The sequence below is a fragment of the Chanos chanos genome, chromosome 3 (genome assembly GCF_902362185.1).
Source record: "Chanos chanos chromosome 3, fChaCha1.1, whole genome shotgun sequence".
Classification (NCBI taxonomy): domain Eukaryota; kingdom Metazoa; phylum Chordata; class Actinopteri; order Gonorynchiformes; family Chanidae; genus Chanos; species Chanos chanos.
Genome location: NC_044497.1, coordinates 12363481 through 12651838, shown reverse-complemented (window position 1 = coordinate 12651838; position 288358 = coordinate 12363481). Strand labels below are relative to the sequence as shown.

Genomic DNA, 288358 nt, shown 5'->3' with positions numbered 1-288358 from the left:
ATTTTGATGCTCAGAGACTGTTTATGGTGAATGTGTTCAGTGCTTTACACGGTCATAATATCAGAGACCCATTCGGATTACATTTGAGTGATGTAATGTTTTGTAAAACACTATGTCATGTTGCTGAGCTCCTTACGCGTCGGAGCTGTTTATGGTTACACGTTCCAGTCTGAAGTACAGTGAGATTTCACTCCCAGATCAGCACCACGGACAGCAGCTGATTTAAACTTGCTGCAGGAGGAGTAGTCCTCTAACACATGTTAAAGTTTATCATATGGGAAGACAGTCCATCAGGCACCAGAGCATTATGGGCTTGCACCTGCAAACACAGTCTATAAATGTTGTTGCTAAATAATATAAAGACACCGTGTTACTGAGGACAGATCACTTGAGATATACTTCTTTGGTTCAATGTTTTAAAAGTCAAGATGCAAATGGGGATGGGAATGGATTCCCCAGACTGCTTGTTTCAGCAACAGTAAGATTATCTTGATTTGCTAACCTTTAGGTAAGCAGGTCTTCTGAGGTTTTTGCCTGTGCTCTACTTTCTTACACTGAGTATGTAAATTTGAGTTTCAGCTTACATTGGAACTTGCACAAGATGATGGACCCTACGCATAATAATACTCGCTTGAAGTAATCTCATTTGTGTGCCCACTCTTTTCACTGATTGAATAATAATGTTCTTTCTTAGGCTTTTATGTTCCCCTTTACCAAATTTATCTATTAGTGAATGTGGCATATGCAAATGTAATACTTCGTTTAAAGCTGATCAAATGCTTTTGAGTCTAACACGTATAAAGAAGAACTTTGTGTATGTTAGAAGTAATCTAAAACAACTTTGAAATGAGTTGGGGGGGGGGGGGGGGAGACACAGGAAAGAGGAGAAAGAACATCCTTGTATATCCCTCTTCTTTTAATTTTCCTATATATCGGTTGTTAAATCATTAAATGTTGAATTCAGTGTTGGTGAATTTTATAATACATATAAAAAAAGTTGGATATGTGATGGATTTTGGAAGCGAATGCTTAATGCCTCAGGGCTTTCTTGTTTCCCATCTTACCCTAAGAGAACCAGCTGTCACTCGTTCAATCCAAACTTCATCACTTATACATGGCTTGAGCAGACAGATATGCCAGTGCCAATCAGTGACAGGTAAATCCATTTGACTTTGCCTGCCTCACACAGGTGACTAGGAACAGGAGTAGGGTAACACAAGAGTAGCTTGTGTCACCATTCATTACACCTTTTGCTATCTATATTTGAAATTTGGAGACAGGAGGACCGGTTTTGCCTGTAAACAGATGGAAGGTGAACTCAACCTGCTGGTCTTAATATAATGCTTACTCATGGACTTGAAAACAGATGCTGGAATTCCCCCTGCTGACTGTAGTGTTCATCCCCCACCAACAAACTGAGACAAATTTTAAGATACTAATTAGTTCTGTGCTAGGTTATTCAGGTTACAAAAATGCAATATCCCAGATTCCATAATAAATGTGTGTGTGTGTGTGTGTGTGTGTGTGTGTGTGTGTGTGTGTGTGTGTGTGTGAGAGAGAGAGAGAGAGAGAGAGAACATAGTGGGAGACTTTTGGTGCAGTGTAAGCAGAAGAGAAGGAGGGAGACTACAGTGCTTTGCTCTGTTTTTGCATGGGTTTTTCTATTTTTTTTGTACTTTGAAGTATCCTATTTTAAAGAGTATTTTAAAAGAGTATTAGAAAACAACCAATGGGGGACATGCCAGTAATATCCCTGTGTCCTGCATATTTTGTTTATTTAAGGTACGCTTTGGATTCCTTCTGTATTATAAAGTAAACAGTTCAGATTTGTGTGCATGCCGAAATGAGGCCAGTTTCTGATAGTTTCTATGCAAACAGTTAACCTAGAGCTTCTGGTCTCCACCTGTTTCCAGACAAGCACATTTCCAGTGACCCAGGACAGGTCATCATATCATATAATTCAGACGATAGCACAGCACTCACAATGTCGCACTGTGAATAATTGAAACTATTTAGCAATCTGCAGTCATTTGAATTTGATGTACTCGTTATCGAGTGTTGTCACGCTCAGTTCTATTCAGTGAGGGAGAGAGCAAGGCAGACATTCCGTTACGACTGATAAAACCGTCTGAAACATTATCTGAGTGACAAGGAAATTAGTATCATTCTCATATTGTCATCAGAGAAAATGTATTAATTATTTAAAATTTGGTTTTATAACTGGTAAAAATACATAATGTATGAGAAAGATAAAAATTTGTTCCATATCATCAATTATAGTCTGTAATCTGAAATGGCCAAAGTAACCTCTTATGATTCATAGCTGTTTTGTAGAAGATTGTTTTGTAGAACACAATGGTGTTTGCATTTATCATACCAAGCAGTTTTTATTAAAAGGATATTAAATATACTTGCAATATCAAAATGAGTAAATGTTACTTAAAAAGAGAGGTGTCATTTATTTTGCATTGAATCATAACAGCATGTACTCATCTTTAGATGTGTTTCATCCAAACACTCACATAATATTTCACACTGAATGATTTCATCATATTTTATTACCAGACAGCAAAAAAAAAAAAAAGGAAGAAAGAAAGAAAAGAAAACTATGATCAGTGATGTAAGCTGGAATGAATTACAAATTTGCATTATCAAAAAAGTTTTTATAATTTTATGGAAATTATATCGATATAACAAACCAATGAATATCATATCTACTCTGTCAGGCTCTCACAGTTGGTGGAAATATAATCTTTGTCTGAATCAGAGTGGCATAAATTAGCATTGGGCTGAATCCGCTAGAGAATAGAGTGGAGGGAAGCGATATGGAACTCTCTGGGCCTTCAGGCTTCTAACCACAACAGATGCAAATGAGCTCTATGATCATATTCTGATCAGGCCCACAGTGCGGGGGAGAGGGGGACTATACCATTCACAGATCACTTAGAGATCATACATATAAAGCTATCTCTCCAAGAGCACTGACAGAAAAGAGATTCTGTGGCAGTCAGACAACTGCGTAGGCTTAAGAGAATATAGAACTGTTAATATTTTTCCTGTCGTCATTAACAGTCATTCGTAGGACATGATGGAGAGACTATGAGCAGACCAGGACATATAAATATATATATTAGCATGCTGTGTGATCAATCTCAGTGAAAGACCACAGAACCTGCTTTAGAAATACCAGATTCAATAGAAGACTGAAAATTGCAGGTTTTCTCTACATGCAGCATAACCATACAGGCACAGTAATGAGATCATCTAAAGGTTAAAAATATCTAGAAGTGATTTATTTTTCAATTTTATACACAGCTCCAGGGGAGAGCTATGAGAAGAAGTCAAATATTTATATAGAAATGAACTATTTCTGGTTTAACTGGGGTTAAACAGTAAGATCTAAACGTTATGTTTTTTTAATGAAGAGCTCAACATTTGCCTTGTCTTTGAATTACCCTGTTCAATCTTCCTGTGTGGTCAGAGACAGGGGTCAGATATCATTAAATACAGGCAGAGTACAAAGTTTACCAAGTTTAGCACTGAAAATATCAATAATGTCTTACAATAAGTTTATACTGGTGAACATAAAGTAGTCAGTAGTTGAAGTGGACGGGGGCAATAGTGAGTTGAGACCTTAGTCACCATGAATTAAAACAGTAGTTAACATGAATTATCTTAGTAGTTTTCAGCCTCAAAGCATGCTAATTACTAACAGAATTCATCTTTACCGCTCTTGTTTTCTTGAAATAGGAGATACTGAACAGCCTCACTTTAGCAACCTGCCTTGAGTGGCCCAATGTGCTGCTAAATCATGAAATGAACTAGAATTTTGAAGCACTGTCTTGCATGTAGTTAAGGAGTTAGCAGGATAGGACGGGCAACAGCCAGCAATGCTTTGTGGTAAAATAAGCTTGTTTACAGGCCTTGTTTACATGATCCATTACTTAATTACAAGTTCACTAATGTAATTTTATTACAATGTGTCAAAAACATTTTGCAGAGATGATAATACTGACACACACAATAAATGCTTCTTCTGGACTGCAATAAAGTATATATCTGGCAATATTTTTGTTTAAATATTTTAGGTATTGTACACCAGACGGGTCAATATTATTTTACAGTTTTCAAAATTTTGTTTGTTTGTTTGGTTTCGTCTAGGTCACACGGATTCAATTCTACATAATAATGTCAGTCACCCTCTGAAGTCTAGATCTACCTTTTGGCTTTGCTTTTTTTGTGCCCACTGAAAAAACATGAAACATTGAGCGTTTGAAGAGGTCGAGCACTGAATAAAGGAGTCCTGACTTTGGTCTGAGTGAATAGGATGTACTAGGAATGCTGATGACATTTTCAACTGATCAGTAGTATTCTCCAAACCACACAGTGGTTCACATATTGTTTGTGTAGATTATACATATACACAGTACATTTACTCATCACTACGTTATATCTACTGCACTTTAGAATACTAATTGTTGCTCTTGTGGCTTGACCTGTTGCTCTATGTTGTAATACAACAACAACAGGAATGTTCTAGCATAGAGTGAACTACTTTAGTGATAACATCACATTGAGAACAAAATGCATAAACAATTACCAAGCAATCATGCAGTGTACCATAACAACTGCAATTATAATTCTAAACCACCCAAATAATATTCCCTGCTAAGCATAGATCCACATAAGTATTCCAAAGATGGACAGTGACATTTTTTTTTTTTTCAAGAGATCCAGATCTGCAGAATTGTAATTTTGGCAGACTGGAGAGGAAACATTTTTTTTCCCTTTTTTCTCCTCATCAGCCAGTTTCTCTTGTAGACTCTCTTGTCTTGCTGAATCTGGCCCTGTGCTTTACCGGTACACAACTGCACAGCACTCCAGATATATACATAGCTCTGAGTGGCCACCAGCATACTACTGATGTCAGATATCTTTCCTTTTGCCACACTTGGCCCTTAACTTCTGTTTGTGTTTTATCTGGTATAAATAGCATATATATGACACACACATACCCCTGAGTGGCCACCAGGATTCTACTGAACCTAGATGTCTTTCCTTTTGCCATGCTTGGCCCCTAACTTCTGTTTGTTTTCTATCTGGTATACATATCATATATATATATGACATACATAAACCTCGGAGTGGCCACCAGGATTCTACTGAAACTGGACATCTTTCCTTTCGCCATGCTTTGCCCTTAACTTCTGTTTGTTTTCTATCCAGTCAGCAATGATCTCTGTCCCCTGGTCAACGGATTCCATTCTAAGAGCATCAGTGTCCACCCCTGTCCTTCTATGCTTCAAACATCTTATGTTATATATGTCCAGCTCCACTCTGGACTTGAACTGATCTAAAAACAGAGGTTTCCCCGTCTAGGACACAAAGGCATTCCAAAGCATCCATGGCTCCTACCAGCCAGCAGTAAACATCAATCTCTATGGAAAAGCTTATCTGAATTTGATGAGAAGCAAAAAATATTTATCTACTTTTATTCATTCTGGGTCTGTCTGTCTCATTTCATGAGACCTGTTTTTTTCTGTCTCGCAATGAATTCACGTGCCTTTATTTGCTTTATTTGTTTGTTTACATAATAATAATATAAACATGAAAATCCTTTGAGGAGCCCAAAAAATTTTGAGAATATTTGATTTCTAAATTACACTATCTGCATTCTGTACCATCTGCGTTCTTTTTACACTATTTAAAAAGAAGATCAGCAAAATCTTTATCACTCATGTTTTCAACACGTGGGAAGTTGATTTAATTATGAAATTGTATTATTTGCAGTTATCAAGTAAAATCACATTTAGCTTTTCAACTAACATGGACATAAAGTATAATCCAATCACTGTCAAAACGTCCCTTGTGGGCTTCGCTACCTCAGATTTAATCGAAACCCATTTGCATTTTCCGTTTTCTCCTAAAAGTCTCATTTTGCTACACTGCTTGTTCATGGCACACATAAACAGAGTGCTAATGAGTGTTCTCCATAGGGAGAACCTCTGTCAGCACTGAGCATTGCCTGAACAGATGCCAGTGCTTTCCACTCTGTCTGAGGGACACGGAGACACACGCTGGTGTGGAATCGCCCCTGGACTCATGGAGCCTCTCTAACTGCACTCTGCTATGAAGATTGTTCTAGATTGACTGCTATTTTTAAAGCTCATCTGTGTTTTCTCTGGAGAGATGATTACATTAGATGTTTATAAGCGAGGAAAGTGTGTGTATAAGGATGGGTTTTTTATGTATTTCTTCATTTCTACACTACACTAGCACTGATGAAGATTTAACTTTAGAGTTCTTTATTGGCAGACAAGAAAAGATCAGAGAATGGGAATAGCATAATTTTAGAATATATTGTTCATTTGAATCCACATGTTGGCTCTTTTGTCTAAAACCATGTGACATGCATAAAGGCATAAAATCATGCATTGGTTCAAAGTCATCTGTCATCATCACTTGAGTTCTGCTGATCATGTTTATGGGTACTGCATAGCTATTAGCACCATGAATGGCTATATAAAGAAGTGATGAGTTGAACTCACAGTTCATGACATTCACACAACAGGGCCATCAATCTAGTTATACATGACAACAGTCAGAGAAAGTCATTATCTCTGTGTTATCATTATCTCTGTGTTATCTTTCCAACCTGTTTCAGATAGCATAATACATATTACATTCTCTGTTCACTGAACCATGTATTCGTTTCAATTTAGACTGAAACCTTCACACCTAACTAACTGTTATAAATTACGGTTTTGGAGGATGAATTTTAACTTTAACCCCATAATGGGTTTATATACATAGTATTATTTTAAATGTGTCAGCAGGAGAGGAAGGTAATTGTTATTCATGTTAGTCATCTGTGACATGGTACGATATCTTTGAGATAAAATGTCTGCTTGGTGGGTGTTGTTTTATTGATGAACCCATAGCTGGAGAGCCATTTACTCCAAATAGACCCAATGATTAAAGCTAGACAAACACTTTATGGCATCTGAACAATGCCAGCAACTGTACATATTGATCATTTGGGAGTACAGAGGGGGGTTTTTCGTTTTCCGTGGAAGGTGAGACTTCACGTCTTGGATGAAGACAGAGGAGAGCAAAATTAAAGGAGTGGGACGACGTGTTTATGCAGACCGGTAGAAATGCTGATAGCATTTGTTTAAAATATTAACAGATGAAAAATGTGATGCCATCCCACTTTACAGCTTGCACAAATATCATCCATAAATGACAGCTGATGTTTGAAAATGGAAAGTCATTTTAAATGCATAGAAATCACTTGCATCAGAGAGGGCCTCGGCTGAACTTGATGTAATTTTAGATTAGTTTATATCCAGGGTGAAACATTTAAATTGGAGTTCATTTGATTGACATGACCTGCAGAATCATTTTGCTGAGACCAGATGGGGACAGCAATCCTGATTATTGGGCAATATTCAACACTAAATATTTAACTCCAAAAAGACTTGTTTCCCAATCAATATGTTTACACTTCAGCCAGGAATGTGACCTCCTGACTGTCTGAAAAATTAGCCGATATTTGTACTTCCTGTTGCGATAAGAACCAAGAGAAATTTTAAATCAGATGTGAAACCCGCTTACTCTTGTCTCACATTAAAACAAAATGGCACTTCGGAAATGGCAAGCTTTTTGTGACTCAGAAGAAGAAAATAAGCAGAGTGAGACCTTGGCATTTCCAAAGCTAACCCACATTTTTGATTATCACAATATATTCTACAACTCTATAACAAACTAATCTGATGACTCAGCGTGTCTTTGGAAGGTTGGGTCACAGCTTAACATGTTATTTCTGAGAGATATTGAAAAGGTTGAAGACTAAAGAGGTTTGATTAAAAGCACACAATTCAGGGCTCAAAATATGAGACAGCACTGCTACATAACTGACTGAAATATTGGCACTAATCATTTTATGAAACAGTAGTGAAGGCTTTCTATGACATGTGTTGTGCTCAGCGTGTAATAGTCCCTTATAATGAGCGGTCATATATAATTTTGCCTTTTGTATCAAAAAGCAAAGATAGTTATTACTTAAACTTAATTTCACTCCTTGAGTCACTCCTTTTTTTCTGTAAATTAAACAAGATTTCTTCCTTCAAGTCTCCATGTAAACTTAAGATATTCCAAAAATAAAACAAAACTGGGCTCTACCATACCACAGAAGTCGCAGAGGGGCTTTGATGAAAACTTCAGTATTCATGGGTAATGAATAAACATTCAGGCCACTAGCATAAATTTCTTTAAAAATAGCTGAGAAGATATTGAAGAGAGATTCTACTGCACAACACAAGCCCTCACTCTTACCATACTTAACAGTAGTTGTAGCGAACAGTGTGAGTGTGAATGTTAGTGTGTGTGTGTGTGTGTGTGTGTGTGTGTGTGTGTGTGTGTGTGTGTGTGTGTGTGTGTGTGAGAATGTGTGCATATTTGGCATATTTGTGTGTGTGTGTGTGTGTGTGTGTGTACATGTGCATGAGCAAAGGTGTGAGTCCTTGATTGTGTGTTTGCCTCTTTGTGTTTCTGAGTGTGAAGCAGGCTCCAAAAGAAAAAACAAAAACAAAAAAAAGAATTCTTCTTAATAAACGTCATTTCCTTGTACTCCTACAGTAATTTCAAATGATTGCGTTGCCAGAAACAGTGACCGGAGCTGGAATAAAAGCAGGGTCAGACAGTACAAGTGGAGACAGCTGTAGCCTACCACTGAGGTTGATGAAGATTGCAGAGTAAAAGTGACTGGGCTTTGCTTTCCCTCTCTTTTCCCATCCCCTCTTCTCCCAAGCCAAGGCGTTTCTTATCAAGCCATTTTAATGGCTCAGCAGTTTTCATGTGTGATATTGATGAGAAATCACATCAGAGTGTCATCAGCACTGTAACTCTGATGGATTGTGCTCAGAACGCATGGGAGGAGGGGTTAAATTAAACAGCCACTCCAAAAAAGATGAATGGCCGCGACCCTCCTCGGTGCCGTTTCCAGCATCATCACTTTACAACAAAATCACCCTGATGTGTGTTCATGTGAGAAAGTCTCATCTCTCATTGTGAACATACACACACACATTCACACACATATCACATTTATGTGGCTTGAAAGGTAGCCCAATATATCAGTTGCACATCATAAGAAATACTCATATTGTCATCATTATATATGCTATCACCATCACTGTCACCATCATCATTATCAATGTCATCAACATCATCACCATTATCATCACTGCTCTCATTAACTTTATCAAAAAATGTTTATTTCTGTGAAAAGGCTGAGGCACTGCACTGGGATATGTCTAGTAATTATAATGTGACTGATAAACGTAATAATTACATATTTTATGTGTCTGTGCTGAGGAAATATTAGAAACAGTACCAAACTGGGATTTAGTAATGCTACCTATTGCAGTTGAAACAGTCATAGGCCCCCACTACTGTAAAAAAAATGTCTTCTTTAATTCGCTGTCACTATGGATTATATGGAAACAGTATGGATTATATGAAGGGACTTGAAAATGGGTTTAAGATAACATACACACCCACATTTGAATTTATTCAGACAGTAATGTTAAGGCCTCGCAAATGTATGCCTTTTACAAGCTTTGAAGACATCCTGAAATTCTGTTTCAATTTAAATTAATTAAATAAGTCATGCTTCAGTTACTTATGAGTCATACAATTCTATCACTCTCACATTAAAAGATTGTGTTGTCAAATAATTAATCCTCCTTTCATCACATTTCTGTTTATTCCTTTGGCAAATTCTCAAAACACTACATGAAAGTCAGTTATGGTTGGCAATTTACAGATACAGAGTACATAATACAAACTACAGTACAAATATTCATTTTAACTCCACAGAATTCCCTCACTTCTGGGTTCAATTTTACATATTGATAAACCTGTCAGAAAATATCATAAACTAGCAATTTTGTATTACTCTCAGCTCTAACAGACAAATGTTCAAATGAGACAGTAGAGCTGAAATAATCAACTGGTGTAAGAAACAACTTGCCTATGAGAATGTCTAATTGTCTGTTGTCATTATATAAAGTCAAACCCAACATGCCTGGCATCTTCTTCACCTATCTAGCGTCACTGCTTGGTAGCTGTGAGCAAAACCGGAGAACGCTTTAGTTTTCCACAAAGGAATTTTTTTTTTTTTTTTTCAATTCTGCAAACAATGCCACCGAGGCTTATGTGTGGGAGCATGAGTGACATGTTTACATTTACATTCTCTGACATGACCATCTCTAAAAATAATCACGCAGGTGGGCGGCTAAGCTCATTGCAAAAAAAACCAAATATATATATATATATATATATATATATATATATATATATAAATAAACAGAGAGGGTACAAAGACACAGGCAGCAGTTTGGTGGAAGCGAGAAAAAAACATTTTCAGGAGGGATACCTGACAGTATTGCTCAGTTACACTAGCACAATACATAAGGACACAGATTTATTTTTAACTACAGACAGACGTTATACTGAATATGATTTCCTCTTTACTTCTTTGACTTCCCCTTAACTTTTGAGAAGTTTATGAAGGTTGTCTTTCATCATCCTCTTGACAATTTAAAGAGTCTTTTAAAGGGTTTCATCATCATTCTTCTTAATGGAGCATTTTTCCCCCCCACTTTTCCCAGATGTTCTTTGAAATTGATGAGTAAACGACTTATCAGCAGCATGGTCCAATAGCACTGTGAGATCCAATTACTTTCTTATCCTCTTTTAGTAAAGCTACTTCCCTTTCCTCCCTCCAGTCTCATCTCCTCTGCATTCTTTTTTTTATTTTTTTTTTTTTTTCCCAAATAAATACTGTAATATATGCATGGTAAAGAGAAGTCAGAAGAATATCAAATAGAATGTATTCATGTTCCTGTGGTCTTCCCCTGAGGGTGTGATCTATGTTCCACGCATGGTGGGCTAACACAGAATGATTTACACACTGCAGACAAACAAACATGCCGGAAGGTTAGCGTTCACCCCCAAAAGACAGTTTTAAACTATTCTTCACTTTACATGATTCCAACTTAGGGAACAGAAATACAGTGTCTTTGACTTTTTTTTTTTTTTTAATCTTTTTGCTATGAACATTTGGACCCGAATATAAAGGCACCCAGGTGGATTTAAAAAAAAAAAAGAAAAAAAACAAAAACAAAACAAAGCCAAAAAAAACGTGCTTTAAGGAGAAGAAGAAATTTCATTGTGAGTAAAGTCTTCTCCTCGTCCCACCTGCCGGGAGGGCTGCAGTCTGGTTCATTCTGATTTACTGAGCTAAAAATTCATGCCCCAACATTGACTTGTGCCGCATTCATGGAGGAAAAAAGGGGGGAAAAAAAGAAACACGTAATAATGTAATAATGGATATTATTGCCTCTCCCATACTCTCCTTCTCATTCTTGGCATTATTTAATATGATGCTGGATGCTATGTCGTCCAGAGTACAGAGCACATCCCTTGGGGAGAGCTCAGAATAGCCTTCTGCTGTAATGGTGAGTATGGCATTGGATCAACTTTCCTCTCTTCAAACAATGGAACCATTGAACTTGCTGATGGCCCAATGTTGTCTGACAATATCAAATATCAAGATCAACAAAGCAGAGAGGCATTACTCATATTTGTCTTTGGGCTTTTGTTGTTCTCATTGTTGTTGTTGTTGTTGTTTTAGTCACATCAGTCATATATTGTGAGCCGTCAGTCACACAATAGATGTATGGGGTATTCATTTGAAAGGTTATTTGATTTGAGATATCTTTGCTCTCCTAATTACACAGGAGGATAAAGCTACAAAAGGCTTTAGTGTGTTCAAGGGCTTGGAAGAGTTGAATATTTTCAAAAAGTTCAGCATCTTTCAGAGAGAGAGAGAGGGAGGCACACAGACAGACAGAGTGAAAAAGAGAAAGAGAGAGAGAGAGAGAGAGAGAGAGAGAGAGAGAGAGAGAGAGAGAGAGAGAGAGAACCGATCAGTTGAATCTCATTACACTTCAATGTACTTTCTCTGCCTTTGTTTTTTTTATGCCCCCCAACCCCCCACCCCCACCCCCATCCTCTCTCGTTCTCTGACTGTGTGTCTTTCTACACCACCTCTTCATTTACTCTGCCTCACCAAATAGAATATTTAACCTATTCAGAAAAGGTGTCCGTTGTCTGAGTAACAGAAATGTTCTCCCTAATACGTGACAGAGGCTGAACCAGAACTTGCTTGTGCGTCAGTGCAGTTATTGTCCTGCTGTAATCGCCCATCAAATATCATCAAATATCACAGGAAACCAAACACATATATAATTTATATGTGATAAACAAGTATTACCTATGAAGTCATTGGCCCTGGGACAGGGGCTGACCAATATTAAAGACATACATCACTACTTCTTATGTGAATTTACTGATTACAAATCATAGTAATCTCAAGGAAATGCTCTACAGTCTTTCTGTAATAACAGAAAAAGGCAATAGGGAAAAGCCTTGTGAAAGAAAAAGGAAAAAAAAATGTTTTCAATTACATGTTTTGTTTTCTTTTTAGTCTTTTTTTTTTTTTAAACTAGAAGACAGCCACACCACAATGTCAGAAGCTCATATCCATACAGAGTCCGTTTTTCAGGTCACAGAAAATTGACTTCATACATCATGGCCTTGACTTCTCCCCTCCTTTAATTAACAATTCATGACTACCGTTCACTGCACTTTCTTCAATCGAAGGAGAGTCTGCCATGCTACCGCTATCACAAGAAGTTATCACTGAAATTGACTGGGTCATTACAGAGGAAAATTATAGCAAAGACATTTTATATTTTTCAAAAAATTGTATTGTTATACATTAATAAGCAGTAAAAAGTCAAGTGTATGCAATCTACATTTGACAAAACGTCATCCATAGCACACTGCAGTGCTCAGAACTAGACTGATTGCCAGTCACGACTGACAGGGGGTCTGCTTTAATTCAACCACAGTTAATCACAGTAATTACATAGCAACTTCTGTATGCTTTGAACTATGAGGAAAATTCTGAGGATACGTTTTTTTTTTTCATTTCCTGCCGCAGAATAGTTATTAGATTTTTCTTTTAGTAGAATTAAAATTCTTGTGCCTTAAGTAATATATGTCCTTTGCGGAAAAAATAGAAGGAAAAAGAAAAGAAATGAAACCTGTATGTATAAATTTTAGAAAATTGCCAGATTTCCTCTGACACTTGACATAGCTGGAATATTCTGTGTTTGGTAATATCTATAAATAAATAAATATATAAACATCATCTACCAAAGGAACTAGGGAGAAGATTGTGGCCTATGGCAGTCCTTTGTGGAGCAATCTTGTGGTTGATAGTGAGATGCGTTTTCCAATCAGACTGCACCTGTGATAGAGAAACAGCGCGGGGAGCGTTTAATCTCAGCATGATCTCATTCTCTAGGCCTGGGGGCAGAATAACGGTGGGGATCAAGCGTCTACCTACACTATTAGTGCTTTCAAAACACCTAGCAGACATTTCCATTGCTCAAGAGAAACTAACTCAACCATTGAAATTGCTTTTATTTCGTCATCCTTTGTGAAACCTCCGCAAAAAGTCATTGGCTAACACTGTCCAGATGATGTCTCTGTCATTGTCTTCCAAAGATATAAAATCATCAGTCACTCTGATGTTTTTAGGTAGTGTTCTGTTTCTCTGGTGTGCTCTGAGAAACTTAAGGCCACCAGTAATCTAGTAGCCAAGATCTGTTTCAGGTGTTTTGCTTGCTCCAAGTGCATTTTTAAACCTCCAAATTCAACCTTAGTTTTAACTTCACTGTAAACTATTTCACTCTGATGAGGACCCCCCCCCCCTCCTTTTTCAGCAATACTCCTTCTGAAATTACTGTTGATTTCTAAAAAAAAAAAAAAAACACTTTAAGACTCAGAGATACTATGATTAATCAGCACAAATATTCCATATTCCATCAACCCTTCAGCAGCCTTCAGCTGAATACCTTTCAATGCCATAAGACATTTTACAGAATCGGGTTTTCTATCCAGCCACCGTGACAATCACTTTTATTCTGTGATAGATCAGTAGAGCTTTGATGTTGAATTTAAAATCAGGGTCTGCTTGAATGTAATTCAATTTTGTCGGTGCAGAAACTAATACTCTGTTTGCAGAAGGAACATAGCGAACATCACCTTTACCTCAAGTTCTTAAAGGATTAAAAACAAATAAAAATTGTTATCTACCACATGTGTATGAACTATTGGGTCTCCTTGCTTTTGTTTTAAATATCTTGTTTGATCTGTAATATTGTTAAGTAATATGTCTGTAATATTGTCAGAAGGAAAAGTATTGGTATGTCAGAAGCACGAGGAGTCTGTGATTGGATATGCTACCCTAACAATGCTTCATTTTGTTCCACACACTCTATGATCCAGTATGAAGATTAAATTCCATTGTAACAAATGTCAGAAGGGAAAAGAAAAAACTGCCTTCAAAGGGAAAGGTACACATTGCAGGTTGAATGCAAAAAAAAAAAAAAAAATATTGAGCTGGCATCGTACAAAAGGTTATTGTTTGATATCTTTCAATCTGGGGATAGTGGTTTGCCTTTATTTGACATTTCATTCTGAATCCAGATTGTAATGAGTTTCATGTGGGCATTGTCATATCCTGTTACTTGTTCTCAAAGTAGAGGCAGTTGTAGTCAGATGGACACTGATAAATCCCTTATCAGACTGAGTTTGCCTTCCTGCTTACAACCAGATGAATTTTCAATATTGTATGATTATACTGGTTACTGAAGAAGCACTAACTTACAAGAAATGACATTTCTGACACTGAAACCGAATGGAAATGAAGAGGTGTTCAGTGTACTCCAGGGCATTTCTCTTTGGCATCTTCAACATCTGATTTAGTCTCTAACATTTCCCACAACAAGCCATCCAGTTGTCCATCCTCCCTGTATCTAATAACATTTTTCATTATCCCTGTTTTATTTTTGTATACTTCTGCGTCTGAATGTTTATTTGTTTTCTGATTGAATTTCAGCTTTCCACAATTTGATCAGATAATCTTAAGAGTTTGAACTTAAGACATCAACTAGTCATTTTGAATTCACAGGATTTAATTGACTTCCTGTGCTCTCTCTGTAAAAGGCTGGAGTGGGACTAACCACAGAGGCTGCCTCTTTGAATTCTGAAATCTCAGGGGCTTTTTTTTCACCCACTTACCCTCTCTGTCTTCTCATAAGGCCCGGGAGCTGACCCTGACTCCTTCAGGATTTACAAAGCCGAGCTCTTTTCATATCCCCAGACACCCTCCGCATCCCTTGATACTCTCCTCTGCCTCCTTTCTGTGGGTGGATAAAAGACTGACCCCAAATTCCCTGATGGACACTCCATTATTAGGATGTTAAAAGCTAAAGTCAGAAACTACCCCAAAGACACTACCTCAGACTTTCTACAAGCATTTAAATCAGGCACAGAGAGAAGCTTCTGTTGGCAAAGAATCCGGCATATCATCCCTGCCTTTTTTTTTTTTTTTTTTTTTTTTACTGATCTTCGATTCTGCTATTTTGGTCTACAAGTCCTTTGTTGTTAGGAAGAGAAGGTTTTGTAAATGGGATCCATGCGGTTATTTCTGGAACAGGAACGGGTTACAGCAGAGGTGAACAGAAATCAAGCACCAAGGGGTTTCAGCGCCGATAACATTTGCCCACTCAGTGTTAGCTGTTACTAAAAGGGACAACTATATGCTAAAAGCTCTAACAAATGTCGTACTGACAGGCCACACATCCATGTAATTACAACATAACTACATAATTATATTCACAGTTAAATTTGCATGTGCATGTTATTACAAAGAGGATATTTTTTAAAACTATAATTAGGTAAGTTGTATTTACCATGGTAACGGTGCTGAAATGGCATTCTAAATACACTGTCACAGTGTTATTAACATTTTGACGACTGCCTGTGACTTGTTATGTAAGGTGCCACTTAAATCTCTAGCTTTGGCCGTAGTCGTAGTGTAATAGAAGCATTTTTGCTATGACATGAGTATGCACACAATAACTTGGCCAAAGCTCGGAAAAAGAGAAAAAAGAAATTCCTGCTTGTCAGTTCTGATTTGTCCTTTGTTGTTTAGCCAAGCCCCACTATTGTCCCACATGTGGACTATTAAACAATATTCCTGATTTCTTCATTTCAAATTAGGTTCATTACAGCCTCTTTTCTGTGTTGGATAATTGATGCTCCTCACTTCTTAGTTAGCGTCAGTGTCTTCAAGGTGAGTAGTTCTGTCATCTTTCCTTCCTTTGCAGTTCTTCCCAGAGACTTTAATGGCTCCCGTGGGAACTCTAATGGTATCGTGGATGAGCAGCTATTTCCTCATTCACTCATTCTCCACTTACTTATGGAAACTAAACTGACAGACATCCTCCTTACAGACTGAGAATTTGCAATCCCGCTGGAATGTCTGATTATGGTCCCAGAGTCAGAGGAGGAGAAGCCGTAGACTTCTATGACGGTTAATATATGGAAATAAACTCTCCTGTCCGTTCACATGTTGTCTCAGAGTTTAGTGTAGGGTTGAAGCCCTGACATTAGCTTGAATCGATAATAACATTTCAAACAGAGGCAATTAATAAAATGTCATACAGCATTCATTGTTGAAGCCCTTGAGAGCTATTACAAAGCATGAGGTCACAAAACGTGAATATTATTCAAGTTTTGCATTATTTAATCTTTACTGAAAACTTCATTTAGCTTTGTGGAGTACTATCATAAATATGCCTATACTGGCCTTCCATGGATGTTTCCGAAAGAGGAAAAAAAAAAATTCAGTGCTTAAGACATAAGTGACTTGTAATGAGGGAATAATTACTTGATGAAGTGTGTTTGAGCTCTCAAAGGATTCTAAGATCAGCATATATTAATACTTTGTGTTCTAATCCTTTTTTTTTAAATCAATAGAAATCATGCTTTGTAATGACACTATGAAATACAAAATTCAACTTGCAAATAAACTTCACAAATCACCAAGCCCACGCTTAGTGTATTAGTGAGGGGTTACATAAGCAATACACAGTCCAGTAAGTCCCCAGGACTGGAAGGTAAGAAAAACTGCGCTTAATAATGTTTTAATGACAAAAACTCCAGCGTACTGTCAAGAGGGCATTAAATGTTTTTACACCACCTGGTTTGCATTTTTTAATGTAGAGGTCAGTTAATCAGTCAAAACACAAGCAGAGCAGAGCTAAGCTATGAAAGTACTATATTTCAATGAAAGAATTGATGGATGACATTATTTGCAGACTCCACAGTAATATTGCTCTTTCGATTGCCTACTAATGAAACAGCAGACATGCATCCCTGTGTCAGGTGAAATATCATTATTCATTTCTAATGGCCTTTTCGAACACCCTCCAATGATTAAAATGGGTGAGACACTCCCAAGTGACTCAGATAAAAACAGTCAGAAACGTTTTGGGAGACTGTGCTAATTAGCTGACATTCACCAGTGTAAACCTCTATAGGACTGCACTGTATGGACAAGAGCTTGTTTAGCCACAGAATAATGGAATACAGTACATTTGCAGGAAGGAGATGAATAAATAAAAATATATGGCAGAAATGCAACAGGGGAATTGATATAGAAAACACAGATTTATTGTCAAACTGCATAAGGATGTCTAGTATGTACCTTTTCTTTATAATTTCTTAATCCCCACACACAAACTAAAACAGAGGAGAGAAAAAATTGTGGGGTTTTTTTGTTTTGTTTTTTTTTTTTGGTGTGGTGTTGGTTTTTAGCTTGGCCTGAGCCCTATCATAATGCAGGAGAATTCATGAGCTAAACATGTTCATTTGATATGGCCACAGTGGGAACAGTCTGAATGAAATGTTCGACAGTTCAGTGAAACCACAGCATGAGGCTGGAATTATGCAATTACACATCCTGTTATTTTTCCTCTCGCTTCAACATACCCGTCGGTTCACTAAAGCACGGGGCCCATTTGAAATGCCTCTTATTTCTATGACTGGCCATTTTCATGCTCTGTGAGTCCAGGATAAAGCCTATCATTTTGAGCTCCAAAGGCCCCATTTGGCGAGAGATTCTCCCTGTACATAAGCATCACTGCCAGGCACTGCCACTGACATTTTTACAACACTGTGACAAGGTTCAGTAGGAAAAGGGTGACCTACTTTTCATTTAAGTGTACCATTTTCTCACTTTTATTCCCCTTGGGAGGAATGTTCTGGCATGGCCCTCTGCTCTGGCTGCATTACAGAGTTGTAGTATCAACATTTTCTTCTACTCATTGCAAAAGAGCACTCAAGGAATCATAGCCACTCTTGGCTAAATGCTCTCTACAGTGCATGTATGTTAAGGACTCTCTGAAAAAAAAAAATGATTGAACCATTTAATTCCATTTCCTCTTTAGGAAGTCTAATTAAGGGTTATGTTCTATGTATTTAATGAGTCACACAGGCTCCCTTCAGGGAGTCGTTTCACAGGAGGGAGATACATCAATGTGTCTTTGCCAAAAGAAAACTCGAAACAGGTCAAAAATCTCACTTCACACCATTTAAGTCTAAAAAAAAAAAATCTCTCAACTGATTAGTAAATTCTCCATTGTCTTGTCTTTTCCCTTCTCGGACATATAAACATACAAAAGGAAGGTGGTGAAATTAACATTCAGTTTTATGTGGTCAACACACGGCAGGTGCATAATGCATGTGGGCCAAAGTTCCCAATGGTCTTCTCTCCTTTCCTCTGTCACCTGAGAAAAGAGTGACCCTGAGTAAGAATGCAAGGCAAACTGTTTTTTTTTCCCCCATTACTGTAACCTTGTTCAATTATTCTGTTTTTCACAACCTGGACATTTCATCAAGGTTAATCCGACAAACTCTAAAAGCACTAGTGGTAGACATAAATAAATTTGTGAACAAATGTCTGCTCAACCAATAAAGGTTCAGCTGATTTAAAATGCAACAATGAGCCAAATGTAACACATTTTTTTTTAAACAACTTCATTTCCACAGTGATCGCATTTATGGTTAACTTAATTTATGGTTATACATAGAACATATATGTCCATGAACATGTGTTTATCCACACTTGTATACATGAGAAATTTAGTTACAAAACATTTAACAAAATATAGGCCAGAGCAAGGTCTAGGGATTGGAGGCAATACATTTCACAAAATGTTGCTGATTGGCTTGATGCTTTTGGCTGGGGAATGATTTGATTCAGTGAACAAAGATATGCTAAGCTATGCAGCATTACACATAATTTGCAATGCTGGATGCCTTGCAAGCAGAGTTGAAACAACCTGGGGCACCTTGACTTGGCAGACGCTGACGTCAAAGGGAACTGTCACTCCAGGTAAATCTCAGAATTACTAAAAGCAACTTACAATAGCTTTGAACATTTTCAATACAGCCAGAGGCATCTTTTCTTATGCTAAAATGGTTCTAAATGTCCTCTCTGGGATTGCTTTGAGTTTTTACTGTCCATTCTCCGGCGTACTAAAAAGGTTCTGCTGCCAGGTATTCCAATGCAGTCGCCACTTTTAGCTCGGTACCCTGCTCAGAAAGAAACAACGTATGAAATAATGTCCTTTCTTCTTAAATCTGTCACAAACGGCATACTTTCATGATTGAAATTATTTGCAAAAACTGTACGTGAAAGGTCCTAGAAGCGTTTTAAGACTTTGAGAATGTTTTGAGTAGCTTTCACTGGCAATGGTAAAAGACAAAAAAAAAAAAAACCCAGAAATTTTGAGTACTTTGGACTGATTTCATTCTTTAGTTTTTGAATATCACCCTATGAGGTGAAAAGTCCACAGTTATCAGATTTCAATATAGAACGTTTTTTCCACAAAAACTTCTAATAGGTTCTGATAGCAGCCACTATTGTTGTATTGTTCTGTGTGTTCCTCTAAGACACCTCCCTCTCCTCCTCCTCCTCTTTCCTCTTCTTCTTCTTGTCAGTGTTTTGTGCTCTCTGGTCTCACTGGTTATTTGTGAACACACACATCCACATCTTTTCCCAGCTCTGTTAGGCAGATTGCAGTGTAATGTATATACAAATATATTTTTAAAAATGAAATTATATTGGAAAAATGAAAAAAAAAAAAAATATATATATATATATATATATATATATATATATATATATATATTCATCCTCCCTGTTTAGTAAAGAGAAACTGATACACATGTTCTGTGTAATACAAGGCGTATAGTAAATGGCTGTGTGATCTTTGGTGACATACCCAATGTAACATCATGATGTTTGACCTCATATCTAAAATACTGCAGGGTCCTCCAGTGTCAGGCTATCTGTTTAGTTTCTTTACATCCAGCAAACACAGCCACCCCCTCACTACATCTTCAGTCTCATTAGAGTTTGAACATGTTTCGCAGTTACAAATCCTGATATGTTCTTAATGGACTACAAACATCATTTATTTATTTCTTGTCCAGTACGTCCATGGTCCTCCGTTTTATTTCCATTTGATGGAATATATTAGTTGTGTTGCTCTGACATAGGGGGGAGAGGTTGCCAAAAAAAAGCAAACACATGGCATTTCTCTAAAGAACTGAGCTGTACGTTTCTTTTTGGTCCCTGCTGAATTTAGTTGAGTAGTTTTGAGGAAAGGTATTTTTTGCAAAGGCATTTCCGTGAACAAGCTCATAAAGATTCAGTTCACTGTAGAGGTCCATGAGATATTTCGTCTAAGATGAGTAAGTTATTAATTAAATGTTCCATGTTACATTTTTTATATGCCTCAGATGGCTGGACATCTACATTACTGTAGTGAGAGACAAATCTTAATAGCTGGACAAAAGGAGATTGACCCATAAAATTCAGTTCAGATTCTTGAATCTAAAATTTAAGTTACTTGTTTGCATGAATTTTGTTGGAGTTGATATAACATGCAAAATTTTACTGGTCTAAAGGTGCTCTAATTTGTTCAAAATGTAATTAGCCATTTTCAATAAAATGTAGTTATATTGAGCAAGCATTAATCATAGTTATTGTGACCTGATTTGTTTGGGTAAATTACAAACATATTTAAAAAGCACATTCAGCCTGAAGCCCAATGTTGAATGAAATCAAATCTATACAAACTGTTTATTTCACATTTGTAATCTAGTTTCCATACCTGAAATTTTACAGTGTGCATAACTGTTTTGTTTTGCCTCTATCCATCAAGGTTTTGCACAATATCCCATTGTTTAGTCCACAATCAGTCCAGCTGTCATGAACGGGCAGAGAGGCTGGAGACACAGGCTGAGCAATTATATTTAACAGGGGAGTTGTCACAGAAGCACAGGTCAAAACAGGCAAGGTTCAATAACGAGCTAACAGGGTATCAGAGAGTTCCAAAAAACATAGTCAAGAAACAGGCGCAAATCGATATGAAACAGCTTACAGGCATATCCAAGGGCAAGGCAAAGACAGGGAATCAACGGGCAGAAATCGGTACCCAGGTGAACAGAAATCGGTACCCAGGTGAACGAGCAGAGGTAGTAGACAGGAAAAGTAAATAGGTGGATTGAAACGAGGGCATGACACCGACACAGCTGACACAAAAAAGAAGGGGATTATTCGGTCCTGATAAATAACATGACAAAGCATTACAATATGTACAATATGTTTCACCAGAAAAATCCACAACTTTGATATTATACCAAGTACTCCTCAATAAGCTCACCACTGTACTGAATACACCAATGCTGATGTGAGAAGCTAAACCAAGACATTAAATGACATACAGCACTGGGACTAAAATAATCTGTAAAAACAAACCAACAAACAAACAAAAAAAACATGCAGTTCACAGAATACCTGAATTTTTTTTTTTGCCTATTTCATCTCTCTTGTTACTATGACTGATTCATAGTAACAAGAGAGATGAACCTAGTGTTACCTACAGGTTTTCCATTCAAATGTTGCATGACATTGCCTGGACAATAGAAAATGTCAACTGTAACCTTATCATAAACCTTATTTCAAGACAGCCAATTAGAGTCTTCCTCCCCGGGGTCATGGAGAGGATATTTCACCACTTTAGCTTCAGTATCTCTTGGCGTAGAATACCTCCTGCTGAAACGGAGGCAGGTCTTTTCTCCACTAGATGAAGAGCTCTCTGCAGGTAACTCTGCTTAAATGGAACAGGGATGGTAAGTGCTCTTTAGACTTCATGACTGTGGTTCTGCTGTTGTACAGTGTCATGTGAAATACAGTGATTATGCCTTAGCCCTGTTTCGTATCAATAATCTTTTGTCCTGCTTGAGTTCCTCTAAGTGCCACCCTGAAAAATATTGGCACGGTGGCCACAAGGGTAACAATACACATTTTTATGGGCTGATATGTGGATTTGTTTAATGGCAGCAAAGGGCAAATCATTACTTTTAAACTCAAGGAGGAGTTCCAATATTATCGCATCCAGTCAGCATGCAAGCGAAACACTAATACCCGAAGAGAAGCACAGCACATACAATGTGATAGCCTAAGGAACCCTTATACAACAGTCGCTCTCACAATCAAAGAGAAAAAAAAATGATTGGCACATTTACATTTAATTGGATCTCATTTAATTAGAATAACAAAAGCAATTCTAATAATTAACTCAAAATGTATTTTAACTGTCTGTCCTCTGAGAGAACACGAGATGAATACAGACAATAGAAACATTCAGGTGGAATTAAAATGATATAACAATAATTTCCTATGAGACCTATAGTAATTTAACATTTTAGAGCTTGCAAGACAAATATTGCAGCCCGGGCGAGAGAGTTTGAAAGACCTTATGAGACTGTTGTACACTGAAAAATGTAACTATATTAAACAGTTGCATCACTTCTATTGTTGGTAGTTGGCGATGAAGTGTAAAAGCAGAAACAACAGAAACAATGAAAGTTCTTTTCCTCTCTATCCAAATACGCTTCACAGTGACTGATCACAATCAGAATTTACGGCCGACTGGCTGTGTGCCAACCTGACGAGGAGAGACAAATGAACAAACAAACAAACAAATGAGACAGATCGGTCCACAGGGGAAAGTGCAGCCAAATTGATTTCAGTGTGTAGCAAAGCCTTCCCAGGGGTTAACAGATGGTGGTCAGTATTTATAATGCCAAGCAACTATCTGTGTCCACTTAGAGAGAGAGTTAGAGAAAGAGAGAGGGAGCTGAAAGAGAGAGAGAGAGAGAGAGAGAGAGAGAGAGAGAGAGGACCTGTGTGTGTGTGTGTGTGTGTGTGTGTGCGCGCACCACATGCAGTTAAAGCAGAACGTGGAGTTACAGACTGGAAAATAGAGGCAGCTGGGTATACATATAGGGAAAGAGCAGTAAGAGGGAAATGGTCCCTGGTATCAGCACTCTCTAGTTACCTAGTTACATCATGTGTTGCACACTTGTGCTTTCAGCCTCTTTTTTTTGTTATTATTATTGCTAGAGTCAGAGGGATAACCCAGCCTTGAGATTAACGTCTTACCAAAAAATTAACGAAGGATGTGTGATTGTAGGTTTAGACAAAGCTCATGTTAGTGAACAAACCACTGTGACTAAAGTGTCAGAGTAATTGGCACATTTGAGGAAGCACGAGTAATTTAATGAGCACTTAATTTGCATCTGTCAAGAAATGTGTACCTTATGTAGCTGGAGCGTCTTAACACAATGACGCTTGCAAGCCTTGCAAACACACACACACACATTCAAATAAGAGAAAAATGTGTTCACACACTAGCGATCCAACATGTCTGTTCATGACAGAGGTCAGCCAAATAGTCTGTGATCCTTAATGATTAAATTTGGAGAAATTATCTTGCTCCGGACTGACAGAGCTTTCAAGCGAGAATTCCAGTTATCAGATGCCAGTGCTCTGCTGGTTCCAAGAGCAGTTGATAAATAATTCAGGTTGAGTTTTATCACATTTATGCCATCTCTGCCACTGGGATAAAAATTAGAGGCCATAGTATAGGTCAGAACTCTGAGAGTTATGCCCATAAATGTTGCATGTGATATTTTATTTTTCCCAAATGAAACACTGAATCCTGTTTGAAAAAGAAAAAATGGTCAGAGATGGATTAGGCCAGGGAGAACTCGAAGTTCACTAATGTTCGAATAATCCCGTGACACTGAATAGTCATTCAAATCTACACATCTGGATCGCAACGGCAACCCAAGCAGCTTCCTCATGGATTTGCATCTGCCTGGCTATTGACTGCACAAGCACTCTCACAGTAAACATTTAAAGAAAGATCTCAGTGGTCATTACTGTTTGCAGCCATTTTGTTTTCAAGTTAAAAACTTTCTTCGCTATTTTCCAAACTCCACTCTCGTCCCTTAAGGTGAAAAAAGACACTGTAGAGAAATGTTTCACATGGAGGACCAGATGCAGAAGGTCTCAGTTGTACCTCTGTTCTCATTTAGAATTGCAGTCTTAATTTCAGCATTTTAAAGTCAGTGTGCATAGTGCTCTTGTTAATTGGTTCCTGTGAGTCTTGTAGCCTAATCCCAAAACATCCTCACGCTCATTCTTCAAAAATACATTATTCTACATTCTAAATGGATCCCAGTATATCCCAACACCTGCTAAGCACAGTGCATGTTGCCATATTTTCCGATGATTACCATGACATATTTATATATTACCATATTATATTTTATGGATGGAGAATCATTAGAAAGAAAAAAGAAAAAAACACTTCCTGTGTACTTTGAATTTTTTTTTTTTTTACACCACCTGATTCCTGAGCCCAGCAGCCATATGAAGAAAAGCAGTCTAGCTTATGCCCAACTGTGGGCAGTTCTCTGTGATTGTTATACAAGACTGCTCTGTAGAAAGGCTCTAAAGGATTCAGTATGGTGTGAGAAAGTGGTCCTGTTTTCTAATGGGCCAGATCTATGGGTTGTTGGTGTTTGTATTATTAGTTTAGAAGTTAAAGGCTTTGGTCCTGATTTAGTCGCTCTTGGTATTAAATGTCTTCTGGCAGATGAGATGTTTACTTCATTAGGACCTGTTTTATTGTTTGGAAACCTTTTTTTTTCCTTCTTATTCCCAGGGACCTGGCTAAAGTTTACTATTTCACACAACTCCTCTTTTTGTGTATTCTGTTCACTCTAATAAGAAAGTCAGATAATTTGGACAAATTTAACGATTCGTTTACTGGTCTCTCATACACAGAGCAATGTGATTCTGTTTCGCAGGGACTCTGCCTTATTTCATGATGACTGACACTTACCAAATTACAATTAATGTAAATTAGCTGTTGATGAGGGCCGAGGAACTTAGTTAGAACCAATTTTGGGTCATGGTTACATTCTGAGATTATTTTCACAGTGTTATTTATGGAAGGTTCCAGCATCATGGTAACATCTCACTGTTGATTTGACTGACTTGTTGTTGGCATGTGTGATGTTTCTCCATTCTCACTCACACAAAAAAGTCTCCTTCATGCTCAAAGTATCCTGTCACTTGTTATATTCAAGTTTTGTGTTTTACTAAATGCTGTTTGGCCTACTTTTGAGAGAGCGTCCATCAAGTCGGCTGATTTTGATACTGTTCCAAAAAAAAGTGTACCAGCAGTCTACTTTTGCAAGCTTGTTTTTTTTTTTGTTTTTTTTTTCATTAAGAACTGACTGATTCGCTAAAATAGTTAATGCGACATGAATTGGAAAAGTTTTACAGTCTCTGCACTCGGCAGGAGAGAGGGAGCTGCTGGGGCCTGCTGTCATGGTGTGAGCGCTGTTAAGATCACTGTAGAGCAGGTGTGGTTCACTTCCTGACTGAAGTAATTGGGCCTCCTGAGTAGCTCAAACCTCACTCAGCACAGTCAAAGGGCTGTGGTAGAAATCTCTGCCATTTTCCCAAGCTGTGATAACGCATGTATTCTGAGATGTATCTTTAGGACTCATTTAAGTGGTTTCAGTTTTAGAAGACATATTTCTTTCTTTCTTTTTTTTTATAAGGGTGATGGAACATATTAAGAACGTCCTTGGCAGTCAGTGACGTCAAGATACTAATACTAAAGTACATTGCATCGTACAGGGGTCATTTGAAGTAATGGCTAGGAGATAGAGAGACAGAGTTGGCAGCTTAATCCAATTCTGGAGAAATTCTGCTCAGTTTCTGGGAATCATTAATGCCACAAGTTCACCACAAAAAATGATCTGGACTGCCGTGAACACTGTAGCTCCATAACGGATCAGAAACCATGTTTTTCTGGTGATGTACTAAACTTCAGCTCACTGCATCTGGGTTGGTTTCCAGTCTAATAGAATACTGTTCAGGCTACAACAAAGTGAAAAGCTTTTTAGAATCACAAGCACATCCAGCTTTGAGGTCCTGTTAGTGTATGATGTATGAGGTTTTTTTTTGTTTGTTTTTTTGTTTTTTTCTTTAAAAAGGCGCTCAGTGAAGCTAATGGATGCTTTAACATAATCACTATATTCAGAGTGCCTGTGGATGCCCATTACTCAGGCTACACATCAGCCATTATTTATCCACTTAGAACAGGTATTACATTCACTTTTTAAATATCTCATTGTGTATGACAGTATGAATGAAACTGAAGCCTTCACCATCCTTAACTTGAACATGACTAAGATTGCTTACTTTGTAAAACAAGATCAGTTCTGGTCATTTGTACTAAATGAAAGGGTTGATATATGATTGTGCAGTCAGTTCAGAAACTTCATACATAATTGTTTATTATGATGAGTATGAATATTAATAAACACATCCCACTGTGCATGCCATAATGTGTGTATTTAGACACACAAAAGGAGAGCTAATAACTGGGTAAACTGGAGCAGGTTACAAACAGATCACAATGTCTGTCCATGAGTCTTGAGTCTTGAAAACACGTAAAAACCAGCCAGACCGTTCGCTACTGCATATGTCCACAACTTCTACACATGCTGAAGCTATTCTGAGGTTTTCAGAAGTTCACCTGCACTGTAACATCATTCACACACCGAAATGTAGGTGAACCACAGACAAACCACAGGTTCACAAGTTCATATAACACGCTAATTTACCATACAAGCTTGAATGAAAAGAAGAACTTCTCATAATGCCTTTAACTTGCAGTCTTTCCACAAATATAATTAAAATAGATGTAAACCAAAAAATCGGAAACACCACAAATGTTACACAACCTTAACAGTCAAACTACACATATTTCATTCCCACAAAAATGTTTGTCTGTAAATCATGTGAATCTTATCTAAATGCAAATGGTTAAACTTTGATAAGATATTACCTCAAGACATTGACTACACTACAGACAGAGGGCAAATAAAGCTTCCTTACTGTTACAGTTACTCTCCAAATGAACCAACTGAAACACTAACTCAAATACCCTACACTCAAATTTATTCCAAAAAGAAAGGGAAATTGCTAACTAACACCTTCTGCAGGGGCATACGCAACAGGAACCTATTTACTGTGCGTTAATGAGGTGGGTGAGGAAGTGACATAATTGATAGTAGGTGCATGTGCACATGTGATGAAGAGGTAATTAGTGGAATGGGAATGGGAAAAGTGGTTTGGACCTTGCACCTGCCATGGATCTTACAAGAGCTAGCATTTGCCCTGTGTTTTGACCATGAAAACCAGAAAGGGTTTAATAGCATTAAAACTAAATGTGGAGCATTGCTTTGACTGTTTGCCATTGTAGAGCTCTGGATCTTGAAGTGACAAGGTCCAGTGACTGTGTTGGGATATCTACTGGCAATGGATTGCTAGCTAAATGCTGATTGTATTCTAGCAGCTATAGGTGATAGTACAGATATGGTTTATATAGTGAACAAATACAATTGAATAATTCACATTTCCTGTTGTAGGATTTGTGTGGTGTTGTTTTTTAAGAGTGTTTCTCAACCATATATGTGTAGAGATTTGTCTGAAAACACAGTATAGCTGAAATTTTGCTGAATTAGGTTTTTTTTTCGCAAAGTGGAATGTTTTGATCTAGGTTTATATTGATTTATAGTGACACAGTGACAGATTTAAATGAGGGTAAGAGGAAGATTTGAACACAGCATTTTTCATGTGCTATATGGTGGTAAAGAACTGAACTAGTGAAGAGCTCATTTAGTAAGCCTAGTTTATTAAGCCTGTTCTCTAATGTTCTAATGTTCTAGAGTGTATACTGCAAAGCAGGAATAGTAGCCTTAGTTACTAGTTAGCCAGGAAAATGTGGGTTTTTACACAGTGTCATTTATGACACATACAGACCAGCCATAATAATTCAACTACAGCATGTATTTACTAGACTTTCTTGTCAGTATGCTCTATAGTACATTACATATTATTGCATACATCACTTCATATTGTATCAACTTTTTCAGCTTCATATTCATATGACATTGTATTGTAAACTTTGTATTGTAAATTTTGAGATTTGTCCTTGTATTCATTCTTAGTTCTTTGCCCAGAATATACAGAGAGGCCACAGAATGAAACCCATTGCTAACGTTGTTGGTGATTAACTCCTTTGTTGCTGTCCAAAAATAGGAATGAGGTGAGAACATTATTCTGTGTGAATTTACAGTCCTTGAGTTTGCCTAGCAACACTATTATTCAATAAAGACCAGCTGCAGAGCTGGGTGTTCAAATGAATTATACAGAATGGTTGCTGTGTGCATGCTTTGTAACTGCTAGCATCCTGTATTAGTTGGCTATTCACAGCCTCACATATCACAGCTCTGCGGTTCAGCTGCGGTTTAGCTGCAGTTTAGCTACGGTTTAGCAGCGTTTTAAAACAGTTCAGCTAAACAGGTCACTTCAGGGATTTACCACACAGCTACAAGTTAAACTTGACTGTTCCTGCAAGAAACAAGCACAAGTTTAGCTAAACCTGATGTACTGTCAAGTTAAGTAAAATCTGCCCAACGCAAAGAAACACAGAATAATAATGATATATTTTACTAATTACATGCTACTTCATTATACTTTCAATTCTTGCAAACATATTGTATTATTAATATAGATTAATTTTAATACCTATAAACATTTCCTCTTCAAACAGTTGTGAGATTTTCCCCTATAACTGAAAACAAGGTAGAACATAAAATTCTGTCTTCTCACATATGACTTGAAGTCAGAAATTCCATAGCAATCAATCAAATATTTAACATAACACAGCAATGGGAATTAATTTTACAACATAATTGTGTCATCCACAATACTTTTCTCCTTTTTTATGAGAGCTATTCGCAGTGCATGTGTGTAGTGCTGCGTCTGTTTAAACACGTCAAATAAAATCGAGCAAGTGACCAATCAAAGATACATACATAGGTTTCTTAGGTTATTGCATGCAATTGAAATAAATTGTTTTAGGTTACTGAATGATTGAAATTCACCACATAAGGCTCGCCAGTCTAATTAACTGACTCACCCATAAAACCAGCTGAGGAAAAATGAATCACACTAATCGTGGTGAGAGTTCAAAAACAGCAGTAATGAGCAGAAACTAGCCTGTACCTGCTGTTACTGCATCAACAGAGAAGTTATTCATCACACAGAGGATGCAGAAAAAAGAAACTACCATTGTGTTTTGGTGAAAAGCTGCATGGAATAAGATTATCACCAACTTCAATGCCAGATTTACAGGCAGGCATCCAAGTGCACAATAAAGCTGAGAGGCTTGTGGAAGCGCATGAAGATCGATGAGTGTAGAGCTCTCACTGTGGGAAACACTGTACTGGGTCTTATAAATAAGCAACTGTTGGAGCCCCTACCCAATCCGTCTGCTCTGATAGAGGGTATGTTGGACAATGACAGCCTTCCTCTGACGGATGACAGCTGCCCAACTTCAACACTCCAGCTGGATTTGATGCTTGTGGCATTGTGGGCAATGCAGTCCTCTTGGCAATCATTGCAAGTCATTTTTAGTAGCTGGTGGTTGTTTTTGTTGTTAACCTGTCCTTGGTTGCTTTATGTACAGTTTGATAGTTATTTGGGGTTTTCTTTTGGGGGGGGGGGCTGAATTGAAAGGACAGCTTCCATGCTGATGAGGAATAAAGAATATTTTTGTTCGGCTAAGGACCAGTTGGTGGCCAGGCGCGGGTTTAAACAGATAGGGTCGCTGACATCTGGTGAAAGGCGTATCCTTTGACGCTAGCATGTGCAGTCTCAGCAACAGGGAACAATATTCCCCCCTACTCCATATTCCTTTGGGTGAACTTCCACGATCACTTCCTCACCAATGGACTGCCTGCCAGCGAAGGAGGAGCAAACCTCCCTGGCCGGATGAAGGAAACACACTTTGTGGTTTTCCTCAGTCATTTTGTTGAACATGCCAAGTGTTCAAAGGAAAAGACATGCTTACCCCCTGTGAGGATTGAGTGACTCATTAATAACTGACATGTATCTCTACCAGTACAATGTTTAGATGAATGCACAGGTGACCAGCTGTTTGTTTTATTGTGTTTCATTGTATGTTTGTGATTTTCTATAAAAATAAAGTATTTAAAATAAAGAAAAGACATGCTTGGTCCCTCTGGACAACCACAGCTCCCATCTTTCCACTGATGGACTAAATTTTGCCTAAGAAAATAGCATAATTATGTCCTCCTTCCCACCCCACTGCTCACATAGGCTGCAGCCTTTGGACAGAACTGTTTATGGGCTGCTGAAGAGGCCCGTAAACTCAGAGTCTGATTCCTGGATGAGGAACAACCCAGGGAAAACAATCACAATCTATGACATCCCTGGGGTTGTGGCAATTGCATATCCTCTGGCTGCAACCCCACTGAATATTCAGGCTGGCTTTCAGGTGACAGGGATTCAACCTTACCACAGGGATGTGTTCTTGGAAACACGATTTGCACTGTCCTATGTCTCAGATCGCCCCTTTCAGAACCCAGCCCTTCCAGGCCCAAGCACCAACCCAGTCTTGACAGACCCCAGCACTAACCCAGCCCTGCCCATTAGCACCACCTCACCCTTACCAAGTAATGCCAGCTCCATCCACCAATCAACTCCACAGGACATTTGGCCATACCCAATAGTTGGTCCAAGAAAACTAGCCCAAAAAAAAAAAAAAAACATGAAAAACTGCTATTTTCACTGACACACCAGTGAAGGAGGCACTTGCGGCTGAAAAGCAGGCACAAGATAAAAAAGAATCTATTCCGAAAGAAATGAGGGGGAGCCAAATCTAAAAAACCAAAGAAAAAAAAGGCAGGTATAAAAAGAAAGACTCCAGATGCCTCTTCATCAGATGAAGATGAGTGCCTGTGCCTTGTATGTGTGGAGCCATTTGTGAACAGCCATCCAAGAGAGACTTGGGTCCGGTGTGTGAAATGCAAACAGTGGGCTCATGAAGAGTGCACCCCTGGCAAGGCAATTTACATGTGCCTTTCTGCAATTCTGATGACGAGTCTGACCAGTAAGGTTTGAGACCTGGTCTGAGATTTGTTTGAATGCTTGACATGCTTTATTTGAAAGTTTGTTTGAAATGATTTTCCAGTTGTTGTAGTTGGGACTGACTTAATGGCCATGTTCCAGGATTGATTCAAGTTCAATGATTAATCAATCTTTTCTGTAGCTGAATTTAATTTTGAATTTGACGTAAAATAACCCAACAATGAAGTGGTTTTTGTTTTATTTGTTGCAAAATCCAGTGTGATATCTTACCCCACATAGTGTGACAACTTACCTACTGATGGGGCAACATGTCACATGTGCACATTTACTATTTAAATGCCTATAACTCTGTACTGAAATAAGATATGAAAATGAGATGAATACAAAATATACTTTACTGAGACCTTGTTCTTTCGTTTGGTTTTCAGTTTTTAACAATATGATGTATTGATCCCAAGTTATATAAAAGAGAGTGAAAAGTGTGACAAGATGCCCCAGTCTCCCCTACACAATATTGCCTTTGGTTCAAACTTATATCAGAGTAGCCAACATGACACAGCACATGATGTTTGATATCAAAGTTAAAAAATGTTATGTGTCCTTGGCAGAGGATGCGTTTAAATTAAGGTAGTCTCCCCTTAAACCTCAGCTAAACCACGTGCATAACATATTTAAGTTAAACATCAAATAAAGTGACCTCTTCTGGCAGTTAGATGATTTCTAAACAACGCACCAGTTGGGTTTATTTTAAAACTCAAGTGGGATTTAAACTCCAGGTTCCAAGGACACAGAAATCAAGTTTAAGAAACAATCTGATTTGTTCTGGTTAAAACTTGTCTTAAACTCTAAACTGCAGTTAAGCTAAGGGCAGAGCAACAGCCCCTTTTGTGTTCAACATTTCGAAGCTGGTTAACTTTTATCTAGGTATATTGCCATGGCAACTTATGCCTCACGTCTCATTTCCTATGGTTCAGGTTAAGCTCACCCAACCCCACCAATTGCAAAAGCTAAAATTTGATTCCAGAGGAGAAAAATATGTGTCTACATTCCTCAGCTAATAAGATACCAGATCGTTTGGTTTACATGTAAAATTATGGAGAACTTAAACCTTTGTATTTCAGCAACCCTGTGGTGCACTTTTGACTGATGACATAACATCTTGCTAAACTTGTCTTGCATGTAAAAAGGTTGCTCACATGTGAAGCTCAGGTTTTTAGAAACGGTCTGTTCTTGTTGGATTGATCTATATATTTATGCAAGGCCATTTTACATGTTTTGTTACTTATTGCCTTGTATAATGTATTTATTTGTCTTGCCTCCATTGCTACCTCTCTCTCTGCCTATCACTTCTTGGCTTTGCTGGTTTATGAATCACCATATCATCCAGCTCATGTACTGATAATCACATACACCTGTTCGTTGTTCATGAACTCATTATACTTAAGAACATACTGTATATATTCCTGTGTTTCATTCTAGTCTTTGCAAAATCTTTCATTCCCGTTAAGTGTTCCAAGCTGTGGTCACTCCTGTCCGGTTTTCCTGCTCTCATGTTCTTACCCTGTTCTGTTTACCATTTCTTATTTCCTGCCTTGCCTACAATAGTCTGATGCCCATGTACCAAAACCTGCCTGTCTTTATGATTTGATTCTGGTCTACTTTTTGAATTAAAGTCTGCCTTGCACAAGCATCCTGTTTCTGTGAGTCATGGTGACATCATAATATGCTTTTGTCTGCTACCAAGAAAATAAGGCTGGATTAGATCTGAGGAATAGATCTTTAAGAGTAAACGTTAAAAAAAAAAAAGAAAGAATGAAAGAAAATGGTATCGAGTGCTTGAAGTAATTAATTCTAGATATTCATTACATTGTTTTTTTGTTTTGTTTTGTTGGTTTTTTTCTTGTGTCATGACATATAGGTAGTCTGCATTTCAGTTGATGAGAGAATATTTTGTACTTGGTAATGTCCTCACTGGAGAACATGCATTTACATCTCCTGCTGCTTCTTTTCAGGTATCAGGTATCTTTGTGAGACTAAGTCACAGTGACTATTTTATGGTCGACTGAGGCCCTTCAAGGGTAAGTTAAATGTCAATTCATCATCTTCATCCTATAGCTAAACAGCCGACAAAATCCTTCTCATTCACCACATTTCAACCCATTTTAACATTAATAGCATAACTCTGGAGTAAGGCATGTTTTCCACCAACATGAACAAAACACTAAATGATAGATTCTGTAATAGAGGAATGGTGTCACATCCCTTCAATACTGCCCCATGCAAAGGTATGCTGAAGAAGTTCTTAGCTTGTGCTCACCCAGTGACCTAATGCTGGTGTTTACTTACAGATTACTGCCAAATCAAAGTAACTACGAGAAACTCTAAATAAATCGTTGAGCTTGCATCATGATATACCATTCAGTTGGTCTTCCATTGCATGCTGCAAATCATTGTTTTTTATTTTGCTTCTCATAATGACTGCAGACCAAAGAGGTTGATGGAACGTGAATGTCTTTAGAAATCAAGCAATTTATTACAGAATAACGATGTCAGTACAAAATGGGTTGCACAATTTCAGAGCCCAGTTACCTTACAGGAATTGAACAGGTTTTAGAAAAGTTCTGCTCAGTGACACTTGAAGAATCAAGGGGAAAGATCTAATGCTCTTGAACCTAGGTATATATAGTAGTAAAACATACTGGAAAAAAGAAAACTTCAAAAGTATCCAAATATGAATCTTATTACATCTGCCTTAAGGCTTCAAGGTGATGCAATAGGTATGTGCAAACTAGAACACTGAGCTGCTGGTTTATTCAGTGTCTTAGATGTTGCTGGAATTGTGCAGATGACTGACTCTCTCTCTCTCTCTCTCTCTCTCTCTCCCTCTCTCTTTAGATATGTTTGAGAACGACCGGTCTGAAGACTATTTATCCCACCGCTACCAGAAGTGACTGTGTACTGATGAAAAGGAAAAAAAACTGTGATCATGATATACTTTGCAAAATGAATCTTAAGTGTCAAACTACTTTGCATTTATACTGACTGTGTAAACAATTTTATTTGATCAATACAAATAAACATATGCAATATTATTGATATTATCTTTGGAGTAATTTTGACATTTGGCCAATTTGATCCTCTTATAGGACACAGAGTAAACTCTGAAATAAAGCAGTACATGTTGAGTATCCCTTATCTGAAATGCCTGGGAACAGAAGTGTTTCGGATTTTGGAATACAGTCATGCGTCGCTTAACGACGATGATACGTTCTGAGAAATGCGTTGTTAGGCAATTTCATCGTTGTGCGAACAGCATAAAGTTTAATTACACAAACCTAGATGGTATAGCCTACTACACACCTAGGCTGGATGGTATAGCCTACTGCTCCTAGGCTACAAACCTGTACAGAGACGTGGTAAACACAAGATGTATGAGGCTGCTGCCAGCGTAACACGGCATACTGTTTTACAGTAAACTTTTTTTTTTATAAGTAGAAAGAGTACACTCTAAAATAACAATAAAAAGTACAGTAGCCTATAATAAATGCATAAACCAGTAACATAGTTGTTTGTTGTCATTATCCAGTATTAAGTATCATACTGTACATAATTGTGCAATACTTTTATACAACTAGCAGCACAGTAAGTTTGTTTACACCAGCATCACCCCAAACATTTCGCTACGACATCATCACTGTTACCCATAGGGGTATCTGACATTTTCAACAATATCTTTGTACCACAGAGCAGAGAATAAGCAAAAAAAACCCCCCAAAAACAGTGAGTAATGCACATAGGTCTGGTGTTGACGCCGGTTGGTAACAAGCTGGCGCCAAAAGAGCGTCGGAGCCCCACATGGGCAAGTGTGGTCAGGTGTAGAATTTTCCACTTGTGGCATCATGTCAGTGCTCAAAAAGTTTTGGATCTTGGAGCATTCTGGATTTTTGGATTTTCAGATTAGAGACTCTCAACCTGTAATACATTGCCTTAGAAGACCACCTCAGTTATACCACAGTTTCTCAAAGGAAACACAAGCACTTAGTATCTTTAGTCTTTGTGGAAAAAAAGAATGAAGGATGGATTATAGACAACAGAGGGGAAAAATGAAAAGAGGAGAACTGCTGTTGGTGTGTACTCTCTTCTCTCAGATCACCAGGGATAAATCATTTTATATATATAAAAGAATTCTCTTTCATTCCTGCCATGAACTACAGATTTCACTGGCTTTCCTCTTCTATGTGTTTGCCATGAACTCTGAATATTGACTTTTTTTTTTGTATTTCTTTCTCTTTGTAGTTGTTTGTTTTGAGAGTCGTCCTGCGATCAAAGGAGAGAGTGATTTCCTCTTCTTAGGTTTAGAAGAGAATACACTTCGTTCCTTCTTACTTCTGTGCACACAGGGGTGGATAATCCCTTTTTAGTCCAAGCCTTACAAATTCAATTAAAATCCTCCATTTCTGCATGCAAGTATAACTCTAAACTAGACTTCCATGTTTAGGTTTCTTAGTAGTCTACTGCACCAAGGGTTTCTTTTGAGTTAAATTCATCTTGCTAGGTGTAGATCCAATAGAAATGACTGTCTTCAGGCATTGTTGATACAGCTTGTGAATCTCCGAGAGAACTCTTCAGATTCCGTTTATTTTGCCAAATACATAAAATATCCTCAGTTTTTATCACTGTAGTTACGACAGCCATTGCGTATTAACATGTCCAGGAAATACCTGTACATTCTTTATTTCTTTCGGCTGCTGGTCTATGGCCTTGCCCTGAGGAAAATACAATCTCCTATCCAAGTAATAAGCAAACTGTAAAAACTACACCCTGATGGCTTTCCACTGTGTTTGCTACACAAATAAATATTTGTATTAAGGATGCACATGGATGAGTTAGTGTCCTCTAGGACTGTCTGAAGAAATGAGCTCACTGTCATTTTTATTTGCAATCATAAAGTTTCCGTTCGAGGGACTTCTACAGTGGTCCACCAAGACAATAATATCAGAACATGACCCACTGGTGGAGGATGTGGAACTGGTACTGGGGGTGTTTTCTCCAGTGTAAAGGATCTTATTACCTCATGAAATCTTCATGCCTCTGATTGAGAATCACAGCAAACTAATGCGCTGTTGGTTTTTCTGTATGTTAAACTGTTGTTGTGATCCTTAATACAAATGGAGGCTCTGAATTATGACTATGAGTTATACCTTTTTGACAACCCTTGTAATAGCAAGAAGGAAGAAGGCATTATTTTCATTGCAGTAACTGGATACAACAGCACTTTATGTTTTCAGGTACATCTTTAAAGGTAAGATTGAAATCACTGGAATCAATATGGAGAGTAAATCTATTAAATATTTTACAGAGAAATCAGCAAATTTTCTCCATTAAAACTTTGAAATTAACCTTGATACAAATCCAAGAGGACTTGAAACATCCATAGCAACACCGGGTTAAACTTTTATCATCTTATTATACGTACAAATGAAGGCATTTGTTTGATCATAATGGAATACAAAAGTGCATAACAAAACCTCACACTTGACCTGTTGAGTCAGTGAGATGAAAGCTAAACTGAATGTCAGTAGAGTTGTCCATGGTGTTGTTGAGGGGTGATTCATAATTGCTGAGAAAGCTAAGCCATTCTAATTGAAATGTGTAGTTGTACAGCCAGGCCATAGGGCATACCTGAGGCTTTCAATGTGCATTCATTTAATTCACCCCCTCAGGCCTCTGTACTCACTCTCAGAGATGTGTCCTCTCTTCTCACATGCTGAGTCTTTAAATAGGCAAACTGCTCCAGTTTTTAGTGAGAAAAAAAAAAGTCCAACCAAAAAGTCATCCTGAGGAAGGATGCATGGGTTTTTTGAAAAGGATTTAAGCACTGGATGAACTAAATTGCATCACAGTGACCGTAGAGGGTTACAGGCAAGACATGCTGACCTCTAAAATAAAACTTTAAACCCCCTAAAGACAGTGCAGAGAAAGGGTTCGCTGCACACCTGGGACCCAATTTAAGCTCCTAGGTCACTGACTCCATGGTTCAGAGAGTCTGAGTATTCATTCTGTGGCTTGAAAGACTGAGGATGGGGCATTTTCCTGAGCATTATTGGTTTCTCTAAGCGAGGCACTGCAGCCAGTGTTCTCTTGTTGCCTTAACAAAATAAACCACAGGAAACAAATCCCCTCGAATTCTCTTTTCCATTAAAAACAGTGGGATCAGATGGTCCGTTCCTCACAATAGGATAAGTCCTAGCTGTACCACTCTTTTAAAAATAGGCCCTCAGGGCACATCAGAGATAAACCAACAGTCCCAGACATTTTTCAATCAGTGAGGAAAAGAGAGCATTAGGCCATGCAAACATTACATTTCCATGGAGACTTTTTTTTTTATATATAAATGTCTACTGTTTCATCAAGTGCCTCATTGCATTGCTCGATGATAACTGCACAGGTCATAGGTTGACATGATTTCTTTTGTGCAGTGAAAAGAATATTGAAGAATCAGCAGTTTTCGAGCTTTGTAACAGTGTAGTGGAAACTGGTCCAGTCTGAATGTGCAACCAGAAACCCTTAGGGGTTACTGAAATATTCAAATACAAATTTATGAACCCAGACCTGTGGAACAGTATTGAGTTGTTCTACATAATTCAATACCATCCTCTTGTAAGTTGGTACGCTGTAATAGGAAAATATATCATACATAAGGCATCAGATTTTCATCAGCTGCTAAAAGTTCTCTAATTTATAATTAAATACAGTTTGATGAGTCAGTAATTCTTGGTTGCATTAGGTAAAGTATGCTTATATTAATAAAGAGCTGTCAGATTTGCTTTCTTCAGAAAAAAAAAAGAATCAAAAAGAAAGAATATGATAACTACATAGTTAACTTTAACAGTTCTGTTAAATAACATTCTTAGCAGATTTCATTCATGTCATGTGTTGGTGCACGTTAAAGCTTGATTTCTAACATTCATATGAAATGATTTATTCTTTTTTCAGACAGTATGCATTCATTGCACATGTAATAAAAGGTAAGTGATAGCACAATTTTTTAGGAATCTTGTATTCTTTATTTGATTTCAAGGTTGCTGAATCATCATGTAAAGCAATTTAGCTGTGCTAAGAACAACCAGGTAGAAGAGGTGTCTACGCATAAAGGTTTGGGAGACAGGAAGGCGTCTGGAGGGACTAGTTGATGACTAAATTAGTGTCTGGATCTTTTGCAATGAATGCATCATTCACGTATTTTTATTCCATTAATGATGCAGTCCATTCTCTTTATTCTAAATGTAAGTATTGTCTGCCATAGGTAGTGCCACTATATCCCTTTTCTCTCCAGCAATTGTATTGAGGCAGTGGTACTGAGTTTAGCATGTAAACTTTCTGTTTACTGCCCATGTATGGCCCCCATCGTAGAATGGAATGAACTACTGATAAACATTCCTCTTGTACTGAGAATTCTCTGTGGGAAGGTGGATGAGATCAAGTTTGCCAGTGTAGCTGTAACAGGGTTAGCAGCTATAGGGGGGAGAGAATGCATGCAAGGAAGAAAAAAGAGACTTGTTCAATATACACAGCCCAAACACCAGCATTTCAAAGGACAAAAAAAGCTCTCTGAAGTAAAAGAAAAAAAGCATGGTAGAGCAGAGAGTGAGGGAGATATGGTTTAGAATGCCTTATCAAGTCACAGGCTTTTACAGCTTGTTCTTCAGGTTAGCAGATGTACACCCCATTGTTATTCTATTATTCTTAAAAAAAAAAAAAAACACTGAAAAAAGTCAAATTCTAAAATGCCAAATTAGAAATCCATGCAGGTTTCTGAAGTGCCCGAGTAGGTAATTAACCCCATTTCCTCAGAAGGCTTTATGCTGTGAGGAGAAATCAAGACCTGAAAGCCCACAAACTAGATTAGGTTCCATCATGAGTACTCTCCTTAGAGATAGACCATTCTTCTCATATTCCTCTCCCTTTATGTGAAATGTCCAGCCTACCACAGGCCACATGCTAAGATTGGTTTTTGGACCCACTGTCTTTTCCCTTCTGGTTCTTATTGAGGATTTTTAATCTAATTTTTGGTGTTTTTTAAGAGGTTGGAGAAAATTGCACACATGTATTAGGGAAAACAGACCTTTTTCATACACCATTATGTTGTTACATTTTGCTGAAGGGGCTTGTTGTGCCACTTTTTTTATTTGTTCTGCAGAACCTATTTTTTTTTGTATTTATTAAATATTTTGACATTCAACGGTTCCTCATGCCTTGAGCAAGCAAAATACTTAGCAGGTTAATTTCACATTGTTGCATTTGGGACAATAACAGTGTTGATAGGTTCGCATTAAGAAAACAACCCTTACAGTTACTAATGAAAGCATTTAGAGCGTGATACCCAATTTATTTGTTGACCTTCCCCAATTAAGCGTATGCCCATTGGCAAGGTCTTTTTATGATATGGGTAACACATTCAAGGAACTGGTTCCAGCTTTTTAATGAGTAAATTTCCTTGAATTGACAGAAATGATAACTTCACAGATATTAAAAGGGAAACCAACACAGCTTAAGCTTAATTAAATCCATTATAAGACATATATGTACACATAATAAAGTTTAGAGCACACTTTCTGAGTAGAATATGGCCAGTATCCCTTTAGTCCTCCCTCTTACATCAGAAAGAGAATACAATCTCTAAGGGTTGTTGGAAGTTTGAATTTAAACCCTCTCTGATCCATCCCTCTCACTTTCCTGATCCTTGACATTTTACCACGTTAGCATACTTACTCTAGTAGTACTGTTTTTTTAATACAAAACACAGGCTTTGTCAATATTTGCTCTCAAATCCCTAGATCCATAGCTTATGAAAACAAAAATGACAGTGTTAAAATGCAACTTAGGTATGCAAACAAATCCTGAACATGTAGAGTAAATACACCCTAAATGAGCCAAAAGACAGGACATTATCATCTGTATAGGATATTATGAGGATATTATTATCTGCACATTATTACAGGTAGAAGATCAGGAGCCGTTTTGGTGCATCCCTAATCTAATTAACGACATGAACAGCTGTCTAAGTGACGCCTTTTTAAAATCTGTCCTGAGGTAGTAGTCTCTGGCACTTTAGCGGATAACTTGAACATAATAATCTCATCTTCTTAAGACTTTTCAACAAACCCACACTGCCTCATTAAAATTCAGCAGCTTACAATGCCTGCCTGTAGTCTAAATGATAAATGAATATCATAAATATCGCAGCAAGTACACAGTTTACTGTCAAATCAATGAGTGTGTAAAACAACCCTTAACAGAATAGAAGAAAACACTGCAGATTTTACCTATGCACATGGCACCAACCGCACAGGCATATTTCTTTCTGTCTAAGAGCAGCGGACTGGTCTGAGAGGTACAAGTCCCTGCTTGTCCGAGTAAATGTGCTTGTATTCAGGAATATCAGTTGTGATGCGTAAGGAAAAGGCAATTGTCCCTATCATTGTGTTTACCCACAAGATTCTGTCCGGTCTGTTAAATCAGACAAAAGCCCATGACATTGCTGCAAAAATGAAACCATGGAGGAATAGACCTTCTTTGTATGCTGATCACTCTGCTTTTGCTTTAAGCGCACTTGTGAATATTTGTGTTTTCTGTGCCTAAACAACAAATTCTGTTCTTGATACAAAGACACACAAAGAAAGGAACTAGATTACTTTTAGTTGTTCTCTCATTCAATATTTCTGTTTCAGGAGATCCCATTTTGTAGTAGGAGAAACAGCATTTTAAGACAGAGTTGTAAATATATTCCTTTAGATGTGCGAGAAAGTGTGAGGTATGTGTAGAATAATACTGAGGTTTAGCTGACATTGTGACCTTCACAACAAGGTCTTTCATGCACTTAGTGAGTCAAAACAAAATCATACCTAATGGTGTATATGCACACATACATATGGTCACACTAGGAGCACACACGTACCTCTGAAGTGTCCATAAGGTCTGTCTCCCCCATGCATATGAGACAAGAGGCCCCCGTTGACAAACTGAGCAACAGGCCATATGTTACTGATCAATGGAGACAGAGAAACAGAGATGAGCTATTGCTCTGCCATACTGTAACAGTAGAACAGTGACGTAGAGCCACATCAAATGTACAAGAGGCTTTGACCAGCCATGGACTGAATCCTTAGAACTGTTTTCTGTTCATGCCTTGTTTTGGGAGGTACAGTGAACCAGACATGTGCAGCATAATACAAAATGTTAGAACTATTTAATTCTTAATACTAGGTTTTTGGCTAGAAGTTCTCTACATTGTAATCTGTGTCAGTTTGTATACATATTCAGTGGGAAAAGACCCGGATCAAACATGCTTAGGTGTGCAGCAAACAAGCTTCAGCTATGATTATCATGAAAATAAGCATCAAACGATTTCATCCAGTTCCCATTTTGCAATTGCATGCTAAATCAAAGATTCATGAGCAAAACTTTGAACCTGATGCTCAAGCAACGTGAACAGACTAAGTGACCTTGGAAACGTTTTTAAACCATTGCATTACTATTCAACACGAGTGACCGTGTGTTAAGTGACAAGTGTTTGTAGATTAAATGAATGATGGTACTTTATGGATGCTCGTTTTACCAGCAAAAGGAAACTAAATCTGAAACGTTCCTCATTAAAGATGAAAACCACAGGTTTTCACAGAAACAAAGAGCGAGGTGGTGGGGTAGAGGACAGCCAAGCTGAAAAGGACACAGCCAATGTTGGGGATTAACCTCCTATCCATAAATCCAACCTTAAAAGCCAACAGTATTGAAGTCTACAAAGTGAAACCCAAAGGCAAATTTTACATTCAGGGAAATAATTCCTGCTGTTACAACAGCCACAGAGGAAAAACAATGATTGTCATTTCAGCTTAAAGATGTATAAAATGGTGTTTGGGTGGTGTGTTTTCCCAGCATGCCTCTGCCCTTGGGGACGTGTTGATGGGACATGTGCCTGATGTTTACTGTGTATAAACCCAGGGGGATCAGTCCCCCAAAGGAGTGTACTGCTGAACTAATGTCCTTGTTTACACCCTATATCTCTTACTTGAGATGTCACTGCTCTCACTTCTCTCGCATTTTTATAATCAACTCAAAGCTCCATAACACAGCGACACATCCCAGTACCTTCAGACTATATGTTCACAATGTTAGAAATGCCAAAGGATTAAGTCTAATGTAAGAAAGATCAAGATAGTTTCCAAATACACAGCGCTGTAAACACTAGCATATTTGTTTCTGTAGTACAGCCTTCAAAAACGAGAGAGTCGCTGCACATGGAAATATGGGACTCTTGGTTGTGCTGAATGAGTTGAACACTGGGCTTCATATGTTATTTTGACAGATGCTATTTGGCAGATGATAAAACCAAAACAAGTGAACAGTTGCTCACAGCAGCTACATAATTCAGTATACCAGACAGAGCGTGTGCTACTGCATTACACACTTTTTTTTTTTTCTCTCAAAGCCTACACCAGTGAGTATATGCGTCTCTCTTTGACAGCAGTTATCGCGCCATTTCTGGGAAGTTCACAAAAGAAAATGAGGGGGGGGGGGGGGTGGGGGGGAGAGTGGAAGACAGTGAGGAGATTAGCGGGTTAGCGCTGTATTTACACAATAATAAATAAATTAAAGATTATAACACAAGACAATTGAAAAAACGCTCAAGAACATAACTGGGATCAAGGGATCATGCAGAATGGCTGAAGTGCTTTTTTGGGGGGGGGGGGGGGGGTTTATTCGTGAACCAAGATTCTGTCAAACTGATCACTTCAAAGCAAAGAGGAGGCATGGAAGAGAGGCAGAGCACCAACACTGAATCTTTTTTAAAATAACAGTCATGTTTTTGTGAGTGGGCGTGCCAAAGAAATAAAGGCTTTGATAAATGTGTTTCATTTCACACATTGTCAAATAAACATTTCCTTGTTTGCGCTTCATCAAAGACCTTAAACACACTGTCCCCTTTCCTCATCGAGCCAACATCATGTCCCGAGAAATAAGAATATGGAATTTAAATGATTCCTCTACTTCTGTCAGCATTATTACTATATTAGATAATATGTAGATAATAATCCTGAGCATCGCAGTGCTGAGAACAATAACGAGATGGAAGAAAAACTATCTACAAAAACAATATTCATATGCTAATCTCATAGCTGAATGTAAGTAGTTGTGTCATACTTCAAAGTTGTCCTGGATAGGGGCATATGCTAAGCCAATTAATGCAAGTGCTAATAGAGGCCTGACAGCAAAACAACAAATAAGACATACGATAATCAAGAGCCCATGAGATAATTACTTCCTCTCAATTAGTCACGATCATGACCTAATTTTCAATCAAGGGAGAGAGAGAAAAAGACACAGCTCACACATTTCTCATTTAACACTCCAGTGCATTTGAGGCAGCAGTCCTGCTGATAGACACTGGCAGTATTTTGAACAGAATTGTATATGAGTTGCATATGTAAATGCACAGAGGTGTGAATCCCAAAGTATTACATTTTCAGTGAAGACATTGAATGTAAGTGAGAGGAACAAACAAATCAAAAACCAACTGAAAATTTTTGAATGAGGAGCTATTATCTATTCGCTATTATCTTATATATTAGCTATTAATTTGGACCAGACAGTAACAGTTACAGCTGACCTGCTACTTTGCTGTCAGTCCACATTCCCATTAAACCAAAACAGACAGAGCTACCTGATGCACAGAGCAAATTCTAGCCGGTTTGTAGAGCCTGTGCATGCTTGATACTCTTTCACGGTTACACATCTCTGCAGCAAGCATCGTGCTCACAGAGAGATGTCAGAGCTCATCTCTCCCCCATGCTCCTGCTGTGAAATGGAGGTCTGCAGTAGAGTCTCAGGATCCCTGCATCAGAGCAGCCGTAACCCGGCTTTTAATGAGGCCCCAAGTGTCCAGTGTCAGAGCCCTAGGGGACTCACCTTATCACCAGGATATTGGACCTGGAAAGGAGACACTGACCATTTTTTGGTGTTCGTTTGGTGTGAGCATGCACACAGAGTAACAAAGAGCCAGTAGTCAGTTCTGTGCATGTGGACCGCCACTGGGTGAAATTCCACCCAAACTAGAAAATACTGCATCCATTCTCCCTTACAGGGGTGACAATAATTTAGTAACTGGCAGATTTACTTTCATTTTCCTTTCTTTCTTTCTTTCTTTCTTTCTTTCTTTCTTTCTTTCTTTCTTTCTTTCTTCTCTATTGATTTTGATCTGTTGTTCTTCCAATATTCACATCAAAAATGAGCTATGATAATGAATTGGACCACTAGCATGTAGCTGTGCATGATATGCAGTACAAGTATCTGTAAGTCAGTCGCACACACGGACACAAACACACAAACATATACACATACACACACACACACACACACACACACATATATATATATATATATATATATATATATATATATGCTTCAATGCAGAGCATACCCATTATTTTATTTGACCTTGAAAAAACAAGGATTCATAGTGAAAGATAGATTGAACTTCCCTCAGTTGCACTACAATGATAATGAGGTAGCCCCCAAAGCTATTCAGTCATGTCACCATTTTCTTTGTAAGTGAGTGTACGTTGGAGAGTCTGTGCTGATTAAAATGGTCACATGGTCATTCAGGGAGTTAGGCTGAGGATCTGAGCGTTCTCATGATCAAAGTCAAATAAAAGAGCAACGGTGAAATGTGCTCAATATATGACCCCTGGATTAGAAGGCATCACACTGGCCAGAATTGATTCTGATTGTATTTGGTTCCTGTCATTAGAATCACTGAGGTATAGATCTGGAGCTGAATATCTTTTCACTCTCCTAATTAAAGAATCTGATCATTAAACATGTCATTAATGACAATGAAATTGACTAGTGTCTCAATAAGTGCACCACCTTTCTGTTCATTTAAAAGATAAGAATGAAATATTTCCTAATCAATGCAGAGGTCTCTGTGGCGTCTTTTTAATAAACGCTGATTGATCAAGAGGCCCTGTTCTTTCTGGAATAGCGTTTAATTAACCACAGGGCCTTCTCCAGGGACTGGTCGGAGTGTTCAACATAGATCTTGACAGAAGGCTTTCAAAATTCATTGTAAATCACAAACAAACTATCCGGCTTCAGTCTTAGAATTCAAAAACATACAATTATAAAAAATAAATCTGTACAAAAGAAACTGTGTGCGTTTTGTCAAGCATTTGTCCCCATCATAATGAATTAAAAATACCAAGTTTCAGAGAGAGGGGGATACAGAAAGGACAGGTATAATGAGGGCAACTTTTTTTTTCCCCTCAGTGAATTGGTATTCATGAGCACCTAGTTAGTCACAGCCAACTAATTTTTCACTATCATCTCCTGAGTCATAACTTTTAATGAGCAAATATAGCTTAAAACAAAATTAAAATTGGATTACACTTTACTCAGCACACCATACTGTGTCTGGAATATGACATATCCACACTTGAAACAGTTGATAAGTAGGACATGTAAATCATACATATCAAAAGATCACTGCAGTAGCACCTTAACTTTGAGGGAGCCTTACCCTGTATGCAACATTTGGAATTTTGTACTTTGTTTCATGCTGATTTTGAATGTCCATGTATTTTAATCAATAGGCACATCAATAAAGTGTTTGTTCTTCTTTGAGCTTGGAATCCATCTGCTTGTAATATGCTTTGAATAGTACAGTGAAGCACAGAGGCACTGCAGAGAGAATCTGCGGAGATGATATTCAGAAACATTAGTCTGACATCGAGCTGTATGCTGCCTGGTCAAGACAAAAAAAAAAAAGCACTATTTGCTTTGAAAGAAAGAGAAGTGGGGCAGACAGGCAGACATTACGCTGCATAAAACAAGAATGCTTCTTGAGAGGTCTTGCTCAATTCTAACACACCTCTCTAAAATGCCTGAGGCAGTCATTCCTTCATTTGACACTTGCGTTCTTTGAGATATTGTTGAGCCTGTGCACTGAATCTACAGTAACATGTAATAATAGTAAACCTGGAGTAAACCCGGAGTAAAAAAAAAAAAATCCAGAAAACAAGAAAAAGGGCAGAGAAAGATGTATTCCCATCTTTCCCATCTTTGTACACACACACACACACACATATATATATATATATATATATGTATGTATATATATATATGTGTGTGTGTGTGTGTGTGTGTGTGTGTGTGTGTGTGTGTGTGTATGTGTGTGTGTGTGTGTGTGTGTGTGTGTGTGTACAGACACGCACTCACACACACAGCTTCATCACACTGAGAACGAAACTAGTCCATTCTATTCTCCTGTTGGTGCTAGTTTAAAAGGAAGGGTTATTTATACTCTAAAATAAAAGCACGGCGGTCATGTGTACTCCATTCAAAAGCCTAGCCGGGAGCCCAAGCTTTCAACCGAAAGCCTCTTCAACCGGCAGTTCAAAAGCGCCCAACTGGACAGAGGATCGAGTGTTTGTATACGACGTTAGGCAGGGTTTGAAGTTAGATAGGAGGTTGACCTGAGCCCACACCTCACCGTGTGAGGGGAGGTCATCGTCTTCTCTTACACATACCAAACGCATTTAATGTAACCCCCCATTTAGTTTCATTTCTTTACAACATCTTGTCCTCATGCATATGCTGCTAAAGGACTACAGAAAAGATTAACCACAATCTCCGCATAATTTATAAAATTGTGATGTTTTCCATTGCGGTATATAATAGGATTAATAAAGAATGCATTATATGTTGAAGTATTCCTCTAATTCTGGACGACCAAGTCCAAACTCAGTCCAAAGTCAACGGTTTCTTATGGAAGATGGCTGTGGGTGTTCTGTGACTGATAGAACCAGTTGAGAATAAGTGAATTTTATGAAAAGTTTAGGGTTGAAAAGTTTTACTTCTCCAAAACTTTTACTGGTTTTCATGCACAGGAAAGGGTTGTTCTGTTTCGATAGGCTTTCTACAGACAGATCAAAGTAATGACTTGAGTCTCTTGTTCCACTGTGGATATTCTTACAGCAGTGTCTCTAAAACTGGGACAATCAGACAGGGACACTGAGAGTTAAACATTTCACAAAAACACCCAGGTAAGCTGTAAAGGCATGTCCTATGTACACAAATATGTCATAGACATGTAAAGTTGATATCACTGCAAGAGAAAGTAAGATGCAACTACCATTCACTCTCACATAAGAAAACAAGAGAATTTATTCAGTAGATCTTCTGTGGAAACACACTTCTAGTGTTCCAGTTCTGTTTATGAAATTTAGTCATCACAATGTGCTGATACCTCATAATTCTGAATATCAGAAAATAGATTTTTGAGGTACACATTTCTATGCTTCTGTTAATACGCTTGATGTGAGGAAAAGACCGATATCAGTTAGAGAGAAGTTAATGCTCCAAATTGACAACATTTACAGATTAGGCATGCGAGAAGCAGACAGAAATGAACAATTAGCTTTTTTTTTTTTTTCACGAAAATGAATGCATAAATAAATAGCGTGGTTAGTCTTTTTAAAATAACATTTCACTGTCAGGTACCTTAGTGCTTCCGTTACATGGGTTTCTCATCACTTGGATCTGAAGCTGTCGGGAGCACAAAGCCCCACTGCAATGATATGCATGCACCGTGCCAGCACCAAGGCTAGCTTTGAAGTTAAATGTCAGAAGACTGTAGAGAGGAAGAGAAGCTCTCCTTGGAGTGAGCAGGTATCTAAATAACGGTCTGGAAAGCACAGCGGGCAGATTTATGCCACTCGTTCCACGGAGTGACCGCGTCCTTCCGGCGCTTTCCGTAGCGTACACACCCATAACTCTGCGTGATGAGAGACGGCCATGAACAGGTGATGTCCAGTTTGTAGGCTCTATACTTCTTTATGCTTTCACACTTAAAAAAAAAAAAAAAAGGCACACCAAGGATCTTACACTCTGGAGAAAATAAACTTGCCGCAAGCAATTATCAAGTACTATTTGAAGACCACAGTGTTGGAGCAGAATTTGATAAAAGCATCAGTAATGGCTGCTAATTTCCCTACGCAGAAAAATAAAATACTCTGTCTTTGTAAATGTTCCCTAATTGCGGATGATTTAACAGGAGGTTACATGATAAGTGAAAATACCTACGAATCTCATTTTCATATCTGACATGCCTTTTAAATGAGGTTGCGTCTGGTATTTTGCCTTAAATCATGGTGACTTGAAGTGAACAGTGTGGACAAACTGGCGTATGATCAAAGGAAAATTTTGCCCTCAAATGAATATTTGGGCTAAATCATATCATGAACAGCAACAGTTTTTCCTCTTGATTATCCAAAAGACAAATATTCTCTGAACTTTATGTCATGCTCGTTGTTAAGGGCAATGTTTTCTTCATGCTGTAATGATGGCAGACTCTCTATCAGGGATGCCGAAAGCCAGTCCTGGAGGGTGATAGGGCCCTTGCATTTTGTCCACATCTCTAAATTTGAGTCTAAGTTTTACAATTGTGAGCTTCTCAGCTAATGAAAAACTACAGTATGAAACCCAACAAGACTGCAGCCCTTCAGAATAGATTTGGGCACGTCTGCAATGGGTGCTCCTCGCCAGGCTCTGATACAAGTTCATTAGGTTACAATCGATCATATATCTTATTTGGAAGTGTGCTTTAATGAATTTCCCTCCCACACACAAATTATTTACTTACTCTGCATCTTCTTTCCTGTTTTTGTTTCTTTGTTTGCTTGTTTGTTGGGGGAGGGGGCGGGTGTGGCCACCCGCTATTTTGGTACCCCCTACGGGAATGCCTAAAATTACAAATTAATACAAGCTCCTTATTTTGTACCCTCCACAGACTATTTTAAGACAGTTCCTACCCGCTGTTTTGAACAATCTGTGGGGACACTAGAATTGCAAAGTAATATGACAACCATTTAAACACAAGCAAACAATTGCACAGTGCCTTGTCAGCATCCCAGTATTTTGATGTTCTTACGCCTTTACGTGCACTAAAACGCTACCAAGTCTTTATTGAATCAGACCCTTTCTCTCCAGTCCTGCGCCAGTCTGCCAGTCTCTCTTGCATAGCCTCTGTTGCAAAGGTATTGACTCCCTTGGGGCTGGAAATTCAAATAACCAAAGTCACATTTAAATGTTTTGCTGTGATCCCTGAAGCATAAGCACGTGGTCTCGTCTTTGGCAGTGGAAAATGAATCATTTGAGTGTTGACAAGAAGACTAAACTGTGTGCAGCTAAAGGTCTCTGTTCTCTCGGCTTAATTGCTCCATTTGTAGTCAAAGAGCAATGGAGCATAATCAGTGACATGTGTGCAGGTGGTTAATAAGGCTTGTATCATTCTGTGACAGACCTCAGCCAATTCTTGCTACACTCTTTCAATTAAGGGTCCAGAGAATGCACATTACTCAAGACTATTAGCCATTTGTCATACACCTGGGTATTTAAATGCCTCCATTTTATTCTTTTTTGGCTATCATTAAATCATCTATCATTAATGTATCGCAATAGTCAGATATAAAAATTTCTTCAGCGGTCACAGTGTCATAGGCTCCTCTTGGTTTTCCTAAGCAAATTTGATTAGGTGAATTTTATGCTGACACAAACCATCTGATTCTGATTTTATGTTCAGGATCATGTTTTGGAAAGCTGTCATTTGAGAGCCCATTATTGTTCTCATAATGTTCAATCTACCCCTACCCCCCAATGCAGCTTCTAAAACATTTATCAGTCTAAAGACAACATTGCCTGCCTCTCAGGCAAATGACCATCCAAGTGCTTCAAAACAAAATCTCTGCTCCTGCAGACCAAGGAATTAGTATTTAAATGCTGTAATGTACGTTTAAACTAACCTCAGATGAGCCATTTGGAGGAAATCAGAGTACAGCAATCACTCAACCGTAGCAAACAACAACATGTAATCAAACAGACCTGTATCAGATTTATGGTCCTGTCATGCAATTCATAGAAGTCATCGTCTGCTGAAATCGGGCCCTAAAACTAGGATAAAGCGGAGGGGAGGGAGATGGCAAAAGAACATTTTCCAGAATTCTGTTTTGAAGGCCTTAAAGTAAAGGTCAAATTTGGCAGGATGTCCAAAAAGTAATTATGTTAAATATTTTTTGAAAACTCCTTTCTCAGAAATAGACAACGTGTTTATAAGCCATAGCTGGTGAACACAGGAGTACGTATCTTTCACACCAAAAAATACCGTTAACAATGTTTTGATGCTCTAATTTTTGTGTTCTGTCGTGAATTAATTAAAGTAGAGAAAGCTGTGGATTTTTCATTAAGCTTTCAACTTGAACTACATATTTACTTCTGAAAGCAAACAGAATTTATGTTTGAATACATTTAAAATACATTGTTCTTAACAGAAAAGAGAGACAAAGGGAAAACACGGGCAATCAATTCTGTTGCATAATGAATGGCAAGCACAGAATTCATGAATAAAAAAAAAAATAAAAAAAATTGAAATAATTTTGCTTTGCACTACATTCAGAGGGATTTGCATTTCTCCTTTGTGCATTTCCTGTTTCCCCTTTGAGGAGATCTGGCACAAGCACATGTCAGGGTTCGGCTTTCTGCATTTCCTCTCTCAACGGGAAAGTGTCACTTCTGTTTGCCAGAGATGAATAACTAGTACCTCCCATGCTCCCTGGCACACTTGGTATATCTTCTTTTGGCACGAATTTCCACTGGTCCCACAGTACATCTATCTGATGTTTCTCAAGCATTATCAAAATGTACAAATGATACCAGCAGCAATATAGAGATATGTGCATCTTCAGTTAACATCTCAGCAAATGATTAAAAGATGGAATGCTCTATTTCTGGGTTGGGAATTTTTGCATTTTCACTGGAGACTGTCAGAATTAATATAACGTATAAGTATGCTGAGAAATATAATCATATTCCTCGTCCTTTCTTTTATACATATTCAAAGGGTGGACTGGCATTTTCCAAGAAGCGATTCTGTCAAATGACTCAGACAGCACTTCACATCTTTGAAAGCTGATTTGAGGCAGCAACCTTGCAACCACAATCTTATTACACAAACCACAAGTCCAGACTAGCACATGAAGCTAATTAACTGAACCATTTAATGAGTAATTGTACTGATAGACATCTTAATGAGCATCCGTACTGGCAGATATTTTCAAGCAGGCGATAAATGAATGTTGCACCACTGAAATGCATTTTGTTCTAGCATGTACCTCATAAACAAACCCAGAATACCGACCATTAAAAATCTCAAGGGTTGTTCCTCAGGCTGTACCGAGAAACACAAATCTCACGCCTAAGGCACTTTTGACCAGGGCCTACATGGCATCAGTATGAAATATAAGTCTTTAAATGATTAATCCCTATGAGGATACCTCCAAACTGTTACTGATGTACTGTAATGAGTGTGCCTGAGATGATAAAATCAGTTCTCGTCACACAGAGATCATTAAGTCAGGACGTTTATGTGGTGAAACAGTTAATGAAGTGAAATAAATGAGAAATTCTGAAGTGATAAGAAAGTAGACATTTCTTTCTTTCTCTCTTTCTTTCTTTTGTAAGCTACAAATAGTCTATGTGTTCAACTAGTACTCAAGGGCCTCTAAAGGGAAAGCTTCTGTTTGCCAGAGCTGAATAGCCAGTTTAGTTGTTTTCATCACAGTCATGACCACAGTGTCTGAGTGGGATACATAATAAACTCCATAAAAAAAAAGTTCTCTTTACCTATAAGACGAAATATTGCAAAGACATTGTGAGAAATATAGTTAAAGAACATTGATCAATGTATGTATGAGAGTGACCATGAATGTTGTGACACTACATCTTTTTCTTTGTATTCTAACATTACAGCTTTTTAAAAAGAAGGATATTGCTGTATTATTTGTAAATGTTATTTCTGAAAGCAAAGCACTTTCCATTTTCAGCCATTATGTCAAAGTCTGAATGATACTGTAGGCTGGCATAGCTCCTACTGTGTTTTAGCACAAAGTGGAGGAAAATAACCAAGGAATGGATGGGATTTTCTGTGTGAATGTAACAGAATCCAAAAATATTTGGTAAAGCTGGCATGCTTCTCCAGCTTTCTGTCATGACTTCCCCTAAAACCCATTTTACAGTATGACACTTTAATAGGCCCATTAAACATTGGACTGGAAAATTAAAAACTTGATTTTTTAATCATCAACAGCCAGGCTTCCTGCCACAACAAGCCATCTGTTTAAAGTTCCAAAATTAAATAAAGATATGATCAGTGTAGAAAAAACTTAAAAAGACAAAAAGATTAAAAAAAAAAAAAATCCTGCATATAAACAAAAGTTGACATGTCAATAGACCAGTGAGCAAAAGCTATTTTCGAGGAAACTGATTTTCAGAGACCATTGTCAAAGAAATCAATTGAGATTGAGAACTCAGAGTTAAGTAGACATGTTCTCAATGTCAAACCCATGAATAAAGGACATTTGAAGGATAACCGTTGTGCTGTTTGTGCATGAAGATGGTCTGAAATTTCTCATTTTATATGAAATGTATGGTATCTGTCAAAAGTGACATCATTTAAACACATAGATTATATGGTCTACATTTTATTGGCCAGTGTGGTTGGCTTTTGTGCACTTTCCTCTACTGCAGAACATTCTCGTCAAACTACGAGAACGAGCTTGCGTACGCCTTCCTCACTATTTTTTCAGCGAACTACCACTACTTTTCACATTATGAGTGACACAAAATCATCAAGTAACACACTTGAAAGAGTACATCGTTTTTGTTGACGGTACCATGCAGATCCGTGGGTACCTGATTGACAGCACATCTCAGAACTGAGAAAACGGAGGACCCTATCATCTCTTCAGGTCGCAGGCAAAAGTCAAATGCCTCAGGTAATCCCCATAAAAATATTTCAGAGAAAACAAAATAAATAATAATAAAAAAATCTGTATCTCTCTGCTCAATAAACAAAAGATCAAAGCCAAAGCAAACTATCAACAGTGCAATTTACTGAAAAATATTCCTATATGGTCCTCGATGATATGTCTTGGCTGTCCTTTTCTCTTGCCTTTTTGGTTAACAGCACGTTTGTTAAGAACAATTATGTACTAATTAGACACAAGCCCCAACCCTGCAGTGACATCCAGAAAGACATTCACTTTAGTAATGAGTCCCTCTGGATAAGATGCAATTGTAATCTATGAGAAAATACTCTGTTAAAGAAAAGAAAGAAGAATGAAAATGCACTTGGGGAAAAATAAGTAACTCTGGAAATTTCATCCAGGTTTCCAAACTCATAAATCTCCATGTTTTTGCCATTAAAAAGTCAAACCACACACAAACTGAAGCTATGCACCCCAGGCTGTGCTTATGTGCTATTCAGCTGGTGGTTGCCAGACTTCTCTGGGATACTTTGGGAAATTTCAGAGACCTTTTATAACAGGTAAAGTTGTCCAGATTGCACTGAGATTTTGCTAGCTCTCGTAGCTCTCTTGTATACCTATTTATGCAGGAGGTTTGTTGAAAAGACTTTTTTCAGCATTAGAAATGTATGCATCATCTTTCATGCATGCTTACATACTCCAGAGGGAGCGAATGAACTTACAATAACTTGTTATCATGTGTGATCATCTAGGATTATTGAACTCTTTAACATTCTGGGTGCAGAGGAGTAGAGTAGATCAGCTGACTATAACAGCATTTAATCTAAATCAAATAAACCCCAGGGTATTTCATATACAAACTGACAACTGTTGTACGGTTTTTGGGTGCTCCTATATACTTTGTTTCGATGAATCACTTTAATACACAAACACTTATGAATGCTCACGGTTTTCTAGTGTTGCAATACAAATTTACTGTTTGTAAATCTACTGTTTTCTTTGATTTCAATAAACCGCTTTATTTGACAGCCTACATGTGTCCTATGGCATTACCACGGTCGCATTAAAAATGCAGTAGAGAACAGCTACAAAATGAATTCTCATCTTTTTCTTATCAAATAGATTCCAACCCTATAAATAAAACCTTTGATTCCTGTATGTATGGGCCTTTTACTCACACTCTCCAGTCACCACAGTATGCTGCAAACACAGCGGCTCATTAGTCAAGGAGAGTCTTTTTATACAAGTGAATCTGTACCATCTCCTTTTATACTTTGCATAGTTGTACACTCGCAATACTGGGGATGTAATGGAAAGCAATTTGGTAGATGTATAGCAGGTTATATTGGTTAGTGAAATAGCAAACCAGAGTCAGCTCTTATCTCAGTCTTTTCATCGTCTCTGGCGATGGAAAAGATACATTTCTATAATGGAGGGCACATAGATTTCAGGCATAAATAACTATTGATTCCAGTGGTAAAGGGGACATTATGCCTGCGTAGTTTTTTTCAATACGCAAGTGTAATTTCAGATACAGAGCTGCAAAGTAAAAGTGTGAATAAATATTCAAAATAATATTCAATCAGATATACGACTTAGGTCTACCAGACCATTTCATTTTCATTAAACTGTAGTCTCTTGAAACTTAATCAATCTTCAAGCCTTTTTTCAACAGCATATGGAAATTCTGACTGCAAATTGCAAACAAGCACCAGAACACCTAGCTTTCTGACACACATCTGCCACGGTAATCTTCAGTTATGTGGTTCTTTTCTTTAACTCGATTAAGCACTCCATAAGCATAGTTCAGTACATCCATTCACAGCACAAAGCTAAGCCCTTCACTCGGTAGTCTCAGACAGGTTGACTCCCAGAGATCTATTCCTAAGCAAAAAATGCTTTGAGTTTGGGGAATGATGAGGTGATGAGCGCAGTAAGAGTCTTCACGGTGTTACCGATGCCTTGGGGTGTTAATTAAGGCACTAGAGGAAAGATTGGCTCTAAGAAGGCCCTGCAGGTAGCCCACTTTACACGGAGCGGGTCTAAGCTCAGCCGAATGAATTCAGTTGAGCTCCACAGAACTCACCTGAACATTGATGAGAAGATGGGATTCTAATTCAAAAGATGGATCAGGAGGAATAAAGTGTGGAGAGAAAGGGATGATAATAACAGAAAGCTCAGACTGAAGAGCAGAAGGTGAGAAGTGCCTTTTATTCATATTGGTTTTTAAACAGCAACTTTCCTCTTGGCAAACAAACTTCCTGAAGTAATATAACTTCAAAAGCCCCCTTCAAATTCAACACATATGCGTAACGCACATCTGGGCAATAAATATGTGACATTTATCTCAACATTCTTTGAACTCGATCCATTTTCTGATTAACGAATGAACAAAAAAATAATTCAGTAAATACAATTTTGCTTGATCAAACTGTACATTTCTGTTTCCTTCAGTATGAATATACATGTATTCAAGTCAGTAAAGTACTGCAAGTGAGCCATTACACCGCTTCCAATTGTGATAAACTATATTCTTCAATACAAATATAAACTAATTTTGTAATGCTTTATCATATAATATATAAGTATCTATTTATACATACACATATACAATTTCATGACATTCCTTTTTGTTCATTCAAGTGGGGCTACAACAAACCAAGCTCTGGGCACCCTCTAAAAGATATCTCGTGCAAAAAACATCTCTGAAAATAACTAAACTATGAGCATTACAGAGAAACAAAGCTGAGGAAAACAGTTCATGACCTCACCAGAAGAGCATCCGGTTCACATGAATTTGTTTTCTGTCATCTTTGATGCTGCGTTGGGAATATTGAACATTCAGTGTGTGCTACCGTAGCGCAAGATCTATATCGTATCCACTTTAGTACCTTGTCATTTTCAGTGATAAACAAACAAAACAAACAAAAAAAAAAGGAACTTTGTCCTATGTGAAGCTTGTCAAAGCCTGAATTTCTAGACCTGAGTCTAAAACAGCAGGCTGAACAGCCAGTCCTACGACATGATGCCAAAGACTGGGTTGTGGCGACAGATACTGGGACCATACTCCTCATAGTCCTTCTTAGTGTGGCACACTTGAAAGAATTCAGGCTGTTAGAGAAAGAAAAACAGTCATAATTCATAGTAGAAAACTATGTGGATTTATGTACAAGATGTGACAGAACACAGTCAAGCCGTGGAACGTCGTCTGAACGGATGAGTGGTATTACCGTTGATGCCAACATGGATCCTCCAAACCAAACTGCATAACGCTGCATATGATGAGTTATCACCTGGACTTCCATGGGCTTGGGCTACGACGGGGTAAAAGGAGGGGCAGTTATCGGACCAGTAGCACCAGTGAAAACTCTAGCGCAAAACCTAACAAAGAAAGGCTGAATGATACGGACCAGAGAAAGGAAAAAAAAAAGACAAGCTAGACCAGGGAGAGGAGAAAGCTCTTACCTTTATTCTGCCCCCACTCAGCTCCTCACTTAGCTTGAGTCTAGCATCCACCACACGTTTGAGGTCTCTCTGCAGTCGCCGGCCAAAGTCCCGGAACATAGTGGATCCTCCAGACAGGACTATATTCTATCACACACATGACATCGACACTGTCAGCTGATTTGTAAACATCAACGTATCCTGAAACAGGGATATGATTTGCATTGGCACGTTTTAATTCAATAAAGACAAATTAATTAAGGTGTTGCGATGTCAAAATTTAATGCAAATGTGCTTTCCTTCTTTACTGTATCACAATATCAGATCAAACAGTGGAAGAAAAACTCATTATATTTTTTGAAATGATGTTGTACGCAATGATCAATGAGGATCAGAGCAGTGTGTGGAAGTCATTTATTAAAGTGCACGAATGTATTCAATTTTCAGATGACAAAAGCAAAGTTTGCAAGTATTCATAAATCAAAGCCGCAGCAATAAACCAGTAGCCGGACTACTTAAGAAATACGAAATGTCATACAAAATTACATCACTTTTACTGATACTGAATCAATTTAACCAACTTCAAAATATGCACAAAAAATCTCCTTGGAACACAAAAATATTTCACTCCTCTATTGCTAAAGAGCCAAAGAATCAGCATGAGCTCCAGGTTATTACAACAAATATACTCATATAACTTTTCCCAGCCCAGAAAGATGCTGGTATTAATAAAAGCAAAAATTGCATCTGTCATATTTTGATATAATGATATATTCAGCGAAGCCACAGGGAGGTGGTACTACATAAGAAAAATCGGAAATTCCATTCTGACCTGTGCAAAATGTTGACAGCTGGTGGCAACACTGGGGTCTACCTCAGATCTGTGTGTTAATGTGGGGCAAAGGGTCAGCCCTCAACTAGCAAACACGGCAGGAAAAACCCCCTGTTGTTTGGCGGAGGATATGCTAGAGCGTTATCCAGAGAATAAAAAATGTCTCTTTTTTTTTCTGAAATGCTACATCCATTTCATCCTCCATCCATTTATCATCAGTGTCAGCTGAGGAGATTAAAGTGAATACGAACTGTGACATCTGATCATTTGCAGATGACCAACTTTCAATTCATACTTAGGCCCTTGGGCACGATATGCTTCACATTCCCTTAAAAAACAATGGCAGGTGTATTGATTAGTCTCATTTATTAAATAGCCCAGAACTATGTGATTACTATCTTGCTGATAATTGGTCTTGAGGAGCATTAAATCGCCTACACAGTTTTGAGAATAAGACAATGAGCATATTATTTTCCACGCGCTTTCTCTTTTCATTTTAAGCCTAATTGTGGTTTTAGAAGGCAAAGTTTAAAGCTTTTCATTTCATATGCAAACAACAGGGGATAATTTCAATTGTAATTAGGACTTTCAGATTTGTACTGTTAATTATTGGTCAGCAGAATTGGATTTGGTTGAGATGTAGCTTTCTTTGTTTGCAGAGACATGTTTAATGACATTGGATTTTGCAATTAACAGCGCAGTGCACACAGCAGCACTAAAGCTAAAAGTTAACAAGCGATAATTATCTGCGAGGTATAATATTCCAATATAGTATTACATTTCCATTTCACTTTCATAATTTTATTCGATAACATGTCTTAGCCACTTTGAAATTGGATAACAAAGACAAAGAATGTCAACAACTTATGTCAATTTGTTGCGAAGATCAATTATTAATAAGACAAGACCAGGCCCATTCTCAAGATTAAAACGTGTCTTCAACCTTAAGTTTAAAGAATTCAGTGTACATTACATGTTTTTCCTTATAAAGCTTCATTTGACAGAATGTGTGAAGCAAAATTTTCTGTACTCTACCCTTGTTTTATTCAGATGCTGTGATTCAGCAGTGCTCTCTATAGATCTATTTACAGAAGTGCAGTGAGTGTAATGGATGAACACTGACCCCTGGTGTAAAAAAACCTGCACTGCAAGTGAGTGGTCTGGATGTTCAGGCAGCAGGTGTACTTGAGTATTTCATCTTTTCTAATTCAAAGCTTAACCATTTAGTTACTGAAAATACGCAGTACCAGAGTTAGTCACTTACTCGCTCAGGCTGTTTGCTACATAAAAGGGAAGGCTATACCATGGTTTTCTTTAGAGACTCTAAGTTCTCTTTCACTGAGAAAATTGTGTCCTAAGGCAGAGTGTGGATGTGTGTTGTTTAGCTTCTGGGCATGTATGAACACACATGATTTTGACAGCGTACCTTGTAAAGAGGTCTTCTGACATCTATTGGACAGTTCTGAATCACTTCATCCACTACGTCTGAAATGGGCTGCATGAAATCTGGGTTGGCAAACTGCGAATCAAAATGAATGTTAGTTTGAACGTTGCCCAATCGTTGATGTCTGAAAAGATGAGAAGACATGTGCCTCACCTCTGGGTGAAAGAATATCTCTGGTCCAAGAAAACGTTCATATCCTACGTCAATGTGAAATTCACTTTTGTTGATAGCATTGATGCCCTTATACTTTTTGATCCACTTGCCAGGGTCAGTGTCATATTTAGTAAACTCCTTTACAATGTCTGGGCAGATGTAGCAGTATCGTTCCTAAAACACACACACACGCACACAACAAAAATAATGTTAATGAATGGGAGACAAGGTCAAGAGAAATCCTGACCTGTGGTACTGTCTCATACAAAAATGATCAAGCAATATCAAAACATAAGAGACTGTTAAAGCCATATGAAGAAACCACTCAGCGGGAGTCCTCCACTGGTATTCAAGTTAATACACAGAAATCAATGTTTGGACTGCATGATGTCTGATACTTTCATACTTCTGGATTTTACAGCTGACAGTGCAAAAAATAAAAAGCACTGGCTAGATCTATAAAGAACCCTTAGAGACACAGTGTCTTATCTCTACTTATCTATAACACACAGCCATGGAGAGGTTTTACAAATACACCACAGTGATAACTGATATCCGAAGTTGAGCTGAAATCTTGCACTATTAAAACTCAAGATAAGAATCTCCACTAATATAATAACAATGACTGTGATGAGAATAGGCACTTATCTTTTGTATCTCCAAGGTAGGAGACGGTGAGAGCGAATTCCTGTGTGTGTGCGTGTGCGTGTGTGTGAGAGAGAGAGAGAGAGAGAGAGAGGAAGAGAGAGAGAGAGAGAGATAAAGAGAATGAGAAAGAGAAAAAGAGAGAGACAGGGAAGAAGAGAGATATGTTCCAATAGAGATCAAAGTTCCCATGTTTACATTCTTACCTTGACTGCTTTGGCTGTCTCTAGTGACTGTTCAGGTGGAATCCCTACTTCTCTCTCTCTGAGGAGTTGCTGAATAAAGTAGGTGATGTCTCTGCCCGCAATAGGGATGTGCTTTATGCAGCTTCCAATAACATAACCCTCTGCCTGGAATACAGTGACTCAGATATAATCCCACATATAATCCTAGCCACTCCAAAAAAACCCCAACAAATTCTGAATGGACTCTTTGTTACACTATAATTTTCACACACTGCATTACCAGTGCCCATATACAATAGGATCATCTTTCAAAACAGCAAAAGGTTATGACAAAACATACATTTTAATTATAAATTAAAACATGAATTTTCATTCTTCACTTAAAAACATGAAATATGAAACAAGACATAAACACTCAAAAGCCAATATGATTCCCATTTTACAAGCGCAGCATTTCATTTATCATTAATAAACCAGAAAAACAAAAGAAAGAACTCACCATTCTACTAATAGTCTAGACTCACATTAACAGTGAACAACTCAAACGAAGCACAGCAGAATCTGATGACTAGCCACTATGGAGAAAGAGCCATTACTAAAACCAATAGAGGGGAGATCACTAACACAAAGCAGTAAGGTATAAGGGAATAATCACAGTAGTCCACTAAATCTAAGACATCTGGGGATTCTGCCATCGATAACCAACTGGGTGAACCTTTATCACTGGCTTGGGATGAGATGAACACAATTCCTTACATGTTCTCCATTGAGCACTGGCACCAGGGATCATGCTGTGTGTTTTGTGCTGAGTCTCACTCATTCCTTTGAATTCTAATGGACATATAGTGACATGATCAAATAATTTAAATGAAAATATAATTAAATTTTTTTTGTTTTTGTGTTTTTTTGTATTACGTTTTTGTTTTTTTAATTGTGTAAGGTCTGTTTTATCAAAGAAGTCATCTTTCATCTTTCTTTTTCATTATGAATCTCCCTACACATCACAAATTATCAGGCTACCTTTAATTAATGCAAAACACTTAAGTGGTTTTGACAGCACGGTTGGGGTCAATTCATGAATTAATTCATTAGTTCCAATTCTAGCGAATAATTTGTATTTGAATGACAACAGGGGGAAATGTTAAGAAAAACAGAAATAGAGCCCAATTGGGCATAGAAGGAGTTGAACTGAATTCCATGAAACCTCCTCATTGTGGAGAGTGAACATATACTTTATCACACAGTTTGAGTATAGTTGGGCTTTTCATGTTTCAGTAGAAACTGAAGTAGTGGTGTTTAAATATACTTGAATACCATTTCCAGAAGGCAAATTCTAAAATCTAAACTGAATAATTCACATAGACAACTTCTGCACAGCTTGTAGTTCTATGATGTTTTGTAAAAATGACTTAATTTTTTAATTAATTCAATAAATTTTATGACTCATTTTTAGTATAATTTATGTGTTTAGTATATGCGTAAAAGACCTCTTTTCTGTGTGGAATTTTGCTTAATTTTTTTGCTTTGTCCTGTATCTCCAATTCTATTCCAATTCTATACCCTCAAAACTAATGTAAGTTTCAACTGCAATTCTGACTGGAACTAACCATCAGTTATAAATCATTTATTTCACCTTAACTATGCTGAACATATGTGAAAATGTCCCATTTCGATGAGAATATTACTCCAAAATGTAAGACTCACAAAGAAATGTTCTGGCTATGTTATGGGTGGAGTGAATATAGTGGAGAAGTAGCTTTACCACTGGTATAGCATGAGTAACTCCATCTCCACTGTCAATGACAATTCCTGTTAACGTGCGCTCGCCCACTTGTCTAGAGGTCCACGATGCTGCCAGGGCTAAAACAGCCTGAAACAAACAGGAACATAACATTAACATTTACATAATACATTATGGTTAAACTTATGTGAGCATTATAATTACATAGCAAGTGTGCAGCAAGTGTTAAAATATGCTTAGATTGTTGACACAAAAAACACGCTTTAATATTTATTTTTACTGAACGACTACAGAATCATCTGTCAGTATAGTTCAGACTTTAATTAAGAGCAGAAAAGAATCTTTGAATCTCTTAATAAAAACTTGGAATCTCCTCATTTGATAAGACTAAAAGCAGTTTACCTGAACAGCAATATACAGCCCTGGGACATTGAAGGTCTCAAACATGATCTCAGCCAAATATTCCCTGTTCTCTGGAGTGTTCAACGGAGGCTCTGTCTGGAAAAAAAAAAAAACAGATCCGAACAAAGTTCCAGTACGGTGACATCTGCCTTGCCTGCAGGTATGATAGATTTGAAACTGAATCAAGAAAAACAATTGTTGGACACTTCATTTGAATGCTAGCAAAAGTGGAGTGCATAAAATCATCACAGTCATCCTTTCTATATATCTATCAAAAATATAAAATAAAAAGTGCACGTCAAATAAATACCCATTACCAAATGTTTGTTTATACAGTCGAACAACATTGCAAACAGGAATATAGATATAGTTACTATGACACCAAAAAGCACATACACACACACATATATATGTATGTGTGTATATATATATATATATATATATATATATATATATATATATATGTGTGTGTGTGTGTGTGTGTGTACACACACACACGCGCGCGCGCACACACACACACACATATATATATATATGTTTATATATATGCACATATATTCTTTTTTTTTTACATTACTGACAAGCTAAGCTTCTATCTGTATCTACTGCTGCATATTTTAGTGTTGCATACTTAACATTCTTCAGGTTTCATTTAGAGCATGTAGAAACTAACACACATAACACATGTGCAGCACACATCATCTCACCATGAGGAAGCTATGATCCTCTGGTTCAGCCCGTAGATATTTAAATATAACTTGCTCCATGAACTTCTCCATCAAATCCCAATCTTCAATTATCCCATGTCTGATTGGCCACTGGAGATAGGTAATCAAACATGACAACAGCATAGCAGTGACTGCGGTACAAGGCATGTTGTTTGGTAACTTTATCCAGTTTTCACATTGTAAACATCGGTTTCACAATTTGGTTATTCTTCAATTTGAATAAATTTAAAATCAGTTGATTATTGAGGTAAGATGTTTTGTTGTCCTTTTTTTGTTTGATTCCAACTTCAATAATTACTAAGCTAATAAATATGAAGAACTGTTATCTTAAATACAGGTAAACTCTAAACATGCAGTTCTTGTAGGGCATGAATCAATATAGTCAGTAAGCCTGTTCTAAAGGAAAATTGCACATTTATGCTGGTGCAGGGGAGGTTGTGAAAAATGTTTAAGAATGTGTAACAAAATGATGTATAAACAGTAGGAACAGATAACTAATTATGTCTTTCAGAAAAAGAACCAAACTTGCAGCTCAAATTGTGAAGCCAGGTCAATAAATGAAAAAAAAAATTCCTAGAGCTGTAAACTTTGTTGCAGACTCTACTAGGTAAATATGAGTGTTGGTGTTCTCCTCAGCTGACAGCTGAAACAGCAAAGTAATAAAAAAAAAAAAGAGCAAACTAACTGAGTCATCCTTTCACTTTGAATACTGCAAATCAAAACAAATACATGTACACAACCATCAGCTGAAGACAAAATGCATTCAAAAACCTAAAAAACAAAACCAAAAAAAACCCCATGAACATCAACAGCTGTTCCAATTAGCAACAGAACAGAGAATGGCTGCTTCACATTGTACATGGACAGGGTTCAATTTTTTTTAGCACGTAACGTACTTGTGGCACACTATAGTAAACATGAATTACCTTGGTTGCATAGTTAGGTTTATCAATGGCTTCATCTCCTATGAAGAAATCCAGGTCATCCACCCCACGCATTAGACGCCTTTGAGCCTGGTCTCCCACACTGGCTGTTTCTCTGATGGCAATGCCTAGAGCGAAAAATACAGTAATCTTTCAGTGTTTGTGTTTCCTTCCCAAGTGCTGGAAAAGTATAATCTAAAGATATAGGATTAAAAGGAGACAAAGTAAGAGGTAGTATCTACTCCTACAGATTTTTTTTGTTACCCTGAAAAAGTAGTTGAGAAACTCATAAAGGTCAGTACAACAATGGCCATTTAGTCTTTGAGACATAAAACCTGAATCAAGGTCAAAATGTATTGAAATGAGTGGCTATCATGGCTTTAATTAGAACCTCCCCAAGACAAAGATTAATTAAATCCTGATCCAAAAAAATCCATCCTGCTTTTGCGTAATGGGGAGCTTAGTGCCATCACATTTAGCTGTTTTCACCTCATATCTTAACAATACTGCTTTCATTCAAACTGATGTAGTACTTACAGGATGGCATGATAAACTGTGGCTCAGTGTTTCCAGCATATCCAATTTTAGTGTATCTAAAATTGAAAACATTCATTTATGTTCATTAAAAATCAGATTATCTTTTCTGCACTCTTCACATACATTTTGCCAAAGTTTTTCCTCCCTTACTTTCTTTTTTCTTCACAGTGAACTTTTATAAGTGTAAGAGCATATCAGTCTATCAGTCATCTAGTGTCTCCTTGTCTCATGACCCAACAAGTTTTAATTATGCTACAGGGTGTGCTGGATTATGGATAATAAAACCCCTCTGTAACTCATTATTGCCTGCAGTTTATCATAATAGAAATTGGTGGGTGGAGAGACCTCAAATACTGTTTGGTTAATTAGCAGTAACCTTGACTACCCTGACATTACCCTGAAACAAAGCTCTTCATCATTTTAAGGATTATGTTCCTCAGTTCAGAACGTAAGTTTAGACACAACTGCCTAGCTTCACGACGCAATTTTATTTATTTAATTACTCTATTGCTTCCCAACGCAGCTGCTTTTTGAAGGGTCCAGCTCGAAGTTGTGTTCGCCAGGCATTTTTTCACAGACGTGACCTGACATGAGGTAAACATACCTCACGCGCGCACATCAGTGCATCGGCTCTGGCCTGCATTTTGTGGTGGTTGCTTATGACCGTATGGTCCAACATACGCCATAAAAGAGGACTTCTGCAAAAAATTATCTAATTTGCGCTGTTACACAAACAGAGCTATCAGAATTGCGTTATTAAACTATTTTGCATCCAACAGAGTTCTGACCCATTTTTCAACTAAACTAGAAACAAGCCCAGAGCGTAGCCTACTTTCCTACGCGTAGAAAATGAGCCGGAATGGTAGCAAATATAATTGCTCGACGTTACAAAGGTGCGCTCAAAAATTCTGAAGGATTAAGACATAACGTTCAGAGAAACAGCAATTAAAAACATCCGATATTTGCTGACGACATGACCACTAAAATACAAGTGCGACAAAGGATATCCGATAGACTATGTGTAATAAACAAACTCACCCTGTCCCGCAGTCAATCACGCAAGGAGGTAGATGAGCTGCCATTCCGAGCTAGAAAAGAAAATGGAAAAATCAACTTGTAATTATTTCGCCAGAAGCATTTATTGGTACAAATACATATTATGTATCAATAGTAGGCTACACCCATGATACTGTGGTTAAAGGTACCTTCACCGCAATGAAAAGTACCTCTTGATTATCGCAAGCACCGTTATTTTTTCGTGACAGCGGGAGTACTTCCCGAGTCAAAGGGAAAGAGAAAAAATAGAAACGCTGAGTACGTTGTGTGGAATCCCAGGGAGCTGACACGATATTAAACTCTGCCCTAATTTATTCCTTGTATCACCAGTTTGCCACCCGTCACCTTATGCTTTGTGTAAATGGTTTCACAGATCATATGCCGTGAAGGAGTTGTGCAAGATTTCAATCAGTTACCCGTATGTTCAGTGACAGTTGGATTCGTACACATCAGTGCTGCGATTAGAGGATAACATGACTATTTTGACAAGGATTTAGGATGCATCTATAACCTTGCTATAATTTATATACAAATGAATTCTCTATTGAGAGCAGTAACAGTAAACGCTAGGTGGCGGTCATCCCCAACTTGTATTGTGCTGGTGGAAGGGCTTCCTTGTAAATTCATTATAGCGAAGGTGCACCAGAGAAGCGAATGTCACCTTCCGTGTGGACCCTCTAGATTTTCCACTGAAAAACACGAGGGCGGAACATGTTCATAACACAAGCAACTATTTCACGAATGAAAACTATATTTGAGATTACGCCTGGATAAAGTAAACCAGGTTATCTAAATCTGCTCTTTGAATGTAATTCTTTTAGAAATGGCCGTGTTAGATTCATCAAATGTGAAACAGCAAAGTGTCGCTGAAATAAAGGTTGTGAAGTGCTGGTGAAGTAAAGAATGGCTTGCTAAGTTATTATACAACTTCTCTTACAAAATGACTTTTACTTTGACGATGTCAAACACCTCTACCCCGGAAGTAGACTATCCAAACTGTTTTGCGCGAAAGACATGAGTGATCGTGTAAGGATGACTGAAAATGGGGCTCAAGTAAGTTGGCGATTCCGTAGAAATTGCAAATAACAGCAGTTAGTTCAATATTTCAGTTATCGTTGGTGCTATTTAGAAAACCCATTGATTTTCAAAAACTTTAATAGTTACCGCATCTGCAGTAGACCTATTTCTATTGTGTTTGCTATAAGTTACTTTTACAAACGTTAAATTATGGATATGATTAGCTTAGTAGATTTGTGGTATGTTGCAAGGCTGTGACTTACCTTCAGGTACTCATATTATTATTATCACTATTATTATGATTATAATTATTATTGTTATTATCTTTAACAAAAAATGTACAGTGCTACATGTAGTCATTGAATCTTACAGCCAAAAACATGGTGTTCCGCTCGCTGTTGTGAGTGAGTTTCATTATGACTCACAGAATAAACATATCAGGAATAGACAGCCAGCTAAACCAGGTTGTGTTCTGATGTCTGCTGCTCAACCAGCCTCACTTCCTTTGCAGCTATTTGCTAGACTCAAAGGGCGACAGTCACTGAAGGATATCGAACCGTGTATTTTTCCTGAAGATGGTGGTCCATCTCAAGGTACGAAGAAATAAAAATGTTGATATGCCTCTTCAAAACTTGTCAAACTGATATGGCACATTCAAATGATGACGTCTCTCTTATTTTATGAAAGACTATTTGTAACACAGTATAAATATGCTCCCTTTCCTCGTGCAGGGGACGTGGTTGAGTTCCATGGAACAGAGGGCACTGGGAAGACAGAGACTCTGTACCACCTGGTGACCCAGTGTATCCTCCCAGCACAATGTGGTGGCCTGGAAGTGGAGGTCATATTCATAGATACAGACTACCACTTCGATATGCTCAGGCTGGTGACGGTCCTCGAGGGTCGATTGTCTGACAGCATGGAGAAAAGAGCAGAGGAGAATGAGACTGAGGAGAAAGTGCGTTCCTGTCTCCACAGGCTCTCTGTGGTTCATTGTTCAAGCTCTGTTCAGCTCCTGTTTACACTTCACTACCTGGAGAACTCCTTCTGCTGCCAACCCTCACTTTGTCTGCTTGTCATAGACAGCATCTCAGCTTTCTACTGGGTGGACCGCAGCAACGGTGGGGAAAGTATTACACGTCAGGAAGCAAATCTGAGGAAGTGTGTTGAACTGTTGGACAGATTCCGCAGGGACTATGGTGTTGCAGTGTTTGCCTCAACTCATGCAATCATGAGAAATTACACAGCAGCATCTGATGCAACATCTGAAGTGGCTGGTCCCTCTTCCTCAAACTCATCCTGGAAGTGTATGACCCGCAGTGCGGTGGATTTTGACAAGCCTTACCTGTGCAGAGCGTGGCAGAGGATAGTGACCCATAGACTGCTCTTTTCTAAAAGTGATGTAGCTAAAGACCAGAGACTTGTTTTTTCTGTAGCTTGTACCTCTTTTAGTAACAGAGTTATGAAAAAATGTTCCTTTTACATCTCTGACCAGGGTATTAAGTTTTTATCATGATAATCTGCATGTTTAAATGTTTGTCCTTTTCTGGTCTATCAGCAATTCAAAACAAATTAACTTAGTCTCAGTTTTATGTAATTGACTCAAATGAATAATATATATATATATATGTTTTTCTTTTTGTTTTTTCATGGTCAAATATCTTATTTCTTAGAGCTCTATAATGAATTCCCTGTTTACTATTTTAATAAAGACAGATTAAGAAATGAATTAAGGTATGTAGTATTTTTCACATGGTCAGCAACATTCATCTGATTGAGTTGTGATTTAATCAACCCAAATGTTAATGAGGTGTTCCTTCTGTTTGAAAGAAGAAGCTCTGGTCTTTTTTTCATGGAAATGTAACACTATCATTTCGGGTCTATCATGATACAGAAAGCAAACAAAGTTGTCTAATGACCTTAAATGGTGACCACATTGACTGATCTTTCCTATTGTTTTAATTTGACTGTTTCCATGGATATCCTACTGATGAGTTTGATAGATGATGACATTTATTCTGTGGGCAACTTCCAAAATAAAGGAATCCCTTGAGTAAATCAGAGAGACAAAGTATTGAAAGCAGGTACCTTACATGGGTGTGGTCCCTGAGTTAACTAGGCAGTGAACAGCTAAGGGTCATATTTCTGTCCTTTACTTTGGTTACTGTCACTGAAGGAAAAGATTTCAGAGACTTTGAATTTGACAGAGGGAAAGATGTAATTAATTAGGGTCGCCATGCCAAAAACACATAGACTGTCACTGTGATATCCGAGCAGTGTTCTCACTGGCAAAGAGGCAGACAGCCCAGGAACTGTTTGCAAGAATCAGTCTAGGACATGGGCAAGCGGTTTCTTAGTGCAGTGCAGTGCAGTCTGTAAACAGCTTGACAGGGAGAGATACTTTGCTCAGGTAGTAATGCCTAAAACTCTTATTACACCTAAAATTACTTGTTTGCAAATAATGTGGTGCCAAGAATACAGACAGTGATCTACAAATTAGTGATAAAATCACCTTTTAAGGTGTAAGGTGCATTTTTTCTACACGACTCCTTAGAGGCTTAGGTAAGTACAGATAAATTCACAGCCATTTTGAGTAAATGAGTTTCATCTTCATCCTAGAGTGAAGTACTTCCATCTTGATGAGAGTGGCATCTCCAATGACAGTGTGAACATCCATAGGGCACAAGTGGCCACTGAACAGTTTTATGAGCATTGCAACATCGTAAACAACATGTTCAGGCTATCTCAGTCACCATACCGAAAACCAGTTGACCACAGCACACAAGATTGTATTTTCCACCTCCAGCACTATGAGAAAAACACTTAAGCTGTTCTGGCATTTGTTGTGACCCAATGCCATATCAATGCCACGTTGTTCTTGTTTCCTTCATTTTGGCAGTTACTTCTTTGGGATCAAATATTTTAATTAAGTCTAACAGGTAAACTGTAATTAATCATTGGTCCTGTGAGAATGAGTGGTCCTTTGGCCTTTTGTGACTGCTTATATTTAATAGCAAGTTGGTGCACTTGAATCTCCTCTTGGTAAATTGATCTCTGTTTCTGAAGTAAGACTAGGCTGGACTCTGTAACACCACATCTCGTACTGTTACAGAGGACACCACTAGATCACTCAAAACCACAACCGTCCATTCAATTTCACTCAGCTGTACACCAGAATGTGACATTTAAACTGCTGAAATGATGTAACATTTAGCTAAACTAGGTAAATAGCTAAAACAGTCAAAAGAATGAATTTGTATGTTGGGAACATTATTTTGTTCTCGCACATGTTCAGTCTTGTGTAAGAAAGTGTATTTCTACTGATGAGCTTTGAGTTTTGTGTTTGTGACCAGTACCTTTCATTGTGTCTGAAGTTCCCCCATTCGTTGAAGTCAATGAACATTTAAGCATAATGATTTGCTGGCAGTTTAAATCTTCCCCTATAGCTCAGTAGTTGGCCAGTCATTATTCGCAACATTTGTCTGCATTCAAACAGTCCTTCTTTACAACCATTTTGCAGGACGGTCAATACAGTCTTAGCACCCTCTTTTTTTCTTAACAAAATGTTCAGATCAATTTGAAACAGTCAGACATGGTAGAGTATGAAAGACGCTGTCAGCATTGTCAGAGAGTAGAGAGAAATCTCAGGCTGTATGTCAATGCACATGTTATCTGTTGTTTATTTATTTATTTATCATTGAAACTATAACAAGACCACAAAATTGTTCAGAGTTTAAAAGCGTGTTTCTCTGTAGCATGCTAATGAAAATGGATTGCCAGACTAAAAAGGAACTAGCTCTGTCTAGTTTGCTAATGCAGCTGCTCCTTTGCACTTACTTTCAGTAATTCTTTGATATTTTATTTGACAGCAAATAAAGAAATCTTAATCATGTTCCTGACAAGGGAAAAATTATTGAAAAACATAAAGCAGAAAGTGAATGACAAACAATCTTATTAGGATGAGTTTTTGCTATTTCTGACCATTATTCTTTTCAAAAATGGATTGTATTGCTGAAGAGTGTTGTTTTTGTCTCTGTGTGTCAAGTCACAAAAAGAATAAGGTTGAACTAAACATAATTGCCATGTCTACTATCTTTAAACAAATGTCAGCTCTAGTTGTGGATGAATACCTGCAATGCAGAGTTTACTTTTTAGTATTTAGTGCTCAGTGAAACACAAAAAATTCTAATACATAAAAAATATAAAAATTTCAGTTAAAACCAATAGCTTGCTTGCTTTTTGGTACGTTTATGGTATTTATAGTCCTGCAGTTAACAGTGTGACTCAATTTATGAGTACTTAATTGAAGCTGTTAAAACGTGTAATAATTTACAGTGCAGTCCAAAAGAATTTACACTTCTTGGCAAATGGAACCAGATGTTTGACTCTATTGTCTTTGTGTTTTCTGGAGTTCATGATTCTGATTGTAATAACAGCCAAGGACCAAAAGAATATTGAACACAAAACAAAGACGCAACACTATATTTCATCATGGGTGTGATGTTCTTTTCCTGTCACTGGAACAATATCTCTTCTGTCAGCAAATACACTGCATTTTTCTGTTGGCAAAAAGCTAAAAAGTTTGATTCTGATCTTAGCCTGGAACACAGAATGAAATTTTAGCTGCATAACTTTCGCTAACTGTCCAAAAACAGAGTTTAATTTGTTGGTGTTCATTTGTTTGTTTTGATGTCAGTCCTTCCAAAAACCTGATTAACATGGGGTGCTTTACCCACGAAATGCAACTAACTTTTGTAAATTTGCATCTGCGGCCTTGGGGTTTCCCCTGACTTCCAAATAATCTGACTGACAACCATTTGTATTCTTTCAGCTGAGGGTTGTTTTCCTTTCCCTGTAGTGATGGATGATAAAAGGAGCTTCCCTTAACTTTGTACTTTTGTTAAGGGAGGAGCCTCATGTGACCACAATATACTTCCTTCCAATGTGAGAATCTTAAAAAAAAACAACAAAAGTTTAAAAAAAAAGTAGCATGCTGAAACTAATTTAGTTTCAAGCATAAATAATTACAACATAGGTTTTTATGACCCCCCCCCCCCCCAAAAAATTGTTACAAAAAATCTTTTTTTCTCTAGAGAATCATGTTGGTTTTAATGTAAAGACATTTAGGGTACATACAAAATATCATGGGCCGTGCTTATCATATCAAACTCAAACACACATCTGCACACATATAGACACTGCTCCACATCATTAAGAGAATAGTCCTCTTCCTATAGTGCACACACACGCACACACACGCACATACACACAAGCCACAGATGATTCAGTGGAGGGAAACGTGTGAAAGCAGGGCTATGAAGGAATCAGTGAGACACTGTCCTTTCACACAGTAGACCCTCTTTTAGACTATGAAGCTCATTTCCTCTTGCACCTGGACTGCTTTGGACATCTTCCCTTCCATCCTTGACCCTTAATGAACCTCCCATTTTCAATGAGAAAAGTCTGCTCAGCAAGGCAGGTTAATTAGGATAAAACAGTGTCTCTGCTGTAAATGATGAGGAAATTTATGTCACATACTCTCATTTGTGTGCTTTACAGAACACTGAAAAATGATGGTTATGTGCACTAAATAAAATATTGTTTAATGGTGATTTATGTCTTAAAAAGTATTTAAACAAATGGACAAAAAGTAAATAATTTGTGTGCAATTTTTGTCATATGCTATTGCAGATTAAACATGACAATTCTCTTGCAAGGAAATCACAACAGTGAAAAGTATCATAACACTCTTATTTATGTGTATACGTTTGTGTTCTTTCACGATGTAAATAATATGTATGTAACTGATATGCCAGGTCACCGTACACACATATTATTGTGATACTAGTGAAGAGTGAAATGTCAGTATACATTAATGGTTCTAGAACGGTACAGCGGTCGTAACCAGAACTCGTGCATGCAAATACCTCACACTAACAATCCGGTCCGTACTACTACCAAACTCCACATCCATTTTTTCTCATCTCTTGATGATGACTGAGAAGCCTTTTTACCTGGAGTGTACCCTGAAATATTCCTCCGCAGGGCCAGTGAGACTTTTTTGTAATATTTTTATATCGCATTTAAGACATATTTGACATGTCATATTGACCACACGTATTTAATAGTAAGTTACTAACTCTTGTGTGTAGTTTTCTGCATGGTTCTGAGCAAACCATTATCTAAACGCTGAGGCGGATCTATTTGCCAGAGAGACGATGACAGGCAGTAGTTTGGTCACTCTTAAACATGGCCACCATGATGGAGTAAAGGCTACAACTTTAAATTTCAAATTTTTTTGAGGAAAACTATTTTTCTCTCATCTTCACGAGGAATGTTTCATCCTAACACAACATACCGAACATCGAATTCATGTAAACGCTTTCGAAAAAGTTTCTTGTTGGATTACAGACTGATTTAAGTTGGCTGGAAGCTGGAAAGGAAAAAAAAAGAATTGCATCAATTCCGTAAGCATTTTCGTGTCTCTCGATTGTTTGAAACGATTTGTGTGCTGGTTTTTAACATTTTTGCAAAGTATTCGTGAGTGTACATTGTTGACTATAATGCGGAATACGCAAAATTACAAGTGGGAAGTCAAAAAACCTAACATTTTGTGTGTTTTCCACTGTGTACATATTGGAAAGTGATGGCTAATGTTTGAGTGAGAAGTAACAAGATTCGCCGTTTGTCTGGAATATTGCAACATTGTTTAAAAGTATGAAACTTGTGACATGTTAAAGGAGTAAAATATTGTATTTTGAGATTTTTAACCGCTGAATCAGCCTCGGATCTCTCCACGTTTTATTTTGACCGAGGGAACGATATTCTCAACCCCCCACCCTCATACTAAACGAAAGTAGTACGTTTCTCGTATGGCATTAAAGGTCATGAAGGAAGTATTAACAGACTTCTAGGGTTTAAAAGGTAAGTCGATGCAAGTGTAATCACAGTAGTGTATTTACTTTTATTTGCAGTAATTGTGTCAGTGCAGCTGTTTAACGTCAGTACGATAAGTACTTCTGTTTTTATTTGGACGGTCCAGCCATCTTTTGCTACGTAATGCGCTCGAGCAACTGAGCAAATTAAGTCAGAATATTACTCAGGTTTTTATGTTGTTATCAAGAACTTAGGAAAGTTTGTGCTAAATGTTTGCGCGCAAGTGGTTATATAATCATGTCAATTGCACATTACGCCATACGCATCAATTGCACATGACGTCTTATACGTAAGTCACCATCATACTTTGGGTATCATGAAGTTTAACCTTTTGGATCATAACGATTTTGTGCCAGTCAAACCATATCATATTGGGGAATGACTTGGTGTCATTTGATGATCCGGAATTTCCATTCGGACAACCAACACATCAGAAGGATGGCACAATTAAGGAATACAGTAGTCAAGTCATAACATAACATGTCAGTAATGCTTTAACTTCATTTTTGTGTGCATTTTATTACTTTTAACCTTGTCCGTGCTGTCAAGTCAAAAGTTCAGCTGAGTGTTATCATAGTTTCATGGGAGTGTGCAATGAGAGAATCATCTCCATCCCATCAAAGCTAAGCCAGGGTTTATGCCAAACTAGGTGCAATACTGCAAATGTATTCAGTCCCTCCTTTACTATACAGTGAAGTTACAGTTTCCAGGAGGCTTAAACTTTGATTATCATAGCAACTTCACTTGGTGAGAAGTGTCTTAAACATGAATATGTTTTAGAACACTGTTGTGCAGCATAACAAAACTACTCTTAGTTGACCAATAGAAAGACTGAATTGCGCGAATCTTTACTGTAACTGACATTTTGAATATGGCACCCAGGAACCCATTTTGCAAGACAGATGGAATCTGTGATAAATTGTTTGAGGTGTTGTGCAAAGTTACAGATCCTGTCAATGCTCAAGTAAACAAGAAGACCTAACTAAGTAATCACCTGCGCCCGAAACAAACAAATGCGGGCTTTTATTCATTTTAGGGTGTTTATTGTAAAGTACTAGGGCACACAACTATTAAAGAAAGCAACGTACATAGAATGAGTTTTTACGTTGTCAAGGAATCAGAATGAACTACATAGGCCATGAAACTCATTCTTTCTGTCGTCCCACTCTAGTTAATGATGGAGACATCAACCTTGAACTGTGTGCTGTGCTTTGCTCTGAGAAGATTCTTGGTGTAAAGAAAGAGGAGCAAAGATGGCTATATAAAATGAACAATGAATTAATGAAAAAAAAAATGAGGACATTAGATTTATGTATTTTTGACATCAGAGATGCTTAGGGAAGGCATATGTGTTTCAGAAGCGATATATTTTCCATAAAGGTAAAACGTTTACTAACGTTTGTCAGGAAACTTTGTCCTACCCCAAGGGATTGGTTTTTTTTCTGGCCTCTGAAAGTTCGCTGTCTTACAATGGTGTAAGGTTAGAGTAGTATATATGAAAAAGTGTAAGAATTCTGAAAAGAGGAAAGACAGAAAATGTTATTATCCACCACAAATCATGAGATAATGACAGTTTAAAAAAAAGGAACTCCTCTCCAGTATTTGTTTAAATTCACATAGGTTGATGTGTATGGTTAATGGTGTCCAGGATGTGCACCTTGACTGTGAGAGACGGATGTTGTAAAACACCGAGAAAATATACAAGGCCCAAAGCTGAAATACACCAAAAACTTAAGTTGCATCGTAATGAGAAAGATCTCCAAATCTCCCATCAGAAGCCACACTAATGCCAATGGGCTTTTCAGACAAGGTTCAATCAAAAAGCCTGTATTTAGGGCAGTCAACAAAATACAGCGGCCTGGAGTTTTCCAAACAGCATTGACTCTTTGATTGGGGACCGAGGGTAACGGTCTGATTAGGGCTTTGCCTTGCGTATCAGCAGTCAGGTTTGCTTTGTTAGATGAATGCTTGTGTAGAAATGGGCCTTGTACTGTTAAAGATAATGATGGATCTTTAATGATTTGGGACTTTTACATCTGTTGTCCCGGGGCTCCTGTTAAGGTCAATTTTGGCTAAAGACCTAGCTCTCCTTGCCAGAAATCCAAAACTTGGCTCTAAATGAGTTTTTTAGTAAGACCATAGTCCTAAGCATAGCTCTGAATGAAATAAGAAGTGGTTAACAGGCTTTAGTATATTTGTTAGTCAGTGTTAATCTTTGCCTCAAGACTTGGACTCAATTGAGAATTAATTCTTTGAATTGATGAAGGCGGTACACTATTTATGTAAAGAGATATTCCCTGTAAATTCACCATTCCCATAAACTGCTGCAGAACCACACAGGGATGTTAGTCATAGAGAGAGTGTACCAAGTGCCATTACAAATGGTGTGCATGTTCATTACTTATTAGAAATAAGGGAAAAGAATTCATTTTTATTTCATTCCAGTGTTGTTTTCCCATAGCAGTGCACTGTTCTTCACATTTTGAAAATATAACACATTTGCGCTTGCTGTTGAACACAAATCATTTTCGTAATTTATTCACAGTGTACAGTTTGAAGAGAAATGTATGTTGATCATTGTTGGGGTAGATTGCAGTCACTCTGGACAGCAAGGATGGCATATGAAGCATATGAGGTTAGTCTTACCTGTATGTAAAAATGCTTCCATTCATTTATGAATGTGGTTGAGGTGTTTCTGCTGTGGTAGTAGGTGTGGTCACTTTGTGAATGAAGATTTGCCTGATAATTAACATGGGATTTTTTTTTTCTTTTTGTGTCCGCTATCTGTTGCTTTGGAGGAATTGAGTCTTTTACAGCATGCAAGTTTCTAACTTAGCTATTCACAAATTATATTTACTGTTAAAGAAAAAAATGGTCTAACATCTGTAGAAGTTTAATGGAAAAAGATTGACGGGCTACCTGATCGGACGGATCAGCCTGTATCTGCAAACGTAAGTGGGCTGTGCTGTGTTTAAGTCCCAGTTAGCGGCGACTGTGTAGAGCACACATGGGCTTGCTGAGCACAATGGCCTGATTGGTTTCAGCACATTCTGTTCAGCTCCACTAAACGTATGTTTAAGATGTCTTTCTAAGGATGATTTAATGGAAATAATTGAACGTTTAAGATGTTTTTCGAATGAAGAATCAATGGAAATGATTTATTAATACACGCTGGACCCTTGAATATTGTTCATGTATAGATATAGGCTGGAGCTCAGAGGAAAGTACTGGTTTTATCAAACGGCAAATGTGAGACATAAGAAGAGTCATTTACAGGTGGGAGATGCGGAGATGACACTCGAGCTGTTTTCACATATGCACTACGGACTGTGTCCGCAGAATCGGGTTCGCATTTCGTCCGAAGTTGCCCTTTCACACATGTAGCACACAACAGGAGAATGTCTGTGTCGCACGCGTTCTCACCTACTGGAAATACTCCGTTTGGTTTGGGCGAGGGGTAGCATCTGGGCAGAGCGTGCAGGAGGCAGGGCATGACGCAAAAAGTACACTGCGAAAATCGCAGCGTTTTGTTTACAACACTTCGAAAATGGCGGACGAGGCTACCGACTCTTGTCTGACGATTTCGGCGTTGGACCTTACCAACAGATGTTCCCGAATCTCGTCGTCTCTCCGGCTAGACGTTTTTGTTAGTGTCTTCGCGTAAATGACACTCGGATGTTTGTATTCTTCTGGTTTCGCGCCAGTTTCATATTAGAAACAGCATCAACACGCCCACTCGCTCGCTGCGCGTTCTCCGGACTGTAATCCACTCTATTCGCACATGGACTCAAACAAACACACACCGGACTTTGTACTAGGGGGCTGGTAGAATAAAGTCCGTTTAGGATCCGATCCGACTGATTCAGATATCTGCGTTTACACATACAGCCCCTCCGGTTAGAGTCTAGATTATTTCAGGGTTGCAGTGCGTGTGTGAAAGGGCCTTTGCTGAGTCTGCGAAGAAGAAGGTGTGATATGAGAGTAGAATCAGATGAATGAACGTTGGATTTTTACAGGAGCCAAGAGAGAGACACGTTGGTCGAATCTTGATGGCCTTATGATTGAGACCTAGTGGAAATTCAGAAAATCAGCTCAGTATGTCAGTGCCTTTTTTCTTAATGGGCACTCACCGCCGCTTTAAGTCCACATATAATGCACATTTTGAACAAAAAGCTTTGTCCACTCTGTGGAAGAGGCTTTAGGGCGGGAAAAATGTGCAGTCATCTGCCAGATACTGTCTTATTTATTTATTTTTAACTTTAATCTATTTAAGTTAGATGGTCTGTGTATCCATTATATTGATCTTTTAGTTAATTATGAATGATTTAAATTCATCCAGGTATACTAAATTAAAAGTTAAGTGTTTTAATCCGTTTTCATTAACTGTCAGTGGCTTTGGTTGTTCTCTTAAAGAACAGTAAAGTCCACTTACAATGTGTGTAGAGCACTCAGCTGAGCTGTGAGGGCATGCAGTACACATGCTGTGATTATTCCCAGAGTTATTAGATTGCCAAGCACTGAAAGCGCACAGGCTATTTTTTTTTCTTTTTTGGATGTTTTTTCTTTTCTTTTCTTTTCTTTTTTGCTGTTTGGGACTGAAACTCGAACACAATAAAATATTGTCACCAGAAGCCTGGTGAAATTGCAAGAATTTGTAAAAGTCTTTGTTGTCTTTGTGTGAGGGAATTTGTCCTTCTGTGTTCCTGTAGTTGGCCTCCGGGATTGCTGCTTGCATTTGTATTATGGTTATTTCTCTGTGTGATTTCTGCACACTGTAGACTTTGTAGGACGTTTTTTGGATTAGCAGAGAAAGCTCTCACAAATGTTGTGGCCAATCTCACACAGGGTTAAAGAGGCTGCAATGGCTGTGAATGACCTCTTGTATTGGCTTGACGGCTCTATGGTCTACACCAGCTTTCTGACATACATTTCATGGCCTTTTGAAATTTCTGAAACATTTCGTTGACACAAGGCTAGAATTGAACGTATGCACAAGCAAAAGAGTATTAATGATTATCCCATTCTCTGGAGACATTGGGTGGAAAACTTTGTTCTGGAAGACACAGGTCCCTTCACAGATTTGTGGGAAAGTCTTTTCTTACACAGTGATATATGTGGCTTACTCAGTGCTGTCAGGTCACTAAATTTTTTAGTTAAGGTTTCACATATCTTAAAATAAGTTTGAAAATCTTAGTGATATTGATTAGGTCAAGACATTAATTTTTTGTTACATTTAAATGTTTTGGTATTGGCAGTTTTCATTTTGCATTACGGTTTTAAAAAGTGCAAGTCCTCTGGAATTGTAACTCACCCAAAAAAACAGCTCTGAATAGCTGTTGTCATTTGGACTGTCTTTTCTGGACTGATAGCCATGTTCCCTCTTAGCTTGTAGAATACTTAAGTCACTCTGTTGAGAATAGATGTCTCTTGCATGGTTCTGTTTTCACTGGCCAAGCCAGCACTGGCTCAGATAAGAGCTGCAGGGAGAACTCAAGTGACTGAATCAGACCAACGCACCTCCTCTCTGATTGGCTGGATTTCTACAAACAGCTACAGTGAGAGGGGGCGTGGCTGACCTGAGCCACGCAGATTCCCAAGAGCGAGAGGGAAGGAGGGAGGGAGGGAGAGAGGGAGAGAACTCTGGGAGTAAACAGGCTCGCCATGTCTTTTCCTTACATGTTGGGTAACAGACTAATTCATCTTGGCTTATATTCTTAATTATAAGATCACCAAGTTAAGGCCGGAATGGTTTCATTTTCTCTCTCGGCATTTGTTACCCCAAATTGAAATCGGGAACACTGGACCTTACATCCGAACCTTAGAAAGGGCAGCTTTTTTTTTGCGCATAGATACACACACATATGATTTCCGTTTCCTTTTGCCGTCAAGCTTCATGTGGTTAGCTGGCTGTGGTGGAGTTGGAGCTCTGGGCTGTGACAGCACACTCAGACCGAGAGGGGAGAATCCTTTGGTTAAAATCAACAGACTAATAAGAGGCGGTGTAGAAGCTCTGCAGGACTCTTGGGTCTTGTGCTTTCTTTCTGTTCCCTCCACAACATGACTGCTGAATAAAAAAAAAAAACCCTTTAAATTAATTTAAGCAGCGCTCCACAGAGAGCTGTGGCGCCGCATGGAGTGGAGAGCTCTCTCCCCGACGCTCGTCCACACACAGCTGTGCGTGGTGTCATTACCGATGACTCAACAGCTCTACCTCAGATGCCCCTCCTCCTCCACCGCCCTCTCTCTCTCTCTCTTTTTCACTCTCTCTCTCTCTCTCTCTTTCACTCTCTCTCTCTCTCTAGTAGGGCACTGCCCACTTGGCCAGGTCAACATTGCGATTTTATCAACAGTCTGTCACCATTTTTCTGTTATGGAGTGTAATTTAGAAACCGAGTATCGTGCTGTGTTCAGACTTCTCTCTCTGTGTACACAACTTGAAGGAAATGCCCTGAGGTTCTTGTTAAAAAAAAAAAAGAAGAAAGAAAGGGGGGGAAAAAAAAGAAATCTAATCTGTCAGTTCAACGCTTCTTTCTCTCAGACCTCCAGAAGGCCTGTGTGTAGGTCTCAGGAGAAAAAGCCCTTAGAGCTCCACAAGAATTCATCAACCTTTAATTAATCGTAAGATAAATGACTGCATATTTTGCAGCGATCCTTTTTTTCCCCCCCAACATATGATTGTATTTTTGAACATCTATAGTCATGACATGTAGACGTTTGAAGCACTGTCTAACGTAGAATTCTACAAGAGCCTCCCTTTCTGTTCCATCAATAAACAGCAATATACCAGGCTTCTCTTACACACTCTTTCACTCTTTCTTTGCAGAATGTCATCAGAGGATAAGAGTCTGGAGCCCTCTGACCAAGGACCATCTCCTCCCCTGAGCAGTGCTGGGGGCACGCCCTCAGGGAGCCCGGCCCCTGCAGACAAGCGCCCCCGCGGCCGCCCACGCAAGGATGCAGGCGCTGTCACACCTACATCCAGGCCCAAAAGGAAGTAAGACACGCTCTCCTCATTCCTCTGCTGTTGCTGATTTTTGGACCAATAAGCCATCAGTATGCTATTGTATGTCATCCGCCTATATCTGTTTTAAAATCTCAGGAATGACTTTGACAGTTCTTTTACACTCGATTTCCCCTCTGCTCCACGTATAATGAAGCAAGTCTATGATATGACATTTACCAGCACCATGTGGTGGAAATAAACTGATAACGTTTCTATTTTTTTTTTTTCATATCAGCCGTGTTTATTCTGTGTGCTCATGTCCTGTATATATCTACTGAATTAATTTGTCAAGTTCCATGAATTATTAAATGGGCAAACATTTTAATCTATTACCTGTCTCCTAAATGGATTCAGACAGATAACAAACAGATGAGGCTCTTAAATAGCCTAAGAAAGCAGGGCATGAGTTAGTTAAGGTGCGGGGGTGGGGGGGTTGCCGTGTATGATTTAACAGGGAGCAGTATCGCGAAACAAGACGCGGAGCAAAGCTGAGGCTTCAGATGCCCCTGAAGGAGGCACTTGAGTGTACTGAGGTGCATTAACATGGAAGAAGTGCTTTGAAAGGAGCACAAGGAGATGCTGCTTAGAAACGGAGGACATTTTCTTTTTGCCAAGCTGCTTTTTGGCTCCCACATAGATCTGCTTCCATACAGCTTTCCTGCTGCAGGGCAAATATTGGAATGGATCTTGTAATTCAGTTACATCTCTCAGTGGCCGGCGAGGTTTCTACGTCTGCTCAGAACCTCCTCCAAGTTACGGAATAGTCTAGAACCCCGGATTCCATTCGTGTCGTGTAACACTGTAAAGGTGAAAAGTTTGGTTTTTTCAAATCTTGAAAACTAAAAGAAAAAAAAAAGTTTTGTTTTTTGTTAATGTGGCGTGCAAGAGCCTTTGTGAGAAGTTTGCCTTGCCCAGGGAATATGGAGCCTTCTCTTTGAGATCAAGTGACGGCCCTCAAATAAACAGCACTGATAGAGGCCAGGTTAGGGAGGTACCTGATACTGCAGGTACAACCGTGTAGTGCAGAGCAACACTTGGCTGTGTTTATTCCAGGAGTGTGGTGTCTGAATACGCAGCCCACATGGCATAGACAAAGTACTAGTTAGGAGGTAGTAGTCTGAGCACTTTTTCATGTGGAGTTGTATTAAATGCCCAGAGAAATGGATCATATAGCCTACAAAGTATTGTTAGAGCTGGCATGGTTTATTATCATGAAAAATTGGTTTCCATAGTCAGTTTATGCACATTGTGTGCATGTATGGGTTTCTGTGCTTGCCATGGGCTCATGGTTGACACATGATGTATTGCTTACTCCCAGGATGTGTCAGGTGCTTTTGGTTACTCTGGCCTGTATTAGCAGACGTGCCCATTGAAACGCAGTCAGGGTACACACAAATGTTTCCAGACAGTGGTGTGTCATTAGATATTCTGATGTCTCGTGATTTCTGTGAATCTGATATTAATTTTGTACGGTCTATGGTGAGTGGCTTGTTGGCTGTTGTTTTCAGATCAGTGGGTTTGGTAGTGTAGAGTGTTGAAGGCTTTCTGTAAAAGAGAAAAAAAGGGGGGGTTAGAGGGAAATGAAAGAAGGAGGAAGTCTTTTTATGAACGTTTTCAAATTCCATGTGCTTAAATCATTGTGGCCAATTCCAGAGCTGTATCTCGGCAAAAGGAAATGAACAGATATCCAAATGAAGGCTTGCTATGCTGAAAGCCGTGTTCTGGTGCTTATAGATCGTCTCTCAGCTGATATCTAGCCTAATTACTGTCTTCATCCTATCTTCCAAGTGCCCCTCCGATAACTGAATTTGCTGTTTATAGTTTGTACTGTGTGTAAGTTTTGGGCATATTATGGGAGAACTCATTGGTTCTTTACAACCAGGCATGGAACAAGAGTGTTTTTTTATGTCTCAAAATGTTAATGTGGTCATTGAGTAACTATTTGCCATGCATTTGCTTGATGTTTTATGATCAGTATAAAATGGATGTACTCTTTGCAGTGTTAGTTGTAAGACTGAGGTGAGGAAACAGTTGAAGTGCACACTGGCTGTTGACAGAGCTGTTGTGAAGGGGGTGTGCCCAACCTCAGCCACAAAATCCAGGCCAGCTTTTCTTGTTCTCCCTCAGAGCTGGAACTACTTGCGCCATAAGCTTTTTTTCTCTCTCTCACTCTCTCTCCCTCTCTCTCTTTCCCTCCCTCTCTAGTTTGCACTCACTAGCACTCTCTCGCCCTTTCTCTCTTCTGTCTTGCCTCTCTGTGGTGTGATCATGAGGATAAGTTGCTGTGGGAAGGGGCAGGAGGTTGGGTGTCCTAGCTTTCTCAGTGGTTTGCCATGTGTGATGAAAGTAATGCTCTCAGTCTAAAAAATAGAAGTCCCTTTCATGTGATTTTCCCTGCCAGATACGCTTAAGTCATTTTAAAATGTAATTGTTGTTTGCCGACTTAAACCTTGAATGACTGCTGAGAAACTAAATAAAATTTACAGTAGCTCAAAGTAGCGGAGACACACTTTCAGCTATGAGCTACTGTCTATATTAGCTGCACTCTGCTTGCCAGTACGAGTAAGGATTCATTGATGGATGAAGTTGTCTTGCAGTGCCTATTTCCCATGAGTTGTTACTCCATTGACCAATCCAGTGAGTTGAAATGATGTGACACATATTCCCTGGGGTCCCTCCCTAAGGGACTGTCATGGCTCTCTGTCATACCAGCAGTGCTTAACGGGTGTTTATTTACCTTCTGGTTACTCATTATCCCAAATCCCATCACTTGTTTACCTTGTTACCCCTTGACACTAGGATACATTTGAAATCCATTTAAACAACCCTGCTGTAACAGCAAGAGTCTGAAATGACTCACAGAAGTAGAGCATGTATTATGCAGAACTTCTCCACTGTTGAAATCTCATGGCATTAACTTTTTCTCCTTGTGTCTTTTTTTTTCCTCATGCCATATGCATTTTTTTGCCATGTCTGAATTAGTCACCAAGTTATGAGTCTTGTAATATAGCTAATATAATTAAAGGCCTGTGTTTGTTTTCTTTTTATCATTTTATGGACACAGCGTCTTTTTCTGTTGAAATGCGGCAACTTGAAAATTTTATATTGCTGCATGGAAGCTATAATTATATCCAAATTCATTAATATCTTTAAAATACTAACAAATGTAAGGATTGACTGCAGTTATGGTTGGCTGGCTGGTGAATCAGGGTAGTGCTACCAGTCATTCATTTTCAGGAGGATTTGGATATAGGTGGAAACCTAAGAGGTTATGGCAATGAGTGCATTTTAAGTAACTGTTCATTTGACCTAACGCACAAAGATTTTAAATTGGGGTTGGTCAGTATGATGCCAGGCTACTGTGTTGTCCCCAATTCATATCGCATTGCAATGCATTGCTTTTTTTTTTAATTCTTTTTTTTTTTTTTTTTTATCAAACGTTTCTTTTCCTTTCTCCCATGTCCTTGTCAACGTCTTCCTCACAGGGCTGTCAAATGGTTGAAGTGAGTGAGGTCCACACATTCTTCCTGTGTTGTGTGTTAGGCAAAATTCTCATTTTTCCACATAACTTATTACACGATATCATCAAGCAATGTAATACATTCTTCTTCTGTGCTCATAGTCTGGAGATCAACATTCAGTCTGTGAACTAACCAACCAGTCGCTTTGTTGTTTCTTGTATTGCATATTGTTTTAATAAGACATTGCTTGCCAATACCAATAAAATGATTTGGCTAATAGAACGTTTGATGTTCAAAACTCTTGCTTTCTTCAGTGAAGTCAGTGAAAATGTGCAGTTTGCTAGGCATCTCTAGAAGTTAGCAATTAGCAGTTGGAGCAGAGCTTTGGAATTGGTCTTGACAATAACATTTCAGCCAGCACTGTTTGACTGCATGGATCCACAATCCCACGCTTATGTGGCCAGGTGGTACTGCACTGTTTGCAGTTTTGTGCATGTTGAGTGAAAATATCAAAACTCGTATATTGTATTCCTTTTATTGGACTTTTTTCATTGTTCCTCGTAGCTGTTTTTAAAACTCCTTAAAAAAAGCACAGTGTAAAATCTTGAGAGATGCTTTGTCTATTGAGAAAATGTCTAGGCCTATAGATGTTGTGATATTACCTATATTGCCTACCCCTGTTTGAGACAGAAAAGCTAGTCACCTTTTAATTAGATAGAAATTGCTAATTGTGTTTCATATCGCATTGCAATGCATTGCTTTTTTTTTTTGAAAATTCTTTTTCTTTTTTTTTATTTTATCAAACGTTTCTTTTCCTTTCTCCCATGTCCTTGTCAACGTCTTCCTCACAGGGCTGTCAAATGTTTGAAGTGAGTGAGGTCCACACATTCTTCCTGTGTTGTGTGTTAGGCAAAATTCTCATTTTTTTAAATTCTAATGTCTAACTAATATCTTGTTCCTGACTTTATTACTCATGTGACCTCCCATTCTGGACGTGCTGTGTTGTCTTTGCTGACTTCGCTGGAACTGCCCACTTTTATTGCGAGCATCATGATTCATAGCAGTTGCACAAGAAAGATCCGTAACAGCCCTTGCTTATATTTGACTAGCTTTGTTAATGACTCATTAAATAAAGGAGAGGATTCAGTGTTTATTTACATAGGAAAAGGCCTAAAAAAGACATAATTACTGTGATAGTGACCATGCCGCATACATTGTCAAGACTAATCAAGCATGCTAGATCTGGATCTTCATCCTTTCTCTTTCAGAACTGTGAATTTCTTTTTAGATGTGCTACATTTGTTGTATTATCATGAGTGAATGTTCCCAGTGTCCCTGTATTTTACAACATGAAGAACTGAATAGATTTTCCCCCAGTGCAACTCATACAGCATGTTGTTACCCAGAAAGGATCTTTTGAGATATCTCAATGCTAATCAGTTGAGTGCAAACTCTTTTTACCTAGTGACACTGACCTCTGAGTGAAACTTAATGATCAGATCCAGGAATAAAAAAATCCTTTCTGCTGCGTATTTTTTTGTTTGTTTGTTGGTTTTGCCTCATGTAGTTTTTCAGACTGATTGAATAGGTGTTCTCGCACTGGATCGGGCTACATTTTACACACCCACACTGATAGGCCAACCCTCTGGTTCAGTCTTCAATGGTTACTGGGTAGCTGTATGAGAGTAGTGGGTGTTTAATTTTTGTGTTGCTTTGGAAGGTATAGCATGAAGTATAGATCATCAATGAGAAGGAAAAAAAAAGAGAGAGAATAGACTAGAGGGGGTTAATGACCTGGATTAAACCTGTTCCAGGCACAGCACAATGGCCTGCATTTTCAATGATGTAGGTCATTGATCAGAGCATTGGGCGCCAGGCGAGGAGGCAGCAGCAGTATCCGTCTCTATCCAGAAACTCTAAACTAGACATCTGATGCCTTGCATTTTACCCATGCTGCATTGTGCCAGAGGAGAATGGACTCTAAAGATCTTTGGTTGTTAAAGCTTAATCCATTATTTTCAGCTCTTTGGTTGAACACAATGCATCGCCAGGAATAATATCGAGATTGGCAAGTGAGCTCGTTTTATATCTACCGCGTTCCCCACTGGACACGACTGGTTTTTACTTGAAAAAACTGGAACTACGCGGTATCAAGTTGTCCAAAATGTCTCAAGTTTAATTGGGTAGAATTGCTTTGAAGCGAACAAGTTGTAGTGGGAAATGTTATTGATAACAAGAACCTTTGGAACAAAAGTATGATTCACCTAATCTAAGTGTTAAATGGTTTTCCCTGAGGGTGGTCCTTCTCCGACATTCAGTCTGGTAATAATGAAGCAATGGATAATGAATCATTTTTTAGACTTCTTTGCCCCCTTGGTTTGATTTGGCTTGATGGTTTACCTGTTGGACATATATATGTGTTTTATTAACAATGAGCTACTCTGCTCATTTCTGTGTAACTGTGTTTCTTCACCCACCCCCTCTCCACACATGTAAACACTAAACCATACTAGGACTGTGAGTAGTTAAAAAAAATCCTCACACATTGTGCATAATGGGAAGAGTTGTGTTGAACTGTTCTTTCTGAGGCGCTGGGCCAATTTTTGAATTTCAAGCATGATAAAACAATAGCAAAAGTAGTTAAACGTGTCTATAAATGATTACATTTGGCTTGTTTTAATGTATTGATTACACATTACAACGTTAGAAGTCACTTAAGATTGACTCCAACTGGAACTTCAAAAAAATCCCTTATGTGTTTATGTATATGCACATGTATGTCTGTTTATATGTATGCATGTGCCTACACATATGTCTGTACATAGATGACTATGGAGACATATATGTATAGTTAAACTGTTAAATGTTAATCTACATTTTAAACCTTGTAGTAGCTGAGGAAGAAAACCATGTGTTAAAACACATTGTTTGGAATGTTAAAATTTTGAAAGGTAGGTGATATAATAAAAAGCAGTAACAACATCTTAGCTAGCACTAGCCACTCTGTGCTAAGGAGTTGCAATCTTGAGTAGATAAGATTTTGTGCAAATTGCTTACACAGTACTTTTCATGTTTTACAATGTGGTGATTGGATGAACAGCATCTTTCAAGTAATATGCCCAGACTAAGAGGTGGCATTTCATCTTAGCACCTTCCCAAAATGCATATGTAAATGCAAGGAACTTGAACGTTTGATAGAGAAGTGAACTAAGTAGAGAGTCATGACTCAGTGAGGGAAAAGGGTGTGAAGGTCCAATAAGAGCTTCTTCATTTGTAAACTTCTTTAGTTTGCTGTCAGTTGAAAAAGAAGAGGGTCAGTTTAAGATTTATTAAAACACACCGAGCTGTTTCTGGGGGAAAAAAATGTGTTTAGTAAGTTTGGTTTCTGTCAGTTCGTGCTATTTCTTGGTTGCAGTTTCTCTTTTCCTGTTCAAATGCAGTTTTGCTGTGCTGGCAGCGCTGGCGTCTGTTGTAAGAAACTAGATTTTGTAACCATGGTGACGGGCAGCTGAGCACTCGCTGCAGGCCACTCTGTGCCTCTATTGGCTGCTCCACTTGTCTGCGACACCAGTGTTGACAGTGTTGGTTAGTACAGCGAGTGGGGGAGGGGTGGGGAAGTTGTGTGCCGAGCGCTCGTGAAGAGAAATCGAGAGCTGGGGGAGAGGTACTGACCAGCTCAGAGCAGTAGACTAGACTCACTTCCGCAACGAGTACCATGTTGTAAAGTGGCCATACATGGAGTTAGTCACTCAGGTACAGTTAGAAGTAACATGATTTCGTGTGCAGTACAAGAGTTCGATTTTTCTTCAGATGGAATGATAGAATCCAAAAAGGGATGTTCATGTGAGCTTCACATTGAGTTACAGCTGAGACACAGGAAATGGCTCTGGCAACATGTGTGTATCTGTACATACTGTGTGTATCTGTACGTACTGTACAGACACACACCCCCCCCCCTCCCCGAATAAATTTGTAGAGAAACAAACACATACTACAGCCAAATGAAAATTGAAACTACAGACTAAATTGGTTCCACTTCAATTGGACCACTCATCCTGTGTCAAATGCTACTATTGTAGTGCTGCTTTGCTTTGGGAGCAACAGTCAAACTCCATCTGTATTTGCTATTTCTCAAAAGGTACAGCGGTGAAAGGCACATCTTTCTTTTTTCCCGTGGTTGGCTGTTCTTTTGATGAGACTGCAGTGTAACATTTCATTTCCCTCTGTCAGATCTCGCAGCCGAGGACGAGCTCAAGCGGATGATGAAGACAGCATGGATGGGACCGATGCTGGCCAAAGTACAGAAGTTGAGAACACACCAGAGATGGGTGAGATTATCCCCTTATCAATACTCTGTGTGTGTGCGTGCGTGCGTGTGTGCGTGCGCGTATGTGCTCATCCATATTAGTGCACTTTTCTGTTTTCATAATGTATTTTTTGCCAGCTTAGGTTTACGTGTGCGAAAGATGTTTATTTCAATAAAACAATCCTTTTTTGGGATACATTATCATTTTGCCTCCTTTTTTCAGACCTTATTTGAAATAGTTCCAACATCTGCAGTGAGTCTTTTTTTTTTCTTTTTTTTTTTTGGCACCCCCCCCCACTCCCCCAACCCCCACGCTGGCCTTTTCGGTCTCAGTCTGAGGTGTCAGTGGTGAGATGGAAGATGACTAATGCTTACTGAAAGCTTTTAGCATCTCATCTATTTTATGCATACCCACATTTGCTCTACATGCAAGTTTGTTTTGTTCCACTTTTGTGGATGATGTTTTTTTTTTTTTTTCTTTTCTAACTTAAGTGAATCATGTGTGAGTGTTTGGAAGGAAAGGTTGAGAGATACGGTTTGAGAATTTACACCATTAAGTTTGGTGGGTTCATGCAGTACAATTCCAAACCATTGCTGCCTTGTCCCTAACTGATTTTGTTTTTTCTGTCTCTGGTAATCACCTCCTGACAACTCGAGCTAGGGTGTTTTACCTTGCCAAACTAGAATGTTCCTCTTACAACAGGAGAATTCCAGTCAGAGCCTTGGGCTTTGTGAAGTTCAGCACCCTGTAATGTCAACACCCCCCCTTCCCTCCTCCCTTAGCCTGCAGCTTTCCCACTGTGCTAGATGTTGTAAGGGTTTGAATGTGGTGAGGTTACCAACAGCTAAAGTCATAAACCTCACCAGATCGGCTCATTGCAAATAAGCGGCGTCATCGTGGCTGCTTGCCCTCCCCTCCCCCTCCCCCACCCTCAAGGTCTCTGTCCTCTGACCATCTCATGCCCACATATGGCTGGCTTTAATTTTCAGTCTCAACCATCCTTGATGACTCCAATCCTGGACATGACATGTGATGGCTGTTTCCACAAAAGCTGCTTGAGGAGATTCATTTCTATGCTATTAATTACACTTGGAGGACTGTCCAGTTGGGCTTGGAGAGTTTTCCCTTGGGAGAAAGTCAAAGAAATGACACCTATATGAACAAAATCAGACAGGAGGGAAACATATGGTTTAGTCGAAGGTTGTGGCAGGGCAAGCGAATTGGATGTTCTTTATAGCCCTAGTCCCCCTCCTCCATCCCCTTCCCTGTCCTGAATATCTCACGCTGCCTCATATCAAAAGGCTGTGTTCCTTCTGCTTCAGGGATGTAGTTTTGTGTCTAGACAATATGGAATGGCACAAAAATAAGGATGCGGAGTACGCTTCAGTGCAGCTGCTAGCTACAAGGACATTTTTTTCCTTCCAAAGTGGATGTTCCTGTGGATGAAAAGAGAAAGTCCCAATAGTTCTTTAATGAGCGACTCAAAATCATTTTCGGGTCAATAATTCAAAACATCTAATTTTAGTCTTTTTTTTTTTCAGTCAGGTAGTGAAGCGAAAGGGAAAGGCTCGATTCATTAAAGTAACCTGAATGCCTTACTGAAGGTTGAAAAATAAGATGTTTCAGAATTGAACTCGTGCCTCTCCCGCCCAATTAGAAAAGGCAAAGGAAAAAAAAAAAAAGGCAGATATAATCTCTAGGTAGCTGGCTGAAAAGCGACCTGGGAGGTCTGAGAGAGAGAGAGAGAAAAAAAAAACACAAGGAAAAAAATGTTCTAAGGTGACTCATTTTCAGAATCGTTTCTTTTTTTATTTTTTTTGTATTGTCTCACAGCTGAAAACTTCTAATATTGATGTGTACAGTGCTCTGTTTAAGGATACTAACTACTGAATCACTCATGTCAGATTTGGGTCTGTACTGTCCCCTGATAATTCTGATATTTAAAAAAAAAAATAGTAGCAAGGGATATTCCATAGGTATTTTTTTTTTTTTAAGTATGATTGTTGGGTTCATTTTTAATGGTTGAGTTCATGTTATCTTCTGATACTTCCTGGTATCACCATGCAACTAAACCTGGCTGTTTCATAAAATGGTTGTCTTGCTGGACCTTTTGGATTTTGGCTGTTTTGCAACACCCACTACATGTCAGCACTCTGCAGTGTTGGACTTTAGTGACTTGCTAATGGAAGGTCACTTTGTTGTACACCTGGGTTTTTTTTTATGTGGTCTCTTCACATGAATGCTCTTTAGAGCAGTGGAAAAAAAAAAACAATGTCCTGCCTTTTCAAACCTAGTTTTAACGAGTGCTGTGTGAGCAGCTCTACTGTGAGTCTCCCCATTTCATCCCTTTAAAGCACGATCAAAAGGTCATGTCTCCTATTGTCATGACTTCTTGTAACTTTTTTTTTTTTTTTTTTTTGTGACAAAGCGCAGTTGTGATTTTTGGGGAGAAAAACAAGAGGACTCTCAGTACTCCACAATGGAAATAGAAATCCCCCATCCCCACCCAAAACAACCTTTGTTTGTCTTTGGCTTGGAATTGCAGTGTCCAGGTAATCTGCTGGAAACTGTCACATTCTCTGCCATTGATTGACAGGACTGGCTCATTATGCTGAATGTGGCCGTGCAGTTACGCTCTCTGTTGTCTGTTTACCAGTAGACTCCAAGCTTCATTTATTTCCACCGTGTGGAGTGTATGAGAAGAAATATAGTGTGGTGTATAGTGTCTGAGTAAAGCTGAAATGCTCCATATAGGGTTTCTCTCTGTCTGGCACTGCCTTGTTTCTGCAAATATAACGAGAGACGCATAGCTCTCCTTTACCTTGACATGCCGACACCTGAAATAATGTAGCCTGCTTTCCCTGAGTGACGGTACTTTTACTCTGTTAAATAGAGTGCTGCCAGCAAGACTGAGACATGGCCAGTGCTGTATCTGAAGCAAGACTGCACATATTCTTTACCCTACCACCATTGCAGCAAATCCTGAGATCTCAGACAATGTTTCCCTGGAAACCAAGCTTATTACTCTAGCTTTGGGCCAAAGATGGTTGTATTCTCGTTGAATTTGTGCTTATTGTAAAATTTCATATTTAACGTTCAGTGTTATGTGTTCTTTCGGTTGTTTTACAGTCTGTAGCATTTAGTGTCTTTAGTGTCTTCTGTGAGGATCTTTGGTTTGAGGCAAAATGGTCTTCCAGCATTGCTGTGTCAATATATTATCATATAAAGTACTCCCTTTTCTTTCCAGAAGAATTGCGATAAATCTAACCTTTTTTCTTCTTTTCCACAGAGATCGGAGAGCTGGAGGTAGACGAGGAGATTCTCCAGCCTCTGGTGCTCTCTCCCAGGGATGGGCAGCCGCTCTCCCCGCTCTTCCAACGCTCTGTCTCTGAGGACTCAGCAGGATCATCTGCCTCAGCCACGGAGAACCCCAAAATCAGGTTAGAGAGAGAAAGACTTTTCTCTATGCTGAATCACAACTCTTTTTGCATGTAACTGACTGTGTAAGCAAGTGGAGAGAGAGCAGTAAAGTTGTGGAGGGGTGAGAAAAAGAGTGTGAGGGATTGTTTGTGTTTCTGTGAAATGGGAGGCTTCTTCTAAAATGTGTTTGCGAGAGAGTCTTTTAGGGAGATTGCAAAAAAGATGCTTGCGTGCATTTGTGTGTTTCTTGGAAAAAGACAATACGCTAGAGGAAAGGAGTGTATTTCACAGAGAGTGGGGTGTGTGCGTGTGTGTGTGTGAACGTGTGTGTGTGTGTATGTGTATAAGTGTGTATGTGTGTGTGTGTGTTTGTGTGTGTGTGTGTGTGTGTGTACGTGTGTTTGTGCGTGTGTGTGTGCGTGTGTGTATGCGTGCGTGCGTGAGCATGCACGTTCAAACGGCTGCATGAGTGCAGAGAGGACAATGGTGGCGTGGTGTAGGCTACATGGTCGTGAGAGAGAAAAGGAGAATGAGGAGAGTCAGGTTTGAGGAAAACAGAACAAGGGTGAGCAACAGAAATAACTGAGGTGGGGGGATGCTGGGGAGCAGTCAAACAGGCCTGGGAGCCCATGGCAGCTTGCAGACTGCAGGCCTGGTGCTGTAATTAGTGAAGCGAGGGAGGGGGTGGAGAGAAAAAAGTGCTCTCTTTCTAGTCCCAATTAGCACAGATTGTGCTCTCGCTAATGTGCTGTGCGATGAGCAACATGTGTGTGTGTGTGTGTGTGTGTGTGTGGAGAGAAACAGGAGACCCCTCCCCCACCTCTCCACGTGCAGAGATTGCCCCTCACCCATTTTTCCCAGTAACCGCTCCACAAGGGCATGAATGTATGTGCAGACTCAGATCAGGGAGACTTTTGAAAGGGGCTACAAAATGCATTAACACAGAAATAAAAAAAATGATCAGGAGATCTCAGCGTAAGATAAGGCTGAGGGCTTTTTGTTCATCTTATATATACAAGATTTATAAACTTTCTTTTATCACACATTGAAACAGCAATCTACATGTAAAGAGGTTAGACGTAATCTTACAAAATGAGGTTTGAAGATCTTTTTCTGCACAAGGAAAAGGTCAACATTTTAGTTAAGACATCTGAAAAGGAATGGAATAGGGACTGAAAAGACAAAATAAGGCCAGGGTTAACAGTCTTATTGCTCACCCTTGAAACAAAAACATAGAATGTATAATTATTATTCAACCTTGGGACAGGGTAACATTGTCTGCTTCAGTCAAGGTTCATTTTTGATAAAATAATACATTTTGATTCTGTGCGTAACTAAGGCATTGTGTGAGTTCATGGGGTCACCGAAACAGTTCACAACTGGTTTGTTTTTGGAAGTGTGTTGTTTCTAGTGTATTTCCACATGATTGAGTTCCTCACAGGAGTTACCGGAACGGCCTTATCATGAATGTCAGTTGCTCTTGGCAGGCAGCTCTTGTCACCTGACTGAATAGGAGAATGACTCCATGTCATATTTGCCCAACCAGAACTTCATCTCCTCCCTTTAATCCCAGTGGAGTGTATCCTAGCCTGTCAGACCAGTTGGAGCGTACTGGCACCGCACAACTTTTGGCTGAGGGGGAAAAACTCTACCTTTCCATGCGATTTGTTTCATGTAAACCAAGGCTCGGGTGGACGTAGTTATACGTGCAGTTCCTGAACGTAGCCAAATCACCCATGCCTCTTGTCGAGAGACTTGTGTGAGTGTGTGTGTTTGAATCCTCGAGTGCTGTGAACAGCCTCATTCCTGTGTTTTTGTTTTTTGCTCCCCCTCCTGTCATTCAGTGAAAAGCTCTGTGCCTTCTGCTATTGTGGAGAGAAGAGTCTTCTGGGCCAAGGGGAGCTGAAGTTGTTCGGCCCGACCCCCGGCTACGTGCCGCTGCACATCCGCAACCGCCGGGGCAGCTCAGAGAAAGACGACGACTACCACGACGAAGACGACAACGACTTTGACGACAATGACAACAACAGGAGCCCGGGGCAGCAGGGGAGGGGCTCCAAAAAGTAAGTCCGACGCCTCCCCGAACGCGGCTGCGGTTTGGGCCGAGCGCTCTGGGATTGGCTCCCTCAGTAATCTAATGAGCTGTGAATAGCTCGGCTCGCTCCATGAGCTGCTGTTTTTAATGTCGCCAACTTGTTTTCGTCCTCCCCCTATCAAGCCTTATTCATTTGAGCAAGTTTAACAGGATATGTTGGAGGGGGGGGGCTGGGGGGAGGGTGGGGGTGGGGTGCCAAATCCCGGCTTCAAGCCAGTCGTTTCTGAAGAGCCATTGAGGGAAAGTTGGAGAGAGAGAGAGAGAAGGGGAGAGAGAGAGAGAGAGCTCCTCCTGTGCCAAATTGCTCCATCATTAGCCGTGCTTTCATTGTGATGTCTTTGTGAGTGTGTGCGTGTGTGCGTGGATGCGTGCGTGCGAGCGTGCGCGTACGTGCGTGCGTGCGTTGTGGGGGGAAGAATGGGGAGGTGGCTGATCATTGTTGAGGTAATGGAGGTGCTAAGGTGCTGGAGTGTCTGATTGGCATGGATTGAGCCTGAGAAAAAGAGCGAAGCAATTGTGTTGAGAAAAGTGGAAGAGCGCTGGGTTAAGAGTGAGTGGGCTCTGTGGGGTCTGGACTCCAAAGTCCTGTCTTTAAAAAGCAGTGACCCCAGTGACCCCCAGCACAGTGGAGACAATGGGAAAGGCTGCGCCAGGAGCCTTCCAATTAGGATTCACCAATGTAATTACTTTCCCTGATCAAACACCAGCTTTGTTAAAAGGCGCTACTCAGTATGTTGATCCTTCTCTGGGTTCATCTTTACAATGCGAGGGTGGGAATAGTAACTATTCATACATATTGGCGTCGGACAGCCATTTGGTTGTTTGCCTTTCAAGGTGTTATTAATGTAATTTAGCATTGGTGGAGTAAAAGCAAAGCAGCCCCCCCCCCCACACACACACACACGTTTTTGTCTATTTTGCTGGAGCTCTCACTTTCTCTTTCTTTTGACATTGATGCCTGTGAGTTTCTCTCTCACTGTCTTTGATCCACACACCTGCACATTGCATGCAGCCATACAGCTCCTCTTTACTCTTCTCTTTCTTTTTCACTTTCTTTTATTTTCAGTTCAGGTCTTTTCCTTTCTATAGCCCCCACCCTCCCCACCCCCAACTCCCTCAAACGAAAAAGGGGAAAAAATTGTCAGTTTTGCTAAATCTCACGGTACTGTGTTTACTGTGGGATGTTTTGAGGCATGGTTGTGATCTTAAGTTGCATTAGTGTGAAGATGCTAATGGATGATGGCTAGAGGCAGGAGCATTTTTGCAAGGCAAGGTAATTACTTCCTCCAAGAATATTCTTCTAGGCCAACTGAATGGAAACCGATTACTCGTTGCTTGCTTAAGTTTTCGATTCAAACAAAATGAGTGTTCTTGTCCATTGTGCATTGTTGAAGAAAGAGATGGAGTGCTCTGACCCAAATAAGCAAGTGAATGCTAATGAATCCGGCGCTAGAATTCAATTTGGGTCAATTAATTTGGTGCCAAAATGGCCCAGTGATTAGTCACTTGATGGAGGAGGGGGGAGAGAAAATCCGTGAGGGAGAATTCCACTGGCAGACCTTACTCCACTTGCTATGGCCTCAGAGCTCTGCCTTTCACTTTAGCTCCACGAGACCCGTTGTTGACAAAGGTTTCTGTCGAAAGGCACCCTTGGGCTCATTGGACAAGTGCCTAATGTGCTTGGCTCTTTGGAACCAATCAAATGCCTCCCTTAGGACTGATGACGTAATGCTCACCCTGTGCAGTTCCTGGCAGGCTGCCAAGTGGCGTGGCATTGTCGTGTTGGAGGCTGCTGATTGGTCTGAGGACGTTGGAGTTTTGCCAGTTATAGACAGGGGAGTGAGGAATGAAAACAATAACAAATAAAAAAGAGAGAAAGAGAGAGGCCATAGAACAACATTTAAGGTGGAACCTGTTAAGGAAACCCTGAAATGTATAAAAACAGACATTGCATCAAGAAGTGAACCATTCGGTTAAGGAGAGATGGAAAAGCAGAAGCTTAAGTTTCAAAGTTTGGAGAAGTTGTATCATCAGGAAAGTTACTGAAACAACCCGGGGTGAATTCCTACACACACAATGTGGGAAATGTCCACATGAAAATCTTACCTTGGTGTGTGTGTGTGTGTGTGTGTGTTTGTGTGTGCGCGTGTGACGCTGAGGGAAAGACTGAGAGAGTATTGGAGTTAATTAAGGTTAAACAAAGGTGACAGAATTGAAAACACTTTGACAGACATAGTGTAATCACAGACTTGATTAAATGCTGCCTGTGTGTGAAAAAGAGGCGTCTGGAGCAGTGAAAGTGTGAGTCTTGTGTGTTTCTTTCAGCATGAGGACTGTGCCAAGTCACCTAGTACATTAAAACAATGCTAATGCTCAGCAGTGCTCAGGGAGAGTAGTCTTTGTGTAGCTTTTGCAATCAATATAATTGACAGTTGTGGGGCTCCTGAGTGTTGCACCAGTTAAAAGAACTGTCTTGCCAGGCAGAGATGCATCCTGTATCAGGGATTCATGGCAAGTAGAAATAAATTGTTATGTAATTATATCAAGTGATATTTCCGCATATGTTGAGGTCTGCTGTTCTCGAGTGTATGGCCTGTAATTAAGAGCTGGCAAGCTTTTAAAGGCAGCAGTAATGTTTTGATCTGTTGAATGAGCGATCCCATCTACTTTCATTTTGCTTAATTTCTTCACATTCTTATTAAACGATACGTTCTCAATATGTTTCCCCACTGTGCTGCATTGTTTTGAGTGCCAGCGATGAAGCGGAGATGAAAAGGTTCATCTCACACAAAGCTGTGAGCGTAACTTCTAGAGGATTATTTAGACCGTAATTAAATCAGTGGTATGTCCATGTTTGGAGCAGAAGTTGTTCAGAGACGCTTTGCGGTGATGATCTATGCGCCACAGCTGAAGAGAATTACAGATAACTCCAGGAGAAAATGGATGGGAGATTGTGTATTATGTTTTGGCACAGCCAAGGGAGTTATTCCTCACTGCATCCTTCCATCCATCCTTTCTTTGTGCTGCTTTTCCTTAATGGTACAAAGTGAATTAGAGTCACAGTGGAGCTGTGTGTGTGTGTGTGTGTGTGTCCATGTGCGTCCTCTCCTCTTCTTCTTCTGATATTGGCCTTAATGGGGAGGAAGTAGCGCCGGGCCATTTATTTAGATGTATGCAGATGTGCTTGAGCAGAGGAGGGATAGTATACAGTAGTCTTTCATCCCTTCTTCACTGAAATGCAGCTCTGGCTGGCCTTCTTCAAACCGGGGCTCTTTTTAAATGTTAATTCCTGTTTTCCGCTTCTCTGCGCCTCTGTGGCTCGCAGTCTCAGCGCTGCATCCAACAAGCCAGCCATTCCAGGAGCCTCTCCCCCATATCCGGCACACTCTGTGTGCCTCTGAACAGCAAGTCCTTGTGCTGCCGCCAAGCTAGATAACCCTTACCCCAAGGTATCAGTAGCCTCTTCATGAATATAACCATCACCCGCAAAGCCGTAGCATGCAGGGTCTAGGTGAAATCTCGTCGGGTCTTTTCCTCAGGCGCAGAACATTTTGATACTTTCTGATGATTTCCGGTTGTTCAATTTCTTTTTTTTTTTTTCCTCCCCCTTTTTTCTGAAGCTGATTTGATCTGGCAGATGGGGTTAAAGAATTTTTCCTTTTTCTTTTTTTCAGGGTTAGCTCTCCAGACAGTGGCCTACACTCTTCCTCTGCTCCAGGGAGCACTGACCCTTTTGGGGAGGAGCCCAGCCGTAAGGTCTGGGATGAACTGGGCCAAATTGGCCTCCCTGATGACATCAATGTCCAGTCTTTATTTGATCCCACTGGTAAGTGGCACTCCTGTGCTGGGCTTGTAATGCGGTTAAGGTAACAGAAATCCTCACCTTCCAAGAAGATGACCCGCCTCAGATCAGCGCTCAGATCCAGATTTTGAAAAGTGATGTAATGCAAATCCTGGTGCACTGAAACATAAGCTATTTTAAAAGTACAGTTTGATAGTTTCAGTGTTGTGGTGACGTGCATTCGGTAAAACAGATCTGTGCAGATCGTTGGGGTTTTTTTTCCTGACCTGTCTATTTTGGGTGATTGTGAAGTGACATGGCCGTGTTCTCTGCCCACAGGACAATGCTGTGCTCACCTGCGCTGTGCAGCCTGGTCAGACGGAGTAAGCCGCGGGGAGGGAGGACAGTCACAGCTCTACGTGGACAAAGCCATTGACTCAGGGAGCACAGAGGTCAGCACCAATAAGCTGTCATTGAAACATGATTAAAACTCTGATTAGCGTTTGTTATCCACTCATTTACGGGATCTCTGGAAAAGCACAAACCCCGTTGATGGTTTCCACCGTGATAAATGTATTTGAAATATTTTTTTTTTTCTCTGCTACAGTTCTGGCTTCATCATGAAGAAAAATAAAGTTGTCAAAGTTTCAGTCACAAGAGCACTGCTTGAGACTCATAAATTATATGATGCATAACAGCTGCTATAATGTAGACCAGCGTTAATTGATTTTCTTGGTTTTTTTGGAAATGAAATATGCGCCTAGTCTTGATTAAGTATTCAAAAGTAATCATAAATTCTGTTATTATTGGCAGGGAAAGAGAACAGAGGTTGTGCAGGTCCCCTGGTCTTTAAAATATTTTCTAATTAGGAGTTGAGTAGTTCAGAGCTGCCATGGCAATCTCTCTTGTGCCGCTTCACTAATTAACACAATGCAATGTGGCAGACAGGGGGCCACGGAAAAGCCAGGTCAGGGGAAGCACATTAGGGGTAATTAATTGTTTTTATTTCAACCTATTGTCCTTGTCTCCAAGACCCCGTACTTGAGAGAAAACAGACACAGTCTTGAAGTGTTTGGATGTCCTGTAGTGACCATCTGTTTAGATTGTCAAAGTAGAAGACAAATAGGCGTTTTGGCAATGAGGAGGATCTGTCAGCGTAGTGGAAGCGATTGTGTTGTCCAGTCTTGGAGGTCAGGCCTGTTCTCATAGATAATAAAATTTTGTCAGACAGTCATCTTTGCTGTCCTAGTGCTCTTCAGCCTCTGCCCTTGGCTAGTCTGGAATCTGGTTTGTGAGGCGTATTTTGGCTGCGCTCTCCGGGTGGGGGGAGAAAGTGATATTGTGTCACTCAGGTCAGTGGTTCATGGAATGAGATTATTCACAGGCAGAATGCGGGCAAATCCTTATGTCACTTTTAAAAGCCTGGATTTCCATGCTGTGGCTAATTTTGGAATCCTTCCAGTCTTCATAGACCCAAATGCAAATGAGGCTTCCGATTTGACCTTATTTGGGTGTAGCCTCATACGGTTTAGTGGCATTGGATACTTTCTTTTGTAAGTTCTCGTCTCTGGGTGATTCAGTTTGGGGGTACTGAGGGAGAATGGGTCTTCTCAGACAGTGCAGCAGTGCTGGGGAGGTTGATGGATCAGGCCCTGCTAAAGGTCGGCCCTGGCAGCGAGGCTCACTCAGCTGTGAAATGGAAAAGGTCACACTGCTCAGGAGGGGCTGCACCTCAGAGGGCTTAGCACACAGCGCCGGACCCCTTTGCCAGATCATGTTCCCCTAATTGCATTTGCACCCATAATCTGCTAAACTATTGGCAGATCGGTCATTTAGCTTTCAAATGAAATGTCAGCCCAACCATTGTGTTGGGGTGTGTGTATATGAGAGAGAGAGAGAGAAGGAGAGGGATGTACTTGTGCTTGTCTGGTGACTCTTTATGAAGGAGCAGCAAGAGTGTCTGATGGACAGTGCTGTCTTAATGGCACATACACTCTGGGTTTGACTGGAGGGCTTTTGGCAGAGCAGCACGTAGAGCCCATAACATAAGGACGAGAGGTTACCCTCAAAACGAGTTTTCATCATGTTATTCTCCAGTCTGATAGTCACTGGACATACATGATCATACATAAGGATTATGATAGCATGTATGCTATGCATGCATACAGAAGCGGTCTTTTTTGACCCCTGGCATTGTCAGCGGCTGACTGGTAACACTCTAGGCAGTAGTCTCTATATTTCAGGGCACTCTTCCAGCCCTTCACCGGATCCTTCATCATTGCTTTGCTCCATTTGGAAATCAGCCATTTAGCCTTTTTGCATATAGGTTTTCAAGGAGAAATTGTTCTCTCATGGCATTGTCCTCTGAGCCCAAATCAGATATGTCACATTAAGTTAACTTTTTAATTCCAGCTGACAGCTTTTTATGCCGTATATTTAGAGGTGTGTTTGATTTATTTGTCAGCGTAAGGCATGGTTAAGAAGGAAAGGAGTCTTTCTCTGTCACCTCCGGCGTTGCTGGTCTGAGCCCATAGGCGTTGTGTTTGGGCTGTCCTGCCTTTGCGGCACTCCCGTTCGGTTCTTCTCCAGAGTGCTGAGGATGGGAGCTGCTGCTGTCAGCCTCAGAGGAGTCAGCGTGTGGGCGATAATTGCTTGACGCGCGGTGTTAAAAGGTATTTGCAGATTGTTGCATGTGGGCCCCAGGCCAAGGTTCCTTGAAGCTGTTGGGAGAGAACGGGAGAGAGAGAGAGAGAGAGAGAGAGAGAGAGAAAAAGGACTAAGGCTGCTGAGTAGAGACATTTTTAGTTCAAGGCCCCATTCTTCTTGGGCCCTGATGTACTCCATTATTCAAAGGCAAGCACCTTTTTTTTTTTTTTCAGGTAATGGTTTAAATGTCAGTCCATATTCAGGTTGGAGCTCAGAACTCAGTGCTCCTACTTCATTTGTTCACTTTCTTCCCCCTCGATCACAATTCTGTACCATTACGGGGGTCAGCTTTCATTTGTTCCTTGCTCTGAGAGGGGTATGCATTATTCCTGAACGCCAGGCTGGACAGGCTTGAAATAGAGGAAAATGAATGCTTATGAAAGACCCCCAGGTGATAGATTGTGCCCTGGCACAATAGGTTCGCTCTGAAATACATCAATAACTTACAACTAACTCACATCATTCAAATTGAACCATTTTAAAACCTAAGTAAGTGCTTTGGTTGAAACTGAGGAAATGCATTGCATTTGCTTACGTAATCCAGAACCCAAACAAAACATAATTCAGCGGCTCTCCACATGAGTTATCGTAGCTTTAAAAAAAGCCAAGAACAACTACATGGAGCTGTAATGTTAGATGTGACGGTCTTTTACTTGAGTGAAGAATGTGTGTATCCTTCTCTCTCTCTCTCTCTCTCTCTCTGTTGTTCAGTTAATCATTCTCCTTTTCTCTCTTGCAGTGCTGTGCATACTGTAAGCGCCTTGGAGCATCCATTAAGTGCTGTGAGGAGGGCTGTGGCCGCTCCTACCATTACCCCTGTGCAGCTGCTGCCGGCACCTTCCAGGACATCAGGAGATATATGCTGTTCTGCCCAGACCACATCCAGCTGGCCCTCGTACGATGTGAGTCAGTCTCACACATGCCTCTGCTAATGAGGACTCACTAATTGGATGAGCTAACTGATACAACTGTCTCAAACATTTGCTCGGAGGATCTCTTAAAGCTTTGTCTTTCACAGAAGATGTACAGAATGCTGAAGCATGCGTATTAATTTGTAGGTTGCATTGCAGTGGTTCACTAAGCTTTTTTGTGACAACTGACAGGTTATTTTTCTTTGCCTTATCTCTCTCTCTCTGCAGCTAAGGATGAAGTGAACTGTTTGGTGTGTGACAGTCCCGGTGACCTCCATGACCAGCTCTTCTGCACCACCTGCGGCCAGCACTACCATGGCACCTGCCTGGACGTCACTGTCACCCCACTCAAGAGGGCAGGTTGGCAGTGTCCAGAGTGCAAAGTCTGCTTGACATGCAGGTCAGTTTTCATCTTGCCAGCACGTTTCCTGCACCTTGTGTGAGTTAACCGTGTGCCCTGTGCATCTATTATTGGAATCTTGCGGTTCTGGATGTTAAACCACCTCAGACCTTACTATAGCATCATGTCCAGTTTTGACGATGATGATGATGATGATTTGTGTGGGTGCTTCAGTTAATTAATTACATAAATTGTATAATGAGGGTATAAGGAGGTAAGTAATAGATCACAGTTTAAAAGAAAACCACTGGAATCTTATGTAAATGGAGCAGAAATAAATACTCAAGTGTCTTGAGTGTATTTGAAATAAAGAAGAAATGTATTTTCATACTGCTTTTGATTACTTGTCAGAGTGGGGGTTGGGGTAGAGACGAGACATCCTTCTCCACTCAAGTAGGCTCCCTTTAATGTGTGTGTGTGTGTGTGTTTTTGTGGGGGAAGGGAGAAAAGGGAGATCAGAAAGAAAACCGAGATGACTAAATCTTTGGAGGGTTTACTCAGAATTAAGAGAAAAAAAATATTCACGAGGATATGGGCAAGGAGGGATGAATAATACTGAAAGTCTTTTTTTTTTTTTTCTTTTTTTTTTTTTCTTTGTTGCTGAGAATTTCATAGAGCAAAGTTTCGCTCAGCAGAGTTGCTGACCTCTCCAAAGTTTTGCTGTGAAAATCCAACTGTTCTTCGTCCTCCATTTGTGTTCAATCTCACTCTATCAATGAGAAGACTTTTCCAAATTGATTTCTATTTTTGTCTGACTAACTCTCTGCTGTGGGCTGGCTGGTGGAGGAGAAAGAGTGAATAAAGCTCGCTGAAAATGGACTGCAGTAGGAGAGTGGGGGGGGGCGACCAAGGCAGCGCGAACGACGAGGCTCGATCCGTGGGCGAGAATGGCCTTAATGGCTCCGCACAGCTGTAAATATCTGATGACGTTCTCATTTAGTTTGGATTTGCATCAGCCTGAAAATATATGCAGAAGTTTTGATGGATCCAGAGACTGTGAATGTTTTCCCCAAGCACAACTCCACCTCTTTTACCCATAAATCTCACTTTTCTCCAGTTTCTGATTTATCACCGAAACAAGTTTGGGCTCAGGAAGAAAAAAAAAAAGAAGAAGAAAAAAAAACAGCTGGATAGGAGCTATCCCTCATGTGAAGACTTTAATGCTGCTTGCGTTTGGCTCCACAAACAGAGAATATGGGCCCTCTTTTGGCCGAGGAGCGATGTCTCCGCGTAATGAAGTCGTCCTGTGGAGATTGCAGATGGTGGTCTCTGGATGGATCTCAACAGCTTATTCAATTAGACAAACAGTAAAACTCTACTGGTGTCGTCGCAGTAGATAATTGATTGGGATGGACGGAGCATGAATTACTCTCTCTTTGCCAGCCTGACTTTTTTTGTCGGAGTGACTGAATAAATGTAATTTCACTGAATCTTCTCCTTTTTTTTTTTTTTTTTTTTCCTTATTCCCTCCCTTTTTTTTCTGTGTTGCAGAAACCCGGGCGAGGACAGCAAGATGTTGGTGTGTGACATGTGCGACAAAGGTTATCACACCTTCTGTCTGCAGCCTGTAATGGACTCCATCCCCACCAATGGTTGGAGGTGCAAGGTAGGCATTGTTTGTGTTAGCGAAACGCAGGACGTTTGTCATGCAGAGAACGAAGATTACAGAGTGTGGCAATTTCGTTCGTGCGTGGAAAGGTGGCGGAGGAAAAAAAAAAAAATGGGAAAGGGAAAGTAAACTTGCTCCGTAGGTGAAGGGCTGTCAGCCTGAATCATTTTACCACGTCTGCGGTGTTTTCTTCTCCCCTCCCCTCCCCTTCCCTCTTCCACTTCTCTGCGGTCCCTTCAGAATCTCAAGGCTGTTTTTAGCTGGGGGTTGAAAATAGCTTTTGTGCTTTTAGTCCCTTTTGTTGCAGCTCTTTGGAAGAGGGAGAAAGAGAGAGAGAAAGAGAGAGAGAGACAGAGACAGAGAGAGAGAGAGAGAGAGAAGGATTGAGGCCTCAGACTTGGCTGTGGCTATGCTGCTGTTTGTTAGCTGGCCTTGCTGTGAGTAGTACAGAGAGCGCGCACACACACACACACACACACACACACACACACACTAACACAGCTTTTATCTCTGCTCTGAGGCTCTGCAGTGGGCCGCGGGCTGAGGAGTCGACAGTTTGGCTTCAGCGTTTGCTCAAGGCCTGGCAGTCGCATACACAGTACACATTACTCACTCTGAGGACTCATCACAACTTTCACAAACACAAGAAATGGCGAGCTGAGCAGAGGCTTGATTTTTTATTTATTTATTTATTTATTTATTTATTTCTAAGGAGGGGGGAAAAAAATTCTGTCTCAGCATAGCGCTGTGTGATGTATACTCTTGTCCTCTCCCTAGTTGGCCCTTCATTCTGGTGTGGTGAGGAAACATTGATTAATCCGCTCTCAGTGTCCTCATTAAGGAGAATTAATCAGAGGCTCCATGCACTGTTGCCTCAGATTGGACGGATTGGAGGGGGAACCCTGCTCGCGGAATCTGCCATGCACTTCCTCTCGAGGGTGCGTGCGCTGGCTTTTTTGGAAAGGGGGCCGAGGAAATAGAGGGATGATGTAGGCGTGGAGGATAGATATCCACCCTAAGGCAGTGCCAGACTCTGTGATCCCTAACTCTGATTAGCAGCTGGCCATCAGCTTTCCTGTAATGACTCCTTTCTAGCGGGCAGCGCTAAGGCTCTGTCGTCTGAGAAAACATGCCGCGTTGCCAAGGCAAATTGAGTTATCTGGGTTGTTAGCAGCTACAGACCCCTCTTTAAAAAAAAAAAAAAAAAAAAGAAAACAATAAAAAAAAAAAAACTCCCCAAATCCCAGACAAGACTCTTTTGGGGCTGCCACTATCTCTGTCAAGTCCTTTGTTGAGGCAGCCCGGAGGCCCGGGCTGTCAGACGGCGATACAATTCAAGACTGTCAACTGCTGGACATCAGAAACCACTGGAGTCAGGCCAGGGCTTTGCCTAGCAGCTCTCAGGGATTGCGGGTGGTTATGAGGGGAGCAGCAAAGGCTTGTCCCTCTTCATTAGTACCGTCTGTAATGCGACTCTTCTGGATAAGCTTCAAGTGGGGCTTTTTTTTTCATTCATTCTTTCTTTCTTTCTTCTTAGAAACCGTAATGGAATTTACAGCACAGTGATCAAACGTCCTGGTTGTCTGCAAGACTGAGTGCAGATGGAGAATAATGAACACAATTTTTGGAATTTGTAGAGCCTTAATTTTGGTATAATTTAATCTGTATTTCCTTCTGTCCACTGAGATGGCTCACTGACTATGTACAAAAAATGGCCAGCACAGTGTGGCTCTATGCTGCATAAATGGACAGATATGACAAGAATGTGAAATAAAGGAGTGTGGTGTATTGTGTGCTTTCTCACTCATTCCTCTTGACTTTCGCTTTATTAGAGTTGTGTGTGTGCGTGTGTGTTTTTTTTTTGCAGAACTGCCGGGTGTGTACTCAGTGTGGTACCAGATCTAGTGGCCAGTGGTCCCTCAATGGCCTGCTGTGTGAGGCTTGTCAACAGCAGCAGAATCCTGTCCTGTCCTGCCCGGTCTGTGGCCGGGCCCATGCCTCGGACGCCCCCAAGGACGCCCTCTCCTGTCACGCCTGCAAGAGGTAAGACGTGTTTTGGTAGAAATTAGAAATTTAAATATATGCCAGATTAAATCATTAGTAGGGTACTACAGAGTATCTGTGTGTGTGTGAAATGTCACGGGTTGTCATTGAACTCAGATGTGGAAACATCTGGACATCAGGATAGCTCCATTGTGCCATATAATGCGTGTGGTTATCATGGAGTATCATTATATTGTTTTAGAGCTTGATGGTCACATTGTCATTCATTCATGGCTGATTATTTCATTAAATATTGATTTTTTCAAAATCCGGTTACTATGATCAGCTCGTAAGATCATTAGCACATGTGTTGAATAAAAAAAAAAAAAGAAAGAAAAAATTCAGCTATAGTAAACCATCTCGACACTATTGCTTCCCATTGTCATGTTTGATTTGTCACAAAAGAAGCAGCGTAATGTGGGAGCTAAGTAGATGTAATTATCTAGATTTGATGATATTGTACAGATGCAATCTCACACTATTACTGGCATAATGGGAGTGAATGAGGAGAGGAAGGGCTCTTGACAGTTTATTGATATCAGGTCTGACCAACTTAAGCAGGCTCAAGTCTTCTCTTATTGTGACTGGAGCAAACGTATCAAAGGTCAACAGATATTGTGTAGCTCTAAACTGTCCGGTCGTATCGCCGTGTCTTCTAGACCTGAATGTTCAAAGGTGGGTACCCAGAACAAAAACAGCATTTTGCAATTCTGGCGCTTATCGCTGTATGCTTTTGAGTACAGTAAAATAATATAGTCTGTAAGTGCTTTTCATTCTGGGTGAAGCATGGACCACTCAAGATGTTATGCCTTTAGCCTCCCGCGGTTCCTTTCCTTGTTCCTCTCTGGCTACTGCCGAGGCCAGGTGCTAGTGCAGAAATATAATTACTGAAAGGAGAGGGGGAGAGTTGGGGGCAGGAGGCATTCAGCTCTCCACTGGGGCACACCTGCAGCAACACGCCAAGGAGAATTTATCTGCGGATAGGAGAACCCAGCTGTGAGCCATCTCTCAAATCTACACGGTTTAATAAACCTCTTCAGACGATTCCTCATGGAAGTCGACGGGAAGAGGATAAAACCCTGGCACAACAGCTTACTCAATAACTGTGTCTCCTCCTGTGGTCGCCTCTGTGTGTGTGTGTGTGTGTGTATGTGTGTTTACCTGTGGGATCGGACGCTTGATTGGTATCCGTTGTTAATTTGTTTATTTTTCTTCTTCTTCTCCTCTCAGATGGATTCACCTTGAGTGCGAGAAGCAGGAGGGCGGCGACTCAGCGACCCAGGTGGGGGATGAATACACGTGCTCCCTCTGTAAACGGGTTGAAGAGGAGACTAACCAGACTCAGAGCTGCTCTGTCCAGGAACCTGCCGAGCCTGACCCTGAGCCTGCAGAGGGTAAGTCCAGATCTCCTGAGAGTCACTCTAATTTGCTGGTATTTCTTGGCTGTGGAGCCGGTAATATCACTGTTCTGTCAGGCAGTGCTATTAACTTGACGTCCATGCGAGAATGGACTTTGCTGGCGGGTTCCATTATAAGACTATGGACCGAATGTAGTGCTGTAGCAGCAATTTCTTTTTCTTTTTCTTTCTTTCTTTCTTTTTTTTTTTCCCTCTCACATGCTGCAGCGGTGGCTTCGAGGGCAATGGCTAAACCGAAGGGTTCCACAGGATGGTCTAATAGCTCTGCCGAACATCCATAGCGGTCCTTAAAATTCAATATACAGTGCTGTTATTTACTATTGATGAGTAGAAATTGCTTGTATTTTTGCTTTGATTTCGTGTGCCTCGGCCCATTTCAGCATTCTGCAAGTCTGAGTGAAGGCAAGTCTGCTGGCATCAGAGAGTAATGTTAATCATTCAGCGCAGGCAGTCACAGAGCCACCCTTGAGGCTCTGGGATTGAGCCTGACAGAGACGTAACGCATTGGCCTCTCTCCTGTCAGTGATTGTAATTACAGTGTCTTTGTCAAATCAGCAGGGGTCTTGAGCAGGTAGTGAAACATTGCTGCTCTTAGGTTTATTTTGCAGGCAGCAATAATATCTCTTTTCCTCCACTTCAAGTCTAGAGGAAAAAAAAAAAAAAACACTTATATCTACACCAACATGTAAATGGAAATAGCACAGCGGCACTTTGTTAACGAGAAAGGCTGATTTGTGTAGTGTATTTTTGCCAAGTGATTCTGGCTCTGCACACTGAGGCTAGTGGCTCTCTCCCCCCGCATAATCTGTCATTTCAAGCAATAACTTAAGACCATAAATTGTCAGAGTAGATCGAACTCTCTGCCTCATATCTTTTGCAGTGCAGAGGTTCTTACATTTCTCTGAATTCCCAGTATTTTTCAGTGAGTAGGGAAAAAAACCCCCAAAAAACTAAAACAACAAAATACATCAATTACTGGCTTCCTGTATTCATCGAAGCAGCTGGTGACCTATCATCAAGGCTCCAAAAGCTAAAAGTGAATCTTATTTTCTTCGGAGCCGTTATTACAGAGCCTAATGAAAACAGACTGTTTCCTGGCCTGATGGCAGGGAGATGAATTGCAGTGTGAATCCGCCGTGATTTTTTCCCCCCACAGCACCTTATTACCCGTTTGAAATGTTTTTGTGCATGTTGTCGAGTGGCTAGATGTGTGTTGGCATGAGCGTTAGGGAGTGGGAGGCGGGGCGGGGAGGGGGGTGTGGGGGGGGGTGGGGGTGTTTTAGACCTGGTCGCAAGGCCCTTTTGTTAACCCAGCCTGCCAGAAAAAATACGCCAGGCCTGAAGCCAACAATCCTGCTCTGAAGAACAGGAAGTAATCTTCCTATTGTTTGTTCCACCCCCCCCCCACACCACCCTTCAGAGATGTGCCACTAATCAAGGCTCAGACTTCCACCTGTTTGAGTAGCCCCTCCCCCACCATGCCAGTGTAGGGACAAAGGTATGACTCTGTGTCATATGACAGGATCACATGAGGTTACCCCGAGCAGGAAATCCTTACGGGTGCTGTAACCTGACACCTTTTGGGCACTGTAAAGTGATACCTCATGGGCGCTGTAAAATGACACTGTGGCTGTTGTCATGGCCACAGTGACACCTGCGTGGTCAGTAATGAGTCATTTTGATATAGCTGAAAACAGCCAAAGTCAGACTTGCATGTGAAGACTCCAAGCAAGCATAAGAAGAGTATAAATGCTTAAGTCAGTGTGTTTGGGTAAAGGTGCAGTGTATCTGTGTGAGCAGAGCTCCAGCTGACAGTTGGGGGAGTACGCCTTTAAAGCTGTTGTGCTCGGTGAGGAGAGCACGTCCCAGGGCTGCCAGGTGAGACAAATAGGGCAGTATCGATTGGTGGAGTCAGAGGGCGGCAGCGTGCCAGCGTGGGATGAGCCCGTGGGATTGCGCTGCCGTTTACGACTGACCCAATAACCACAGCCCCTGCCACCAGCGCCTCTAATGCGGGCTAATGGCTGTTTGAAACGCTTCCACTACTCGCTGTGTCAGCTGCCCCCAAGCGATGGACAGCTGGGCCACCCTGTGTGCCTCTCCAGAGGCAAAGGCTGCCCCAGCCCCAGCCAACAGCTCAGAGAACCAGAGTCGGCCATGAGCGTAATGGCTGAGGGGGGTGAGGATAAGGTGCCAGTCAGTCCACTGTTATCTGAAAAGCCTTTTCTCTTTCCAGCTCTTTTCATTCTCTTGCATTCTCTTTCACGCAAGCGCGACACTCACTTCTCAGTCTCTCTCTCTCTCTCTCTCTCTCTCTCTCTCTCTCTCTCTCTCTCTTTCTCTCTCTCTCTCTCTCTCTCTTTCTCTTTCTCACAGTCTCTCTGTCAGTCCTACAAGCTTCACTCTCTCTTTTCTTTCTCATTCAACCTCTGTCCTTCGCCTGTGAGGCCAACCCACCGGCGGTGTATGCGTTTGTGTATGTGTGTCTTCAGAGTGACCTTAGTTGCCTTTCGTCGTGTTTGAACTCTCCATGCTCACAGAGGCACCCTGAGGCCTGTTTACATTCCAACTGTATCAGTGTAGTGGTGGGCCTCAGTACGAAAAGGTTTCACCCAGACCAGGCATGTTCCATCCTTCATTGTCTAGCACGCCGACGGTGCAACCAATTCCATGTTTGTCAAAAAAAAAAAAAACTCACTAGACCAGAAGAAAAACAAAACAAAACATTTGAATAGATCACTCAGTTGCCTTCAAGACAGAAGGAGGAGAATGCAGTTGGAGCATGCATCTGTGCGTATATGTATGTTTTGAGGTGGTTTGCTGCACTGCACTTGCTGCAGCACGTCTCGTAGGGGGGAGGGGTAAGACGTTTGGCAGACTGGGGCTCTTCCGCCTGAGTTAAAAATAGCTCATAGCGCTAAGCCAATGGGGCTTTCATCTCCCTGGTGGTGCAAGCAGAGCGTAAATGTGGGCACGCTATCAGGATGACAACGTCAGCGTCACTTCTGTTTACTCTTCAGGATGATGGTTACATACTCCTCCTCCTCCTCCCTCCTGAGACTTTGATGGTGTTGCACCATCTCCTTTGCCTCTGCATACACACACGTGCACATGGGCATGCACACGCACATTCATACGCAGACACACACACACACACAGAGCACACCCCTCGTGGGCCTCGGCTGCTTAAGAGCTGCTTCACAAATCAAATTAATTTTACAGCTACATCTAAACTCCTTCACCACAAACAAAGTATCCATCCATAACTTGTCAATTTGTTTTTTCCCCTGCTTTTCATAGTGTGATGTTTTTATTCGGTCCTGGCTGCATTGCTGAATTCTGTGCACTTGCAGACACTGCTGAATGTGGTGAAATGGGATGCATTTTTGTCTGAAAGAGAGAGTCTATCAAAACTGCTAAGGTGGTTTGATGAGTTGACATTGGCTGAGGGCCTGTGTGTGATTGGGAAGCTGTTTTGCTGTGGGCTTATTTTGTCACAAGGGTATTTTTCTTGGAATACATGTCAGTTTCAAGATGTCTCATCAAATGGCTAGAGGTCGATAGTAGTTTGTTTATCTAACCAAAATAGCTTGTCCAGTCCAAATTCCAACCAGTGTCTTCCCTGAGTGGCCACGGTGCTCATCGGGATTAAGTTTCAGCTGATTAGCTGAGTAAAACTGGGTGATGTGTTGAAGATGGTGTTTTTAGAAAAAAATCTCCCCCATTGTCAAGTATGTTTAGATGGTGAATTTATTAATTTCAGGCATTTGTGCGATGCCTGTGGGCTAAAAAAAAAAAAAAAAAATCACAGCTCAGACTGAAAGGGAGGCAGCTGTCGCTGGCAATGTGTGTAATCTGCCCAAATTTGGGTTTGTCAGTAGTAATGAAGAGTTGAGTATAACTGTTCTGTTATTATTTGTTTATTTTGTCAGTCCCCCAGTCTGAGACTGTTTCATTCGTGTCTAACAAGAGCAGGGCTTGTAGGGTTGTCATGGTGATGTGTGTCTTACTGTCTCCCGGGTTGAGTTGTTCTGCAGTATGATGTGTGAGCGTCAGGGAGGGATGGATGAGCAAACAGGATGAAGTTGTTCTTTTTCTTTCTATACCCCCCCCCCCCCCCGCACCCCTGTTTTCCAAATTGTAATATATTTTTGATGCTCTTGCCAAAATCCATATTTGTTCACCCGAGTGTTCTCTCGAGCATCTCGATAGTTTTTGTTTTTTAGTGGTTAAAGTCACTTTACGGTCTAATGCATTGCTTGACCGAATTAGCTGATGTGCCCTGTCTTGGAAAACCTGAATCTGTTTTCAAAGGTGACACTCTTTATAGAGGAGGAACAGCTGATATTGAAATAAGTGCAGCTCAGTAGTTTAGGTTTGAAAGGCCACTGGACTGTAGGATCAAGGTTTTTTTTTTTTTTTCTTTCAGAAATTGCTTTTGAAAGATTGGATTTTGAAGCATGATGTGTGTCGCTCTGCCTCCTTAGAGATTCAGCATTGCTTTGTCGATTCTTTTGAAACTGCATGAAAAGCTGTCAGAATGTGTTAGACTCTGCGTCTCTTAATTAAATACATTGCTGCTTGTAATTTGCACCTCTCTTGGAAAACCATATCACCTGCATAATTTTCACTTTGTCTTTGATGAGTATATAGACATCTTTCCTTTGGTTTACTGCCATTCATGAAGGGTTCTTGGCTCAGATAGATGGAGCTCTGAGTGAAACTGCCAGGTCATGGACCAGTGTTATTAAAGTGCAGTATTGCATTATCATTTATAATAATGCTAATCTACAGGTTTACAAGGTTTGTGAAAGTGTAACGCGTAATTTGTAAAGCAGCCTGTTCATATGGTTTATTCACGTTTGTTAACACAGTTAACGTCACCTGTGAAATAAATTTTTTTCTTTTTTTATGTTGATATCTTTGTCAGTGAAATACTAGATGTCTCTAATGTTTGTTGTTCTCCTTCCGTAGGACTGTTCATGGCAGTGGAAGCTGAGGAGGAGACAGTGTCGCCTCAGGAGGAGACCAGAACGAGCCCTCTCTCTGAGGAGCCGAAGGCGCCCTCTCCATCAGGTACATGCACGGGTAGGTTACCTCGTACCTCAAGTCCACCCTAGCCATCACACTCAATATAAATTAACCACATCCTACAATTGGATGCTGTGTCGTTCCATGGTGTACTCCTTGTAGTGTCACTTAGCAACCGTCTTACTGTTGCAATTCTCCTAACCAGCCTTTTTTTTTTTTTTTTTTTTTTTTTTTTTTCTTTTTTCAGCTGCCGAACCTGCTCAGGAGATTCAGGTGACTGTCACTTTGACAGAGGCTCCTGAGTCTCCACACCACTCTTCTGCTTTGGCAGGAGTAGCCTCCCTCTCCTCACAGGGCCCCGCAGTTCCCGAAGACCTCGACGAGGGGCGCGTCATCGGTGCCGCGGAATCGGGGAAAGAACCGTCTGATGCCCTGCCAGGCGAGACAGAGGACGATCCAAAAGCGGATGCGAAAGCTGCTTACGCTTCGCCCACCAAAGAGACATCTCCTGAGCCTTTGGCTGCACCTGAGGATGAGCCCATGGAGGTATGTCTGTCAGTACCCTCACCAACAAATGAGACTGTTAAAGAGACTGTTCCGGAAACTGTGGCTGAGGGTCCAGTAGAAGAGGAGAAGCAGGAGCAGCAGCGGGAGGAACTGGAGCAGCAGAAGCATCAGCAGCCGCAGGAAGAGGAGGAGGAGGAGGAGGAAGAGGAAGAAGAGAGAGTTTTGCCTGAGGCTGGCATTACCCCGCAGGCGGTTGAGGACAGTCCTACAGTAGAGATGGACACCACACCTGCTAGTGAACGCAGCTTCTCAGGCTTCAGCTCCCCGACAGGGGAAGACAGGGCCCCCAAGCGCTCTCCAGGAATGTCCCCTGAGGGCTCTGCTAAGCTGGCCCAGTCTCCCTTCTCCACAGAGGCCTCCCCAAGGCACACCCCTAACAACCAAACCCCCACCCATAGCCAGAATCAGAGCCAGGGCGGATACAGTGCCAATGTGCCTCCCACCACCTTCATCTCCATCACTCCCAAAATAGGCATGGGAAAGCCAGCCATCTCCAAGAGGAAGTTCTCCCCAGGGAGACCCAGGGTAAAGCAGGTAAGCTACAGGTTTCTGCTCTTGTCTCTTGCTGCTCATTGAAAGACTCTTGATTGGGAAAGAAGCTGCTGTGTTTTTTTTGTTGGTTTTTTTGTTAGAGGGTGCAGATTCTGAGGGAGTTGTGATCTTCTCTCTGATCCACATTTGCAGCAGCACAGTAATTATTCTCCTTTCTTTTTGTGCTGCTCAGTCACATTGATTAGCACCACTGTGGAGGGTGTATTAATTAATGTGGAAAGACTCTTGCTGCGCTCGCTCTCACTCTCGCTCTCTCGCTCTCTCACTCTCTCTCCTCTCTCTCTCATGCTCGCTCTCTCTCTCTCTTTCTCTCTCTCTCTCTCTCTCTCTCGTGCTCGCTCTCTCTCTCTCTTTCTCTCTCTCTCTCTCTCTCTCTCTCTCTCTCTCTCTCTCGCTCTCTCTCTCTCTCTCTCTCTCTCACTCTCTCTCTCTCGCTCTCTCTCTGTCTTTCTTTCTCTCTCTCACTGGCTTTCTCTCTCATCCTCTCTCTCTCTCTCTCTCTGATAACTCAGAATAGCCCAGAGAGTGGGGGTTGGGAGCTGGCTGCAGTGCCAGGGGTTTGATGCTAGAGGAACATAAAGGAGTCTTTTTGGAGGTGTATAATTCAGATAACTGCTCACTGAGCTGGAAAGCTCGACACAAACGCATTTTCACTTTGAGCTCGGGAAGAAGGAGAATGCAGAGGACTCCTTTTTAGACCCATCCAGGCTGTCAGAAATTTAAATTCTAAAACAAAAAAATCTAAACTTGGCACCATGGTAACGCTGTGCCCATAAGAATACATTTCAAACAATGACTAAACAATTTGTGAAACAAAGTTTTGTTTTTTGTTTTTTTTTTGGTGCTTTAACTACAGTGTTTGGAAACATCTTGGAGTTAGTCTCCTTACCATGTGACTTTGGGAAAAACTTTGTGTATTTTGATCTGAACGGCAAAGCACATCCCAGCCCCGCGTGTATGGAAGATGGCTAGAGCAGTGAACGTCATCTTTTACCCTTTTTTTTTTTTTCTTTTTTTCCATCTATTCTCTCTCTCCCTCTCTCTCTCTGGAGGATGCCTTTTCTCAGCATACCGTAATTTGGAGGGTGGGCGGCTGTCAAGGGGTCCTACTGGGATTTCCTGTTTCGTGTGTTTGTGTTCATGAGTACGTGCACGCCAGTGTGCACTCCCATGAGTGTGTGAGGGGGAGAGAAAGAGAGAGAGAGAGAGAGAGAGAGGGGGGGAGATGGAGAGAAAGGAGAAAGAACTTCAGCACGTTTTGTTGTGTAGATGAGATTTGGGCACAACATTTCCTTGACCTACCCCCCACTGACTCCCCCTGGGTAAAGGGAGGACAGCTGTATGGTTTGCGGGTGGGATTTTATTGGAATTTCAAAATCTATAGGTAGTTCTCTTTATATTAATATATTAGCATATGAAGCGCTATGTGTCTTTCTCTTTGTGAACTGGATTGTGTGGAATTAAATAGATAATAATCATTTTAACATAAAACTTAAAGGACTGGAGTTTTCAGAAGCCTGTCGTTGATAAGACCTATATCAGTTAATGTATGCATTTCTTTATGGTGGCCTCATTTCTTTACGTTTAGCCTACTTCTCTTTGCTGTACATGAGAAAAGATAAGCTTAGCACTTGGCATTTGTAAGAGGATAGAGGAGTTAAGTCCTTTGCACATGGTTGAATTGGATATGTAGATTGCAAACATGCTGCATGAGAAGTATATGCTTAATCCACTTGCTTAACCCAGATATTGTTGAGGCATTTGGCCAGAGCTAGGCTATTGGTCAGTGTAAATGTTTTATTTTGTCAGGCACTGATAAATTATACACCGCACTGTCTACAGGAGACACAGGAAAACGTTCAAAGAGTTTTACTGTAATTATGTGGAATTTGTAGGTACCCTTAACATCAGTGGTAATTTAGCAGAAATTAATTGCACCGTAAAACAGTCTGATCCAGCTTCGTTGTTTTGTTGTTGTTGTTGTTGTTTTGTTTTTTTTTAACACTCGCTTCTCCTTTGTTGACTGTATGATTTTGTTATGTTTCTGTTTCTCTGTGACTGAACAGCCTTGAATTCACAGGCATGTGCTTGAACTTGGCATGACGATCTTCTTTTTATCTATTTCTTTCTTTCTCTCTTTATTTCTGTCATTACATCTTTATTCATATCCTCCTCTGATCTTTACTCATCTCCGGAGTGCAACGTTTCAGGTTTTATGATTGCATAGTAACACTTAAGTCGCTTTGTGCTTAAGGGAATGATATTTTGTTTTCATCAGTTTCATTAAGTGCCTGACATGAAAATGGAAGTTTGGGACAAAACTATACATACAAGGAAGAAGAAAAAAAAAAAAAGAAACGAAAAAGAAAAAACCCATCCCATGGCTGTTATATATTATTTATAACACAGAAATAATTTTGCTTTGCAAAACAAAAAAACCCAAAAAGAAGCCTTGCGGTGATTGTATTATTGAGCCTAATTACATAGTCTCACCCCGATTAGCTTGTTAAACAAGCTAAGCAGTCCCAACGATGCTCCATATGAAATTCCCTGACGTTTGCCCTGTTTATCTCAAAGAGCCGCACGCCGTCACGCTGACATAATCACACTTGTTTTGTAAACACACCAATAAGTGATGCCACTACCATGGAGACGGGCAGACACTTGATAGAATGGAAACCCACTCCACCCCCCACCCCCCCTTTTGTGTGATTTCCGGTTAAGTAGATTTAAAATAAGAACTTTGATGTATCTTCATTTCTAAAGTAGAAAAAAAATGAAAAGAGATTTCTTTTTGGAGCTGACGTTGCACTGAAGTGCCACTCTATTCAAAATCACATTCTCCGTATTTGTTCTGATTGATTGATTGAATTTTGTCCCAAACTTCTTCATCTCTGTTTGATCTCTGGGCTTGTCTGATGCATTTGTCACAATGTACTGTTCTTTCATCTGGTATGCTTTGTTTCCTCATGTTGCTAGCTTTTCACGTTTATGTTGCTGCATTTTGTCGCCCTCCCCCCCTCCTCCCCCTCTCCTTTCCTCCCATTCCTCACCACCCTTTTCTCCTCATCCTTCCCCGCCCGTGGCTGTACCTCAGGGAGCATGGAGTAACCGTAGCACAGTCAGCTCACCCTCCTGGTCTCCAGAGCGCTCAGAGGCCTTGGATGGCCCTAAAGCAAGGCAGCTACCGGGCGTGGCCGTCTGGACCATGAGAGTGGTAAATGATGGGTGGGGTGTATGACTGGGGTGTGTGTGTGCGTGTGTGCATATGTGTCCTTGTGTGATCCAGAGTGTAAAAGGTATATGCGTGTGGTTCCACACGTGCTGTCAGCCACAGGATCAGGGCCGGCACGGGGAGCTGCAGACCAGGATAAATCAGATGTCAGACGACTAATTGTCATGGCGATAATGTGATATGAAATTGCGTTGTCACCATTTTTGCAGCTTTGTCTCACGCCATATTTCACAGTGCTCACAATCAACACCTCTGTGACATTAAAGTGCCTCCTGAGGTGAGGTGAATCGCCATTAAGTGGATTATACAGATTCACAAGTTCCCTGCCTTGAAGAACATCTGTATTTGAAGTGTTAGAGCATCCCTTCAGTACAGTAAACGGCATTTATTGCTTACTGCTTAACATTATAGCATTGGAGACGGAAATGAGAGTCAGACTCATAGATTCCTTAGACAGTAATCTCTCATCGTTATACCTGTTCATTACACAGCAGTTTGTGCCAAGTTTTTCCTATCATAAACCTCATCTTATTAATGTTTGCTGGTAGGCTCGTGTGGGCTGTATCTGAGAAGTTTCAGAGGGCGAACGTCTGCCTAGACTCACGTCTCTCCCCCCCCACCCTCCATAATTCATTTTTTCACAAATTAGACTCAGAGTCAATGGTGCGAGAAAAGCTCCTCAGGCAATCTCTCTAAATGAAGTTGACATGTCCTGTCTGACAAATGCGTTTCTGCATTACAGTGAGGTAATTACCTAGGAGGAAGTGGGATTTGGGCCAGTGCAAAGGCAATGGGACACCTCAAATGCAGGGCAGTTTGGCAGGAGAAGGCTCTGAAATGTGAGCTGCTGTGTAGGCTAGTTTTCAGGGGAACAGAGTCTAAGTGGAGTGGGTCAGGTTTTTGACTGGGTGGAGCTGCTCTATCTCAAAAGCCAATCGTCGGGCTAAGTTACCTCAGGAAACTCTCAAGTGAATTAGATTCAACGTGAATTCCAAAAAATTGCGGGGATATATTTTTTTCGCAGCTCTCTCTTTGATGTAGTAATTCCAAAATGGTGTCAAATCGAGATAAGTAAATCAGTTTACCAGCTAACTCGCTTTAAGCTGTTCATTTACTTGAATGAAATATATGGGTGAGTGTCCTGAAATTTGTTTGGACGTCTGCAGTCTTGGATGACGTTTGTAGTTTTGTCCCAGTTGGGTATGACTAATGGGGAGAAAGGCCCAGGGTGGTTATATATCAGAAACATCAGTAAACTAAACTGGGAAGTTCCATGCTGTGGGCTATTAAGGCAATGGTTGGATGAAGACTGAGGAGGGTGGGGCCTTTGGCAGATAAAAAGAGGATGAACCATTTAGATTAAAAGAAAAGGTTCTCTTTCCATTTCTTATTATCCACACCCCACATATTTAGGTGTAGTCACACATGCTGGCAAATGTCACTCTAAGGGTATAGGGTGAATTGTAACAACATTTCTTTCTGCAGGATATTTACCAAATTAGTGTACTTATTTTATATTAAGATATGTAAACAGAGATTTCTGGCAAAGAAATACCTTCCTTAAGGTAGTCAGAGATGTTCTGAAATGTATGTGAAATTAAATTCTGCTTTTGTCTTCCAGGGTCGTGGATCGGGCTTCCCTGGAAGGCGGCGGCCCAGGGGGGCTAACCTGTCTGGGAGAGGAGGCCGGGGACGCTCCAGACTGAAGGCTGACAGCAGCACTGTGGTGACCCCAGGGGTATGGCCCTCCCACACTCTTCTTCTGCATACATGAATAATACAGGCCTCAAATGTGTTGTGCTTAGCTTAGTGCTCACGGTAAACCCAGAGAAAGGCACTCAGACTCATGCTAAAGTCATAAGAACTGACTGAAATGGCTTCGTCAAAACTGCCCGTGCTGACATTAACAGAAATACTGCGTCTAATGGAGGGAAATATGGCTGAAGAACTGTTTGGCTGCTTCAGGAGTTGGATCTATAGTCCAACCTATGGCTTTTTTTCCCCTTCCCCAAGATAGATCTCTCAGAGAAGTTGGTTGAGCAAGTAATGATGCTCACACACAAGCACTTGGAGACACACAAGTGCACACGCGCGCACACACACACACACACACACACACACACACACAGACATCATGTACCAATTGCAAACATTCTTATTGGAATCCAATACTGCACGTAGCTGTTAAGTAAGACTGCAACCAGATACAAAGGCAGAGTCTTGATTACACAGTGAGAATGTGCTCTGCTTAGATAATGAAGCCTCCTTGTTTCTCAGGTTTACATTATAATGTATGGATCGCCTACACATAGCTATATGGGATGTTAAAAAGCAGCTTACCTGGGCTCATCATGTATTCACTGATCTGCACAAAATGACTTTTTCAGTTGATTTAGACTGATGATACCTTAACAGAAGTGCGGTGCACTCTGTTTACACTTTCACTGCTTGATTTACTGATGAAATAGATGCTGCATATGAACTGGTAGTAACAGTAGGAACTGTGTTTTGTACACTTTCTGCAGGTGAGCTTTGTGGAGACGCCGTATGTGTTGAAGGAAGAGGAGGAGAACACAATGCACAACACTGTAGTCATGTTCTCAAGTTCTGATGCCTTCACCCTCAGACAGGTCAGAAGCACTTTATGGCTCCATTGACGTGTTTGTGTGTGTGTGTCTTTGCGTATGTGTGTGTGTGTGTGTTTTTTTGCTGAAATATTGCATTTGTTATTGTGTACTGGAGAGAAAGAGAGCGAGTGAGTGCGTGCGTGTTTGTTGACCTTGTGTGGGTAGTGAGCATTAGATTGAGTGTGATATCTTCAGGTCATTTCTGGCTTTCTCTTTCTCCACTTCGGTTCACTGTCTCCTGCTCATTCCCCTATCTGAAAGGCCCACGGACATGGAGCAGTCTAAACACTGCCCAATACACACATCAGCACACAGTAATTAACTTTTCTCCAAGACTGCAAAATTAAATGACGTAAATAGGAAACATATTTGGCTGGGCTTATGTCAACATTGATAATTCCAGAACTGGTAAACAACGCTGCTTTGTACTTTGTTCTACTTTGTGCACATTTCCCCCGTCAATACTGTTTTCATTTGTTTATTTATTTATTTATTTGAACTCATTTGCATTTGGCCAGCTCTTCGAGGTTGTGACCCTGCGTTTCTACGACCCCCCTCAGGACAGATAAACCCTGCTTTTTCGATAAGGCTCTGAAGAAGAGCTGTTAAAGCGTTTTAGCTGGGGGGTTATGCTCTATTTGTGTGCACTCTTTACATATGTATGTGCCTAAATTCATCGGTGGACGGCTGAACTCTTTCTCACTGTGTCTGCAGGACATGTGTGTGGTGTGTGGGAGTTTTGGACAGGGTGCTGAGGGCAGACTGCTTGCCTGCTCTCAGTGTGGCCAGTGCTATCATCCTTACTGTGTCAGCATCAAGGTAAGCATGTCTGTCATCTCTCCTACCACTCCCCCTTCCTATAACAACATTTCAGGGAAAGCAGCAATCAGAGTGACTTGAAATGATTGATCGCACTTTTACGAACTCACATGCGGCGATCAGCAGCAATTGTAAATGGGACACTAGTAAGAATCATGGCAGGCTAATACTCCAGGTCTTGGTTTAAGGCAGTTTTGTATTAAAGTGTAAAGACCGTACAGAGGATTAAGAGATACACCGTAAACACACGTTTCGTTTGATGGAATAAAGTTTGTTTACGTGCCCTGGTGAATCCCTCTAATATGAATCCACAATAGAAAAAAACCCAGACATTTGCACAATTAGAAGTCTTCTCTTTGCTCTTCCCCCTGCTTAACCAGTATGTAATAAATGGAATCATGGTTGGAGCCTTTGAAATGTTCAGCGTAACGTCTTGTGGTCTTACTTTGCATAGTTACGTGAGCTGAATTCTTGTCATGAAACAAACACATATTTCACTATGACCGATGATTCTAATCTCTTGGGATGAGTAGCATGTCTTCCCCATATATGTCAGCTCCCTTCCTCCAGCACAGGGGAAACCACGTCTCTCTCATAGTGAAGTGCATTGCAAATCATATGCAGAATCTACAGGTTGCAGACATTCCGAAACATATTTTATTGACCCTTACACAAGTGAGTGCCAGGGACCATCTTTTGCAGTAACTGTTCTGTTACTTTTCTCATAAATATACAGCCTTGAGTTGATGTTTTTGTTGTCCTTTTTCCTTAAATGAGAGAATAGGGAGTTGTTGAATAGATTCCCATTCGATTATGACTTTAGAAACCTAGCCGTGAGAATGGATGTTCTCGTCTACCTGAGTACATTTCTGCCGTAACATGTGGGCTCAGGTTTGTTGGAGCAGAGTGAAGAGGTCTTGATTGCTTTATCCTTGCACACATCTATTGATTTGTAAATACCAGCGTATCCCTCCAGCAAATAACTCTGGCTCAGAGCTGACCTGCAAACCAAGCGTGTGTTTGATGTTCTTTGAGCTTTCTAGGTTATTTTCTCCTCTTTAAATACGACCCGCTTAACGCTTTCGCCTCGGTCTAGCCCGCGAGCCCTCACCCTGTGCGCACTGTATGTTTCAGATCACTAAAGTGATTTTGAGTAAAGGCTGGCGATGTTTGGAATGCACCGTGTGTGAGGCGTGTGGACAGGCGACCGACCCCGGCCGGTTGTTGCTCTGCGACGACTGTGACATCAGCTATCACACCTACTGCCTGGACCCACCCCTACAGAACGTACCCAAGGGCGGCTGGAAGTGTAAATGGTGAGGAACACACACACATACATACACGCGCATGCACGCACACACACACACACACACACACACACACACTTTTCAACTGCCTGCCCTGTGCCCCACCATTCCAAAATACTTGGCCCTTGGACTATGGCACAAGTCCATTTTTGATATACCCTTCTGTATTTTTGTCTCTTTAACACTTACTCACTCTGTCTCCGATACTCCCCTTTTCTTTTTATGCTTCCCTCTCAATCTCTTTGGGTATTTCATCACTTCATCTCTCTCCTGCACCCCCCCACCCCCCCCTTCTCCCTGGTCTCACACTCACTTGATCTTTGGCTGGGATTAAGCAGCTGTTTTCAAACAAGATAGAGAGGTCTTCCCCCACATATTTTGTGTAACGTCAGATGTAATCCTCAGTCAAACAAAGCTAGGCTTACATTACAGTACAACGCATACAACATGAGTTTTAGTTCAGTTGGATCTCTTTCAATATTTATTTTTAGGTCATTCCACTCAGTGTTGAGCCGTATGCAAAGTCTTTAAGAAGGGCCATCTGCACATTCTTACCACAGAAAATACGAGAGGGGATGGGCATGAACACATGTACATGGGAAGATAACAGGTGTGACTGTATATTCTTAACATTCTCCAATTCCCTTGGGCTTCCTACACCCAGGTGTGTGTCCTGTACCCAGTGCGGCGCGACCTCCCCAGGCCTACGCTGTGAGTGGCAGAATAACTACACCCAGTGCGGACCCTGCGCCAGCCTGGCCGTGTGCCCGGTGTGCGTGCGCAGCTACCGGGAGGAAGAACTCATCCTGCAGTGTCAACAGTGTGACAGGTGGGCACCGTTCCACTAAACCAGGTGCCGCCTAGGAATGATGAAGGGGCATCTGGGGACAGACCCAGAGAGATGCAATTCTCTGCCAAGATCTCCGTTCCCCCTCTATCGCACACATTTAGTCACTGATTGTGATATAGGCAGACACTGAAATTGACTGTGAAGCACTTTCTGCTCCTCTTTTGTGTTTGCAATTTTTCTTAAAGGACTTTTGCATTTTTGCTGTTTGTTTGTGTAATCGCGCATAACATGAACCGTTACCACTCTCACCTTTTTTCATAGCTTAATGGTTAAGAACAGTCTTTTCTTTGGGGTTTTGGTAAATGGAATGAAAGGTCACTACATCTTGTTCATTGGCTTTTGACCATCTCCTTACCTGGTTGTGTGTGTAGGATGCTATCTAATTGTGTGTAACATGAGATTGACTCCTCTCCAGGTGGGTCCATGCATCCTGTCAAGGTCTTAACACTGACGAAGAGGTGGAGAATGCAGCAGACGATGGCTTTGACTGTGCTATGTGCAGAATGCACACACTGTCCTCACAGGGTAAGTGTAGGCTTCCCAGCATTGGACTTTTCTCTCAAGGTCAGGAGAAGGTCATTTCTTTTCATAGGGCATGTTTTTTTTTTTGTTTTTTTTTAAAGCAGCACAGATGCTAAAGAGCAAGTGAGTTCATGTATGAATGTGAATGGACTGAATAAAAATCACAGAAGAGCGCTACCATATTTTGGTCAATGAAACTTCACCCCGGCCAAATATGCTCCATTGAAAAACAAAAAAAAACAAAAAAAAACAGATGGCTAGAATTTCAAATCATGCTACAGCCTCTTTGGTTAGAGAAAATTGCAGTTCATGTAATCAGCTGGGGATGATCCAAACAGTCCTCTTAGCATGAATAAATGATAGGACAAATGACTTTGGTAATATCTAATGATAAACATGATTTTGTTCCATTTTCCCCTCTCTCACCACGCTCACAGGTAATACTGTTGCAAAGCAAACCGACAGCAGTGAGCCTCCCATAGTGGCCCAGATTGTAACAAAAATCAAAGAACATGGTAATTATGTTCATTTGTTCTCTATACTTGCCATATTACTCATTAATTTTTATTACAAAATGCAAGGTACATTTCTGTTAAAGTTCAAATAATTGCACTGGAAATAAACCCGTTCTAACTACAGGACTGAAGTAATCAGCTGGTTTTTTTTTTTGTTTTTTTGTTTTTTTAACCTCTTCCCCTTATTAGACTTTCAGAAGACTTACACTCAAGACGGAGTGTGTCTGACTGAGTCAGGATTGTGCCAGCTGCAGAGTCTCTCTGTGCCCACGGCACGACGCAAACGGCCAAAACCCAAACTCAAGTTGAAAATCATCAACCAGAACAGCGTGGCCGTGCTCCAGACTCCCCCAGACCCCCAGTCTGAGCTCTCCCGCGACGGAGAGATAGAGGACAGCAGAGGTATCGTCTTTGTGTTCATAAGTATCTTGGCTGATTGTTTGAAGGGCCCTGTGCGTGTGTATGTGTTTGCGTTATGTTGACTCTTAGAGAGAACGTGAACCATCCAGACTGTATAATGTAGACGTACCACGCGCGTTATGAAAGATGACTACGCTGTGGCGAAATAATGAAACGACCTTGCACGGCATTGTTTTGGTCAGCCGTCCCAAAGTTTATGAAAACATTTTGATCGTGAAAATAGACCTCTCTTTCGTCGGTTGTTATTCGCATGAAAGTATACCACTTAAGGGCACTTTCATCCAATCCAGCTTCAATAGCGATAGCTACAGACTTCCTCAAGTGCCATCCTATGCGATTTGTAATCAGAGCGGCAAGAGAAGAAATGTAGGAGGATGAGGAAAAAAAAAAAAAGGAAGAGCCACATTACCTGGAGACTTAGATACATGTTAATGTGAAAACCTTGACTTCCCTTCCATGCCGGTACAGATTTGTTTGAAAGAGGGAGAGAGGTTGAGAGAGAGAGAGTGGGGGAGGCGGGGAGGGAGGGCCAGCCATGTAATGAATTTGACTTGGAGAGGGAAGAAAGGCTTTGAAAACAGCAGTCAGCAAATTATACCTACCTTGGCATTTCAGTGATGAGAGGCTTTCTGGGTCTAACTGAATTAATGCCTGGCCCATCCATCAGACCACAACTCTGGGAGTGCAAGCAGGGGGTAATGAGCAGGAACTAGGCCATAGACTTAACCCTGTCCCTCCCAACGCCACGTCTCACAAACACAACACGCGTCAGTCAACACTCAGCTCTCGCTAGGTAAACTTTGAGTGCACTCGTTCTGGTTAGTCTTACGCAAAGTTGGAATATTCCGCTCAAGTTGGAAGCGTTGCATAATTTGTGTTCCCAGAACCCTCGGATCACTACATTCATATTTGGTGGAGAGGTGGTTGGTATTTTTGCATTGCACTGTAATAGAACCAAACTAATGACCCTTGAAAACGTGGGTTCAGTGCCTTTGCCAGTATTATTGTTTATTTTGGATGGTAATTGCACATAATGAGTCCACCTGTGTCCTCCCACGCTGTTTCTTCTGAAATGTCACATGCTGGTAGTGGTAAATTTCATGTTGTAAATGTTGGTTTATTTGTCATTGTGGTTAATTTCCCTCATCTGTAATTCCCTCGTTTCTGTGCTGAATAGTGGTAATGCAAGCTCATTATCAGGGTCTGCTTCAGTCCCTGAAGAGTGATGGCTCTGAAGTGGTCTGATTAAAATTGCAAGGTTAAAGTGTGTGTGTGTCTGTGTGTGTGTACGTGCATGTGTACGTGTACGTGTAGTGTATGCGTATGTGTACGCGTATGTGGGCGTGTGAATGCTAGCCTCTATGCTAATCTCTTTATTTGTCTCCTCGGCAGAAGGGGACATCACTATGGACTGTGACGGCAAATCAGACTCCAGTCCTGAGCGAGAGCCCGCTGACGATGACCTGAAAGGAGGAGAGAGTGTCGACGGCAACAAGAAAAGGAAGAGGAAGCCGTACAGGCCGGGTGAGAGTGAGAGAGAGAGAGAGAGAGAGAGAGAGGGGGGCGAGGGGTTGGGGGGGGGGGGGTGCACTTATCGGAGAGGACAGCTCCAGTGGACTGTGAAATAGTGTGGCTGCACACTCTGGACCTTGAATAGCATCCCACAGTGACTTGCTCTTTTAAGCTTTAAGCTGAGGCTTCCAGAAAAGAATATTCATTTCTTAACATTTTTTGGTAAACAAAAGTAGTCTATGTTTCCAGAAAAAAAGAAACTTTTTTTTTTAATACGTTTCCCCATTCCACTTTTTTCTAAATGCATTATGAGCTATTCCCTGGACGGGCTGTCATTTCACAGTGTGTCATCTCTTCTGCTGCCGCTGAATTGTCTAGCAGTCCTTCCACTCTTATCTGCCACTAACGAGTTGTTATGGGCAAAATTGCAGTTTTAATCCCCCCAAGGGGATCCCTGTTATGTGTGGGGCTTGATTTATTTCCAACATGAGAATCTGCTCACTTCCTTCTGTCATTTTGCTACTGCTCAGATGTGTGTCTTTTCTGTTTTTTCCATCACCCCTCTCAATTTAGCCCAGTTTAACTTAGAGTATCAAATATTATATATTTTAAGGTGTTACCGGCACTGAAAAATGGGGAATTTGTAAATTCTTGTATGTAGTACTTGCTTCTAAGTGAATGACAAAGAGTGTCATGTGCATACTCTGTCTTGGAGACGTCCATGAAGTCCTAGAGGTTTCTTTTACACAGTTTTTCATTTTTTTCCCCTCTTCTTTCCTTCAGTGTCGTAATTTCTTCTCTGCCACTCAAGCCACCTTTACCAGTAGCTGTCAGCGCTTTGATATCTTTGATATTTTCATACTGATGCGAGTGGAGTTCCATGGCAGCTTTTGTAATGGATAGGGTGACACTGGGGTAGTGCACACATCAGAGCTCACCTCATCCATCTAATCTTTTAGCAGAGCACCGCTGTGCCTACGCCCGCTGGCTCCAGTGTATGCAACAGACTGCAGAGTGCTGCACAGGGGTTAGGGGTCATGGCAAAGGCTTGAGCACCCTGTGACCCTGCTTTTTGTCAGATTAGGGATCTTTAACCTCATTTTGACAGGCCTTTCACTGAGAGACTGGTTTAGTCAAGTGAGTTAAAAATGTAGTAATGGAAGGACACTGTACAGTTGGGGTGTTCTACCGTAATGTTCTTGTAGTCTAGTGAATTTATCATTTAGTTTGAGCTGAACTGGATATACTCAGGCCTAGATGTACTTGCTGTTAGCTTTTTGAAGGGGTTGATGGAAAAGCTGTTCCCCGTGTTGCATTTTTTTTTTTAAACCCGTTGCAGGGTCTCTTACTGCTGTGAGGCAGTTTTTAGGAGTGCACTCTGCCCTCTGAAGGTGGGGAGTGTGGAGGGATGTGATGGTGTGGCCAGCCAGAAATAGGCTCACCTGAAATGGTACCTCTCAGAACAAGTGCCGCTAAAGATGAATCACCCCAGCACTTGGCCCACAGCTCATACGTCATCCTGAATAATGGAGATTAATGTCAGGATTTCACTGTCACTGTTTCCCATTATTAATCTCTGACCGCTTTCATCACCGGAATTTGAGCTTCCAGCAGCTGCTTTTCATCTCCTAAGACGTTTATTCTCCTTGCTCTCTCTCTCTCTCTCTCTCTCCAGGCATCGGTGGCTTCATGGTCCGTCAGAGAAGCCGGACAGGGCAGGGCAAAGCCAAACGCACCCTCAGTAGAAAGGATTCCTCTGGCTCGCTGAATGAGAACATTGCGGGGAAAGAAGAGTGTAAGTTCTCCTGCTCTCAGGTTTTGATTCATTGCATGCGTGTACCATTAAATGATATTGTTGGCTAAAAACATCATGCTTAATTCTGTAAAGCATGCCTGTATGGTAGTCAGATATTTTGATGTATACTTTAATCCTGATAGGCTGGAACGAGCCAGACACGCCAGTGGATGAGACACCACCTGTGACTGAGACGCTGGAGAAAGTGAAGAAGAGGTACAGAAAGAAGAAGACAAAACTGGAAGAGGCCTTTCCCTCATACCTACAGGTATGTACCATTCTGGAGCACTGCACCAAACCGGAGCAATGTAACACTTGAATTAGAGCTAGATTCAGGGAGTTAATACTGTTAACATAGTCAGTCTGGTGGTTTGTGATTATTGCTTTGAGTGACATGTAAAGTAAGTGAACTGTTTAATGAGCCTGTGGGGTCTTAATGTGGCAGAATTTCTGGGACCTGGATGCATCCTGTGTTAGTATGCCACGTTGCTCTTTGCAGGACCGTCATGCTCAGCGGCTGTGAGGCAGCGATGCATTAAGCGCACCAGCTGTCACTTTGGGCTTTCTTGTTCTGCAAGCTTCAAATTAAACTTAAGGTCCTCACCAGAGAAATGACTCAAATGAATAATTTAATTCCCAGCGCATTAGGCCTTTAATGTTTTAGCGCAGTGGGGAGTAGTCACAGTGATAGTTTGGAGCTGTTAGAAATGTGGAGGCATTACATACTTGCTTAACCAGGAAGCACATAGCCAAAGGTCACGTGTTTGTGTATTAATGTGAGTTTCTGTGCTCTCATAAACCTGGAGTGATGCTCCTGACAGCTTCTGTAATCCCAGTTGTGCTGTCATGTGACTGTTTCAGACATCTTGGCAACTTTGAAACACACGGCCATGCCTAGTGGGAACCGTGGCTGTTGTGTGTCTTCTAAGCGCCTCAGGGATTTTTACCACAGCCAGGTTTTCTAAGGTTTCACTATGGGTTTTCAGTGTCACACTTTGTCTGAGTGGAGTAATTTATTCCCAAGCCAAACCCTAATATTCTACAGGGACCAAGAGGGAAACCCAACCAATTCAATTAATCGTTGTTTGGCAAAACTGGTTAGGCAGAGCTGTCCTTATGTAAATGCCATTTGGGTGGATTGTTTGTCAAGAGACACGTGGTGTAAGGTTATGCAAATGATGTGTCTGGGTCTGTACTGTGCAATGACACTTTTGTGATCGATGCTTTTACAGGAGGCCTTCTTTGGGAAAGAACTGTTGGATAAGAGTAAGCAGAGCAGGAAGGCACTGGGGACAGGCCTATTGGATGATGACCCTTCTCACGGAGACAGCAAGCCACCCAATGCCAACACGAGCTTTCTCGACCCGTCGTCTGACCCACTCCTCAGTGCTACTGCCACCCCCGTCCCAAGCAAAGCAGGGGCACTACGTATGTCAATATGCACATTACTTCCTTTTTCCTCCCTCACTAGCCTCGGGTTTTCTCTCTTTTTTTCAGCCTCTTCACTCAGCCTTTCTCTATACTTGATCTCTACGTTGTCTACTCTCTAGCTTTCTGTCTGTTTCTCTCTCTCTCTCTCTCTCTCTCTCTCTCTCTCTGACGCACACACACATGCACAAATGCACGCACGTACACACGCACAAAAGCGTAGTAATTTAGATATGTTTTGAGTGCACACAGTCACTTAGAATGGCCCTCTTTTGTTCACTGAAGAATGCAGGATGTCCCTCAGTGGTGACCCATCAGGTCACATCAACGTGGTTTAAACTGCAGTGAATTCTGCAGGGAGGGATAAATGCATTTTTCACGTCTTATTCTCTCTCTATCTCAAGTAAATGGGTCATGTATCATAAACTATTGCGCCAAAGTGTCTCATAATGGAACTTTAACAGTTTGCATGAGGGCATCCCTATGTTCATCTTTTTTGGCAGGAAAAGATGATGTACCAGATCATAAATTGAGCTCTTGACCCCCATGTTGTTTTAAATCCTCTTTTGTCCTCATTAGCTTATTGTTAAAGGTCGAAGAGGCTTGTTTCAACCACCCATCCTCCACCATGTCTCCTCATCCTCAGTTCTGTCAACCCTCATTTACAACTAGCCCAGCCACACAGTAGCTCAGCACCAGCCAGGCCTGAAACACATTTTAAAACCCAATTTGCCAGCACATGTTCGCTCTCCTGAAATCCCTGTCTGGGCTTTCTGAGAGGATAGAAGCCCCGTAATCAAAGCGAGCCCATGGTTTTGAAGCCTTGCTCGTGCTCATTGGGAGAGCAATCACTAAACCATTTGCAGGCTTTCAGGGCCTCTTGTTTGTCCTTGGAGATTTTCATTTCCCATAGACACAAAAAGATTGAACCTATGCTTAAACTAAGCTTCTTTCTGTACTCTGCAGACCTTATCTCTGATTTAACCCTTTAAAGCAGTGCGTGCCCTGCTGTACATTAACTGCTTCTTTGTAAAAAAAAAAAAAAACAACGAAAAAAAGCAAAAAAAAAAAAAAAAGCCTTTATTTGACAGCTTAGGAGTTTCTATATAAGTGTAGTACTTTAACTGACAAGCTGACAAAGTTTAAGGAGCAAGATTGTGTTAGAAGTGTTTATTTTCCAAATGGTCTTGTTTGTGCTACTTTAAGCCAAGGTTGTTGTAGTGGGTCCTTTTTCAGCATTGAAAATAACTAGGTAAGATAGTGGCCTCACAAAGTCTTCTATCTATGCTCAGTAAGATGAATGCACAGAGGTTCAGAAATGCATATCTTCTCAATCTCCAGCCAATGCGGAGGATCCTTTAGCGGACCTGGTTCTGCACTCAGACGATGATCTCCTGGGAATGCTGTCGGATGACCTGGTCAAGCCAGGCAATGATTCAGGTAGTCACAGTCCCAAGTTCAGTCTGGCGCCCCCCACCCCCCCACCCACTATGTGCTCTTTGCAGACTAATTCAATTCACTCCCTTGCTAGAAAGGTCAGCTCCATCCTTGTGGCATTCCTGTTGCATCCTCTTTTATGATTTGCCCTTTTTCGCTCCCTTGTTCACCCTCGTTGCTGCATATTTTGCTTCTTTTGAATATTCTTGGTTTGCATTGTTTCCTCTTGCCACTTGCTGTCTTTGTGCTGAAATTTTCTTGTCTGTCAGTGTTCTTTTTTTTTTTTTCTGCCATCCGTGATGGTTTTATTTCCTTTGGATGATAATTATTTGGTTTTTTTATCTGGTTTGGGTTCCTGTAGGTCTTGATTTATGCCCTTTCCAGGTGGACAGCTCCCCCTCTCCATTCGGTAAGAGACCAGTTGGCCAGGCCCGTCTGGCTTTAGGAATAGAGCTGTCCCCCTCTCATGGCCTCTCGGTCCCAAAACACGTCCCCGTGTTTCTCTGTTGTCTTTGCATCTGCATGACCCACTTCCTCTCTCAAAACACCTTCTCTTAGAGTCTCTCTTCTGCGATCTGATACTAACAACTCACACAAACTGCATGTTTTATGCTGGATTTTGTAGTGATACTTGGGGTGAAAACTAAACTTCACACGTCTGATGTGGGATTTGACAGAGCTTCACCTTGAGCTGTCTCTTCCTTTTAGTTAGATGCGTTAAGTGAGGTAGATAAACTGAGAGATGCCTACTTTCATTTTAATGCTGTACTCCAAAGGTCTCTCAGCGACAGCTTCATAATTAATTTCCCTCGCCAAGTGGTAACCTGAGCGGAAGTGGAGAGAAGTAAAGGTCAGGTTAAAGAGCGAGTTTAATTTCACACACATGGCAGTTCCTTCAGCTGGCAAGGACGTCCTCTCTTACCTCAGTGTCATGATGGCACAGAGCTTTGTTGTGTGTGTGTGTGTCCGTGCGCGTGTGCGTGCGCGTGTGCGCATGTGTGTGTGTGTGTGTGTGGGGGGGGGTTCTGTGGCTCTGTGTGTGTGTGTGTGTGTTAATTTTTCATTCATTTATATTTTGAAACGTTTACCTCAGAATGTACTGCTGTACCCTTTGTTTGCCACGGCACTTTTGACTGTAGGTACCAAGTTTTTATACAGTGATTTATTCCATGTTTCATGTTAAAAATGAGATTCTAACTACCATTCACTAGGCTCTACAGGATTCAAGGTCATTGTTAGTAAAGCTCGGTTTTTCACTGATGGTACAGACATTGCTCAGCTTCCAGAGCACAATATCTGGCCTTCTAATGTTGATGACAGTGTTTATTATGATAAATCATCGCAGTTGCCGACTGTTTTTTTTTTTTTCCCCCCATTGATTAAGCCCTCATCTATTCTAATGGGGCAGGATACAAGATGATGAAAGTATAGCTATTTCTGAGGGGGACACAGTTTTTTTCACACTTGGTTGGGCAGGCAACACAAATTAGTTTCCTGTTATTTTTGGAAAATTGAGTTATGTTAGGAAAAAAAAAAAAAGACAAGTGAGTGCGAGGGGGAAAATGCAAGAGCTTGGAGAGCTTATTTTACCATGACATGAAGGATCAGGCCTCACTCTCCACCTGCTCTTTTATTTTTTCCTTCCCTTTTTTTTTTTTTTATACTGAGCACTCAAACATAGTATGAAATAAATTGCTCGTCAGATCTGATTTACTCCTCTCCAGTGTGACAGCTCTGTTCTGAGTGGAATGGGGCTCGGAGTGGTGTTCTTTGGAGAAACTGTATTTAAAGTATGAAACAAACCGCTTTCTTTATGTCCTCTCCTGAACCTAGCTGGTTTGGATATTGGGGCCATTCCGGACATCCCTTCAGCTCCCTCTCACCCCACTCCTTCTCGAGGTCCTCGGCCTTTACAGGAGGAGCCCCTTGATGCAATACTGAGCCCTGAGCTGGATAAAATGGTGACTGATGGTAAGGAGATCTCTGTTCTCGGATTGATTTCAGTTTGATCCATGCGATGGTTCACGTCGAATCAATTTCCGATTTGATCAATGCAGTGGTTCACGTCACATCGATTTTTGGTTTGATCGATGAGATGGTTCATGTTGTTTCGGTCAGTGGTATCTTCGGAACATTTTGAAATTCACAAATTTCTGTCATTAGATTAAGTTGAACACAACGAGACCGAAAACACACAGTGAGTTGAAGAGAGTCTGAGTTACCCAGGATAGTTTAGAATCTTTGACTTTAGTTATACCCTACACTGTATTTGAGTGAATGTTAATTAAGCTTAGGTGCCTTGGTACAAAACATTTCACATTTTTCCCTTTAAAACCTGCTCACACAGAGATTTCTCAGCCTGTCTGTGGCCAATATATATGATACATTAGAGTAGTCATTATAATAATTTGATTTGTATTTTTACTATTGTATGTCACTGGTTTTCTCAATCAGACAAATATAGTGACATGCAACCAGCAATGTGTTCATTGTAACTGATAGGAAGGCTGTTGATTTACTGTATGCCCAGAAATATTTTGCAAAATTGTAAGCTGGTACAACTTCAGGTTTACTCTGCAATATCATTTTCAGGTGCCATTCTGAGTAAGCTCTACAAAATCCCAGGTTAGTGTTTCCATTCTCTCTGCATGAGATTATGTTTGTTGGACTTGTGCAGTAGGTTTAAGAAATTAATTAAAATAATACACATGCCAATCTTCGTATTATTGTGCTGGGAGAGTTGTTTAGTGCATGAAATGTTGGTGAAATCTAGATGAAAATGTTATTTTACATTTAAATAGAACTGGAGGGAAAAGATGTGGAAGATCTGTTTACAGCAGTGCTGAGTCCAACTACCAGCCAGCCATCCCAGCTAGCCCAGCCACCAAACCCTTCTCCCACTTTGCCAGTTCCAGCAATTCCCTTACAGAACCCAGGTATATCTTTCATGATTTTCATCTTATAGTAGATCGTAAGATAACACTTTAATCATTTTAAAATTTCTAACAACTGAAATTAGTGTTATTATAATTCTCAGTAATGAACCTTTTGAAGCTTTTCAGCTGTTGTTTCAGTATTGCCAATCAATATCTTAGTATTGACAATATTATGCATCTATTACAGGGGATGGTGGGATGTTCCCTCGAATGCCCATGATTAATGGAATGATGGGACCAAACGCCCACTTTCCTCCAAACCCCATGATGACTGGACCAGGTGCTCCTGGGAACTTTTCCCCCATCCACCGAATGCCTTTTCCAGAAAACCTGAGGTGGGCCCGTTATTTTAACTTTGAACATAACCCATAATGTTTTGCTTTTGCTGTCATTAGGATATGAAGTAGAATTTGCATAACAATCTGACATTTATATCTTAAGGGATAAAAAATTCAACCAGCTAGGAGGTGATGTGGTTGGTCCCTGGAGCTCCCCTGTCCCTGTCCCGGGATCTGCCCCACCTGCAGAGACAGAGACAGACACCATGTCCAATGCTCAGAGAAGTACCTTGAAGTGGGAGAAAGAGGAGACCCTTGGTGACATGGCCACTGTTGCTCCTGTCCTTTATACCAATGTGAACTTCCCTAACCTGAGAGAAGAGTTTCCAGGTACATCTTTACCATTAGTGAGTATTTGTAAATGTAGTCTGCCAGTGTAGTGAGGCTAACCATTGTCTTTTTTTTTTTTTTTTTAGACTGGGCTACCAGAGTTAAGCAAATTGCGAAGCTTTGGAGGAAAGCTAGTTCTCAGGAGAGAGGACCCTATGTGGTAAGAGATCATTTTAATTTGTACTACAGTGCTGGCATTGCCTTTGCAGTGGCTTTTTCCTTGGCCACATAGGCATTTAAAGGAGGACTTGTAAATCTCTATCATTTAGTTTGAAAAGATGAAGTAAATTAATGACTCCGTTGAAAAGATGTTTACGTTATATCTAAGTATAACTGAACTTGGTGTGATGTACTTGGTGTGAAATCAGTCGGCAATGTCTTGGGTATTGATAAGTTTGATTAAACCTACACAGTGTAACTAAACTGATTATCTAAATTAATCAGCAAATTAATTTCTGTTACATGTTGCATATTTATACCAGACTGGGGTAAAAAAAAAGAAAAAAGAAGGGTGGATGGGTCCTAAGGTTTGAACACATGAATATATGCAGCCTGAAGCTTGGATCATTACAAATGGCTTCCCTCTTTGTGGCTGTCATAGGCGGTTCTTGAGAGTTCAAATACATCTACTTGATTAAAATGAAACCTGATCTGGATCAAAATAAAATCCAAAGAAAATAAAATTGGCTCATAAATCCAGAAAAGGCTGATTTATAATAAAAAATGAAATTACTCTGAAATGAAACTGTAATATAACACAACTCATAAGTAAAACAGGTAATTTCATTTATTTTAATTGCAATCAATTTGTGCAAATATATGGGAGTAGCCAGATACAGTTGTTACTTTGTAAAGTTTTAAATAGAAATTGTATATGCTGATCCTGGTCTTTAGCACTTTTTTTGTAACACGTTACTTGCAAATATTTAAAAAAAATCTTTTCTAAGCATTTAGACATTTTAAAACATGCTGCCTCTTGAAAGATGCATTCAAGTAATTCCACAGATTACTTACCTTTTGAAATATTTTAATTGGACGACTGATGGTTTTTAACTGTTATTCAACAATTTATTTATCTCTGCTCAGGTGTTTACCTGTCTTACCACTCTGTGTTTTAGCAAAAGGCTCGAGATAACAGAGCTGCCCTTCGCATAAACAAAGTTCAGCTGTCTAACGACAAGAGACAGCAACACCAGCAGCTGCCAGATCCTTTCGACCCCAGTGTCCCCATGGAAACTGAGATGATCTTCAAGGACCCGCTCAAGCACAAAGAATCAGAGCATGAGCAGGAGTGGAAGTTCAGACAGGTGATTGGCAGCTAGATGGTGTTTTGGGGTTAATGCTTGATATGAAGTACAGACAACATACAGTAAAAAAACGGGTTTCTCAACCACTGATCAAGGCTCTATCAAACAAACTAAAAAGATCAATCACATGGCTATAATCTTTTTGTCATTTTGCCATGTTATATTCTCATTCTAACTAACAAAACATAAACTCATTACACTTACCATCAAAAAAATGTGAGATGGGAGGCGGGCAGTACATAGATTTCCCAGAACCAGGTTCATGCTGGGGTCAGTGGAATCCAGGCTCTTACTAGAGGGAAATTGAATTGGTTGTTACATGCGACAGCCCTAATCGGGTTAGCCTTTAGGGGTATCAGGCCATGTGTGGCATAGATGTAAGAAGGCTTTGTGTCTTAAATGTTGAGAAACCCTGCTGTGGAAAATAATTCTACTTAAAGAGTGTTTTATGACACCTGTACATTGCTATATTAATCACAGCATGGCATGATAGGAGTGGATTGTATCTTAGGTGGACTGGAAAAAATAAGTCGTGTCCTGTTGGCATTAACAGAGGTTTTACATGTATGTGCATGGTTGAGTTATTTTTTTACATTTGGCATTGCCGTGCAGTCTACTAATTCTTAATTTGCATTGAAAAGGGAGAGTTAAATCAGATGTGGGGACCCCTTAAGAAGCAACAGGAAAAGGTCCCAAAAAGCAAAGCCATAAAATCAACAAATAAAGACGTCCTTTTTGGACATTCCAACCAGGCAACTATAGCTACAGGATGTGGAAAAAATTCTCTGGTAAGATCCCAAGGCGAGGCACAGTTCTGGCATTCGTCTGCCAAGAACCAATAAAGACAAATTTATAAGGTGTAAGACAGGATTCAGTAGATGGAGTTTTAAGGAGAAAAGCTGGTTAATTGTTAAATCTGCCCTTGGCCTAAAATACACAGTAATGGCCTCTAAAAAGCTGTATGTCATCACCATATTATATACACATTCACATTTTTCCCTGCATGGCTTAACAACTCATTTTCAAAAAAAAAGAAAAAAAAAACTTTTCTAGTGAGTGAGGGAAAGAGAGCGTTCTTAGCACCATGTCATCATAAAATTAAAATTCAATGCCTTCTAATGGCTCCATTAACTGAAGTGTTTTCCTCTGCTTTTTTGTTTCTATGGCAGCAAATGAGACAAAAGAGCAAGCAGCAGGCGAAGATTGAGGCCACTCAAAAACTGGAACAGGTTAAAAATGAGCAGCAGCAGTTGCAGCAGCAGCAGCAGCAGCAGCAGCAACAGCAGCAGCAACAACAGCAGCAACCTCAGCAGCAACCTCAGCAGCAGCAGCAGTTCAGTGCTCAGTCCGGAGGAGACACTCCCAGTAGTGGTAGTCAACGTCCAGTGACTCCTCAGCCAAGCAGTGGTGGGAACGCTTCTCCATTACAGCCAACGACCACCAAAGATGGATTTGCCCGACCTCAGGTCCCTGGAACACCTACATCTGGGTCATCTTCAGATGATGTGTTTCTGCGTCCTCAACCACCACCACCTTCTTCCATGGTAAAGACCCCCACCCATGAGGCCCCTTACACACAGGGACAGGCCTCTCAGCCCCAGTCCCCCCAGATGTTCTCTCCTGGTTCATCTGGCTCACGTCCATCCTCTCCATGGGATCCATACAGCAAAATGGTTGGCACACCTCGACCGCCACCGGCAGGGTCAAGCACCCCCCGCAGGAACTCTCTCTCTGACATACAGGAGAGGGGAAGGCCCTCTCCAGCTCATGAGGCCTTTGGCTCTCCTACATCTGCCAACACTGATCCATATGCAAAGCCTCCAGATACGCCTAGGCCTATAGACCCATTTGTTAAGCCCATGGGGCCTCCGAGGCCCGGGCCAGTATCAGAACAGCAACAGCAACCAGGCAGACACATGGTTAGCAGTGCTTCAGCTGGAGACACTTTTAGCAGGCATGGCCACAGAGCAGAGGCCTGTCAGCGTATGCCACATAACCGTATGGTTCTCTCTGACCCTTACTCAAGGCCATTATTAACACCTGTACCTGGAAGTAATGAGTCTGGGTCTGTACCACTGTTTAAAGCCCCAATGCCGCCTCCTCAGTCACAACAAGACTTCAGTGCAATGCCACAGGTACTGCGGCGAGGGCCGGCTGACCCCTATGAGAGGCCTCCTTTGACCCCTAGGCCATCTGATGGTTTCAATCAGGGTCAACAGACTGACCCTTATGCTCACCAGCCTCTCACCCCTCACCCAGCAGCTGGAGACAGTTTTGGCAGTGAGAACAGAATGATGCGTCATCCTCAGGGGGGACACTTCTCACAGCCAATGCCCATGAACAGACATCCACAAAGAGATCCATATGCCCAGGCACCTTCTACACCCAGACCCGACTACTCTCAGCAGATGCCTGATCCTTATGCCCAACCGCCTGGGACTCCTCGCCCATCAGACCCATATGTCCAGTCACCTGGTACCTCAAGACCATCTTCTGATCCATACTCAATGCCTCCATCCACCCCTCGACCAGCTGCTATGGAGCAGTTTTCACAGCCACAAATGTCAAATCGCAGACAGTCTCCATCTCACTCAGTGGATCCTTACGCACAGATGCCAGGCACCCCACGACCAGCACCAGGAGAACGGTACCCCAAATCACCCGGTAGTCAAAGAAACTCAGACCCATATGCACAGCTACCTGGAACCCCAAGGCCCATCAAGTCTGATCCATATGACCAACCACCCGGCACACCAAGACCAGTCCTCACTGATCCATATGCCCAGCCCCCTGGCACACCACGACCTGGAGCTGTCCAAGAAGTCTTTAATAGATCAGGCCCAAGACCAGGTTCAGTGACTCATCCTGCAGACCCCTTTGGCCATCAGGATCCATTTGCTCGGCCAGCTGGCCCTGGTTCTCAGACCCCAAAACACCCTGGGATTTCAGATGAAAATTTCAACCTTTCTCAGTCTAATTTACCAAATCAGACACCTGTACATGACCCCTTTGAACAAGCCCCAATGACCCCATGCCCTCAATCTGGGGAAAGATCAGTCCATGATATGCCACAATCCACAAGTAATGCTTCTGATCAGGGCACCATGCAGCCACCACTAGGAGACACTGAGGAGAAACTGAAACAGGTAGAAAGAGTTGATTGATATATATTTTTAAATGATTTGATTTCAGAAAGCCCTCAACTGTTACTGTTTCCTGGCTTTTTCTGTTCTGACTTTTCTGACTTTTTCTCCTCATTACAGCGTCAGAGGCTGCGCCAGATGATACTCAGACAGCAGCAACAGAAAAATGCTATTCGACAGGAAAAGGGTTTTCAGGAGGCAGCAGCCACCTCTGCCCCTGGAACTCCACGACATTGGTCACAAGAAGATTCTGGACCTCAAAGTGATATTTTTGGCAGACCTCCACCCCCATATCCAGGGACTGTGAGGGGGCCTCCTATGCCAGTGGGACCAAGGTTCCCAGGTCCTTTCCTTGGTGACCAAAGAAGCCCTTTCCCCAATGAAGGCCAATGTGCTCGACCCCAATTCACTAGAGACATGGGTAATATGGGCATGAGACCACAAGGGCAAAGGTGTGTTTATTTAGACAAGTAATAATTTATAACTGCGGAGTGCTTCGTCATTGTTTGTGCATCTGTTCATTCTGTTATCAAGCACAGTCATCATTCAGTTAAATTCAGTTGAAATAAGGTAAACACAAAAGAAATGTAGATTCTGTTGTTAATTTTAACAACAGAGTTTTTTCTTTTCATCCTTTTAAAGATGGCGATTTTAGAACAGTTGGCCGTATTGTGCTCTGTTCTCACATTTTCATAGCTTTTTGTTTTACATTACAGTTTTCATCTCTCTCATAGGTTTGGATATCCTGCTGGTGCTCCAAGCCAGGAGCAGTTCCTCAGACCTCCACACCAGATGCAAGGTGGGCCAGTGATGGACAATGTTGCACCACAGATGAGGAGGTCTCTTTCTGTAGACCTTGGAAGACCAATGATGGGAAACCCTCAAATTGGCCTGCCACAACATTTTCCACCACGAGTCCCTCCTATGCCTCAGCACAACATAATGGGTCAGCCTTTTATTGAACTTCGCCACAGAGCACCTGAGAACAGGGTTAGGCTGCCTTTTGGGCCACCTAGTGTCTTGGACCATCCAAACCAGCATCAGAGACCTCCTCAGGGATTCATAGGAGGACAGGATATGACCTTTACAGGGAGCCAAGGGCCGAGGGTCATGGATCCAATGATGGCTCAGGCTCCACATGTACCAGTCAGTCATGTGCAGATGTCAGCAAGCTTGGAAAATTTACAGCAGCAGCCAAGCATTCCAATGAACGCAGGACCACAACAACCTTCACTAGCAGGTGACTCCGTCAGAGGGGAGGCACTTAATGCTTCCCAGCCTGTACTTCTACCCTCTGCTTCATCTGGTCAGACAGAAGAAATCCAGTTGCCATCTGGTGATGGGATAGAGGAGAAGTTAGACACAGATGACTCTGCTGTGAAGGACTTAGAAGATGTAGAAGTGAAAGATTTGGTGGATGAGGACCTGGAGAATCTTAACCTTGGCCCAGAAGATGGCAAAGATTTAGACCTTGAAACCAATGATCTCCACCTTGATGATTTGCTGGAATCTGGGAAATTTGATCTCATTGCTTACACTGATCCTGGACTTAACCTGGAAGACAAGAAGGACCTATTCAATGAAGACCTAGATCTGAGTGACCCCATTGAGGATGATCATGGAGAGACCTCAGACCTTCAGAAGGCCTTATCTGAGAAAAGAAACACCAGCTCCGGAGGTGCTACATCCTCTCTAGCTCAGCCTGTGGGCAAATTAGAGGATGGTCAGTTGCCTGGCCATGTCAAGTGCGAAGAGGGCATCACTAGAGAGGGTCTTGATGCCCTACAGATGGAAAAGACGATTCAGAATGAAGTGAAACCTGATTCACTAGTCAACAAGGACCGCTCTGCTTGTGGAGCACCGCTGATGGACAGTACGGCTATGAGTAGTAACCAAGGTGATGTCACAAGGCTGTTTGAGGCGCCAGCCCAGCAGACTGGGCTGCCTAGCACAGATGCCCTTACTGGTTCTGCTCCAGTGCTCTCAAGCCTGTTGATCAAAGAGAAACTGGAGGATACTGGGCTTGGGTCTACTGCATCTTCCCACCAGGCTGAACATGCATCTCAGTCAAATCACGGTCCAGGTCTCCAGGCAAACTTGGGCATGGTGATGCTGCCTGGACAAGTTCAAGACCATAGCATAAACCCCGCAATGACTATGGGACATAGGGTTGATCACTCACTCGCTCAGGGAGGACCAGTGGGCACAGACATGATGCAGGCAGGTAACCAGCAAGTTCCAGTCCAGGGCTTTGGAGCCCCTGCTGGGCAGCAAATAGACCTGAACATGCCTATGGTTGGTGGTCAGCAGTCTGCCACCCATAACATGAACCCTCGGCCCCAGCAGAGCATGTTTCCTCAGACAGCTGTGGGGCAGCAGAGTCAGCAGAACAGACCTCTATTGCTGGATGAGCAGCCCTTGCTATTACAGGATCTGCTTGATCAAGAGAGGCAGGAGCAACAGCAGCAGAGGCAAATGCAGGCAATGATTCGCCAGCGGTCCAGTGATCCATTTTTCCCTAATATTGGTAAGACTTGCATCTTGTTATTGATTATGTTTTGATCAGTAGGGATATTTTGGAACTATTTACATTTTATTGTATGGAAGTGGTTGATTTAGTTTAAAGTTAAAGGAGCATGTCACCTTGTTTCACATCTCGGCTTTTTATAATACCTACTCAGATATTTGTTGGTACAGTCTTGTGAACCTGTCACCTTTGTTGAGGTGGGTTGTGTTTACCATGCCATTAACATTGATGGTATTTAGATAAGTTTTAGAATTGTAAAATAGATTTTTTTAAGAAATGAAGCCACCAATTTTGTGTGTGACCTTGTTGATCCTGTTCTTCATGCGAAAGGTGACATGTGTCCTCTAGTCTAAGTATTGAATGTATGAGAATGTAAAACTGTTCTTGTTTCAAACATCAAAAGACATTGCTAAATATTGGTCTGCTAAAATAGTCAATGTGAAAAATTGTGGCAAGTATTTAATGACAGGATACAAATGTTATATTTCAATGGGGGTGAACTTGTGTTTTAACAGTAGTTTTTTTTTAGCTCTTGTCAAAATGTGTATTTATAATAAACCATAGTGGAAACACTAGAGAGACATGTTTTAGAGACTTCCGTAAGGATTATTATCTCCACAAGGTTCAGTAATTGTGAATTGTTTTCATTGTTATTCATGTGCAGATTTTGATGCCATTACTGATCCAATCATGAAGGCAAAGATGGTAGCTCTTAATGGAATCAACAAAGTCATGGCACAGAGTAGCATGGGCATGGCCCCCATGGTTATGAACAGGTAACAGAATCCACTGAAGAGGTTAATTAATTCATATGCACTGATTAATTCTGGTTAATGGTGCATTTATTAAGAAAATTATTAAACCTCACCGCTGTATGTCTTTTACACCAGCCTGTGGTGTAACAACACTAAAGCGTTTTGGTTAATAGCTATTAATCTGTCTGCTATTTTTGTCAACCTTTCACAAGATAATCATATATTGAAAATTAGTGAAAATTCCTTTTTACATTCCATGTTTTTTTTTTCTTTTTTTCTAATTGGAACAGAATGCATCAGATGCCTGGAGCCCATGGTCCAGATGCACCTGGTCCCTCGCAGCATCTGTTTGGACAGGTACATTGTTAGCTCGGCTAATCATCGGTATCTCACGCTCCTTAATCCTTTATAATTTGTCTAAATTTTAAACTGACATTATAAATGATTTTCCACAAGGATGGAAAGCTGGCTCCCCAGATGACACGGCCTAACCCCCCAAATTTTGGACCTGGGTTTGTCAGTGAGTATTCTTCCTTAATTGAGCTTAGTAAATTGTTTTCCATGTAATTGGGTAACCATATATATATATATATTTTAAATCTCTTCCCTTTTTCTAGATGATGCTCAGAAGAAGCAATATGAGGAGTGGCTGCAGGAGACACAGCAGCTCCTTCAAATGCAGCAGAAGTTTCTGGAAGACCAGATAGGAGCCCACAGGAAATCGAAAAAGGCTCTATCTGCAAAGCAACGCACTGCTAAAAAGGCAGGGCGTGAGTTCCCGGAGGAGGATGCAGAGCAGTTGAAACATGTGACAGAACAGCAGAGTGTGGTACAGAAACAGCTTGAACAGGTAATGCAGGTGTTTGGAAAGTATGATGATTAGATAAGGTGTGTTTGCACTTTATAGCAGTGCCTCATCAGAAGTGGCATGATTTGCATATAAGTTGACTATGCTTACTGTCTGTGCTTGTTAGTATTTTTTCCCCTTTCTCGATTTCATTTTTCTCGAAACCGCGTATTTTGTACTGTATGTGGAACTCTGTTTTAAGTATGGTTATGTTGTGCACATCAGATTTTCTACAATCAGCAGATTTTCTGATTTACCGTAACAGGGATTCTAATCCTTTAAAATGATCATACTGTGTGTCCACTTTTAATTGCAAATATGGATTCCCAAAAATGAGGAGAAAAACTGTCATTCAGTTGTTACTTGGCAGTGGTTGAAAATTCTCAAAAATCCAAGGAAACACAGATACGTAACCTTGAGACCTTTGTGTGGCAAAAAGATGGCTTACACTGCTAATTATTTCCAACTGTTCTGACCTTTCTGTGGTGGCGAGCAGGGAGACCTCAGTCAGCCAGGACCCCAAAGGAGAGCAGTGTCTGATTTATTCTCTGACATTATCACTTCCCCTGCTCCACTCTGTCAACATTTTCCCAAGGCTTTCTTTCTCACACAACTGATAAAGGGAAAAGAGGATGTATCTCCAGAGTGTGTCATAGTGTGGTCAACCCTCATGTGATTGCAAGCTGATGTATAATCACTTTCACAGAAGTGTGCTCACGTAAGAATGTTATTTTCTCTTCCTTTTTGTCTCCCTCACACTTTCTCTCCCGCAGATCCGGAAACAGCAGAAGGAACATGCAGAGCTTATTGAGGAATACCGTGTCAAACAGCAACAGCAACAGCGCAACCTTCAAAACCCTATGATGCAAGGGATGCCAGCCATGCCGGGGATGCAAGGTCAACCCCCTGCTATGATGCCCGGTGGCCCGCCCATGGGCCAGCCGATGATGGGTCCCATGATGCCGATGCAGCCCCACCCAGGCCAGCCTAACCCTGCTCGTATGCCCAACATGCCAGGATGGCACCCAGGCACTGCAGGACCAATGGGTGGACCTAGGATGCCACCTCATATTCCCCCTCAGATGTCACCAGCAAACCCACCCCAAGCACAGCCTCCTCCCAGCATGGTACCAGGAGGAAAACCTGGTCAGCCTGGTGGCAATGCAGGAGGCAGCACAGGGGGTGGTGGCAGCAACACTCCTCATGTAAAGTTTGATGACAATAATCCATTCAGTGAAGGCTTCCAGGAAAGAGAACGACGGGAGCGCCTGCGGGAGCAGCAGGAGAGGCAGCGAGTGCAGCTCATGCAGGAGGTGGAGAGGCACAGAGCCCTACAGCAAAGACTGGAGATGGAGCAGCAGGGTATGGGTATGGGGCCTGATTCTGGACGTGACAGTCTCTCACAAATGCCTTTCTACAATGCTGACCTGCCCCAAGATTTCATGCAGCCACCCAGATCTCAACAGCCTCAGCAGCAACAGCAGATGGCTCCCATGTTTCCACAACAGGGTAGTATGCCAGTGGACTTCGGGGGACCTGGACCTGCTTTTATGCAGGGAGGAGAGCGCAGACCTGTGCCTGGAAATTGCTCATTTGGCCCTGAGATGGGCCCCAGTTTCCGGGGCAAAAACCCCATGATGCATGGGCTCAACTTCCAGCAAGGTCAGCCTCGGCCTGCTGGGTTTGGGGGCCCAGGTGTTATGCCCCTTGGTGGTGCTGAAGGAACTCCATTTGGCATGGATTCCTCTACTCCACTGCCCCCCAACTACCCTGGATCTGGCCAGTCCCTCATTCAGCTCTACTCAAATATTATCCCTGAAGAGAAGGGCAAGAAGAAAAGGAACCGGAAGAAGAAAAAGGATGATGATGCTGATTCAGTAAAGACTCCTTCCACACCCCACTCTGATCTCACTGCCCCTCTGACGCCATGTGTGTCTGACACGTCATCCACCCCTACACGAAGTACCACACATCTGGGTGACCAGGACTCATCAGAGCTCTCCAACCCTGCTGGCCCTTCTGTGTCTGGCCTACCTCCTTCCTCTGAACTGGAACGACAACTATCTGGAGGCAATAGTCTGCTGGTGCGGCAGTCCAGTGTGGGTTCTGAGACAGAAAGAGGCCATCTGAATGAGACTCGTGAGATCAAACTCGAGAAGCTGGAGGCCAGTGAATGCCATGGGTCTCTGGGAGAATCAACCCAAGGGCAAGGAGCAGAAGGGATGCGTATTGTGAAGGAGGAAGAGACCAGTGAAGGAATCTCCCCCAATTTGACAAGTCAGAGTCCTGCTCACAGCACCAAGGGTGACTCTGGAAATGAGCTGCTGAAACACCTGCTGAAGAACAAGGGCACACCCCCGCCTCCGCCCACACCACTCACACATCAGATGTCCAATGACAGCCTGCGGTCAGAGGAAGAGGGATTGGCTGACAGCAAAGGCTCAGAGAAGTTGGGTTGTGCAGACAACACTTCAGTAAGTAAAGAAGTTATGCAAAAGATTCATTATTGTCGTAGGTTCTCAAATCTTAGGATATATTCTCACTGGACTTGGACACTGAATCCTTAAAAAGGAAAACATTGTTTTTTGAGTTAGGCCAAGTGAAAGAGATAGCGACATGAACCTTCTTGTTCATTTTGTGACATTTAAATAGCATCCAGTCCTGTCCTGCTCTACTGATCTGCCACAATGCCTTTCTTAGAGAGAAAAATGAGATTTAGAAATAGTATGAATGAAATTATCTCACTGTTGACATTTAGCTCAGCCTAGCGAGTAATGTCAGTCTGCAAACATTTTTGCCATAGAACATACAAAACCAAGGAATCCAGGATATAAACCAGGATTTTAAGCCATGTATGTTGTCTCTGGGCTCCAGTTTCTGTTAACTTCAGTGAAATATGCCAATAATGGATAAAAGTTTTCTGCTAGATATATGTTAATTATTAGTTTCTTTTTAGAGTGGAAGGCTTTTGAAGACTGTTAACTTTTCTCTCCTGTATCTCACAGACTGGCAAAGACAGGCAATTGACAGGCGGTGCTGAGTCTATTGATTCTTCTGTCCCTGAGCAGGGGAAAAAGAAACAGCAGCGCAACAAGAGGGCTCCAAAGACTGGAACAGACAAACCTCAGTCACGTTACAAAAAGAGAAAGAAGGAGGAGGAGGAGAGGCAAATTGTCTACCCCAGCACAGATACACTGATGACCCAGCTCAAACAGGTTACTATTTACTGAACTGCCTGAAAATGAAACTGCTCATTCATTTTATTGATTTGCACAGGGTAATTTCTGGCAGAACATTGACAATTAGCCATTGCCCAAATTGAGCAAGAACATTATTGTTCACTATTATAAATCTGTTTCGATCAGAGCGTAACCTTAACATTTCACACTGAAGCAGGATTTATCAAACTTAAAACCGTAATACCTGTCAAGCCTGGTCTCTTGGCTTTCTTGGCTTAAGAAAATCTGAAAATGCTGAAAATGATGCCCGTTTCAAAAACTTGGCGTAAATATACCATGTCTAAATTGCTTTAATTTATACAGAGTGATGAGTTTTCAGCTGATGCACCTCTTTAATTACACCTGTCTCCACTAGTAATTACTTCCATTTAGGCTTAATTGTCATGCTGGCACAGATATGTGTGTAAAATGCATTTAATGGAGCTAGTTAAATTCATAAACAGAGTTGAACGTAATGCATTTACATTCAGCAATTTGTAGTATTAATGAGACTTTAAATTGATTTGTTATATGAACATATTCCAGTATACTGTTAAACTTTGAAGTGTTCCATCTTGAATATTATGAGCAATGAATGGAAATATCTATGGAAACAAAGCAACGCCTTAGTAGTTTGTTCCTCAGTGAAGATAGATTGTTTAGTTTGTTCAAGTGCTCCATTACAATCGTGTTTAAATGCCCAGTTTGATGATTCACGTTTTTTGGGTTTTTTTGCAAAGCACAGATTTGGATATGTTTTAAGATGTTCTACTGCTTCAAATAATTGTTCTTTTGGGTGGATTGTGCAATGCTCTTTGCATTGTTTTAGTTCTTAGGGAAGGATTGGATAACAAAAAGATCTGTAGCATCTTTATCATAAAATATTGCTGAACTGTCCAGATTTCTTGTGATTGATTAAAAAAATAATTCTTTGTTCTGTGGCCTTACAGCAACTCTCCCTACTGCCTCTGATGGAGCCACTTATTGGGGTAAACTTTGCACACTTTCCCCCATATGGCAGTGGTCAGTTGAATGGGGAAAATAGACTGTCTGGCTCTTTTGGCAGTGCTTCGCTGGATGGAGTATCGGATTATTACTCCCAGCTCATTTACAAGGTACTGCGCTGTTTTATTTTTGACCAGTGACAACTTACAGTTAAGACTGAGCAAGGCTGAAACTAACATTCTCAATGTTTTGAATGTCATTAACACGCAGTACTTTTGGTTCTGTTTGCTTTTTCCTGCAGCAGAACAACCTGAGCAACCCTCCAACTCCTCCTGCCTCTCTTCCCCCTACACCTCCTCCAGTTGCAAGACAAAAGCTACTGAATGGATTTGCAACGGCTGAGGAGCTGGCTAGGAAGGCTGCAGTAATGGGTGGCCATGAAGGTATATTAACTGTCTTTAATAAATGGCTACATACAAACGTCTACAACATAACAAAACCAAAACATTTGGTCATGCTTTGCAGTAAAGCAAAGTGTTCATGCAGTTGAAAATTACTTTTGTTTTTCTGATGTCTTCAGATGTCTCAACATGAAGTGTAAAAGATTACTAATCAGATTTCATATTATGATTTGGTAAATACGATCTGTCTGGTGCTTCTCTGCAGTCTCTAAAAGCTTAGGTCCAAAGCAGCTCACCACCTCATTTAAAGGTGAGGAAGACCTTCTGGCCCAAGCAATTGCTCATGGGCCCAAGACTGTTGACGTACCCCCATCACTGCCCACTCCACCTCACAACAACCAGGAGGAACTCCGGTGGGTCTTTAACCATCTCTCCGTTCACACCTGAATTCAGATATTCTTAATAGTAATGTATCCTTGACATTGCTTTGTTTTTTTTTGTTTGTTTGTTTTGTTTCGTTTTCTTTTTAACAGTGGACAGGAGCACTGTGACAGGGACACTCCCAACAGCTTTGTCCCATCATCATCCCCTGAAAGTGTGGTTGGCATGGAGATCAGTCGTTACCCAGACCTGTCCAGAGTCAAGGAAGAGCCACCCTCTCCTGCTACCTCCCCTGTTATCCCTATGCTGCCTAGCGCCGCTGGGAAAGGTAGTAAGTTGATAGACTGTAACTACAGGAAAAGTTGAAACAGTCAGCAGAATTTGTATTGAAATATTTCAAAAGGCATTTTTTTAATATTGGATGTGGCGCTCTGTAACAGGGTCAGAAGTCCGGCAATGGCAAGTGAAGACAGAGCCCTTGAGCAACTTTTTTGGCTCACAGTTTGGACAGCCACCCACCTGCTCCAAAACGGACCTGGTATCCATAGCTATTTCTCTGAATCCAGCTGCAGCAGAGGTAAAGAACCCGGCATTCGTTCCCTGTATATTTATAATTACGAGGTATTTTTTAAAAATGTGAATTAAACAAAAGTACGTTTGTAGCTGTGCTAAATGGTTCCTCTATATCAAGGGCCCTGCCTTAGTTACTTGTTGATTTTCACCTTGAAAACAGGTGTGCATGCTCTACAGCCAATTAGAGATTGTATTTAACTGGTTGACCAGAAAAACAGCAGGACAGTGGCCCTCCAGGACTGGATTTTGACACATGTGCTCTATATCTTATCTGATTTGCTATGGAGGTACCAAGTGCCCATTGTTATTGTATGTATTTGACTGACATGTCCTATATCCATCTGTATTCTAGAACATTCCGGGTGTGGTGGCTGCTGTGGCAGATCTGCTATGTGTATCTGTGCCCAGCAGCTATGAGGTCAGCCGCACTCCTGAACGTAGCTCATTGGACATGCTGGCAGGGCTCAAGGTCCCACCTCCTCAAGGGGTGGACCCCCGCCATGCTGCCATGTTCCCACAGCAGCCTGGAATGCCGTTCCTACGACCACCTGGGCCACCAGGAATGATCCAGCAACCTCAAAACTTGGGTCCCACACCAAGCACTGGTAAGCATGCTCAGCCTAGCATGTTTTTTTCTTGGGCTGAACAATTAGCTTAGCAGTTACCAGCATTTTGGAAGACTGAATGGACAAAGTGTGACAAATGCCAGTTATTGATTATTCTGTCTATATTTAATGATGTCATATTGTGGCCTAGAATTACCTGATCATTTTTTCTTAAAAAATACTTTGAAACCTCCAAGCATCTATGTATGTAGTTACTTATTTTTTGTTCCTTTTTTCTTCCATTTTTTGTTCGCAACTTTTAAATTATTTATTTTGCGATGGGCCACACAATGATATTGTCATTAAGTGATTTTCCCATTATCACTCATGAAGGTAATTGGCCATTTTCTATAGATTTCTAAATGAGTGCTCACTATTTGAACAGCACTCAGCGTTTGGCAGGGGGTTTTCTGCTCTCCCTTGGATGCACTTATTGATCACGTCTGAGATGTGAGAATGAAATGAAAGCCAGCCATGATTGTAGACAGGACTCTCAGACAGAGCTTGTTTGTTTGGAGCTTTATAGTCAAAAGACAAAAAAAAAAGTCAATCACATCTAAAGGCTTGGATGCTTCACATGGAAATTTTCAAAGCTTCTTAAGTGCTTTGAAATAACCTGATTTGTTGCCAGCGTTGAAAATATCATCTGAATTAAGATCTGTATTTTGTTGAAGGAACGCCAACGTAGACCGTTTTAGCTTTCTAAGCTTATATATACAAGAACAACAACAACAAAACAGTCCTACTATGGAGCTGCTTGAATGTTAGGTTGAAAGAAACCTGTGAAGACTTTCCTTGAGACTCATATCTTTTGCTCTTTGGGCTCCATCTTATATGTCTATTTTTGTTACGATTTTCATTTTTATTTATTTATTTTTGTGGCCAGTTGTTACTTTTGTTTCATCGCTTCAGGGTTTCTTTCATGTTATCCCCTTCATTATCTCGTCAGAACATTTCATTTGACTGCAAAGGTTTGACGTGCGGCTTTATTCTAGGTCCAGCTGTGGTCAGGACAGGCTATCAGATGGGAGGAGTCAGCCCTGGACCCAAACCACAATGGTGCTGTCACTGTAAGGTGGTTGTTCTGGGAAATGGAGTCCACAAATCGACCAAAGATCTGCCCCACAGTAAACAGGTACACCTACAGAGCAGACAGATGCTATAGATATTCCTGAATTTTGAGTGCAACTTAAACGCAAACGTCTGAAATTAATCCATAATAATGATCTCGGTCAGAATGGACTAGTAACGCCCAGGGACCTTCTCATGTTCTGTGAACGTTATATCAAATCACTGAGACTTTCAATGGCAAGGGCTCTCTGACAGTATGAACAGTGCTTTCTCACACCCCCCACCCCTCTGGTCTCTGACACAGCACCCATACAGCATTTAGAACTGGAGGCCACAGAAGACATCAAAGTGTGCGACCCTTGAAGTCCCCTCAAGGAGACACTGAATAGCTCCCTAATTATGTTAATCCTTTCCCCAACGGGAAGTGAAAATCCGCCCTACTACAATTACTGGGTTAACTATCATAACCCAAGGGAGAATATGCAGGGCCTCTTGCTTTGTTACAAGACATGGGATGCCCAAGTTCACAAACAGTTAAGCCTATAAATTTCAGGTCATTTAAATATGGGGATATCTTTGATGCCTCCCTGCCACCTCACAAACTGCAGCCTCTTTTGCAGTGTGCAAATTTAATAACTCCTTATGGCATAAACAAAAGGTCTTTGGCGTACGAAAGCTTTGATCTCAAGGTCTTGTGTGCTGCAGCCTGGCTGCAATCTAATGATAATTTGGGGCGATAGGTGGGAAATGTTGAACCCCTTTACTCTTTCAGTTGTTCCTTCCAGTATGAGTTTTGCTCTGTCTCTGACACATGTTCTCGCTGCAGGAGAGCCCAGGCCGAGCTGAGGGCAACATGGTCTTCTGCAGCCATAACTGCTTTGTTCTCTATTCAGCTGCCATGCATAACAAAGCACCAGACAGCAGGGTGAGTCCCAGCATGTTCCTATAGCTTGTGTATAGATAAGATCAAGTTCAGTTAAGTAAGCCATATCTTTCACATCATGGTGCACATTCCATACCCCAGTTTGAAACTGATATTAGGAAAGCAGCCTAAATGCCGGCTTTATACTTACTCTCTTCACAGCCCAGTGTGACCCTCTTACCTAACTCAGAGGAAAAGGAAAGCCCCACTAAGGTTCTCCACCAGTACAATAACAACATGTCCACGCTTGATGTTCACTGTTTGGCCCAGATGCAGACGAAGCAGTCACCCCCTTCCACTCCTCCCATCTCTTTTCCCTCCATAACCTCTGAGATAATTAAAACTGAGTCCAAATCCGATGCTCTTAAAGTCACGGTCAAGCTGAAACCCCGTCCTCGCGCAGTGCACAACGGTGGCGCGGAGGAGACACGCCAATCATCTGGAAAACGCTGGAAGGGTCTGCGCTGGAGGAAGTGGAGTGTACACATTGTGGTTCCCAAGAGCAACTTCCACCTTCCAAGTGAGGAAGAGGTAGATGAGCTACTGATGAAGCTGGGTGTGACTCTGAGACCAGATCCACTGCCAAAAGACATGCGCCGCTGCTGTTTCTGCCACGAGGAGGGAGATGGTCTCACTGATGGCCCTGCCCGTCTCCTTAACCTGGATCTAGACCTGTGGGTGCACCTCAATTGTGCCCTGTGGTCCACTGAGGTGTACGAGACACAGGCAGGTGCACTCATCAACGTGGAACTGGCTTTGAGGAGGGGCTTGTCGGTCCGCTGCGCATACTGTCAGCAGACTGGCGCGACCAGCGGCTGCCACCGCCTGCGCTGCACCAACGCCTACCACTTTACCTGTGCCCTCAAAGCTCAGTGCACCTTCTACAAGGACAAGACCATGCTGTGTCATCTTCACAGGCCCAGAGGTGGAGGCTCCAGCGGGGTCGGACCAGGGGGTGGTCACGAACACGAACTGCGCTGCTTTTCCGTCTTCCGCCGCGTCTACGTTCAAAGGGACGAGGCACGGCAGATCGCCAGCATCGTTCAACGTGGGGAACGCGAACACACCTTCCGCGTCGGAAGTCTGGTGTTTCACGCCGTGGGTCAGCTTCTGCCACAGCAGATGCATGCCTTCCACTCATCCACTGCCATCTTCCCCGTGGGCTACGAGGCTAGCCGCATCTACTGGAGCATGCGCCAAGGAAACCGCCGCTGCCGCTACCTGTGCTCCATTGATGAGAGGGACGGCCAACCTGAATTCATTATCAGAGTCATGGAGCAGGGTTTTGAGGACCTAGTACTCACTGGCAGCACACCCAAGGGTAAGTAGAACAGTTTAAATGTACAGTAGGATAACCTTTTCATGGGACATTCCTTAGTTTTATATGTGGGGGAACAAATGTGCAGGAAAGGGAAACAAATCAGATTTTTAAAGCTTTTCCTGCTATGCTGTGCAGGAGTGTGGGATAAGGTGTTGGAGCCAGTGGCACAGAGACGAAGCGAGACCGGAACGCTTAAACTCTTCCCTGTCTACCTGAAAGGAGAGGACTTGTTTGGACTAACAGTGTCAGCAGTCACCAGGATTGTGGAATCGGTAAAAAAAAAAGAAAAAAAAGAAGCAGCTCGATTTGGTAATCTGTGATTGTACTGTGGTTGCTGAAAAAATACTGAAGTCAAGATTGAGGGAGTATCTGTAGAGTTTCTTGCCATATAATTCTGAGATTATGTTTTTTTATTTCAATAATTTTGTATTTTCATATATATAGATATATATATATATATATATATATATATATCACAGCACCATTTTATTTCAACAATGTAATGTTTCCTTTTTGTGAAGGGTTTCGTTCTTTGAAATGAAATGTAACATAATGCCATGTTATTCTGGAAGAGCCTAATTGGCATGAAAGCCTAAAGTTGTATGAATTTACTCTTAAGTCAAGGGACAATTGGCTGAATCAAGTTTTGTCGAGAAAAGTAATAACCTACCATCTTCTCTCTCATTCATAGTTGCCATGTTGTGGAAAATAATGTATTTTGTTCAGGGCTGTGCTCTTTAATTTTAAATTTGTAATGGTGTTGAAATTGCTGTTGTACCTCAGCTCCCAGGAGTGGAGGCGTGTGAGCGATACACATTCCGTTATGGTCGCAACCCTCTCATGGAGCTTCCTCTGGCTATCAACCCTTCTGGCTGTGCCCGCTCTGAACCTAAGGCATGCACACATGTCAAGAGGTTTGTGTTAAGGTATTTTGTATGATTTTAAACTTTTTTATTTCTCCACGTTTATGTTCGACCTCCTTCATCCTGTGAATGTCCTCTTTTTCCTGATGGTGTTCACTGCTTTCTGTTTCTGCATTAGCTTCCCAACCGGTTGTGCTCCGTTGTCATTTCTCTGTTCATTGTTACTCATCCATGGTTTTGGATCATGACCTTGTCTTTAGTCACTGTGTCCAATTTGCCATTGCCTTGGAGTTTTATGAGACACTCCAGTGTGTGAATGACATTAAGCCTCTAATGCTCAGCTTCCCAGCCTATGCTCCTTCTACCTCTGCATTGTCAACTCTGTTCAGCTTCCTTCCTCCTCTGCCAAATCTTTTCTTGACTCCTGTGGGCAGAACTCTCCGATTCCACGTCACGTTGAATCTTTTTAATGTTTCTTAGGCCAAGGCCTAGACCAGTATTGGAATGCTTCAGGGTGTGTTGTGTGTTCTGGCTCCTCTTCATTCTGCAGGCCTCACACCCTGACCAGCAGCAGCTCTTCCAAGTCCTTCCAGAGCAACAGTAACCCTGCTGAGCTTGGAGCCCCATACAGCAAGCAGTTTGTCCATTCTAAGTCCTCCCAGTACCGCCGCATGAAGGCAGAGTGGAAGTCCAACGTCTACTTGGCCCGTTCTCGCATACAGGTCTGCACCAACACTAGAATCAATGGGGAAATGAGTCAGAATTATATGTATTTCAGTAATATTCATCTATACTTAGTTGACATTATGCTTTTTTCTTTCTCCTTGGAAGGGTTTGGGACTGTACGCTGCAAGGGACATTGAGAAATACACCATGGTAATTGAGTACATCGGTACCATCATTCGCAATGAAGTTGCCAACAGGAAGGAGAAGATGTATGAATCTCAGGTATGTTTCATGCTCAGATTCTTGTATGCTTCCCATCAGCTACTTTATCCCATAAAACAGTGTCTAGTGCATGATGCTGAATGTATTACTTTTTATGAACTAACAAAACTTTTAATCTTTCAGAACCGCGGTGTCTACATGTTCCGAATTGACAGTGAGCATGTCATTGACGCAACTATCACAGGAGGACCAGCAAGGTTGAACAACTAACTATTAGCAATCAGTGTTTAAAATATGACTTTTACAGTGGCCATGGTATATTAGCCATACTGTATTATTTGAAAATGTTTATGACCTTTGTGAATATGAAGGAATCCTTGAGGATGGTCGTGTCATGAGCTTAATATGTCCTGTTTAATTCCCACAGGTACATTAACCACTCCTGTGCACCCAACTGCATAGCTGAGGTTGTGACTTTTGAGAGAGGCCACAAAATCATCATCACTTCCAACCGTCGCATTCAGCGGGGGGAGGAGGTAGGACTAGATCTTTTCTCTGACTTTAACTGAAAACACTGCGCTACACATGTAGTCCACGTTTGATGTCTTGTAATCAAACTGATTTTTTGTTGTTGTTGTTGTTGTTTTTCCAGTTGTGTTATGACTACAAGTTTGACCTTGAAGATGACCAGCATAAGATTCCTTGTCACTGTGGTGCAGTAAACTGCCGGAAATGGATGAATTAAAACAGGGAGAGATTCGGGGCACATTAAGAAAAGGACAACACCACACATATGCATTCCTTGTTATCTTTTTTCAAGGCCCGTTTCTTAACAACAAGTGTTTTATTACTACAAATCACAATCCTTATCAGGGCAAGAGACAGACTGTAAAACTGTAAGAAGAGTCAGGGGTGAGGTGACCTGCTCCAAGGTGATTATAAACATCATTTTTTTAAAAAAAGGCACAAAGACAATTCTGTAAATGGAATGGGGGTGGCGATTGAGGCTAGGGTGAACACTTTGACTCATGAATGGCCTGTGTCTTGGGTCTGCGTAACAGAAAAAAATGGAAGGGTCTTTCTCAAACGTGAAAGTAGAGTGTGAATATCTTTTGCATATGCAGTGAGAGTGGGGGAATCGGGACATTGGGGGTAGGGGAGGGGTTGAACTCACCAGCTGACCCGGACAGTAAAGTGCTGGACACAGCCTTATTTAGTAAACAAGAGGCAGGACCTCTGGATAAAAAGAAATATATACAAATATATACATATATAGTTACAGAAATGTAGACACCACTGAACAAGGAATGTACTGAGAAGACTTCCTTAGGGATAAAGCTAAGGGAATATTAACTTGCACTAAAACAAACAAAAAAAAAGATACAGTAAAAATACTTGATTCCATGAGTCAGTTTATTTTTTTTTTTTTTCAGTTGTTTTTGATTTCTGTAAAATAAGAGACAGCTTTTGTATTTATTATCAATTGAAGCTATTTTTTAAAATGTGGAAAAAAAGAGGAGTTGAGGTGCTGCGGAAAGCTGCAGATTGAACAGAACGTGTTACTTTATACAGTGTGTAAATATCCGTTTAAAACAGAAATCTAGAGATACTCGACCAAATGCTACCTTAACTTCATCATAGCTGTTTGGGTGAATTGTTTGTTTTTCAATGGGGGAAAAAAAAAGTATTTAAGAAGGATGTCAAAATATCATTTTGAGAGTTTATGTGTTGTATAAAGTTGTACAGAATGTGTAAAAAAGAATTCAGAGTATTTTTGTTGTATTTAGAATGTAGAACCAATATTGTCTAAAATTCTCTGACCACTTGAAGAAATTTCTGTTTCTTTAATCTTTTCTTTCACCTTTTTTTTTTTATCTATTTCTGTAATCAAAGAAAGCACCAATCATGCTGAGATGATTGTGATGTCCTAACTCTGTTAATCAAAGTTTGAGTTATGTTTTAGAATGCGCTGTGAATTTAATTTTGAATCTACCCAGGCAGAATCTGACATCTTTAACAGTAGCCAGCACGAGTAGTTGTTCCTTTCAAGTGTGGGGTCATTCAGAGGAAGAGACATGTATTTGAAGATTTTGAATTAAAAAAAAAAAAATGCCTTTCACATTCACACAAATCTCAATGCTTTGACAGAAATGTAAAATATGCTTTTTGTTTACATTATTTTAAAAAGAAAAATGCTGTTTAGTGTTGACTAGTTGAAAAATCATGATATGTTTTGGACTTGGCTCAATAAAGAAATCAAACCTTGGTAGTAGCACTTGGCTGACCAGTTTGAGATGAAGTTTTCAAGGGTGCGCAGTGGACTACAGTTGGTGGTATATTCAGTCCTGAGCTTGTAACATACATGGCATGATGTATTTTTTAAACTTTCAGACGAAATCAATTGTACATACTTTCTCAATGACTGGTTGTAATGAAATTTGTTTCTTGGATATTTTTCCTTATTGTACAATATTCCGACATCTTAACAGTATTGGTCTCTTTTCTTTGTCCTGTATAGTAGTATCCAATGTTAAAAATGAAGCCTTTTTGAAGTAAACAGAGTGTGATGGGTTTTGGAGTTTGTGGAATCAGATTTAGGAACATTTACAAAAAATAAATATTTTACATCTTAAGGCTGGTTGTTTGGTTTTTTTTGGGGGGGGGGGGGGGAGAAATCTCTTGGTGATCTTCAGTACCAGCCCCCGGTATATTTAAATACCAGCAAAATGTCAGTTTTGAGTGGAGCCACAAGGTTCAGTAAGTGGTATGTAATAATTAATGCTTAAAAATTCATAATGTGGGACTGGTTACATAGTGGCTGCCTGAGAATTTCTGTCAGTTTTCCATTTGTTATACAAATGAAGCACAGGTTCTGGTTTGCTTAATTAAAACATGTTTATTTGGTACCATCATTTACAAGGGAAAAAAAAAAATACATCAGAACAGGAAACTGCATAAAACCGGTTACATTCATACTGAACATAGATTCATTTTCTTTAACTTTGAGTACATTTTTTTTTTATAAAGCTTTAGCTTTCTCCTTCAATCCTTATGTTCTATAAATGCACATTAGTGTAAGACTTGGCAGGTGGATCTTCAGCATTGAGCTTGGACTCAGACATTGCTGTAATTTAGAGTTGCCATTAGCCCCAGATTTTCTTTAAACTGATTAAACAATACAAATTCTTTTACTTTGTCACATCAGTACAGATCAGAGGTTGCATGACCTACTACAGAACGGTGTGGTGTTGATTACGATAAAGGTTTATAGGTAATTCACAATGTATGGTTCTAAATCTTCTGGTTTGCTATTAATCGAAGACATGATTTTCACTCCAAAATCTCCTCACGTGGTAAATACAAGCATGGTTGAAAAGAAATATCACAGATCAGTATTGTAGCAGATACCAAATTGTACATTTACGATCTAAAACTGATCATCTAATACTGGCAGTACATACTTCAGTAAACGCATCTCAGTTTTTTACATTTAGAAAAGAGTTCCTCAGAACGATCTTAGCAAGATTGCTGTGCAAATTGTTTAAAATTCAAATGAGCAAAATTAAAATGATTATAAATTAACAATACTTGCATTACACAATTTAAAAATATTTTCTAAAAATGAATGTGTTTTAAGGAAAACTTATGTGACCATAAAAATGTCATGTCAGGAGTAACAGAACAGCTTTTGGCTGAAATGCTTGTCCTCTTCTCAAAGCAGTTGAACTGAGGGGAAAAAAAAAAAGCACAATAATGTCTTTTCCTGCTGAAGATCCTAGGATCAGTGTGTGTGTGTGTGTGTGTTGGTCCAGTGTCCTTACTCAGTTGAGTTGCCTATTGGCTGGCACTGCAGCATGTAGTCCCCTACCCAACCTGAAGGGGAGAGTGTCTGTTTAAACCCCTGCCTCTGCGCCAAGTCACATCATCCCTCCAACTGCCACTGTTGGGATGGGGAGCCGTCGCATATTGCCATGGCAACATATCCCTTGTGGCTGAATGGGTCTACCACAGCTAAGCACTGACCCACAGACACTTGGTACAGACGGTTGCTTTTCTGAAATAGTAGAGAGAGAGCGAGAGTGAGAACATGACATACTCGGTGCGGGGGAGGGGGGGGGCGGGTAGTGTTGGAGAATTCACCTCTTTATATGTACATTCTGAAAAAGATAATTACTTGTCAGGGGACATGCGGAATGCTTTCTAGCTATAGAACCGTCAACATGGGGGGGTGAGGGGTGGGGGATGTGTACCAACATCTGTGCACACAGAAAGGCTTACCCCAAGAGTCCACTGCTGCGAACCCCCTGAGCCGTGGCACTTCATGAGACGGGGCGGGTCTGACGAGCGGATCTCGGACATGTCCAAACACAGCAGGCCTGCCAGGATGAGCTCATGTTCCTCATCGTAGGTCCACTCCTGCACAGAGAGTGAGCCAGGAACACAGTTAAACACAGGCAACACAGCACAGAGCATAACACATCCCAGAGACAACAGCACATATTATATACACTCACCGTCAACAAACACATACACCTCATAAAGTGGCCAGTTAAGAGTATCTACCTCACAGGCTCACTATACAGGTGTCCAGTTACAGACTGGAGCCCATTTATTGCTAAGCACAATTTGTTGGCCACTGTAAACCCTGCTGATCAATAGTCACTTTCCCACCACTGCTGTCCAGGTATTGTTTGGGTGGCAGACCATTCTCAACACAGCAGTGACACTGACATGTGACATGGCGGTGTGTTTCACGCTGATATGAGTGTATCAGGTTCAGCGGTGTTGTTGGGGTTTCTACACACATCACTGTCACTGCTGGTTTTAGAGTGTTCTCTACCCCAAAAATATCCAACCAGCAGCGGTCCTGTGGTCACAGACTGACCGCGGACGAAGGGCTAGGGGACGGCTAACCATAATCGTGTATGGCAACAAACGGTCTCTTACTGAGCACCAAGGTTGGTGTTTCTAATAAAGTGGCCAGCGAGTGTATATAATCACTGTTCACAGTTGATACACACAGACTCACAAGGCTACTCTGATGTGTGAAAATAAACCAAAAAAAAAAAAAAAAAAAGCGTCACATCAGGACTGCAGTAATTCTTGCCTTATCGCAACTACACCCTGAGTGACTCACCCTGCACCTTTTCAAACATGGAACTGGTCTTCCAGTACATAGAACAGAGACAATGTCTATCATGCTAATAAATAAGGCCTGAAAGAGACAATCTGACCACTTAAATCCTGACCACAAAAAAAAAAAAAAAAAAAAAAAAAAAAGCAATAGAGAAACCAGACAGGCTTTCTATCTTAGATGCCGTTTTGGCATAATGATGTTATCATGCGCCGACAGCGATGGTTTTCCGAGCGCATACCTGTTCGGGATCCCGGGAATCACAGTCTCTCACGACCACAGCACCGCCCTTCTGGCTGGGACGCCCCTGCGCCACCAGACACTTGTCAGCCAGCAGGTTACGCAGCTGTGAGAGAAAGCGGAGAGAGCAGGGCTAGATCTGAGACAGCACCATAGACAGTTTTCGCTTATCCCATCACACAGGGTCTATCAACCCACTAACAGGCATCTAAGGATTTCCTTATTAGACAATTACGTCTGAATACACAACACTAATAGAAAAGCAGCGTGATACAGGGTCTTGGGACAGGCACTGGATAATGCTGAAACGCAGCATGGTAAAGCCATCTCGGTTCTGGGGAGAGAGCCATGTTCTTTATCAGATGGGACTGTGGCTGCAGTTCAAATGAAATTTTCTAGAATTTCTCCTAAAAGAGACCACCAGGCTGTCTACCATCAAGAACCGGATGTACATATCAGTGAATAGAGTTAACTGATTTTACTGCACGTAATTTATCTAAAGTAGAAAATTGCTGTGTGAGGCAGGTTTCACTTCACAAAATTACACTTCTGAGATAAAATGTAATTTGGAGATCTACTAAACTTTGTTAGGAAATCAGCAGCACTTCCATGTCTGTACACTCAAGTTTTCCATTATTTTATTCTGATGTGTCAGTACAATATTTTCACCGACAATATATAGTAACATATGGAACAGGTGCATTCTATTTTCAAAATCATACTAGAGAACTATAATGTAATGATACTGGTAGTATTTTCACCTGGGCAGATGATCCCAACATTATGTCTGTTTATACCCACTGTATATAGTCTACTATCTGTGACAAACACCACTCAAACGACACAGCACATCACAGCTTTACCACACTGCCCCCTGCTGTTTATAAAGAGGGATTTCTTTCTCTCTCTCTCTCTACTTACTACTCAAACAGAACCAGGATAAACAAGCTGTATGTTTATCGTGGGTCTATTTGCAGTCTGAATTAGTGCTTGGAAAATGAATTTCCCCCTTTTTTCCCCTCTGAACTTGAACTGACGCTTTGGAGTTTCTGAGTAAACACTCTGATCACCGAGGCTGATGTAACCTTTGACTGACTGACAGTTTCTGTCATGAGTAGCTGATAGAGGGTGGTGGATGGTGGTGGAGGAGGGTGGGGGTGGGGCGGGGGACTGTAAGGTTCTTACCCTGCCTCGCTGCAGTACTCTGGGCCTCCTCAGTCCTTTGTTGACAAACACAGGTTGTTGAGGTTTGTTGTTGGGAGAGGACACTTGCATCTCGGGGTAGATGTTGTCCAGGTACCACTTAAAGGAACGACACTGCAGACGCTGGCGCAGGGCCACGCGCTCGCCGATGTCCCCAAACTCCCGATTCCTCAGCTCAGGACGCAGGGCAAAGTACTGCTCCTGACGGTCACACAGACAGACACAGCGCAGAGGCTGCGCTCAGTGGAGCATTCTTACGACCAATCATAGCAATTATATAGACTCATATCCACGGTCTTAAAACAAAGGAATATCATAAAAACGACACTGAGGCAATAAATTTTCAAACTATATTAGCAAATAGAGAGCAACAAGACTTGACAGAGACATGCATCCAATACGTGAAGAAAAGCTAAATGAGTACATGATACCTTTTTAGATCATATACACTGGAGAATATATTTATCTTTTTGCTTGGTTTAAGAGCAGCTGGTAATTCATTGTGGTGGTAAAGTTTTATGAATGAGTCTCAATGGAACAATTTGAAATTACCACTGGCTGTGGAAAACATTATAGCCTACCTCATGTTTTAAACATTAATCAGAGCACTTCATCGCCGGCAAATGTTATAGAACGGCAGCTATGAGTTACGACTGCATCCATAAACGGCGAGAAAAAAATATAGTTATAAAAGCATTTCACATTCCTGTGTGGGTGTAACATAAGAGAGGAGAGTTTTACCAGCTCCTGATACACAGACTCAGTCTGAATAGGCCATGCTGGCCAGCCGTTGCCAGGGAAACAGAACTCTTGCCCTCACCTCTGATTGGAGTGTTGATGGAGAACTGAAAAACAGTCCACCCCAATCACTTTGCAGCTCTCTGTCCCTTCTCTTTAATCAAACTCAAGTTCTGATTTTGAAATCGTTGTTCCCCTCCTGTTTTGACTTTGTCGAGCCTAGTTCAAATGAAAGCGTGAGATTATGCGTACGAGTATTTGTTGTAACAACTCCAGCGTTATCAGCGAGGCCCAGTTAAAGCCTGTGGGGGTGGAACAGAGATGTCAGCAACTCTTCAGTCCATGCATGTCAGGTTCTGTATCTGCCTGAACTGCGCTGGCTCTGCCGACAGGACTGAGTAAATATTTCAGAGGAGGGCAGACAGAGTGCAGTCCCGCACTGCTCATTTTGCAACTCAACACACACACACACACACACACACACAAAAAACCCTGTAGAGGCCAACAGACATAACAAGTACAATGCTATTTATATTCCTTATGAATAATCAGTGGTAGAAATGAAAGAGATGGTGAAAACAAACCAAAAAAAAAAAATCTCAGCATGTACAAAAATAAAATAAAAGAAAAAAAAAAAAGAAAAAGAAAGAAAATGTCTACGTTAGCTGATTGGAATCTCAAGAGATGACCATCTGAGCAGTTCTTCAACATTTACAATTAGTTTTTCCATCAAATTTGGGTCAATCATTTCAAAGTCTGGAGGCCAGTCACTGGAGGGCTTTGTAGTTCTGGGAGATGTAAGCAACAGTGTAATTACAAACAGAACTCAAACCATACATCCAGATTCTAAACAAACTCTCTGAACCGCATGCTTGGCGCACTGACTCTGATGGATTGCTTGCAGCAACGGAACAACCTCTATACATGTCAAAACAGAACAATAACTAACTATATGATTGATTTATAGACTGACCCCCACATAATCAACAGACACAGGGAGTGAAGGTTCCGCATAAAGGCACCATATGTGATTAGAGAGCCTGCCCTTAGGAGATGATGGAGACTGCTGTGTATTGATGGTCAGCTATAAAACTGAATGGACACAAGGCTGTTATTTCAGCACCAGCGGTGAACAGCTCTTTGAGTCATAGACTCGGCTTCCGTACGTAGGCTATGGGGCGCAACTGATGCGGAATTTAAAAGCATCCGCTGCGGAAGTCTCCTTTCTTCCTGGTAGTCTTTAACACGTTGAGAGGATAATGTACTGAAGCGGCTTTACAGTCATGTTTTGACTTTAATATATGAAGTCTTCACAGACACTACTCTAATGAGTCATGCCTGGCTAATGCTTGCAGGAAGGTGTAAAGCCAGCAATTACATGCTGACAATCAGGCTTTTTCGACAGAACATGCTCTTTATCAATGTGTAACTGAGGTTGTAATTGTTTAAACCATTTTTTTTTCTCACTCAAAATAAGCAGAGATAATTTCCTCTCAGCAAAAGATCGATGTCAGTGTTTGCTTCATTACTGATCATCATGCGATTTGTTGTATAATCAGATTCACTTTGATAGGAAAGGACTTAACACAAAATAAAGACCACCTACTGACATCAGTCGATGAACAGATGATCAGATGAAGAGGTGAGCAGATGAAGGATTAAAGTGACTTGGATTCTGTGTCTCTTTTTCCCTTGTCTACAGTTTAACATTTTAAAAAACACATTGTGCCAAAGTCCAGAGAAGGGTCTCGTTACCTTATAGTCATCCATCCAGACATGGGCCAGTCGCAGGGAATTATGGGCCATTGTGTCCTGGCCTCCTGGTGAACCATAGGGTCGTCTTTTTCGGAAAATATGTCCCACCCGTGAGCAGGGAATGATCAACAGCTGGCCTCCACACATCCAAATCTGAGAGAGAGAGAGAGAGAGAGAGAGAGAGAGAGAGGAAGCAGAGCCTCTTGTTATTCTGGCACCGGCTGCGCCTATGAGTATTTGTAAATACACACACACACACTAACACACACACACACACGCATTTGCTCTACTCTTCACTTCTCGACAGCAATTCTGTTTACAGCTGAGGTCAACCACACAGGTCAGTGAGCAGGACTCAGCCCTGAAGGCCTATTACAGTCATTTCCAAACTAATGTGTCTTATTTCACTTTAATCACTCATTCACATCATTATTCTACTGCTGGCTCAGAGGCTCTTTGTTCTTTGATCTTTTATCATTCAACCACCGCATATGAACGCCATCAGTGCTTTGAAACAGATACACAAGATAAGTCGATCTGTCGGTAAAGTCTTGGGGTCATTCAAGTCTATCTATTAAAACTACAGAGAGATGTTTAGCCAGAAAGCGACTTTACAAGTAATGGCGAGTTGTACCAAACGCTATAGGAAAGCTAAACCAAAAATATTCTGCACAATTGGAAAAGAAATTAAGCAGAATTCTCTAGTGGTAAATCTAATTGGCTGTTTAAAGGAATGGTTGCGTCAAACTTAATCTAGCGGCCAAGTAAACAAGGCCCTGTAGGAATTCCACAGGGCTGAAATCAATCATGGAGAGAATGCTTAGCTTTGGCTCTAGAGTATGTTATGACGTTTATTAGACTTCACTCTAAAAAGCCAACTGGATTTCTAAAGAGGGGGAAAAGAGATAGTCAAACAAGCCAAAATGAGAAAGTTTGCCTAGGCAGACTGGTTGACTTTCCGTGGAGCAATGCCCTCTGGATATACATGAGTGTGTGTTTGTCCTTTACCCTGAATGAGATTTCCAAGTTCTCTCCGCCCCAGATGTCCATGCCACTGTCATACTGCCCCAGCTCGTTAAAGTAGCTTCTGTCCATAGCAAACAAGCCTCCGGCCATGGTAGGAGACCTGAAGGAGAGAATACACACTAAGTTAGCCCCATAGCCTAACAGAAAGCTATGTGAAATAAATGAAGAAGGCTATTTGTAAAGTATATTGGAAGGCTCTCCAAGGTCTCACATTGCCAGAAAGGACAGGAAGTTGTTCTGGGAACACCAACTTCGTGGCTACTTTAGCAGAGTCTATCTCAAACTTTAACGTTAGTGAGATTGAGAGAGGGCGAACAGAATGAGTGAGAAAAAGAGGGGGGAAGAGAAAGAGAAAGAGAGAGAGAAAATGTGTGTGTGTGTGTGTGTGTTGAGCTCTGGAGGGCAGCAGCTGCAGTCTACATTAGCCCTTGCCAAGCTAATGGATTTTAAGCATCCCATCTCGTACGATCGATTTAGCACCGCACACACCAGGCCCTGAAGTCAGATTGCCACTAGGACCATTCAATGGCTTTTATCTGCACATCCATAACTGGCTGGGCAGCCACAATTCTAGGGGCCACATTACAGTTTAAAAAAAAAAAAAAAAGCCGCTCTACTACGCTGTGCTAAAGAGCTTGGAAATCGGGCACACATGCACTCAGGACTCATTGATGCAGGAGATTAAAAGACATAGGCAGGATTGATCCTGCGGCCAGTGGGAGTCTGTACTGTGGTGTACCTTATGGGAGCCACGGCGCCGTCTGGGCTGTTCAGCTCTGACATGGGCACAGGATCCCATTTGAAGTGCAGGCCCCAGTTGAAGCCCCCGCGGACAATGGGAGAGGGACTGTACACCAGAGTGTCTGCGCTGATGATGTCGATGACCGGACAAACCACTGTGCGTCTGTTCTTTTTAATGGGCGTCAGCAAAGGCTGAAGCCACTCCTCATTTACTTCACAGTGACTGTCCAGGAACACGAGTACCTCACCTACGACACAAACAAAGAGGGGGAACTCGTTTACTCCAGAAAGTAAGCAAGAACAGTCAATGAACGAGGATTAATGCCTCAACCAGTTATAACTGATTCAGTTCAACAGGGATAGATGGTAAAAAAAAAAAAAAAACCAACAACAACAAAAAACAAAACCTGCCTGTAGCATGAGAGGCTCCTATCATTCTTCCTCTGATAAGGCCCTCTCTCTTCTCGTTGCGGACTAGCTTAACCTTTCCCCGGAGGTTGTTCTGCAAGTATGTGTCCAGGTCCTCCTTCAAGTCAGCTGTCAGCAATGACAGTAAGAAAGAAACACATTGGCTTAGTTAAACACAGACCTCAGATTCTTTTAGTCGATACAGTATTTAATCTGACAGTGCTTTTTTTTTTTTTTTTTAAACTTTAATTTTCATATGTGCCTGTCGGCACAACGTTCTGCAGCTCTGCTTCTGTGTTTCATAAACCAGCTCTGCTCACTCGCCGAACTCTTTCACGACGAGGCTTTCAATGCAAATTTTCTCAATAGCTTTAACAGCTTAATATCGACTGTGCTTGTAGTCGAAGTAGGTCACACACACACAATAACACACACGGAGATTACACATTCCACAACGGTGTTCAATCATTTCTGGGGCTCTGAGTATCTCAAGTATAACAGAGCTCAAGCAGAAAATGACGTCGGATGTGTTTACAAACTGGAAGGGGCCTTACTCAGGTCACTGTTGTCGTCGACCAATATGATCTCGTGGAGGAGGTAAGCAGGTGTGCGATCTAAAACGCTGTGAACAGTTCTCAGGAGAGCGGAGAACGCCTCGTTGAAGAAGCAGATGACTACGCTGGCTGTGGGGAGGGCCAAAGGATATGTCCTCTCTTTGCACCTGGGTGTAAAACAGTAACAGGTTGTAAAGGATTTCCGACGAAAGAGCACAGCCCTGAGCTGAGGGCTAACATGCACCTTGATCTCATAAAATGCTTGTTCTTCAGTCGTTTAAAACCAAATTCTGGCTGATCCAACACTTTGGGGAAACAGGTCAACTGTGTCAGCAGCATTTCACCTACACTCTGAACTTAATTCACTGAATCGAGTAACAACTTCTGAGACTGATCTGCTCTGTTGTGTAGCTACCCTTGCAACTACAGTTCATTAGGTTGTCAAATAATACAATTAAACTGAATCAATAAATTCAAAAAGTCTTTGCAATTTATCATTGCTAAAGCTGACATTGAAAAGGTTTTTTTTCTTTTTCTTTTTCTTTGGAAAGGAAATAATTATTTTGGCAAGGTCAGTCTCACAAATGAACACACGCTCTTTGTTCCAACAGACACACAGACTCACTTTTCGTTCCTGGTGTCGGGAAGGTCCCTGTGGTAACCCAGGCGGTTGCTGATGAGCACATTAAAGGCATGTTTGTGATAGCCCATATCTCGCACCTCCTGATCATGCTCATTAAAAATCATACCTGAAAACCATTGAAAGAACAAATGGATTTACATCTCTTTGAGCTAAGCTCTTTTTTTAATGAGACCAAACTGTTTTGTGTTTCAGTGTGTGTGTGTGTGTGTGTGTGTGTGTGCGCGCGCACGCATGCAACTACGGACACAGTGGGCAAAATAAATAAATAAATAAATAAAATTTAACAACTGGTATGTTTATCTGCTGAATCGATTAGAGTTCCTTTCATAATATGCTTTGGGTAGTAGGGATGTTGTCATGGTAACTGAGCCAGCCCTCTTACTGAGTTCACTGCTAAAGCTTTGACTGGTCCTACCAGTGGTGTCCATTAGGCTAGAACCCTTAGAAAGCAATAGCAAGCCATCTGGAGAACTTTCTCCAATTAAAAAAAAAAAAGAAAGAAAGAAAGAAAGAAAAGGCAGATTTCAAATGCTTTCTCGTAATCACAGACCCTTTTCATTACCGCCTTTTGCTGTCTACATTATGGGCAGCCACAATAACTCACGCTTGCCTACCATTACGATATTTTATTCATTACAAAATGAAATCCATGCTCTTTCACTCTGAACTCCAGATGTAAAGAAACATGTATGAAGGAACCATGGGATCCATTTCAGTGATCATTTTAAATTGCTCCATTTCCATTTTAATGGGCAGCCATGGGAGCCAACTGACATTACATACTTCTTCATGGACTTGTAAGCGAGGCAAACTGTCAAAAGCTGAAAAGAAACCATACAGGGTGGACGTCAGCTGGGCCGGTTTAGAGAGCTAATTATCGCTAACGACGAGCTAGCTCTGTGACACAAATGCAATCTTCTCTAACTGAATGCAACTGTGTGTGAGATTCATTCCATACTGCAACCTTAAAACAGGTGGTTTTGAATTTTAATGTTTCACTTTTACGACGCAAGGTGACATTTTTATTGCACTACAAAAAAACCCTCAAACACTCAAACATTCTGTAAAAAAAAAAAAAAAAAAAAACATATGGAAGATTTAATTTAATAATTGTGCAAAGAAAAAATCGAAAGAAGACATGTGCTGTTTCCTCCTTAGCATCAGTGCATTACTGCAGACAGGGTCACAGGCTGACTCACCCATCTCTGGGGAAAGGTCGGGTTTTTGTCCTTTGCGATTTTGTCCGCCGTCTCGGTACTGCGGCCCTGGGCCACGGGTGAAGCGGGGCTGGAAGCGATGTTGGAAACCCTGAGACTGAAGCCCCTTGATGGGCACATTCCTGTAGAAAGAGCGGCTCTCTTCACTGAGATTGAAGTAAAGGAAGAGCAGAACGGACCAAGTCACGGACGTGAAGAGGCAGCCATAGCAGAAGTAGCGCAGAGTGACGCTGCCCATTGTAGCCCTAGCATCGTTAGCGGTCCATTCTCGTGCCCCTGTATCACAGATGTTTCAACGTTAGACTCCTCAGATACAAAGATTCCACTACATCAACTGTCTCTTATCCTTAAGTTTACGGGTCTGCTAATTTTCTGGACTGACTCCGTTCCAACTATGAGAAATGACTTTTTTTAAACAAGAACATTATTTCTGCCAAATTAAACAGTGTGTACAGCTGAACTGCAATGAAAAAAAAAGAAAAAGAATGTTGTTGTGTCCTGCTAAAAGCTTCCTTTTTTCTGACAACTGCTATTCTATTTATAACTCACCAACACTGCACATAATTTAATTCAGTCTCTTGGCAGCTGTAAAACTGCATAAAGACAGAAGAGGGATTATCTGAGATCTCTGGATAAAATTAGGATTGCAGAAAAGTAAAATAAAACACATGTAGTGGGGATGTTCTGAATAAATAACTGGATGGTGTTAACTTAACTCTGGAATGCTCAACAGAATAGGTAATGAAAAAATGCACAGGAGAAATGACTAAAATGAGTAAGGAACAGGGAAATGTCAACGGTAGAAATAACAACATGGTAAAATGAGGAGAGAATAAGCCTGCTGTAATCCATGAGGGAGCAGAAGTCAGTGGACAAACCAAAGATCTAAATCCTTCTTCGCGCACCAGTCAGTGAATCAGGACTACAGTGATCCTGAGGGCAACCAGATCTCCAGGGGCTTATGAAGCCGGGATGGGGGGGGGGGGGGGGACTGTGGACAGCACTAAAATAAGATCCACTGTGACGCTAATCAGTTTAAGTCTATGCAGAGCATTAATTTGTTAACACTATATATGAACATGTAGGCTAGGTGTACATAGATAAGAGAAATGTTTGGAAACGCCTATAAATGTGAATATCCTACTGATTTCATTCTGTTTTGGGGGGTAGTGTTTGGGGGGAGGGGGGAGATTTGTGCAAAGGTCTTTCCGTCACTAGTAAACCATTAACATGACAAAATTACAGCAAGATTAAGAGAACAGATTTTTGTGAAAGCAAACAGTTGACTGCTCTGTTTAAAGTGTAGAAAAACAAATCAGAGCCGGCAGGATATTTGTGTTAAATTCTTCTAAGTTTGACATGCCCACGCAGACCTGGCTCAGAAAAATGCAGACTAATAGTCTCTCCTCTGACAAGTTAATCTCAACCTGCTTTCCAGAAACATAGTTCATGAAGGTCAAGGTCATTATTCACAGAAAAAGTACAATGTGATGAAGTGGACCACAGCTAATTACACTGCAATGTCCATCTTTTTTTTTTTTCCTCCCCTTGAGAACCCCCATGCCATTTCGTCATCACTGGAGGTTGATTTTTGAGCTTTACTGTGCAGGAAGAGCTCTGTTTAAAACCTTTGTACAGCTCTGTATAAACGAGTATAAAGCTTGTGGTTCATCAGTTATACTCAGTTGCAACATTTTTGCCATTGGTCTGAAGTGCAAGTTCAGACACCATTCACCTAAGCTACATTTTGGTGTTCTTACCTCACTCCCTCCATACATACACACAGACGCAGACACACACACATATAAATATATACATATACACACACACACATGCATGTATATATATATATATATATATATATATATATATATATACACACACATACACAGACACACATTATATATATATATATACACACACACACACACACACACATTATATATATATAGATATAGATATATATAGAGTGTGTTTATGTGTATTTACATGTATGTGTGTGTGTGTGTGTCTGTGTGTATGTATGGAGGGAGTGAGGTAAGAACACCAAAATGTAGCTTGGGTGAATGGTATACACATACATACATACATACATACATACATATATATATATATATATATATATATATATATATATATACATACATACACATACATATACACACACACACACACACACATATACATATACATACATACATACATATATATATATATATATATATATATATATATATATTTTTTTTTTTTTTTTTTTTTTTTTTTCTCTCCAATATTTCAGAGGAACTAAACAAATATTAAGTATTTGAGAATGTTCACTAAGTTTGTGAAAGACAGCACATCCCAACAGGACATGTAAACAATGAGGTAAAACTCTTCTGTCTATTGTTCTATCCTAAAAGCAATATAAGAAGACACCGGGCTCTTATTCCACTCTCTGTTTACCAGTACAACAATAGCACTTGAGCCTTCAGCAACATGAGAGCGGACTGGAAACTCAATGCCATATCAACATTTCATGATGGTCGAGAGCTGCAATAAGGCATTTCAATCACACAAACTTCTTATCTAGACAAGATGTGCACAAGAAAAATAAAATCAGTCTTATTTAGTAAAGCAGATACAGTGTACGTGTATACAGTGTATATTTTAATTTCCATCCCACTAATAAGAGACTACTACCTTTTTATTTGAGGGTAAGGTTACAGCACCAACAATTAACCCGAAGCTTTGCATGAGAATGAGGCCCATCTCTCTAAAGTTTCAGTCACCCTTATAAATGTAATAGTTTTGTTCATTGTGAAAATAACAAACATTACGAAACTGGTTTACACTACAATAAACTGGACCATCCCTTTAGTTTGCTGAGCACAACACTAAAGGTTCTGTCCGACAGTGAAACAGAAATAGAAGTAGATGGTCAGAGTTTTCAGTGACACCACAGTTGTTTAAGAGGTAAAGCCTTTCTGTTTCCAACAGATGTCCTTGATTGAAAAAGTGACAGGTTTTCAAAATGAAATGCAACACTCTTCACACACTGTACTCATAGGCTCTGGAGGCCCCATTCAGATCGATGGACAACATAGTAAATGGAGCCTACAATTGTAATCTTTGAACACAATGGACTTGCCCTCAAAAATATTATCACATGCATAATACAGCAAACGCACAGCCCGGCACATCATGCTCTCTTAAATAAACAACGTGAAAATAACACTTTTTAACAGAGGTTTTAACACTGACGTCCGTAAAGATATTTACACTAAATAAGCTAAATCATCACAACTCAATTATCTTTGCACGTGCAGACCCCTTAAGCGGAGAACAATTAAATGAGTGCGCGTGTGGAGACCACAAAATAAACAGTAATCACAAACAAGAGAACTTCCCGAGGATATCTTCCCAAATAAAAAGCATTGGTTAGACTTAGACAAGTGAGGACTGGTAAGAAGGGGCCGCGTCTCTAAACGTAGCTATTCGGATATGACAGAGGCGCCAGAGAATTTCATGCTGTTTGCCAAAAACGATAACTAATCTGAAACTTCATTTTACTTTTTCATGAATACAGTATGGAGAGTAGCCTAAACTATGAGTCGCTAATCGTCACAATCGCAAAGACAGTGTGTTTTTGTTTATTCAGTGCCTGAAGCACGAAAAAGTTATTGTACAATACAGCTCTAAAATTCATCCTCCGTTTCACTGGTATTTCACGAGAACTCTGTCCAGTTGATGTAATAGGATGCAGAAATCTAACCAAATAGCGCTATATTTAAAACGCTCATATCAGCATTTCAGGAGTCCATTGCCTCAACGCTCATTACGACATGTACGCCCTGGGTCTGCAAGCAAAACTGCTTGTATTTGCTAGCTCGGTACTATGCTAAATCTAGCTAAGCTATTTAGCCGTATAGTCTAAATTCCCTGCTAACGATAATGCAGCGCCCCGGTAACCCTGCAATCTACAAACGCCTCTGATTTCTTTGTGACTGCTTGGGATTGCTGGTTGACATTAAAACAGTACACAGTCTAACTAGGTAACTCTAGACAAAAGTGAGTCTGCTAATTCCAGCTTCACAAAAATACTGTTACCTCGCCACAGAAGGAGATTTTAGTTAAGTTAGCTAGCAACGCTCAAAAGCATACAAGTGGGCAGTGAAATATAGCCAGCTCCCTGCCGTTTAGGTTACTTTGGTGTAATCTACGTATGCGTCTAGCTGCATAGCTTCAATTTACACGGCAAAGCACATCGACTCGACTCACTGGCGATAAATAACTTTCACAAAACCACCCAGGTTAATTAATACGCAAACTGGGAGCGGTGTCTTGTATTACGCCGCGAAGTAACATTTATCGCAGACGTAAATTACTTTACTACAAGTGGTGATCCCTGAAAAAGTAATTGTAAAAAAAACCGAAACACTCTCATGAATGACTTAGTATACTGTTAAGCTACACAAACAACCATGTTACTGACAACTAGCTATGGGTTAGTAGCGAGTGAAGTCACTTGTAAACATTTATCTGTTCTGCGACTTCTTACAGTATATATTTGCATACACTTACTTGGCGATGAACATCACGTTTCACTGATTCGTTTGTTCAACAATGCACAGCCAGGCCACAGCTACTATTTTATAAACTGTGTGGAGACACTTCTTATCATTCACTATACTGCAACAGTTTCCTCAAAATCCACATCATGGCTTAACCGCGTGACTAATGTCATAGCAAATCGAGTCATACCGCAGAGAGCACAAACACAAGGCAAGGGACTAATCCAGAATCAATCCTTTCGCCGCTTTGAGCAGATATGTTAAGGACTGTACGGGCAACAGCCAAGTAATTACTCCATATCGTCCCCTAGTGGGCTTCATGTTGAATCTAATTTGCTTCAACCAATCCAGTTGTTTCAGAACTGTTAGAAGGGCAGAGGGGAAAATGCTACAGGCCGATATAGGATTGGACCAGGATTTCATCTTCCATTTGCTGCTGCGCTCACTCTGCTCATCAAACAGCCCTAGTGGCAGCGCCTTTAACAGCAATTTACGCACGATTGCAAGGGAATAAATGAACTCAGTGTGTCTGAAACACTGTCTGGAAAGCCACTTAAATGTCATGAATTAAAACTGTTTAGTATTTAGAATATTGTAAATACCAGACATTAGTTTGACGACAGGACATCATGACCAATGCAGAAAACATGTCAAATTCAATTTTAAAACGGATCACGTAAAATATCCTGCGCTGTGGAGAGAGCTTGCGCTGAATAAGATGTTTAAACATACTTGATTAGAGATTATGAGTATGCAAGTATGTCACTTCTTAAAACGACTATACATTATATTCTGGGATTTGTTGAATGCCATTTCACTGAACACTAATTAAGTCTAGTTTATGTCAGTGCGGTGTATTCAGAACCGAGATGTGATGTTCCAACTATATATATACGAAGTTACGTTTTCGACACTGTATGACACGGTTTTTTTTACACAAAGAAGAATATGATTGGCATGCAGTAAATATACAGTGTAGCAGACAAGCAAACAAGAACATACTTTTATCCATGCCTCTAGCAACTTCATGTAATCAAAGTAACGTATAATTTCATCAGCATTTTTTCTCAAAGCAACACGAGTTTCCATAAGAGGTTGTGTAATGATGATTCAGACCACAGGGTGGAACTATTTCAAAAGGTAATTTTAAGTACGCATTCTACGTTGCGCTTTAACAGTTAAAGTACGACAAATGATTACAGTTATTGTCACTGAAGACGGAATAAACCACGAGTCCAAATCAGGACAAGTGATATCAAAAAGTCCCGAAATGTGAGACGTAAAATGTCTGGAGATACAGTAGAATATATTTTTTTAAAAAGCACTATAATCAATATAAACACTCATCAAGCTATGAGATCATCATTGTTAGACCGACGTCCACTCAATCAACAGAGGCTGCCCTGTGTGATAAGGACAGAAGCTGTGAAGGTTCCCTTGCCGGCATACGACTGCAGTAAGCGACCATGTGATGATTCTGCCACTTTGCTATGTGCTACATCACAGGTACAAACAGCGTTTACGTCGCGTTGGCACTGCGCAGACTATGTGATCAACACAGTGACACTTGTATACATGCGCAAGCTCTCAGTTGCAGGACCATGACTTAAAGATCAGATAGTGCGAGCAAGACACGCGCTACATCAGCGCTACATCAGCGCAAGAGCGTCTTTTGGCATCTCAGTATTCATACATAGGCTAGCTATTGGCCAGTAAGCTACTTTTTACACTTCGACTTTGCTGTAACCACGGATCCATCGCTAATGTTTCAAAGCACAGAAACTTCTTATTAGAAGAAGTGGTTCCGAGAGGTGCAATCGCAGAGGCGAAATTGATTTGGCAACTTGATTTGGTCGTCCTATAATCAATCTGTGTGGATGACATTTTATTTGGATTAAAACATTTACGTATTCTTTAAAATACTCTTTATTAGTCGAAATAGTTTTTTTTTCTTTTACAGCGAATGTATCAACATAAAAGCAGGTTATTATTTGAAATCATTTTTATTTTTCCAAAATCCATGCACTTGCAAATTATATGCTAAGCATTCTGGTCGTCTGAAATCCATAATTCATCTCTGATTCAGTATCTGTAGACGACAACAATGGCAAAGCCTTTTTGATCAAGGCAAACTTCATCAGATGATCTAGAAAATGGGAAGCACAGCAATGGATTCTAAGAAGAAGGATGCAAAGAGGAAGAGTACACGGAAAAGAAGAACGCTTCGGTTGAACATGCCGGTGAGTCGTTAGTAAAAAATTTTGAAAGGCGATTTTTCCTGTCAGATTAAAAAACATGTTTTGTTGGTTTGCTGATACAACTACTTTTAAAGTTTACGAATGGCATGTGGGCGTGGCTGAGCTAATCAAAACAAAGAGAACTCAAACTGAATATTTTCAAAAGCTGAACTGTGTGATTGCGGGGATAATTTTTGGATTGGCGATGTGCTTTAATCTACCAGTAAACCATGGTTACCCTGAAGAATAAATTGTCACAAAGACAGCCAACATCTCACGCTGTCCGTTTGATGATAGGCTACTGTATGGTTTACTGCCTATTTCTGCTTTGAGGTCCTCTCCTTTACCATTTATTACTTGATATCCTGTGGAGAGATGAAACATCAATACAATGTTTCATTCAGTGAGTAAACAAAATGAGTTTACTCACCGAATATGCGTGGATCTTTTTTCGTCATTGCTCAATCGAATCGTAAAAGCGTTTTAATTTAATTGAATAATTGACACAATGGTCGACCAATGATCTAGGTCACATAAACTGAGAACATGGTGGTCATTATGTCCTTAGTGATGGATGATTGTCTAAACTGTAGTAGTGATACAAGCTTTCATGAGGTCATATAGTTTAGGGTAAAGAGCGTCCCCCAAAGACAAACACACACGTAAACATTTTAAATGCTTTTTTCGGTTCCGGATACAGGACGACGCCAAATGCAGTCGCGCGCGCGCGTACACACACGCACACACACACACACACCGAGAGAGAGAGAGAGAGAGAGAGAGAGAGACGTACGTTTGTATAATTTAGCTCCCCTTAGATAATAGCGATATGTTGGATTTTTAATAAACCTTCATATTCATTCTTCAACCACTTGAATTTTGATGCCCTGCCAAAAGGAGCTGACTTAATCCCCTTGCGTTATCTGTTACAGCTGTATTCATCACTGCAGCTCATAGTACATGCTCTTAAATGTAATAGTAATTGTAATAATAGATATTGTCTTAGGAGTATATTCCATCTGTGTGAGCTACTAAGAACAATTAACTATCAGGCAAATTATTGAGGATGATCATTTTTGCTTTAATTCACCACTACATGGTCATGACATGACAGCTAGTCAAGACTTAGTTTGCTATAGATTTTGTATTTTGTTTGGCAAGTAATGTTAACAATGTCCCAATCATGTATGTCACCAGAGAGCATGCATTGCCTCAGGTGTGCCCAGCTGAGAGTGGCTCTTACCCACACACAACAACAACACGGTACAGGACATCACAACACAGCTGTGTCCTCCACACTGTTGCTTATCAGATGTGATGAGTCAGACTTACTGACATTTACTCTTTAACAGGACATTAAAGTGATTGGATGTTCAGTGGAAGGGATGTCTCACACTGGAGTAGTAAATGACGTATGTATATTTATGGCTAATAAAAACAGTCACTCAAGTAGCACCGATATATTTAACTCTTGGTTGTTGTTTGGATAATGGGGTGATATAATGTTGTGGGGCCAGTTTGTGGTTATCAATAGATGTATGCAGTTTTCCTGCCGACAGTGACCTTTGGTTTTGTGGTTTACCAACAGATGTAGAGAGAAAGAGAGGGTAAAGTACAACATGAGAGCCAAGTCCTATCGAAAAGGGGCACTTTGTTTATATTTGTCTCATTTTTCACACTAAAAGAATGTGGGGAGAAGAGGTATGTGACTTAAGGTTTTTTCTTCCTGTTGATTTTGTCATTTTAAAAGGAACTGTTAACAGAACAACTGAAAACATACTGATGGTTGATGTCCTTTATCCCTCTCTGTGACCAGAAAAATAATGTGTTAAAAATTACAATCCGTGCGTGAAACTGTGATATCAGAAAGATGTGTGACTGCAGGACAACAACAAAAGTGTGTACAGTCTTTGTCACAGTAAAACATCAGAGCGTTATTTGTGCAGCTTTGGTATTTTGGCAGTTGCCTCTTACTCTGATAGGACTTTGTTAAATATATAAGTCTGTGAGGAGACACAAGAGTGGCTGTAAGAACAAAGTGGAAATTTGGTTCTGTTTATTTCTTAGAAACTGGAGATCTAATTTTTTGTAATTACTTGCATTTTAAGAATTGAATGTCCTTTGGGGTGTATCTTAAAACATTCACCTTTTTTTCAACCACAATATCTGCACAGATGTCCATTTTAGTAGATTAGATTCTGTTGTGTAAGTGCATTGAAAATATCAGTTCAGTGGTGCTGTAGGACTCTTTTTTTTCTGACACTCATTCTGCAGTGTTAGATGGGAGCATGAGCTAAGACTGCATGCGCAGGATGCATTTTGCATGAAAACACTATGTCTCACTTTCTCACTCTGTGCACGGGTATACTAACGAAAGACTGAAATGTTTTTTCCCAATTTGAATCCATGCCATTTAATCATAAGTGATTAACCCTGATGCTGATAATGTAGTCAGAAGGGGTTATTGCCAGTGTCCCTGGTCAATGATTATATGGCAGTCATCAGTGTATCACTATCATCATGCTCTATTAGAAAGTTAAATCAGTCTCACCAGACTGTAAAACCAAATAATTTTTACCACATAAAGTTTACTACATAAGTCTGCACTCTGTCATTAACACTGAGTGGTATAACCTTATTGTCTCTCAATTCACAAATTTTAAGTGAATTATGGAGGGTCCTTACATATTAATATATAACATATAAAGGCTTTAACATATACATGTTAAAGCCTTTATCAAAAGGTTATTCAGAGGTCAGACTTCTCATCTTATCACAAGAGGTCATCCATTGTTTTCAGCAAAATTCAGGATTAAGTTTTTCTGGGCATGAATGTTCCCTGGGAGGCAGCATTCACTCACTCACTCACTCACTCACTCACTCACTCACTCACTCACTCACTCACTCACTCACTCACTCACATGTAAATGGATTGATACTTTATCTTAATGGCTGAGGAGGACTTACACATCTCAGATATTGGCATGTTTCAATTCAAAAGGGGATGTCTGCTCAAAGATTCTCCTCATTTTCTGTTTTTCATGTAACATCTCCTAGTGACTTCTGGTGTACAACTCAAGTAAGAGCCCTCTCTTTGTAAGCCAACCACTTATTTATTCTGGCAAATGTAATCACTTGGATGGGCTAAGTCAGGCAAAAGCTGAACTCCTCTTGTGGAGCCACAGTGAGCAAAAAAAAACAAAAACCCTTTGCTGGCACGAAGGGAAGAGCCTGCATATGCTGAATTATTGATGTACGCAGAGTTTTTTCAAATTTTGTCTTGGAATTTTAAGCATTCTAACCTACATAAGCCCTTTTAACTATGTTTTTGACATTTTTGCCGATTAACTGACTTCTGTTTGGTCACTTGTGATCGGCTCACCTTTGTCGTGAGCGTGTGGCAACTCATAACTGCTACAGGCTGCTCCCATCTCTGGATGGCACAGTTGTTCATTCTGTCAAATGTTTTAGTTGGAACTGTGATGAAAGAGGCTGAGTCTAGCACAAGCCTCCAGCCCTTAGCCAATAACAGCAGGAGTACTGTTGTGGGAGGTGGAGTACAATCCCCTTTGTTTGATCATTGGAATGTACCAGCTTCACTTTCAATTCATACCAGTTGAGTTAACATGAGCTTTATCCCGTTATACAAAGCCATAATATTTAGGTGTTTTATTCAACACTTACTCACAGCATCGTAGCCTGAGTGTTTGGAATGTTATGATGCATAGAAATTAGACTTTTCAGGCAAGAGCATTGGTCAAAGATTGATCTTTTTTTTTTTTTATCTCTAATGAAACTATTTGGATTTCAGAATTTTCTGCACTGCTCGGTTTGTATCTGAAATGCTCAAATGTTATAACAGTAGAACTTAAATATAAAACAATAACAACTTTGTAGGGGTGTCTATATGTATATGTAGGTTTACATTTTTATGATTATTTCCTGAAAAATCTGATAGTGTTGTCCAGGTTGTTGACAGCAATTTTGGACAAAGGTTGAACCCCTATGTTTTGAAACTACATGGAACTCAAACAGCATTTTATTCACATGCCTTTGTTATCTATAGTTTCATCACTTTAGCGGCTGAATGTTTGTCACAGCTATTCTATTTCTAACACCTTAGTTTTCTCTTGGCCATTTACCGAATGGTGATCCAGTGCCAGACCTCTGACCTCAGATTGGTTTCAGTAACTCCAGAGGTTCAGGGAATGACGAGTCAGCATTTGAAGGCTCCAAGTTTTCCCTTCTCACTATTACTCAATCTAGACACCTTCAAGAAATAGCAACATCTTGGCCCTCTGAGACAGTACTGCAGAGCATGGCAACACTGGCCACTGCATTTCAAACTGTGGATTACTTTGCAATTGCATTTTAATCGATCAGTGGGTGATGATGTACCTCATCCAGGACCATAAAGGGGCCTACTTTGAGTGTAATGTTATACCCTTTTATAGCTATGTGGCAAATCACATAGCTGTTGTGTTTGAACAATGCAGCAATCAAGAGGACCACACCACTTTGAAGTAATGTGTGACTAAGTGTACTCGACCCTGTTACCTGCCACACAAGTGCTCTAAATCTTAGGCTCTAAGTCCTGGTATCGTACTGGATCTCTGTCTGTTTGTTTGGACACATGACCTGCCAGCCCACTAACCTCTATCCTCTTGATGGGAGGTGCCATCTTGACAGTGAGCTCCGCCTGGTCTCAGCTTTGGCTTTACCTCTTCCAGTGGCCTGGGGTTCATCAAATAGGATTTGCAAGTGCTTGTGGCAGCAGTTTTGTTGACTATCTCATTACAACACCGCTCCTGTTTTTAAGTACTCTCCCGGTAACACTGACTGTCTGAGTCTAGGCACTCAGACAACCTTCATTTTAACAGACTTAATTTTGCAAGCTCATGATCTGAGTGATTCACTTTTTTCATTGACTTCAGTCGGGTTAAGGACGTATATCAGGTTTTGATATTAGTTCTTCTCTCCCTCGGGGCTGGAGGGGTAGGACGTTGAGACGTTGTCTGCAAGGCAGGAAGTTTCTCTCTTTTGGATGTTTCGCTTTAGTTCCTTCACGCCTGTCGATGAGGAAACACAAGTCTCTGGAACGTATGTGAAGGAAAGATTTGATTTCCTTTCTTATTTTATTTATTTATTTTAATTTAAATTTTTGTTTTGTTTTTGGGAGGGAACACTACACTTTTGGGAAGTAAAGGTAAATTAGTAGAGGAACTAACTCTGATTTCCACATACTCTAACTCACCATGAGAGATTGTGGGAGAGCTGCTGTCATTACATGGTTTGTGTATGATAACAAGAGCAAATAGTTCTTTACTGGTTTGTTGAGGAAGTAAATGCTTTGTGACTTCATTCAGAAAGGCATTATTCAGTATATACGTTGGTTCTGTAAAATGATAAAAAAAAGAGAAGAAAGACATTTAAAATGAGCTGACCGAAGAAGTTAAATACCAGAAATAAAATATGTGTAATTTTAGTTTCTGTGTAACCAGCCTCAGAAGTTTGACTCTCAGTGAGGCTCTGGACTTTGAGATATTCACTGGCTGTTGCTTGCCTGATTAACTTATATTGTTCATGATGTTCTCATGCCCATATGGTCTGAGCTATCCTGTAACCATGGATACCAGTGATAGCATGAGAGACTGGAGGAGACAGACACAGAGAGAAATACTGAGGAATGGATAAGAAAGTCAGAGGAAACTTCAGGGAGGGGCAGAAGTTAAAAGTGATGCTTAGGCTGAAACAGATTATTTCCACAGAGTAACTTCACCCCTGGTTTGGCCATGTTGTCATTGACTGGTCTATATTATTAATGAGACCTGTCACTGTTGGCCTTCATTTTAGCTCAGCCATAATCTGGTGACTACAGATAAAACATGTCAGAGGGAATCTGACAAATGTTCACGACCACACTACAGCTCAGCGGTAATATTTCTAACCACGCATTTCAGACATTTCTCCTGGAGGCACTGTGTGAAGCAAGATGTAATTTTACACGTCCATTGCTGCTGTGGTGTTTCTACAGCAACCAGTCAATTCTGGCTTAATTAGTCTGAAAAGTAGATGCATTTGATTATGACTCACACTCGTACTCTGGGTTTAAAAGAGTAGCTTTTAGTACTTTCAAAAAGTTTGTTGGTGCCAGTGCAAATGAGAGAAAATGTTTTGGCGTAACTCAAAGTGAGTGCATGCATGTGTGTGTGTGTATGTGTATGGACGCAAGAGTTACCCATGCCAAGTGGAGCACCGTTGTCTTGCTGAGTCACGTTTAGGAAGCCTTAACAGTTTAATGAGCTTTAGTACTCTGGCCCGCCAGGCTAATTCCAGTCGGTTCTTAAAGTAAGAGCGTGTTTTTTTTTTTTAACTCTCCATTAGCAGACGGCACAATGGAGGGAGCACTCAAGAATGATTTCTGTGTAAGTTTCGTTTCAAAGTCTTTCTGTGCGTTTTGCGCCGCTGTGATAATACTTCAGCGCTTGTCTGTGTCCTCTCAAGATTTGACACGCTGTTCAAATGATCCAAGACCGCCGGAGAATGTTGTTATTCTGAAACTGCTGCCGTCACCGAGTTGCTGTTTGCGTAGCTTCTATTTTAGAATGTGTGTTTGAGATGTCATGTCCTGGTCCCCCCATTTTTCAAACCCTTTACAGGACATGTAGAGTATGCATACTTTACAAGAGCGTGGATGATTTATTTATTTGTTTATTTATTTAGCAATTTTTGTTCTCTTTCTTTCTTTCTTTCTTTCTTTCTGTCTTTCTGTCTGTCTGTCTTTCTCTCTTATTGTTTGGTTTCTTTCTTTCTTTTTGATATTTTACAGTCTTTTTTTTTTTGTTTTTTTTTTTTGAAAAATGACTTAGCCTTGTTGATTCCAAAGCAACCTGTCTGACAAACATTCTCACTATCTCCGTACGTGATCTCTCTGTGTTAGAGCGAGAAAAATGCTGACAGCTGATTCCTGGAGTGGATAGCAGGTTGCTGATACAATTCAAAACCGCAGGAAAATATGCAGAGCAGTCACATGTCAGAATGCCTTGAGTTTCAAACTGGAACTAATTTGGAGTGTTTGACAGATATCTACTCAATGTCTCCTGTTTTCATTTTCCTTCTGTGAATGCGCTTTTGCATTGACTGTAAATGAAGTTTTCACAATAAGTGGTAAAAACGCTGGCTTAACAAACACATATGGGTTATGGGGCATGACTTGTTTGGTGCAGGATGATTTCTGGATCACCCTGATTGGCCTGTTTTCCAGTTAGCTACAACACCCACCGTGTGCCCATCTGTTTCCTACTCAAGTTCACACTTGTTTGAATAAGGTTTGCAGTGTGATGACAGAACACATTGTTGCATGTAATTACAAATAACATCTCAAAAACTCCAAGTGAGATTTATATTTCATCCTCATTTTGTGCATAATAGTCTGTTTCTTTTGAACTGCTGTAAGAACCTTTCTGTGTCGGGTCCAATACAAGCTTGTCATAGACTTTTTTTCCCCCTTCGTGACTGCTAAACGAATTGTGCCATTAGAAACAGACATTAACCATAGTCAATTCTCTCTACAGGATCTGAGCTCATTTGCCATGCCCTTCCTGGAGGGAGATGCTGACCCCACAGAGAGAGACAGTGTGCGAAAGGTAATATTGTCTCACCATTCTCTGCTTTACCTATTACCATCCTATCAAGAGATAAAACCAACCAGCCATGCTCCCAGTATTTACATATTCCTCTCTCATCGGGCTGTTCATAAATCACAGGGTAATAAAATTCTAACAACACGATGATTGCACCTCTGTAGGAGTCATATTTTTTCTACAACAACAGGCTGATAACATTACAATCAGAGATATTAACCGTTCTGGTGTAATGTATTACTGCATGGGATGACTGCTTCCCGTCTCATTTAGTCAGTCCAGTATTAACCCCAGACTGCTATATAAACAGTGATTGGCAATATTCAGAACAGAGTTCTGTACGATACACAGTCAACAACGCAGATGGAATTGAAGACTAATGGGTCAGTGCTAGAGTAATTATAGCCACGTTGCGAGAAAAAACTTTCCACAGTAGCTTTCAAAGTACCTTTCGCTGGAGTGCTTGTCCATGTTTGAATTGATGAGTGTGTCCCTGGGATCATTTTTCTGAAACTGCTGATGATGTGAGTGACATGCACATTGTGGTGTAAATCGGTCTGGGGTTTGTTTGTATCTATCAGTAGTGAATCCGTGCCTGGATTTCACTATGTTCAGCATCAAGAATTCAAAAACCTGGATGCAAGATCAGTCCCACATGCATGCACACACACGCACACAGGCAGGCACACACACACACACACACACAGACACACACACATGCATGCAGGCACAGAGGTATAAAGAGAGAAAAAAAAACGTAAGGAAAAGAGCGAAAAAATATGACGTGATCAGGTATGCACTTTAAACATTTTTCCATTCATAAACTCATAAATCATTCACCAATTTATCACTGTCATTGCAGAGGTTTGAATCAGCCGCGTCCCTGCCTGACTAGCTCTCTAACACTCGCATGTTACCACACTCCCCGTGTCCTCGTTTTAATGTTTCCTTTGTCCCTCTCACTGAATGCTCTAATCACCTAATTTTTAATTTACTCTCCTTCCTTGTGTGGCTGTTGGGCTGCGAGCCCTCCAGAAACAGAACTCTAGTCTACCATTCTGCCGTAGGAAATGTCATGGTTGTGCAATATGACGACTGTGAAAATCTGTCTTTCTTTTGTCACTGGTTGAATGCAATTTCGCAGAACAAATCCGATTCTGCTCCTCTTTCACCTTGGAGTGCCAAGGTTATGTTATGAGTTTTTCTGAGAACCCCAGTTGTAAAGAGAGAGTTGTGCATCAATCAGAGACAGCTGTCCAGGAAAGCAAGGCTGCGGAGAAGATAGATGAACTGACCGGTGATTTAAGAAATTGAAAACGTGGGTCTGTGTTTACTCAACCTTTTATCTTTCCTTGGTGTCTTTCTCCGTTTAGTGGAAGGCCTGCCTGATTCGCTTTATTTCTGTACATTTTTTGTGAAATGAGAGTTGAGACAGTGGAGAAGTCAGCTGTCGTCTGTTTAGTTGTTTTGTTGACCTCCTCTTCATCCGTGCCAGCTGGTGTACTGTAAATATATCTTAATCACGGTTTTTCAGAGTATTTCTGATATTGTTGTCCATAAATCTTCAGCAAGGTCAACATAAGCTTATGTTTGTTTTGTGTGTGTTTGTACATGTCTGTGCGTGGGCATGTGTGTGTGTGTGTGTGTGTGTGTGTGTGTACACATTCTAGTGTTGCTTTTGCCATGGGAATAGCTTAAAATCTGGAACAGGGCCAAAATCAGGCGACGATGGTATTTAAATACAGCGTGTCAGCATGTTTCTAATCTCCTGCTTAAAGGGTCAATGCATTGAAACCTGCTAGTCAGTGGGATAAGAGAACTTTTTCCATTAGCTGATGAACAGAGAAATACATGTATCTTGCCACTCATGACTATTCCTGGATGCTTTTAAGATGCTTTTAGCTCCTGTTATTTCTCCTTCTTGATACATTAAGCAAAGTTCTTAGCCTCAGTTGACATTTAACCACGCAGTTTGAAATACAGAGGATTTCTGCTCTTGCTTGTTGACCTTTAGTCCCAGATGAATTTACTCTGTGCTGTCAGACGGCAGTCGTGTTTTTAACTGCTGTATCGTGTTGTTAGTATGAGTGTTTATACAAGTGTAGAATATTGTTGACTGGTGGAACAAAAGATGAATTTCTCACTTCCTATAAGCCAATTGTGTATCATCTATATATTTCAATGAGCCCACGTCTTTGTACACGGTTTAATTTCCTATCTCCTGACAGTTGGAATATCTCTTAGTATAAAACTAGGATGTAACAAGTCATTGTTTTGTCTCATGCTCTGAGGCTCTCTTGACATGTGCAAGCTCAACATGATGAATTCATGATATGTCACAATGAAATTGTTCATTCACTCAGTCCAGGTCTGGGTATTTAAGCATTACCATTACCTCACCTTTAAGCATCTGGATGAACTGAAGCTCATGCCACTCTGCTACTGCTAAGAGATGCCAAGTTAACACCAGTGCCACTTACGTGGGCTATTTCCCAAAAGACATCTCTTATGATGTTGCATGTGTGTCCATGCGTTTATATTTCAGGGAGAGGTGAGCTGTCACTCAGCCAGTCCAACCAAAGGTTTCTTTGCCCGGGGTCCGTTCAGCCGGCCTTCCAGTCCCCTGTCTGCCCCAGCCAGGTCCAGGAACAGCCCGGGATCGCCCAAAACCATCTTCCCGTACCCCTCCCACCAGGACTCCCCACCCAAGTCACCCCGTCGCCTGAGCTTCCACGGAATTTTCCGTTCCTCCTCCAAGGACTCTTCCAATGCTTCAGCCTCCACCTCAACCTCCACCTCTCCCGTCAGTATCAAACTCTTCTCCCGTGCCAGAAAAGGTAAGAACTGGGAAACACACGGCAAGTTAAAACTAGACAGTGCATTGAATATGGCTGGCAGTGAGCAGAGTGTGGAGCTGTTCAGTGTTATAAAATACATTCTGATTGTTGCAGAGAGAGTTTTCCAGTGGTGTATTTTGGTCATTATGTGGCGTTATTCATGCATACATTCATTCAGTCATTCATTTTATAAACCCAAAAAGTGCTTGTTTATGCTGAAAGGGTGTCTTCATTGTTTGTGTGAACCCTGGTGCTGGGATAAATTACTGCATTACTTGAAATAAACATACTAGCTGCATTCTAAGAACCAGTTCAACAAAAATCCCTTACCTCCCACGCCAGTTTTCTATTTTCAGTTAGTGAATTGTAGTGTATGTGCTTAATACCTTTCTCCGAATGGCAAAGTCTGTTGTTATGTTGTTGTTACTTACTGAGGGACTATTCAGAAATGCCATCTGTCTTCAAGTACCTTTGGATATGAAGATAACAGACCAGACATATTTTCCTGCAACTTACAGTGACTGCTTTCCAAAAGTACTTCAACAAAAAAATACTTTTTTTTTTTGTTTTGTTTTGTTTCCTGCTCTGCTGAAAGTCGAAGGCATTCTTTTGTTCTTTTCAGATGAATACATTAACCTTGTCTTACATTCTACTGAATCTCGGTTACATGTGAGCGGTATGAGTCAGCCTGAGTAACATTCAGTGCTGGAGCCAAAACAATTATGCGTCCTATCACACTGCATCCGTGGATGGGCCCCTCTTTCACATCTCACCCTTCAGCTAGTAATGATTCATTTAATTGCATAGTGTGTTCATTTTGTGAACGTGTGGGTGTTATTTAGCACATCAGTCTGTCCATATTGTAGCCTTGCACACAGATCTCTGACCTTTCAGCTCTACATAGCAAACAAAATCTCACAACAACCTAAAGGAATAATAGAACATTATAGTGTTCACTGCATTATAGTGAGCAGCATAGTGTACTGTTAACATGCCGTGCCTTGCCATCAAGACATAATTCTATTGATATGAAGCTAATTTATCTCTTGAACATGAATATCCATGTATCTGTCCACATTATTACCATATAATCACTGTAACTGGTTCCTATATTGCATATTGTATATATGCACAGAGCAGAAACAGCAAAGGACCCAGCCTTTATGTGGCTGTACAGTCCAGCAAGAGAGAGAGAGAGAGCAAGAGAGAGAGAGAGAGAGAGCTTTCACTGAGAAAGAGAGTGATTTCAAATAGAAAAGAAGTGCTTTCTAATGACTTCCTTGTGATTTCTGAAAACCTTGTTATAGGATGTGGTTACAGATAGAGGGAAAGAGGGGGAGAGTTTGAGGCTTTTTAAAGTTTAAACAGGAATGCAGTCAACACCACAACAACGCTCACGCAACAAAAAGTTCAGGTTTAATCACATATAAAAATGACTGTCATTGACTGTAGATTGTAATCATTGGAGCTGCTTTTTATTTTTGTTTTTTTCTTTGTAATAGGGATGTATTAATTAGTCAAAAACCTCCATACAACCCACACAGAAAAGGTTATAATTAGATATTTGAAGTCTGTCCTGGATGCACCTAATTAAAACTGGTTTTGGAGATAGATTATGTTTGAGAACATAATTTCAGCATAGCGACCTGTAATTAGTGAAAGGTTGTTATTGGTGTCTCGGCTGTTCTTACAATGGACTGATCTTTTTTTAACAAGATGATTTCCATTGACCTAGGTGAATTCCTCTGATGCCAGATGAACTGAAAAAAGTCCCCCCCCCTCTCTTTCTCTCTCTCTCTCTCTCTTTGCTTTAACTGTCCGATTTAACGTTGCATCAACAATGGAACTGATGTTTCTTTTGTCAAACAGTATTGTCACAAAGGAGCTGGCACAAAATGTGTGAAAAGAATAGGGTGGCGGAAGCATGGATGCGCTTAAAAAAAAAAAAAAAGCCTGTGTGTGTTACAGACGGTGTGGGTGGGAGTGTGTGGGTGAAACACAGTGGAGAACATGCACTTCCTCACACACTGTTATGTAACTCAACGCCAACTCTCTTTTATTGGACCACTACTGGCAGTCAGTAACAATCCTAGTTAGGCACACAGGCACAAAATACTATTAATCTATTTGGAAGAAGACCAGGTCTGTGTGGTTGTACGATAGTAGTTTCTCCTGTCAAAATAAGAAACTCGACATGTTAATCTGTGTCATTTTTTTTTTTCCTTGTAAGAGATGTGACTCCATGTGCTGTCAAGAGCATTTCATTTTATTACACTGACAAAAGTTGAATCAGAGATGAATGGAACCTAGGCGTCTCACACACACGTACAGACACACAAACACACACACACACACAAAGGGCAGCTTTAATGTAGGAAGTGCGGATCTAGGTCACTGTAGATGGCTGATTGGATGCCTGGATTGGCTGGAATTTTGTTTTGATGGATTCATCTCAGCTCCGATAAGAACCCGGCCTCTCCTATCAGCAACAGCCTTTTGTAGGTACAGTAGCAGAGTTGTTGCTCTTTTATTTATTTTTTTTTAAAGCCTAGAGAAAAATCATGACATCCTCATCAAGAACTCTCATTCAAACAGCCCTGTGTTCATGCAGATACAGGAGACAAACTGTGCGTTTGGTCTGAACTTGGTCTCATTTTAAACGGGCTTAGTCTGAGATAGATGCTTTTAGCTATTGGTATGTTGAGGTTGATGTACCCTGATGGATTGTGGCTTTTGTCCATTCGGTGTTTATTATGCAGGGAATGACACAGCTGCTTGGCATACTCTGGCTGAGCTCAAACGCTTGTTTCATGTGGGAGCAGTGTTTCACAGTGCGATTTGATAAAAAAAAAAAAATTTAAAACAGGATTGATATACATCAAGAGATGGAGCTTATAATGATAGCCTTTTAAAAATGAATACCTGAAATCAAATTTAATCACATCTGAACTTTAAGCACGTCGTTAATTTCTCCGTTGAATGAAATATGTTTTTTGAATGAGCAGCACTATTTTGTCTTTCGCTGTCTGTGTTTATGATTTTGCTTAATAGGATCATTTGAGATTGCGTCGTAAGAAAAGATGCTGTGTCATACTCCAGGACAATAGAAATGTTTCAAGACACAGGGAGGCACTGTGGCTTTAGGTACCTCTCTGTTCCACTGGTTTGTGTAAGGCAATTATTTATGATCACATCGCCATCTAGTGGTCAGAAAGATGCTGTTGATCCCAGACCCGCTCAAACGTGAATCAACATTTTGGCACGACTCTCTGGACTGGCTTGCTCTGTTGAGAAAATCTGCATGTTTCAAGCCATTGCTTCTCAGAGGATGTAACCTGACTCATCTGTGGCTTAGCAAAAATGATCTTTGTATCCTGTTTTGAACAAGGCTATTTACCCATATTTCAAAACATCTTCATTTGATGTTTTAATCTTTTTCAGTTGCTGTTGGAAAGTCCGTGGAGTCTGAGAGAAATGTCGAATGGCTCCGTGTGGTTTTGTGGTTTTTATCTTTAACGATGTTTTTATGTTCACCCCATTATGTCCTCGAACAATAAACCCGGAGCCAAGAATTTTATAATCCAAATCTCGCTGGCTTGTTTCTAAGTGAGAGTGTGAATGCTGCCTAATTGTCTGCATGTTGAAATGCTAGGTGGGAATGCAGCCTTAGAAATTACAGACTGTTCAGGGACCTAAATTAGACACAAGATACGGTTATCTCCAGGCCGCAACACTGTCAGTGTCTTACAGTGAGTGACAGAAGTTGATTCATTACAGGTTCTTTGTCACTATATGTGACTGACTTTTGATGGAGAGATTTTAACACCCTTCTGTCCTGCTGCGGAGGGCCATCTGTCCGGCTGTGTGTGCGCGCGTGCCCGTGTGTGAGTGTGTGTGTGTGTGTGTGTGTGTGTATGTGCGTGTGTATGTGTGTGTGAGAGATGATATGAGTGCCTGGAGTCTGACTCACTGAGGGGCTTAGATGTGAGTGGCACAGATTCGGAGTGCGTGCGTGCGTGCGTGTGTGCCTGTGTGTGTGTGTGGAGGATTAGGTCTCTGTCATTTGGGTGGTTTGCTCATTGCGTTAATACTCAAGATGTAGCTGATGTCACGTTGGTCATGAGATACGGGGACTCTCTGTGTACTGTGTTCTAAACCAACAATACAAAAAGGCACAGCCCACATAGACATCACTTCCCTCCGTCTATTTATGTTTATTTAGAGTGTATTAATGAGGGCGCAAAAGTGCTGTGATCTCGTCCGCGTGACCGACTCTCTCTCGCTCTCTCTCACTAGAGAACGCTTTATTAAGCTCCAAACTATGCCGCTCCAAACTATGCTCCAAACTTTTAATTCCTTTTCCTTCACAACTCGGGTCACCCGGCAACTGCTAAATAAACAGTGCGTGGCCTCTGGCTCGGAGCGGAGCAGCTGACTGGGAAGCGAGTGGATCGGTGACGTGACGTCAGCAGTCACGGTCCTCCCCTTGTCTCAGCAGTGTGACTGTCATAACATCCTGCGCGTGTGTGTGAGCGCAGCACCTGACTAAAGTTTGCTTAACAGAGGCCAAAAAAGGCGCTCACCTTTGTCCAGCTCCATCTCAGGTCAAACGAAACAATGGAAAGCACATCCTGTCCTCATATCAGCATTTTCAGCACGTTCAAATCTCTCTGTAACTGGCTTTGGTCTGCACGTCTGTGTGAGACACCGTTGAACTGTTTTAATTTGAACGAAGACTAATAGTGAGGCATGTACGATGCTCGGCTGTTACGGTCATCAACCATTGAATACAAAAGATTTATAGCGAATTCCCTGATGGGTAAAGCGTTACATCATGAACTGATGACCGTTCTGACGTATAGACTCTACCATTCATCAATCTGCATGCTCTCTGTTCTGTCTCCCTCACATTTTGAGTGTTTTTGGGATCTTGGGGTTTAACAGTACAGGCAGGAGCATAGTACAGTCTGTTACAGTGGGACCAGGGAGCAGCTGCCCTGCGTCTGACCCGCAGAAAGAGAGATGTGTGCAGAATATATTTACCACCCTGCCGTTATGTAATGCCTGGCCAGTGGATCTCTTAGTGATGCAGAGAGGCTGTGGTTAATTATAGGAGAGGGTGTGGGTTTCACTCAAGGGAAAGAGAGATACAGATAACTTCTTTCAGTTCTCATCTGACCCCTGTTGAAATATGCAGTTATACATGTAGCGTGTGTGTGTCTGTGTGTGTGTGTGTGCGCGCGCGCGTGTTTTTTTTTAATCTATGTTAAGATGTATGAGCTTTGCTCCTTGCGGAAATACGTGTTTGTGTGAGGTCTGGATGGCGTGAGTGAGTTAGTGAGATTCCTGTTGTGCGTCACGTAGGTCTCTGCCCTGTGACTGATGCACTTTGTGAGGAACAAAGGATTTCTCCATAGTTTTATTATAACCTTATTCCACGTCATGCTGTAATAAGACAAATTTGTGGCTTTAGATTTCCGAAGCTAGATACACATCCATAAAGAGCGTATGAAAAATGCTGGATAAAGGATTGACTCAGCTGTGTAGACTGACAGTTCTTGTTAGTGCTATAGGGTCTGTGAGCATTTCTGACTCTCTAAGAGTGTCGACAATGTGCCGTCTAATGTAATATTCCCCCCTGTGAAATATGTGACCTCTCTTAGCAGAGGCAATAGAACACATATTCCGTGTCTCATTTTTATTTCATGGTAATAAGATTCGTCGGCTTGGCTTTGGCTTTTTTATGTCTGTTTCATTTTGTCGTGGACGAGTTTTGGTTGAAACTGGCAGCTGTGTGCGTCTCTGCTTGAAATATTAGTAATATTATTCCTCGGTAGGGTCATCTGTGTGTTGCCTTAAATCTGTGTTTAATCAAGTCATCAAAATGATGTGTTCATGCTGAGGTTTTCAGTTGGCCTCGGTAAGGTTTTCTTCAAACCACATCACACAGCTTACGTGGTGACATGGAATGTTATTGTGTGTGTACTACAAAACTTCTACAATAAAACAGTAATATAATCACCTAAATTGTGAGTGTGAGAACGTGGAACAGGGCTTGAATCCATGCGCAATGTAAACGCTCTATCTCACCAAAAATCACAACAGACCAAGTCTTAAACTGTTGTTTCACTCTTTGTGGTTTGGTAGTGCACTGACACATGTAGTTACTTATCTCGAAAGTGCAAAAAAGACATGTTTCAGTTGAACAAAATTAGGCACGTTTACCAAGTGAAATGAACAACAGTTTATGTGATTAAATATAATGTCATGTTATTAAATGTCATTTGAAATGTGAGAAGAACGTCAACGACATTTGACCGTTGTCTGAATTATATCTAAATAATGTTTGAAATAATGTTACTATCCACTCCTCCCATTACACTCAGAATTCCTTTACTCTATCTGGCCTTATCTGGGAATAGTTGGTTCACAGACAGAAACACAGAGACTGACAGGGCAGTGTATTTACAGTGTAGAGCTAGCTCGTTTACTGTGCGTCTCCTCTCAGCTGAGGTGATATACACTTTACCTTATAAGGGGATGCCCTCGGGCCAGGCTCTGATGATAGACTTGAGGAGCTTCGGTTGAGAACTACCTTGTGGAAATATGTGCTCTGTTGGTTTTGTCTGTGAAATAAGGGCAAATATGTTTGTTTGTTACTTATGGTGACATCAGCTGACCTTTGACCAAAAAAAACAAAAAAAGAAGTGGGACAGGTTTGGTGGTGTTTGTCCATGATACACAGATGAGTCTCATGCTGACCTGCTTCTAGGCCTTAAGTGAAGTGAGAGATTATGAAAAGGGTTATTTTTCTACTATACTCTGCTTAAAGGATCATTTGGTCCAACAATGTCTCACCTCAGATGCTAAGAAAACAGTCAAGTTCATGTGGCCCTGTGACTTTACAGTCAGGTACCCACAGCCTGCTGAAACCACAGCATGAGCAGAGAGGTGGGACCAACCTCCACCACGGACTCACGACCGAAGAATTGCATGTACAGAACGTTGCATGTTTTGTCTTGATTCCTCCCATTTTTCCCTTTGTCTAAAGATGCTCGTGATATGTCAGTCTTCTGCAGCCCACTGACAGAAACAGAGGGCTTTGAACAGCAGTCAAGGCTGATCAAACGACTTTAAAACACAAACGACAATGGGAGTGGCACAATACAAGCTGATGTGTGTGTTGTTTGCAGAGAAAACACACACTCACACACACACACACACACACGCACAGACACAGACACACACACGCACACACAGAACCTCCCCAGTATCTTATTTTGTTGGAAAGTAATGCTTTATGCTCTGTTAGAGAGAGGATCTCTTACCAGCCTGACCCACTTTCTAAAAAGAGTTCTATACATTTTTATGGAATCAGACTGTGCCTTAGAGTGCAGTGTTTCTCTACAGGACCAGGGTGAAGTGCCAACAGACTGCATTTGGAAGGTATCCAGGAGTGCAAGGTGACCTTCAGTCCAAAACAGTAGAGTTCTTAGATTTCCAGGGACTTGGCATCCTTCTCTCTCAGGCATAGGAAGTCATAGGGAGTTGGGTACAGTCAGGCAGAGAGACAGAGGGCCTTAATAATAATTACTGTTGGTGTTTTTTTTATATACAGATTTTAATGAAGTAGTACAGGTGAGAATGCAAACAAAGCCCTCACGCTCTCATTAGTAGCTTAGTCATAACTCAGAGATCAGAAAAAGTGAGAGATACCTCTGCCTCAGTCTTGCCTGCTGCTGCTACTAATTGCATTTTTTGTTCCAATATCACAAAGCTTCTTTTTTTTCCCCTCTGTTGTCGGCTGGGCTGCTTTGAGTAAAAAAAAAAAAAAAAAAAAATCAGGGAGCCAAGTGGATTTTGGAGGATTAGCTCAACTCCTTGCACACAAGAGGGACTTTTTGGGCTCAAATGAGCCTGTTGGAGAAAGCTTAGCAGGTCTAGAAGTGGCCTCAATAGGAGATGTCAGGTGAGCGGGTGGAAACTAAGATGTGATTAATCAAGGCCAATCTAATTCTGCTTATGCAAAGCACTGACTGTCCTCTATGCTGATGCGATGCCCTTTGGCTTTGTTCATAATGGCTTATTTTGATTAATGGCAGGGTCTCTCGTCCTTTGAGTATGACTGATTTGTCAGTGGTATCAAGTGTTGGCAGCGTCAGGATTCTCAAGGCCATCGTCACAGCCACATTCTGTGAGTGGTTCATTGGCTGTTTAAAAAAACAAACAAACAAACAAACAAACAATAACACCCACGTCATTAAAACCCATAGAGAAACACACCAAAATGATATTGTACTAGTAGTAGTGAGAAAACACTTGTGTCTTGACAGCATTTTTCATCATCTCCTTTATGTTGCATCTCTTTCTTAAACAAAGGTCACCAGGATAACATTGCTGAGTCATCCAGTGAAGGAAGCCGCAGAATGGTGACAGTAAATAATGCAGCAACACTTCATAAAAAGTTAATGAAGTTTCATCTCAGTTATCTAGTGTGCTCCAGAGGCCTTCTCTACACATTGTCCTCAGACAGGAAATTATCGAGTGTGTCACTTACCGAGTGTGAAGTCGTTTTAGAACTCCACAAAAAAAAAAAAAACGTAGATATCAAGGCATACATTTGTATTCTGCTTTGTAGCGTGATTACTTAATAAGGCTTTCATAGCTGTACGCTCTGCCTGTGGAGTTCAATTATGTTCTAATCAGAGAGACTTCAAGCTGTGTGAAATCCCATGTTATTGTTTATGTTTCTTTTTTTTTTTATTCTCGCTTTAATGAATGGTAGTGTGTGGTTACTCTCACTTTCTCTCTCTCTCTCTCTCTGTCTCTCTCTCTCCCTCTCCCTCCCTCTCACTCTCTCTCTCTCTCTCTCTCTCTCTCTTTTTCTCTCCCTCCCTCCCTCTCTCTCTGTTTCTCTCTCTTATTTGCTCCTCTGTCCATGCTTCTAATTCTGCCAAAAAACTGCCAAGCAGTCAAGCTTTTAATAAGATTTTCCATTAATATATAAAATTGGCCCCAGTCTTCAGCCATGCCTCTCTTCTGTTCATCTCGGTATAACAGGGCTGAAAAAGTATACAAGCTCAGTCTGATTAATTTACCTTTGGACGCTGAGTCCCCATTCATCTGCAGGGAGGTTTCAAGGTGCACTGTTCTTTATTCACTGTAAATAGTGCTTACAATGAACTGAGATACCTTCCTCTCCATCAAGGGAAGAGATTCTAAATTGTGACAATACAATGGATAAATGAATCTATTAATCTAACCTCTACGGCAGGTTTAGCTTAGAAATGGTTGATGAATTGCTGAAGAATACAGGCTTTGTTTTGGTGTATCTTTTGTCTTGATTCCTCCTTTTTTTTTTCCTTTCTGAGGCTACTTCTAATATCTCTCTGTCATCTACAGCCCACTGGCAGAAAAAGAGAGCTTTGAGTCGTGGGCAAGGCTGAACAGACATGAGGAAAGGCACAATATAATCTGAGGTAGAACTTCTTTCAAAGGAAAGGAAACACAATACTTCCTCAGGTTTTTTTTTTTTTTTTTTTTTTTGATGTATGTTTTGTCTTGTCTGGCCAGCTATAATGGCCTTGTTTTGGGACGCTGAGTGTCTGTTCATTTAGAGGAAGGTTTCAAGGTGCTCCTTGTTCAATTTGCTGTAAACATAGTGTTAGAGGTGCACTGAGGTACTATATTCTCTGTAGAGGATAGGATTTTTAAATTATGACAATGCACTAGAGAAATGGATGTTTTGTCTCTGAATGATATGCCTCATGAAGGATGTTCCTTCAGTAGGCTCTGGCTTAGGTCATTCTCACCCAGACAGGTGAGTGTGGACTGTGCTGTGTGGCAGAAATGCTTGCCTAGGTTATCCCAATGGGGCCATATGCTACAGCTGTAAAGCCTTTGCGTCTGTAAACCGGCATATTTGAATATGCTTTCCATGTTTGCGTCGTTGCATGTTTTCATATTTTTGATATATGTATATTCCCTCTATCTTGTGTGTGTGCGTGTGTGTGTGTGTGTGTGTGTGTGAAAGAGAGAGAAAAAGACAGGATGTAACATCACACTTGTCAAATCGTATCTAATTGACCCGTCTGTAATAAAACTGTCAAACTAGCATAAGGGTTAATCAACACAGTCATGTGACACTCACACTCTTTAGTAACACACACACACATGCGTGCATGCGCACGCACACACACACACACACACACACACACACACATACACACACATACTGAGCTGTGTATGTGCACAGGGAGGGAAGCACCCAAGAGAGGAAGGGGGGCCCTGTCTAACCAATCAGTACAGTAGTCTGTCTGTGCTTGGGCTGGTTTCCTTTTACAGTCCTCCTTCGATGCAGGCTATTTTAAAGAGACACTCACACACACGAACATACACACTTAACCCACACTGCCATACATACAAACAGCTGTACCTGACAATCTGGTGGTGACTGGACTGGATCCCTGCACAAAGAGAAAGAAAGAAAGAAAAAGAGAGAGAGAGAGAGAGAGAGAGAAAGAGAGAGGGAGAGAGAGATAGAGGGGAAAAAAAGAAAGAAACTACGAAGAATGACAGAGGAAGAGAACTACAGAGTTTTTCCTCAGTAACTTTCACAGATAAGTGTTCTCCCATGAAGATTGCTACTGTTAGCGTGCCTGCCTGTTAGCTTTCACAATTATTCCTCAAGACTCCTCAGAGACACCTGCAAGCTCTGCTGAGCAGAGTGGGAAAATCTTGGGCTTACTGTCCACGTGGACTTATCTGCCATCTTTACAGTCTCTTTGCCCTGACCTGGAATTAACTGTCAGTTCTGGCTCAGACTACTATGACCAGGCAACACTGAGCAGAGCTCTTTCATTCCAGTCAGGAGAGACAGAAAAAGAGATAGAGAGAGAGAGAGAGAGAGAGAGAGAGAGAGAGAGAGAGGAGTCACAGTAGCCAGTCTGAGATTCTGTCAGCACTCCCAGTGGAGTCAGGCATGCTCTACTGTGGTGTCTCCGCTGATTTCGATTCCCTCTGCCACCCATGAAGCGATTTAGCAGTTTGAGAGGGAGCAAGAAACGCAAGGACCAGAATGGGAGGACTGGGAGACGTCAGTCGGAGCCTCACGGACACCAGGGAACCAGTAAGATACTGTATCGCTACATTGAAGTATTGCACGTCGTGTTATATATTCTTTATAATGAGCTCAGTTAGAGAACTGTTAAGAGATACGCTATTTGTAATGGCAGGATGATTTTTAACAGTACAGTTCTTCTATGAAACCAGATTTCAAAGCAGTACAGAGCAGGTGTAATATGACTGTGTAGGGAAGGAAAAAAAAATGACAGAATGTTTCGCAGTATCCAATTATATGAGGCACTCGCTGCGTTACGGTTCTGTGAAGTGTCTGTAAACAGAAAAGCTGGCATACTAACCCCAGTGGGCAGGAACTGGCAGGGTCTGCCTTCTGAAACTGAAACACAGTCAAGTCATCTCTCGAACTGTAAATATGATCATGGGAAATGAACCCCTCGGCACACTGGAGCCTTTGTATCTTCACTCAATAGTCCCTTAACTCTGCCCCCGTCATTTTATTGGACACTGAGAATTAAGCTCTTCAAATGCTAATTGGTTGACAATGTGGATCAGTGATTCTCAGTGTAGATCAGAGCCACTGAACACCACAGGGACAGATAGAGTTGGGCCTGGTACAATATACAATGGTCTGGGGAACATTTTTTTTGACATGGAAACGCTTTATTTGCATTTTTAACTAATTTGAGTGACTCACTGTTGGGAAATATGTCGAATGCATTTTCATAAAGTCCATCCCATGATACATTTCAAAACCAAAAAAGAATTACCCTGTGTTTATTTCTCCTGAGGGACTTCTCAGATTCTGATTTGAATGTTGCTGACACAGTAGCGCTGTTGGGGAGAAGTTTAATTGTACAGTGGAGTGACAGTGTTTTAAAATAGCCCATAAAACTTAAGGATATAAATTCTTACCTTGGGTGGGAATCATACAAAACGAGAACCTTTGGATGATAAATGAAGGATAGAACCTTGAACCACACTGTAATCTGTTTGTTTTTTTCTTTAACAAGCTATCACAACAGAATTTACTAAGTAACCGAACTGAGTGATGTCCTTGAGAGTCCCCTGTGATTGTTTGTGTTCTCTTTCCCATGCCATTTTGAATGTCAGTGATGTCACGACATTGCGTAAAAGAGAGAAAAGAGTAAACCCAGGATGACCATGAACGCGGACGGCGATATGTAATGGTAAATATGTAAACATAACTTTAGACCCCTATGCACTTTGGCTCATGTTTAGATGTTTTCAGTTAAAGCGTTGTCTTCCAGAATCATGGACACAGTCATAGTATTTTTTTTTTTTTTTTTTTCAAAATAATAGCCTTTGTTGATTTTCTCTGTAACTGTTTCCATTGCTGCAAATTCCTCTGAATATTTCATAAAAAAAAAAATATATATATATATATATATATATATATATATATATATATATATACACACGTATTCTCCATCTCTTTCACCAGTTTACATTATTTCTTTGTCACAAGTTGCAGCAGATTTGAACCTGCACACCAAACTCAGGTGCCGTGTCCGAAATCATTCACTCATTCACTACTTCCTGCTCACTATGTAGTGTTTGGTACATAGAACATTCACTAGGGGATAAGGGCAGACAGCTGTTGATACATTTGGGACACTATTTGGATGTTATGCTGCTGCATAATTATGCGCCGGATATTCGTAATTATTATCTCTGTTTCATAAGCAAACGCCAGAGCATCTGCATCGGATTGGTCTGTGAAGACTTGCCTGCTTTCACGGGACAGGCCGCAATGCATGGTGGTCTAAGTCGGTCGATGTAGGGTACATCCGTTGTACCCTACTTTTCACGATGCACTGTGGGATACTTTGAATGCTCTATATGGGGTATAACAATTTTCACTGCACATCCGGACAGCACTACAAAATGGCGAACTCACTATATAGTGCACTGCATAGTGAGTAGTGAGTGATTTCAAACACAGCGTGGGTCTTTTATTTTATTTCCATACGTTGACAGCAGTAAGGACGGTAGGAGCCAACTGTTTGTGGGGAAACGTATCCCTTCTCTGCAGGTTCCAGTCAGGCTTTGAGGAGTAAGGTAGAAGTTTGAGAACCCTGAAGATGCTGGATCCTGATGACACCCTACACCTCTCTGGGTGTCGCACCAAGAGATCTGAGGTGTGATGTGACACTCTGCTTTCTCTGGACCTCCACAAAACGCACTGAACATCCTGTTCCACAGACCTGGATAGAGGGTGTCTTCTTCCCTCTATTAAATTACTCAGCATAACTCTTCAGATCACATTCCTCCTTGCTAGGCATGTTTTCATCAGAAGAAAGGATGTGGATCTGAAAAGAACGGGCAAAGGCGGTGACGAGAAGAACACCCAGCCTCCATGTCCTTATCTTATCCCCAGAAATACATGTCAGCAGCCCCGGCTATATTAAGAAGCTTGCATGCCTGAAATGGATTGACTGTAGAGAGCAGATTAAGCAGCTAAAATGTCAGGAGATAGAGGAAATGCCAACTTCAGGATCTTAAGCTGTCCTGAGGTGAAGTCCATCTCTTTCATCACAAAAAAAACCCCAAAACAATTACCTGACAATGAAGTCGCAGCCCCCACCCACCCCCCACCCCCCGTGGACCTCACGGAGATGGGGGCTCTGGCTCGACGTAGCCTCTGTTGTGCGTGCAACAGAACAAGCAGCTGAGTATTTACATCAAACAGTTAGGGAGATGGGAGCTTGATCAGTGATGACAAGGTGGAAAGCACAGCCTGCAGGATGTAAAAATGGGGTTGCGGCTCAGTCCCTGAGTTGCTCATTAAAAAAATGGATTATGGGCCGCTGGTTGTTGACAGTTCAGGGATATATAGCCAAAAAGAGCTGAGTGAGTGCTCTCTCTCTCTCTCTCTCTCTTTCTCTCTCTCTCTCTCTCTCTCTCTCTGTCTGTCTGTCTGTCTGTCTCTCTCTCTCTCTCTCTCTCTCTTTCTCCCTCCCTCTCTCTCCCTCTCTCTCTCCTCTGTCGCTCTGTTGGACGATAAATGTGGTGATAAGAGAAACAGGGATGAGATTAGCCTGTGTGTACTGTTTAGTTCATTACGAGTGCTGAGTGCATCTCCTTTAAATACAGAAGCAGAGCATTCACTGTGAGTCTTTTATTTCTTTCTTTCTTTCTTTATTTTATTTTTCTTTAACATGTCCACCAGGACACGGAGACACACAAATTTGTCGTGTGTCCCATTTTAATGAGAGCGGTGTTCGAAATGATAACGGGAGCTGTCTTTTTGAGATAGAATGAAGCTTTGGCCTGAATCTATTCTTGGCTTATTTGAAGGCTGAGGAGGGCAAAGCATTAGCGTGTCTATTAAGGATAAGACATCAGAGAGACGTCACCTCTGAAAGAGCAGTATAATGGTAAATGTGAGAAACACTACTGGGATAGCATTCTCGGCTGTTTAAGGAGAGAATAAACAGGTTCTCATGAATATTCTCATAGCCCTTTTACACTGATGGACCAGTTCACAAACAATCTCAAAAAAAAAAAAAGAAAAAAAGAAGTCTGTACCAATAAGCAGTTCTGGATGCACAGAACGATCTGTTTTTTAAAGATGGAATCTCACATTAAGCGTCATGAGTTTTAACTCCTTAGAACAGCGAGGAGTTGAATAACGATGGGATTTGACAGTCAGCCTTTTACCACGGCAACCATCTGGGGCTCAGAGCCTCTAACATGTTGTGAGTGTGCCATCAGATTGAGGCAGAATTTAGAGTCATAGTGACAGTCGCCTCTAGCTCTTTTCCCGTCCGGTTCATTTCGCTTTCAGCGTGCCGTCTGAACGAAAGGACAAGACTATGATGACTAAAGACAGGACGACACATGTCCACAGCAAATAAAAAGGAACATATGTGACAAAACTGGTGGCGCGCAAAGCAGGCTGTTCCGTGTTAGCCTCTTAACATGCATGCTGCCCTCATTTTTTTTTTCTTTCTTTCTTTCTTTTTTTTTTTTAACAAAAGTTATTACACAGGACTTGCTCTAGGTGGCACTGCTGGTCTCTTGGAGACTCCTAAAATAAGTCTTTGAAGGCGGTACAGTCTAACGACTTTTATTATTATTATTATTATTATTACAGTCTTAATAGGGTTTTTTTTCTTAATGTTTGGCTAAGTATACGGTCTCCTGTAAAACCTGAAACAGAAAACTCTTAGCTATGTTTACTGCAGTCTGCTCGTTGTAATTCTACTCCCAATAAAAGTGCTTGTCATGCTTATCTGAGTATATATCTGCCAGCTCAACACTGCGGCTTGTGCCCCTCCGTCCCACCCCTCACTGACATCTGTTACATGGCTTAGTCGAGCCTGAGTGCTACAGTGCAGCATGAGAAAGGCATGACACGCTCTGTGCGTATTATAAAAGCCTAATAATTCCATATCGCTGAGCAGAAAAGAGGTTAAACGCGTTTATGCCTAATAACGTGCTCTGTCTCTCAAATGGACGTCTTATCTTTTCATGATTTGGTCATGAAAAAAAGTGCTTTTTTTTTTTTTTTGTCGCATTGAATGATGAATATATTTTTTTTTTACATGATCTGTAATGCTTGAAAGGACTTTGAGATGGAAGTAGTGTGATGAACCCTTGTGACCTGTGATGTCTGCTTACGCACGCAGTCATCAGACTTTACAGAGGTGTCACAGACACCATGCTGTTTCCTGTCTCTCTGTGTCTCATATGTCTATCTGATGTATGACAGTCAGTAGATAAAATAAACATGACTACTCCCCACACTCTCTCTGCCCCACCCCCTTTCCCTTTTGCCCTGATGCTATCTTATTCATCTGAATCTTTGAAAACCACTTGAGGCAGACCATTATCTACTGTTACATTTCTTTAATGTTATTTTCAAGGGGATAGTCTTGTTCAGTAACACAGGAACATATGTTTGTATAATATTTGGAGTCATTGAATGTGTGCGCATTGTTATTTCCAGACATTTGGCCTGATTTGCCCTTACTTTTCACGCATGCTCATTTTGTGTGATCTCTTTGTTTTATCAGCTGTCTGATGCAGAGGTGGAAATTGTTTTTCTTGGTTAATAAGTCATAGTGACACTTGGGGAGGGGGGGGGGGGGTGAACGTGTGATGAGAAGTGAAAGGTTATTATTCCTGTATGAGAGATTGTATTGTGCTGGTGGTCTGTCTCCTGCAGAGTACATTAAACAGTGTCAAGCAGTTTCAGACAAGGACATCTGTCTCCTAATTAACTCAGTGCATCTGGATACACTGTCCTTTACAGAGCTGTCCTTTGCTGCAAGGTACACCTTCACCAAAAAAGTCAAACTTCCGCAAAGGTTACTTCCCCTGTTTCTACACCAACCCAGGCATGAATTGTGGGGTAATTTGCACTTATCGCGCTTATCAGGCTTCTATCCTCTATTTTGTAATCTATTTTCATGATATACGCATACAATAATATGCGAATAATTATTCTAACACTGGCTATATTGATAGGGTTTTATTACAGTAATGTGTTTAAGTGAAGGAGTTAAAACATAAAATGCAGATTGGTCATTGCTGACTGAGTCACTGCCGATAGAGCTGTTTGCATAAAGCTGACACATGGCACTGGAAACATGGCACAAAAAAACCAAAAAAAAAACTTTGAGCAAGGTCAATCTACCCGACACAGGGTCAGTCAAATGTCGAAGATTACTGGTGATAAACATGCTGAACTTTTGTGAAAGTTTGTAAAGGAACATGAAAGGCAAACAGCGGTTAAAGGGCAGGTGTTGTGTCTGGACTGATCCTTACAGAGAGAGAGTGTATTCTGTGAAAGCTATACAGTCCCTTAGAGTGTACTACTGTGATCACTTACCTCCAAAGTGGTAATCTCACATGACATTAAATCAATGCAATTCACTTGAAGTTAATATGCGAGTAAGTTTGACATAACAGTTTAGCAGATGCCTGCAGAAACCCGTGTGAAATCTTGGTATGTATATATATGTATGTCGTTGCGTTAGTGACTGTAAAGTATAACGTGACGGGACTTAATGAGCAGATTTTGTGTGAAAAGGGCCGTTTCTTTGAGGAAAAGTGAGTCATGCTTTGGTGGGTGTGAGGATTTGAAAGGGCAGATAAGGACGATGAAGGTTGAGTTTGATCACAGTGTGAAGTCTCAGTGGGGGGGAGGGGGTAGAGATGGCCTGGGGTGGAACACTGTTGCACCAGCGAGTCCTTCATCAATCTTTTCTTTTTTTTTTGCCCCGTCTTTCCCTCTCTTCATGCCACGGGATTCTTCTCGATATTTGCGGAGTCACAATGGTTCACTCAAAGCACACGGCGTAATGAGTTTTCAGAGAGAACGTCTGACATCTGTGATTATTTAGAAGGATTTGTGTGAGAACGTTGCAATGAAAAATGTAGCTGTCTTTCGAGTCTGCCTGTTGACTAAAATCAATTTGGATTTGTGTAAATACGCATACATATTTGTTCATTACAAGTCAAATAATGTGTAGCTGAGTGGAGAGATGGAGTGAAATTTGTAATATGCTTAGAGTTTTATAAAAAAAAAAGGATTCAGCTTATGATACTCAAATGAATTATGTTGTGATATAGCTGAGTACTCACTGAATTCCCATCTCAGTCAAGTCTTGCAACGGGGATATGAACAAAGTGTTGTGTTAAGCTGGATTGATATTGTTAAGGGTGTCTGGGTTGAGACTGGCTACTTCTCTCTCTGTGTTTCTGTCTGGCTATGCAACACTCATCATTTGCATGCTTTCAACTTCACTGCTGAAGAATATGCTAATGAAAGAAAGACAATGAGCCGTGTGTGCACTTCATTACAGTAGAGCAAAACAGAGAGCTAGAGGAGAGAGACAGAGCGAGAGAGAGAGAGAGAGAGAGAGAGAGAGAGAGAGAGAGAGAGGGTGAGAGAGAGAGAGAGAGAGAGAGAGAGAGAGCAAATGAGTGAGAGAGAGGGAGAGAGAGAAAGAGAGAGAGACAGAGACTGAGAGGCATGAGTCAGGGGGGTGGTATATGTCACCCCCCAATCCTTGCTCATAGCAGTGGTCAGGTGATGGCCTGGTCCTAGTATTGGTGATCTCTGTGGATTTATGAGGCAACAGGGAGGCTCCCTGTGGATGATGCATACTGAAAGAGAGAGAGAGAGAGAGAGAGAGAGAGAGAGAGAGAGGGGCTGCATTCCAAATGACATCATCCTTGCGACCTGCTCTTTTCAGCTCTCCCTCCATTTCTCTGTCCCTAATGCTTTCTTCTCTGAGGAAAGGCTGTATGCACTGCCTTGATGCCAGATCGCTTCAAAAGAGCTCCTGAATGCCCATCACAGTTACTTTTGATACCCCTTGCTGAGAATAGATAATGGCTTAGTTCAGTGATTGGAGAACCACACAGTCTCTTTTAACAGTTTCTCAGTGTAGTACAACAAGCCAGTTGAGTTTGTTGCGAATGAATTTCAAATACAGGCTCTCTCAGTTGATGACTTGTATAAATGTTTAGCAGATAAAAATGCAACAGTAAAGGTTAATGAACATATGCGGTCGTTTATCGGACTCAGATCCTGACTGGTTTTGCCCTTGCTCAGCAAAACTTCCCAGGCTCAGAGCAGTTCCCTTCTGTTAACAGGAACCTGCTGCAGTTCTCTTTAAAGCTCATTGCCATGCTTACTGAGTCCACTACGCTGTAGGCTGGTATGCATTTCACTCTCCCTGTATCAGTTTATCAAAGTGGAAACTTGATAAGTTCGCCTCTCCACGCTGAGCTCCAAGAAAAGACGTGTTCCTCCAAGGCTTTTTGGCTAGATGCAGGCTCGTCTGACCTGTGGGGTAGACCCTGAAAGATTATGTCACAGTCAGGCAACAGAAAGGGAGGGCAATTAAAGAATTCAATTAGGAGAACTACGCCGATATCGATTTTATCTCTTTGCTGCTAACAACTGTAAAGAAACCGTGCAAAGACAGACAGATAAGTCAAGCAATTGCAGTTAAGGGCATTCTAACAGTCCTCATCAAAAGTGCGCGGTGACTGGACAGGTCGTAGGTGGTTAAGCCCAAAATGACCTGTCCCAGGCATTTTGCATCTCTTCACAGTATTACCACAGATTAGTAATACAGAAATCCAGTACTGATTGTATGTCACGGCGTCTGGCGTAATAGTGATGTGTTGCGTTGAGGGCTCAGGTACACTCCGTACTGTTGGATGGATTCCTCACCTCTGTGGAGGGAAAATACCTGGGCAAATGCAGCATGAAATCTCTCCACCATTGGAGGCAGTGAGCTGTGAAATAAGCCAGATAAAGCCCCTGCCTGCGTAAGAGCGTTCCGCCCTCTGTCTGTAATGTAGCTGTTAAACACCAAATCACATTGTACTAGATACCTTTTTGTATGGGTCGCCCCTTCCCAAGTTCCCCGTGGTCAGAATATACAACACACATATGACAGGTATCCCCTGCTTCTCTTTGTATCTTCTGACAGTGACAAGCAGTGGAAGATGATCAGACTCAGACACTAGAAAGAGGAGCCCAAAAGGAAGTAGGAGATTTTTTTTTTTTGGTCAAGTCTTCATAAGCATAACCAATCAAATCAGTGCTCCAGACATGCGTTTACTGGTTTATTTACGTTGTAAATATTGTGTAAGCAACCGTTATCAGCGTAAAAAATCTCAGATTAATCATTTAAAGACTTTGAAGTACGTTATCTTTCGCTCTCAATCGTTGTTTCTTTTTTGCGATAACGTTTGCCCGTCTTTTTTTTTTTGGTGGTTGCTGATCCAGTATATCTGATATAGACACAGGAATCCGGCAGAGGCAAAGATAGGCCCTTTAGTGCTCTGTCTGTGGAACGTGGTACACATAATCCTTAGACTGAGTCATCCAGTTTTGAGATGCAAATTGAAAACTGTACATAAGTACTCAGAGGAAAAATGGTGGATTTTAATGTTTAATGCAATGTAAATGACTTGAGGAGTCGCTTTAATGTTCTATCTCTGTCACTCTGACTGCCTGACACCTTCCCTGAAAGCTATGCCAAATTTCATAATGTTACAAGTCTCTTGTGCAGTGTAGCCAGTCTCTGCATTAGCGGAAGGTAGATCAGATACCCAGTGTATCTGACATCATCGTCTACCCAGAGTTTATGCTGTCCTTGGCCTCATGAATCTGATCTCTCTTTGGCTTTGCTGTCGTCTCTTTCATACAGCCTCTGGAATCTCCTCGCCACCCACCACTCCGACGCAAGTGACCAAACAACCATCATCATTCCCTCCGGAGGCATCCCGCAATGAGCCCGACAGGCCAGAGGAGCGGCTGCGCTCGTATTCCTCCCCCCTGGACACGGGCCAGCGGTTTGGCCTGTCCTATGCCAAGCCACCACTCACCCCTTCTTCTACCCCCATCTCTACCTCACGAACGGTGAGTAACCAGCCGCGCGCCGCTCGGAATCAGAGCATTCAGCATTGAACAGAAACGATAATGCGTATACATTTTGATGGAGAGATTTCAGTTGATGTCAGGCCAATTTTACCACCTGTACATGTCCAGGTGAAACCCTGTTTCCTCATAACAAATAGAGGTGAAGACACTGACTACATTAGAGGAATATGTGCATTGATTTGCTTTATCCCCGGTGCTTTTCCTTTGCAAATTGCACTTGAGACGCGGTGCTGTACATACGTGCCATGCTGAAGCACTGTTTGAGCTGTGTGCACTGAATGTTAAAAAGGCCGCATGGACTTGCTGATTTGTGCTTATTCATTTCATCTGAAGGTAATGTAACACTGTACGAAAAAAAAAAAAAATCCCCCAGTTTATCTTTTGTTATACCGAAGTCTTTGCAAAATATGTTCATAATTGATTGCGGTGGTTAACGGTGGATTACTGGCGTTTATTGGCAGACTTTTAATTATCTTTAATTGCCTGTTTTGAAGAATGGATTTATTATAGTGCTTTGAAATAGAGCAGCTACCAACAAAACTGTATGCTTCAATGTGTTTCCGTACTGCACATGTTTGTGGTTTCCTTACGAGCAGACAGGGTTGATATGATTCTTGAAGTGTATCGCTTACCCTTCTGACCGCTTTTTTCCCCCCTTTGGTTTAGCCCTATTGAAAGTTCTTATGCCAAAATCAATAGAGCAGTCACCATCTGCAATGCTGTTGTCCTTCCCTCCCACCCAGTAATCCAAGCAGGGATCCAGGGCTGCTCTCAGCAGTTGTCATGCTCTTATCTTTTTCAGCCTGAACACTGGCCCAGAATGCCTCCACTGACTCTATCAAATGGGTGAAGATGTGCTGTCACTGCCCTGTGAAATCTTTCAAATGCCCCCAGGCAATCTCCTCTAGCACGCAAACTAAAATCAAATTTGATCCGGTTTCATCCGAGCGCTCGAGAATAGCGTCAGGACTGGATTCATTTTTAGTTTTGTCCTTAAGGATTCCCAGTGGCGGGACTGTTTAGCTGTGGTTGGGGACAGTGACAGCTGATGGTTGGGAATGCTACTCATTTAAATGGTGAATGATGAGGCTCACACAACGAAGGGCACTCCAATAGAGTATTACTGAGGTCAAATTACAGAGTTTCCATGCTAACAGATCTGTGACAGGTCTTGATCTCAACGGAACACATTTTAAACTTACTTCAGTAAAATAAATGGGTTTTTTTAGCCCAAATGTGATGCACTCATGACAACTGCAAACACGGCAATGATTCCCATCCTTTTTTTTTGTGATAACTGAAGTAATTGTAATGGTGCTTAGACTTCTCGTGTGCAAAGCTGATCAGATCTTTTTGTGACTTAGCCGTTTGAAACCTGTGGCTGATTCTTCAGTAAATACAACGCAGCTTTCTCAGTAAATACAACGCAGCTTTTTTTAAAGCTTTTTGTTCGTTCTTTCTTTTAATTTCAACAGTATTTGTAAAAAAAAAAATCGCCTCTCTTCTGTTCTCTTTTTGCGGGCTATTGATCTGTTCTGTTATGTGATGAATGAGTCACTCTCAAACACACTTGAGAAGCTACAACCCCACCAGAGCAGACACCTTTAGATTACTGAAAATCCACATCTCCTCTCAGCTGCTCTGCTCTGCTTCTTTCCTTTTTTTTTTTCCCCAAGATTGCTCTCCTTCAAGTTTCATCTTAAAAAATGAGTTTATGTCAATATAACGAAATCATGTCATATCTGCAAAAAGAGTTGTTTATATATTAGTTGCACTTTGTTTTTCGCATGTTAGTCTGCCACACCCAATGATTCATTCAACAAGAATGTGGACACAAAGTTTTTTTTTTTTTTTTTCCCTCTCTCTCTCTCTTAATTCTACTGCATACCAGATGCTGCACTAAGACAGTGAGGAAAAACAGCCCAGCAAAACCGAGTTGCTAGTTCAGTTGTCTCTCTGTCTCAAAAAAACAAAAAAACAAACAAACAAAAAACTAAACAACAACAAAAACGTTGGGAGTATGATTCAGAGCCAACTCATAGTAAAGAAGCGTATCAGCACAATACTCTTGGAATATCCCATCCAAAGTAACAACTTTTCAAACCTTCTTCTCCTACTTCTTCTTTTTTTTTTTTTTGAAAAAAGGAATTATTTATGCTAAGACTGATTTTTTTTTTCTCTCTCATAAGATCAGCTTTGCGAGCTTAGGAGGACGCTCAGTTGCTTTGCATGCACACAGCGCTGCGTTTGCAGAGCGAGCGTGCTGCTCTTCTCCGTTCTGCACAAACACAGTGCAAAGCTGTGAATGACTGGACACTTTTTAGATGTGAGAGGAGCGAGTTATATTAGACCCAAGTGTGTTAGATTAGGCTGGGACATGAAAATCAGATGCACTGTGTGATTAATTCTGAAAAGACATGAAAACAGTCTGAATTCTCCCTCTTAACATTTGTGGATTCGATTCGGATGTAATTTTATTCCCCATTGTGAGTGCTTTTAAAAGAGATCAGCGTGTTCAAAAGAACAGTTCATTACAAAAGTCATTAAATACATTAAACCATTGTTTTGTATGATAGTCAGCGGCTGATAATCCATTACTGCCTCTGCTTTTATACGAAATGACACAACACTGAAATGCCATTTTATTTTCAGAAGTTGCCAGGGCAGGGGTAATCATTCTGATATTCATCATCATAGACATGGTTGGCATTTCCTCAGATTCACGCAGATTTTAACATGAAGTCAGTTTGTTGTGTAATCACCATATATATTTAAAGGATGTAGGATAGATAGAGGTTTAGACTTTAGCCTTATGCCTGGAAAGAGAGCCCACGTGGCATTTTAAAGTAAGCTTTCTTGTTATACCTGAAAACCCGAAAACAGGGTTAGGGGATTCATGGCTTCCTGCTGCCAGGCAACGCACATGGGCAGGGGACTTCCTAATATGGTAAAATAGGGACTTCCCTGCAAGAGGGCGGGGTAACACACGGGTCTGTTCTGAAATAATTTAGATCATTCCAGATTGCTCAGTTGTATTTTACTATACATCTGTCCCAGCGCAGTCTTAAGGCTCATTCCTTCTCTTCTTTTTAATTTTTCACCCAGTGTTACTGGATTGCTTTAAATAAATTACAAGGTTCCCTAGGTAAATGCGCGCCCTTACGGAATTACCGGTATAGATATCTAAACAATTGGGAACGAATTGATCCCGCCTTATTTAAGTCATATAATATTTTCCACATGGACTACAAATCATGATAAGAGAACCTGCGCATTGTAGCATATTGTTAAACACACTTGAACGAGCCAATCGTTCATTGCGACTGCAGCAAACTGGAATACTCCATTCCAAACTCAAAAGGGGGTTGCCCAATCGCAACATAATTTACCTTTGAAGTAGGCTGTAGACACACAGTCGGACTATACCGTACGGCAAGGCTATGATAGGGCCCTAGTAAGGGCTGGAGAGAGTAATGATGTGTAAATAAAAGGCTATTTTTGTATTCGACGCATTATCTCTTTTTTGACGTTGTCAGAGCACGAAGACGGAGCTTTATGTGCTGAGGTTGAGTGTTAGTCGCGTTGAAGTAGCAAGTAGACTCGTCATACAGAGCAATAACGTTTCTGTGTTGTAGCAAATCTGTCGTAAAGCGAATGGTGTCTGCACGGTTACAGTTCAAATATCTTTAGACTGATATTTAACTCGAACAAGCAGCCGGCTTGGCTGCCAGCTTCCGACTGCGCCGGTCTCATTACTGCTTTTAGTGATCCAGTTTATGTGGAGGGAGCGAGGGGAGAGCAGGTCATTACACCAGCCAGTCTTTGACTCTGTCCCCTGCCTCTCGTCCACAGGTCCACGGTTTAACTGAAGGCATGCTGGAGAAACTTGACATAGAGGATGAAGGTAAGCTTCTTTGAAATACATATAATCAGTAGGCTGTACCCTTTTATAGCTGTGAAAATGATAGCGATGTATAAAATCATAAGGTACAGCACAGATGACTCCAAATTTAGATCACAACAGGCTATGCGCCGTATTTGTATTTTACACATTGTGCCTTTAAGCTCTTAAAGCTGGAACGATTTCAGCAATGAGCTCCACCGCTTGACTGTCTACATCTGCTTCAGCTGTTTAGATTGCATTACTGGTGATGGCTCGAACTGCCCTTTTCAAACAGTAGCAACCACCAGCCACATTAAGTGATATACATAGATCACGTTTACACTTAAAACTTTATTATCCTCTCAGCTGATGCTTTACAGTGTAATTTATTTCAACGCGGGTTCGCATGAGTTACCTTATTGTGCGTCATTTAGCCAGGAGAGAGTCGTAGTAGAGTATAACGAAGTGTCTTTGGGGATGCTGTCGATTTCAGTTTGCTTGGTGTAGATGGATTGTAGAGATAACAGATCGTGATTGAGGGATTCCATTCATGTGTAGGGATCCTCGCTCGGCGTCATCTCAAACCTGTTGGCTCTTTGCGCTTGGCTGGAGTCCCACACGCGCAGTCTCGCCCTTAAAAGGAAGACATTCCCAAACATTGTGTTTATATATTATTGTCCATGTGGTAAACTGTAAGGACACTCAAACTGTAAAGACAGTTTAATGTTCGATGTTTTATGGGCAGGGTGGCATCTTGCTACACCATTAGCGTCATGGATTACATTTAACTTTTAGTTGCTCTTAATATGAAAAAGGATGCAGTTCTATCAGTACTCACCTCCTTTGTCTGTTCATGTGTGTATCCATGTTCACCTCTATCTCCACGCTAATAATAATAATAACAATAATGGGTTTATACAGCTAGTGGTTGTGTCTTCCAGTGAATCATCTTGCCAGAGTCACATACATTTTCAGTTATACATAAATTAATTTTCTAATTTGATGATCTCGTGCAAGTGAAGTCTTCAGTAAAATCGGCTCTTAAACAAAGCAACAGTGTATGATCTTGTGTAGAAGTGGTGAATAGGTAAACAAAAAATGACCCCTAAAATTAGAGTGCTTAGTGCTAATGTGTGAACTGGTGTGAGAAAAGTGCCCTGAAGCTGTCTGCAGTAATGGAGAGCGCTTCTGTTCCTGAGAGAGCTATCGGCTCTTAGCTTTTTCCAGTGATGTAGGTGTTTCATTTGTCTGCCTAGTGGTTTGGCTATGAACCGTTTATTTATTTATTGTTTTTAATTGTCATATTTGTCTGCATTTTTAATGTGTCCGTTATTTGGTTAAGCTGTTGTGTTAACCTGAGAATGCTTCTGTCTGACGCACCACTGAGAGCTGCCTAGTGTTGAAGGCTTTTTCAACAGGCCTCTCTCTGCTGAGTTCACATGCTGAAGGCACAGACTCTCCTTAGGCCATGAGCAATGAGCAATCCGCTCTCAAGCTAAACGTCACTACAACACTCCATGTGAGAAAGAACAGGCTTCTTGCCTTGAAATGTTTGGCAGTGGTAGAAATAACTGTGTGTTAGTGGAAATTATCTGGTGTAGATCTTTCTGTCTTGCTACTACTTCTATAATTAGATTCACCCATGTGAGCTACGGTTGCGTTCCCGTGTCGATGTGAAAATGTTGCCCGGTGAATAGATAAACGGAAATTGGAAGAATCCTTTGAACTCAATTTTTTAGTCTCCATTTCAAAGTGGTTGTGGCCTGTACGCAGGGAGGCGAATGCTTGCACAGTGCATTTTTAGTGTCTAAATGAATAATTGATACGCCTCTGTAAAAATGTCCTATGGATGGTTGTAAAAACCCTTTGAATTTCGATCAGTATGTGGTGGCCTGACGCAGCCATAACGTTGTGCAGTGGTAACATGTGAAATCTCTGGTGTATCCAACAACAAAAGGACCATTCTGCAGTAATTCAATTCTCTGAATAGCCAGTGTGGCCATTTGCCAGGGCGTCATGCCTCTGTTTGTGGTAAATCCAAATACTCAGATGCTTTGAGCCCTTTTATTGGGCTATTGCAATAGCTATTTTGAGTTCTATTTTCCTGTGACGGTGATTAGCACAAAAGCTCTAACAAATGTGTTTTGTATCAGGTGTGGTGTTTTCAGGGAGTTATAATCCCTGAATTTAGAATTAGTCAGTTGTGTTAAGCTAGCGTGCAGGCATTTTTGGGTTTTTTTTCTGGGTAAAGTTGGGATGCGGTAACTGATGAACAGTCTTTGGGACAAAATTTTGGAAAGTATCCCACAATAATTAGGGTATTTTCCATGAGCTAATGTTAAACCAGCCTGAAACCATTTCTCCTACAACTTGAAACTGTTCTCTTCCATGAGAGTTTTCAGTTGCGTGAGAAGAGTTGTTTTTTTCTCTCCTCTATAAACCAAGGGAGAAGGCTATATTTGAGCAAAGTAATTTCAGTGCGCTCATTTTAGAGTTAGCGATAATTTAGAGAACCTTTATATAATCGCGCTTTCATTTTTCACACAGGAGAATTTTCTTTGTATTAAGGACGTTTTAACAGCAAACTTTAGTTCAGCTGACCAACTAATAATTAAGCTTTTTTTTTTTTCTTTTTTTTTTTTTTTAATGTGCAAAGTCTGATGGCTTTCTTTGCATATTTAGAAGGAAGAACAACCTGATGACCAGCTGAAAATGGCTGGAGTTGAGAGTCCAAAAGTCATTGTTTGAAACAGATAATAACTTCAAGACTAAGGGCTAGCAGAGGTCACTATGCTGTCCTATGACCTGTCATTGGGACAGCAGTCGGTCCTAAGTGCAGTTGAGCGTTACCTTGACCTTGCAGCATTCAAACAGACAGCAACTGACAAAAAAGTCTTTAAAAATCACCTCACATCTCAGACTTGGCCCACAAATCTAGTGCCACTTCAGAGGAGTTGGCTGTGTCGTTCAGACTCCTAGGGAGATGCCCGGTGCCCCGTAAGGCTGCTCCCAACAGCCTCAGAACAAACACCTCCCCTGTTGTTGGAGAGAGCTTACCAGGAAACTGTTTAGTGTCCGTGAATACTACTATAAGCATTACCATGGAAACTGGCAGTGGAGACTGGATGGAGCGAGAGTGTGTGTGAGAGAGAGAGCGAGACAGAGAGAGAGGTCTTCAGAGTCCACAGTTCAGTGAGTTCGTCCAGATTTGTCTTGTAGACTAGATCATGCTTTTACATGCCTTTGTTTTTGTCCTCAGAGTGGAAAAGCTTTTCAGCCGATATTTATCCCTTTTTACGGAGCGTCTCTGCTTGTCATTGTTTCACCCACACTTATTCTTATGGCTATAATACAAGAGGCCAAGCCTGTGACCTCAAAGATGTAAATGATCCATATAGACAGTGTGAGGAACATACATTCATTATACATTACAATCTATGTTCTCCGGTGCCAAAAGAAACCAGAGAGCACAGAGATGACGTGTCATGCCATACTTATGAATTTATGAACAGGATATTCTCAGTGCCTTCAGCAGCAGGGGTGTAAATCATGACACAGATAGGAATTTTACTTAAACTTTATTCGTTCTAATTTTACCCTTAACGTTAATGAATAAACCCAAGTCCCTCAAACCTACAGGCTGTATGTACGAATGTTCCCGTTTCACCTCTAATTGTATTTAATGTTTTTTGTTTGTTTGTTTGTTTGTTTGTGTGTTTGTTTTGCAGCTGTTGAAGAATCTGAGAGTGATATTTATATGCGCTTTATGAAGTCACACAAGTGCTATGACATTGTTCCTACCAGCTCTAAGCTAGTGGTCTTTGACACTACACTGCAGGTAAGCGTCTCCCCCGTCTATGTTTATTTCTGTAAACAGGATAGCAGGTTTACTGCAAACATGTCAGTCTGCAGTTTGCCAGTATGTTTAAGCTTAGGGAAAAAAAAAGAAAAGAAAAGAAAAAAACTGTCAGTCTCTGCCCCACTGTAAACAAAGTCGTGAATGAAAGTCAAAAAGGTAACAATACCACTGTGCTGTTGTTCAGTCGTAATTTGTGTTCTTTTACTAACAGTTCACCCTGTTGTGATCTTTGGAGGAGAAAATGAAATAAGTGGAGGATAATTATAGGCAACGATTAGGTATTGTCAGTATTTCCTGAGAGGCCTGAATTCATTAAGAAGAGAGGCGTTTTCTGGAGCTTATTCTACTATTACTTAATAAACACTTACAAATTGCAGGAGAACTGGCTTTTTTTTTTCTGGCTTTGTTTCTTATCTTAAATGACTCCCTCTTTGAAGACAGCTGTCTCATGATCTGTGGCCTTAGAATCAAGCTCAATTTAAAAAAAAAAAAAAAAGCTCAAACTTTTAATCAAGGGAGGGAGTGTTGTCTATAATCCTCATTGTCTCCTGGGTGAGTGCCCAGCTTTGATGAGGGCTTACGCATCCATCTCAGACCCTGCATTCTTCTAGCACGCTAAACGAGTGTGCTTTAATTCATGTAAGAACGTTTACGGTGATGTAGGTCAGAGACGGTTGATTTGTGTTCGTGGCGAGGGGTGGTTAGTTGTTGCTCCTCTGTCAGCAGCGATAAATATTTCATGACTGAGATGAATGACGTTCTCTTTAGCATTTAGCTGCAGCTGCACTTCCATTGTTGGAGAGTGGAGGAGCAAACAGATTATACATCTGATCCCTTACTCACCGCTGTTCCATCCTTGCGGGCAGCTTAGGACAGAACGGAGTTGACGCCCGCCCAAAAAGTCGTTCCATTTGTCTTGGAAATATGCTTTAGGTAGATTCTCATTATGTCTCCCACCAGGACGTGATTAAACTTTAATAATCTCTGATTCATCTGGATTAACACCTCAGGAAAGAAGACAAGAGGACTTCGTGATTTATTTAAGAGTGCTCCCAGACACAGAGATTAATGCTTTGTTTATATCTTTGCCCTGGCACCGATAGCATTCGGAACGAACGCCCTTTGTTTTAATCCGCGCCGCTCCCCTGCAAATGGGGAATGAGTGCGAACGAGGTAAACGCCTGAGGAATTTGCTGTTTGCTGTCAGATTATAGACAACGTTTACACAACATTATAGAAGTCTTTGAGCGTTTAGCTTCTGAGGTTAGGATCGAGCATCACGTCGCAGTAGCAGTTATTCCGGAAGGCAAGTTTTAATAAGGTCCTGGTATGTGGTATTTACTTTGCAGGCTCGTACAAGCCCTTCTTCTGCGTGTGAGCACCCTCTCCCAACCAGAGCCTCCATAGTGAATTGGTGAATCATCTGATCTCCAGCAGAGGTTCACTCCCAGTGTGCTGTTTGTGTTCAGAGAACACATAGTTATCATTCTCAGTGTTCGCTGCTGGGTTCCCAGAACCGTCCCCTTTATCTTCCAATTTCATCTGTCAACCATTCCACTGCGCAGAGTACGGTTTGACATGTGGATGTTTTGCATTTGCGAAGTATGCAGATGTAGATGCAGATTTGATGATAATAAAATCCAGCTCGAGGAAGTGCTTAAAAGAGAGGATTAGACGGTGTCATTCTGCCGTCTTGTCACTGTTGGAAACACAAACCGGGGAGAAGGTGACAGATAACAGAGCCCTTTACTTTCAGTATCTGATGTGCTAGTAAGTTCACGAGCCCTGTTTCCGAAGCGTAAGGTTAAATCTTCTCTTTCTTTCATTCTCTCTCTCTTTTTTTTTGTTTTTTTGTCCCTGTCAGGTTAAGAAGGCCTTTTTTGCCTTGGTGGCCAACGGTGTCCGTGCAGCCCCGTTATGGGAGACAAAGAAACAGAGCTTTGTGGGTAAGTGCTTTTAAAAATCAAAGTCACTGTGTCACAGTCACCTTAATAGCAACAGAGGACAGCTGAGTCACAGATATTATGAAGCCTGTATCCTAACTGTGTGCAAAACAGACCAACAGGAGTGGTGCAGCTTTCCAGTTGAGCCATTTCAACATGACAGAACGTAGACTGGCTTGTCTGTCCGTCTCCAGATCATTCATGTTCTTTTGCTGAATTTGTTTTTTTCCCCCTCCCTTACTCTGTTCTCTACTCTCTTTTTTTTTTGTTGTTGTTGTTGTGGGTCCCGGTCATGTTGAATGGAAATGAATGGAAAAGGGAGGACGATCCTAGTAAAACGTGCCTTGTTCTGAATGGCTTTTTCAGAAACCGTCACAGACTTTTTCCAGAAACAATAAAGAGGAAAAAGTTGGTCCTCCCAAGTATTTGTAATTCCTGGAAGTGTTAAGCCCTGTTTCTGGGCCTCTGATGTGATAGGGGCATGTGAAGGGTCTGAAGGATTTGCACTGTAATGTTTTACAGACGTCCTAAGCTCTCCGAATCCGTTTGTTCGTTTACCGCTCAAATGAGATGTTTACCTGTCCTAAATACTTTTCAGACAAAACGCTTATGGGTTTGTATGAGAAATATTAAGCGTACATTTGTGCTCGAATCCCTTTGTCCTTTTGCCCAAGTACGTCACACTCATCTACATGCCTGTGTAGCAGGGGGAACTGTTTGCCGAAACACAGACAATTTTTTTCCTTTCAGCCCGTTGTCGGTTTTAGCCTTAAACATCTTAGTGCAGGTGCGTCCCTCCTTTGAGAGTGTGTAAATTGATATATGCACAGCTCCATGCCCCGGGAGAGATTTAGTGCCCAAAGGGAGAGCAGATGATGATCTGTGGGACGCCCCGTCGCCTTCACCGACACTCAACAGCGCTGCCTCGCAGAGTGATATCTGTTACCATGACAAGGCCCGCTTAAAATAGAAGCACGCTCTGGCTAAAGTCACCGCATCTACTGGCCAGAGTCGCTGGCTCACTCCTTAGAAAAGCCTCTGTGTGAGAGTGGAGATTGTGGAGGGGTAAAGGTGATTGTTTTTCATGCTGAGGGACAGATTCAGAATTGTGCCACAATAAAAAAAAAACCCCAAAAAACTGAGTTGACATTAGAACTTAGATTCTGTTGTCAGTAAGAGATGGTCTTACTGAAGAAAGGAGAAGATTTAATGAATAGAGAGAGAGGAGGATAGTTAAAGAAAAAAAAAAGTGAGAGCCTGGAGGATGGAAGAGTTTATCTGAGCAGAGCAAATCACATCCTCCCTCAGCTTCAGCCGGCCTTTTATTTGATAAAGCCTTTTTTTCCACCTCTTTAAAGGGTTCTTGCTGGTTTGCCTTAGCCATTTGAGTTTTGTGATGAGCATAAAAACGCAGGAAGCTGTATGCTACAGGGCTGTAGCTTGGTGGATGCCAGTGGTCTGCCCGTCTCTGTGATCATTTGATCGTTTGAAACGGCTCAGTGTTGATAGATGGGCAGATGGAGCAGGTCTGTTTGAGGTGCTGAGTCATGAGTTACATTAAAAGCTCTGTGCCACTAATGTGCAGACAGGCTTCATTTCACCACCCTGAGAGAGCACAAAGAAAAAGTCTGTTTATGTGAGGAGAGGGCGGAGCTGACGGGGTTTTAATACAACACTGATTTTGGCCATGCTCCGTGTGGAAAGCTCATAGAGTTTGTCGTATGTGTTTTCTGTGTGCGTGCGTGCGTGTGTGTGTGTGTGGAGGGGGGAGAGGGGAGGTGCGGAGATGATGGGAATGGGTGGGGATTTTAATTAAAAGGGATCAGAATCTCCCACCTTCTTACTCGACGAAGAGCGAGTGAGCGAGCGAGTGAGTGAGCGTTCATCAGTCTCACTCCAGCTCGGCAACAGGGCAGCACCTGAGCTACATCACCTCTCCATCAAGCACAGATGCAAACACCACTAATTCCATTCCTGACGGGGAGACATTTTTAATGCCGATTTCGACCGTCACACTCACAGCGATGGTTTGCTAGGTCATTCCCCCCCCCCCGTGTACATGCGCTGCACCACTCCCTACCGACGGCTCTGCTTAGGATGGCTTAAAATAGAGAACCGTCTACAAAAGCGAAGCACACACACGCTCAGCCTTATTTTGGGAATTTTGAGAGTTGGCATTAGTCTCTCTTTCTACCGTTAAGCGGACCTCGGACAGCGAGCCTTTCCATTTCTCGTTTCCCTTCATCCCCGCGCTTGCTCTCTGTGATCTCTCCCTCCTCACCCTCCGCTTTGAGAATCTGTGAGTCTGCCTGACTGTCCTCTGACACACTGTAATAGAGCCTGAGCCTTCTATCTGGGCCAGTGTGATGAGGACAGCTATAAATACTCCATGTCCACACTTAATCGAGAGAGAGAGAAAAAGAGAGAGAGTTAGTGAGTGAAAGGATGAAGGATCCCACTCTCAGGGAGTGCACAGTTGAGTGACACAAGAATATTCAGACTGCTTTGCCTTAAGCATGGACTCATGCCTCCTTACTTTTCTAAGCCCAACAGTGTTTATGTAATGGTCGAGTAAAAGCCCTCCTTTCTCCAGACGGCCATTTCTTGCACGTGTAAAACTCTGTTGTGTCCGGCACAATGCTGTATTATGACGGCCCCCCTCCTGCCCCGAGGTCACATAGTACTCTGAGTGGATGGAGGTAGCTTCATTCTTGTCCTCTTGCCTTGCATCACTGGGACGTTAGCCGTGGCGTCAGCGTATTCATGTGGCTGGCGTAAAGTGCTTCTCACGCGCTCCCGCAGAGGTTCTGATGCCTTTCCCCAGGGAGGCCAGAGTGCCAAAAGAACTAGAGTGTATGTTCAACAGAGAGTGGATTTTATCAGGAACATCCTCTCTCTCTCTGTCTCCCTCTCTCTTTTTTTTTCTTTTTTTGTTTGTTCATGAGCAGTCCTCTCAACATGTGTGACATTTCAAACTAAAGTCTTTTCTTGCTTTTCTCAGGAATGTTAACCATCACAGACTTCATCAACATACTGCACAGATACTACAAGTCACCCATGGTACGTGAGTTCTTTTTTAACCTCTTTGTCTGAGCCTGTGAGGCAAACTATGGACATGCATGCTTTCAGATGGGAGAAGCCTTCTCCAGGCACACCGCACAGTAATGCACATGCATGCTTTCAGATGGGAGAAGCCTTCTCTAGGCAGACCGTACAGTAATGTACATGCATGCTTTCAGATGGGAGAAGCCTTCTCTCGGCAGACCGTACAATAATGTACATGCATGCTTTCAGATGGGAGAAGCCTTCTCTAGGCAGACCGTACAGTAATGCACATGCATGCTTTCAGATGGGAGAAGCCTTCTCTAGGCAGACCGTACAGTAATGTACATGCATGCTTTCAGATGGGAGAAGCCTTCTCCAGGCACACCGCACAGTAATGCACATGCATGCTTTCAGATGGGAGAAGCCTTCTCTAGGCAGACCGTACAGTAATGTACATGCATGCTTTCAGATGGGAGAAGCCTTCTCTAGGCAGACCGTACAGTAATGTACTTGCATGCTTTCAGATGGGAGAAGCCTTCTCTAGGCAGACCGTACAATAATGTACATGCATGCTTTCAGATGGGAGAAGCCTTCTCTAGGCAGACCGTACAGTAATGTACATGCATGCTTTCAGATGGGAGAAGCCTTCTCTAGGCAGACCGTACAGTAATGTACATGCATGCTTTCAGATGGGAGAAGCCTTCTCTAGGCAGACCGTACAGTAACGCTGCTGTCCAGTACAAAGCCATTAGTATGAATGTGTTATGTAAGGAGATTGCTGTGTAGGGCCATGTATTACCCAGTGCGAGCGTTCACTCAGCCTGGTAATGGCTATGAGAAGAGCAGCAGATTCTGCAGGAGATAAACCACTGTGCTCTGACACTACTGCATCCCCAGCTTTTCTCTTTGAATCATAGAGAACAAGTAACATTAGGCAGGGGCTTTATTTAAACCATTCAACAAAAGGCTTTATTTGTAGTGGATGCGCAGCGATGGAAGAGCAGCACAAACTGAGTCATTCATAGCAAATGCAGCAGTGTATTAATGATAAATGCCTTAGAGTCATCATAATCTGTAATGTTATATTATTATGTCTGGTATAATTTGGTTTTAGTTCCTCTCTCTGTAGAAGCTTAAAGCTACTGTTGACTCTAAAAACCAAGAGAGAGCTGTTAAACACCACCCCACCCCACCCCCAAACCATGTTCGCATTCAAACGTCTCTTCTTGTTATTCATTAATATTCATAATCTCTTAGACACATCTGCTTTGTTGTTATCCTGATCATTTTAGATTCCTATTAAAAAAAAAAAAAAAAGAATGTCACCCAAGGGGAAGACAAGACGGTAGAGGAGCACCGTATCAGCCCAGATCGGCGTGGCACGCTGATTCATGTTTATTAATGAGGGAGCTGTGCAGCTCCTTGGTTAGAGCTCCTCTGAGACAGGAAATGACTCGGAGTCATACACAGCCTCTTCCTGTTCTGGGCTGGACCACACAGCCCGAGACGCCGAAAGCACTGAATTAGTCATGTTCGTGTAGAGTCTGTCAGGTGGCTTGATTGTCTCTTACACGCACACAGACACAGACACACACACACAGACTGACACACACACACACAGTCTTGTATTAGTCTTGTATGAGGTTAGTTGAGTCCAAAAGGCCAATCCAAAGGTTTATGTGTGATAAAAATAAACTAATAAGCCTCAGCGTTAACTCTGATTCCTCTATCTCTAGTCATTCTTACACTGCCTATGAAAACACATAACACGCTCAGAGGCCTTTTGTGTCTCGCTCATCATTAGCGCGTTGATTTATACGAGGCACTGTGCTGCCTCCGTTGGTCCATCTCAGGCTATGTATAGACGAGTGTTTTTTAGACCTGGCTTTTTGCGTCATAGTTAGCCGGGCAGCTCCTAATTGGAGTCCCTCTGGGAAAGCTGCTTGTTAGGTGCTCCATCTCTCACATTCTCTCTCTGTCAGCACTCACTACCCTCTACCCTGCTTTTCCTCGAAACTCCCCTCCCCTTTTCCAGCAGGTAGTATATTGAAAGCTTGTTCTTTCAGTGCTTGAAATTCCACTCAGTGTTGTTCCACGCAGTGTTGCTTACGTCAGTGTTCATAATCAGCCTATTGTTGGGTTTTTTTTGGGGGGGGGGTGAATTTCTGAATACAAAGCTGAAATCCCTTTTCTAATTGTTGCATTTCAGGTACAAATCTACGAGCTCGAGGAACATAAAATAGAGACGTGGCGAGGTAAGGCGTCTTTTTCGCTGATGTGCTAATTTAAGGCAGCCCTGAAAGTACGCGCTGAACTGAAAGCAAATTTCCTCTTCCCGTCTCTACAGAGCTCTATCTTCAAGAAACGTTTAAGCCTTTAGTGAACATATCGCCCGATGCAAGGTAAGGGCCGTCTCTGTTTTCTCCGCTCGTCGCAGGTGTTGAGATACATTAATCTTAGCGTTAACTGATGAATCTCCTCGTCTCAAATCATAAAATATTACTGTCGCCTGGCGTCACAGACTCTCACAGGTGAGCCCCATATTTTATGGTGGGACTGTCTCAGCAATGCTATATCAGTATGGATTTCTCCCAGAGGGGCTGTGTTTGTTCTGCTCCTAGATTTCCCTAGGGGAAACGGCCAACCCCCTCCCCTCGCATATTTTTACCCCGTCCCTCCCTTGGACGCGGAGCACGCCCTTATTTTGAAAACACTAAATAATTCAGTGACCCTACCTACCCTGCAAGTCAAGGCCGCAAAAAAACCACTTTTGGTGCAGCGGCAAAAGGACACGTGGATTAAGGCTCAACCTTTCGCCGCTTCAGAAATATGACTGCTGTTCTGTTTCAGAGTAGACCATGGCCTGTGTAAAACTCTCTTTTTTGTCTGTGTTGTGTGTGTGTGTGTGTGTGTGTGTGTGTGTGTGTGTGTATATGCTTTTTTTGGCAGCATATTTGATGCAGTGTATTCACTGATCAAGAACAAGATTCACCGGTTGCCCGTTATCGACCCCGTCACTGGGAATGCACTTTATATCCTCACACACAAGAGGATCCTCAAATTCCTTCAGCTTTTTGTAAGTACCATGCTAACAGTGTCATGTGCCTTCACAATCATTCGCTGTGCAGAATAGTGTAGTAATGAATATGTTTGTTTGAGAGTCTGTATAAGAAGAGAATTAACTTTGAGTTAAGTATGTGGGTTGACTCAGCGTTAAAGAAATGCCTATGGCAATCTCTGACTGTGTGTTGTTGTAAAATGCACTGCATCTGTCGGGTTTTCATGCACTAAATTTAGGAGGCAGTGGAGGCACAGCATGTCGGTGCAATTTCAGGTCACGTGTTGCCCCCTACTGGGCCGAAGCGTTTTTTTTGTTGTATTTGCATACTGATTAAAAAAAACATAACTGCACTTTTTCAGTAATATGTTTTTTGGTTTGATTTTGTCACTTTGAGTTACATCATAAGTACTGTAATTCAGTGATAAATTACTCAGTTATGTGCTGCTTAACTTAGATAACCCAGTGTCTTTGGCCTCTCTACACTAATATTGCTTTGGCGCCACCTACTGCTCTAGGTATCACATTACACTCTGCAGACATAAGATACTCTTTGCCATTTAGTGGACTGATTTAAGAGAGAGTCTGCATTACGGTACTGATGACTTGAAATAGGCAAGACATCCACGATAAAGATGACTGGACGTCTGTGTGTTACAGGTGTGTGAGATGCCGAAACCGGCATTTATGAAGAAGACACTGGAGGAACTGGGCATCGGCACCTACAGCAACATCGCCTTCATCCACCCCAACACGCCCATCATCAAAGCCCTCAGCATCTTTGTGGAGAGGAGGGTGTCGGCACTGCCCGTGGTAGACGAGTCAGGTGAGGAAAAGAAAGAAACAGAGGCTCAGTGTGATGTCTCTCAACTGTTTTGAAACTCTAGAAAATTACATTTTCATTTGTTTTTTTTTTTTTTTGTTTTTTTTTTTCTCGACAGGAAAAGTTGTTGATATTTATTCCAAATTCGATGTCATTGTAAGTATTCTCTTTGTGTTGTCACTTATATTTATATATATATCTCAATGAACTGGTCACATAAATCAGCATCTTACACTAGCTTTTAATGGTAGTAGTTGAAAGTTGACATTCGCTCTGTGTGTGTCCTGTGCATGCAGAACCTTGCTGCTGAAAAGACCTACAATAACTTGGACATCAGCGTGACTCAGGCCCTGAGACATCGCTCCCAGTACTTTGAGGGAGTCATGAAGTGCAACAGACTGGAGACACTGGAGACCATTGTTGATAGGATAGTCAAAGCAGAGGTGAGATATCTCTGTCGATGACGCACAGAAAGACACACACGCACACGCAGCACATCACCAGTATTGTGTGCGTACAGTAGCACGTAGTCTTTCAGACTGGGCCAGATGTAACGAGTCACGCGTCCCTGTCCGTGTCTGTCCAGGTGCACAGGTTGGTGGTGGTGGATGAGAACGCCAGCATCGTGGGCATTGTCTCTCTGTCTGATATCCTACAGGCACTGGTGCTCACTCCAGCAGGTATAAATGCACAGAATTCCTAAACCTCTCTCACCTGGACCTTCCTCTTCCCTCCTCCCATTGACCCCACAGGTACGGCTCGGCCTGTGGCCCACTCACGCAACATTACTGGAGACTGCACGGCTACTGCAGCACCCTGCTCTGCCTTTGTGTGTTTGCGTGTGTGTGTGTGTGTGTGTGTGTGTAGGGATGTGGGTGTGTCTGTGTGGGTGTGGGGGGTGTGGGTTTGTGGGAGGGAGAGAGACTGTGTGTTCAAGGTCTTGGCATGAAAAGTAACCACTCGCTAACACAGTGACATTTGCCTGATGACTGAGCAAAAAATAACTTGACAAAATACCTTTTATTATTAGGACTGGCAAGAAAGTTATGTGTGTGTGTGTGTGTGTGTGTGTGTGTGTGTGTGTGGGTATATGTGTGTGTGTGTATGGCCACCTAAGAGACAAAATGCTGATTAATGAGCATGCTTAGCTTCACTATTCATCCTGACAGTGGACATGTGCCATTGCTCCACCCACATGTTCAGTGGCTCCTCCCTCTCCAGTGCTTTTCTGTTTGATGGATGGAGGCCTCTCACCTGTCTGTACTGCCTCAGTTCTTCCAGAACACACAGTGTCCTTTCAACACACTACCCCTGATTATGATTAATGGCTCTACACACACACACACTCACACACAAACACAAACACAGAGATGTTTTTCCTCATCTCTGATGTATGTCAATAATACACAGAATGTCTCTGAATGGTTCAAGTTCAAAGAGAGGTCACTGAGTGCATTCTGTGAGCATTGTTGACTGTGAATACATAACGCTGAATAAAAATGAGCTTTGTGGTGATGATTCTGAATTTTAACAAGCGCATGTGTTGCTGCAAATGTTGCAAATGATATGCACAGAGACATTCTGAATAAGATCTTAGTGTTAACAATTAAGAATTCAGCTTTTGATCGATCTGAAAGATCATGAAAAAAGCAACACCCACACACTGAAAAATAGCAGTTATTTTTTTTATTCTCTTTGATTTCATTTTCTTTATAAACACTGATAACAGATGGTATCTTGACCATCTACTTCGTGATGCAGTGATCCTGTTGTTGGGGTATACAAGATATATATAACCCAAGAACAGATGTTAGTCTAACTTTTGTCTCTCTGGTGTTCTTCATGTCTTTCTGTCCTTGTGCACAGGAATGAATAGGAAGGAGAACACGGCAGAGGCGGAGACTGAAACACAGGTAGGGGCGGAGACTGAAACACAGATAGAGGCGGAGACTGAAACACAGATAGAGGCGGAGACTGAATCGCAGGTAGAGGCTGAGACTGAATCGCAGGTAGAGGCGGAGACTGAATCGCAGGTAGAGGCGGAGACTGGAATGCAGGTAGAGGCAGAGACTGGAATGCAGGTAGAGGCGGAGACTGGAATGCAGGTAGAGGCGGAGACTGGAATGCGGGTAGAGGCGGAGACTGCAGCACAAGGAGAGGCGGAGACTGTGACAGAAGCAGAGGTAGATGCTGCGGAGGAACCAGAGACGGATACCGGGGCAGAAATCGAGGCGGAAACTGGGACAGAAACGCGGGTGGAGACTGGGGCGGAAGCAGAGGCAGAGAATGGGGCTCACATGGAGGCAGAGACTGGGGAGGGAACTGGGGCGGAGACTGGGGCTGAAACAAAGGCGGAGCCTGGGGCGGAGGCAGAAGCAGAGGGGAAGGGTGAAGTAGAAGCAGAGTGATGCTGCATTTTCCGGGGGGGACAGATGAGACATGTGATGCTGCTGTAAGAGCCTGGAGCTGGAGGTGGAGTTGTGGTTGTGGTGGAGAACTGGCAGTATCCTGGCCACAGAGGAGTGGCAGAGGAAAGTATGAGCGCAAGGGCGTGAACCATGTACTGATGAAAAATGGTAAATGAATTGGCCTCAGGGGCAACTGCGTGGACCACAAGGAATCACTTCCACAGAGGGCTACTGTTTTATCTCTGCCTCTTAATCTTGTGCTAGAGCAAGCACCCATATGATAACCCACATCGTTGCTAGAATGCACCATCTGATGTCGTCTCTGTGGTATAACTCGCAGATAGACCTAAGACTCTACTCTTCTCTCGGTTTGATTCTTTTGTTTTTGTCCTTTTTTTTTCTTTTCTTTTCTCTCTTTTCTTTCTTTTTTTTTTTTTTTAATTTGCAGGGCACTTAATACTGGTATTTGTGTTCTGAGCATGTGTGTTTTTTTTCTGTCTCGGTTCTTCTTGTAGAAAGAATCTTTTTAGCTTGTGACTTTATGTGCACAAAGTGATGTGAGCAGAGCTGTGTTCTTGACTCTGAGATCTAGACATTACCCACTGACTGCAGTTGCTCCTATGAAGTCTCTGTGGCTGTGGGTACAGCTCGCCATCTGTTAGATGGAACTCAACTTCTGTCTGTCTTTCATTGGTGCCTTTTGTCCACCGGTTGTTGGTTCAATATTGGTTGCCAAGAGAGGGGGAGGATACTGAATGTTCAAAACGTATTAAGTTGAATGTGAGAGTATCTGAAAACCAAAATAATTCTGTGTTACGGATGTGTGTTGTCACTAATGTTGTCAATTGTTTAAACTGAGATTTTTTTTTTTATATATATATATATATATATAAGAATTTTGTTTGGGTCTGTTATTTCCACAAGATGATGTTTTTAATAATGCTGTAAACATAGATTTGAAGCTTTATTTATTTAAATTTAGTGGATAATATTATTTGGAATTGATATTTTAGAAAAGTATAGAAAGAAAAAAAAATTATATGCCCCTATGCATTAAAATGATACTCTAATGACTTGATGTTCAATGCAATTGAAAATGCAGCAGCTGCCTAAAAGTCCACATTTTTTTCATCTCTCCAGTGATCCGGAGGCATGCAACAAATCTGTCATACTCCACATCAAGTGTACTGTACATACAAACAGCTTATACTAAGGAAACTATAAGTGCCAGAGAATGGTCTATTTTTCTGTGTATCTCAGTGTAAATCATGTTGTTTGTAATATTTTGGATTTTCTTTCTTTCTTTCTTTTCTTTTTTTTTTTTTTGTTTGTGTCATTTTTATTGTGGATATGTTGTCAATGCTGTCTCTGAAGAAAGGGTTTTATCTGCTGAAAATGCACATCACTGGCATGACGTGACACTGTAATGGTATATATACATATACATATATATTATATTATAGGGTTTCTTTTTATTTTTAATTTGCAGTTTGAAAAAAAAAAATAAACCAAGACAATGAAATAAAACTTATGTTTTGTTTGTGATTTTATTTCACTATATTTTTTTTATTCTGAAACCCAGCTTCTGCTAGATGTTTCACATTGAGCTAACACCATAGGGTACTTTTCAAAACATTGACTACAGATTTAAATCATCCACAATTTACGATGCAGTAAATTCAAATTTAATCTTCATTCGTCCATTTTAATGTTTCTGTGATGCATTTACTTGTGAGCCTCATCATTTTAACTTTAATCTTGCAATGCACCTGGCACCAGTAAACATGCAAATATCAGAGAAGACCAAGGAACTGGTCCTTTTCACTATATTTAAATACTGTTGATATGAGTCATGAGGACTTGGGGGCTTAGTTTGTTGAACTTTGCTGCCACTCAGTGGCGAAGAGGATGTATAACATTTGTACAGGGTATTTATATCCCCCAAATATCAAGCACTGCTTAATTGGAGAACCCTCATTCTGACACACAGAAATTCAGATAGACATTTTATAGTCAGTATTTTTTTTTATCGTTATACATGATGCACGATAAAGTTGTTGTTATTCTAAAGCGAGAGTTCCAGGAGTTACAGCACGAGACAAACTCTTACTTTTTAAATAAATATAAACTAACGTTAGAAGCCTGAATGGTTATGCTCTTACAATGACCTTCACAAAGTCTGTTCACTCGAATGGCGGCCAGGCGAGGAATCGGAAAATCTCTCTGCTCACTTGCTCCTCGACAAAACACAAACATAGTCTTAATTCAACTACTGAAGGACTAACTAAAGTGTAACAAAAGCAAAAGCAGTATCTTATACGACTTCCTCAGAGGATGGGTGGCGTAGCGAATGAAGAGGAAGTGTTACTTCCTTCTGTATTCTGCGATGTGAACTTGAATCTGAAGCCATGTCAGTGGAATCAACCTTTATATAGTCTTCCATAATTTGAAACTTAATATACACGTTTCCCAAAGGTATTAAGACGCTCATGGTAAAGCGCGCGTTCATATCGCATACCATTATTTTCAGAGGAGCGCTCAATGCCTTGTTCTGGCTTGGTTCCTGAAATTCTCTCATTGGTCCATTCAGCCGATAGAAAGGGACACCTGACTTAAAATCTAACAGACGCACTTATAACTGATCCATGCACCACCACTCAGCTAGCACGTAGGCAACCTGTTTACGACAAGAGCAGAGTCTGTCATACAAAGGTAAATTAATCTATATGTAGTTTTAATTTGGGAAGATGCCTTATTTTTTTTAATTAAAATATTTATGGTTATTTTGCGGCATCCGACTTTAAATGTTATAGTACAATATACTCAAGCACTGGAGTAACCTTAAATAACCTTTGGATCCAAAGTGACTGACTTTCATTTTAAGCGAAGACGGGGGCTGGATGCAAAAATATTTCATATTTACTGTTGTTTGTGTTGGATTAAACAGGTATTTCTTTTTAGAATACAGCCAGCACGAACTATTTCACAAAGCAATTTGGAGTTTTCTGATGGCGCGAAATTATTTTCTACTACTTAGACATGAGATATTGATGGTTTTCTTTAATGTGTTATTTACTCGCATTTCTAGAACGTTCTAGTAGACCTCCCCGCAATTTTTACTATGGCGTGCAGTATCGACCCGCTGTCTGGTTTCTGGAGCAATTTTATTGTTGTCGTTTAAATGTACTAACCTTTGGAGATCCTATGCGTTGTCCTCAATGATCATCACTGATCAATCAGGAATCTTTGCTGTATTGATTTTCTACACTGAATGGTTTATGCATGGTATCGCATCATGTCAGTACTCAACAGACACTGATGTCATCAGCCTCATATAATTATAGCAACTATACATTCCAAAATGCTACGTGACAGCCCGCACACAATCAGCGAAACGCAGCTATTGTGCACTGTCCCCATGCCACCTCTTTAAAACTAAAAACAGAGCTCCAAAGTGTTTGCTAAGTATGTGCATTCATTGAACAGACCGGAGATGGTCAAGTCTTAGCGGATTTTTCCGTTCACCCAGGAGATGTGTCGCTGTTCTTCAGAACCACTCCAGAATTTCGGTATTTCTGCAGTGAGAGAAGGTTCTAGACAAAATCCAAGATCATTTTTCATCAGAAAGACGAATTATTAGAGCAAATAGCTGTCAAAATGTACTGACCGGTAAAACAACTCACATAAGTATTCGGTGAGGTAGAATATCCAAAAATAGCTGGATAGAGACACTCAGCTTCTTTTCCTTTTACGTGTATGATTGTCTTGGTAGGCGAAAAATCTGAATAAATGTATTTTGTGCTAAGTTGTTACTAACCTACTCGTTACTCTGCTCTTCTCATATGTCAAATCTGTCTCATTCAGGCGGGTGCCAAGCACTGATGCTTTATTATTTGCAGGGTGTCTCTTTTATTTATTATTTTGAGCATCATAACCTACGAAGTGACATTTTATTCTTTATAGATGCTAAGTTCAAGGGCGCTCGTGCGGGGGCTGCAGTCCGGGTTGTGGAGAAGAGTGTCCACCACCAGCGGAATGAAAGCAGCACACGCACAAGGTGACGTCGCTCACCTGTGGCTTGGTTCACTCACGTTGTGACACAAGATATCATGTAAAGCAGAGCTGGTATTTTGAAATATTTTGTTCTCGTTTGAAACAAACGAATCTTTTCAAGGGCTCTCATTCTTTTGAAGTCTCCCCATGTGCAGACAACCATCTGATTTGTTCTAATTTCTCATTCTCTGTCCCACACACATATTTTAATTTTACTGTTATTAAATTTAGGGGATATTCACCACATCCTCTAAAGTTTCTAGTGATAAAGACAGCATTAGCTCTTGGTGCTTTGGCTACTACTGCTTTCCTAGATAGGCAGCCAACTGTGTTTTAAGGTCATTGGAGGTGAATAGCTGTCATGTGCTCCTGACTGCAGGGGGCCACACACATGTATGAGGGAGGGAGTGCTTATTTTCTGAATGAAAATAAAACTCACTTCTTCACTCTGGTCAGCAGAGGGCGTCCCATAGCCATGTATGTCCTTATACCATATGGTGAAGGGTATATCAGCAATATTGTGCTGAACAGCTGAATGCATGGTCAGATAATTGCAGCCATAAAAAGTCTGCACAATATTTTCCATTAGAGGCCTCTAATTTCCGTCTGATTTTCTGCGTGGTGTTTGTCCTTCCAGATCTTGATGTTATTGACTGCAGTGTGCCACAGTACAACAACCGTCGTGACACACCCCTGCCCGATGTGCCATTTGTGCAAAACCTCAATGCTGAGCAGAAGAAACTCAAGGAGAAGGAGAAGGGACCATGGACCAACCTTACGAAAGAGGAAAAACTTGCATGTAAATTCACTCACTGATACACACACACACCTACTGTATGCATTTAGCAGTCCTCTCACTGATTTCATAGTGATGAACATGATGTATAAATTCCAATATGTATATGCAAAAGGAGGCCTAAACACTAACTGAAGGAAGAAAAAGATCAGAGGCTCGTTTATGAAACGTACTTAATCATAAACAGTATTTCATAGGACTCTGACCATTGAGATAATTGACAGTGCCAGTCATTACATAAACCAATTACTGTGGCTCAGCAAGTTATGTGGTGGCAGAACTTCAGTCAAATAATACCCGATTTACAGCATAGTTTATAATCCCTACTGCTCTACTTTACAGTGACCTTGACATTGTAGTATTGATAGCATTTCAGTTACCCTCATAAAATCATTTCCTCAAAGCTTTAACTTACTCTTCATGTGGAGGGGTTTTTGCAGAGTGGAGATTTTCCCCTCAACATTTTGTTAGAGTGCTATGTTATCGTCATGATACCTGACAAACAGTATCGCTTTATTACCCCACATCATAGAATAGAAAAGGAGTGTCCAAGTAGAAATGCTATGACATTTCTAGCACCACTAGGTGGCAGAAGAATCATGCTATCGGCAGCTTTTACATCCTGACAGGTTTGACTGAAAGAAGTGGGCAGTGAGGAAAAATCAAATAAATAAATAAATAAAAATCCAAACTCGTGTTGTTGGGTATAAAATGTGCAGCAGTGAAAAATAAATATCCACGTTAGTGAACGTAAGTGTGTTCAGAGTCCAAGAAAAAATGCTCATGCTTTATTTTGTTTGTTTGTTTGTTTGTTTGTTTGTGTGTTTTTTCCGGGCAGTGTATAGACTCTCCCATGAGCTGAGCTACGCTGAGATGAAAAAGGGATCGGACGAGTGGAAAACTGTGATAGGAGGCGTCTTCTTTTTCCTGGGCTTCACCGGACTGTTGGTCTGGTGGCAGCGTGCGTATGGTGGGTGTCTCTGTTCACGGACCGCCATTCCAAAATATTTACTTACCTAATCTATTTTAGATCCCGTGAACACATGTTTCAGTAAACACAGAATGAAGCAGTACAATAATGCAAAAAAATAAAGCTCACTACAAGCACAAATTCAAGATTTTGATCCTGAAGGCAACTGATCTCTGTATATCTTCCCTGCCCAGACTGATCCCTTGGAGGGTGTAAATTTATACAGTTAACAGACGATTATAATATTTGCGCTCTCTTTTTTTCTTAAACAGAGCACAACCACTATAATCATTTGTTAACTGTATAAAACTGGTATCATGTGGCACATTTTATGCAGTAAATGGATTCCACAAAAATGAGGTTCTGAACCTGAGACTGCATTTAGTATGTGATTCTGTAGGCCTTTTCTTTCCCTCGCTCTGTCTCTCTGATCTGACCAGATACATGAGACATGCAGTGTAGATTTCAGAGTCAGATCACTGTGATGTTGTGTCTTAGGAAAAAGACAGAGAAGAATGATCCTGGATTTTTCACCTGCAGCATCTGCAACTCGCTTACACTCAACACTCCCAGCAGAAGCTGAAATAATTGGGGCACGTTGAGTTTAGAGGCAGTGGTTAGAAAAAAAAAAAAGAAAGAAAGAAAAGAAAGAGAAAAAAAAGGTTTAGCTGTTTGAGCCCTGGCTTCATTTAAGGAATCCCCCAGACAGACCCCAGCTTTGTCTGAACAATGAAGAACACCTGGTTTCTATCCAAGGCTGACAGTGTGTGAATGTGTGTCAATACGTGCATGTATATGTGAATGATTGATAGAAAGCAGTTGTTTGAAGCAGTACATGTGACAAAATGAGAGTGTTTATATGTGGGATTGCGAGCTCTGTCAGAGGTAGCCAAGGCTCTTCTCCTCTGCAGATCTCGTCTCTTGTCTTTGAGGCCCTAGCTCTCTGAGGGAGGAAGTGTATGCTGCCTTACCTCAGGAGAGACAGAGAGGAAACAACTTGAGCAAGGAGGAAAACAGAGAGAGAGAGAGAGAAAGAGAAAGAGAGTGAGTGAGTGAGTGAGTGAGTGAGAGACAAAAAGAGAGAGAGTTCGAGAGAGATAGAGAAGAGTGGGAAAGAGATGGAGCTCAGGTGAAGCAGGTGAAAGAAAAAAAAAATACCCAGAAGTCAGTTGTCAGTTGACAACAGGGTATTTCCCACAATGTCTGGTGCATGTTGGAACTTGACCATCTGACTGCGTTGCAGCAGAACCGCAGTTTTTTCTAACTCATTAGGGCTGGAATAAGTACTTGTCTGGGTAGACTTAAACACGTGCTAGGCTTTAAGGGGGTGACGGGGAAGGGAAGATAAAAGAGTGATTTTAAGAACCTCCCCTCACCCCTGGGACAAACACACGCTGCAGGCAGCTTCTCCATTCCTGTTCTCCCCTCACGTGGTGGTAACTTTCATTGCCCTATCACAATCTCATCTCTGTTCAGAACTCAGGGCAGGTATGTACAGTATGCCTGATGGTAGCATCACTCTTTCATTACCTGTCTCTGATGTAACTTTCTAGTCAGGCAGTAAAGACAGTGTTGTTACAGCATGGTGGAGTGGCAGATGACTGGTTTCAGTCTCACATGATCTTTAGCTGAATGCCCTTGAACAAGGTGAACATAGTTCTTCATTTAATTGTTAGTGCTCCTAGCGTGTTATGCCAGCTGGCACAGTGGAACAGGCACAATGATGAACTGTGCGTACAGAAACTCACTCTGCCTTATTTGTGTATTTTCTTCCTGTTCCTATCCTCTGGTTAAAAGTTTGGCATTTAACACTCAGGTGAAGGTTCTGTCAAAACAGTTAATCATTATGACTGACAGAAGAAATGTGGGCGGGATTTATATGGAATTTTGCACAATCAGCCTGCTTTCTTTCTTTCTTTCTTTCTTTCTCTCTTTCAATACAAGTTGTTTACTACAGCCTTGTTTTCTTCTTTTAAACTTTTTCCTTCACGAGGGGAACTTTGGTCAACCCCATGTTCCTCAGTAGAGGTAAATTTGCCATATTTGAAAGAAATGTTGTCTTGCCAAAACAACACAGTGTTCTTTTATGTATTACATTGGGAATTAATCATATTGTAATGTTCTCTTTTTTATCGTAGTGAATAGTGCAATAGCTTGTACACCCCCTTTGTTTATCCATGACACAGGATGCCATGATTGCTGAAAATGATTGCTTTGACGATGAATTTCTTCTTTTTTTAGTGTTTGGTGATGTGCCACGCACTTTGTCGCCTGAATGGATAGAGATGCAGACCAAGAGAATGCTTGACATGAGGGTGAACCCTGTTGGTGGATTCTCTGCCAAGTGGGACTATGAAAAGAATCAGTGGAAATAAAGTTGTACTGTCAATAAATTGTTGAGGCACTGAATGTATACACACTGTAAACTGAATCAAGCTCAAGAGCCTTAAAATACGTCCATAATGTACTCAAATAAAGATACTGAACTTACTATGGCTTTCTTATTACCGTGGTTTACCTGTGTAAATCTTTTTTGAGCAACAGTCTTTCTGTGTATTTCTTTATCTTAAACACACACACACAAACCTCATTTTTACCTCAATTTACATGCACCTGTCAGGTTGGTTCAGAAGCACATGTGTATTTATTGTTTTGTGTTAATGAAGGGATGCTAAAAACAGCACTGCTAAACAAGTTTTACAGGATTAGAAATTCAGCATCTAAACCCACTCACTATCCCGATCTGATTCTGTCAGCACATTTTTAAATTAGTACTTTTTTCAGTAGGCAGAGAAAACATGTTGTTTCAATTCACACACAATGTCACAAAGTCTACTATTATCTACTACTATTTATCTTGATTACAGTTAAGTTGTAAATCCCTGTTTTCTTGCGACGACAGAACAGAAGCACACCCTTACAGCAACTGTACAGTTGCATTCTATTGAACGTTAAGTGTGTAAGTTACAAAGTGGACTTCAAGCTCACTGTGCGGTAAATTCTAACTTCTTATTTAAATGACAATTAATCAATCGTCCGATCATTTCGCTTCAGAAAAAAGCTGAATGGTGTGACGCAGCGGAAGAACCACCCCTATAGAGGGAGTGAGCAATGTAGCTATGCTTCTCACAGTTGCAATGCGGAGTGAATGAGACCAGCTTCGATGTCTATACGTGTTTGCCGCGAGGGTGCAAGCATAAAGACTGCGGGATTGTAGTTGAACCTGTATGGATCACCTCTCTGCCGCAAAGCAGACTACTCCGTCATGCCAAAGACTTGGGTGATATTTATTTTTCCTGGAGGAAAAGTGCATTTGGACAGCTGACTTCGTTTATGATTTCTCTTCCGTCTTTCTGTGGCTCTGAATGTCAGTGGAATTGTTATACCCTTAGAAAAGGAAGCATTTGCTGAAACTAATTCTCTTACAAAACGGAAAATGCGCACCATCTCTCTTTTGAAAAACACTGGCTAAGAAGGACATGTAATGAACGGTTGGGCCGTTGGAATATTGCCTCCAACGATATTTTGAACTTGTTACTTTTCCCATGGATCTTTCTCAGAGTCAGTACTGAAAAAGGGGCGTACCATTTTGATCTAGACATTCCTAGTAGACCTCTGAAGCGGCTCATTCTAGCTCTATAATGAAGTTGTATACTGCTGCTATTTGAGAATGCTGGACTAGTGGTGATTCAGATCTAATTTTCATGAGATTCACGGTCCTTCAAATATAATATAAGATTTATACTGTAAAGGACTTTCTTTGTGTGAGCATAGAAACGGAGCAGCGTAAGGCTACTGCATATACCATCAAATGAATTCGCAGATATTCTTGTCCCGGACTGTTGTAATTCATGCGACGCTCCAGGTACTGTGCAGTTTGAAATGTCTAGCTCCTCATGTAATGTCACAGAAAAACACTTCTCCCTGAAAGCTAAGTTTTTCATTTATAACCTAAGATGTATGTCGATTAACTTGTTCATTCCTATTTGTGTGTATTAAACCCATTTGTGTCAAAATGGCAAATGAAAGTCCATATGACAGCCGAAATATTGTGGAAAAATACATTTACCATAAACTCTTAAAGAGGGGATATGTGTGGCAGTTTCGTCCTGTGAGAGAAAACGATTCTTCTGATAATGGGTCGGCGGACTCTTCTCCCCAAAACTCAGAAGTTTTTGCACGGAGGCCCCAAGCTGTCGCAGCTGGAGAGGACCCCGACTCTCTATTCCTGAATCGGATCCCGCAACACGACCAACACGCAAGGCTCAACCGAGTTTTACGCGAGGCAGGAGATGAGATTGAAAGGATGTATCAGAGGGACTTCGCAGCAATGTCGGACCAGTTGCATTTCACACCAAGTACGGCGCATCGCAAGTTCACTGCAGTAATAGAGGAGCTTTTTAGGGATGGTGTGAATTGGGGTCGAATTGTGGCTTTCTTTGAGTTTGGTGGAACAATGTGCGTTGAGAGTGTAAATCGGGAGATGACGTCCCAGGTTGACAACATTGTGCATTGGATGACAGAGTATCTGAACGGACCCCTTCAGAACTGGATCCAGGAGAATGGTGGCTGGGTAAGTTTGCAGTGAGCTTACGATCCTGTAACAATCATACAATATAATATCCTCAGTATAAGCTTCCAAAACGCATTTATGCAGCTCGACTTAACGTAATTTAGTTTCCCCAACTTTTAGATTATTAAAAAGCACAACAGCTGTTTGAAAGAAAATGTATTTCTCTCAGTCACACAAGTCCTCCCACTCCATGTGGCATTTTATAAGCAGTGCTTTAGTATGCGTGTTCTTGCTGGTCACTAAGATAGATTCTCTTTGCTTGAACCACCCAGTAAGATGTAATTAATATATAATAACACGTGCATGGCCAATGGCTCTCACTGTCTGCACACCTCCCATAGTAAAGTGTGTAATTCAGATGGTATTGATAAGAACAAATGTCCCCTTTTCTTTCGCTTCAGTACATTCTCTTAGCTCACCAGTAAAAAAGGAACTGCATTCTGCTTTTTCCACCATGGCATTGTTTAAAAGAGCGTGTGTTTTTTCTTTTCTTTGACATGTATGTTTGACAGGGTGTAGTGTGTCTCTGAGGAGAAACTGGCTCCGTGCCCGTGTTTGAGTTTGAGTGAAAACCCAGTATGTCCACAAACACATTTACTTCAATTCACATGAAATCTTCTATTTTAGGTGGAGCACTTGTTTTATTGCAGCTCTCCTCCTTCACTGCAGTGCTTTTGCACTGAATAATTTACAGCATAAATTGGAGCACCCCATCATGCCTCTGTGCACTTAGATAGAACAAATTCCATAGTTTGGATGTCTGGCTACCATTCACACGCTCTCCAAAACCATCAGCATATGGTTAATTCCTTCTGTCTTAGATTTTATGAAAGAATCAGTGTATGCCCTGTGTCTTAATTAAAATGCCCTGAAAAGGTGTTCAAAATGATTACAGTTTGATTAAAATGGATTAATAAGTGAACAGTGCGTTGGTATTGCTTATATTGGGAATTTGATGTTTAAACCTGACATTAGAGGGCTATAGGTTTATCTTTGAGATGCAGGGAGACAGAACTATGCAGGTGGTAGTATGGAAGTCCAAAGGAGCTATTATTTCTATGCATCTGTTGTGTTGGGGGGGGGGGGGGGGGGGTAAGAATTAATGACTGCTATTTCTTAACACATCTGCTCCAAGTACTTTGGAGGCATGGGCACATACAGTATCAGTGACAGAATGAGGTGTGTGGCGCCTTTCCAAAGTAAGGAGAAATGACCTGTCCCCCCCCCCACCGTATTCCCTTGGCAGACTTACCTCTGTCTCATCCTCTCTGTCTGCAGAGCAATTATGGTATAGTGGGAATGACAAATTGCATCAAGGCTTTGTTATGAAATGGCAGTCTGTGTTATTGTAGCTGCCCAAATATGGTGTGCCTATGTGTGTGCGTGTGTGTGTGTGTGTGTGTGATGTGTGATGTGTGATGAATGGCTCTGGTCAGCTTCATCATTCCTTTAGGTGATTAGACTCAGTGCAATTAGGACACAATTAGCACAGAGCCATTTTAATGAGGTTTTAACATGTGCCTGCATTATTCAGAAGGTTGCTGCACTCCAGACTAGAGGCAACCAGTGATTTATTTATTTCATTTAAGCCTGAGAATCACATCCACTGCATGTTTGAGTCTGATATTTGTAAGGGGGAATAAGGTTGCACTTTAGAGGTTAACATTGGACATCCATGATTTGGTCATGTTAACTGCTTTTAAAAATGCTTTTAACTTTTCTCAGAACAAGGTACACTGACGTAGATTGGAGCAAGTATTGTGTCTTCTTCTCTCTTTCTTTAGCTCCTCTTTATATAGATCTTTTCTATCTTTAAGTTCTAGTCCAAGATTTTATTTATCACCTCTGGGAAAACTGAGACTAAATTAAACATCTATTTAAGGAAAGAGACATACTTGTGGAAGTCAGATGACAATAGATGGTTTGAAATAAATAGATGAAATTAGATCCTTTGTGTAGAGAGGAAGGAACAGGTCATTCATTGGCAAAGAGACAAATGCTAGTTGCTAGTGATTTCATTTTACAGTATTGTGTCTCGCTACAGTTTCCAAAATCGTCAGTGTGGGTTGTTTTGTGATGAAGGTTGAGGGGAGCAATCTGATTGCTTTGTCATGTGTGCTATAAACAGCCAAACACATTTTCTCTGGTGCCAGTTTTTGGTGCACCTTGCATCTTCCATGTCTCATAGAATAGTCCAAACTGGTCATATGGCTTTGCCTTTCTGCCAAAAAAAAAAGAGATGTCTCTCCCTCCCTCATTTAATCCACACTTATTATCCTCCTTTTGAATTAATGGGATTCATTAATCCGTGGATAAAGGCTGTCGAATAATTGCACAGTCTGTGGAGAATACATGATTCAGCTGTGCCACGTTGCGCTGTTTTACAACTGCTCCCCCAGACCCCCTGCTGGGGCACCCCATTTGCCCGGCGTGGGACTGAGACCTTCATATTGCCTATGTCCTCTCTGCAGTCCAATTTGGGATTCAATTGAGCTTCTGATTAATGTTAAAGACGGTAACGTTAAGGACGGCATTTCTTCCGAATGAACGCGCTGTCGGTAATGATGCATAGATCACGTTAACGATGAAAAATTCAGAAAAATCTGAATTTGCCTAAGAAACTTAATTTGCTTTGTCGCGTTGGTGTATTAAAGGTGTTTTTTGTTGACTGGCTCAGCAGCTGCATTGCATGGAGAGACACTTGTTAATGTTGTTCGTTAGAATAAAGAACAATAGGGTTGATGTGTTCATTGGCAAAGAGAAGGTCACTTTGTATAGACAGCATTAGGAACAGAAATGTGCTGTCCTTTGTGTACGTTCACTAATCCTGTTTAGACAAATCAGTAATGTCCTTCATTAAAAATAACCTTCAGTTTTCTTAGCCACCTTAATGGCCATGTTTGTAAGTAGGAACTAGTAGAAGAACTGCCCCAGTTGTTCCACCTCTTGTAAACCGAAGAAACACATTGTCAAAGAGGAGTAAGCTCTTTTCTCTTTTTAGACAGTGATAGAAGGGTGTGTATAATACTACGGAGGAGATCAGATTTCTGCTCTTAGACTAATGATGAGATTTTGTGTTACAGTGGTCATGTCACTCTTATTAATTTCTTATTAAGGGATAAAACACATCAGTGACATGAGGCATAAAAGATCCAAACTTCTAGCTTTCAAATTTGCAGAACATTGCTATTTGCAGAAGAATACAATATTTTGTGAGCAGATCTTACTGTAAACATGTTTTCCTTAAGATGGTTAAATACGAACTGTGTAAAAATTTTTTAGCAGCTGTTGTTGGCAGAGCTTTCGTGAGCACAGTCGTCCAAACATCTGAAAATGCGATGCATTGCAAACAAGGGCAGGTGATGCCCAAGCATTTGGAAGTGCTGGATTGCAAATAGTAAAAAAAAAAAAAAAAAAGCAAAAAAAAAAAAAAACTAATGAGGTTTCTCATTACCACAGTAACTGCTTTGAGTGTGCTCATTTAACACATGTTCTCCCCCACCTCAAGAAATTATAATTTACTGCAATCATAACTGTCATGTTGTTAAACTGCATTTGTTGGGAGAATCTGAGTTATGTTTGTATGGTAGGATCATATTAAGTGGGATGCTTTGGAGTCTGCTAAAGGTTGTTTTACAATCCACTGTAGTCATGTCTAACAATTACGAGCTGTCCTAATATTCTTCTTCTTTTCCTGGTGAAACTAATGAGATTACATGTAATGAACAAATAATTACAAGAATGATTATACACCTACATTTTTTCCCTCATACTGAAACTGTCCGTGCATTCTTAAGGTCATTTTCTGTGACTGTTTAATGGTGCTGTTTAAACTGCGCCGATATTTAAACGTAAAGTCCTCCCAGACATTAATACATTTATCTGCCAAGCCTGTGCAGAGGTTTGTTTAGACGGGCTACAATTGTGCAGGTGCTCAACCTACGCTTAGCATACCTGTGGTTCATTGCATGTTTCTGTCTTGTGTACAGTAGTGACTGCTGGTTCCCTTGAAGGCACGTTTGACCCCACCTGTGTCTTTTGTAGGTGGGTGTTGCACTGGGGGCGGTTTTAAAAAGGTAATGTGCTTCAAAGACTCCGACGACGCTGGTTTTTTTTTTTTTTTTTTTCATTTTCCCGTACATGTGCCTCTTTCACGGTCTTTTCAAGTGACATTGTTTATGAAAGCGATATCGACACTAAAGGGAGAGAGTGAAAAAACTCCAGACAAAGAAAGAAAAGAGAGAAACAAAGAGCTTTTCATTTTTTTCATTTTTTTTTTTATCTGACACAATGATAATAAGAGCTTCAAACAAAATCTCTATGTATTCTACAGCTGCCATCCCTAACATCAGGTTTTTTTTTTTCTTATCTTAGCGTGTGAGAAAGAGTGAGTGGCGGAGATGTGGCTGATGGAGAACACAGAGGAAGGAGAAAAAGAGGTGTAGAAGAAAGGGAATGGCTAAAGGACACAAAAAAACAAATGATGGGAGAGAGGATAGGGGAGATCTGCTGTTGTTGATGTTCGCGCCCCCCCCCGTCCCGCTCCCAGCCCACCTGCTGTCAGGTGTTGGAGGGCGTGTCTGTTCTGTCTGGGTGGGTTAGCTTGGGGGGAGGTGGGGGTGGGAGGGGTTTTTAGGCGGCTCTGATTGGTTTTTGTAGTGGCGCATAATGCTTCTGACCTTAGCACAACCCCCCCCCCCCCCCCCCCCCGTGTTTTGCACAGGACTGGTAAAAGGTGAGGTGTGGTGTCTTAGCTTGGAGATCGAGGGTTAATTTATGGAAATAGAATAGAGAGGCTCTTTTCCAGGTGTGGCTTCCGTCCTATTCTCTGCGTTCGCTTGTGCACGACGCTGGAGATCTTTGTAAATACACACATAGTGCGTGTGAGCTACATAACAGTCCCTGCATCAAATATTTTTGTTTGCATGTGCAGCACAATCATAAAACAAAACCATCTGACAGATATAATAAGGGAAAGTCCATGAAATGACGGCTGATTGATTTCTTTGTTTCTCATATTGGAGGTGTTTTTTTTTTCTCTCTCTCTCTCTTTTTTTTTTTTTTTGAAGATCATAGACCAAAAAGACAAGGTGGATATAGTGTATGGGGCTGAGCAGCAGAAAGTAAGAAGTGAGTGGGAAAACACCTACAACAACATATGTCTGTAAAGCACCAAAACATCATGTCCTACCATCTTGAAAGCTTTCGCTCTTATTCACTGAAACCCAGTGTGAATCAGAAAAAAACCCCTTCATGTAAATGTAATGCTGTTGGATCTCTGAATGATTTTAGTCATCATTTTCCCTGAAGAGGTCATGATCTGCCAGAGAAAGTTTTTAGGGGCTACCCCCATCCTTTCTCTTCACACTGACATCTGTTGTTGATGGTGTTTTGATGATAGTGCTGGTGGAAATGGGGATGTTTCTACACTGGAGATAAATTTGACTGACAGAAGGAACAGGGACTGTAGATTCAGTTGCAGGATGAACGAATGACTCCTTTGTTCAGCTTAAACAGATTTGCCCATTGTCGAATCTGTGGGCATCTGTAATCGGGGATAATTGATTTACAACCCAATTAAAGTAATGGAGTGGCCCTGTACGTGCCTGTTCTCTGCATGTTGCGTTTTGTTTATGCGTGCGTATCTGTGTTTGTGTTTGTGTGCATACAGAGGTTCATTAAATGGTTTTGAGCAGTTATTAATTATGTCTGGGGGTTATGTCGATTTGACGGTCTGCGTATTTGCTTACAGTTGTGTTTTGGGGAACTCTTCATAGAATTTTACCGTTTAAAAACGTAAAGGGAGGACAAAAAAGGGAAGAAAAAGAGACAGCCTGACAGAGCATGATTTAGTCCAATGCCAAACTAATGGTCATAATTCCAGGATCAGAGCGTCTGCATTGAGGATTCATGGGAGAGTGACCCCCACCCCCAGACACATTATATTAATGACATCACAGCTTTAAAGCTGCACTTCACTCACATGGAGAAGGGAAACAGTGTGCCAGTGGCTTTGTGCCAGTTAAGCCCACGTTGTTCAGATGTAGCAACAAGTACCCTCCTCCCTTTGTCTGCGGCGTAGATCACATTTGACTGTAAACCAGCAGACGCACATTAGTTAAGATGTCTGTGTGCGTTCGTAATCTTCTCACCATCAATACCTGTACTGGCATAGATTGAGTTGGACAAAGTCCTGCGTAACCTGTTTAAAGAAGAGAGCTTTCCTCGCCCCTGTGTAATGTCGGAGTCGTCTGTCGAACACACAAAGGGAAATCCGATTTAGTTGTACAAAACCCTTGCCAAAACGTTGCAAACCCCCCCCCCCCCCCCCCTTACCGGAGTCGTCTGATTCAACCTCCCACACAAAAGTTGTCAGCCTTGACAGCTGGCTCATCGAAGCACTTTACAGTAAATCCACATCTCCCTCTGAAAACAAGTGACGATACACACACACACACACACACGATTCAGGCTGAAAGACAAAAGTGCCACAAAACACAGACAAAAGGACACACGCGTGCACACACACACACACACACACACACACACACACAACAAAAAGGACACACTTACAAAGATGCACTGAATATATCTAACTTAGATCATTTGACTATTTTGACTATACAGACAATGGGGTACAGAAAATTTCAAACGTCTACATGGCTGAGCTTTTGGGTGCATTTTGCTGCTGGGGTCTTGATATGTGGGTGTTAGCGGAGGCAGTTCTGGGCGCTTGCTAATGGAATTAGTTTTGGAGCTGAGTATGAATTTCTTTACCCACTGAAGTGTTTTACCAACACTGTCTAGCTGCTTTTTTCTTATTTCTCTCTCATCCTTTTGTTTCTTTCCCCACGCCTCCATTTGTTCTTTAGTTTTTTTTTCCCTCAACTTTTTCTTCCCCCCTAGCTCAACTTGTTTTGTTATTTTGATGTATTGTTCTTAGGACTTTTTTGCCAGTCTCTCAATCTGTTGCTCTTTGTTTTTATTTATTTATTTAATTATTTATTGAATCATCTAGTAGCCCTTCCAGCCCTTGTGCTGAAAAGACTTTAGACTGAAAACAACAGGCTGAAGTCTGTGTATTCTTAAATATATTCTTCTACGAGGGAAGATCGTTCTTTCTGCTCGAGCAGTAGTTATCTGCAGCTGGGTGCTAAAGCATCTAAGATAAATTAGGGTGATAGCTTTTGGTGGAGGACTCTGGAGTCTTTTGTCTTTGAATGCTTATTTAACATAAGCGTGGCTTGGCATGTCCAACTATGCGCCGTTCCCATGGTTGCTTTTGTCTTGAGGAAACAGATTCTTGGTGGCCTGTGAGCGGTGTTAGACTGAAGCCAAGTGTTCCCCCTCTCTGGTACCTCCGGGTCAGCCCTGGCTCGGTCGCCTGCCATCTGCTTCTCCGTTTGCACCCGGCACCACGGGCCCTGTGATCTCTCCTCCCATGTTTAAAAAAAAAAAAAAAAAAAAAAGTGTGGAAAACATTTCCTACCAACGGTCCACCCCAGGCCAATACAACCTCCCAAAACATGAATGCCCCTCTTTTATACATCCACACTAAGCGACTCCCTCGGGACCTCGTACTGATGGGGCAGCAGGCAACGAGCTGGCCTCCAGTCACAGTCTGAAACTTCACATTGTTTGACATTCACAGTATTGCACTCTTCCATTTCGCTTGAGCATGATCTTTCTTAAAAGAATTTGACATTTCCTTTTTTTTTTCTTTCTTTTTTCTGGTGTTTGTGGGTTAGAGAAAAAGTGAAAGAACAATATTTCACTCAAGAATCTTCCTGCTCAGCCTCCGTTGAATGTTAATAAGCTCCTATTTGAAGATATCCCAAAGTTTGTGGAGTGCTGATGCCAGATATGGCAAGAATCAAAGCTTAGATAAGTCAAACAGTAATTATGTATTTTAGGTTCATCCAATGTGAGATGAATTATTCATACACTTTGGGGGAAAGAGGCAATCTCTGCCTGTTAACATTACACATACTTCAACTTGAAGTTTAAGACTCTCATTAGGTCCTACTGAGCCTTGTTAACCGCTCGAGTTCTTTAAATCTGAAATTCTTCAGTGTGCTCTGAAGTGGATTTTTAACCTAGTGCCAAAAGTACTCTCTGAGCAGAACCGTAGAAGGTTTTTGTGGACGTGATCTTCGTCAAAAGTAGCAGAACCAGAACCGTAAACAGATTCTACCGACGACTCACAACCCATTCTTGACACGCTTAAATATGCAATTATTCCATAGGTTGAAACCTGGGAACTCGTCTGAAGCAATGCAGTGCAGGTTTGGTCTGCGGCCAGAGCATGTGACTGCTGAGGAGCTGTACATCTCACACTCTGTTCTGACAGAGTGCATTAGCACCGTCCCTCGTTCTCGCCCAGGCTGCTGTCAGTGGAAAACTTGTGCTGTTGAATAATTGATGGGAAGTGGTAATCTCCAATGCTAAACGGTCTTCCCTCACAACGCCTGAAATGGGTTTTTGTGTCTATAACCCAATCAGACAGGGCTAAAGGAGATGACGCTGCCTCCTCGATCACGCTTGACACTTGGAGATGTCGGAGACAAGACGAGAGATGTTAAGACACACGAACTGCTGGCATCTAGATGCCTGAGCTTTGAGATTGTTCCGTACGTCAGTAGCGTATCGCATTAATGCTTTAGCCAGGTACGCCAGCCACCCCTCTGTAAACTGACAAGAAAATAAACTAATAAAAGCCTCTGTTCCTCCATTGCCAACATTTTTCATTGGCATTTCTTGAGTGAGTTCCTCTTCCCTTTTGAAACAAGATAAATCTGAGCATTGTTAAATTCACCTTGACTTGAAGGTAACACAGTAGTTCGTTTTGGACAGTTGTAACTTAATCTCATTTAGAAAAGATAGCCTGTGAGGAAAGAGATCACATCCCATCGTATTCTACACCATCCCCACACCCATCCACTAAAGCCCTGAAGCTGAGATGCTAGTTTTCTGTGCGGTGCCAAGGGAATTTCCTGGATTACAGAGTGACCATAGCCAGTGTATCCGCGTGGATTATGGATGGGGGCCCGATACAAAGGCGATCAGTTGTCTCTCTTTTCCTCTCTCTCGCTCTCTCCCCACATACACACCACATGGGTATTAGCTCAACAATTTGGAAACTGTACTGTAAGCGGCTGGAACGCTTTGGCAGTAACAGGAAGTCTTTGTGTAGGGCGCCTCAGTGTCCTGTCTCTTGGCCCTTGGGGTGCGTCCTGATGGGGGCATACTTAAAGCAGGCTCAGCACAGCTGGGGGGCACTGAATTGGCCTGCACAGTAGTGCTTTGACAACTGGTCTGGCTCAAGTTGTAATGCCGCTCTTATTCTTGTCTCTTTCACTCTCGTCACGCGTGACACTTGGGACTACATTTCGGTTTAGATTACATCATCACAGAGTTACTGGAATTGACATGTGTACCGTAATGGGTTGCTATTTACGTTACAACAAACTGGACACGATGTGTCACGATCGCCTAATTTTGTCCGTGAAAACTGGGCAAAAGCATTGACCGTAACTAGAACTCCCTGACATCTCGCTTTTATCTGATCTAAAATGGACTGAAATGCAAAACCATTACCTGCTTTTTTTTTTCTCCCTCCCTATTAGCAGATTCCTTATCGAGTCCCGTCTGTGTTCCGTTCCTACGACGTTTGGTTAAAAGTCGGAGGAAGGCAGGACCAGCCTCAGTGTCACGAGGCCTCAGAAGCACGGATAAGCAACTGAAACCCTTTTAAGTGTGCAAATAGGGTTGCTGGTAGGGCTGGCAGCTTGGCTAGCTGGTGGAGGCTGACTTGGGCTCCCCCCACAGCTCAGCTCAGATCTTTGATGATGGCTGATCGGGTTTGAAGTGCTGGGGGGCGGGAGAGCCTCACCTGTGTGATGCCGGGAGATGAAAGCGGGAAAACTGTCACATTCCAATGTAGTGGGATGTAAGTAGTCTTGAGAAATGAGAAAACTTTTTTTTTTGCACACTCACATGCACATATATGCAGCCTGGAGAAAACGTACAGGTGTAGATGAAGTCAGTCGCTCGCACACACACGCTCCATCTATCAGATGAATGACTTGAGAGGATGCCACACGGCCACATTCCAGTGTGACTACATGACACTTATTGTTTGAGAAGCCACTTAAGAAGGCTGGCTGAAAATGGAAGCCTTCCTCTGAGCATGGGAGTATGTCTCCTCAGGGCACAATATGTTCTCTGAATCACGCCTCTGTTTTCTGCCAGTTCAGTACATCTAGTGTGCCTTCAAGTGCCTGAACCATTGGTCTGATGGGACACTGTCCAAAAGGAGACCTCAGTACATTAATGAATAAGCGTCTGAGTCAGAGAACTTTTAAAGGGGACTTCCAGCTCCATTTTAATAACTGCACTTGCAGTGTTATTGGTGTAAACTCTGAAAATGGGTTGTATAGACAGTTAATACTGAAGCAATTTTGGTTTAGTTAATTTTCTTGTTGACAGCAAAAAAATTTAGATGTCTAGACATGGCTCTCTACTGCAGTAAACTGCCTGGAAAAACGCATGAAGCCGATCCATTGGTATTTTTTTCTAAAACCAGTAAACTTTTTTAAAAATACTTTTCTTTAGCAGAAACCGAATACTTGTGACGCTTGTGCAATTGTTGAAATATTTGAGGGGGTTGTGAAAATCCATATAAAGCAAAAAAAAAAAGACAAGCACAGTATTTTCTCGTGTTTCTGGTGTTTGTTGCTAGGTAACGTAATGGCAGTAACTACAACAAGAAGGGGTGGATTTACCAAAGGAAACGTTGCAGGCGTTAAGCTTAAACTCCAGAGCTTACATCAGAACCACCAGAAGTGCAGAACATACATGCTCCCTCCTGATGTTACGAGCATTGTGGTTAATGCCATTGCTGAAATGATGGCATGAAGTAGCAAAGATCCTGTGATTGAATGATTGGCAGTGGTGGGGCAGGGCAGGGCACAGCCTCAAACTTTTATCCAGAAACTGCAACCATTGATGTGGCCAAAGGATGGGTGTTGTATACAACACGCCCAAAGTGTACCAGAACTTTCATGTTGCCATACTGACTCACAAGAAAAGAAATATTCTTTCTCTCCCTCTCACTCGCTCTCTCTTTCTCTCTCTCTTGAAGAGCCGTAAATACAGAATAGGGCAAATACAAATCTGGAGCCATAAATACAGAATAGGGCAAATACAGAAAAACACACACACACACACACACAAAAACTTCCATAAACACCAAGATTACCATGAATGTACTTACATACACCCAAACTACCACCATACTCATATGCTGGAGCAGGAGGAATTGGACTCCAGCAGGGCAGGGGAGGGGACAGGCATACAGAGTGGCAGTGGCAGATGGGTGATTTAAGATTCAGGCAGTCTTAAGGGGCACCCTTCAACCTCAGGCTGGATGCAGATCAGGAACAGGGGGTGGAGAGGACTGTGGACCGGGGGTGGGGTGGAGTGGGTGGGTTGTGGGTGAAGGGGGGGGGGGGCAGGCATAGCAACACACTCTGGAGCTCCTTCTGTGTGAACACTTGAGCTGGTTGTCTGGGAATTTGGGTATTGGTTCTGTGTGTTTGCTTTCTAAATAGCTGCCGCTGCTGCTGCTGCTGCTACTGCTGTTCCTGTTGCAGTTATTGTTGTTTTCTCACCATGGCTCTATGAAATTTGCTACTGCGGCCCTCCAGGCTTAATCTGTCGCATTGCTTTGTGTAAATGTAGTGGGTTTTTCGAGCTCTCTTGGAGTGCTTTATAGAGACAGTTGGAAACAGTAGCAAAGACGGTTTTTGTGATGACAGAAGTCTTCTGTTTCTCCGACACTGAGTCTTCTTGCAGTCTGTTCAGGATGAGTGTGTGTGTGTGCGTGTCTCAGCGCTATGACTAATGAGCCAATGCCCCGTGTCTGTGTGTGACTGGCTTCGTCCCAGAGGCTGTCATAGATAAAGGCCACCTCTGAATATCTTACAGACTCGGGATCTGTGCTGAGCAATTAAACTCGGGCCTTGGTGTGAGTTTGCCCTTTCTCAAAGGGTTGATGGATAGAGGGGGGAAACCTCAGATCTGACAGTGGTTTACAAACTTAGACCGCTCCCATGTGACTTACAAGACTCGGTCAGGACTCAGACCCCCTCTGTCAGACATAGGCTTTCCTGCCATTGAACCTACAGATAGAACCATTGTTGTGTATGAACCTTTGTCATCTGTTTGGATCTGAACCACCTCCACCTCCTTTTACACAATATACGACTGTTATGATCTCTCCCCACCTACATAGATTTTCCTCAACAATTGTCGAGTTTCCCCCAAATACATGGCACATGTCGTTTCTCACAATACACGGAATGTTCCCCAGTGAGACTGGTGAGTGCTGGTCAGGAGATTATGGTTCTCACCATAGTTACGGGTGAATATTTCTGTGGAATTATAAAGCACATCCTGGTTATTGTATGATAACAAGTGGTTTGGAGTGCAGTATTTGTTGTAGAAAAGATGTACAGAGATAAATATTTTTTTTCCATCTGAAAACTTTGTGGCACTCAGCAGTCATTCTGAAAGCAAGATTTTACTCATACAGTGTCTGAATAGCTATTTTAACATAGCATTTAAGAGTTTCAAAACTAGATGTGGTGCTCAACAAGAAAAAAAGACCAAAATACTGTTTTGACGCCAATGCAAATAAATGCAAAGTAAAAAAAATCCCCATTTTAGAAGAGTTCTGTCTCTGCTCTGTTTATGAGCTAGCTGAACACACAGAAATTGAAAGTCCCCTTGGTATTCCCCTGCAAAAGGAGAACAAAATATATCCTAAAATCTACCGTTAGGGGCTTTGGGCCACACCAACAAGCAGCACCCATAACATACTGAAAGCACCGTAGAACAGCCACATCTGTAATCTAGTCAAATCAAAAGTAAACACTCATCTTTATCTTTAATTACATAAATAACCTCTGTTGAATTTTCCCTCCAATTTATTTTAGTAAAGGTGTGGTTACTGTTTTTTTTCTCTCTTGGGGATATAATTTTGAACTTAAAGTATTTCCATTGATTCTAAATGATGTGTGAAAAATATTGTCACACCCAACCAATGTGCTTTCACGTTGTGTGGATCGTCCTAGACCTTTTCTATATATTGGTCCATGGTCATTTTCTGTGTGTGTGTGTGTGTGTGTGTGTGTGTGTGTGTGTATGTGTGTGTATGTTTGTGTGTGTAATGTGAAGCTCGTTTGTCCAGGATCAGGATCAAACACTGTCTCACCTGGGACGACACAGGGCAGTACATCTTCAAACGTGGAAAATTTTCTGGTCATGCATCAAAATAAAACCGACTCGACAGTCACTGTGAAAGAATGACAATAAGATGTCTGGTGGCTTTTCTTTGAAATCTTTCTGCTGTTACTGTAACAGTGTGGCTGCAGTAGACGTAAACCAAAGGTTCCCTCCAGCTGACTGAAACAAGTGGAAGACATGCCTCATTTCCACAACACTGAGATCATGTTTTCCCTCTGGCTTCTGATGGACTGTGGGAAAGGAGTGCTTGTTGAAATAGAAGAGACAGCTTGTTAAGAGAAATTGTTTGTTCCATACTTTTATCTGACGGTGAGGTCACTGGCACCACCGGCGTTCTTTGTGTTGGCATAAAGCTGCTTTATCAAGGATTACAGGCTCACTGTAGATTGGGTGTCCACGCAGGAGGGTGAAACAAGAGCTTGAGGACAGGTTGATCTTCTCCATGTTATCGTTCAGCCTGGAAAGCGATAACTTCGGGAGAAGAACGGAACTCTCTCTCCCTCTCTCTCTCTCTCTCTCTAATTGGCCTTGCTGGCTTCTTGACAACTTGTTAGCATTTCTCATGATTGTACTCAAGAAAGGAAAGACTACCCCCCCCCCCCTGCTTCTTTGTGGTGACATCACTACAGTCAAGCTGCCTGTTGATCATATTAAGAGGAACTCCTGAGTTAGGCTGGCTCTGATGTCAGCTTAACGGCGTCTTGTGCAATCTTTGAAGATCTCAGGAACAAAGATTCCTGACAGAGATAACCCCAGGCGCACACTTAAAACTTCTTCTTCTTCGTCTGATTAAACAAATCGTTAACTCTTCATTGTAGTTTACACGAAAGGGACTGTAACAAGATGCACAAATAGACTTAAACATTTACATTGTGGTGTTCAGTGCACGCTGATGTCATGTATCCTTTGCATGGTATGTTGACCAGGTCATGCCCCTGTTAATTGTTTAATAATGGATGATCCAGACCGTAGGTCAGCATTGTGTGGTTGTTCAGTGAGGTCTGCACACAACCTTCTCTCCTATCACTATCAGCAGTTAAAGGAAAGTGTGGTTTTGTCAAACTGTTCAAAACTTTTTTTTTTTTTGGATCTCTCTTTTTTTTTTTTTTTTCCACCTCCCCTTATGCTTTGCTGCTGCTGCTGCCTGTTGCCTTCTGCTTTATGTTGCCTAGAGAAAAACAAAGCATGATTGTGTAGCACCCACATCAATGCATTCCTCACATTCTTTTCTATAAGAGCAGGGCGAGATCAGCTGATAGAGAGAGAGAGAGAGAGAGAGAAATAGAGAAAGAGAGAAAGGTCAATGAACTTTTCCTTGGTTTCCAGGGCCAGATGAGGGGAAAAGGAGTGGGAGGCTTGTGTGTGTGTGGGTGGTGGCGTGGGTGTAGGGGGAAGTTGGGGGTGGAGTAGGCAAGAGCTGATTATAGAGCAGTTGGGGCAAAGAAAAGGGTGGGGGGGGCTCTGGCAAAAAGCATTTCCAGAAGGCCCCCTTCTCCTCTCGCCCGTGAGCTAATGCTGGAAAAATGTTTTCTTTTTTTTTTTTTTTTTCCCTCTCTTTTGTCGGGGCGAGCAGAGGAAAGCTTTTCGTCTCAACCTCCGCGTGGTCACCACCCACGCTGCCTCTGTGGGCTGGGGCACGGTTTTCTCTCTTTCTTTCGCCATCTATCTTTCTTTCTGTCAATCTTTCATTATTTCTCTCTTCCTCATACTGTTCTCCCTTCGTTTTTTAAGCCCCGTATCTTTCTTCAGTTGCTGCTTCTTTGTTTTTGTCTCTGTGTTTTGTGTTAGCTCTCTTTTTGCTTCTCTTTCTCTTTCTCTCTCTCTCTCTCTCTCTCTCTCCCTGCTGTCTCTGTCCCTCTCTCTTCCCCCTGCATACTGGAAGTATGAATGTAAATTCAAATGAAAGAATGTAACCCTGGCGGGTGTGGAGTTCCAGGGCTCTGGAATAGGTTATGGTGGTGAGATCTTCCAGGAAGTGGACTTCCCTCGTTGCTAAAGCAGAAGTCTGCATGTCCCCCCCTTTTCTCTCTCTCTCTCTCTCTCTCTCTCTCTGCCCCCTCTCCCTTTCCCTCTGTCTGTCTTTCATGTGATCATGTTTGCCACCACTCACAACTACACACTGTGTAATGGATTAGATGGCATAGCTTTTCTAAGTTATGCTTCCCTATGCATTTGGCATTTGATCTCCACATATTATTCAGTCTCCCATAGCATTATTGCGGCCAGTAATTTGTGCACACACTGTGATTATGCTTGTTGTTGCTGACTAGAATTTAAATGATGCCCATACTAATCAGGCACTAATGTTCACGAGACCTTGGAGTTTATTCCTGAAAGACTGGCTTGCAGTTACCATTAGACCTCACCGGCCATGTGCGGCCCACAGTTTATCTTTGATATCATATCAAAACCCATTTATGTAATCCTACTTTTCTCCCCAACAACAAGAGGCAGAAATGGTACTGGTCAGATAGTGGGGTTAACAGGGGCATTATTCTTATATAAATCTGATTGATGAAAATATGAACTGGGGGTAAAAAAAACACATTAAGCTGTTTAGATCTAAATAGGTTGTGTTGTTAGGGCCCCAATATTACATAATTCTGTAGAAGTTGCATCATGGTTCATAAGCATCAACTTTGTTGCATGTGTGCCTCATCAGAGAATATAGACAATAAAAAAAAGAAAACCTTCACATTTTGGAAGACAAAGACCTCTGTTACGTCACTCGCTGGGAAAGGTTTTGACGTTTAACATGTTTTAAATGCTTCATTGCTGCTACTGGTGATTCATTTGTAGCACCAAAATAAACACAACCCCTTTAAAGAAAGAGAGAAAGAAAAACGTGTCCTTCTGTTGCGGCGGTGAGCAGGAGGGACGTTCCCCTTATTTGCACGGCTGACTCACAGGGGGCTAGGTTGCTATTACTGACCCTTTGATTTGTTTTTATGAAGAACAAAAGCGGAAGTCATTTGTTTCTCGCACGAGCCTCTGTTTATCCCACACCCCCACCCCCCACAACCGTGTGGGTGGGTGTGTGTGTGTGTGTGTGGGTGTGTGTGTGTGTGTGTGTGTCTGTGGGTGTGTGTGTGTACGTGTGCGCGTGCACGTGTTTGCAATAATGAAATTTTGTGTTTGTTGCTTCAACAGTCATAAACAGACCAGTTTATCTGTGTTACTCATACCTCTTTGTTGGTGCTTGCACATACTAATTCGTTGTGACTCCGTCCCCCTGCCCCCTCCCCTCCCAGCTGGGTACTGCCGACACATTATGTAAAAGTTTTGCATGTATAAAGAGAGGTGATTTGTATCAAACCGTTACTGTTTGTGTCACCCACAGAGATGTAGACCCAGCAGTAAAAACGGGGCGGGGGGGGGGGGGGGGGGGGGGGGGTTGTCGTGAGTGTCATCAGGCAGGGTGGGGTGAGAGCGTTCTGCATTCTGAGTCCAGTGGGTTGGGGCTGACACCAACAAAAAATGCTGGTGCACACCTGCTGCCCCTCCTGTAAAATATGTTTTTGGAGGTGTCAGCATTACCCACTTCAAAGGCCAGCCCGCAGCCTTCTGTTAATAGATAAATTGTTACCTCTCCAATTTAACCCTGGTGAGATTTTTTTTTTTTTTTACAAACGACTGCTGTGGTGAACTGAGTTGCCTGGTGGATTTAGTGGCTAAACAAAAAATATTTATTTATTTATTTATCGGGAAGAAATGTAAGACAAGGGTGACATATTGCAGTGTAGATTCATATTAAGACCATTTGTCTAGGCTTATTGGTTTGAATATTTGTATGAATTATCAGTGATTCTTTGTTTTGAAGCTTTATGTTGATGTACATGTCTTAGTGTCCCCCTGGATCTCATACATTATAGAACAAATTTTCTAAAAAATTAAAAAAAAAAAAAAACTATTGTCAAACAATATTGTGTAAATTCTGGTGCTGAATAGAATCTGAAAATGAAATCAATAGTGTTCTGCATTGTGTGTCTGCAGGAGTAGCAAGCAACATGTCACTTCAGTGAAGTGAGCTATGCATTCAAGCAGCAAACTTTTGCTTTCATTCTTTTTCGGGGTTTGGTGGTTAAGTGTTGCTTTATCTTAGCACTTAGTCTAATGAGAATTGCATTACAGAGAAAACCCTTTCCAAGTAATCACTCGAGGTTGTCTTCCGGTATAACCCTGTCAGCTGATCTGCGCATCTGCTCTTTAAAAAGTATGGTCACCCGAAGGCATCCAATACAAACAAAGTCTGGGGACTTCTAGAGGGGAGGTTTTCTCAGCTCTGTCATAATTTTTAGTCTTACACCATTCAGTAGAGTACATTGACAGCAAAAACTGTGCGTGAAGTTTTTTTTTGTGTTTTTTTTTTTTTTTCTCGTGGGAGTCTAGAGGGGGTCAGTTGAATGAAATGGTTTCCTCCATTCACAAAATTTATGCGTGCCATTTTAATGGAAGCTTTGTGTCAGCAAATTCGGCTATGAGGAAATGAAATTTGGGACAGTGACAGCAGGGAAGCTGAGAGTATCTGGGGTGTGTGTGTGGGTGTGTGTGAGTGTGTGTGTGTGTGTGGGGGGGGGGGGGGGTGTTGTCTTGTGATGGACGGAGAGAAAAACCACATGAATGGCAGCACGCATAGAAACAGTTAAGTATCTGAATTGGATTTATGCAACATACAAGCTAAGCTAAAATGTCAAAAGAATGCATGCGTGTGTAACTCTTCTGTTAAACCTCAAACAGTTTTTCTTCAGAGTTAATTCTTGAGAAGTGATTTCACCGGCTGTGTTCTCACGTGGTAGACATGAAGAGGCTCACAGTAACTCGACACACAATCTCATGACAACGAGCTGCACGAAAACCAGCAATTTTACATAACAACTGAAATATATATTGACTGTTTATGAAACAACTTTGAGACTACATTGATGTATGCCCACGCAGGAATCATTTAGTCACTTAGTTGAGACTTTGCTGGATACTGTTAGTATTTTGACCGCATTGTTTCTATTTAAGTCCTATTTTCCAATGTATTTTTATCTTGATGATACTTAAAAAATATGTATACATATAAATATATATATATCAGGCACATTTAATGTTGTGTCTTAGGTGCTAGTTAGAGTTTTATCACTTTTATGTTGCTCTTGATTTGCTCACAATGACAAGACTTTTTGAAGAGAAACATGCATAATGATGATGAAATGGGTTGGAACGTAAAAAAAAAAAAGAATACCGGACAGATAAAGAAAGAGTGAAAGTGTTCCAGTATGACACTGTGCTCTTATGTGGTCCATATTTAGAGAGAATGTTAAATATGGAACTTTGCACATGCCCTAACTCTTAGAAAACCGGTTGTGGTGAAACATTCTAAGAACTAGGCTGAGGTTTCCAGAGAATAAAGGACCATGACATTTTAAAAGATTAAAGAGAAATCAAAAGCAAAAACGGATGACATGTACGCACGCCGATGCCGGAGGATGAGACCGAATAGAAACCTCAGAGGCTCACCGATTCATTCTCAAATACTGCAAAATGTTCATACTTCCCCATTGATCGCTAAATGTCCCACATTTCATGGGTGAAAGTGTTTCTTTAAAATGTAAATCCAGCTTCAGCATTTCATCTTTGTAGTCCATGGTGAAACAGTCAGAATGAAAGAAAAGGCTTGTAGCGCTGTTGGATAATAAGGATGGAGTTCAGATCAGTGCATCTATTCCACCTCTCAGTTTGTGATGCTCAGGTTTTAAGGTGTGCGGGTGAGCGGTGACTAAGTGTGATCTGGTAGCAGACGGTGTAGTGAGTGGGCAGGAAACACACTGTTCACCCTGCCCACAAGACCTTGGTCGACACTGCCATGGACAAGGGGGGGGGGGTTAATTCTCTGTGACCTATCTTGTCTAGATTTGAAGCGTTACAATGTGCAGTTTTGTAATGTCAAGCTTGTAGGAGCTCAAGTAAATGCTGATATGTCTGTTCTTGCCCTTTCGCCCCATCTCCTCTTTACTCCCTCCGTTTGGATCCTTTACACTGTCTGCCAACGATAGTCACGATATTTTTTCATACCAGATTGACCCAGAACTGTTAAATGCCTGGCATAGTTTAAACAGCAGAGTTTAGGTTGTTAGTCCAGCTATTTCCCTATACCTGATAAATCTTGGTTGTTATTTCAGTAATACTGTTTTTTGGGTCCCCTTAAATGTGAATACATTTTTTTTCTTTGATTCTATATCCTCTTTTAATTCCTTTGCACCTGTTTTTTTCTCAGGCTAGGGGTTTAGACTTCTTTCAAGCCATGGCTGTTGTCACTGGAGGGAAAGGCAGCAGAGAGTAAAATTCAAACAAAAGAATGTTTTTGGCTGGTTCAAAAGTGTCAGATGCAGAAGCCCCCTTTACTCACCCCCTCCTTCCCCCGTCCCCCTTTTCATATATTCCACCTTCAAGCCTTTCCATGCTAGATGCTATTTGTCTTCTGCAAAGATATAGAGCTATAATCTTATTATAATATTCAGATATTTTGAGGCAGGCAGGAAACCCCAGCTAATGGCCATGGTTTATTGGCAGAGCGCCATTTATGTCCCCTTATTAGTTCTCAAGCAGCCATATATGACTGTTTATGGAGCACCATTTGTAATAATCAGTCTGACTGTAACTATTCTCATTTCTATTTCCACATAGTTTTTTTTTTTCCAGCATTATCTGTTGACTGTTTGTTAGATACAGCCAATACTTGGAATCCAAACATGGGAAAATACCTAAGATCTAGCACCTATTGTGTAATTATCTACAGCTGAAATAAATGTTCCAACTTCTCAGTTGGGTGCCTTAGTAATTTAAAAAAAAAAAAAGATAAGAAGAAAGAAAGACACACACAACAGAACGGGCAATAGCATTTTTGTACCATTTATGGAGATTAAAGTGCACTAGCGGTGCAGACTGAAATCAAAAGGTATGGGTCTCCTGGGTGCAAGAACAAAACTGTATATCGTTATGTATTTACACATTCAGGTCTTTCTCTCTCTCTCTCTCTCTCTCTCTCTCTCTCTCTTCCCCCGCTGAGACAAAAAAGCTCTCAGATGCTTGCCAGTGCATTTAGAATCATTATGCAAATTCTCAAGACTATCCTCCAAAAAGGCGTGAAGAATCACGCACAAAAAATTGCATGAGCAATATGTCTTCAGCAGGATGCATGTCGCAAAAGCAAAGCGAAGGCCAGATAACTAGCAGAGGTACTACAAGGACACACAAGGAAGTCGCTCTGACGACCCACACAAGGAGACGCTGTCCACTAATGAGCTCTTAGCGACCATATCCCTCAGAAGGCTCAGTTTTGATGTGCATCTTGATCTTTTTCAGTCCATACCTTTCCTTGCTGGAGCAAATCATCTTGATGTGGGCAGCAAGATAAAGATGGAAAATGAGATTATCCATTCCACCGCCATTCATTACAGGGTATTTTCCATCGGCCATAGAGTATAAGGTAATTACTAGTGTAGTTTTCATGCAGTGCACTTTAATCTTAAATGCTTGTTAGACTAGGTAATGGCTACCCTTTCCAATTAGCTTGGACCGCCAGGCAGACAACACCCAGGAGGGCTTTAGAAACTGTACAGGTGAGATTTTTCATCAGCATCTCATATTTTGACCGTCAGTCGGACCATTTGGGAGCAGTCTCAAACCTGAACTGTTTCCTAGTCAAATTAAAGAACCTCTGTACTCCTCCTTCTAAATTCATATTGCGACTGTGTAGTTGTAAAGTAGACTGTAGTTGTAGACTGGCAGCGAGCAGCTCCACACCCATTCCCAACATTGCCACAGCTTTAGCTCTGCTTGCGTTTTCAACGGGTACAGCTGGCTTTTTGTGAGGAGCTCATAAGATCTGGGAGACCGGCGCTCTTCTCCTTTCTTATGACTTCCTCCCCGATTGAGGCCCTTTGGCAAAGCCAGGAGAACCCTTACCAATGTGTGCTCTGACTGAATGCTAATAGCAGATTTTAAAGCACTCTTTTTTTTCCCCCCTCAACTGTTCTCCACAGTATGACCCTAAGGCCTATGGTACTTGGCAGTTTGCTGCCCCACATCGTTCTATGCAACCATGGTGCAATGGCTCACTCCCTTCAGAAAAATGTGTTTTTCTGGCTTCCCTTTTGCTTCCCTCGATTTTGCTTGACATGTTTACATGGTGTCCATATTTAGACGACAAACTAGTGAAGTGGCCTCGACCTGAACAAAGAGGTCAGCTGTTTTTCAGTATAATTGGCCGTTTGATTACAATTATTTTTGTTTGACAGACAGTTAGTGACCTTGATGCAGCACAACTCCCTCTTCCATCTGTTGATTTCTCTCACAATGTGAATGCCTGACTCCTCTACTCACGCAATGGCACATTGGTTACACTGGGTCCCAGTTTTTGGATGTTAGTCAGACACCCTGAAGAAAGAGTGGTAAACAAAGATTGTGCTTCACAGAAACGACTGATTTGCCACAGCAGACTGGGGCTGGCGATAATGTCATTAACCCAAAAGAACATGCTACATCCATATGAACTCTGATCTGGCAGCGTAGTGGAAATGGTTTTGACAGGCCGCATCGTGTCTTTCAGGGTAGCACGCTGTTCTCTTTTCCCGTCCCAAAGCATCTGAGATCTGTAAAGGTGCCAATCCCATTCTGAGCCGCTCCGTTTCCAATCTCGCCCCCGTCACTCCTCCCACGGCGATCGCGTCTCTGTCCCATACATTCCCTTTACACCTACCGTACCGTCTTGCCAAACACACTTGGCACCTAGAAAATACCACTCGTTACGAGTTTCCACATTCTCAACAGGTCGTGGAGAAAAAGTGTGGTAGAATATTCAAACCCACGCACAGTCTACATAGTCGAGGCACATGCTTTATGAGAAACATCAATGAGGGATTAGACAAAACAAGCAACAGAACAGCAGCCATCAATCATTACTTCGTCATCAGGGTCACAGAAGTATTGGCAAATACATTGGACTAGAGTTGAGTGCTTCACCACTCACCAAATGACTGATTCAAGCTATTGACTAATCGAGTGCAATATCGACTTGGAAGACAGAAAAAATGCTGAGAATTGTGCAATGCCTGATTTCTGAAAACAACTTGAAATAAACTCATGATATTTTTCTCCAGAAAAACAGGACTGACAGTGAATGTCTGGATGGGGATAAAGTGTCATGTAGACCAGCTGTTGCTGTTTTTGCCTTTTGCCTGCTTGGCTCTGTGTGTGTGTGTGTGTGTGTGTGTATGATGAGCGCACTGCTACTGTGTGTTCTCTGTATATATGTGTGTTCCGGCAGGGTCGCTCACTGTTCCAGTAAGACACACCATTCCCGCCTGCTGCTCTGGTTTCTGGGCAATCCGCTGAAGGCCCTCACGATTTTCATTGAATCATCAGTTCATTTTAAGTTCAGAGGAAGAGAGAACAGTAATCATCGATTCTCTTTGTTGACCAATTTAGAGACAATGAAAGAAAGTTTGACAGGGCTTCAGCGGAAAAGCCAGTCAAGATGAGATAAATTCATTCTTTTTCACAATACATTCCAAATGAATTTGCGCTCTGTTGTCAAAACATTTCTATGGTAAAGCTCATGAATTGTCAAAGCGCCTGACACGAAAAATACGCAGCAATTACACAATGTTTATAGTAGCCTTATTGATTTTCATGTGGTTATTTGACAGGAAGCTCTTATCCTGTTGCTTCAGGAGCCCCAAAGATCAAGCCGTGACAACTGCTGTGTTAGCGTCTTTCGTCCAGACAGTCAGGAAGCGCAAGCCACGGCATGACTCCCAGGGTTCTGAGGCTCCGTGCATCCACCTGATCCCAGCCCTGCTGCTTTGTGGAGCAGAAGCCTGCTAATGGCACGCTAATGTAATTGGCCCTCCTCCTAGAGCTTGCACTATCCAGGCAGTGGGCTTGGGCTTTAGTGGCTATAAATGAGAGGGCTGCCTAGGGGGTGATTGAGGTAAAAAAAAAAAAAAGACTTCCTGTTCTGGGCAACAGCAACAGTAGAACCGAGCACTGGTGAGTCAGTGTTGCCAGTTACTCCTGTAGTCTCCCTACATCCCCTTTAACCCCTCTGAGTCCTCTCTTGCTCCCTGAGAGATAAAAGAGCCCAAGTCGGCCCCACCCGTTCTGCACGCTGCCTCCCCTGTGGGTCTATTTTTAGGCAGAGAGCATGCTGGGATTGTTGCCGCCCAACCATGCAAACCCCAGAGTTTAGTAGGAGAACGGTCTTGGAAAGAGGGTTGCCCACTGACCTGTCCTTCACTACTGCAATGATAGAGCCTTCTTGGGCCGACCCTCTGCGTAAGCTCCAGCGCTCGCAGTTTTCTGTTCTTCACTTCTTTTACTCTTGGATATATAGATGTTGCTGATGCATTGTCACATCCAGGATCATCATAAATTCAGGAAGTGTTTTGCTCTGTTTACCGGAAGCCTAGCCCTTCGGGGGTTAGATCAGACACATTTGATGTATTGTGTGTAACACCATCTAAATCCCCAGCTGTATTAATATTTAATACATTGGTAGTAGTAATAAGGGCGTATGTATTTACAATAGCCATTGAGCTGTTAAATTATGCATAAATGGTGCTGATAGATATCAGTTATAGTTTCATGAATGGACTGGCGTCCCTTTCTGTTGACTCTTAAGGGATAGTGTGCAGACAAGGTGAAACGTATTCCACAAAAGAAGATTTATTTCCTCAATAACAGCATTTAGCAGTTGAATGGCGTATTTGGGACCATAAAGCTGGGAGTTATTGAGATAACATACCCCTCTGTCTCAGTATGCTCTAGTTTTAATTTGTGTGGAGGTCACGTGTAATGCCCTTAATCCTTTCCATTAATCATTTTCATCATAGTCATATTGGGGAAAGGCACCCCTTGTAGACCACTGTCTCTGTAGATGGTTAATAAGCCGTGTTGCTTGTAATAGGATAAAGGAAACTTAGAGAAGGAAAAAAAATCAATGCACAAAGCAGGATATTAAATAATTGAATCGTTCGATCAGGTTATAAAAGGCTGAATGGGTTTTTGATTTCAAAGGAGCCCTGATGATTACAGCAAATGTGATATGATGCCAGATATAGGACACAGAGGCCCTTCCTCAGTGTCCCATTTAAAGTCAGTGGACCATTCAACTCTTGCACACTTTCCAAAAGTGCAGTTACCAGATTGCCAAGGAAAGAGGCAATTTCTTGAAAAATCATTTTTATTTATTTATATATGTATGTATGTATGTATATGAATGTAGGTATTTGTTATATCTGCCTTAAAATGATAGCATCCAACTTAAGAGTTTTGTAAATTCGCTATAGAGCTTGGTGAGCATACGCTTCACCAGGACACATTTTACAGTAGCTAATGCTAAGGGTTAGAGCACTTCCATATTTAGTTGTTAGAAACCCCAGAAAATCCAGCTGACTAACTGATATACAAAAGTAAAGTTGTGTTTGTTTCTGTTATGACATACTTATTTGGCCAAAATGACTCATCGTCTTGCATGGTTAACGATGAGGCTTTTCAGAGGTCATCCCTCTCCATATCACTGAAGCAAAGTCAATGGGTTATGGAAAAAAAAAAAAAAGTTGTTGACCTGTCTCTCTTAGGTGAATTAATTTGTTTATATTTGTTGTTTATAAAACCGCATGGCGTATTTGAATACTTCCCTCAAATAGAAACCTGTGTGACAGTCAAAAAGAAGGCTCCTCTAACAGTTCCCATCGCCTGTAATGGAGATGACGTTGTTCTAAAGTCATTTGGACAGGTCTTTGTGTTGTAATACTGTGATAGCATAGTGAAAATATTTCTATTGTGTTCGTTTTCTTTTTTATCATTATTATTTTTGAAGTCTTGAGGGAGGGATCGGGTTGCGGCTCTCAAGCGTGAGAGGAACCTAAGAGGTGCTGAGAACACTGAGCTGGTGCAAAGCCAGGGACCAGAATCCACAGCTCAAACTTCAAACGTCTGCCGCGCCATTGTGTCACCCCTCCCCAGCCACCCACACGACCCTCAGCTCCAAGCTCCCCGCTGCCCAGAAAGACGACACCAAACACTCCTCTTTTCAAAGACCTGCCTACATGTGTGTGGCTGACATGCTAAGAAGGAGTGCGCTCAAAAAGACAGATGGAAGGGAGGCCCTGAGACACTGTACAGAATAAATTCTAGAAAGAAAGAATGAGAAAGAGAGGAAAAAAGAGGAGAGGGAGACAGACGGCGAGACAAAGCGCGGAGGGAAAGAAATACGTTTTTAAGGAATTCTTCATTGATTTATTTTGTGGAGGGAGTTTAAAGAAAACCAGGGGGGCGGAGAAAATGATTTATGCATCCGGCAAATTTTTGCTTCGTTGACTACTTTCGACAGATGAGCCTTAGCTTTAGTTTGCATCATTAAGGTGAACAGACGCCTCGAAACATCTCGCTGCTCGTCAGCGTTTAACACCTCGCCCAGCAAGACGAGCCCGTCTGCGTCACTCCGTCTGTTCCCATCTTCAGCCTCGCTGGAGTGCAGCGAGTTCGGTGAGTGCGTTCTCCCCTCTGTGTGCTGCGTCGGCTGGCCGGAGTGCAATGCAGCCTGCGCAGGGATTTCACCCCATGCAAATGAGCTGCCAGCCCTCGACATGACTCAGAATCTCCACTGCTACCGCCTGAAACCCCGCACCCAACACACACATACACACACACACACACACACACACACACACACACAAATATTCACACATGTGTATGAAAACACTGACTCATTCAAATGTACCATTTTTGACAGAGGTGTAAACACAACGTGACCATGTGTTGTTGTTTACATTCTGTCACGCTTAATCCATTTCACCTGATCGGCGACGGGGAGACGGGCATAGCCTGAGAGGCCGCGTTTAAAACAAAACGCACAGGCCGACATTAGGTCAAACCCAGGGTCATCCTGGGTCAAGACACGTATTGACTGTTTTACGTTTTATCACCCCAAAAGTGGCCTCACACAGTAACATCCTCTGTTCTTTTTCTCTGTGCGGCTGTGGCCAGAGGAGAAACTTGCAAACGCGAGGAGGTACTGTCCCCTTTGTTCTGTTTGTCGTATTTTTCACCGATCACACGTGTGCTGAGAGAGAGAGAGCCCCATCTCATTGTTGTTAATGTATTCAGGCAATTCCCCATGATAAATGTCTGTCAAATACTGTCTCTGCATTTTTAGAGGTTTGTGGTAGCCAGTGATGTATGTCCAAACTCTCTGGTAGTAGCTAATAATGGCTTGATTAGGAAGTTAATCCAAGCAGTTTAGCCAAATGGATGGGATTAAAGTCATTTGCATGAGATGTTGATGACTGAATCAGACTCTAAAATGGGTAATGCTTGTCGGGGGATTTCCTCACTTCAGTACAGGACCAGTATGTGAACACGCCCTCAACCTCATCACTCTCATTAATAAACACTCCTCTGCATCACTCTCTTTCCCCGTTTTACTGGGTTTTCTTTTTCTTTTTCTTTTTGAATACTAGCTTGCTTCAACGTTTCCTCTTTTTTTGTAAATTTAAATCCTATTCTGTATTCTCCATTTTGCTTTCCTTTTTTTTTTTTTTTTTTTTTTTTACTTTACAGATCCACCTGCTAGCTCCCTATGAATACACCATGCTTTCTCTTTATTTATCACACATTATTTGTGTACATTGCATATGGAACCCCCCCCCCCCCCCCAACAGGAACTGCAGCGTGGCGTGTCAGTGGCTGTCTGAATTAAAATACAGGCTCAAAAGGATCTAATGTGAAAACAGGACAGTTTAAGTGGATTTACAGCCTTGTTGTAGCCATATTACTCTCACAGTTATTTGGTGTGTGTTATTCTTAGAGAGAGAGAGAGAGATCTAGTCTGTTCTGTTTCAAACCATTCGCGGCATTTTGTTACCATCTAATGTAACAGCTGAGCTTGAGCTCTCTAAAGCATGCTGAGATTAAGAGGCATCTCCATAAAGTTTAGAGTAATCTTGGTCGCTCACAAGATAAGATTGACTTGTCAAAAAGCATGACTGGCTACAGGTTGTTTAACTGCATTCACACACTTTCTCCCCTCTACACTCTGCTCTGTTGAAGCTGGACTCACCAAAAGACAATGCTTGTCAGCAAAGGACATTTTCCAGACTCCTGTTCAGCTAACAGGGAGCAAAGGGGAGGAAGTGGTTGAAGAGTGTGTGAGAAGGAGAGAGAAGGTGGTGGGGGGTCGACAGTTAGCCTGCTCTGGGCACCTGTCACACATTGGCGGTATGCAGTGTCCTCTCTCATTGGTGGTTAGCCACCTCCCACAATCCTCCCCTACCCCCACCCTTCCACCAAAGAATTTTTTTTTTTTTCTGTCAACTGCAGAGATGAGCTTAACGGTTTTGGTGCGCTTAAGGTATGTCGCAACAGAGACAAAAGGAAGCAAAACTTGGACAAAAGAACAAACGAATACAATAGTCTGTTGGGCTGTTTGTGATATGGGGCCACCCTTTTTGCAGAAGGACAATTTGACTGCATGTTTATTTCAATCATAAAGGTCAGTCAGAATTCATGAGCACAATAAAACCATGTCGGCCTTGGAGTTTGGGCATCGACTGACCTTAGCATAAAACCAGCTGTTTGTGTGTGGGTGTTTGTGTATGTGTCTATTTGAGAGTGTGTACATAAACCCTTACTGGGGAAAGCCTTATGTCAGTGGTTCGGATCATAGCCTGGAGGTCTTCTCCCAATCACATGCACAATACAACTTGCAATAAATGTGAGAGAAAAAGAGAGAAAGCTCATGCAGAGGAGGTGAAACTGAGGACAAGGTCAAAACGAGAAACTCGGATCATCAATATGAGCAACCTCATGATGAGCCCAGAGAGAAAACACTTTGATGATTGAAGAGGAGTTAACGTGTTTGGAGCAGGACTTTTTAGACTGTACTGGGATCAGTCATCAATTGATCGATTGTTTAATGTATTCAGTATATGTCCCAAGATAAATTGAGATGAATGGACTCCCAACACTGAGATCAGTTGTGAAAAGAGAAGTGTTTTTATTAGCTGAGAGTCAGATGACAGAAAGTGCAGTCAGGGTGTTGGGAAGGGTATGTGTGGGAGGTTGGGGGGGGGGGGTGTTGTTGTCTGACAGATAGCCCTGTTCTGGGATCTAATGTTGAGGTTTGAGTTTACTCTAGGTCTCCTGTTGTCTGTTTGGCCTAGAGGATTCATCTGAACTCTGATGTAATTCATTATGAATTCATTTCTCGTGTCAACAGCCTGTGCCAGCCAATTGCCTCTGAGTGGCACCGGGGCTCAGAACACAATACACGATGCTCCAACACGGGAATTGTCTCACAGGGCTTTGCTCCAATCAGAGAGAAGAATATGGTTCTTTTTTTTTATGGTCATATTTTCAGCCGTCATAGCAGATGAATTAGTTGGCCACAGATATAAATGCAGCTTGGGAAAATTCTGTGAACACAGTTCACACTGCGTTCCATAAAAAAAAAAAATCCCAGGGTGTTTATGACCAGAGAATTCCACCATTATCAGGATAAGTACATGTAGGATGAAAACACAAAGAGCAGATAAATGTTGCAAGAATCGTCTCAGTAACGAAGATGTTTCTGAGCGGTGCTGGATTAAAACCAGGTTGAGGTGAAGAACAAAGACCTTATATCTATAAAATACAAAACTGAAGATGACAGATCCAGAATTCTTATCAGAGAGACAGACGTTATCAGATAATGTTGATTTTTATTGCGAGTCCTCTAAAGCCAGTGCATGTACTGTACTCATAGGGTAGACATAGATTGAGCAGTCAATGAAATATCTGTACGTCAAATTAAATCAAGACCAATGGGGAGGAAAACATTATTTTGGCCACCCTGAAAGCAACAGAGACTTTACTAATGAGATGCGTTGGGCCTGTTTTTAGATGCTAATGTGTAATAATTACGAGATGGAATTGAAGGTGGAAACGGCATCATCTTTGTTTGGGTTGGCTCACCCATGACTGCAGGGGCCCTTGTGGTTCTACTCCCTGTTGTTATCCTCAGGGAGCCACATCACAAAGATAACGTTAGAGCGAATTTAAGGAACACACACCCAGTGATGTCTCCGCTGTGTGGGAAGTCTAGGGGTCTCACTTTGATGTGGCAGCCGCTGGGTCCAAACACTGGTCCCTTCTGTACCTTCTGCCGTAGAAATCCTTCAGGCCCTTCTATATTATTAGGTCCTAAGAGAAGGCAGGAAATTTTTTTGTCCTAGTTAAGCAGTTTAAAATTTCTCGAACGTGTGCGTTATTTTTGTTCTTGCTGCTAAAAAAAAGTTTTCAGCACAGATACACAGACATTTCAGATAACTGATATCATATCATATCATATCATATTGTATCGTATCGTCATATCTTTATTTAATCACATCTTTATTTTTATTTCAGTAAACCGCGTTCAGTAATCCTGCATTTGAATCAATAAAACAACAGGCTCGTCATGTCAACATCGGCTAGATGTGAATGAGATATCTGTAATGTGCATCTGTAACGTGTCTGAATGTGTCTACAGTGTGTGTTTGGGTACACTATGTAAGCATATCCCAAATCATATCTCATTTGTGTCATATTCTACTCTCTTCTGTTAATTTAGCTTTGTTGTGAAACAGTCCATGATAAGGCAGTAGTGTTTTCCCCTTTGTGCTTTTGATCTTGTAGATTGGACTGGGAAGCATGTAAGTAATTGAATGGTGAGCTGTGTTTTAGAGGCTGAGCTGGAAGAACTCTCAGAGTGGTTATGAACTGTATGAGACAAGCGCATGAATAATGCTGTTAAATGGAGGAAGCCCAGCGGCTTGAGAGATGACTTTTGTCTGTTTCATTGTCCTGAGTCAGGAATTTTAACGGTAAGCAATTACCTTTTTCGGGATTCCATGGATTACGAGGTCAAAGACCAGTGCCTCCTCCTGCCTGTGTTTTTCTCTCTCTCTCTCTCTCTCTCTCTCTCCCTCTCTCTCTCTCTCTCTCTCTCCCTCTCTCTCTCTCCCTCTCTCTCTCTCCCTCTCTCTCTCTCCCTCTCTCTCTCTCTCTCTCTCTGATTGTATTTCTTCTTTTATGGCATTGACCTGTGGAACCCTTGGAAAGGAGCCACACATTGAGATGAGAGGGTTGTGGATAAGGAGCATAACACAGAACCAGCCTTAGAGGGCTGGTGGGTCAAATGTATGCTTTAGAGCGTCTGCTCTCTTTGGTAATGGATTTGGCCTATTGCAGGGCTCCGGTTCAGAGGCAAGAGGAATTCTTTGTCTCCTCACTTTGCTTAATAGGGTTAGGATGTCCTCCTCCTACTGCTAAGCTTTCTGGTTTTCTCTCTCTCTGGCCTCCTTCATCCTGTTACACGACCCTCTGATCGGTTGTTTTTGTTTCGACTCCACGGTCCCGACTTGGAAGAAACGAGAGTCTCCTGAGGCAGAGACAATAGTGATGGGATCCTACGTAAGCACAGACTCATTGGTAATGAATATGAAGAGGCGTCTATCTGTTCGCCATCTGTCACCGACAGCAAGTCTTTTTTCTCATGTTGAGCCAAGGCGTGGAGGATTTGTTTTTCTAGTCAGGGGTAATTTGTCGAAGCAGAGGTCAGCGTAGTGCTGGGAAAAATTTTACAGACAGAGCTGATTCACTTTTACGGGTCAGGTCCATCTTAATTCAAATCTCCCCAGTCACACTTTGAATGTGTGTGAGAAATGAGCGCGTGAGAGTGAGTAAGTACAGTTGTGTTCTGTGAATGTGTTGCTAGCTTGTTGTTCCCCCTTTACATGTATTGCCTAACCAATTAACTGATGCCCTAGATTTGGTTTGGGAATGGAGAAGGGAAAGGGCATTGCTCAGCCAACAGGACCCACTCATCACGTTCCACTCAGCTTAGTGACAAGAGTATTCTCAGCGGCCAATTAAAAAGAGCATGGGAAGTAGAAACGCAGTTGCACTCATCTCCAGCCCCCCCCCCCCCCCCCCCCCCCCCCGAATCGGAATTGTGTCGGAGGATACAAAGATTCTCTCTGGAAAAAAAACAAACGAAAAAAAAAACCCCAAATAGTATTTCTGTTTCACACCCAAAGTCTTAGTGCAACTCTTTGATCATTGTTCTATAACTGTTTGAATGATAGTTGTATTGAGAAAGCAAAAAAAAAAAGAAAAAGGCAGACACACAGAGCTGTGCAGGTGCAGGGTGGTTTCTGATGCAGCTCGTGTATAAGCTGTTCAGGTTGACCTGCATGTGTGCCAAAGTGCACATTTCTCCCCAGTCTCCTGTTAGCCTGTGGCACATAACAGTGTATGCACAGTTACATGACACAAATATGCTCCTCAAAGTGAATGATGAATGAGAAATGAAGCTAGGTTTATTTTCTGAGTGTAAAGGCAGGCATAGAAAATTCATGAGACGCGACGTACGTGCCGATCACAGAAAATCGTTTCACGGATGCACTCCGCAGAAACAAAAGAACAGCAGTTCTTCAAAAACTTATACCAGGAGCGTTCACTCAAACTGAAAATAAGAATAGGAAGTGAGCGTTCCTCGTCTTCCTCCTCTTCTTCCTCCTCCTCCAGTGAGAATGGTCAGCTCAGAGGAAGGGTTAGGTCATCTTTTGGCTAAGTGCCTGTGAGCGGCTGGCCAGGAAATATGAGGATGTGATGACACAGTTGCACTGACACTGAATGCTGCCAAGCAACTGTCACTGTCCTTATAAGGCTGTAACACTGACTGTCACAGAGATGACACCCCATTCATAAAGTCCCCTGTGCCACTAGCTTTCTGTTCATATCTGTTAGCTAAGTTCTCCAACGTGCTGTTTTTTTTTTTCTTTTTCAAACTTCGTTCAGACCTTACACTAAGTCTTTGTCTTAGCTTAGGCTCGCCCTTTGGCTTGGCCGGTTCTCCTACTTCAGAAAGAGCATGGGTGTCTACTATTAGACAGTTATGATGGATAATGGCACAGCAACCACTATATCTCTAAGGAGTGCAGCCAAGGACACTGAGACACTCTGATTATAGGCCACCAGGTGTGATGGCTGTGGCTTTTGCCGACAGTGACCTGCACTCTAGAGAAGCAGGAAGGACAGAAATAGAGATAGACAGTGGGAGGTCTCAGGTGTCGGTTAAACTCCTTCTCACTTAGCTAGATTCTCCCCCTGTCTCAGACGCACAGGGCTATTTTTAATTTCCCAACGTTTTTTTTTTTTTTGTAGCCAAAAGAGATGTTGGACTCAGACGCTGTTATGAGACGGTTTGCTGATTGCTCTATGTGACAGCCCCTGTATGCGGGTTTGGCACTGCGAGGAGAGTGAGCCGCACGCTTGTGCTCAAACAGGAATATGAGATCATAACCGCTTCCAGCTTAACACAGACTGACCCAACTGTCAAATAGATGAAAGCCGCTGCCCATTTCGCAATCTCATAGTCATCACAAGGTGACTGTGTCCTTGGTTGTGATAAGCTTAATGACACTATGTGCCAAAGAAAAAAAAACCCCCCAAAAAAACCTGTAACACTGAGAAAGATCAGATGCTCCAGCCTGGGCTTTAACACAGCTCATTTCTTAATTTGGCGAGCTGCGGAGCGTTAAAGGTGACCTAATGGCTGTTGTGCAATTTGAGCGTGATGACAGTGCTCTGTGTGGCCTGGTTCTTCCTGTCTGGCCAGCTGAATGTAAAGGGCTAGGGCCACCTTTTGGGGACCATTAGCGGAGGCCTTGGGCAAACACAGCCAGGCTGTTCAAACACAGGGCGGAAGCAGCACTAATGAGGATGTTTACTGAGGTGGAAAAAAAAAAAAAAAGTCAAGCAAACAGGGATGTGAATACAGAATCATCACCACCTTTCCACCAGACGCTGTCACCTCGTCTGCTGACGGGTCTGCCGGCGGCTCTCATTTATCCGGCGTCACCGACCGTCTGTGCGGTCTCCAGAGACACGAATGCCCATGGAGGAAATAATGGGCACCTGAATTCTGCCCAATTTCGACATTTTCCACTTGTACTTTGCACTTTACCTCTTGTTAAAACATGTTTTATATTCATTTTTTACTGTGTCCTAGTTCTCAGAGCCTCTTGTGCTCATGCACCTCCTCCCTTTCACACACACCCATAGCAGGTGTGCTGTGTAAATGAAGATCTGATAACCCAGAGTTACCGGGTGTGATCGCACAAGACAACCAGGTGACCTAGAGACTGAAATACAAATAGATAACGTAGTGAACTAAATGGAGATGAGCAAAACGGAAGCTCCTTGAGATGAGACATGCCAGTTTTCCTCATGTATTCAGGCAGCTAGCCATTGTTAGTCCTGTAAACAAACTGTCAACCACGTTCTTGTGTCATCATTAAATACACTCTACTGGTTGTGTGGCACTTTGTGGAACAAACCGTGACCTTAGTCTAGCCTTTGTGTGATATTTAGGAATTTACCTTAAATGCTATCGTGGCACTGTTGGCTGAAGCGATAGTTTGTCAAAAGGAATTAGCTGCTGACATCAATAGCTGCTAGTAATATTTATTATTCAAACAAGTAGCTGTGTGTTGCTAGTGGATCTACGAGAGCAGTCTGCTGTCAGGCAGGATAAAATAATGCTGGTCCGTTGATGTAATGTTTAATAATTATATAAAAGAAGTGTCATTTTGGAAAAGTGTATGAAGGTTCAGCATCATGTTATAAGTGTCATTTTAGCATTACCCGAAGCCTTGGTCTTTTTTTAAGGTGCTGACTGTTGAATATTGCATCAGCACCTCTCCTCAGTGACGGTGGCTCAGCAGGCCTCCTTGACTGCTCCTTTGCTACTTTGGTGTCTTTTTCCATTCAAACCAAGTTTGATGTGATCCATTTGTATTCCACCCCCTCCTGCTGTCTTTCGGAAACTCCTGTTGACTGTAGGAGCAGATAGCGTGTTCATAGCTCTCTGTTTCTTGCTCTTTCATTCTCATTTCTCTCAGACTCCCACTGTCAATGACATGGTCTAATGCAATCCAAAGAACAGGAGGGCCCTGACTAGGGTGTGGGGGGGTGGGGGTATCTGCAGGAAGCTTCCAGCTGCAGTAGTACTACTTCACTTATGACACAAGTCACACCACCTGCTCAAACACCAACTGAACATCACACAGATACACACTAACAATCAATAAACTCTCTCCTTCTCTGTCTCTCTCTCTCTCTCTCTCTCTCTCTCTCCCTCCCTCTCTCCCTCTCTCTCTCCACCTTTCTCTCTCTCGCTCTCTCTCTCTTGGTCTATCTCACATACACACACACCCACACATTTTCTCTTATTTATACACACTATATGTACTGGAGTAGACTCTTACTCTTTGATTTATGTTCTCTCTCTCTCTCTCTCTCTCTCTCGCTCTCACACACAGATACACTCACATTTTCTTCTGTACACATTCACGCTGTCTGGCACAGTACAGCTGAGGGATCCTGTGCTCTGGGGCATTAACATAAAGGAAGGAGACTCACACATGCGCACTGGCTGCCTCTGTCCTAGCTCTGAGAATCTACTGATGCCTCTGCTCCCCACAGCCAGTCCTCAGCTCTGTGCCACCATGCGCAATTTCTCATCCACTGGTTCGCCGGGTTATTAAACCCCAGTTAGCAATCGGACATCAATTTTTTTTCTTTTCTTTTTTTTTCAATAAAAGATGTCTTTTTCAGACCAGATGTAAAAGTGTCAATTTTCCAGGAACAGCTGTAAATGGGGCTCTCCCATGCTTATCATTTTGTTATTAATTTCCAGTTACTGCACTGGGGGAAGACCCAATGCCTTTTCCTCTTGCTGCTTCAGGGAACAGACGGGGGAGGACTTGTGCTAATTTCCTGGTGATAAATACAGATGAACTGATGTGATGTTTTTTTTTTTTTTTTTTTTGAAAATTTCATCAGGCTGGATAAGGACACACATATTTGGGTTTTTTTTTTTTTTTTTCCGTAGCGTAGAGGACTGTTTTTTTCTGGTTCTTTCTCTTTCTCTGCGTAGCATCTCTGTAGTACACCATTAAAAGGAAACAGCAGATTTTGGGTGTGTGTGGGAGGGATAAAACTAAGGAAGCTCTGGCAAGGGGACCTTGTCTTTTTTTCTCCTCTTCTCCCTTTTCTCCTTTACTGTCTGTGTCTGAGGCCTCGTGGGTAGCGCTGGCTCGGTGGGTAATGTTGTGAATCTTAGCTGTTTGTCTCTCCTCCTTCACTCTGTGGGCTGGCCACTGGCCCAGAGAGATTTGCCTGCACAGATGTGGAGTGTCAGTTCTCTCTTCGGCAGTGAAGGAAAGACAAAGAGAAAAAAGGAAATGGAAATGGTCTGGAGCATCTCTTTTCAACACTATCATTAGACACATTTCACATCCTCAAAAAAAACCCAAACTGCCAAACAATGAGCAAAAATCACATTGAGATGATGGGACGTATCCAGACGCGATAGGAGTTCTTTGTTTTACAGGTCTGTTACTGTGACTTTTACGCTTACCGTCTGTCTCTCTTTTGTCTCCTTCAGGATGCCTTTGTGGAAATCTACGGTCAGCAGAGGGAATCCATGTTCCACTCTTGGCCTTATCTAAAGACAGTGTTTGGGCTGGCAGCTCTGGGTGCGGCCGGAGTCACCATAGGGGCTTTCTTCACACAGAAATGATGGCCCAGCCTGGATCTTTCTCATCTATCTTTCTCTCTCTCTGTTGTATCTTTACTGGATTATCAAAGAACCTCTCAGCGTAGCACTGCCCAGCCCTGTCCCACAATTCTTCAAAAGGCCCATGCCACTCCAAGACTCCCCACAGTCCGACGAGCAGCCATTTCACAAGCCCCCCTCCCAGGAGCAGTGGTGGAAAAAAAAAGAAAAAAAAAAAAAAAAAGAAAGAAAAAAAAAAACTGAAATGAGAAGGAATAAGATAATAAGTCTAATAATAAGAGACAAGCACACTTACATTAAGACTTTACAAATACACATCCTTACTGCTCTGACACAAATGCCTAACGTTGTGCTCAGTGCTAAAAATGAATACAGGCACACACACAACACATACACACTTCAGAATGATGTACAGTTTTGTTTTTTTCCCATGAACATTTTGTTGTCATAAAGAGAAAGTTTTAGAAGAAAAGTTGCAGAAAAAAAAAAAACTTTGTGCTTAAGATGTTACAGCTTTTTTTTTTTTTTTTGCATGAATTGCTAATGACCTTGAATGAGGATGTAAAAAAAAAAGAAAAAAAAAAAAGAATCCGGCGCGAATGTACATAAAGCTTACAGTTTGTCTGCATGTGTGGGGAGAAAACGACTCTTTGCTTGAGTGACTTTTTGTTTTGCATGATGGCTCTTTTGAACGCGTTCCCTCCTGATGGATAGCCTTTCCTTTGTTTGTTTGTTGTTTTTTTTCCCCCCCCCTTTCTAGCTGCTGTTGGATGGCTGGTTGAGCACCTCAAGAGAGTGCCTGTCAACCAACAGATGTTGCGCATTCCTCATTAAAGTGCTTGTCTTTTGATTAGCTCAATGTCTCTGTGTTTGTGGAGCACAACGAACATAGTCTAAAACTCCACGTGGTGAAGTATGCATCCTGTTCTACTAAGTTCTTGAGACATAAGGCTTTCAAATCACTCATCCATGTCACGTCTGAATGTATAGACCGAAGACGTGAATGCAAGGTGTGGTTCCCTGAAAGCGCTACTGTTTTTCGGTTTGTTATTAATTACCATCCACAATTATGAATACACGAAGAGCCTCTTTTTCTTCCGCTGTTGTTGTGTTCTTTTTTTTTTTCTTAAGCGTTCCACAAAAAGGAAAAAAAAATACCAACTAATACAGAGAGAGGCTTTTCCTTATTTTCCACATGAGTGTGTATCCAAGTTGTGCATCAGAGAGTTGAGTCGGCAGTGGGCTGCGTGTGTGTGTGTGTGTGTATGTGTGTGTGTGTGTGCGTGTGTGTGTGTGCGTGTGTGCGTGTGAGTTATTTTGGTTGTAGATAGGCTGTGTTGCTAGACCTGTGGTGATGTACTGTGTCCTGACTAGGCTGGAGATAAAAGAGGGCGGAAAAAGGCAGAATGATAACGTGGTCTGTGTGAGAGTTGAAGCAGGACTCGTATACACAGCAAAGGGTATGATAGGTATGCTGACGGGGTGAGCCCCAGAATGTTCTGGAAGGCCATCAAAAGGGACAGTAAGAGAGACATCCCACTAGTATACTTTCTCCCTCCCTTTCCCTAATTTGTCAGAGACAGGCCTCTCAATTGGCCAAAAACAGATGCTTTTTGTGCACTTACTCCTGTTGAGGCACTCTTGAAGAGTCGGGGGGTTAAAATCCTGGAAACTCCATCCTTCTGCTGCTGCTTCCGCCCAGGAGAGATGGACATTGATCTCCTGCTATCAGATGACTACCACAGTGTGTTCCAAAGGGAGGGTTCATTTCCGATTCATCGGAGGACAATGAGACACAAGTCTCTCCCAAGCCACGATGTTCGATTTCTCGGATGTCTGCGCCATTCCTGCAAGACCTGTACTTTATTAGTCTAAGGTTTTTCTGCCTAGTTCTCAAGTACCCCACACACTGCACAATTTTACCTATTGTAGTGATTAGCGAAGTATCAAAGAGTGTATCTGTAGAGCCAGATGTGCTAGTGCAAGGTTAAAACAAATATGTGCCGAGCTGGGAGTATTTGAGGACCGGGCTGAAGACTACTGTGAGCAGTTCCTCTCAATGTGTCTTGACAGGAATTCTCTAGCCGGTAGAATCTGGGATCTGTTGACAATCCTGTTTAACAGAGAAAAATATTGCATCTGTTTTATGATGTTGTACCATACAAAGTGTAAAAGTCCATTACTAAAAAACCCTTTCTTAATTATCTTATGTCAAGGTGTTTTAAAACGCATCATTTGATCAATATTTTGCAAATATGACTTAAAAGGTTGTCATTTTAAATACTATGAATTTTTGTGTTTAAAAAAAAATCTAAAAGTGAGAGTTGTACTCCCTTTTTTAAGACCTTAGATTTACATTTCATTGTTCCTCATTTCAAAAGTTCTTTGAGAGTTTTATTGAGAATCTGTAGGTACCTTAGTGTTTTGCGTTTGTACAGTCCAGTAAATTTGGACATGTCCTGATGTAAATTGCAGTGGAACTAGAAACAAAAGGTACTTTGCGTAGTGAGGTTTCATAAGGACGATCCTCAAGGTTCGCACTGTAGCATCACGTGTTTAATGGCTGCTAACAGCGATATAACATCACATAGCTAAAAATGTTGTCACAATTGTACTGCACCAAACGTCACGTACTGCACCAAACAAAGCTGCTTAATATATGCAAATACAGCAAGTACTGCCAGTGAGGGAGGGTCTAAACCGTACTTCAGCTAAAAGCCCTCTGCACTCACCCTATAAATAAGAGAAGCGATTTAGTAAGTTGTCGCAGATGGACATACTGTGAGTGTGTGCGTGCGCGTGTGTGTGTGTGTCTGTGTAATGCATGCGACGGAAATGCTGCGTAATTTGTGTCCAAAAAAAAAAGAGGTAATTTTTTTTGCCCTTTTGTATTCTGCTAATTTTAACCTGGATGGATCAGATTATGGTACACTTAGATAAAAGTTGCCTCTTTCTGCATCGTTCAGGGTGATGACGATAATGATGGTAATGTCAACAACCGTCTCATTGCTTACGATGGCTTCTTTTCAAACTTGCTGTAAAAGAAGAGGGCTAGATTGAGAATAGGAAGATCTGCTCACCCTTACTGAGTGCAGGGAAAGTTTCAGATCTGATCCTTGATGAAGCGTGCAATGAAATAGAAGAACAGTAGGTATATTATCTCTCTTTGCCTCTTCATTTTTTTTTTTTTTTGTAACTTTGGAATAAAACAGTCAGACGATTTCTTCTTGTGCTGCATGAATGCATGTCTTTAGAATGCTGTGTTAGTGGAGTACATACAGAAAGCATTAAACAGAAGGCAGATATTGACCACTTCACCAAGTCTATATTTTACACACTCACCTGAGCTTGACCCAGCATCAATGAGGAGTTTGTTTTTATTTTATTTTATGTGTATATTTTAATGTAATTTATTATGTTTTCCTTCAGAAATAGCTCGCTGAAAATGTCAAATCGGAGAAAGTAAAATGTCCTGCATCTCACAATTGTGTCAAAGTGCAGTAAAGTTGCACGGTGGCAAAGTTCACACCTATGGGATTTTTGTTTGTTTGTTAGTTTGTTTGTTTGTTTGTTTGTTTGAGCAGGGGCATATCTGTTTTTTGCCAGTGCTTAATGTATACACATATATCTTACTCCCATCTTCACAGCTCCATTATCCTCTGTGCTAAACATTGTCTCACCCCATCACTCCACTTATATGTGTTTTCTTTTTTTGGCTCCTTTTTCCTTGGAGAAGATGACTGCAAAGGCCATCTGATTCAGCTTTGTGTCATTTTAATTAATGTGTAAGTGCACATTTAAATCAATGCAAGTGTGAATCTTCATCTGAATTGTAGCTTTACAGAGAGTCTTTAGAGTGAGACTGCAGTTACTGTCTCCATGGTAGCAGCCATTGTTTAACTATACTATTTACATTATGTATGAGAGAGTTCTTTCATCTCCGCCTAATACAACTCCATTTTTCTGCATCTCAGAGATGGTATTTTGCATGGAAGAGTTGGTATTTCAGGGTTGTATGCCGCTCAAAACGAGCGTCTATTGTTTCTCAAAACTGAAAATGAATCTCACTCGATCATGATTTCTGACAATTAAATGACAAGATCGTTGCAAAGAACTTAAAATTGTCACTTTGTAAAAATTCTGGGAGAGGCAGCTAGTACCATTCATCATGTTTTTGAAGTTCAAGGTAAAATAAAAAAAAAAACCCCTCAAAATTTTTTTTTTTTTTTTAACATACTGTATCACAATTTACATTCTTGTTTGCGTTTTACCACTAAATTACATACTGAAAACATTTGCAATGTAGCAAGATTTATGTGGGCTGGAAATGATCCCTTCATTGATTTTTCAGTTTTTATTTTTTTTTCCTCTTAAAATATTTCAAATCATTATTTGTGTTTTCACAGTGTATGTTTCGTCTGTTCTACTTGTATTTTTTAAAGGCTACTTAAATTACCATTCATTATTTTCATAAACTTTTTTTTGTTTTTGTTTTTGTTTTTGTCATTTTGTCTTAATTTATCCCTCTAGCACTTGCAAATGTGTGTCTAATTCTATGTATCCATGTCATAAGCTAACTGTGATATGATTTATTAAAGTAAACTTTGCCTTACCATTTGATTGGAACTACCATTGTCTCTCTCGCTAAGTCATATATTCTAATGGCCCGACTATTTAAAAGTCCTTCTTACTACCATGTTGTCTGTCCAATTCTAGCGCTCCCCAAATGAAAGGAGGAATTTCACTGGCAAGTTGTATGCACTCCAGGTCCTCAGATAGCTGCAGGGTTCCCAGAGAAAGGCTAATTTTACCAGTCAACATGGGTCTTATCTACAATTCATCGGTTTAACTTCAGAGCTCTTTGGAAAAAACCCCAGTGGTTCACATAGACTCCACGAATAGGAGTATATATATACACACATTCCCTCTCTCTCTGTCACACACACACACACACCAACCATTAACTTCAGTCAGAGAAACAAGAAGAGCACAATGCCCTGGAGTGAATCAACCACATGTGTGCTGGATAATCCACCGGGGGGGCGGGAGGGGTTTGGGTGTTGAAACAGCACATGCAAACAGACACACGCACTCGCACATACGCAGAGAGAAGAATGAACATTATAATGTGATTCTCCAGGGTTCCCTGTATCTGTGTTGTAAAGTACCTGAGAGAAAAACAACCAATTGTGGTAGGTCTATGACAGTAATGTTGTGGGAGTCCCTGAACTCAACAGGCTTTAGAAAAATGTACTTGACAAAAGAACCTCTAAATTCCATTTCTTCCCTCACTCGGCAATGAAGAAGATGATGATATTAATGATCACGGATAGTAGCGACAGTGTTATTTGATGCAAAGTTGATGGTGCTTACGTTGGGAATAACAGGGCATATCTGCCTGCTAGGCATAAAATTCACACTCTGTTTTCCCTCTGAGATTCCCCTCAATCGAAATTTCACCAGATTATTCCCCTCCAGCATCCAAAGCCCCAAGGCTGCGTCATCAGCCTCCAAATACTTAAAATCATGTTGTAGAGAGAGAGGGAAAGAGAGAAAGGAGGCAGACTAGCCGATGCCCAGGGGACAACTAGGGTTAAATTAACTTGAGTCCAGAGTTCTCTATGTCAAAACCACCCTCTCAGCAGATAAAATATTTGAGATGCTTGGAAGAAGGAGAATTTTAAATCGTGTTTTAAAAGAGTGCTGGCTTTTTACAGGTCAGTTATGCTTGTAGGCTGGGTACATGTGGAAAGCTTGATAATTGCTGGCATTTGAGGATGGCTTTTATAAATTCTATGGATCAGCACTAGATAATGGCAAAAAAAAAAAGATTTAGAACAAGTAGTCGCTGGTGGAAAGACTTTCATTTTTAAGTCAAAGGGTGGAGGTATAATCTTCAGAGAATCATAAGAAGAATCTGTCTGCATATGTGATTTACCGATCATTTAGGAAGTTCCGCAAAAAATACTTATAATACTCATAGTATTTTCTATCCTTTTGTAGTCAGATTAAGCGTAAACAGCGAGTACTGTACTTTTTTTTTTTTTGGTTCTATATATTTTTTTTTTTTAACTTTTTTTTTTTCCTCATCTAAACTTCCAGTCCTAATTTGTTTGCGTAAACAAGGAGTCAGTGTTGAAACTGAACATATAAGCTACAAACCAAGTGAAAGAGTCACCGAAAATTGAACAAAGGTTTACACTGATATAATAACCTCTCTCCTCTTCTGATCTCCTCTTGCAGTGTTCCACCTCAGCTCCCTCCTATCAGCCTCTCTTCTCTCTTCTCCTTTGGGTTTGCAGTTGAGAGTGAGAGTGTGGGGTTTTGGGCTGAGGCTTCTGACATGAAAGACCATCTCTCAAACAGAATTTTTACAGCCGCTGCTACACACATGTGCGCCAGATTCTCACACACAACACGGTCTTGTTTAAGGGTTAGGACGGAAGTTATACTGTTCCCCCGTTTTCACTGGGGCCATACCCACCAACTCGGCATCATCAAATCAGGCATAACTTGTATGTATTATGCATTTCATCGCAAAGTAGATCACAGAATGTCTGTAACTTTTTCGGAATTTAATGAAGTCGTTATAGCTCAACTGTCCTCTCATATCTTGCATTAGTTTTAGCCTTAGGCATTGCGTTGCTCAATTTGGAAAACCGGGGACATAAAGCCTTTAAATGCAGCATTCAAAGTGTTCTTTGTGAAGATGAAGGGTATGAACTAACAATGAGAGAGACCTCGTAGCAAAGCCAAGTGCACTGAAGACAAAGCCAATACCAAGTCTGACCTAAGGACTACTGCTCAAGCTCATGACTATGTGAATGTGTATTGCTGGGTGTTTGGGCCCCTTTTGTGATGGACTGGGGAACTCTGACACAATGAGCACAAGGCTGGTTTGGCTGTTACTTTTAATAGGTCACCAACAGACACGGTTCTCCTTGAAGTGAGGAGGGAGCGTCAGGGAGAGCGGAGACAATGGCATCTTGTCAGTGGTGAGCTGCATGCTGCAGAGGAATTTGCCGAATGTGACCGGGGAGCCAGACGAGGACGCGGGGGTCTTCTGGGATAGGGCACAAAAACATGTTTACAAAGCCAGTCAGCACAGAACCGGCTGCTGCAACAGCACACTGCTGATATGGGGGGATAACAAAAAACAAAAAACAAAAAGAAAAAAAGAAGAAGAAGAAGAAGAAGAAAAAAACAAAACACAGTATCCAACACCTTAGAACTTTGTGAAGAAAATTGGTGAATTTACACGGTAAATGAATCTTCTGAATAATATTAGTAGTGCTAATTTAAAAGCAGCATGTGATGTGCTGAATGGAACGGAAAGCAGTCATAAAAAAAAAAAGGTTATTTAAATCCGTAAGTCATGTGTCACCTTGAAAATGAACATCTGCTCTGCCGGCCTGGTCTTATTTACCTTTATTAAGGATGGGGAGTTACCCAGTGATCCAAAGTCTAACTCCACGTCCATTACTTACTCAAATTAAATTCTGGATAATAAATTAACACGAGAGGTATGGTCTATTCATGTGCGTCAGACTGAAATATTGTGGTACAGAAATACCAAGCTATGAATACCAAATGAATACCAAAAAATGAATACATACATACAAACAGTAGGCGATTCGTAGGGGGATGAGGGGGGATGCCATCCCCCTTGTTAGCAAAATGATCAAAATGTACCCCCCTTGTTAACCTGCCAACCCCCTATATACTCTATAGAGGAGTGACCATTGGGCCATCTCCCCTGTTGGCCATTGGGCCATCCCCCCGATAAAAAATAACAAATCACCTACTGCATACAAACATAGGGACAGACAGACAATTATGCATACATATTTGTGTGTACACACACACACACACACACACACATACATGCATACATACATGAAAGTGTTAATCCCAGATAATACCTGTGGACATATTCTGATATAGAGATGATGATAATTATTGTCATTTTTCCTCTTACAGAACATCCTCAAAATTATCCTCGGATTATTGACTCTTTTATCTCAAGAACCAAACAATTAATTTCAAAGGGTCCTTAAGGGGTTTATCTCTGTATGTCTAATTAATTCAGATAATGACAGCCGTCAATCCCCCATGCATGTGAAACACTCTCCTTACTTCTAATCGCAAAGATAAGAAGTACTATAGTTCACAATTAGGACATATTGAGAATCTTTTTGACTTTCATCACAACAGGTGCTGCAACGTCACATGGTCGTGTAACAGACATTTCCCGACGAAAAACTTGAAATACGAGTGACACAGGCTTTGAAACAAAGGGGATCACAATTAATCATTTGAATTTAGTCAGCCTCTATAAAGAACAGCAGTCTGCACCTTAAACAAGTAACAGCTGTAAACTACTCAACTACACATTTTCTACAAGTTTCTTATGAACGTTAAAAAGCAGAGCGAGAAACAGAGTATTCTCAACAATCATATATCACATTAGGAAAATCATCCTTCTTTGTAACGAAGCGCTGAGATTACCCCACAATAATATTAGGGTTGTCATCTGTTCTCTTTACACATTAATTATTTAATTATAAACACGTCTGAGTGGTTTTTAATGTTTGAGTTTTCCATAAATTGTATTAACGAAAAGCACAAGTCTTACATGTATTTGCATATCAATTTTGCGCTCGATGGCGCATGCGGTTTTCTTCAGCGTGTAAAGATTGCCCCTTAGTGGACGAGCCTTTAAACTACGCCCTCGATGTCTTGTTGCTTACAGATTTCACACATGGCAAACTTCTGTGATGTGCTGTGTATTTTATTTCTGTAATTTCTCTCCTAAGTATTCAATACTAATCTGGTGTAATAACGTTTTGCATTTCATAAGAACTTATTCATCCTTAAAAAGAGATAAGTAGCCGATGGAGAGGAAACTCGCAAAATTTGCGTCCTCGCACCACGGTGTTCTAACCGCCCACGTCGCCAACATCTGTAAACCCACAAATGTATGCAGTGATAGGTGGCAACGCAACACTACACGTTGGATATAACTGCGTGTTTACATTGTGTTCACTGTTCTGTAAAAGGTAAAGTATGAGATGACTATTTATATAGCGCTCTGAAACAGTGGAGTGCTATAGTAAACAGTAACCATCAGGACTTTGTCCGTTCCTATTAAGTCCATTACTGGAGACCTGCTGACATGTGACAGTGCTCCGGTGGCAGACTATTCATCATGCTTAGACAGCCAGTCTCAGACATGGTTAACATAGGTAGACTTTTGTATCAGACGAAGAGTAGTCTCTTAACTGCACAACTGATTTGAAATTCAAGTATCGGCCTTCATATGCATATGTAGTATCAGAAAGTAAAAGACCAAGCTACAGTCCTGTCAAGGACACTGTTTCTCTCTCTCTCTCTCTCTCTCTCTCTCTCTCTTTATCTGTATGTGTGTGTATGTATTTGTGCATGTGTGTATGCGTATGTGTTGCATATATATAGGCTAGACATTTACACTGCAAAGAGACTTGCAATATGCAGTACATGTAATTGCTTTGTAAATGTATTGGGCCAATACTATCCTACCACAAAACGTCTGAACTCTTCTCTGTATAGTCCGTGCACAGAATCACTATCTGTCTTATTGTTACTTCTCATTATAGAAAGACCAACCTCTTTAGATCGTTGCCATCTCGTTATCCGTAATGCCAGTACAAGTCACTAGGGGGCAGTAGCTCCTCTTCTGATTGTAACATAGCCTGAGGGCGTGATAAGTAAAAGTGAAAAAAAAAAAAAGAAGAAAAGAAAACCCATAAAGATATTTCAAGCATTTGCCTGCATATTATTGATTCCAGCTTTCCCTGTCATATGTTGTCATTACATATGCCTGTTTGTACAGTTGTTTAGTTTAAATCTAGTATGATGATGTAGCTGTGTCATTCCATTAACAAGTTATAAAACAAATGTTTGTTGAAGCAGCATACATATCAGACTGAGGGGAAAGCAAGTCAGAAATAATGAATATAATCAGAGGAAGAAATTGAATTTCTGAGTAGCATTCAACACCATACCATATTAATATAGCTCATAGAGCCAGAGAAGGTTATTGTATTCAGATTTAGTTTGAGCTGGTGAAGGATGCCGTCAAGCAATTTCTCACTGAAGCAACCTCACTATTTCCCTGAGTGTGTAAAATAATGTTTTTTTTTGTCTGCGTGTGTAAATCAATGGTAAATCAATAGCTCATTTGCTCATTTGATTAATTATACCAAAATGTCCAATGCGGTTTAACATCTCTGTTTCAGTAAGACCGTTTAATCACACAAACTATTATAAAGGGAACAAATAGAACAGAATGGGGTCAGTCTGTTCACTCTTTGAAACTGGACTTTGCTGACTGCTATAGTTTGACATTGTGGAGAGGTTAACTGGGACTCATCTAGTTCAACACTCAAATGAATGTGGGCACATCTGTTTAAGAGAGCACAGTCTGGATACACGGGAACTCAGACCAGTGTAGAGGGAATAGAGTTTGGCAAAATCACCTCTGGAGGCATACTCTCTCTTTCACAGATAACATTGTCTAGAACCAGAACTTTAAGTTATACCTTATGGCTTCTAGAATAGTATTCAAATGGTTCTCATTTATGCCCCGACACATTGAAGCTCACATGCCACTGAGTGAGGTACGTTTTGGATGTTGATTTTGCAAATGAAATCCGCAGAGATAAGTAAAAGTCATGAGCAGGAAGTTTGAAAGAGTTGTTTACTGAGATGATGGTTTGTTGAACTGACTGTTATCCAAAATGTGCACCTTTGCATTGTAAACATCACGTTCAGTCTGTTTGGATTTTCACAACCTAACTGATAGAAGAAATAATGGAGCTATCAGAATGGAAGGTGACTTTATTATTTGTTCATATAACTTTTTAGAAAGCATGGATAAAAGGATGATCCATTTGTTTATTGAAAGTCTTGAAAGTCTGAATGTTGCTGGACAAGGGGAATTTACATTAATATTTGAGAGGCTGAATGCTGAAGTATGTAACATAGTCTTGTTGGCAGGCAATAGTTTCTCAAGGACTTTCATAATTGTATTTAATCGGATAACTACTGATATATATTAATGTTGAAAAAATGTCAGTCTAATTCAGTCCAGTCTGATCTAATGAAATTTTAGTACTCACTAGTATGGACTATATAAAAAAAACTGTAAGAGTTAATTTAACACTGGCCAATTAGAAGTTTGTCCTTTCATTCTTAAGCACATTTGTACAGTTCTTGTTCTTTGATTCAGTAATCCATTTATTGAGCACTTAAATCTGTATTCTATCTCTCTCTTGACTCCAATAAAATTGACAAATTAGTACTGTTACTGCCTGAATGTAAGACATGATTTGGAGTCAAAAGTAAAGTACTTTAAAATAAATAGATAAATGAAACCATCCCGAGAAAACACTGTCATAAATACTTCGTAAACAAAAAGAGACACAGTAATGTTGATCACATCAGTTCACCTGATCTCATCTAATTAGACAGTGATTAAACACCCACTTGATGACCGGTCTTTAAGAGGGTTATGTCAGCCTTACATCTGCAGACTTGTCTCGCCCTTCAAAGATCCCTTTCGTCATGAGAAGGTCCCTCCTCTCCAACTGTGGGAAGTTAATGCAGACCCTAGTCTGTTTGCAGATTAGCATGAGAGAAATGTGATATGATCGCTTAAGAGGGAACTTTAAAAAAAAAAAACAAAAAAAAAACCTGATAGTCTTTAATTTCCTTCCGTCCTGCAAGCGTGGTCATCCAAAGAGGGTAGGGAGAGGCTTAAGAATGAGGATCCACAATTATAAATCACAATGGTGTGTGTAGCTGCCCTACATAGCCCAACCTTTATTCTGTCTGATAGGTTTCTCCTCACACTGCTCCCATCCCTGTGCTATGCTCTCGCTGTTATTGGGGTCAGCTGATATGAGGCCATAGCCATTTTTAGCTGGCGTAATAATCTGCGACCCACTGGAATAGGGAAGGAAATAAGACAGATTATAAACCCTCTTCTTGTGGGACCTCTGTCGGATGCCCTTTTCATAATATAGGAAATGTAATAAATGTCACACAAAAAGCTTTTGATAGATGGCAACCTTAAGGGAATGGATGACAGTGGCTACACTTTTTTTTTTTTTTTTTTTTGCTTCAGAAACGAAACTCTATTTTTTTTTTTTTAAGACGAGAATTATGCCGATTTCAGAGGAATTAGATATGAATGTGTGAACGTGTCAAGGGCTGGTCCAGTTCCTGAAATACTCTTAGTATCAAAGTTGGGCCTTCTCTGGCAGTCCCGTCCTATGAAAAACCACATTCTGGTGTGAGTCAATATTGGCAGACTTCACAGCCAGATCTATGAGAAGTAGATGCTTTTGATGAAGGGCCGCTCCAGCTTCCCTTCAGATGTAACCCTCCATTATCCTTCACTCAGCCATAGCGGTAACTGTCAAAACGTAGTGGAATGCATTTCTCTGAAGGCTCATCGAATCATCAGAGGGAAAAGTCAACAGGAGTGGGAAAACAATGACAGACATGCTCCCGGTAGGGAAAATGAATTAGAAATATCACAGAAAAAGCTGTCAAAACCAACAGCAACCCACAGAGTAATGTCCAAAATGCTGATGCTGAGATGAAACACGTCTGTTGGTAAATAAATCGCAGAATGTTTTATTCAAAGTCTTTCCCGATTAGCATGCGGTTTTTGAACATAAACTTGTCCACAGCTTAAAGATGAGAAGTACGTGTGATCGATCGATTTCTTATATTTCTTGTGTGTATCATGTTCCCTTCTTTTCCCTCTATAATCATAACATTTATCTCTAATGTGATAGTACTCACTATACTTATGCCATATCACACACTACCTCAGTGACTGATAGGTTAATTGTGGAGAATGGTTTCAGCGAATCTTTTTCATGTCAATATCTTACAGATGACCATGGATCTCACCAAAAAATGGAACTTAAGTTTTAGACTCTGTCTGAAATTTTTAGAGTTTCATTTTACCCTCTTATGTGATGAGTCTTATGTGCTTTTTTGAGAGTATAAATAGTATCTATACCCCCCTCCTCTCAAAAAAACCCCAAAACAAAACCATAAATAAAACAACAAAACAACAACAACAGAGCCAAAAAAAACGAAAAACAAAACCAAAAATAAAAAAAACTAACAAACAAACTTAAAAAAAAAAGAATGAAAGTGAAAAAAAAAAAAGATCTGTCAAGCTGTGTTTTAATGAAAACAGAAGCGATTGCATAGGACTGCAAACCTCCTCCCTCCTTCTGTCCCCAACTCACGGTGATATACACATGTTCATACATTGGATCCATGCAGCTCAAGCATTACATTTGTTTCTAAAAATCATTCTTTTTTCACTCTCTCCCATTGACATTGAAAGAGAAAAGAAATTACTTCTGGGATCAGTGCTTTCTGCTTAGCTTGCATTACGGGGGTTGAATTTGATGTGCTACATTAGACAACGGGATTGCAGAGCTCCCCTAAGGGCTGGTCCATGGACAGAAAAGGAATACAAAGAGCCTCAGTCTCCATGCTTTTCTCCCTCTTTCTCTTCTCCCTCCATTTTTCTCTTTTCCTGAGGTCTTCTTGAGGTCTCTTTACACCAGACCTCCATCTGACTCTCCCAAAGTGAGAGAGTTTCTATTAGAGGCACTTTTATGTTGTCTGTTCCACAGTCACCTATTAAATTCTGCTTATGGAGACACAGGAACTTCTTTCCCTCAATGCCCTGTCTTAGGTTGATCATGCAAGCTCTCAACATAGTTTTCTAGCCAAGTCATATCTCCTTTAGAGTCACTCTGACGCAGAGTGAACCATGGCTCCTGTCAGAGCTGGATTTGCTGTGTTACTTGCTATGTCACTGACTTAGCCAAAGGAACCTTATAGTTGAACCTTACCATCAGTGTTAAGTTGATGGACAATCCCAGAGAGAACAAGCTGGAGGTGAAGACTGAAAGCATGGAATCAGGGCAGAGGCTCATAGCACCTTGGAGACCACAGATCTTCAGTGCATCAATCAGAAGTTGAGGAGGCACAGAGAATATTCCAGATGCAGCATACGAAGCCCTAAGAGAGGAGTGTGAGAGATGAGAGGCAGAGAGAGAGAGAGGGGAATGTTTGAGTCGACTTCTGAAAACAGGGCCAATGCTTGACACCCTCTTGATAAGCCTCAGTAAATGCAAAGGTAAACCTTCCCACAAGCCCCCTGCTTTGTGCTCTGCTACCACATTGCTCTAGGTAATGACTCCACTGAGCAAGAGTATGTGTGTGTGTGTTTCTCTCTCTCTCTCTTTCTGTGTGTGTGAGTGTGTGTGTGTGTGTGTGTGTGTGTTTGTGCTATGTGTTCATGATGTGATTTTGTATATGTGTGTAAGGCAACATATCTGGCACATACATATGAATTATTCAAAGCGCTCTGCTTTGTCCATTAAGCGTGTCGTTCTCCTTTCAATAAGGCTATTAAACTTTAATGGGTTTGTGTGCATGTACATATCACATGGAAGTGGGCTTCCTGGACAGTTATGTCTACATTGTGTGATAGTGTTGTGGGTCAGTGTGATAGCAGGGGTGTTTACATTATCCAAATGCTTCAAATCTTTAAAGAGAGCTGCCAGTCTGCATTAGTCTTTAATAGGTTGATCTGACTCAGACAGGGGAGGTTGGAAAATGATTCTCACACCCGGAGAGCTGAATTCAGAGGCCTGTGGTCATAAACCACCCTACTTCCTCAGGTGTGCCTTTGAACCCAGGGTGCCTTGCTGGTCTGTTTTCCAAAGGTCTCTGCTCTGCCAAAAGTGCAACAGACATGGAATCTATTTTGTTTGTTTCACCTTATCTATGTTTTTTTTTCTTCTTCCTGTATCTTATCCATCTTTCATCATATCCTCTCTGCTTCTCTGCCAGTACCTGTCTCCATTTTCTAATTTGCTCTCTTGTGCACTCTCTTTAACTGTCTCTTTTCTCACCCTCTTTCTCTTGCTGGATATATCGCTCTGTTCATCTTTTGTCCCTCATTCTATCTCTTTCTTTTGTCTGTCCCTTTTTGTTTCCAGTGGGAGAAGAGGCTGGAGGTAAAAAGCAAGTGGAAGATGTGGATAGAATTTCAATTCTGAAAGTGCTGGAAATTTCTGTGAGTTCCACAGAAGGAGTGAGAGAAAATGTTGAGAGGGAATATGGAAATGATGCACATGCATAACACACACACACACACACACACACAAACACACACACACACACAAACACACACATACACACACGTATGCTTTGGGCTGAAATGAAGCCTTTCGGTAAAATACACCATTAACTCTACACCACAATGTAAAGTCCATAACAAAACTTGAGTTATGATCCATTAGTGGATGAGGAAGCCCATTAAGACTGTGGCTGTAATGATGAAACATGAGATTTTATGGATGCGTATAATGTATAATAAAAGGAATGTGCTATTTTCTGACCTGACGCTATTTGGCATATGTCAAATTAAATATTACAGAGTCACCAAGGTTTATATATAATTTTACTGAAATGTACAGTCTTATTATACAACATTAATGCAGATGTTGTAGACATTGTTAGCACAGTTTATAGTCTAGCTTTTGCTTTTTCTTTTCTACAGCTTTATGGCTTCATTTAGCTAGGATTACACATAATATGACTTCATATTGCATTTTGCTATATTAATGCATATTGATTGCTTTTTTTCACTAAACTGAGAAAGAAGCGCCTGAAAACTGGCGTAGTAGATTAATGAAATGTCAGTCGCCCTCGTCTAGGGAGAAGTTCTAACTGCGTCTAAGATGCTAGGAATACATGTTTTAAACCATTTAGAGAAAATGATTAGACGTTTATCCAGTTATCCCCTGCTGAATTTCTATTACCTGGTGAATGCGTAAGCACTCTACCCTCTCTGTTGTTCCACAATACATCTTCATTTCCATTTTTTTTATTCATCCTCTCTAAGCTCCGAGCCCAATTGATCTGCTGGATAAAAAAGAAACGATCTGTGAATCCCATTCCCCCCACTGGATATGCCGTGGCGTTATTTTGACTCGCCGAACGAAAGCAGTACAGGAGCTCCTCTAATTATCATGCAGCAATATCATTAAAAAGACAATGGCAGCGGGGAAAAAAAAAAAAAGAGAGAGAGAGATAAAACTGATAAAGAAGTGATTGGAAGGGGGACTGGAGATGCAAATGGAATGAGGGAAGGAGGAAAAATTCTTTAGACAATTAAATAAAAACAACAAAGAAGCACCCCCCCCCACCCAACCACCACCGCCCCACCCCACCCCCTCGGGTGATGGTAGCCTATCTGGCGCTACTGTGAGTAATATAATCTGGTATTAAAAAAAAAGAAGAAAAAAAAGAAAAAAAAAGAAGCAGGCCTGGCCGTGAATGATCACTCTCAATAAATGCGAGCGCGTTCACAGTGGAGCTGTATTTCAGATGAAACAGAATGGGAGTAAGCATTAATGCCTTGCCAAGCCTGTTTCTTTGCACTGATGATCAATAACGTGGCAGCCATAACTCAGGAATGGCTCATAACGCCAGTAGCCTTCCCGCTGTTCGGGGCCTGATCCCTCATACTTTAAATACCTTCACTCCATGCCCACCTACCTACCACTATATTTTCCTGTACTTTTCAATCATTCTCCCATGGAGTCCTGCAGTTCATGTGATGACTGAACTGTTTTCAAGCTTATGGTGTGCTCTGAATGAAAATGACAAATTGACTCCAGCTGGTTTGTCTGTGTGCACATGCTGTAAGATGGCGGGCCATGTTTTCTGAGCAGCAAGTCTAATAGCATCTTTTGGATCCTGTAGACATGCACTCTTAAATAATGTATTCTGCGCTGTTATATTATACAAAATGTAAAAACTATATGTAAATTAACTTTGGCAGTGACTACGCTCTCCGTAGTTACCTAATTCACACATCTTAATTAGAACCTTGCCCTGCGATGGACTGGCGGCCTGTCCAGGGTGTTTCTCCGCCTTTCGCCCACTGCACGCTGGGATAGGCTCCGGGACCCCCCCGTGACCCTAATTAGGATAAGCGGCTTTGAAAATGAGTGAGTGAGAGTGAGTAATTGGAAACTTAAATGCAGCCATGTTAACTGAAGAATGAAAAGTGTCTTTACTTCTGGATGGTAGCAGATGACTTGACATTTGAACTATATTGATCAGCCATTCGTTATGATCTTTGGGGCTCCGATATCCCTTATTCAAGGTGTATTTTTCCATATATGCTTATTCCAACAGATAAAATTATTCAGTCTGCTGTTTGGTAAAGTATTCCTTATGTCTTATCACTTGACAAGCTGTTGATTTTTGTGCCTACCTCCAGACTTTATTATCACGAGCACCATATTGCACTGATGATCGATTTTGTTATTTGTTGTAGCTTTTGCCTTCCAGTCACCCCTCTGGTGCCACGCAGCAAGAGATGGAGAGATGAGAGAGATGGAGATAGAAAAGAATAGATCATTGTGTATTACATCAAGCACTGTGTTAGAGTCAGCAGAAATCTATAAAGCAGCTAGGAGACTGTCTCTAGTCACAGCTGAGAGCCCTAACACACTCGTGCGTGCCCATGCACACACACACACACACACCACACACATACACACGCTTCCCTGAGGACACAAACGATCATGGTGTGAAATAGCTGGTCAACCATCCTTCTTGTGGGTGAACTCCCTATTTCGAATTCTTCTTATATAAATCACAACCAGTTTATTATGTTCATCTATCTAGTACCAGGCGAGACCCTCCCTTTACTTCTGGAACAGCCTGGATTCTTTTGGGGCATGGATTCAACAATGTGTTGGAAGTGTTTCACAGAGATGATGATTCATATTGATATGATAGCATCATGCTGTTGCCGCAGACTGGATGGCAGTACATTCATGCTGCAAACAGCCTATTTCATCTCCTCCCAAATACGCCCTATTGCATTGAGGGCTGGGGACTCCATATGTCACTGAAATAAAGTGAACTTGCTGTCATGTTTCTGGAGCAGTTTGGAGACAATACATACTCTGTGACATGGCACCTTACTCTGCTGCAAGTGTCCGTCTGTCGAAGTATAAACTGTAGGCATGAAAAGCATCACCTAATCAGCAGTAATGTGCTTGTGTGTTACTGTTATGTTGGTTGGTGTCAAGGGACTCTCTTGTGCGCCAGCAAAAATCTTTGGGTTTCATGCGGTCACGCTACTCAGGCCAAATCCTGACTCAGCCATCAGCATGTCACCATAGGAACTGGGATTAGTCAGATCGGGCTGTGTTTTTCCATTTCCCTGTTGACCCATTTTGGTGTTGATAGACCCACTGGGTCCACTTCTTGAGTTTAGCTAACATGTGTGGAACCCAGAGACATGGTTTGCCTATTGCTTATTGGAGAGAGAGAGTGAGGGAGGGAGAGAGAGAGAGAGAGAGAGAGAGCAGACTGTGTTATAAATGTATATATGTGCATACACACATACATACATCACCTTTTCAACAAAATTGGATCACTCCTGCAGACAGCATATAGTATGTATAGTATATGTAGTATATATAGTATGTATAGTATATGTAGTATATATAGTTATTGTTTCTGTGGGAACCTCCGAATGAGAAGGAATCTCTCTTATGATATGGGCACACCCTCTCTTTCTCCCTCTGTCTGCTGTTCACTCATACAATGTGTAAACACACTGGAGGGAGAAACTGTGGATTGGAAGCTTGTGCATTCCAGTTTTCATTTATGCAGACTTCAGTGTTTTTGCATGAACTTCCTTACCTGATTCAGTGTTATTGTGTGAAGTCCATTTTATCTTGAAGGTAAAATATTGCACATAAGTCTTTGCTTGTCACAGCGCATATAAATATACAGCTATCTGCCAAAATAATGGAAACAGTGCTGTACTAAAGGACATTTCACAACCACAGATCACCAGAACAACTTTAATATGCCTGAACATAGAAGCCTCTGGAACTCTTCTGGATGTACATGAAACCATTCTCCTCAGAAACATTGCATGTGTTGATGTTTTGCTGGTGTCGTAAGACGCTTTT

At 41.2% G+C, this 288358-nt stretch overlaps 7 protein-coding genes across 9 annotated transcripts; 5 read left to right on the top strand and 2 right to left on the bottom strand.

Annotated features, from left to right (window-relative positions):
- Window positions 1-55869: 55869 nt before the first annotated feature.
- On the bottom strand, window positions 55870-65560 carry actr3b (actin related protein 3B). Its single transcript, XM_030768788.1, has 13 exons — window positions 65505-65560; window positions 65338-65387; window positions 64300-64355; window positions 63766-63890; window positions 62819-62929; window positions 62112-62207; window positions 61731-61838; window positions 59990-60133; window positions 59139-59312; window positions 58968-59060; window positions 56731-56856; window positions 56496-56579; window positions 55870-56376 (listed from the first exon to the last, which is right to left on the bottom strand). Exons 2-13 carry the CDS (start codon window positions 65379-65381, stop codon window positions 56281-56283), a joined length of 1257 nt encoding a protein of 418 aa, XP_030624648.1. The 5' UTR covers window positions 65382-65387; window positions 65505-65560; the 3' UTR covers window positions 55870-56280.
- Window positions 65561-66387: 827 nt separating this feature from the next.
- Window positions 66388-67875, top strand: xrcc2 (X-ray repair complementing defective repair in Chinese hamster cells 2). Its single transcript, XM_030767580.1, has 5 exons — window positions 66388-66408; window positions 66884-66965; window positions 67104-67642; window positions 67679-67769; window positions 67868-67875. The coding sequence occupies exons 1-5, from the start codon at window positions 66388-66390 to the stop codon at window positions 67873-67875; spliced, it is 741 nt and encodes a 246-aa protein (XP_030623440.1).
- Window positions 67876-72690: 4815 nt separating this feature from the next.
- kmt2ca (lysine (K)-specific methyltransferase 2Ca) lies at window positions 72691-153886 on the top strand. Its single transcript, XM_030769621.1, has 60 exons — window positions 72691-72839; window positions 80132-80302; window positions 88003-88100; window positions 91369-91519; window positions 93344-93562; window positions 97269-97420; window positions 97715-97827; window positions 100821-100983; window positions 101221-101392; window positions 102884-102998; window positions 104869-105044; window positions 106275-106438; window positions 111437-111550; window positions 111741-112594; window positions 115710-115829; window positions 117469-117585; window positions 118373-118477; window positions 119189-119293; window positions 120428-120609; window positions 121265-121429; window positions 121866-121975; window positions 122410-122487; window positions 122677-122889; window positions 124300-124431; window positions 126095-126214; window positions 126358-126482; window positions 127447-127642; window positions 128984-129082; window positions 130913-131050; window positions 131672-131704; window positions 131881-132015; window positions 132203-132350; window positions 132457-132683; window positions 132770-132843; window positions 133802-133990; window positions 135160-137136; window positions 137254-137585; window positions 137868-139660; window positions 140325-140436; window positions 140706-140772; window positions 140872-140935; window positions 141033-141265; window positions 142036-143736; window positions 144268-144477; window positions 145431-145595; window positions 145727-145868; window positions 146092-146239; window positions 146360-146535; window positions 146648-146784; window positions 147133-147385; window positions 148381-148520; window positions 149283-149381; window positions 149541-150699; window positions 150835-150971; window positions 151483-151625; window positions 152113-152284; window positions 152394-152510; window positions 152634-152707; window positions 152878-152986; window positions 153103-153886. Exons 2-60 carry the CDS (start codon window positions 80133-80135, stop codon window positions 153193-153195), a joined length of 15225 nt encoding a protein of 5074 aa, XP_030625481.1. The 5' UTR covers window positions 72691-72839; window position 80132; the 3' UTR covers window positions 153196-153886.
- A 1471-nt stretch (window positions 153887-155357) lies between these two features.
- galnt11 (UDP-N-acetyl-alpha-D-galactosamine:polypeptide N-acetylgalactosaminyltransferase 11 (GalNAc-T11)) lies at window positions 155358-170926 on the bottom strand. Of its 2 annotated transcripts, none has more exons than XM_030768293.1 (12): window positions 170853-170926; window positions 166092-166385; window positions 164875-164998; window positions 164250-164416; window positions 163699-163824; window positions 163286-163535; window positions 162529-162646; window positions 161521-161673; window positions 159010-159228; window positions 157826-157930; window positions 156729-156866; window positions 155358-156504 (listed from the first exon to the last, which is right to left on the bottom strand). In XM_030768293.1, exons 2-12 carry the CDS (start codon window positions 166345-166347, stop codon window positions 156373-156375), a joined length of 1788 nt encoding a protein of 595 aa, XP_030624153.1. In that variant the 5' UTR covers window positions 166348-166385; window positions 170853-170926; the 3' UTR covers window positions 155358-156372. The 2 variants fall into 2 exon arrangements, with proteins under 2 accessions (XP_030624153.1, XP_030624152.1); XM_030768292.1 differs by having other exon boundaries at window positions 170673-170894.
- A 1889-nt stretch (window positions 170927-172815) lies between these two features.
- LOC115807550 (5'-AMP-activated protein kinase subunit gamma-1) lies at window positions 172816-223279 on the top strand. 2 transcript variants are annotated; one of them, XM_030768584.1, is made up of 16 exons: window positions 172816-172902; window positions 180474-180545; window positions 183088-183379; window positions 203662-203873; window positions 207747-207798; window positions 211506-211615; window positions 213501-213582; window positions 216581-216639; window positions 218834-218879; window positions 218972-219026; window positions 219574-219700; window positions 220343-220508; window positions 220624-220661; window positions 220802-220948; window positions 221092-221185; window positions 222372-223279. In XM_030768584.1, the coding sequence occupies exons 1-16, from the start codon at window positions 172816-172818 to the stop codon at window positions 222911-222913; spliced, it is 2181 nt and encodes a 726-aa protein (XP_030624444.1). In that variant the 3' UTR covers window positions 222914-223279. The 2 variants fall into 2 exon arrangements, with proteins under 2 accessions (XP_030624444.1, XP_030624445.1); XM_030768585.1 differs by lacking the exons at window positions 172816-172902; window positions 180474-180545; window positions 183088-183379 and adding an exon at window positions 194074-194507.
- A 2271-nt stretch (window positions 223280-225550) lies between these two features.
- cox4i1l (cytochrome c oxidase subunit 4I1, like) lies at window positions 225551-231222 on the top strand. Its single transcript, XM_030768269.1, has 5 exons — window positions 225551-225625; window positions 226877-226970; window positions 227604-227765; window positions 228601-228732; window positions 230974-231222. The coding sequence occupies exons 2-5, from the start codon at window positions 226877-226879 to the stop codon at window positions 231105-231107; spliced, it is 522 nt and encodes a 173-aa protein (XP_030624129.1). The 5' UTR covers window positions 225551-225625; the 3' UTR covers window positions 231108-231222.
- A 1525-nt stretch (window positions 231223-232747) lies between these two features.
- bcl2a (BCL2 apoptosis regulator a) lies at window positions 232748-269270 on the top strand. Its single transcript, XM_030769738.1, has 2 exons — window positions 232748-233305; window positions 269136-269270. The coding sequence occupies exons 1-2, from the start codon at window positions 232748-232750 to the stop codon at window positions 269268-269270; spliced, it is 693 nt and encodes a 230-aa protein (XP_030625598.1).
- Window positions 269271-288358: the final 19088 nt, after the last annotated feature.

What these genes read in the sequence shown, in the direction of transcription:
- kmt2ca (XM_030769621.1), top strand. Translation starts at nt 80,133, where the DNA reads ATGTCATCAGAGGATAAGAGTCTGGAGCCCTCTGACCAAGGACCATCT. An exon ending in TGAGAACACACCAGAGATGG is followed by an intron (nt 88,101 to 91,368) that starts GTGAGATTATCC and finishes TCTTTTCCACAG; the next exon opens with AGATCGGAGAGCTGGAGGTA. An exon ending in AGTAATGGGTGGCCATGAAG is followed by an intron (nt 145,869 to 146,091) that starts GTATATTAACTG and finishes GCTTCTCTGCAG; the next exon opens with TCTCTAAAAGCTTAGGTCCA.
- bcl2a (XM_030769738.1), top strand. Translation starts at nt 232,748, where the DNA reads ATGGCAAATGAAAGTCCATATGACAGCCGAAATATTGTGGAAAAATAC. An exon ending in TCCAGGAGAATGGTGGCTGG is followed by an intron (nt 233,306 to 269,135) that starts GTAAGTTTGCAG and finishes TGTCTCCTTCAG; the next exon opens with GATGCCTTTGTGGAAATCTA.
- LOC115807550 (XM_030768584.1), top strand. Translation starts at nt 172,816, where the DNA reads ATGGGAAGCACAGCAATGGATTCTAAGAAGAAGGATGCAAAGAGGAAG. An exon ending in GATACTACAAGTCACCCATG is followed by an intron (nt 216,640 to 218,833) that starts GTACGTGAGTTC and finishes GTTGCATTTCAG; the next exon opens with GTACAAATCTACGAGCTCGA. An exon ending in AACATATCGCCCGATGCAAG is followed by an intron (nt 219,027 to 219,573) that starts GTAAGGGCCGTC and finishes TTTTTTTGGCAG; the next exon opens with CATATTTGATGCAGTGTATT.
- cox4i1l (XM_030768269.1), top strand. Translation starts at nt 226,877, where the DNA reads ATGCTAAGTTCAAGGGCGCTCGTGCGGGGGCTGCAGTCCGGGTTGTGG. An exon ending in GAAAGAGGAAAAACTTGCAT is followed by an intron (nt 227,766 to 228,600) that starts GTAAATTCACTC and finishes TTTTCCGGGCAG; the next exon opens with TGTATAGACTCTCCCATGAG. An exon ending in CTGGTGGCAGCGTGCGTATG is followed by an intron (nt 228,733 to 230,973) that starts GTGGGTGTCTCT and finishes TTCTTTTTTTAG; the next exon opens with TGTTTGGTGATGTGCCACGC.
- xrcc2 (XM_030767580.1), top strand. Translation starts at nt 66,388, where the DNA reads ATGACTGAAAATGGGGCTCAA. An exon ending in AGATGGTGGTCCATCTCAAG is followed by an intron (nt 66,966 to 67,103) that starts GTACGAAGAAAT and finishes TTCCTCGTGCAG; the next exon opens with GGGACGTGGTTGAGTTCCAT. An exon ending in CATCTGATGCAACATCTGAA is followed by an intron (nt 67,643 to 67,678) that starts GTGGCTGGTCCC and finishes TCATCCTGGAAG; the next exon opens with TGTATGACCCGCAGTGCGGT.
- galnt11 (XM_030768293.1), bottom strand. Translation starts at nt 166,347, where the DNA reads ATGGGCAGCGTCACTCTGCGCTACTTCTGCTATGGCTGCCTCTTCACG. An exon ending in GAGTACTGCAGCGAGGCAGG is followed by an intron (nt 157,931 to 159,009) that starts GTAAGAACCTTA and finishes TTTCTCTCACAG; the next exon opens with CTGCGTAACCTGCTGGCTGA. An exon ending in ATTCCCGGGATCCCGAACAG is followed by an intron (nt 156,867 to 157,825) that starts GTATGCGCTCGG and finishes CTCTCTGTGCAG; the next exon opens with GAGTGGACCTACGATGAGGA.
- actr3b (XM_030768788.1), bottom strand. Translation starts at nt 65,381, where the DNA reads ATGGCAGCTCATCTACCTCCTTGCGTGATTGACTGCGGGACAGG. An exon ending in AGATATTCTTTCACCCAGAG is followed by an intron (nt 59,061 to 59,138) that starts GTGAGGCACATG and finishes TTTGATTCGCAG; the next exon opens with TTTGCCAACCCAGATTTCAT. An exon ending in TCAGAAGACCTCTTTACAAG is followed by an intron (nt 56,857 to 58,967) that starts GTACGCTGTCAA and finishes TGTGTGTGATAG; the next exon opens with AATATAGTCCTGTCTGGAGG.